We start from the raw sequence: 276570 nt of genomic DNA on the forward strand, positions 1-276570 counted from the left end.
GGTCTTTGTGGGTGCAGCGGTGTTGAACCACTGGTGAAAAGGGGTTAAACCTTGTTTCAGCCTGCTGTGAAAGAGTCTCTGTTGGATTAATTCACAGTTTGGCCATACTGCTGTCAGCAAGCAGGCTGAGATCCAGTTTAAACGTCATTATCTTCTTCATGGTCACATTTCAGTTTGAGTTGAGAATTCAGGCTTTTGATGGCTTCTTGTAATTTTAGTTTAATGCCAAATAAAGTTTAATCTGACTAAACTCAAATTTTTATTCATTAGTGGATAAACTCCATGAGAGTTGATGTGACTTCAAAAGCAAATACTATTCGTGGAAACACAAGACTTAATGTTACAAATAAAATATAAACAACCAAACTCGTTTCAATAAAAAATTAACATACGCACATAATTTGTCTGAAAACAAAGAAAAAAAAGTCTTAATAGGAGAATTGGCTCATGAGTTTCTGGAGACCAGCTCAACTGAGCTCAGTAAAACTTTATATTTATAATATTGGTCAAAACAGGCAGAGTTTTAGGTGTGTTTTAAACATATTTGCGCCGAATTGTCGATGAATATTCATTTCCTTTGTTTGGGGACTTTAAAGGTTTTTTTGTCTCCTGGTTCAAATGACCCAAAGGGTCATTTATGCCTTTGGTTCAGGCCATAATTTAGTTATTGGTCAGAAATGTACGTTGGCCAACAAGGGCAAACATGCTTCAGCTTAACAAAACACATGCAAGTAGACGAAACACAAACAAAAGAAAACATCATCAATTTGATAATTGTGTGCAGCATTCAGAAAACACGCTGCAAATACTGCAACATACACATTAACAAAAGGCATAAATACCACAACACAACACATTACAGAAATGACAACGGAAGTGTTTCCCAAGGACACTTAAGAGTGATGAACACTTCAATAACTCATAACTTACTAACAACCAAACTGGAAGAATCTCGCTTAGTCTGGCAAGATAGTCTTAAAACATATATATAGGAAGGCCCTCTGTAATGCCAGAGCCGCCTATTACTCATCATTAATAGAGGACAATAAAACAGCCCTAGGTTCCTTTTCAGCACTTTGGCCAGGCTGAAAAAGAGTCATAACTCCAGGTATTCCTATAGCTCTCAGTAGTAACGACTTCATGAGCTTCTTTAATGATAAAATTCTAACTATTAGAGACAAAATTCATCACCCCCTGCCCTCAACAGGCACTGATTTATCCCCGAACACAGGAACCTTAGAAACAGCTGTAAAACCTCATATATAAATTTAGACTGTTTTTCTCCAATCGACCTTCCTGAACTAACTTCAACAATTTCTTCATCTAAACCATCAACCTGTCTTTGAGACCCCATCCCAACTAGGCTGCTTAAGGAAGTTTTGCCCTTACCTAGCATTTTTTTTTACTAGATATGATCAATATGTCTTTATTAACAGGCTATGTACCACAGTCTTTTAAAGTATCTGTAATTAAACCTCTTCTTAAAAAGCTTATTCTTGATCCAGGTGTTTTAGCTAACTATAGACCCATATCTAACCTTCAGATTTTCTCTAAAATACTTGAGAAAGCAGTTGGCAATCAGTTGTCTAACTTTTTACGTAACAATAGTTTAAAGATTTTCAGTCAGGATTCAGAGTACACGATAGCACAGAGACAGCACTGGTGAAAGTTACAAATGATCTCCTAATTGCATCAGGCAAAGGATTTCTCTCTGTACTTGTCTTGTTAAATCCTAGTGCTGCATTTGACGCCATTGACCATCACATCCTATTACAGAGACTGGAACATTTAATTGAATTTAATTCACCTCATACAGTATGTTCACTGAGGTAATATTATTAGGAAGCACTCCATAAAATGTCATTGTTATGCAGATGATACACAGTTATATTTTCCAATGACGCCAGATTAAATCAACCAGTTAACTAAACTTCAAGCATGCCTTAAGGACATAAAGACCTGGATGACCTGCAATTTTCTGCTACTAAAACTCAGACAAAACCGAAGTTATTGTGATTAGCCCTAAACACCTAAGAAACACATTATCTAATGATATATAGCAACTATAGATGGCATTGCCCTGGCCTCCAGCTCCACTTTAAGGTCTCTGAGAGTTATCTTTGATCAGAATATGTCCTTTAACTCTCACATAAAACAAATTTCAAGGACAGCCTTTTTTGAGACGGGATGTGCCTGATTTTTGCAATGTTATATTGGTTTTTCACCTATGTAACATTGCAAAAATCAGGCACATCCTGTCTCAAAAAGATGCAGAAAAACCAGTCCACGCATTTGTTACTTTTAGGATGGATTATTGCAATTCCCTATTATCAGGCTGTCCTAACAAGTCTCTACGGACTATCCAGCTGTACAACTGATGTACTGATAAATACCAGATCATTTTCATCCCATATTAACTTCTCTGCACTGACTCCCTGTAAAATCCAGAATAGAATTTGAAATCCATTTCCTCACCTGCAAAGCCCTTAATTGTAAAAGGCACCATCATATCTTAAAGAGCTCATAGTATCCTATTACCCTACTAGAAAACCATGCTCACAGAATGCAGGCCTACTTGTGGTTCCTAGAGTCTCAAAAAGTAGAATGGGAGGCAGAGCCTTCAACTATACTAATGTTTAAGAGTAGGCTTAAAACTTTCCTTTTTGATAAAGCTTATAGTTAGGGCTGGCTCAGGCTTGCCTTGGACCAGCCCCTAGTTATGCTGATATAGGCCTAGACTGCCAGGGGACTTTCCATGATGCACTGAGCTCCTCTCTCCTCCTCCCCCTCTCCATCTGTATGCATTCATGTCCCATTAGTGCACGTTACTAACTTGGCTTCTTCCCTGTAGTCTTGTGCTCGCAGTTATCTATGGATCTGTGGTTGCAGACCGCCTGCTGCCCCCATGGTCCTGCTTGACATCCATTGCTACTACTATTATTATTAGTCATATTATTATTATTGTTATTATTGCATGCTACTGTGCATCTCTGTGTCTCACCCCTTCCTATTTCTCTCTCAATCCAGCCGGTCAAGGTTCTGTTCAAGTTTTTTCTCATTAAAGAGGAGTATTTCCTTGCTGCTGTAGTCAAATGCCAAGAATACGGTCTAGACCTGCTTTATGTGAAAAGTGCCCTTAGATAACTTCTGTTGTGATTTGGTGCTCTATAAATAAAATTGACTTGATTTGACTTGACTAGATAGGATAAAAACATCCCAGTGTTTCAGAGTAAAAACAGGGTGTGGACAACTGACTGCAGTGACACAGAGCAGGGGAAGTCAAGTCAAGTCACAAAACCTCAGCTGAGTTTCAGCTATTTCATCCTCTCTCTCATTTTCAGTTCAAGTGAAATGAAAGTGAGTGTTAGTGCAGGCTACAGAACAGCACAATTGTTTTTTTTCTTTTCTATTTAATACAGAGAGATTATTTTTCCTTTTTTGCCTTTTAGTTTATCTGTTTAGTTTATCAAACAGTGATTACCACTTGGTCATCTGACTACCTGCATTTGTTAAGGTCAACAAAGGGTATCCTTTTAAACTATAAACCTCATCACACGAAAAATAAAATGTACTTCCTTGAAACAATAAGTGCAACCTTTGATCTTATGTAAACCACAGATAAAGTCAGCCAGCCTGATTTAACAAATAAAGAAAGCAAGCCAACACGTGAATGGCAAATCATTTGCCATTGCTGAATTTCATTGTGTTGGCTGGATTACCAGGTAAACAAGTCTCATTCATGTGACCTTCATTTGAAATCAAAAGGTCAATTATTACTGTATAAAAGCCTGGTTTATTAGCTTATTTTCCTCTGTAAGACAGTGGTTTTAGTTCTACAGAAATATTCCCATTGACAAGGTTCTATTTATATTTATTTATTTATATTTATCCAAATACTTTTTATTGTATTTTTGTAATTAGAAAGTACTCTGTAACCCTAATTTTAACAAAAATAAATGTTTACTTACTTACCTGAGTATTTCCATTTTCTCCTACTTTATACTTTCACTCCATAACATTCAAAAAAAACATTGTACCTTTTACTCCACTACATGTATATGACAGCTGTACTTACTGTACTAGTAGTAGACTAAGATTTCACATACAAAACATATGATCAGCTAATAAAATATATCTCTTATTTATTAATAAATCGAATAATTATTTATATATATTATTAAGATTAAACTGCCAAAAGGTGTATAAAGATGTTAAAATGAGCTAAACCTTGACCACCTACAACATTAAAATGCTGCTTACATATTCATGCATCATAATAATAAAACACTGGCAGAGTACATTCTGCTGAAGTACTGTGCTTAAGTTTTAGGCACTAAAAGAAAATGAAGGGTGCTTTCAAAAATAATGGCAAAAATATTTTTTTCTATTTATCAATTAATTTCATACAAAGTTGAGTAAACAGAAGACACCTAAATTAAAATCAATATTTGGTGTGTGACCACGCTTTGCCTTTAAAACGGCACCAGTTCTCCTCGGTACACCCGCACACAGTTTTTCAAAGTATTTGGCAGGTCGGTTGTTCCTGCATCTTGGAGAACTTGTCACAGTTCTTCTGTGGATTTAGGTGTCTCAGTTACTTCTCTCTCTTCATGTAATCCCAGACTGACTCCATGATGCTGACATCAGGGCTCTGTGGGGGCCAAACCGTCTGTTGCAGGACTCCTTGTTCCTCTTGTAATTATAATAAATAATACATTTAATTCATACCGCACTTTTCACTCATAGAGAAACTCCAAGTGCTACAGTATTAATAAAATAGAACACACAACATAAAGAAAACAGTAATAAGAGTTAAGATGAAAAAGTCTTCCTGAATAGGAAGGTTTTTAGGCCTTTTTTGAGAGTCTATGGTCTGTGCTGCCCTCAGATGCTTAAAAAGGCTGTTCCAGAAGCGTGGTGCAGCAGAACAGAAGGCTTGATCCCCCATGGTGTGGACCTCAGAGCCCAGAGAGCAAGCTGCTGGCAGATCTGAGGGTGCGGGTGGAGGTTTGTGGTGTGATCAGTTCCTGTCAATCCTGAAGGAAACAGGGAGCAGTGCAATAAAAACAGAATTGGTGTTATATATTTGTGTTTTGGCTCTCTATTCAGGATCCTGGCAGCGCTGTTCTTAATTTACTGGAGCTTAAGGATGCTCCTGCCAGGGATCCCTGTGAAGAGTGCATTGCAGTAGTCCAGTCTTGAAGAGATAAAGGCCTAGACACGTTTATCTGCATCTGACAGGGTTAGAGAGGGGCGGAGTTTAGATATGTTTTAGAGATGGTAGAAAGAGGTTTTGCATAGATGTCTTATATGGTCATCAAAAGTCAGATGGGTGTTAGGTCAAACCCAGCACCTAGATTAGTGACTGAGGAGGAAGGGGGATGTCCTGGCCATCAAAGGTGAGATGAGGTATGGTGGATGACTGAATATGGTGTGGAGTGCAAATAAAGAGAGCTTCAGCTTTGCTGCTGTTTAACTTGTCACTGAAGATAGTTCTTTATGAACTCTGGCTGTATGTTTGGGGTTGTTGTCATGCTGCAGAATAAATATAGGACTGATCAGACGCCTCCCTGATGGTATTGTGTGATGGATAAGAATCTAAACATCTAGATCATAAACTTTTGCACAGTACTGTACTTCAGTACATTTACTTTTTTTTAAAATGCATGGATTTTTACTTTGCATTTTTACACTGTGAAAGAAGGCTACTACTTTTACGTAAGTGATGGATCTGTATACTTGTCCCACCACTGATTATAAGACAAAATTGCTGTAGTAAGGTTGGTGTTTATAGTAAATGCAGTCAGTATTCAACACTTACTGTCTCCATCTAGTGGTGGTAAATACGTCCTCCTGAGACAGGAAGTGACGCAATGAAAACAATAGCGTGCTAAGCTTTCTGAGACTAGTGAAAAGGGCATCATTATGTCTCCTTTGAAATAGTAAGTGAGAAAAATCTTATTTTCGCAAGAATACTTGAAGAGCCTCCAGCCAAAAGAAGGTCGTTAATTTCGGTAGGCAGTTTTCTGCACTCGCCGCTAGCTAGCTAGCTAGTTAGCAGCTAACTATCTTCCCACAGTATGATTCTTTATTGTTTAGGCTAACGTTAGCATGATTAGCCACCAAGATTAGCTCATTCAATTTCTTTAGATATTTAAAGTGGGCACAATATATGTGTTTTCCTCTTGTGGTTTCTGTTATCAAGACAAGTTTGTGTAGATAAAACATCTCCGGGAAATATTCAGATGTTTGCAATGTTATTATTCTGAAATTGAGCTAACGTTTTCGTTTAATGTGTGTATTAGCCACTTTCGTGACCATAGTAACGAGTGCTGATGTCATAAATGGAGCTAAATGTTCAGTTAGGCCCTACACATCATCTTTATCTACCTGTCTCTCATCTTATTAACATATCTTCAGATTAGCGTAGCGATGGCAGCTTCCTTACCTCAGAAGCCAGGGATGGCAGGGATGCCCCCTCAGCAGCAGCAGCAGCCCCACCTGCCCCCCGGTGCTGCCTCAGCAGCAGGTCAGCAGCCCATGCCCCCTCAGGGAGCCCTGAGAGAGATCTCCCCCGTGTTCCTCTGTCGGATTGGACAGGAGACCGTCCAGGACATCGTCACTCGCACCATGGAGATCTTCCAGATCACACGAGCCACGCAGGTAATGGACATCAGATTGTCAGCAAACCGTAGAAAATGTTTTGCATGAGGAGAGAATTTCCTGCCAATCTCTGTCTTAACTCATTCATTTGTCAGTGTCGGCATTGGCATTGAATTCTGTGACACCCACTACACAAAGTTGCTTTTTTTAGCTACACCTGATGCAATCCAATACAACAGTCCTGCAATAAACTGTACATTTGCAAAGCTTTGTCTTTTTTCTTGACAGCTAGTCAAAGACATATTGATATGACAGTGTTTTAAGATGCAGTTTAAAGCTGCAACAGTTAGTTGAGTAATCAACTAGTTGTCAACTATGAAATTTATTGCCAGCTAATCATCTGGAGTCTTATTTTAAGACAAAAATGTCCAAATTCTCTGATTCCAGCTTCTCAAAAGTAAATGTTTTCTTGACAGTAAACTGAATATCTTGGTTTGTGGACTGTTGGTCAGGACAAAATAAAACATTTGAGTCATTTTGGGCTTTGGGAAACAGTGATCAACATCACCATTTTCTAACGTTTTATAAACTAAACAACTAATCGATAAATTGAGAAAATAATCAAAAGATGAATTGATTATAAAACTAATTGTTAGTTGCAGCCCTACTGTAGTGGCTTTGTAGCTACATTATTTTTATTTGTTATTTATTTTGTTTTTTATGTGGTGATTATTTCCTTCGATTCATTGGAAATGTTAACTGAGTGGCTGATGTTTTTCTAGCTAACAAATTTCCTCTATCGGGCTGCGTTTTTCCCGTCTTCCTTTCTAATGTAACTGCTTGGCATACTTATCAGCATCTGTCTTAGTCCTCCTTCCATCTTCACCTGATCTGTGTCCAGGGTCCAAAATTAACTTTTTGGAGAATGTCTGACAATATCAGCCTTTGACTTTACAGTAAATTGAATGTAAACATGAAAAAACATATATACCATCTTTATATGAATAATAATCCTCTGCCTACAACCTAGTCTTATTGTATCCATATTATACTGCCATCTGAACCAAAACTAATGTGATATAATAATGAATAACACTAAAACTGACAGAAGACTCTCTGTATCTTTGCTTTAGCTTCCTAACGGTGTGACTCAGAGCCAGGCGATGTACCAAGACCGCTTTGGGAAGCTCCAGGAACACCTACGGCAGCTCGCCCTGCTCTTCCGAAAGCTGCGGCTCCTGTATGAACGCTGTGTGGAGATGACCTCTGACCTGCAGGAAGGGCCAGCAGAGGTCAGGAATAAGCTCCGAATTTCTGCTTTGATATTATTTTCATGCAAAAAAAAACCCTTTACTACTTAATAGCGGAAAATGGAATATTTCTGTCCTTTCATCTTGTCTTGACTAAGAATGCATTTTCAAAATTATGTAGGATAACCTTTGCCGTTTCTTAAAATCTTTTCTACCACTATCACAGTTATGTGCATTTATAAAAAGAGGGAGAAGACAAGACTCTTAAATAACTGTTAGTGTGTCCTGTGTCTTCAGCTTCTGCCATATGTCGGGGAGGAGCTGGCTTCTGTCAGAGTGGAGCCCTGCAGTCCTGCTGTCATCCAGGAGAGAAAAGAAGTTCTGGAGGTGTGTTCCTTTTTGTCATAAATGACAATTAGCAGTGACTGCTAATTATTAGTTTTTTTAAAGGGGTTGGCCACATTATTAATACATGACAATGTTTTTGCATCAAGGTATTTAGGTGAGTATTGATAGAGCCCATTCTAAATAGGTTTGGAAAAAACAGCAAGACTAATATATTGCTGTGAAAGTCCCCTTCAGTTCCTCTAGGTGGCAGTGCTGACACAGGCCAAAGTGACCTCATGGTGTTATGGGTGAAATGCAGGAACTCTGCATCGTGTGCATCTTAAGTGAAATTTCAAAAATCAGGGTGTTGTTTTTGTAAACACTGGAGTCAATATTCCAGTAGGATTAGGCAGGTTAGGATATCACCACCAGGCAGCGTGGAAAGTGGAAAAAAAAATCTAAATTTCTGAGGCTGTTAAGCTTTACCAACAATAGTAGTAGCAAACCAGCCATTGTTAAAAGTTCTTCATCTTTTCTACTCTTAAACTCTTCTACTCTCTACTCTAAAGTCTCATCCTGCAGCTATAAGGGTAAATGAGTCTGAAGTATTGAGTAAATAATTCATCGCCTAAAGGAAGCCACTAGTTCCTGCCCTGAATGTTAAATGCTAAAGCTATGGCGTATTTGCTGTGATGAGTTTGACTAATGGAAGTCATCTGTCTTGTGTCCCGTCTGCAGAAGGTACGTCAGAAGAACCAGGAGATGAAGGTTCTGATGGATCAAATGAGGAACCTGCTATGGGACGTCAATGCCATGCTGACGCTCAGGAAATGATAAATCTTCACCGGATCCATTCGCTTTCATGGAATTCTTCCAGAGGTGTACGGACTGTATAATAGCAAAGACCAGGTGAAAGAAAGGAATTTCTGTTGGATTTTGGATATGGGACCTGACCCCTCAACTCACTTGCACCTGCTTTGTATGTTGGCACTTCATCACTGAAACTCACATGATCGTCTGTGGTTAATTATCTGTTATATTGAAATTGTTGAGGGGAAAACTACTAATGAGCTAGGATAAGATTTAAAGCTAAAAAAAAGGATAAGCTTGTGTCAACCTAATACACTCCAACTGACAAATAGTTTTTTTTTATATACAAGGCAGCTGACAACCCATTTTGCGATTGCCAAGTGCTCTACAACTAAGATTTTGTCCCTCCATGTTTATTCAAAGAAGATACGGACTATTGTTTTCATACTGTTTAAATAATGAGTTGAAACCTGTATTGCCTCAGGTAAAAACAAAACAAAGTTTTCACCACGTTCATGGTGTTTTGCCCCCAGGTGCTGACTCAACACCAGACAGACTTTTATTTCATAGCAGGTAATTCTACCAGAAAGCACAGAAGCTGATCTGACGACAGTGTTTACAATAGAAGCAGTTGCCCTTATTATGCTCTGTCAGTTGTAAAAAGCACGATGGGTTCAGAATTCAAATTAGCCCCTTGGCAGCTATGTATCTCAGGTGCTTTGTACATAAGTGTGTGTGTGTGCATGTGCTTAATGAGATTAGCTTCCTGAGTGCCCGACAACACACCTGTTTACCCTGAGGGTGTTGAGACTTGCTTGCCTGTGAATTTATTTTTGTAAACTGTGGGACAATATGGTAGACCTACTGGGTCATTTTTGTTTTGTACAAAATAAACTTTTTTTAAAAAAAAAAATCAAAATCTGAAAGCTTATCCACCTTCTCATAATGATGCATATATTCTGACCCCCCATCCTTTGTATTCATCTTTCTTTAGAGGTCCTGGTAGACTGTTCTTTTGTTTTTTTTAACCTTTGAACAGAGCCGAGCACAGTCACAATCACATTGTAGTGCATTCTATTGGATAGCGCTGTCGATTGCGGTAATTTTACAGTAAAATCAATGAGCCCAATTTCTGCAATTTCTCACCAAATTGATGCTAGAAGAAAAAGAACTGAAGATTTCAACTGCATAGGCAAGGGCACGCTGCACACCAAAAATCACCAGTGTACCCATTGAATAAGAGAAAGTGCCTGTCTCAGTCTGTATGAGCCACTTATTGTAAATTGACACAGTCTAAATTGAGCTCTTGGTAATTCCTACTCTGAATTGTGCTAATATATAATATAGTAGTATGTTTAGTTGATATTGATGCAAATTGGACCAAGTTAAGTGTATTAGAAGAACAGTTCTGCATTTTGAAGAAATACGCTTTCTTGCGAGAGTTGGATGAGAAGATTGGAGCGAGGAGATGGAGGGAAAGTGATATCAATCTTCTGTCACTTTCTGCAAGAAAGAGCATTTGCTGAAATGTAGAAATAATGCTTTAAAATATACATTTAGTAATGTATACAGGACCACTAGTCAGTTTAAACTCTTTTTGCCAACTCCTTTCAACATCAACTTATGATTTATACTTTTTCACTTTTCCCACCTAAATGTGTGACAAGGCTCTTCTCTCTCCTGTGTAATAAGGATGAAATGCTCATTTTATCAGGCGCAGATTGAGTTTATTCCCTGATGTATTTCTGGTGCATATGAAGTTATGGGATCCGAATGTGGCCGGTTGCTGAAAATATATGCCCTGGACTTATTTGAATACGGGGTATGTCTGTGTGTGTGTGTTGGGGGGGGGGGGGGGGTAGTGAGGAAGTGACTTTATGGAACACCATACCAGAATTTGCATTTATAAATCATTTTATTGATTTTACAGTTAGCTTTTTGATGTGAAATGATCTGTTTCCTTGGCAACAGTCCCTGCACAGTAGCGCTGAGAAACACATTAACAACCGGAGTGTATGGCACCAATACCCAGTCCCTTGGGTGCTTCTGGCATTAGATAGCCATTCCCTTCTCATTGTCACGGCTATAGCACTGACATCAGAAGTGTTCACGCGCGTTCCTTTTTTTGCTTTCCGATGGAGATTGTCCTTTCATGGTGAGAGGCCCGATCACAGGGACTCTTTCAAGGCCCCGAAATTTCCTTCTCCGTTGTCTTACCAGACTCATGGAAGTAGGACAATCATTTGAAGCTCTTTTCAAACTTTATAGGCCCTGTTCTCTTTATATTTATATGTATATAGTCCAGAACAGTCCGCCGGGGTCTGTCTGATGATTGTATTTCAGTCTGTCAGTCCCTCTGTCTACATACCAGTCAGCCTTGAATATCACATCTTGACTTTCCACCACTGATCGCTCAATTTGTCTGTCCAAAAGGCCACTTAGTCCAGACTTCCATGCTCTCCAGCCTCTCTGTCCAGCAATGTTATGCCCTCTCCAGGTCTTTGTACTTCTTGCGGAGCACTGACACTTGATCTTTGAAGAGCACGGGGTCCAGGCGAAACTGAGAGTGGACCAGAGGCATGTAGCCAAACCAGTTGGCGAAGGTGTTGACACACTCCTGCCGTTGGTTGAAGTGCTCCGGGTTGGCCCAGGGGACGCTCTTTGTACCCTGGGAGGTAAAATGGGACACTGTCATTTACCATCTCTGTCCTGACCTGACATTTTCATCCACAGACAACAGCATTAAACACAAGTGAAAAAGACAAAGTACACTGAGAAGGCTTTTCTGACAGTACCTGTGGGCTGGGCAGCTCCTTGTACTGCTTCCTTTGAGCCACTTTGATTGGTGGCAGGTGGGTTACAGCAGAGACCAGGAAGTTCATCAGGATGTCCTCACAGTTGGAGGTGCGATCCACCAGAGTTCGCAATGACTGGGGCAGGTAGTGGGAGAACAGGTAATGGTAGTACCTGTGGGGCAGGTGAAAATACATACAGACAAGAGTATAATGTTACTAAAGTATAAAAAGACTAAAGAAGAAGTACAGTATTCAGCTTACTATCACGTATGACACATAAAAGCTTAAAAGTAAAAATGTTTGGCATCTTGTCTTGACTAAAATGATTATTCCTCTATCAAATTATTTATCTAAACCCCTAAAATGAAAATGTAGAGATGTAGATTTATCACACTTTGAGGTCAGGCAACCAGCACCTGTATGGTAGAAGGCATGGTGACATCGACAGAAAAGAGTAGATGGTGTTATGTATGTTGATGATATGTATCTGGGACAAGTTAACCATTTCATCACCAGTGGGATTTGATATTTATAGTGCACAACAAACTAAATCCCTGTGGTACAATGCATATGTTCTCTATTTCTTCAGTTTTAAGTGCCGTGCTTTCTATTCACTTGACACATTACATTTGCTACACTTAGCACCTCACATAATCTTCCTTCAGATGTTTTATTTGTGCTGGGAACTAAAATTAACCACATATAATTCGATTCAAATGTATTTTTGTGCAGCCGATTCTGGGAAGTCGCTGTGTTTCACTATTAGGGAACATTATTTTTGTATAAAAGGCTAATTTGTGGGATTCCACAATGAGCGAGGCAGATTTTTATTGACTGACTACACGTTGTCATTTCTCTGTTTCAGTGGTGAAAGAGGCATTTGAGGTAATGCAAATCAGCCTGCTCCTGACCTATGGGCTGTGAGCTCTCAAATTAGCATGGAAAAATGTGTTTCCACTGAAACGGCTGACAAAAATGACCACATCGTCTCAAAATGTCACGAGGTTTCAACATCTTTTAAACAACCCCGTCTGTGGAGTAATTACATTTGTATTGTGTAAGAACTTGCATCCCTCTGCCATTTCACATATCGACTTTAGGCTTTTCAAGTTAATCCAAGTGCTTGAAGTAATCCCTGTGTAATTCACCCTCTCCTCTTCTTTTTCTCTCATCCACACATCCACAAAATTATCCGTGATGCTATTTCTCTCTGTTTGATTGTCCCTTATCGCTTTTTCATGTTGAGATTCATGCCATTATGCTTCTTGCTTCTTGCTGCTGCTGCTGTCACAGCCCCGCAAAGATCTCTGACAGGCAATCTGTTTTGATCTTAGTTACATAATCTATGTTGATTCTGTAGGTGTGTTTCTAAATTTAGGTGTGCTTGTTTTAAGTTCGTAATGAAAACATAAAGGAAAAGTATTCAAAGCATATGTAGCTCTAAATGGCATTTCCTGTTTTTAGTTGAAGCTAGCGGTGTGGCTCTAGGGAAGGCCATGCCGGTCTTTCAGTCGGTCCACCACTTTGATCCAGACTGAAATATTTCAACAATTGGTTGTATTGAAATTTTGTGCTGATATTCATGGTGCCCACAGAATGAATATTAATGATTTTGATTATCATGTGACTTTTCCTCTAGTGCCACCAGCAGGTCCAAATTTTAATATCTCAATAAACATCTCATAATCAAAGTCTATATTTAGGTGTGTGCACATTATATGTATACATGTTTGTGGCTTTTTTATACTTATTTTAAGACAATGAAAACATATTCAAGGCAAAATATTCAAAAACAAGCATATGAAGCTCTATAAAAGGCATTTTCTGTTTAGCTTTCTACGGCGTGCTGATGTACCTGTGGTAGAAGGCAGCTCCAGTCAGGACGATGGAGTAGTCGTTGGTCCATTTCGAGGTGTAGCCCCAGGCGCGCTTCAGGGGATCCCAGAAGTGGCTCCTGGGAGGGTAGCCCACGATCCGCTCGGGGAAGCTCCGCCACACCAAGAAGGCAAAGTTCACCTACAAGTACAGAGATGAAACACTTTGGTTCCGTGGCTACTTTTCAGAAATATTGATTTTTATATGTGTGCAGCATCGCTTTGTGTTTATTACTATATGTAAACACACCTCACTGGTCAGCAGGACTGTATCCTCGTCCAGGCTCAGCACTGCTTCTGTCTCTATGGCAACATGAGGTAGGAAGCGACTGGTGGTCTGAGATAAAGCACAGTAGTAAATCTTAGTTCTGGTACTGCAGGCTAGGCGTTGTTCGGCGTGCACTTTGAGAGATTACGAGAATGAGTGAGATGATCATATTACAGTAAATCATGTTGGGCGACTGAGATGAGTGAATCACTACAGATTCCGCCTTGGGAGGTGAAAACAGACGGACAGTGAAAGGGAGACGGAGAATAAACTTTGAGAATGAGTGACATTTATGAAAATGAATGCCACACGGATCGGTGGACATGTCAGATATACTCGGATAGGGAGAAAGACAGAAAAATAGACATCAAAGCAGAAGACCGGAGAAAGAGAAACAGAAACCAAAACAGAAAAAAAAAGAGATTCATAGACAGACTGGGCGACTGACAGTTTGTCACGCTGTCACTCAGATGTCAGAGCGGGCTTAAGTGTGAGTTATGAGTGGCATCGGCCTTCACCTTCCTCCTGCCGTCTGTCACAGTGAGGGGGACGGGCATGGGTGGCCATTTGCTCCGATTTGGTGGCGGCTTCTCGCTGTTCCAGAGAATGATGATCTAAAGTATCAAACATACGCAGGTAGATGATTTAGATTGATCAGAAATAGTTGCTGACATACAAATATTACAATTCGTGGCTACATTTTATTTAATCGTAATCTTATCACAGAGTTTGGCTTACTTACCTGCGAGCAGTACTTTGACTTGGAGACCACCTGAAGTAGCTTCATGATTGGCTGAGACTGAGAGACCAATGGGGAAACAGCGTGGATAACAGCAGTGAACTCTTGACCTGGAATGACCCCTGAGGAAGGTCACAAAAAAATTATTTTAGGGTAAAGAGGGCATGTGTACCTTTTTGGATTTTTACAAAGTGTTCTTTTATACAAGAAGAATATGAAATGGTCTATAAACAAATCAATTTAAAGCCACAATGTTCAGATTTTTTTAACTTTACAGCTCAGACAGTAACTCAAACCACTGTAGGCAACACACCGACCGCACCAAATTGTCACCAGCAATGTCTCATGTTTCTACAAAAACAAACATCATGCTAATTTGAAAGATGTCAATCACACAAAGTTCTACATGTAGTGGCTTTAAATAGACCGATGAAACAATAATAAACTTCATCTATCTACCTATAAGACATGTTTAAACAGGATTGCAAAATTAAAACCAATACAAACCCAGACATTGGTAAACACTTGATTATGATTGCCTGGAGGAGTGTTGATTACTTGTGTCTGTCTCCACGGCATAATAATAATCTTATCACCATCCTAAGTGTGCAATCAGGATTTGCATTCTCTACAGGCTGATTTAAATGAAGAAGTGTGTTTACCTAATCCCAGGTAGTAGAAAGGGAAATGTGCAAGGTGAGTGGAGTATTCTGGTAGGACCAGCAGACCTCCTGGCAGGGAGTTCCACATGTACTTGTTCCTCGATATGTGAGAAAACACACGGTCCTTAATGATCTGGGGAGGGGAAAAAAAAACAGAGGAGGGTTGGATGTGGGTTGCAATGTGAGAAGTAGAGAGAACATGCACCAACTTCCTTTTTTCCCCTCTGAATGAGACTCTTAATGGGAGCTTAATGTAAACTCCACTGCAATTTGAGTACTGACGCACTCCTGTGTGCATATTACAGCACTCCCCAGTCCCTAATGATATGCTCTATGTACTTCCCATTTACACCAACAGGAGGTGTCCACACAGCAGCGACACCGGCATCCACTCTGTAGCCCTCTGCCTCACTGACCTCAGGCTGACTGCACAGCTGTCTCCCATGGGGAGAGGTTCCCCTCTGCATGCTGTATGTATATAAGCAGCTTATCACCAACCTCCAGAACCTTTCCTTTATTATCTCTAGCATAAATCCCCAGCAGCAAATACACTAGGGGCTACCAGACTTGCCTTTATAAACATCAGAGTGCAAAGCCTACTACTCACTGTGTGATTTCTTCAGATTTCAGTGGAGTTAAATCTGTTGTTGCCCAGCATTTTTTTTATGCACTAAAACTGACGCTGGCGGTGTGTGCTAAAACTGCTCGTATAAGAAGGTTATTATTTCTTTTCATGCATCGCTTAACCCTTGGGCTAACCTTCAAATGACTTTCTCGCAGCTGGAGCAACTACCTTTGAAGTACATTTCTTTTTTAGCTTGTTCAAAGACCGAAGGGTAAAAACTTAAAGTCCCCCTCCACTCAGCAACATTTTTTTTTTTTCCTTTTTGTTCCTTCAGTTGGATGTTTCAGCTTCACTTTGCAGAATGATGTATGTACAGAGTTTTTCCACAATCATCTACTTAAAGTGGAAAGTTTCTCTGAGCTCACTGAAAATCCAATTGCAAGCATGATTTGTGACATCACAACTAGTTTGAAGTCAGTGGTGGTCCAATATTCAACTTACGCAAGTGTGATGTGGAAACTTGAAGCTTCCAGTGCACATACACTGAGAACAGACTTTAAAGTGAGGTAGGAGACATCTTGTGTCCAGCAGGAAAAGTTTTGAAATGAAATATATTTACATATTCATAGATTCTGGGATTTTTAATGAGGGAGTAGATGTCATTTTTAAGGGTTTTAACAAAATAATTGAACTTTTTTTTATGTCAGACACAAATTATTATTTTATATACATCTTAAAACATGTCTGGAGGGGATCTTTAAGATGGACAGATAGTGTAATGTGTGAGCAAGTGTGGATGCTAACACTATGAAGATGAAGTTGTTCCTTCTGAATATTGAAATGTCTCTTTCAAAGATATATATATATATATATATATATATATATATATATATATATGTATATATTTTTTATGATCCTCCCCAGTAGTGTTGAAACTACTCTGAAAAAGAAAACATTTCTCAGTCTGATAATGGCGAGCAGTGAGGCAGAAACTGGCAGGTTGAGACTGATATTTGCAATGTAATGATATATCATTTCAATACATTAGGGGGTTTTTCTGAGACTTCAGTCGGATCGGATGTGGACTGCTTTGAAAATGTTCCCTAGACCTTCAATACAACACTGAACCAACATAGTAAAAAAGAGTAGAAATGTGGAGCATGGGCCACGATCCAACCCCATAATCATAATGATAGAAGGGTGGTTTGATTGAAAACTCTGCTGGAAAGCCTTTCTGAAAGAAGCCTGATGATAGCGCACAGGCTGTAAACCGCACAGAGGTGGCAACTATGGCTGTGTGTTCAACAGAAAACCTGTGTTTACAGCAGTGGCTTCTTTTTGTAGATGTTTTCACTGGAAAGGATATGTTGCAGCACATTCCTGAACAGAATTGTATGGTAGCAGAAACGCTGAGTATTCAGAGTTATAATACATTTCATTTAGGTTTCTAGTCAGTATGCAGCGGCCAAAAGCAACATACCATAAGCATTTGTGGGAGATAAACAAGTCTGGCGGCGGTAAGGGTCAAAGTTCAAGGTATGATTTGATGCAATTTGATTGATAGAATGAAACTCATATTGCTTTTAGTTAAGACCCGATCACAATATAATTTAAAACGGCAACATTTTGTGGTGAAAAAAATTAATTCAATCACCACGGTCAAAGGATTCACTTGTGGTGGCCAAGTAAATGTGTGCACATTCTTCACATGGAGTTCAAATTTTGGTGAACTCTGAAAAAAACATTTCCCTGTGGTTTACTTTCTATATTCTACAACAAACTGGCATCCACCACAGCTCTCACTAGTAGAAGTTGGAGCTTTTGTGATTTTAACAAAGTTAAAAAGCTATTAGCCTACAAAAAAAGTACAGCTTCCATTAAATTTACCTACACGACTGCACAAGGGCTTATACGTCATCCTAACTTGTTTTAGACCAGACATTATATCACCGATGCTTTCTTCTAATGTAATTATTTAAACTTTTATAGAGTCATAAAACGTTATTCTTCTGTTGAGTTGCTGCCATGCTTGAAATGAGATGGTTGCTAAAAACAGTGGCCAAGCTATTGAGCTTTGTGCCTGCCAGTTAGCAAATAAGAAGAAGAAAATAGATAAAAAGACAATAGGAATATAAAAGGAAATAATTAAAAAAAAAAAAAAGAAAACAAAGAAGCCGTGGGAGCTATTGTGGCTAACTAGTGCTAGCATTCTCCCAGCTAGCTATGTTATTGGTTAGCTCGCCAACTACAGTAGTTCACCAACTATCCTAGCTAGTAGCCTTTATGTCACCTAGAACCAAATATTTTGCAAAGATGCACAGAAGAATATTGATGTGCCACTTTCTGGTGTGACCGTGCTTTTATGCTGAGTGTGTTAAGGCTGAGGCTGACCTCCAGCGTGGTGAGGACTATCTTATCCACAGAGGAAAAGTAGGCTTCCCACAACATCTGGGTCCTCTGTCTGAGAGCCAGGACTCTCTCATTTCCTACTGCTCTCACTGTGGACGGCACCTGAAGAAAAAAGATGAGAGGAGAGAAAGATTTAGACAGTGAAATGAGGAAAGAAGAAGAGATCAAAAAAAGACACAAAGACTTCTACTTGATATGTTGTTTTTTAATCAAGTCGTGTCTCTTAAAATAGACTGGAAAAAAAAGAAAAAGGAGGAAATGGCATTTAAGTGATCAAAACTGAGTTAACTGAATCGAGCGGTTGCTTAATCCAGCCCAAAAAACCAATCACCAAAAAAACAAACAAAAAAAAAAAACAGTTGACACAGAGCTGATTTGTGGCCTGTTGTTCAGATAATTAGACTTTACTTAGTAAGGGCTAAATTGGGGGTTTCAAGCGAATCTTCAAAATTGATTTAATCACTTAGAGAGTTAAGCTCAGCGGCTCAATCAACGTGGAAGAAAGCCATGTTGAACTGAGAAAAGTGCGAGCAGCTGACTCCATTAAACCCTTTAGTCTTTACACAGCTAACACATTTTCTAATGAGCGCCAGTTAAAGAAGCCAGGAGGAAGCTCAATCTTTCTCTTTTTCTTTTTTTTTTCTCAGTCCTGCCCTTGTTCTTTCAACCTCTCAGTTTGTCTTCCTCTACATCTCACCAGGCTATTTCTCTTTCTCTCTTCCTCTCATTCTTTCCTCTAAGTACATCTGAGGGACAGTTACACTAGAGCATTAGTCTCGAGTGTCTGGCCTCTTCTACAAAGACCTTGCACTCCTTTACCTCAGCTCATCGACGGTGTGAATATTTGTGTGTGTGTGTGTGTGTATTATATGTGTGTTTCCATTTGGTGAGTTTTGCGGGCATGCAGAAATGCCAATGACGAGGTCAGCTCATTCAATCCGACTCTGCCCTAATTTGAAAATGTCTCCCCCGCCTTGAGCTCTCAGGTCTTGTTCCTGTTCATTAGCTAAATGCCAATTCATGTCCTCTATTGGTTGAGATCGAAGCGGATCAATGCAGAGGAGACAGGGTGTAATTTGTGTGAGCCAGAGAGATAAAGGTTGTAGCTGAGAATGAGGCGGCTTTGCTTGCTCATTGTGTTTACTCTTGTGTATGTGTGTGAGAAGAGACACGGAGGATGAGCGAGCGGACGCTTTTGAACCAGAGCTGGATTAAGACCTCTATAGGTGTTTAATCTCAAAAGGCCCCAACCTGCAACCACACCGTTTGATACAGGTAATGCCTGCTTTGCAACCCTGCCTGCTGGATGTTTCCCAGTGATTATGATTACATTTAACCAAAGTTAGGACAGCATAGAGGTTAAAAAAAGAGGAAAATGCTGTGCAAAATAATCCTGTTACAGTAGTAGTTTTTTTATTTTTCCACAAAAAAATCCAGGAACTGGTTTGCTTTACTTTGCTTGTTTGGATATTATTTCTTTGTTTCTTTCACTATTAAAAACTCCACAAAAATGGGTGAAAATCTTAAAAACAAAATCCTAAAGTAGCAGTACTTTAACCATTTATTGAGTCTTTAAACCACCTTCAATTACTCTGGTGTATAACCAACAATTCATTTGCATTTTCTACATTTTTCCTCTCATTTATTATTTACCTTGATGCATTTTATGAGCTTCGGTCAATGGATGATAACCTTGTTTACTGGAAACTGCAGTGAAGACTTGCAGCATAAAACAAAACATCTTTCGGGTACAAGTAATAAAATCAGGATAAAAATCTGCTTAAACCAATCTTTAAAAAAAATCAGGGCATTTTCAACTGTAGAACCTAATAGTGGATTAATTGATTAGACAAATTAATCAACAAAACAAACAAATTGAAGATGTCACCTTGGCTCTGGGAAACAGTGACAGGAATTTTCTACTTTTTTCTGACATTTTGAAGACCAAATGATTCATTACCTTTAGTATGTTCAATAATCTTCAATCAATAAACTTATCACGCATGTAATTTTCTCTTCTTTTAAAACATACACATAACTAATAAGTGTTGCAGTTGGTGTTCTTTGATGCAGGACTGGAGTACAGTAGAGGCGTGCCGGATTTCTGGGTGCACACACAGGACATCCTGATGTCCTAGTTATGTCTCTGTGTAAAAGAGCACTTGTGAGAGCGTGTATTTGCACACGTGTGTCCACGCTTACATATTACCTGCAACAGTAATCTCTCGTCTCCCTCGATGACCGCCTGGTTCCACTGTATGACGTCGGAGAACGGCAGCTCCCAACCATTACTCAGCAACACGGGAATACACGCCGCCTGGACACAGAAACACAAAAGAGTGGAGCGAGTCAGGGAGAGACAGTGAAAGTGATAAACCAACTGATAGGACAAACGTTGGCAGTGAACAACATACAGTAACACGACATACTGCAGCTGCATGAACACAATCTGTAAGAGTTCCGTCCCAGCTGCTTGGCACCGTGATATCCCAAACGGAGCAGATCGTAGGATCAATGCTCTTGTGTGTTTGTGTCTTTATGTGCAGCTGACCGTGCGTGACCCTTATAGGGTGCCTGCAACGGGTAATAACTTCTACAGTATCTCTCTTTTCCTAGGAAGCCCCGCGGGTTTGTTTAAGACTGTCACTCATACACATGTAAACAGAGAATGTGGCTGACTCTTGGTGTACTAATTAGGTACATCCACTCAGGGGACGAATGCTAGGAAGGAGGTAAAATAAAGGAAGAGATAGAGAGAGGAGAATAAGGAGGAACCGGTTGATATGTGGAGACATGTTTTATTGAAGTTGATTTTTGATGTTGCCTTATCCCCTCCTTCGCTGACAGATTTTTGATCTTATTTCACGTTTTTTTTTTTTCTTCCCGCAGCCCTCCTTTGGTCTCCCAATCTCTGAGCGTCTATTGGTTTCTCTTTCTGAGGGAAGACAGGAGAAGAAAGGGACCGTTTCTCTCCAACCGCACTCTCATCCCATTCTCCTCTGTTCCTCTTTCTACTCATTGTGGTCTAGAGTGTTGATAGGTCTGGGCGTTATTTTTCTTTTTCCTAATTAAACCACCAGAGAACAGCAGCAGCAGCCAAAATAGTGTAGATCAAACGCACTCTCCGGCCCACTGGGTCTTCCACGCTCCTGAATTACATCTGAGAATAGGCCTGCTGAAGGACACTTGAGCAAATGGGAGGACTTGTACGTGTGTGTATGTGTCGGAGTCGGCCCCAGGTTACGACGAGGTCATGCGAAGACTCCCAGAGTGATAATCCAAGGCCTCTAAATTTGAAAGGCAGCCCGGGGCTCGCCTGAGTCTTCTCCCCGAGAGATGAGGCACTCTGAGGGTGAGTTTCAAACATTGCAAGCTCTCCTCCTGCCTGAAGGGAGAGTAATATGAAAGCCTATGCGCTGTGTAGTTGTTTTTGCTTTGTTTGCATTGGGAGAAAAAGAAGAAGAAGAAGAAGAAGAAGAAGAGGAGGCTTCGAGCGAATGTGTATGTGGAGAGTGCAAATGTGTGTCTGTGTGTATATTGGAAAGCTGGCAGTAAGTTTCTGACCACATTGGTAATTGCCAGTTCTTTTGTGGGCTTGGCTGGCACCAAAATAAAATTTAAAAAAAAATACACAAATGAAAAATCTTGAAAAGTGGCTTGAATGGAAAAGAGAGAGGACGGTGGGGGAAAAAAAAAAAAAAAAAACGAGAGGGAAAGATAGGACAAAGAGGGAAGACAGGAGGAGAAAGGGACTATGACTGCTGCCTGCTGCCAAGCCAAGTGGGTTGTGTGTGGATTTGTCCATTCAGCAGACATCGGTGGGGCAGGCTGCCACTCCTATGGATGCTTCCGGACCATTCATGCACGCACACACACATGCACACACACACACACACACACACACAGCCTTGGAGAGCAGTGTGGCCAAGGAACATTGTAGCAGCCAGAGAGTTCAGTGTTCGGCAAATCTAAAAACAGCCACTACTGCTTCCTGCACTAGTGTGAGACTGTCTACTTGGGTGGCAGAGAGAGAACTACAGCAAACAGGCTGCTTTAAACTGTTCTCTTGCTCCAGCGCCTGCGGTTTCTTCATTGTTTGTGTACTTGCGCATTTCACTGATGGACTTAAATGAACGATTACAGTGTTTGTGTAAGTGTGTGCAAGCGTGTGTTAATGGACCCATTTCAGTTTAAAAGGCCCAGCAAATAGCAAATAAAGCTTTATGGCTAGATTTGCACTCAACCCGACACAATAGTCTGGGGAAAACACTTGCAGATGTGACCATTAAGGTGTCAATAACCAAAAAACGACATAAACCACAGCTCTGGAACATAAACATTTCTGCGTCCTGCGCCCTTCCGCGTTGACTCGGCTGTATATGAGCTGGATCTCATTGAATCAGGTTTCCTGTATAAAGTGTAATTGGTCACTCCTAATAGTGTTATGTCGAGGGAAATGCTGCAGCTAATGTTTTTGTGATTGCTACGTTGGCAAATAGTATTTAGAGATTTTAGCTGTTTGTTTATGTGGGCCCCTGAGGAACTGGAAAGTCCCCAAGTCCTCAGGCAGGATGAACGCAGGAAGGGAGAACAACAAAAGAACAGGGACCAGTGCTCAACATTACTTGTCAGAGTTATGCCACTATATTTGGCACTGCATTCTTCTATGTGTAAGAGAATGATTGAGACTTGTAAACCCATACATTAGTACATGATATTGAGCTTATATGAGTCTTGTGCTACATGTGTGACTTTAATAACGAGTATAGTTGTTACCTGTAGGGACTCTAGGAAGCGGAAGGAGCCCAGGCGTCGACCACGAGGCACCAAACAAAAAGTAGAGTTGTGAAGCAGCTCCTGGTAGTCAAACCTATCAGAAACAATGACAGATAATACATTTATTTACTTCATATATATAAATAAACAGATTCATATTCATATGAATTTTAGCTCAATTGATACCGGACATTTGGGGGTAAAACAGATATTAATATTTGAGTTTAAAAAGTCAGATATCGATTCATCAGGACAAAAAAAAAGTAGCACATAAAACAAACAAGCATTTTCAAAATCGATCTTAGATTTGCTAATTAAAGTATTATGAACAAGATATGTGCTGAGGAATTTTACAGCTGAATCTCCATCAGTGCTTTCTGGTGAAGAATCGACTATTTCTACATGACCACAAACATATCTTCAGCATTTTCCGCATTGCTGTTGGAGCTGAAACAATTAGCTGATTAATCCGTTTGTTTATTGACCATAAATTAATAGGCTTTACTAAATATTATACTAGCTATTAATCATTGTTATTTTTCAAACAGAATTGACAAACATCTGGTGGTTTCAGCTTTTATCATTTGAAAATTAAATATCTTTGGGTTTTGCATCGTCGGTCACACAAAATAAATCAACATGGTCTCTCAGAACTCGGAACGGGCATATTTCTACACTAACTATGCATTTTTTTTGTTAAATATCAGTCAACATACATCTAGGCAACTAGTCAGAAAGTGATTTAAGAAAGAAATAGTGGTTTGTGAACTTGAAAGACAGTGGTCAATGAAAAACTGAAAAACAGTCATCTTGTCTGATTAGTGGAAGATGGCAACAGAAAAGCACCAGCCCCTATCCGCTGCAATAACCCAACGACAGCAAACAAATCTAATAAATATCCTGCCAGTGGGGTGACACACGCTTCTTTTGATATATGATATTTAACATCTGTCCCACATAAAATAAACCAAGACTTCTGCAGCTTTTCAGTTCTGATTTTTAGTCATAATGGCTCAGATTATATGCAGTCATAAATCTTCCAAGTTATTTTTTTTTCTCTCTCTCTCTACAGACATGTTGGCACCACTACAGATAGCTACTGTATGTTGGAAAATATATAAATCACTGAGCTCATAAGTAAATATGCCCTAATCTCTGTTCTCTGTTGATTTGTGTTGTAGACAGGATGGCCTGAGCTCCTGCCAAATAAGAAATTTCGTGTGCGCTACTCCCACTAGCTGATGCCATACGTCACCCGGGTGAGCTCCACCACTTCATGCTCGTATTTCATACTGTATGTAAAAGAACCCGAATGGAAACCTCTGCATCAATGCTCTCCTTCATCCCCTATGTGGAACATAGCAACAGACAAGTGGTGTAACGGTCTCATGGTAAAGAACTGCGCAGTGGAGTAAACAGATGGGGAAACAAACAGGCTCTTATGGGAGAGTTCCTGTGGCCTCAACTTTCCCCTTCACTCTCACTCCACCCTTGTTTCCTCCTCTCAGTCCTGGTTTTATCCTGCTTTTCTCCTCTTCTTCAGAATCCCCCCCCCCCCCCCATCCTGTTTCCGCATCCAGCTCTGTACTTGTTTATTTGCAGAAGGAACATCAGTGTAAAATATGCCCGCCATTAATCTTCTCAGCCGCTTAGTCATTTATTTAACCCTCCGTGAGTGACGAGACACAAGATGGGATAAGATATGATAAGATAATCCTTTATTAATCCCACAGTGGGGAAATTTGCAGTGTTACAACAGCAAAAGGGGGATAGTGCAATAGCTAGAAGCATCAGTAAAGAAAAAAAAAAGCAAGATATAATAAATAAGTAAACAGACTCAATGGTTGAATTCACACTATTGCACATAGGACATATTGATATAGCACAGTTAAGTATACATTGATATTGCACATGAGCGAATCTGTCCGTATTTGGTGTGTGTGGTCTACTGGGAGCAGTGTTGACTGTAAAGTCTGACAGCAGGAAGGACCTGCAGTATCTCTCTGTCACACACTGCGGGTGAAGCAGCCTGTCACTGAGCTGCCCAGTGCTGTCAGAGTGTCCTGCATAGAGTGGGACATGTTCCCAATCAGGGATGATAGCTTAGCCATCATTCTCCTTTCTCCCACCACCTTCACTGGGTCGAGGGGGGTTGGGGGGGGGGCATCCCAGGACAGAGCTGGCCTTCTTAACCAGTCTGTCAGCATTCCAGATGCTGCTTCCCCAGCAGACAACTCTGTTGAAGATGGCAGATGCCACCACAGTGATGCCACAAAAAAAGATCCTCAGGAGTGCCCCCTGTACTCCAAATGACCCGAGTCTCCTCAGCAGATAGAGTCTTCTCTGTCTCTTCTTATTTAGTGCATTTGCATTGCACAGTTTATTATTCAGGTGAACATCCAGGTACTTGTAAGATTTCACCATCTCAATGTCCATTCCCCGGATGGTTCACGGACCCTTTTTTTGCTCCTTTGATGAGAAAATTGGGATTTTATTGCTGATGTTGGCATCAGTTAACATCGCCACGCTCAGTCTTGGACACCGGGATTTGAATGAATGTCACTGTTTGAGTGCATATTCAATATGTGTGCACTAAACGGATGCACACATACACAAACACTGGCATCAGTTTACTGAAAGGCAGCCTTGTTTGGCGTTCGCTACGGTTCTGCTCTGATATTCCTCCACCTGTTGATAGAGCTTTGCCATCGGCGCTGCTGTACCTACGTGTGTGTGCGTGGGCGGGCGATGGATCCGAGTGCATCTGCAGCAACATAAATCTCCGGCGTGTAGTGTTGATGTACATTCGAAATGAATCTCCAGGCGTCAAGACGGTTAAAGAGATTAACACAATATATTTCTGAGGGATTTTGTGTCCAAATCTCGTTCTGAGCTCGGGATTTAGGTAAACACATGCATTTAGCTATGCTTGAGTAAATGAATTTATAGATTGCATCTGTGGAGATGCTCAACTCCTCTGTTTATTCATGCGTTTGAGCAAAGGGAGTAAATAAACATGTGACTGAGGGTGTGTATTGCTTTTAAAAGTAAATATATTTGCTTCTTCTGGAGTAAATATTTTGTGTTTGGGTGTACATAACTAGATGTGATAATATGATAATAATTCAATGCACTTCTATATTTTCCTGTTTATGTGTGTGTGTTTGTGCAAGAGCTGTATATTTTTGCGCGTGTGTGTGTTTGAATATTGTATCTAATGTGAAACAGCAGGACCCCTTGTATGTTGCAAATGTGGTGAGACTGAGCTGGTTAGCGTGACCCACTTCTCTCTCTGGTCCTGCTGTGTGTGTGTGTGTGTGTGTGTGTGTGTGTTCGTGCATGCGTACTTTTGTGTATTTGAGAATGCATAACTGGTAGTCAGCTCGGGCATGATGTAGTGTATGAGTGTGTGTGTGTGTGTATGCGTGAGTGGCTCTGTCTGCAAATCCAGCAGCCTGGCTGGCCGTCCTGCCGGCTCCTGTTCTTTAAAGAGGGAGCGTACTTAAATGCAGGGAACAAGTAAATCATTTAACAGCACTTTGTTTCCAACAACAAACGACCAGGCCTGCTGTCCTCTCCCTCTCTCTCTCTCTCCTTTTCTTCTTGTCTGCCTCTGTCTTGTCGTCTTTCCCGCTATATGCAGCTCTTTGTTTGTGTGCTTTGTCATATAGATTTCACAGGTACAAAGCGGTGGTGTCAGATTCTGTATGCATATGGGTAATATATGATTTTATTAATATACATGGTTGTATGTCTTGGATTATTAGAGTAGGCCAAATATCATCATACAGGTGCGTATATGTGTCTGGTTGTTAAAGGGGAAGTTCATCCGAATTACAAAAAAAACATATTTTCTCACTTCTAGTTGAGCCAAGACATGCAGATGGTTATGATCTTATTTGCCAGGTCAATGAAACTTTGAAAAATAAAAGTTATACTTCAAAATTTAACAGCAATATCTCTTTTTAAAACAGTGTCTGTATTAGTCTGGATATTCTACAGACTGTGAACAGCTGTCCTCTGGGCTAGTTCATGCAACAACCGCATATTAATTGCTGTTTTTGGCTAAATTAACTGAATTTAATTAGTGAATCAAATCTCTGACCGAACTAGGAACTTCATAACATCAATGAAAATTGAAATGCAAACTCTGTATTTCCATAATGCAGTCATTGATTTGCAACTTGCAATTTGCTAACTTTGGCATAATCCACCTATAGATATAAAAAGTATAGCTACATCAGTATAGACTGCAACATCTCTGATGGTTGATAAATTTATATAATTTCATGGAATATATTGTTATATCACCCAACCATACAGAATAGGTAAGTGAGAAAATGTGTTTCTGTAATATGGGTGAATAAACCCTTAATGTTCCTCTTCCACTTGTCATACAGACATAAAAAACAGAGCATTGCATGTTTGTGAGCAAATAACTGAGTCAATGTGTGTCTGTGGTTAGGGTTGGGCACCATAACAATGACTTCATATTCATGTGCATGCGATTGCATGCTTGTCATCTCATATTGTGCGTGGCAACGACTGTACAGTCATAGACTCCCTGCATGTTAATGTGGGAAAGCATGCATATAACATGTGTAATATATACTCTACGTATGGACCAGCACTTACAGTATAATAAAGGGGGTTTAAATGAGCGCTGTGTGCACTGGATGACAGTTTGCATGATAGTTATCTGGAGGCTCCATTGTGAATCTGCTCAGATCTGTGTGTGGATGTGGATTTCATTAGATTGTAATACCAAACAGATTTTAAGTAGATTGGTGTTGTGTCAAAGTGTGTATTTGTATTTGGACACAGCAGATTTATGGGGTAAACATGCAACCAAGCACGCAATATAGTGTCAGGCTGCAACTAACAGTTATGTTTATCATCAAGTTATCTGGCAGTTATTCTTTCCATTAATTGTTTAGTATTTAAAATGCCCATCACACTTTCCCAGAGACCAAAGCGACATCTTTTTTTTAAACCAACAGTCCATAACACAAAGATATTAAATTCACGATTATATAAAAAGCAGAAAACCCTTACAATTAAAGTTGCTGTAATCAATATTTTAATTTTAGGAATGAAATAAATGATTATGTGCCTGTAAAGGGGACACTCATAGTGACAGACCTACAGAGAACCACCTGCATCTGCATGTCTGTGGAGATATTCAGCATTTTCAGTACATTGTTTTGGTTTTACAGCCCACAACTTTAGTGTTTTGGTTCACTTTCAGTGCTCTCATCAGTGTTATTTCAAGGTGCAACAGGCACTCAAAAAACCCATTTTAATGTTAACATTATGTAGTTGTAGGTACTTACATCAGTCATAATGTTGTGGCAGCTGAAAGTATATCATGACCATTGAAGGTAACTCAGTCACAAGTCATTATCATTGCAGTTTATGTTAAGATATGTGTGACATATTGGGTTAAGATTTCAACATTACGTTATTTGATGAGTGTTGTGTTGAAGCTTTTCCTGAACTCCTGTGGTGTACTGGTGACACATCTGTCATATCTGATAGAAGAACCAGGTTCAAATCCTGGCAAGAGTGTCAGTCTTTTCCATGCCGTCCATGCTATTTGAGGTGCTGTATCAATAACCAGCCAGTCAGTCACAATCACAGCCAACACTACAGCCAGTCATACTGTAGCGATGGCAATAGCCACAGAAATATCCACAGCACAGGGCGCACCATGGTCACAGTGAGCTGCTACGGCTATAGTATAAGCTTGGCTTTCCTCCACAATCATTAATCTTTTGATGCTAGGTGTCTGAATACATTTTCATCTCATTTGTACGCTCTTGATTGCATATGGAGTTCTTGTGTTATTGTGCACTTGGATGAAAGATTCTGATTGTGAGAAAATTTAATTCAGCGCCTCTGTGTGTGTGTGTGTGTGTGTGTGTGTATGTGTGTGTTTGTGTCTATGCACACACTGCTTCCTCTCACCTTTTTCCAATCCCCCAGTCCACTATGAGGACAGATATACTTAAATATTAAACATCCAATATTGAGTCAGTCTATGTAGAGGGATAAGTCGATTGTGCAGGCAGGACACACACGCACACACATTCAAGGCCCGATGTCTTCATATTGCTATCATTTTTCGTATTTTTGTCACAGATAGCCACAGCCTCACACAGAGACATAAATAGAGACACCGGCCGCAGAGTTTCTCACACCACAAACACACACGCACACAGTGCACAGCAGGTTCACTCTCTTCATGTCAAGGCATTGGGCTCACAAGACTATCATCAAAGCTGTGTTTACTAAGATGGCACCACTCTGAGTCGCCGACTGTGTGTGTGTTCATGTGTGTGTGTGTGTGTGTGTTTTGTGTTGTCTGATAAGCAAATCTGCTTCCCCTCAACCCTATCATCTCCCAATCCCTTTCTCTCACTTATAAACCCATCAGCTTCGCCCTCCCTGACTTGTTTCTACATTACATTTATTCTCAGCCTCCATTTTGTCGTTTCACCCTTTCCTCTCCCCCCCCGCCCTGCCTCACCCTTTTATATACACTCATTCCTCTTGTATACTAAACACTGACTATTTAATGAATATCGAGTGGGTGAAAGCAGAGAGGCGAAGATGGAGGAGAAATAGTGGGGGGGGTGAGGGGTGGATGCTCTCTGATTGACAGCAGCTTCTGGTCAGTTGATCTCCATGTTGCTTCCTGTAAAGGTCAGGTGTCAATACAGCATGAGTGTGTTTCAGTGTCTGTGTGTATGCATGCGTGTCCCCTGCGCGTGAACACAAGTGTGTAGTTGACCGAGGTTATGGATTAGCTGCCACAATGCTAACAGGCCAGTGTCAATACTTTTCATACTTGTGCGCACCTCATGAGCTCAATGAGACCTGAGTGACAGAAGTGACTGTCTTGGCAATGTCAGCACACACACACACATACACACATACTGGCAACCATAGCTAAAGAAGTAAGCCTCACCAAAAATATAAATATAAGAGCAGAGCCTTTTCTGTATTTGATATAAATGGTAAATTCCTTTATCAAAGTGTCTCTGACTGAAATTATAAAAAAAGATGAAGGAATTACAACATAAACGTGACATTTAACATTTTACATGAAGAACGATGAATGAGAGTTAGTATGGACAAAGAGGATGTATCATGCTTTTTGTGATTTTCTGTTATTTTTATACTGTTATGATGTCAGATGTCTACATTAAACATAGTCAACATTCCAAAACTTGAGATGAACGTATGTAAAAATGCCGCCTGCAAACCAAAAGGTTCCCAAAGTTGTTTATGTTGTCCACTCACATGTTTCGGATCAGATTTGGGCTCGACACATGTATTTGAGAGGTTTCCATTTTGATTTAAGAACAAGAAAAAGAAGTTAAATCTGACTACTATTGTTTGTTTACATAGAAACACAGGAAGCCTGTCAAAAGGCTGGTCAATCAGAACAGAGGCGGAGCTAAAACAGCCTGTTTCAGACAGAGGCTGAACTGAGGAGCTGCATAAGGGGTCAGTATAAGTTAAATAAGGAGTTTTTTGAACTGTAAATCCTGCCAAGATATACCAGCAGAGCCCCAGAATATAAATATAGACCTCAAAATGTATGATTCAGTGTGTGTGTGCATGGTACCTCCCCTTTAAATGGTCATGAAAAGGTCCCTAAACCTCAAAGGAGCCTTTCTGTGCTTCATGATAATATATTCTATATCTATTTAACCATTTCTTAATACACAGACAACCTTTTTTGGCCACAACCGTATCAGAATTAACACATCAATACAACATTGCTGATTCCTTTTCATGAGATGATATGATGATATATATCATCTGATGATTAGACATTTATCTACTGTGGTAGCTATCCCTTTAGTTGTAAATCAATGAACAGAACTGCTTCATGGTCATATTTCATTTTTGCAGCAATGTGATGCAATAGTTTGATTCGTAATACAGTTTTTCAATTTGCTCAATTATGGGCTACATAATTCGTTTGACATTTTTCATATCAACATTAGGCTGATGCTGTTCTCCAGAGCATCTTAAACAGAGTCAGTAATATGATACTGGATGACTACTGTGGGGATAACGAGGCAGCAATTTGAGACGAACAAAATCTCTGTTTGTACAAAATGTACTGTATTTCACTGTACAGGAACTGACTGTATTGCACAGTGTCTCCCTGGACAAACAGTTGGGAGGGATGTTGGGATGTGTGACGGAGAACGAAAGATGGAGGAAGGACAAAGAGATTGTTTGAGAGCAGAAAAAGATGAGTGAAAGACGGAGGGAGGGAAAGGACAGAAAGAGAAGAGAGAGAGACTGAGAGAAATATGTATGTAGCCAGCTGCTTCAGCCTCTGGGACTTGGGAAGGAAGGGGGGAGCTGGGAGAGAGAAAGTCACAAAACTACAGCTCTGTCTGCAGGCGATGGGTCAGGCGCTGGGCTTCAACCTACACTAAACATGCCATCGCACAGAAGCAGAAGCAGAGGCGGTTATCATAAAAAGATATATAGGCTATTATTCCTGCTTTTTATTGTAAGGAAAGCATTACTGGGGGAGCGTGGCACAAAGTGAGCAAATGTGAACAACAAATTGTAAAGACTGGAATGTTTGGAAAGGGAAAAAACAGATACAGGGAGATTGAAAAGAGGAAGGCTAAATAGGCAGTTCAGGTTTCAGTGTGCAGAGGAATGAGGTCTTCTAGTATCCACTTACATTTAACACACAAAGAGAAGAAACTGAAAGAGGGAGGGAGAGGGAGGGAGGATGTCTCAGTGCTGTCTCACGGAAGCAACAATGCCCCTAATCTTCACTTCTTCCCCTCTTTCTCTGACCCGACATCCCTCCTTCCTTCATCTTTCCTCTCATTTCAGTAATCTCTATGTTAAGTCAAAAAATGTCTGGTGTTCGCATGAGTATCTGCTTGTGACAAGTCGACAAGATGTAGAGAAAGAAAAGCCATATCCAGATGTTAAATCACATCCTGCAGCTGTTATGTACACGTAAGGAACTGTCTCTCCTATCCTGTCTTCATAGCAGATGGACAGATAAGCCATCTCCTTCAATCACTCCTTCTTATTCATCTTTTAATTCCTCTCTGTTTCCGGTTCTTTGTCTTTCTGCACCTGAATGGCAGTCTGGCTGTCACAAAAACTGAAATTTAACTGCAGCCTCAAAACTGTTGTGAAACCTAATTCAATTGTACATTTTTACAAACATGAGATACTTTCACAAACTGAAATTACATCTAGAAGGAGAGAGGATGTGGTACATAAGGATAGGGATTGAAACTTAAAGAAAGAAAAGAAGGATTTTGCAGCATCCAGCAAAAAAAATTAGCAATATTGAACAGTTCTCCAGATGTTGAATTACTTTAAATCCCAGCGTGTATAAATTTTTATTATTATTTTTATTTTGCAAGTAGTATTTTACTAATTTTTTGTATTTGTCACATGCTGGTCAACAAATCAAATGACTCCTATACATATAAATAATAATAATAATGATAATACAAAATATTAAAAAAAAAAACAAATAAATAAATGAAAAAAACACACAGATCAAATGTGTATTCCTACATTAATATGCGCCATAATCTCATCTGAGCAATAGATGAATTCTCAGACACATAAATAATGTGTATTTGTGCTGTGTATGTATTATGTACATGGTGTGTGCTTCACTTCAACATCTGTCCACATTAACAATGTATGCCAAGTAGTCCCCACTTTGCCACATATTTCTCAGTCCTGTCCTTAGAGCCGCAAGAAATTTGTTTGTTATGATGCCACCTTTGCCAAATCTATGAACCATTCCTGGAAAGAGGGCTCACCTGGGTTCCTCCATTTGATTTGCCATCATCATACTGGTCTGAATAAAGTCTGCTGCTACACAGTGAGATGTCATTTGTGGATCATTGAGAATATATAGCCTCGGGCAGAGCTCCAAGTTGGTCTGGGTAATGTTTTTTTATATGTTCATGAACCTTTAGTCAGTAGTTCTGAATCATGGGACATTCCCAGAGTAGGTGAAGAAGAGTCCCTTCAAAACCGCAGCACTTCCAACAGTCAGCATTGTCCCTAAGCTTCAGCCTAACCAGTCTGGAGGGGGTCCAATCAAAGAGATCAAGATTCTTAGACTGGATTAATCTAATTCTGATGTCTCTTTCTAACTCTTAGTTTTACTCCTATTCTAAATTGAGCACTGTATGCCACTATGTATTCTACTGTACACATTGTACAAGGATATGACAAATAAAACCTTTTAATCTTGTATCTAAATTGGAAAATTGAACTAAAGTAGGTACTAAAGCTCATAGGTACAGAAAAGACCCAAAAGCTGTCGGTGTCACAAGAGGTAGTGCAAATGACTACAGCAAAATATTTCAACTTGATTTGCAGTCAAGTTCTGCAGTGTAACTGAAGTGGTATTAAACTTTGTCCCACTACAACATCAGTGCTCTACCCACTGTTTGATTGAGACATACATATAATTCAACAAATGTATCTCAAGTCAATCATCATAGAGTCATTTTTCTGGCCACCTGGTGAATAAGTCACCTGCTAGTTGCTAATTTTGTCTGCAGTTAGGCGCTAGACAACTAGCATACAGTGCTAGAGCTTTTCTTTTGCTAAAAACAGCTGGCAGCTGCCGTAAAATGAAAACATCGAGCTGATAGACACTAAAATGCTCCATAGAGCTGGGAGGGTTGGGGGGGGGGGCAGACTGCAGAGTCAGGTAATAATTCTACTCTTTCCCCGACTCTCATAAAAACAAAAAGACAAGCCAGTTATTTCTGATGCCTTTCAACGCAGTCGGCCTCGCCGTATCAAAAGCCACCATTCCTCTGTGTCTCTTTGCTATCCAGCACCAGACACACTAATGGATTTTCTGCCATGCAGCTTTGTCTTCCTCAGTTATCAAGAGTCATTACTGTTGAGGGCTGAAGTGCTGGGCTAAAAGGGAGTGACTTTTTTCTCCCTAGATGCCATTGTTTTTCCTACATGAAAGTACATTCAGTGAATCAGTGTTTCCTCAGGAGTGACAATTAAAACTCTTCCAGATAAGAATAAATCTTGCGACAGTTTTTTCCCTTTTATATGACAAAATATGACATCCAGACTCACAAGTTTTTGACCCCTGTGCCCTAAAGACATGTTCAAGACATTGTATGACCTGATTTCAACATGAATGTCTATCAATGTAGAAAAAATACATAACTCATTAGCAAAGAACATGCAATTTTCACATACTATGTGGGTTTTAACAAGCAGACAGGATTATGTTACTGCAGCACCCCACGCCACCCCATCCCCTGGACCCCCTGTGTGACTCTGGTATAGTATTAATCAATTAAAGGCATACTATGCAGGATTTGTTGGTTGGTGTTTGTAAACACAACATTCAAAGCTGGCCCCTCCTCCCCAGCTCAACAACATCAGAGCAAGAGGGGGACAGAGAGAGAGAGAGAGAGAATGAAGAGAGGGAGCAGCTCTAGTGAGAACAAAGCAGTGAATCGGATAAATAAAACGTTATTTTTTTTCAATGAGCAGAGCAGAGCAAAGGAGGGAGACGGAGGCAGTGCCGACCTCACACCCTGCATGCGGTTATTGGCTGTGGACTACACAACCACTGCCCAAAGGCTGACGCCCAGAAATGTCTTGAACACAGTAACATAATAAAATAAAAAAATACAGGCAGAGGGCAGGGTCTCTGCAGATACATACACCGCCACACACTTCCAGTGGGTCATAAGTGATGATTGAGAGGGATTATTTTTGTCTATACATTGTTTTTTAGGAAAATTCTGCATAGTATACCTTTTAACAGTGTCATTTACACTGGCATCACCTCATTTTCACCTTTTTAAATGAACACTAGACACATTAACACTCTTCACAGCATAAACAGAATCACATGACACACACCTGCCAACCGAAACGTCTACATTCGGTGTTATCATTGAAAACTGTGGACACCAGGTGGGATTGCAAAAAAAAACCTCAGGGGGTTTATTTAGATAGAAGTTTTTCCTATTCGGGCTTCTAAAATGGTCAAATGAAACAAAAATAAAATCACTTTCTGATAACTGCTGACTGCAAGTAGGGCTGGGCATCAAATCTCAAATATGAAAACTGTTGAGTATTAAAAGTTGGCTTTGAAGTTGGCTTCGTCAAATTTAGAGCTGCAACAATAAGTCAAATAATCGATCGTTAGAAAATTACTCGATAACTAAAAAAAGTAATTGTTTCTGTCATTTTTCAAGCAAAAAATGCCAAACATTCTCTGTTTCCACTTTCTCAAATGTGACTATTTGCAGTTTTTCCCTCTCATATATGACAGTAAAGTGAATATCTTAATGTTTTAGCCAGTTAGTCAGACAAAACAAGCAAATCAAAAACATTACCGTGGCCTCTGAGAAATGGTGAATGCCATTTTTCACTTTTTAAAAAAATATTACATAGACTAAATGAATGATTGATTAATCGAGAAAATTTTAGTTGTAGCACTAGTCAGATTTATAGTCTGGATTACATATTCTTTCATCAGATATTACTTAATCTAAATCATTGCTTTTTAAAAAACAACTCATGTTGCTTGGTTCCTAGAAAAAAGGAAAAGTTCGTTTTCATGTAATAATGTTATTTTTCTTTTTTTTTTTCAAACACAAAAAGACGTAAAAACGACATGAAGAACGCAGATTACAAAAATAAATCAGACCTGTTATGTTACAAATGTGTGTTTGCCTACATGCAGATGTTTGTGTCTGCTGCATTTAACCACTCCATTCCTGCCGTCCAGTACTTATTATCCTTATTGACATTATGGAGGTCCTGAACTCTGCATGACAAACCACATATGCAGTTCAACCCTTTTATATCCTATCTGTTGTTGGTTCTGGACTCAGCACTCTGCTGCGCGCACGCTCATCATGTACACAAATACACTGCCCACCGGGTACCCTGTCATTACACACAATCCCTCCTCTGCTGAGTGTGTTCCTGTGTGTATGCTTGGTGGTTTCTTTTAATAACACTCTCCATGCACACTTACGCCCCTCTTCGCCTCTTTGTCTTTATCTGTTTCTTTCCCTCCGTCTCTCGTTAATTACACAGAGACGGGAGGACTAAGCTCTCTAATCTGAACAGATACGACCCCACCACCAGCTGATCCCTTAACACTGTTACTTATACCTCAATCCACCGCTTGCACACATGCAAATACACACACACATAGAGCTGCAGCTAAACATCAATATGCATGTAAATAGAAAAAAATCAGTAGAAAGGGGCATTTTTTTTTTTTTTTACCTTTAATCATGTCTATGTTATTACACGGAATTAAAAGCAGAAAGAGTAGATGTAGATTCAGATTGTGTTTCTTCACAGAAAAAAACTCTTAATTCAAGATTCAAGGATATTTTAAATGTTACAAAGATGGAACTGTGTCACCGTTTTCCCCTTATTTTCCCTTGAAAATAAAGTTGACTCAAATCTGCTGAAATTTCAAGCTGAAAAGGTCTTTTTTTCCAAACATGTCCTCCATCCATTTAATAACAAAATTGTGGTATTATGCAGATTAAAGCTACATTAAATACTGTATTTTAAGTAGTTCCAGCTAGGCTTATCAAAGTGCTTTTCACTAAATCTATTTAATGTAGCTTTATTTTTTTACATAAATCCACTTTTTATGTTTAGCTAAAAACGATTAAATAAAAAAAAGCAGCAAAAAAAATGCAGGTTTTCCACAAAAAGGCCCTAAAAATAAATACAAAAAGACTGCAGATTACATTTGGGTATTTAGGTTTATCACTATAAACCCATGTGAATACAGATATTCACATATACTCCTTACGTATAAGCCACAGAGAGGGTGTGACAAACTTCATCATGTGATGTTGTTAGTTATATATAGAAATGGGAGCACAGCTGTCTTTCCATTAGGCTAAAAGCACAGAAGCACCATAACACAACCATGAAGTCAGCAGCCCGCTTGCCTCTTTACAACAAGACAGAGACGGGGATGAGGAGGAAGACGGAAAAAAAAGAGATCTCAACATTGCTGCTGAGAGAACTGAAGAGTTAGGAGTGGGGAGGACAGAAAAGAAGCGAGATAAGGACAGCGGAGAGAGTTGGGTTTAATTTGAAGGATTGTACATATCTGTGTAGCAGTAAAGATTAGACTGAATGTAAAGAACCGAGTGGAAAATGAGCAAAATAGGGAAAAACAACTCTTCAGTAAGTATTTGGCAAGTTGGTAAATGGTCTTTTGATGTTTGCGCAGAACGGACTCCTGATATCCGGGCAAAGCAGTCAACTGCCTCGGGACCCTGGACCCCCGGGGTCCCCAAAAGCTCCAGGTGTACTGTGTTTAGCAGACGCTTTTATCCAAAGCAACGTACAACTGAGAGTTGATACAACACAAGCAAGGATCTAGCTGAGAGAACAATGTGAGTACGTGCCATAAAGCTAAGTTCGAGTCCGATAGGATGTAGGTGCCAAAAGGCAGTGCACAGAGGCAATGAACAGAGTGCATAGAAGTAGTCGTTTTTTTTTTTGGTCCATCAAGTGCGGAGGTGTTAACGAAAGAGCTGGGTCTTTAGTCTTTTCTTTAAGATTGAGAGGGACCCTGCTGATTGAATGAGTTTGGTAACTTGTTCCACCTCCGGCGAAGTACTGAAGAGAAGGTTAATTGCAAATTTTTAAGAGAAAGTGCACCAACAAAGGCAGGTCCTACATTATTACTTAATCGTGAGAACATGTTTTGTAGAGGCGTCCTGTTATTTATTATTTTAGTTAATCAAGGAAGGGTTCAATAGGGGCCCAACAGCAAACTTTAGCCCGAGGGCCCCCTAACAGGATTTTTTTATTGAGGATGAGGGATTGCATTGTTGTTTGGCCCACCTCTTTGGTCCAGACTGAAATATTTCAGTAACTGTTGAATAGATTGACATGAAATGTTGTGCAAACATTCATGGTCCCCTGAGAAAGTATCCTATTGACTTTGGTGACCCCCTGAGTTTTTATGTAGCACAATCAGCAGGTCAAAGTTTTCCAGTGAACTATCTCAACGTCAAATTCATGGATTGGCATACAATTTTGTACAGACATTCATGGTTCCCAGACGATATATCCTCATAACTTTGGTGATCCCCTGACTTTTCCCTCTAGTGCTACAAAGAGGTCAAAATTTTAATTTGTTCAATACTTGACAATATAAATGGAAGACTAATTACATTCCTATCAGCCTCGACTGTACTTCAACTGGACTTTGTATTTAGTGCTAATTAGAAAACGTGGTTGATGATAAACATGGTGAACATTATACCCGCTCATCAACATGTTAGCATTGTTATTGTGAGCATAGTAGCATGCTGACATTAGTGTTTCGCTCAAAGCACAGTACAGTCTCACAGAGCTGCTTGGCAGTGGAATCTGGCTGTTTTGTTTTTCTATTATTAAGCCCTGAAAGTCTCATTTTCTTCAAACAAGTGTAAAAAATCTGCCAGTGCAGTATAAATAATTCAAACGCTAAGTAGAAATGAGTGTCACTATCTTAAAAGAAGACAGAATAAGGGAAGTTGCTACACTACTATCAACAAAATGATTCTACAAAATTGTCAGATTGAAATCATTTCATCGCACTGCCAGATTTTTTTCATTTGTTTTAAAGGAAATAGAACTATTAAAACTTAACAGCAGACAAAATAACATGATAAGATTTTTTCAGTGTGGAGAAATGGCACTCTTCCTGTGTTTCTGTTTCTGAGGAGGCACGTGAATAGTGCAAGATAAGGCCACAGTGAAACAGAGAGAAAGCAAAGGTGGATGGTGACAGAAAATAAAAAAAGCTTGCACTCTTTGCAAGAGGATAGAAAGAAAGAGCTAGAAAAAGCTCTCTGTCTGCCTGCCTGCCCGCCTCCCCCGGTGTGCAGTAGGTGTCTGCGGCAAGTCTAGCGTGACTGATCTGAAATCAGGTTTTCTGCCTATAAATATAGAGCCGAGCAAGCCGTCGACTCTTCCACTTCCCCTGTTTTTTCACACCGTGTGAGTGCTTAGGCTACAACCCGGCTTTCGTTTTCCATTATGGCGGGATACTTTATCCAATATGCCCATCGCAAAGTTAGAGGGGAAGGGGTGATGGAGGGTCACGGAAAACACTGAGAACGAGAGTCTTTCATTACTTTGCTTCATAAGTAATGATGTAGGGAGGAATGGATACAGGAGGGAGGGAAAGAGAGATGGGCATAAGCTGAGAGCAGGAGCCACGAACATGCGTCAAGACGGTCTTTCGGGTAAGACGAGAGAGGAATTATTTATAGTGAATTTACACATCAATGACAGTTTTCTCCCCCTTATGATTTCTCTGTTGCTGCATGCGAAAAAAAAATGTGTTGGGAACTCATATAGATTGTGTGAAACACTACATTTGTAAAGCCCGCACATGTGTATGTACAGTACGAGAGAGACAGACAAATTGTGTGTGTGTGTGTGTGTGTGTGTTCATGTGTCACTGTGTGCCTTTAATTGTTAAACCACAGGAAAGAGCCAACAAATGTTTTGTTTGTTTCCTGCCTGCCTGCCTGCCTGCCTGCCTGCCTGCCTGAGAATTGCCAGATTTTGGTCCTCATGATGAGACAAGCCAACTGGCAGCTCACTGGGTAGTCTATTAACAAAATGCACACACACACACACACACACACACACACACACACACACAGAGGCAGTAAAATCTCATCAACCGTACTACTGTCATTGCTGGACCACCTATGGGCCCTTTAAGCCACACAGACATAAGAGACATTACATCAGTGACAATAGGGCTGCTTTTGAAAAACACGGTGTCAAACACACTGCCGTTAAAGCTATTTTAGCTCTGAACAAATACTGCCGCATATAGACAAGCAGCTGTACTAATAGCGGTGGTTGAAACGCCCGTACACAGGTGGGGCTACAAAAGATATGGCTGTCATGCGGCGGCTCCTTTTGAAGTCCAACGAGAGGGAAAGTTTGCAGAGACTATAGGATCATTAGTGCGTGTGTGTGTGTGTGTGTGTGTGTGTGTGTGTGTGTGTGTGTGTGTGTGGCCATCACTCATAGATATATATATATAAAACCCTCCTTTCATGGCCTCACAAAGCCCCAAATAGCTTTTAACATAAAGGCCATGAATAGGTTAGAAAAACTATATGTTCCCTGCACCAAAGTGCTTAAAAGTGCATACGTACTATGAAAACTCAACCCACAAAAGTTTCCACACTCAAGTTAAACACTAGTTCTACTTATTTTCTACCTTAATGAACATGATGTCACAAGAGATTAACTGCAACCCTGCAAAACTACTATAGACAATGAATCTCGTTTTCGGACTTCAAATGGCACTGACCGTTTTATGACGAAATATAAAACAGTGGACGGCTGCTTGTTTTATGGAGCCATCTCTAAATAGAGCCGCTATTCATAAAGTGTGCCCGTTTATCATAAGCCTTCACGGTCAAATAAGTGGGATTGACTCTTTCAACTGGCTTCTCTAAACTTATGATTGAATGTCTGTTGCTGGTGGGCGTCCTGTAAAGAAGTTTGTGTTTTGTTCAGAAACTTGGTTATAATTATGATCACTGCAGTGCTGCAATCCATTGCGGTTGCATTGTAAACATATATTTTTATATATAAACAGTGGGTCAAATCGCTCATAGAAAATTATCACCAGACTCTCCAGTTTCACTCACTTCTGTGAAGCATTTTAGCGTCTTTCAGTTCAATGTTTTGGTTTTTAACCTGGAACTTTACTTTCGGTTTTGGTTCCTTCTCACCGCTATCATCGGTGTTGTTTCTAGCAGCAGTAGGCAGCTGTTTTCAGCTAAAAGGTTCTGATAAACCCACTGTACGCTACTTGCTCAGCACTGAACGGCAGACAGACATAGTTAGCAATTAGCTGGTGAACATAATGCGGTGTTTAGCCACTAAAGAGCCAGATAATCCCCTCAGGAGTTGATGGAGACCAGCTATTAGCTAAAAGGAGAGTGAATATTGGACTTATATTCACCAGGTGACAAACTCCAAATAAATGCTAATGTTGCTTTGTGTGTACTGGATGTGTAAATATGACATTGTTTGTTATCATATTAGCCATGTCAACTTCATAAAGTATGTCAATGTGTTTACAGCTTCAAAAAAATCAATCAATCAATGCAAATTTAAGGTTAAAACAATAGCCAATCTCATTCAATCTGATTTATTTGTGTCTTTTTTTTTTTTCTTTTGGTTTCTTCATTTTTATTTTTGTCATTTTATATTTCACTACCATGAAGACACTCTGTAAGACTATAAAGATATTTCTCATTAAATGGAGGATGTTTTGCCTTTGGTTGAAAACAGGATTTTGCATGGATGGAAACCTCGATACGCGTCTCTTTTATATTCATCCTGCTGATCATCTGGTTGCAAAACACCAAAAATGAAACATATGCACTGTAATTGCATAATATTAACCCAGATTGTTGTCGGGGGGGGGGGAAAGATTGTTATGCATTGTTGAGTGGGACTACTAAAGATCGTTGAGGAAAATCTTCTGCCGAGACTCCCTGGTGTGAACATAATCTGTCTCCATGATATTTCATCTTTAGTCATACGGTTTAGGGGGTTTTGCATATTTTAGCGTGCTGCATTCTGCACCCAATAACATCGGAAAACTCTGAGTCATGATCAAGCCTGGCTTAACACTGATCTGTTGAAGTGGACTGTTATTATTTAGCAATCTGTCTGACTAATGCACACGTGTAAAGTTTGGGTATAAAAGTAGGAAATAACAACACAATCTGTTGAAAACTTTAAGTGACCTTCCCCAGCTAAAATGGATATTACAGCTTCATCAAAAAACATATTTCTGTTGAAATAAAGCACAAATCTGACTATTTTCTGCCTGACAGTTTTCACCTGTGGGAGATATTCACTAGATACACACAGCCCTTATTTTAGATAGGGTTTAGAGGATATTAGAGCTTGCCGTGACCCTTTCACCTGTGAGGGATATTGAATGGACAAAAGACAGTCTGAGGCGGGTTCGCTGCAGACGTGTGCAGACAAGTGGAGCAGAGAAGAGAGAAAACCAACAACAGTGAAACAGACAGCGTGGGGCGGGCAGAGAACAGATGTGTTCCTTTGTAAGGGTCATAAACATGAGTCATTCAACTTTGAAGACGGCTGAAGGGCACAGAGAATTGCAGAGAGAAGTGTGAAGACAGGATATATAGAGAAAAATAACCGGCACAGCAACAGGAGCATGGCAAATGCAAAAGACAAATAAAATGCTCTGTGATAAAGGAAGCGAGAGAACAAGATAGAAGTGGAAGAATTAAGAGAGCAGGGAGGAAAAAAAGAAAGAGCGGTACTGAGACGAAACGGTCTGTTTTCAGCAGCAAATGTGCTAGAGGTGAAATCCATCACTGGAGGTACGGCTGGCAGCTCATCTACACCGCAGCCTTTGTTTTATGACGTTGACACTGCCACCGTTTCTGTGTTTTCATCAGTCAGGGCCCTGACACCACCCTAGGGAGTACATGAACAGGCATACATGAGGGAGAGGGGATTGGTGCATCTGCATATCTGAGTGTGTATGTGTGTGTGTGTGTGTGCACGCTCACACTTGTTTGTCTCTACCTGTATGTCCTGGAGTAGAGAGTGATGCAGTTTGCGGTGAGATCTTACAGATTAGCGAGCTAGACGGTACTGTGGTTGGGGAAAAAATGAGACACCGTGGTATTATCAGGCCCTGATTAAATCCTTAAAATACTCAAGTAATCTACATAAAAACCTCAATGTGAGGCAACTATGGATTTCTATTTTTTTTTTCTCTAGAGTGGCGGTCGCAGATTATATTTTTCTTTATGGTGCAGGCCTTGCAGCTCCTAGCAGTTTGTATTTCAAACACTAATTTTTCATGCTCTAAGAACTTCAGCAATATTTCCCAAAGAAACTCCCATGGGTGTTTATTTAGGCCACAAACACAAGTGGCAGGGCCGTGTTCAGCAGTTATAAAACTGCAGAGTTACAGTTTAGAAGGAAATGCCTTTATTATTTGTGTATAGAGACCAAATGTGGCAACTTTAAACTCACAGTGGTGATTACTCCTGTTGCAAGAAAATAATACCGTATTTCTAATGCACTTCATGAATGTTTGTCCAATCAGGATGCACAAGCACGCTTTGGTTACTAGGCTGAAAACATCATACTGCCAATTAAGAAAGCAACATGTGTCAAAAATCTTGTGGGGTTTTTTTTTCTTCATGTGCATACTGACATTTTTGGGTTTACTTAATTTAGTAAATTCTCCAGCGTGAGCACACTACAAACTCAAAGCCTGCTTAGAATTAATATGTAGCATGCAAGGATTCAGCTCATCTCTTACCTCAACTGTCCTCATTTATTCCTACCCAAAGCTGATCATCTGACCCCGCTCCTTCCGGCACACCTGTTCTTCTCTCTGACTCATTAAGCTTCAGTATATTCTGTATACACAGGAAGCTCTCCCACTCCTATTGGAGATATTATGTTGTTGTTTAGCTGCTGTAGCAATCCAGCCATTCCTGTCTGAATCCTGAATCCTAAAGTTTTTAATTGGAAATCCTGAACGAGTAACTTAACAGGCGACTGAAAAGCAGTGTTTCAACTCTGGCGTAATGATGATCGTGGTCAGAAGTGGTCCTGGAGTACACCTGCTCATCACGGCCTCCTCGCCTGATCAAGCTGCTGATTGTAAGCCTGTTAAATGACAATAAATTCCTGCAAAGTGTCTTTAATTCAGCCTGATTTACCTGAGTTTCTGCATTCAGATCCTCTCCCCTGCTCTCTGCCAAGTACTTGAACTCTCGCAGCCTTTCTCCAGCTTTTTCTCTTCCATTCCCCAACTGACCACGTTCGCTCTCGCAGTGTTAAGCAGAGTGCAAATGGACATACAGTAAATAAATAATTCAAGAGCTTATATGTGCATGGGTGTGGGACCGTGAGATTGTACATGCATATGCGTGTGTTTTCAGACCCAGACAGCGGGTCATGAGGTGATTACATTTGGTCTTCAGAGGATGAAGGAGGCCATGGCCTTTAAGGAACGGCTCAGTGTGAGGTGAAGAACGATCGCTGACCTACAGGCTTTTCTATTACTCCGACCGGTACTGAGGACATGTATATTTGGAGTATATGTATGCGTGGTTCAGAAAGCGTAGAAATCATCCATCAATGCAAAGTTCCCCTGTTTCCCCTGTAGTACTAGAATATTTTTTATTGGAATCAAGAGTTGAAATTAAAAGACTACATCTGAATAATTTAATCAAATTTCTGTGACATAACTTTTTCCTTGTCTCATGACCCTTCTGATGTATCTTGCAACCTCTTGTAGGGGTCCTGACCCCCATGTTGAGAACCCCTGAAGTAGATAATTGTCAGTGAGTGCAGTAAGTCCAGTGATGCATTTAATCTTTTAAGGTTACAGTTTGTCTTCATGCATGTTTGTCTCTCTGAAATTTAGGTGGGTGGCAACAAACACTGAGATCCATGTGTATATGTGTGCTTGTGTACTTGTGAGTATGGACATGTGGAGTCTGTGTGACTGTGTGTATGTGACACCTGTGTAAACACAGATTGCTCAGATAAATAGCAGACACAAGAGGTCATGTCAATGGAGCCAGGTCCATTTTATGCGTGCGTGCGCTTAGAAGGCAGCAGTGATAGGTATGTGCATGTGTCTAATGGCATTCATGCTCACTCAGACAGTTTAACCGCTCCCAGGCACAAACACTATCGACTACTGACTCTTACGGAGTCGCCAGCTTATCTAGATCACAACAGAACACACACACACAAACTCAAAACAGTCGGACCACACAATATACACACACAGTAAACTATGAGGCATATGACCTCAATTGAGCTAGACACACAGTCCAACTCTGTGACCTCACTTGTTTTGCAATGACCCAACCATATATCACCAGCTTCTATGCACGCACACACACACACACACACAAACCTACGTGCACACACACATTTCTCTGGGAGGCATTTATGGAATGTCTAGCATTTGTCTGCAGTCGGCATTTATGTAGAATTCCTCCCAAATCTCCGTGAACATGTAGCTACTGTATGTGTGTTATCTGTCTTGTCTCCTGTTTGTGTGCTTATGTAAGTTGTACTTGTGTGTGTGTGTGTGTGTGTGTGTGTGTGTGTGTGTGTGTGTGAATGACCATGATCATTATCTTCTTCACTTGTGTGATCGATACCTGAAAGCAGCCTGTTGTATGTAAATGTTTTTTTTTGGAAGATATAGGAAATTCAAATTTGTAATGTGTGTTTTCCACTGAGAGAGATTGCCAACAGTTAGATGAGAAGATCAATATCATTCTCATATCAGTACAGTAAATATTAGGCTAAAGCCAGGAGCTGGTTAGCTTAGCTTAGCATAAAGACTGGAAGCCGGAGGAAACAGCTAATCTGGCTCTGTCCAAAGGTAAAAACAGGTTGTGGTTTTAGCGGGGGTTATGCACTCCTTTGCCAGGAGCGGTGACATCCTGGAGTATCTGCTGGCTGCCTTTCTACTGTGGCCAGCATGAAACAGTCCAGCACATAATGACATGTAAACCGCAACTTGTCCTTTTAACTGTTTGTTTTTTGTAACAAATTATACAAACGAGATATAACGTGTGAATTAGTTAGCTTTAGAGGTGCCAAGTTGGGTCTTTATGCTATGCTAAGCTAACCGGTTGCCGGCTCCAGCTTCGTATTTTTAGCACAGATCTCACTGTCCTCTTTTAACTCTCAGCAAGAACATGAATATGCATATTTCCCAAAATGTCAAGCTACTACAACAACACTGTAGTGGTGAAAGCGAACAGACAACAAAAGGAAAGGCTAGAATAAAATTTACATCTAGGAGGGGCAAATAAATAAAAGGCTGCCTCCTGCTCTTCCGAAAAAAAAACATCCCCTAAGCAAAACCCCTTTCTGCCTCCACTTACCCCCCAAATCATTTTCATACAGTCCCTAATCCGTCCACAAAGATAATACATGGAAGCTTTTGATATGTACGCTCTTTCCAGTCACATCACTTTCAAGTTAGGGTCACCTTCTGCCACCTGGCTGGACCCTTTGCTCCAGGGTTCAGCTATAACCTTCTGTGTCACTGGACTGAACAAAATCAGTCCGAAACAGAGTTCAAATGAACTATCCAGGATCACAGGAATGATGTAAATTCAGTTTTACGGTGAACTTTCTCCTCAAGAGCCATCCCTTAAAATGACACCAGCACCGCTAGTTCATGAGAAAAAGCAAAGGTTACGGCTTGTAGCAGCTCTCTGGTACGACATAATCACTTTACCTTTGAAGTTTTGTGTGAGCATATTGTCTCCTCGAGGACAGCAAAAAAAGGTCAGTTCCCCGGACATACGCTGAGCCTGGTGGTATCACAACCATATGCTCCCGTTCCTACCTTAGGTCCTCTCAGAATAGCAACAACATGCAATCCAATTCCACTTATTACCTCCGGAAAGCCACATACCATATAAACCATAACATGATACCATTAGCGTACCTCTTCATAAAGATCCACCTGGTTGAAAATTTTCATTCCAAGATGAGTTTTGATGACAAAAATAAAACATTATAACCTACTGTACAGATGCTCTGACAGAACAACACTGCATTTTAGCTCAGCTGACACATTTCTCTGTATTTTAGATACTCGATTAGCCAGTTGTTTTTGGATCAAAATTCATTTTTCTGCACAGCATGTTGGAAAATGAAACATTTTCTTCCTTTGACTTGCGTATCTACATATTTGTGTATCATTTTTAATGAAGACGTTTAAGGCTCATTCCTGACATGGATAAGCTGTAGCTGTTAAATAAATTCTATTTGTCACAGTATTTAGTAACAATTTATGCACACAAACACAGGCCTTTTTTTTTTTTCACCTGCACTCAAAGCCTCTCTTCATACTGAACAACAGCAGGCTCAGACAGGGTTAGCCAGTCCTTGCTAAATATTCAGGAATTCACTGGTTACCAAATACGCTTCTTTTATCACCTCTAATAAACTATTTCTAAATGCACAATTTAGCACATGCAAATGTGCCACTCATCAGACAAAAGAATAATTCATTAAAAAGCTGTGCTATTATTCCTGTGGTGCAAAGATAATAAGTTAACAAATCTGGATTCATGGCAATGGTACATAAATGGAAGCTTATTTGAAAATCAAGACTTTTCATTCATTCCCCTTTAGTTCATTGATCAATCTGGCTTGGATTACTTCTATTTATACAACTAATAGTGATAAAAAAAACTATTATTTTTCATTTTTTAGATCCAAATTTTGTAGATTCAGAAATATTTCAGAATGGCTCTAAAACAGATACTTTTTTATGGCATTTTAACTACTGAACCCTTTAAGAGATTATGACTAATGCAGTGATGTGACCTTTCTCCTCAGATTATGGCTTTAGTGTGGACATGTGTTATAAGTAGTTCAACCGAAATGTAAGATTTCCTTTTCAGATTGTTTCATTTGTAGGCTTTTAGAGGCTTGACAATGAACAAGTATTAAGTGCCAGGCTGGGGACGTTTGTTGCATGCATCTCCCCTAATTTCCTGTCTCTTCTGTCAACACTGTAATAAATGACAAACAAAAAAACAAAAAAAAAACCCCATTTCTTTTACCTGATTCCTACAGTATGTAGGTTGGATGGTGGCATTGGGAATGTGTGGATACAGGAATCTGTAGAGATTAAGACACATCTCACATGAAGACACACACAAAGCAAGCACACACAACCTTACGACCAGTAGTTTTGTAAGAGCGACGGTTAAACGAGCATGGATATGTCAGGAGTCCAACACACACAAACACACACACACATTCACGCGCGCAGTCTCAGGCTTCCTTATTGGCCGTGCCATCCTCAGCTTGTGTAGCTCTCTGTGCAGTGAGATGGGGAGACAGTGGGTGCAGTGTGGAGGGACTGGCTTCACTCCAGAGCCTCTCCAGAACATTCCATTGAGAGACTGCTGGCTGGCAAGCTGGTTGGTTGCTGGTAAACAAGCACAACAACAAACAACAACACCGGCTCTACATAATTCCTACAGAGAAAGAAAAAATCCACTCTGGAAGGGGATTAACCCATGCCATATTATTCCTGTGATCTCTGACAATTCTGCCTCAATTTGCAAATACAAAAAAAAAAAAAAAAAAGATCTGCTTTCAGAAGCTTGATTATGCTATCAGTGAAGAGCTACTCTGCTGATTCTATTACAGCATTTGGGATAATTTTACAGGGATAAGTGCTCATTTTATGGCTCTGAACCATCAGCATTGTAATGAATGTAATGCTTGTTTTAATACTAAAACTCTTCTGTTTTAGGGTGGATTTTCACTTTAGCTGCACAATACTTGGAAATGAAGAACCTGTCTTACAGCTGTATTCCTGTCGGAAAATGCTGTTAAAGACAGCTACTAACAGAATAAATTATCAGTTTTCTACAAGCGCCAGCTGTCAACCAGACAGCATTAGATTTCTCTCCACTCGGCTTCTACTTTAAAAGTAAGTTTTCATTTTTAATGCAAGCAATTCCTGCAAATCTGTTTGATAACTTGATGATATAACAGCAGGGTTTAAATGAGGATTTGTTATGTGGGGGGTTCTGACTTAGTAGGGTTCACAACAGTGTGCAATAGCGGCAGTGGTGACAGCTTTTGTGATAAATGTAGGTTCATGCAGCTTTCAACAGATCTAATGAGTGCAACAGTGCACAGAAACAATTCATTTATTTAAAAAGTAGTTTGCTTCGAATAATTAATGGCCTGTTATCGCTGCGTAGTCTGCAGATTGTCTCAAAATCTCAACATGTGGAGGTCAGATAATGTAAACTAGATTAGCTGACCTCATCATGATTGACAGCATCTGACTGACTGGAGCGCCATGAAAACTGTTGCTAGTCCACACACATCTATCATGTCATTATGTGCTGAAACGGCACAGGGTGGAAGGAGAGTGCCGACAATCATTTCAACATGGAAAAATAATGTAGCTAAGTAGGTGTACGGATTAGTAACAAGCAGGTAAGTAACACTTTGATTTCCACAGTAGGAAAATATGTTTAATGTCAGCTGTAGTTATGTTGGGGCCAAATATGAGAGCCAGTTTTGTCGGTGTGTGGTTTGGGGTGTATCTGTGTTTGATTGACAGGAGCTGGGAGTCTGAGCTCTGGCAGGGTAATGAGAATGTGTGCTTACAAGCCATGGACAGACAGTGTGTTGTTAGCAGTGGTATTGAGGAGTCAGGACCACGCCAGCATCTTAACTGACTGAAATGACATTTTAATATGCTGTAGATGAGCAGCTAGTTAGCTACCTAGCTAGTTAGCAGTGCACTTTTCCCGGTGAATGTTTGGAGGCTCTTTCAACTTTCAAGCTACGTGCAGGACACAGCATGCGTTCATTTTTGTAAGTTAGATAAGGAGGAGTCTTTAGCAGGAAAGCTAATTTGAGCTGTTGTTCGAAGTCTATTGCTCTTGTAAAACGGTATTCCAACGGACTAATGCAAAGATAGGGCGCCATCATGAAACCAGAAATATAAAACATACATTTCCCCCTTTCGGTTTCTGATTTTTTTCTCATAGGAGAACACAGAACATTTGCTATACCAAGCAGATCTGTATGCTGTAGCAGAAAAAAACCCGTTGCAGTTTAATTTCAGTTGGACTCCAGCAAATAATGGAAGGATTGCCGCCATTTGTATGTATGTCGTTTCAGCTGAATAAGGCCTGACTGATACTGGATTTTTGGTGCCGATGCCGATACCGATATTAGGGAGTAAAAAAATTCCAATATCGATATATCAGCTGATAATCTCATATAAACAGAATATATACATTAACACACATTTTTTGCAATGATCTCTAAAATGTGATTATCACACACTTGTGACAAAGATATGTAATGTAGGCATGATATTTTACAGTTTAACAATAAACTTTAACGTATAAAATAACATCAGTGCACTGAAAGAGTAAACTTCACTGGGAATTTAATAATTATAAATTACTATAAATAATAAAAACAGAACAAAAAAACATATGTACATATATATTAAACTTGAATTAAGAAAAAGGATCAAATATACGTAAAATGCTGCCTATATAGCTATATCAGCAACATATATGCCGATACCAATCTGTGACAGGTCAATATCGGCTGATAATATCGGCTGACCAATATATCAGTCGGGCTCTAATGCTGAATGCACAAAAAGCAGTGGTAACCCTAAACCTTCCAGTGTGGGTGGACATGTATTCATGCAGCTATTACTCACTATATCTTTATGTATTATTTTCCTGAGAGGAGGCTAAATGACATCAGTGTACAGCTGGTTATGTGGAGCTGTAACACTGCTGCACAGCTGCCGCAGCAACAGACGTCTGCTGCAGAAAAACCACACAAAGATTAAACATCGACTGAAAGTTAAGAGCGATTGAATCTTACATTTATTGATTCACCAGCCCTTGAGCAAGAGGAGTGCAGTGCATGCGAATATGTAGTCGTTTCTGTGTGTGTGTGTGTGAGCGAGTGTGCATACCCACGGAAATTAATTTGAGTGTCAATGTGCATTTATAGCTGTTATTGTTTTTGTAGATGTTGCACTTTATCTTTCTGTTTCAATCTTCTTTTAAAGCTTGTTTGTGGTTTCCTCTTTATGTGTATATATTACACAAGTGCCTATATCTGTTTGTGTGTGTACTTGTTCATGCACAAGTGTCTCTCTCTCTAGTATTTGTTTTTCTATATGTAGTAAAATGTCTATGTGACAATATGTGTTTGTAGCCATTGTGAAATATGTCTGCCTTTGTCTCTGTGTGTATATTTCAATGTATCTGTCTGCTTTTACTTGTGAGTGTCCGTGAGTGTGTGTGTCTTATCAGGAGGAGCAGACTTTGTGTATTCCCTGATGTGGTGTTGTGTTGCAGGCACAGGGTTTGAGGATGCACTGTGAATTCATAATGGGCATGTGATTAATGAGTAAGTACACAACTGACAACAGGAGGCCCTCCAGAATGATTGAACCCCACTGAGTTTGCTGTTGGTAATATATAGCCCATATGTGTGTGTCTCAGAAAGTACGGGGGATCTAATCCTACTCAGTGTGATCCCTCTATCGACAGACCTCCCGCCTGTACTACCACAAACACACACACACACACACACACCCTCATTCACTTAATGCACATACCACAATTAACGCATTAACGCTCCACTCTCGTTATCGTCGTCACAACTCACACGTCTTTCGTTGTGTGATGCCTGACGGTTTAGCTGCGACCCTAAAATCCCATCTAATGTAGTCTCAGATATACACAAACACACACAGCCTGTCATATCTTAACGAATAATCCAGTTTACTACAACATCTATCTTCTTTTTGTAGTTTTTATTGATTATGATGACATTTTTACTCACCACAGTAATTGTTGAGATATGGGAATGCGGCAACATCACTACACAGAAGTCAGATGAGCAAAGAAACAGAAGCAGTCTATCAGAAAGGTTGTGACCAAGCTGACAGTTTAGCCACATTATTAACACCACTTTATTTGGTGGTAAAACCAAATGTGAGTGCACAAATGTCATTATTGCACATACGCTAAATATGGTAAGTCAAACTTGAAGAGAAACTGGGTCTGTAAACAGTGATGGATGTTTACAAGTAACGTCATTCGAGGCAACATCGGTTGGGCTGAAGAATGTAAGTTTGAAAGTTAAAAACTCTGGGGATGTTAAAAAGATGTGAGTTTACCAGACCTCTGTGCTTGAGGCTAGCCGCTACATCAGCCACTACTATCATAACACACCTCAAATCTGTACAGTTATATGAATCGAGACGAGTTGTACTACAGGTGATGTAGACACCAGGTTTTGGAAAAAAAATTTGGAAAAAAAAAAACTGTGGTTCTTCTGCATTTGAATTCTTTTTTTAAAAACTGTCCATTGTTAGTCCAACAGTGTTATAGGAGTGCAGTGCTAAATCTTTTAATGTGTCTGGTCGCAAAAATTTCAATTCTCAACATTAGTTTTCCCACAATATCTGCTCATAGCAACAAATGAGTTCTATTCACTGAAGAAGACTGGGGGGTGCTGTCAAAAGCTCCAAGAATAACTAGTTTAGTATAGTTTTTTAAGCAAAAATGCCAAAAAGAACTGATTTCAGCTTCTTAAATGTGATTATTTAATGCTTTTCTTTGTCATACATAATAGTAAACTGAATATCTTTGGGATTTGGACTGTTAGTTGGACAAAACAAGACATTTGAAGAGGGTCTTGCAGAGGGCTTTGTGAAATTATAACATATTTTTCACTGTTTTCTGACATTTTATAGACAAAAGGATTGATTGGTTAATTGAGAACATAATTGGTAGATTAATCAATAATGAAAATGATCATTTGTTGCATGTCTGGTGTTCATAATGTCAACAATCAACTGAGAGTACAATGTTACTGTTACCAAATTGAATGATGGCCAAAAGTACAAAAATAAGATCCAAGATCCAAAATAATTCTTTAGCAGCAGAGGTTCACACATCCAAGAAAAAGCAATACTCACACTCACACTCACACTCTAACACACACAGTGACAACAGCTTCCATCAGTGATTCTGCACCCTCGGTTTGAGATTCACATCAACATCCCACCAAAATAACAACCCCCCACTCCCCCCCACCCAATTCTCTCCCTCTCCCCTCTCCCTCTTTCTGAACCGAGAGGCTCCACACACCCGTCACAGCTCTCTCGCTCCTTTTCTGCTGAATCCTCCGCCTCCCACCTTCTGCTGCAATACCAGGCCAATATTTCAGTCTCCTTTTAAATATTTCACATTAACTTTAAATAATTCGCTCTCATTTTTAGCATTGGCAAAAGCCATAATGTGGAGCTGAGCCCACACACGCGCGCTACACAAACACACACAAAATGAGGCGTAAAGTTAATTAGACATGGAGCTGAGAGAGAGCGTCTTCCTGCTGCGACACAATCATCGACACTGCACCTCTAGGGGAGAGAGGGGTTGGGAATATGCATGTGTTTTTGTGCATTAATATACACACAGATACACCCACGCACGCACACACATTTATATACGTTTAAACACACATATGAATGCATGCAGGAGCAGCAAATATACATTCAGAGAAGCAGACAATCAGACGCAGAGAACAAACACAGTGATTCAGTGTCTCAGTCTCAAGAGAGTAAAATCATTATCTTACATCATAAACTGCTCTAAGATGATACATAAACAGAGATATTCCACAGATAAACTCCCAACTCCGACTGTGACTTTTTGTCTCTTTCTACAACCTCTTATGTCTTTTCTTTAGCTCAAGGTGAGACCACAGCACGTTAGTCCGACTCCAACATCTTCCTGGTTACATCTAAGCATGTGTGCACACACAGCTCCTCAGAAGTGTTCTCTAGTGATCTTCCTCTGTTTACCCCGCTCTCCCCAGCTGAGTTGAGCTTTAGCACGGAGATGCCCTGAATTCAGAGCAGTTTCTCTACCTCCAGATGCCCCGCAAATTGTTGCTTGAGTGTGCCTTTGTGTGAGTGTGTCCTTGCTATCCATATTTTTATTTTTTTTTTAAATGGGATACCAAAAAAGAGAAAAACATGATTTCTCACTTACGTCTAGTGGTATCTAGCCATGCAGATAGTTTCAGTTTTATGATGTTTCCCCTTTCACCGCAATTCAATAGACATGTGCAACCAATGTTCCGGTTATTCGGGGTAACCCACAGTCCCCACTGTGATCAATTTTCAGTGAAAACTGTTTACAGCAACTTCTGGGGATTAGCTGAAATAACAGAGACATTGTTTTTGGGAAGTCATGCAGCTGTTGAAGTTTCTAATTGTAATTTTTAAATGTATCACAATGCATGGCAAGATACTTTGTCAACAAAACCCATGGAGAAAAATTCTGTTTCTGACAAGTATTGTCTGTGGTGCCAATGCCTGATGTAGTGCCATAGACCTCCACAATGTTCCTTAAACTAAAAACATGCCTGTGAGAGACATCGCTGCACTGAGTAACATGTTCCTTCATAACCATGAATACAGCCAGAATGACATATACATTCCCCTTTTTGCATTTATGTGTAAGTTTCATGACTTTTTATCCTTTTAACTTTTCCCACTAGTCTTTTAGGATCACACCACGTTGCATTTTACTTCACACATTACTTCTACTGTATATGCTATGTGACAAATAAACATTTGAATCCTTCAAATCATACATACATCAAATGTGTATTAATCTGCGACTAAAATTATTCCCACCAACAACACAACTTACTCCTGTTTGCATGTTCGCCGCTAAAAACCACGTCTGCCCACCTGTTTTTAAGAAATAACTTTTTTGCCTTTTTATTAAATGCAGCTATATATTTGTGAAGATTTACTGTACATCTTCAGTGGGGCTCTTTATTCTTTGCATTTTATAGGAATCTGACAGATGTATAATAACAGTGGCATACAAAAATTAAAATGGTGTGCACATCTAGCACAGATAAACTTACATGCAAACACACAGACCACAGAACTGAATACAAGTGATTCTTGTAACTAAAGCATATAAAAGATATATAGAGAGAAATAAGGGGTAACAATGCCTTATTAGGCATCAGCTGCCATCTACTCCTGAGACACTATTTCTGCAGATAAATCTCGCTCTCTTTTAATGCCTCTGTCTCCTACTTTATTCCTACTCTCCCCAAACTCCATGTTTTCCCCGTTCACCTTTTCACCTTTCAAGTGTCTATCTTTATTTCTATACCGCTCTCTGCTCGGCTGTCTCATGTTCAGACAGTAAGGGTCACTGAGAATGCAGATTATGATGGAGAAAGGAATTTGTTTGTCCTTGTGTTGAGAGAAAGAAATGGAAAGGAAAAGAATGGAGCAACAAGGGAGGAGCTCAGGAGGGAGATGTCCAAATGTTTGTTTATGCCTAATTTGGCCAAAGATGAGCCGGCGAGGAGATAGAGATAGAGGTACTGTGGAGGAGAACTGTGGTGGGTTTACAAAGACGAATGGAGAGAGGAAGTAAAGAAAGACAATGCAAGTTGGCTGTGGAGGAGAAAATATCAAGCATAGGACAGAGGAAGAGGGGATGAAAGAAGCAGAGTGAGGAATTAAAAGGAGCAGCAGTGAGACCTCAGGGGAAGTGATATCCAGTAATTAAACAACAACACTTGTGCAGCATGTGTGGCCGCAGTACAAGTCCTTACACTGCTCCCCGCTGAGTATATTCAAAACGACACATTGCATCTAATTAAAGCAACATATTGGAGCTAACAATCTCATTGAACTTGCCTAGTGGGCTCACACTGTAGAGGTGCAGAAGTAATGTACAAGAATACATAAAAGGGCATATCCAACAAATATGCAAATATGTTTCAGCGCATTGCCAGCGAATCGCCCAAAGCTAGAGAAATGATATGAATGCTAAGATCAAAGTTGGTGACGAAATGGACAAAAAGTCAACCCAGGAATCTTAAAAAGGAAGCAACTGCATGAAATGAACTCATTCATACCCGCTTGCTGCAGATAAAGTTTGTACTGGAAACAAAAGCGATGGTGTGTACAGTAAATACAAGTTGTGGGAATGTTTTACTCTCACTGTGACCTCCTTAAACTAGTCAAGGCACTGATGACCATCAGTCTGCAGCAGGATTTGTATGCTGCCTGTTCCCGTGATACCACAATCAGTTTGAAACAGTTCATGTGAGCAAATAATTGGTTTACATACTGTGGTAGTAACATGGGTTATGACTGTAACTGAATCTTGACATTTTGAAATGCAGAAGTCTGAATGAGGTTAAGATGTGACTGGAAAATACATTATCATTTTAGTTTAGAGGCACAATATCGAAGCTAGCCTCGAGACGTGGGTTCGCTCGTCATAGCGAGGGTCGAGATGCAATAATCGTTTAACTGTGGGGGTAACGTTTCAGACTTTCCTGGAAGGCATTCATAAATGTTGCACTCAGCTGTACACACATAACGTGACAGAGAGAGTTGTGTAAAAAAAATGTAATTTAAGTGGGTATGAGTGTTGCATTGTCTGTTTTGAAAAGTTACAGATGTTGTTGGATGCAGATCTCCAATTTTAATATTGTAAAGATGTGAGAGGAGGAGGGGGGTTCCACAAGCTGTACAACCATCTGACAAGAACTTTTTTTAGAGTGTACTGACGCCCTTATAACTCAGTGATTGAGTCATATGCCAAACATATCAGAAATCAGTCAAAGCCGCTGACACACTATCAATTTCAGTTCATCACAGCTCATTTTGCTTTAACTTAGAAATTATAGGGAAGACAGACAGGGACTTGGTAAAAACCAATCCTCACCACAATTTAAAGGATAATTCTAGTCTATTACAACTTGGCTATTGATGATCTCACATGGTGTGCAACTTTCAGTGTTTCCCCTAGGTTGGCTGCTTTGGGGTGGTGGCGGCAGGGAGGCGGGGGGGGGGGGGACTCAGCAGCCAGACATTTCTCCATTCTCTGTTTACGGTAGGAGCAGCTGAGATTGACACTAAAATGGCTGCTCCACCTTAAAGGTCAGCCACCTTAAGTGAGCCTGGTCAGGTTAGGCTAACCTATTGTCACTAACTTCGGGGCAAACCCCCTTCACTTTTCCAGCAGTTGAGGAAACAACAGACGAGACTTTTCTTTGTCTTAAGAAGCTGCAGCATTTATTAACTGACACATTGTAGCCTGTACTGTACATTTACTGCCAGGTTGACAACTTACTGCTAACCTTTTCTTCTGCTCCGCTCGAATTCACCGTCACTTTTCTGACATTGGCTCTCTCTCTCACGCTCACTCAACCACACACTCGCACACACATTACACACTGCCCCATTCCTTAAAGGAGCTACGCTACTCTTATAACAGTACCTTTTACGTAGATGTCCTTTGAAGAACGAGGAGAGGAAGGATTCTGAGATTTGATTCGATGACTCAGAACAATTGCACGATAACGATTCATGCTCGCACAGTGTGCAAGTGGAAATCATTAGTAGCTCATTGATATTAATGATCATATTACATTTTAGCAGCAGCGCTCAGGGGAAACACTGACTTTATCATGTAACCAACAGACATGACAGCCATGAGTACAAAAATAAGACCTAAGTTGTAATAAAGCAGAATTTTCTTTAACTGTGCTAAATAAACAGAAAGACAGGTAGGGAGTTAGTAAAACTGGTTCAACCAAATTTAAGACTGACTGTGTATTCAAGCGAATTTTAGACAAATTTTGGTCAATGCAAAGAGGTGTAGACATAAATGTGCCTATTTTTATACACTATTCAGACTGACATAGTGTTTCGGGTTAACGCCAGTTCGGGGATTTATCTGCATGGGTCAACTGACGGGTCAATTTTCGTATGAATGGGGTCCTGGAAACTGATTGTAGAACATTACTTGTTGCAGTAATGTTTCATAATGTGGTCGCATGAAGAATATAAACCCTATAAACTGATGCTTGTACAAACAACGTTCATTTTTGTAAGATGCGATGCTCAACTGGGCAGTGATGTTTGCAGAAATGTTGTGGCGGACTTCGCTTCTCTTGTGTGAATGGTGACGACTCAGGTTTGACCAGTGTCCAATAGTCCAATATGAATGGGTCCAATGCAGGTTGAATGTGCATCTGTTGTCTGAAAATGGTGTCGGACTATGATGTTGTTTTAACCACTGATAATTGGGTTGGATCATGACAGGTGGGTGTACTTTACTTTATGCTGTCACTTGATTCACATTGTTTTATGTGAGTATTTGTGTTGGGTTTTAGCATTTGTTTTATACATCTTTATTATAAGTTCTAGGTATTTTATTATGACTTATGTATAGTATATTATATTAAAGCTTGCGTGTGTGTTCTATGTTTTGCCTGGCGGCAAGACAAGTTTCCACTCTGGGAAAATAAAAATGGAGGTTGAACATGAGACAAAATAATGTAGATGCATCCACTGTGTTGGCATTTTGAAGGTAAACATTGGAGAACACAATCTGGGGCCAAAATTGGACCTGTTCTCGTCTGTGAACAGCATGTTGACATAGTGCAGTACCTTCCTTTAGTAAGAAAAACATCATTCATCTTTTAGTAAATGGAAAATCTGAAAAAAACAGAAACCTTCACAGATAAAAAAAAAAAAAAAAAAAAAAAACACATCAGTTGCACTTATTGTATGTGAAATTGCTGAAAGCAACAAAAGGTAGAGAAACAGGAAAGTCAAGGATTCAGATTTCAGGTGACTTGTAGACTAACTATCCTGCCTGTGTAACCTGAGGGAGCGGGTAAAGACAGGCTAGGTGATGACTCTATTAAAAACTACAAAGACACAATCGCTGACATCAATATCCCTCCTCCCCCTTTCTCATTTCATCTGAGAGAAATTCATTACATTCCTCCCCAGCTGTCCATCAAACACTCCCTCCTGGCAGGGGTGACTTGTCTTGCTTTTTGGGTTTTTTTTTTTTTTTTCTTACACGTTTGCAAAAAATTACAGTGCCTTGTCACTCTCCGACCCAGCTTTCAATTTCCTGTGGGTGGCTGACGTCTACTGGCTGTCAAAGTGGGATGGCACTGGGTATTTGATGTCGGGGCTGTGCGGCGTTGTCTGGTTTGAGCGGGGTGGGCCGGGCTGGGGTTTCTCAACAGGGACCCTAAAGCTCTTGGGAAAAAGTACACAGAAGAGTGGGAGATTGAAGTCACTCCAGCTCCCGCCTCAGAAGCTGACAGCTGAGAGATTAGTGGTTAATTAAGTCAGACGAGTTGACTGGCATGCAGGGAACAGCCCCCAAGCCAATCAGAGTGTCGTTTGGTTGGAAAACAAGAGCAGAACTACCGCAGCCTCTGGGGAGAGCTCACTGGAAGAAACCAGACTGTCGCCAAGAGCAGCACGAATACTTCCTGACTCCCCAGTTTCTCATTCCTCTTGCACATCTGGAGAGGCTAGATAAGGAACATGTAATGAAAACAAAATGGTGATTGACACCTAGCTCACCATGCGCATATTTAAAGCCATGTAAATTTACATTTTCAGGTGCAGAAGGATGCAATAGAGGATAAGAGGTGAAGGGAGGGAGAAAACAAAGCAAGGAGGAAAGGAAGATGCAGTATATGACACTCAAGGATGCTGGATGAAAGAGAAAAAGGAGAAAACAGAGGAAGAACAAGAGATTTGCATGGGGTGTTTTTGAAATGTCATGCCTCAGAAGGACCATTAACACCATTTTCTGACCTCTCTATCCAGCCACACACACAAACAAACACCGCTCAGTATATTTCTCAGGAGGGGGGAATGAGAAAGAGAAGGTCCAACCACGCACCTACCACTCCACTTCACATAAACAATACAGCTTTTCCCTTTGATAGCTCCATCAAAGAGAGCTTTCTGCTTTTAAAAGTCATGTAAATAGCTCTTCGATAACATCAAACAGATCATGGAAATCACATCAAAAGCGCGGGCAGGTTGAAGGTTCATCTGGAGGACGGTTATGACTATCAATTTGTTTTCCAATTGTTCTTTTTGGTCTACTTATGTTGTACTTCAAAAATACTGAAGCACTCTGATGGTTATTAACTATGCTAGCAGCATGGCTCTAGGGATGGCAATTCCCGTCGGTCCACCACTTTGGTACAGGCGGAAATATCTCAAGAACTGTTGGATCGGTTGATATTCATGTTCCTTGTAGGGTTAATTCTAATTAATTTGGTGATCCTGACTTTTCCCGTAGTGCCACCAGCAGGCCAAAGTTTTAACTAAATTTGTACATTCATGGTTTCCATACAAATTATCCTAATGACTTTGGTGATCCCTTGACTTTTCCTCTAGTGACACCACGAGGTTCAAATTTATGATTTGAGAGAAATGTCTTAACAACTGTGGATGGATGGGAAATTGCATTGCCATGGAATGTGGTAAACACATTCGTGTCCTCTTCAATATGAATTGTAACAACTTTGGTGATCCCTTCAATTACCATATGGAGCCATGATCAGGTCAAAACTTTACTAATGACACTAACTAAAGTAATGATATTCCCATCATCCTCAGATGTACTTTATGCTTAGTGCTAATTAGCAAATGTCCACCTGCTAATATGCCACTCTAAGATTGTGAAAATTGTAACCATTACACCTGCTTAACATGCATGTTAGCATTGTCATTGTGAGATGATGTTTAACAAAGCCTGGGGGCAGCAGCAGGAAATCTATTGAATATTTTCAGTCCAAAATTTACTACACTGATGCGTGCACGAAAGACCTTGTGCCTTACAGTCAATATTTCTGGCAGATAAGATATGATTTATTCTATTTGGTTCATTTCTACTCCCAGTACTTTTCATTTTTCTTCAAAGCAAATATCAAAACAGCCCTGTCTACCTGTACTCAAGACTTTAAGGGCTTTAAACTTGCTTCCTTTATATTTGATTTTGAAAAAGCTGTTTCGATGAGTGGCTAGAAACCAATATTCAGGTGTTAAGCTCCTTTTTTAAGTCTCTGCCCTTGGTAAAGTTACCACAGGCACAATTCTAATGGGTTTAGTTTAATTGTGGCCACTGCGCTTCAGAGGTTGCCCTACCTGGCAGTCAGATGATGAATGAGGGGAGAAATGAGCATCCTTATGTCGCAGCGAGGGAGCAGGGGACAGAAGATATCTGAGAGGGTGAGGGAGTTTTGTGGCCTGAGGCCTGCCGGTGTGTTTGTGTGTGTGAGACAGAAATAGAGAGGACTCATTGTAGAAAACCACGTACGCATACAAACTAGAAAACTACTATTTTGCTTCAAAATAAAGGTTTTTCCCCTTGGATATTGTTTATATCCTTTCATTTATCTATGTAGTATATTATTTTTTTGTTGTTACTGTACCTTTTTTGTTGTTTGTTTTGTTTTGTTTTTGTTGTTACCTCTATTTAGTGTCTAGTTGGCTCTTTTTCCATTTTCCTGTGAGTTGCTGGTGTCAAATTAACTTGGAAATAATAACCTCCATTCTCTATTTCTGTACATTTTCATGATTCGCTGCATCAATCACAGCTTTGTTACAGCTGAAAGATTGTAATCAAGAGCTACCTATGACTTAATGAGCAGCTTTACGATTGAAACCAGACCTCATTTGATATTTATACACTTATATGGTTCCCTGGATGGAAGCGCCTGAGAATGATAAAAAAAAAAAAAAAAAAAAAAAAAAGCTAAATTATGGAGTTGGCGTTAAATTTAATTTGTCTGTACTTTATCACTTCTGAAAGTTACACTCGCTTTCTGCTCCAAAGTTCTCTCTACAACTTTCACAATGCACACACACAGCTAGAAGCGCTGCTCATCAAATCATCACTTTTTCGTTCACTTGGCACTTGTACTCTGGCGCTGTCATCATTAGCACCACTTGCTGCACAGACGAGTCTGCCTCGCCATTAGCCGGCAGCTACCCTGCAACACTAGAACGCTGAGGGGTTAAACGTGTCCGGCTGGGACCCTGGTTAGAGCTGAGGGAAGCAGAGAGAAAGCTCACAGAGAAAGGGAACATTAGGGATGAACTAGTGCAATCAGCCCAAGGCAGAGCAAAGCCTGAGCAGGGTTCAGTGAATTAGCAATATCTTTTCCCAGCATAGATCAATGGAGCATTACCGTAAGAAAGAACGGCAGATGGAAAGAGGGAGGATGGTGGAACAGAGGAAGGGAAAAAAAGCAAAAGAGAGAGAGAGAGAGACAGTAACAAACTAATAATTTGTCTCTGCCTCAAGCGTGTTTTCTCTCTCTGTGGTTCTCTCTTTTGCTTTTGCTCTGCTACCAAATCCCACCAGTGATATCTCTAATCAAACAGGGAGCTCACAGCACCAAGATGGCAGGTTTCCAGCTAATAATCACTGAGCAAAACCATTTCAATATTCAAATGTAGGCCTGATTATAGGCTTAATGAATTAAGCGGCCACCAGTGGCTAATAACACTATTATACACCCACAGTCAAGTAGCCCACACGCATACAAAATCAAATGTGATTAGTAACGTTTTTTGACTGAGCTGCCTGCATAGCACTATACTAGTCTGTAGTTTATTAAAGTTCTAGTGTAAATGAGTGTGGCCACAGTGGTTTGGACATCACTGGGGACAGCAGATCTTAAGGTCTGTGCCAATCATGCTCATCTCCAGTCCTTCTGACTTGTCTGCACACAGTCGTCATACTGTAGTTACAGCCTGTCTTCTTCTATCTTTTCAGAATAAGAGGTCATTGTAGACATTTATTCTTGCACAATATAAAACACCACACAAGGCTACCTATTTTAATTGTTATTCTATTGCAGCTGTGTTGTGTGAAAAAGACTTTCACGCTCACTCAGTTACCTCATAGCCACAGGGAGAAATGAAACTCCACCTAATACCTCTAAAAAGGTTACCTCACAAACTATCACATACAGACGAATAAATGAGTGGAGAGACATAACGAATACAGGTGCTCGCATACAGTTGTACTGAACGATACAAATAAGCAGTTGACTTCAATTGAGAGGAATCAAGAGAAAAAGACATAAAAGAATAGACGCCCCCATCCACAGTGTGTGAGCGGTCGCTGTATGTTATGTGAATCACATGTTCTGGTCAGCCTTGACTCAACTGATTACCTGTGGGAGGACATGTTAGACAACATTCTTAAAACACTAAATGAAGGAAAATCTTTTAAATGAGATGTATTGTACATCTGTTCAGGTCTTTATTTATATTCTGGGACTCTACTGGAATATTTTTGCCTGATATTCAGTAAAAAAAAAACTCCTTATTCATCTTATACTGGCTCTTTATCCAGTCCCTCAGTTCAGCCTCCGTCTGAAACAGGCCCTATTATATCCTGTCTCTTTAAGATCCCCCTCCCGATGAGTCCACTCTGTTCTGATTGGCTAGCTTTGTTCGTTATTCGAAATGGAAACCTCTCAAATACAAGCATACATGTTTGAGCTCAAATCTGATGCGTAATATGTGAGTGGCCAATGCGAGCAGTCCATGGAATGACCTTAGCAACAACCTTAGCAACGCTTAGTTTGTGGGCATGCGCGAATAATCTGATGTCATCACGGGGAGGAAGTAGAGGTAACATTGCGAACGGGGTGTCCAGAGCAGATTGAAGCCCTGGCTTTTGACTTGCAGGGAGCCTTTATTTACATACATTCCCCTCAATTTTTTGAACTTTGACCACGTTTAACACAGACATCAGGCATCATAACAGTATAAAAATAACAGAAAATTGTATGATATATCCCCCTCAAAAGAATGGTATTCTTCCCTCTACTAGAGTTCCAAAGATTTATACTGTTGGACCACTGAGGCTGTTTTGGCCCTGACAAGAGCACTTAATGTTGGCTTTCCTTTATTTTGTCCCCATCTGTGTTTATGTTCAGAAGTATCCCTGAGTTAGATCCTTCTACCTACAGCAGCTTTTCCTGACCTCTGAGTGAAGGGAATTTTTCTATGGGGATCAATAAAGCACTACATGGTTAACCATCATTACATTAACCTCAGAAGCAATGGTGACACTGAGGGCACTCATGGAAAGTTGCATTTTATGGGACACTAACATCGTTACTCCCTCTGGCTCATCTGCTGCAGTCGCTCTGTAGTAAACCGATAGCCACAACACTGTGAAAACACCGACTCATTACCTAATCTATTCTCTCTTTTTCTCTCTCTGACTGTCACTTTCACTTAGTGGCTCTCTCTCACACACACACACACACACACACACACACATAGAAACTGCTAATGCATACACACATGCACCAAACCTCCACTTAACCACTAGACACTGCTCACCACTGGACACACACAAAAAAATGACCACATACAGACACTCGGCCTATACACAGACAAAGACCATGCCCTGTGGAGTATAGATTGCATTCCAGGGGGGGTACGTCAATAGATCACAGGACGTTTATTGGCTCCATGGATTCCCTTGAGTTCATCAGGCTCCAGAGGAAGAGGAAGAAGTGCAGAGACTGAATATAGATTCACTCTACCACCGTCTGCTGAGCAGGCCCGGCTGCTCCATCAGCCCAATACCCTATTAGAGGCCATGTGATCGTGTGTGTAAGTACTTGCATGTGCATAGTAAGTGAGTAGAGGCTGGGTGGGTACAGGCAAAGGGAGTGTAATGCACTGGATGTAGAAAATATTAGAGGCCAGTCCTTGCCTCAACTGCTTTTTTGTATCTTTAAAGTGTTTCTTTAAATCAAACACTGTAGAACCTCTCTTTTTGTGATTGGGAAGTGAACATGGGATACGGTCTGTTACCTAAATTCACCTCCTATGCATTATTTAAGGGAAAACTGGATTTAAGTCGGATGGCATTTTGACAGCATATTTGTAAATTGCAATCATATGTAGGTTTGTGTCCACCACTGGATGAAAGTAACTAGGTACATTTACTCAAGTACCATAAGTAGATGCTTTACTTGACTGATTCCATTTTACATTACTTTATACTTCTTCTCCACTATATTTCAAAGGAAAAAATTATACTTTTTACTCAACTCCCAACTCAATCAGCTAACTGAAGGCATACACTCAGTTAAACCAATCAGATTCTGCCATGTCTTCTGTGAGCCAATCATATCGTTGCTGTCAAACTTTTAAACCTGTCCCCCTCTCTCTGCTGCTGTCAGCTGTCGTTTCAGTGTCAGATCGGTGCAACCTTTCACCTCCAGTTTTCATCAGATTCACCAGTCAATGGGTCCCTCCGCTGAGCTCATCAGAGTCCGGCTCCATGTCACATCCATCTAGATCTTCAGCCCTTCACCACTGCCACCACCACCAGTATCTAGACTCCATGTGGGGATAGTCCTGCACAGCTCATGGCTACCCTCTTAAAAATGATGTCGTCACCATGTTGTCTAATCGCCAAAGACTCCTCACATATTCATTTTGTTCTTTAAGCCTCTCTTTCAATTGAGTCTCTCCTGATTGAACTCAAGTGTCTAGTTACTTTTCACATTAGGATTTTACATTTAAAAAAGATATTATAAGCTTATAAAATACAATAGTTAAATATTAAATCAGTGGTTCCTAATTTTTTTTAGCTTTTCATATTTTAGAAAAAAGCAGTGTCTAGTTGGATTTTGGATGCAGAACTTCTACTTGTAATTTGCTTGTAAATCATTGTATTATTAGTTTGTTGTATTAGTGCTTTTAGTTAAGTAAATGATCTGAATAATGCTTCTCCCACTGTACCCTGCTATTCCTCCAGCAATGTCAGGATTGAGGAGAGAAGATGAAATGAGAAAAATAGAACAGAAAAGGGGTAAAAGTAGTAGGAGAAGAGCGAAGAGGAGAGGACACACATGTAATCTACTTTTTGAAGTGGATATAGCCAGGATGGTTCACATACAATGCACCTGATCACATTACATCCCCTATGGGCAGAATGGCGAGGGGGATGGGGGAGCAGCAGACTGACTGACAAAATATATTTTTAAAGAAATAAACGAGCAAGCAAGCAAAAATATTCCCTAAAGCATATACAAAACAGAAATAAAATAATGCAAGGCGAGACAACAAATAGAAGGAAAAGAGGCAAGTGTGTAGACTCATCTTACACTAATAGAGAGGGAAGGTCACTATATGGAGAAAGAGACAAAGACAGAGTGCTCTGGTTACTGGCAGCCAGTGGACAGAGCGACAGAGAGAGTGATAACCAGGGGACAGCTGGAAACACAGAAGCAGGGCAGGGCACGCAGGGCACTACAGGCTGGGCACACAGCGAGAAACATGAGCAGGGGTGTGTGTGACTGCACGCATCTTGTGTTGAGAGAACGATCGAGTGAAAGAAAGAGCAGTGGCAGCGAGGACTGAGAAAGAGAGAAAGAGTGTGTGAGGGCGTGTGCCGGGTACATATGTGTGCAATCTGGTGCTTGGCAATGGGTGAAAGGTTGGGAGTGACACTGAATGCCACTACCAGACTGTTAGAGGTCATTATAGTAGATGCCAACCCCAAGCTAATAGTAGTAATGCTATAAACATAATACAGCAGGCAATAAATACACCAGGCTAAAGATGAACGACTCCAGGAAAAGCTGGCGTCATGGCTCTAGGGATGGCAATGTTGGTCAGTCCATCAGTTTGGTCCAAACTGAAATATCTAATAAACCACTGGATGAAATACCATAAAAAAATTTGTAAGACATTCATGATCCCAGAGGATGAAGCCTACTGACATTCATGGTTCTGAAACTATATATTCTAAATACTTTGTTAATCCTCTGACTTTTCCTCTAGAACCACCAGTTGACATTTGTGGTTTTAAGGGAAATGTCTTGACAACTATTGGATGGATTTCCATTAAATTTGGTACACAAAGTGATGGTGTTGTAGGCTAATAACATTCATCTCACAATAAGGTCAGAATTTTGATTTGTCCAATATTTTTGGTATATATAATATTTTGGTATATTATTTTACTTTATTCTTTAATTTATATATTTATTTATCAGGAAAAACATGCAATAATTAACAACATTACGATGTATATGTATCAGATTTAGCCTAATGCTAATTTTAATCTGTAGTTCCTGTCATAATTATACCTAATAAAAGATTAAATACCTGAAAAACTAATGACATTCCCATCATCAGCCTCAGCTGTACTTTGTTTTTAGTGCTAATTAGCAAATTTTAGCATGCTAACATGCTGAATTAATGGCGGACATGGTAAACATCATACCTGCCAAACTTCAACATGTTAGCATTATCATTTTGAGCAGGTTAGCTGGCTGTTAGCATTTAGCTAAAAGCACCGCTGTGGTTAAGTACAGCCTCACAGAGCTGCTAGCATGGCTGTAGATTCTTAGTCCTATTAAATTTCTTCAAATCTTTTTACATTATTTTGCATTTACATTACACTTTTACATTAAGTTTTAGAAGCATCCCTGCATTTGACTTTGCAGTTGTTTTTTTTTTACCTAAACTCCTCTGAAACACCTGCTTGTTGAGGAATGGAGATGCACACAGATGGCTATATCATTAAGAGCATGGGACAGCGCACTGGCTGGCTTTGGACTTAATATGCTTAATGGTGTGTATAATGTAAAGGAAATGAGGACTGAAATGAGCGGCGGATTGGAATGAGTCAGGGCCTGTTGTAGTGTGAAGGAGCTCAGTGTGCCGAGGTTTTAATCTAGAGAGGAGACTTTTAGGTTGAACAGGCGGAGGCAACATAAAGCCCATTTTTCACATGACACGCAGACCTGACAAAGTGTGTGTATATTCGGCACAGTGCCATTTGGAGGAAGGCTGTTTTGTAGTGTGCTGTAGGTGCGTGTTCAGTGTAGTAGGCCATCTGACAAAGAAGTGCACCGGGCCATACATCATACGCTCTGAAGTGCGACAGCTTGTAGGGGTTTGTGTCTATGGTGCAGTTTCTGAGAAGCTGTAGCGCAAGAGACATTTTGAGAGCAACTAAGGGGAAGTTTTGACTCTCTCTCTGTGTCTTTTGACTTGTTTCTCATTCATCAAAGGTGATGAGGAGAGAGACAGGCAAGAGGTACAGAGCGGTCCCAGCACAGCTATCATTAAATAAGAGTTCAACACCAGAACTCATGAGTAATTCATGATCTTCAACACATTCTTCTTTTGCTAGGTAGCAGAATAAAAGGCCTTATCTGGAGCACACATACCGTATTGTCTGCTGTTGGGCTTGGGCGCAACAGTGAGACACACAAACACACACTAAAACACAGGCTTTCCAACTTGTGGAGAGTGTATTATATTTCAAAAGAAGCAAAACAAAACCAAGGTGTTCTTAAAAGACTTCATTATGAGTTTTTTCCTCCATCGCGGACTCCAGTGAAACTCCAAAAGAGGAGGATATAATGAGGATTTTATCATTTAAAATATCTGCTTTGTAAAGTTTCAGCAGTCGTCCCCACCCTTTCTGTAAGCAACAGTGTTGGACAAGGAGGTGTTGGCTAAACAGCACAGCAGCAGGAGTACAGTAGGTCTGGTTTCAAAACCTCTCTGACATTGCACAAGTCAAGAGGTTAGGAGAAAGACTTGTGTCCCATTTATATACAGGCTGCTACAACAGATGCCCTTTCCCAGCTGAATTAATTGATGTAAAAAGTACCCAGTGTACTCCTTTGATACTAGCATAATAATTACAGTAAGTACTCCTCAGATAACAGCATGAAAGGAAGGTCAGGTTCCAACAAAGTCTGTGAACAATCTGTTATCAACTACATTATGCCATTTCAAACACCTAAAGTGACGACAAAGTGAAACCGAACTAACTACTTGCTGAAGTGTGAGAGAGAAAGCACTCGCACTTCGTTCGGGCTGTCATTCCAAATAGATTCTGAAGGAGTACACGATGAACTGAAGAGAGACGCAAACATGTCGATTTATGGAGAGAAAGAAAAAAAAAAGTCTGAAATTACTTGACTTTATCTGTTGTGTATTGTGAGTCAGACTGTAGAGAGCTGACCTTGCCGTGCAGGTCAGACAAACAGTGTTGTCCGTGTACACCTTTTTCAAAGAGCTTAAGTTGTAGTTAAGGAGCACATCTTGTACTGAAAAGCTACTGTAAGTAGGTAACACTGCTTTCACTCCTTCTGAGAGAACTTTAGGTTAGTAATTGTGTGTGGAAAAAAAACGTTTTATTGTCTGCACTGCCCACACATACACACACTGTTGACTCCTAGTATAAGAATAAATGGGGAAAGAAGTTTTTCACTGTGAAACTAGTATTTCAAATATTTCAATTTTCTCACATCATTGTCAACCAAGTGAATGGGAGGTTGAGTCCAAACTTTTGACTGATACTGTACACGAAGCCATTTCTTTACACATAGAAATAAATAAAAGGTCTTTGCCTATCACATAAGAAACACACATTTATTAAACAAGTAGTGCTACAAATAAATCAATAAAGGATGATGTATGAGGGTGAAATAATTAAGCAATATACATTGAGGGTTATGAAATAGTTTTCATAAAAAATACAAGAGGTTGCTCAGACGCCCCCGATCCAAATCCCAGTTTAACCCCAATACCTCACTGTGTTATTAAAAAACTGGGTACATAGATCATATTAATGCTGATAGTACAGCATATATTAGTGAGTCCTTTGAACCCTCCAGTGGTTGGGATTATCACGACTGTATGTATCAGTCATTTATCTCAAGACCAGCCAATCAGAGGGCTTCATTCTACATCAAAGAGGGGAGAAAAAAAAGCTGTTATTAAAAAGCCTTTTCATCTTATTGCAAACTTACGCTACACAATATTTTGTGACCTAATTTTACACCAGATATCTCAGGCAATTTAGGAGTCCTGTGAGGATGTGTTTGAAAAAAAAAAAAAATCTTCAGAATGTGTTTGGGACAGCCTAATTGTGGCAAGATGTGGTCTGAATGCTCTGTGTCTGTTAGTAATGATTTGGCAGCTGGCTTCTTCTCAGCATTAATAATTTGAAAGTCTAAAACCCTAACGGTTTCTGCATTTCTGGCTTTCTGGTAAGGTTGAGCGGTTTTAAACACATTTTAAAAAGTTAATTAGGCATAAACAAATGTGACTTCCACTATTCCCCTAGATTCATTATCTTTCCTCCCTTGATATCACAGAGTTCTTCAAACCTTGGGAAAAACAAGCAAGACACAGAGATATGACTAATCTCTTGTCTTCCTCACTTCTATAATTGGTAAACCTAACACTGTGTGTGGCGGTGGGGGTCAAAGGTCAAACAGACGCTATCAAAAACTAGTAAACAAGTGAAAAGCAGACCACTAAGTGGAGGTCCAGCTCCTTAACTGCATAAGGAATGAGAAATGTCTCTCTCCATCTCTCTCCTCTTTCTCTCTCCCGACTGCATTGTCACTGTCAAAGCCTTTCCGCTCCAGTTGGCCTGGACAAAAGCGAGCAAGGTCGCCAGAGGCTTTTCCTGCTATGATCGCTGTGGTGTTAGCCGGGATTGATAAAGGGCCCGATTAGGGCACTGAATGGACACCCATTAAGAGGACATCCACACTAGTGAGGGAACCCCCGGGCCAAACGGCCTTTCTCTAAGAAACCTGATAGGCATCTGACAGACTGGAGCCGCCCACTCAAAATACTGTACTGGAGTTTCAGCGAGAAAACAAAGCATGAGCTATGCTAATTTAGAAATGAGGAGATGATTGGGAAAACGCTGTTACTTGTTACTCACAAGTAGTGGCTATAACAGCAAATGATGACTGGAATGATTTTTTCCTTGCAGTCTGACAATAGTATAGTGCAACTTCGTCCCAAAAGCCTGGCATTAGACTGGATACTAATAAGATTTTCATCCAGCAGGTTCACAATGTGTTCTCCATTGGGCGACTATTTCAGTCGGCATTCTCCTCCCTTTCCCCATCTCTGCGGCAAACAACAACAACAACCTCCTAGCTAACAACCTACACGCTGAAAATGGCAAGTTATGTTTGGTTTTTTTTATCAGTAAAAGTCATATCACATAGTCAACATATGTCTTTTACTGTTTTATGTGGTATTTTCTTTTGCAGGGATTTAGCCGTTTTAATGCCAGGGCTCAAACAGGTTCCCTCCCAACACTATTTTAGCAAGGGCACCATCACTGCATCCTGGGCTTTGCGTTGTCCAAGATGATTGTGATTGGTTTAAAGAAATACAAACAAGCCAGAGCGTTTTTTTTTCCCCAACAGCAGAATTGATAGCGAGTGTATCCAGACCTTTCTCCAGCTCTGGCACAGCACTGTGGAGATAGATGCAAGATGCTATGCAAGACTACAAATTAGCTAAATATAGAAATGACAGACCCTTCTAATCCTAACAAACTGGCAACTATCTGAAATTCTTCATTACTTATTTCTTTATATTTTCCATGAAAACAAGCCTGGTATTCATGTGAAAATGTGTCCAAATTTGAAAATGTCAAGCCCGCCAGGTTGAGTAAGGTTGCAGACATCATATTTAAATTTGTTTTCTCATAATGTCACAAAATCAGATTTAAACCATCACAACTCCTCCACAAGACACCAAATCGTGCTTGCACAAGGAAGTCAGGCTTACAGGCTTTTAATCAGGTTCTTCTTTTCCCTTATAATTTCTGCAAAAACACTATGTAAAAATCATATAAATTTATGTTTCCAAAAGTCATAAATTGTGTTTAACATATAATTTGCAAAGACGCAAATGTTTCAGTCTTCAAGCTATAATGAGAATCTTGTCCTGCATGTTACATCTGGCTTTGGTTATCCTTCCACTCTGTACTTTTTTTTTTTTGGTAAAAATGCTTATATTCACACAGGCTGTCATAACTTTGAGCTAAATCTCCCACATTATTAGTGAGACGCAGAGCCCCTACTGTAACTGCACAGCACTACTTATCCAGTCTACCTGGATTAAACAAATCTTGAAATCCTTTGAAATAAATTGAGGTCATGCCTGCCAGGGCTTTTCACTAGTCATGGTTTGTACCTTTGTGACCTGCAAGTTACTATTGCCTCCAAACAGATAAAGCACTCTTAAATACTCACTATTCTAACATGTGTAATCAGTGCACATGATGAGGTCAACCAACAGACAAGATAATACAGGTAAGGTGATCTCCGTCAAAGCAGCTGGACAACATAAACTGCACGATATTATTACAATTTATGATTTTTAGGAGTAAGGCAGATCTATTAACTTTACTGACCAATCATTTTGTTGAGTTTACAAGTAATTTGAAAAGGAAAGACCATTAAAAATGTGATATTTACTTACAAAATCCTCCCCGGAAGGAAAGTTGTAGTTGTAGAAATTGTTGAGCCTAATTGAAGCACTGAGGTAGCAAAGAAGATTGCATTTGAATTTGATTTTATGGATACCACTTTCTACTAAGGCACCCTTTCTCTAAAGTGTATACATCATCATTAATGGCTTTATTAATGTTTAAAGGAATAGCTGTACTGTTACTATTACTGCTATTGCTTACATCAGTCATTTAATCTAATGCTTTATAGACAAATTATAAGCTGGAAAAAAACACATTTAAAAAATCTTTGGCTGGTGTTATCCTTCCTATTTGCTGGTAGTGCAGTTATAAATGTTGGTAATCCATTCATAAATTCTGCACTAAATTGTTAATTAATATAATTTGGACTGATCCTCTGCAGCCCTTCGCCAAGGTAAGTGTGCAATCCAATCAATGATTGGACATATTGGATTTTTCACAAACTGGCAACGCAGACATTATTCTTACTTTGTTTTACGAGTAAGAATAACAGATCAATAACAGCTCCATAAAGCTGTAGTAAATGATTTATTAACCATTAATACAGCCATCATTTACAGCGCCTACACCCTTTATAAAGGATGCCTTGTTGGAAAGTGGTACCATTTTATGCCTCAGAACTCAATCCATCACTCAGGGTGTAGAAGAACCCATCAGTGCAGGTGATCAGTTTAGTTATAAACAGCAAAGTTGGAGCACAGGCTGTGATCAAGACTCCTGATTTGTCACTTCTTACGGAGTGCATTAGATGAAACCTCCGACACTCTGAGACTCATACACTATAAGACCTTTCCTCTCTTAACCTTTTGCATGCTATCCGATTCATCAAAACATGCGTGAAGGCTGAGCAGTTGGGGGGATGGGGAACATGGTGTCAAAGCAGGAATGCATAGATTAGCAAATGAGAGAGACTCTTTGTCAGTGTTTGTGAGCACGCATATGTGCATTCATGTGCATGTAACTAACACAATGGCGTGCGAGACAATTGTGTGTAACACTATAGACACAACTGTGCTGTCAAAAAAGTTCACCTTCATGGAGAAGCAGGGTCTGCTGATAAATTATGCATACTGGAACTCAGAGAGATGGTAGGAGGCTTGCAGTCAACTGTAGGAGGACTCCTTACAGTAAGAAAAAAGGTAAGAGAGGAGGAGGATGAGATGTTGGGAGAAAAGTTGTGCGAGATGGGTTGTGCAGAGGATACATGCATAGAGGGTGTGGGTTAGAGAAAGAACTGTTGAATGTAAGCTGCAAAAATCCTTACATAATATATTTATGTATGCATGCACCTACACAGCAGTGACTATCAGCAATTATGTGTTCTCATATGTGTTGTTGTTTTTATGTAGGGATTAAATTTAAGACCTACCAGGTAACGCCTGGGTGTGGCATATATTTCTACCAGGCTTGTTGCATTTTCTGATGTTGTTTCTCAAACAACTTTGGAGTTTTCCAGAGCTTGTATAGCACAAATCCATTAAGACCAACATTGCCCCATGTTGCAGTGTGGCTCCAGTACCACTGGTTTTGCCAGTGTTACTTGTAAAAAAAAAAAAAAAAACTAGACAGATTAATTATAACCTGTTTTGAAAAATGGAAGAGCTAGAGTGACAAGTAACTGAAATAGCAGCATTTAGGAAGCAGGAACCTACAAGTATGAGTCAAGTTTCCTAACAGTGAGCAGTGGTTGAAAGAACAATGGGGGGATGAAGAACTAAGCACAAACATTTAATGAGAAATGACAAGTAGGTTGTGTCTAGCTTGTCTTTGACCGAAAATACAACATTTCATTTTCTCAAGACTAAGGAATGAAAGCTTTTTTTTTCTGCCTTTCAGATGAACAGTCTGGGGAGCTGCGGTAGAAGACTGCTGAGCCTTCGTCCAAGTTAATGTTACAGCAAAAGACATCATTCTCATCAGTTGAAGTGAAGTTAAATTGATTTTGTGACCTTGCAAACGCCTTTAGGATGTGCAATCAAGTGCCTCTCTCTCTTTCTCCCTCTCTCTCTCTCTCTCTCTCTCTCTCTCCCTCCCTCTCTCTCTCTCTGTTAGTTTCATAGTTGTGGCTAAAACATGATTATCATTTAAAAGCTGGAATGTCAGATCCAGATCAGACCTAAAACCTCTGAAATTAATCTTTGGCCTGAGGTCTGTCTGTTCACCGGATTTCATGGCAGTCAGGACATGCTTATAAATATACTGTAAATACAAACATTAAATGATTACGTAACATAAAAATGTGGTCTGGATGTATGAACTGATGAAGATGCCCTAAAATGTAGTGTATATTTATTGTATTCCTCATCCTTAGCACACATTTTCTTTTTTTGACTGGTTCAGTCAAAACACAAACAAAGGAAATGTCCTTCTTGCTGCTGTGTGAAGTTGCCATCTTGTGTACGCAAATCCCAGATTGTAGTGTGTATAGAAATGTGTGCAGGTCTGCAGATGTCTGCATCTGTATTGAAATATTAACAAAGCTTAAGTCCTATACTCACTCTCCTTCCAGCTCTGATTCAGTCTCCACCAACTGTTGACAAAAATATTTGCCTTGCTAGCAGCTAAATGCTCCACTGTGTTCACCAGCTATCGCTAACTTTGTCTGGTTTTTGGCGCTGGGAAGGTAGCATACAGTGGTTTTATCAGTCTTTTTTGCTGATGAGAGTTGTGTGAATGAACCAAAACAGTAAAGTTGCAGGGCATAGAACCAAAGCGATGAGCTAAAAGACGCTAAAAAGCTTTATAGAGTTGAGGGGAACTGCAGACTACCACGGCTTGAGGCTTAGAGCCAATGCGGAAGTCCCTTAAATTGCAATGCCACCGGCAGCAGCTAGATGCTGGGTCCAAAAAATCCCTGGCTCAAACTGGCTCCCATTCAAAAAGCGGCAACTTCTCTCTTGAAATACTAAGTCAATAATTTTTTTCAATAAGTCATTACGGTCTCAATCGCTAAATTCAGGCCCTCTACTGTAAGTGTGCTGGTGGTCTTTGCTCTGTTAATAAGATTTGAAGACATAGTTGGCTCTGATGTCTGCCATGTGGGTGTTGATTGACAGCTGTGTCAGACTATTGTCACAATATTTTGTTAAGTTTAATGTTGCTTGATTATGCTACCTGCCTTGTCAGCACAATTTAGCTAAAGTATCTAACGTTAGCCTAAGTGTGCACTACTCAGCATTCGCTTTGGTCCGAGGTAGCGCAGTGTGTTTCCAGACCATGAAAGGCAACACCCTGCACTCCTTATTTGGGAGGTCCTGGCTCCAAACTGAAAAAATGGTCCCGACAATAAGCTGCAACTGTGGGCTTCAAACCGGCTCCAATGCAAACCGATGGGTGACATCACACCTCGCTATGTTATATGCGGTCTATGCATTACACATAGTAATTTCACTGTTAATGAAATAATACTAATCATAGCAGCTTTAAAGAAAAACAAAATGGTTTTTCTTTTCTCACTGGCTTGTGAGAAAGATTAATTCCAAGCAAAGGGCACAACCTTTGCTGCACTGTGAAGCATTTTGTGACTATAAACATTTGAACAGACTTCACACAGAGAGAGGGAGGGAAGACTGATGTGTGGGATCCAAAGACACGAGCTGGACAGGACGAAAAAGAACGGAGGATGTACTGTGCGAGCGCCAGAGAATCACAAGGCTGCCTCTCATTTCCAAGTATTCTAAACAGAGACAGCAGAGACGGGCCACACAAACCACACACACACACACATACACACACTTAGACCACAGCATCTTCAGAGGTACAATTTCACAGACCCTAATTACAGTGGACTGCAGCGTCTCTTATTTGGTTTGCCAAAATCTTGACTCGCACACATTCTCATATACTGTTTACAGATCCAGACACACACGTACACAGCTGTGTATGTTCACACCAGCATATTAATTCAAATATGCTCAGGTATGGATGTAGTAGCTACACTGCAATGCTAGGCCTTTTTTTTTTTTATACGTACCAGTGGATAACACTGAGGCTGTTTTCCTTTCCAATGCTGACTCACTTTTCGTGCACCACATTGAAATCCTTTATGGGAATCATTCTACTGTATTTACATGCACATGGCAGCATAAAAATTTGCACATATCCTGCTGAAATTATATATGCATGAGAGCATTTCTAAAGCATTTCCTTCTTACTTCCAGCGAAGCCAATAAATCCTTGCAGTCCTTCACTTCTGTTTTGTCTGATTAGTATGCCGCATTTATCCTGAACTGAAAGTCTGATTGCTCACTCTTTCTTTTTCAACAACCTTGAGTTCCTTCAAGGAGGGTCATGAATAATGACCCACTGGTTCCAACATCGGCCCTTATATGCTGAGGCTGTTTTCTCAGGAATCATTGAAGACAAACAGAGGAGAGAGTAGAGTTCTGAAATTACAACCCTCCCCATCGCTTCAATTTCTCTCTCAAATCCTGTCTATCTCTATATCTTGGTTCTCAGTTGGTCCAAATTGAACGTGAGACCTTTGTGTTTTCTGTGGTACCTTTTGTACCTCCTAAATATCCCTGTCTTTCTTCCTCCCCCTTCTGTTTTTTTTTTCACACTCTTGCTCATTTACATTCATTGTACAATGCATGTTTCTCTTCCCTTTCTTAGAGAATTCTCTAAAGTGAGGGGAAACTAGGCCATTAGGCTGCAGCACAGCTTCTCCCTCGCTTCAAGTATCCCCTCTCTTTCAATTCCCTCTCTCACTCTCTCTGTCTTTCTCTCCCACTTTGTCACCCTCCCTCCTGCCCAGTCTTACTCTCGTTTTTTCTTTAAATTGCCTGCGGTATCCCTCAGTCTTTTTCCGATTTTTTTGGTAATCTTTATCATATGACATTCTCATTTTCTTCCTTTCTGTCTTGCTGCTCTTATTGCCTTGGGTACCACCGTGTCCCACCTCCAACTTGTCCCTGTGCTACTTTGTTCTGTTTTCTCTCCTATCATCCATAATCCACACACACACACACACACACACACATACACACATGTTCAAAGTTAAAGACCAATTCAATAGACCCGAAAAATATTTCCAGGCACTTTCTGTTCCTGTTCACATTTATTTTTCCCTATGGCAGAAATTAATGGGATTTTTGGGTTCCATTTACCAATTATTCTGTATTTAAAAGAGTAAGATTGTGCTAATAGAAATGGCGGGGGCCAAAGGTATTTGAAATGAATCTATTTAAATAATGACTTTCCTAACAGGCATGGAGATGTTATCATTGTTTCATAAAGCTAAGAGGGTGCATTATGCAACAATTCAGCAGTCTACTAAAAAAAACATATACAGTACAGTACTGTAGATGTAGGGAGGGTCAGCTTTAAAACGCTGCTGGTTTTAGTACTCCTTTAAGACCAACACATTGATGCAGCTTAAACCTAAGTTGGCAGTAAAAAATAGGCATTTCTATTGAATGACTCAAGAATGAAACCTGCTTATAGTATGGTCTGTGGATCAACCAGAGTAAGAAGGAAGCTGTTTTTAGTAAGTATGTAATTTTTTAATGCTGCGAGCACCACAAATTAAGGTCAGTTCACTTTTATTGTATTAGACAGAAACCTCAGGTATCAGATATTTCAAAACCTGGACGAATAAAACCAAAATCTGTATCTATGTTTTTTTTTTGGTTTTTGTAACTTGGGTAAACTTAATTTAAATAGGTACTTGTGCTGTTCAGTAATAATGTGTATGAAGCTACAGTGACAGTGGCTCATTAAAACTTGTTAAAACAACTCAAGGTGCTGGGTTGATGGGGGTGTGTTGCCTAAGGTAGTGGTGAGATGATAAAATACAAGCCAGGAAGTCCAGTTTGAGTAACAGATCCATAAATTTGACACCAAAACATCGTGTAGCGGTTTACAACAGTTTAAGGAAGGATTTTCTCTAAACTCTAAAGCGACAATCATTTTAACCTCCATCACAACAATCTTCAAGTTAACAGTAAAAATATGACATCCACGTTACAAAGTGATATATAACATGAACGTGAGCTTTGCTGGATGATGTGGCATTGTGTCACAGCAAAAGTTGAGTCATGCAAGTAAACAGATAACCATGCCGTTCCCCACTGAGTCAACACAGTAGCCTCATTGAAATGAATGAGGGAGCTGCATTTTTCAAGGCGGCCTTAAAACATCTTCTAATTAACCTCAGCTCAATCAAACTAAAAACTTTTTCAAAGCTATTTTTAACATTTAAAAAAAAAAAAAAAATCTCAATTTATTGGAAAAACAATAAAAAGTTTGCATTAGCTTCTGAGGTAATCACTTTACAGCCCAATTCATTTTCTCTTTTGTCTCCAAAGCTTCTTATTTGGGCAGAAAAATGATGTCATGACACGTATTGATTTATCCGTCTGAGTCCCCCCTCCCCCCCCTTACTTCTCCTTCTAACTCCTCCTTCTGCCCTTTGTACGTTTCTTGCTGTCTTGTCCAGGTCCCTTAGGGCTAATCTGTTAGTGTACCAGATGCATGTGCTCATTAACCTGGTGCCACCTTCTAAGAGCCTCATTGACAGTGACACACACACACAAGCTTGTGCATATATGGCAGTGACAGTCACACACACTAAGACACATGCTCCCTCTGTGACATGGACATTATTATTGGTATGCTGTTTTTTTCAGATGCAGGATTTTTGACAAAAATAGCAGACAAAAAGAGTAAAAAGAGGGGTAGAAAAGAGCGAAGAATGTGCCAGAACAACAGACTGGTGGTGAGACGAGGATGTGTCTCTATGTGGCCCAAACTTAGTTTTCAGAAACCTTGTTCATTTAATTTGTTTATTGTCCTCTTTTCTATTTCTTTCATTCATTTGGACTCAGTAGTTCTCATGTTCTCCCCTTCTTCTCTCCCAAAAGAAAGATTCAAAGGATGCAAAAATAAAGAGATGGATGAAGCACCTTCCCTCCCTCCTTCCCTCTACCCACATCCCTCCCTCACACCTCTCCCTCCGAGGCTAAAAGCTTCCAATTTCCAGAGAAACAGACTTCATACAAAAGAAGAGAAAAGAAAAAAAATCATCCAGCTTTTTTGTGTTTTTCTTACAAATGGCAGCTGTCTCTCACATTGCCTCCCCCATTCACACCCTCACACCCTCACAGCCGTTGCCGTATCCAAATCTACCGCAAAATGCCACATGGGACAGCCCCACATCCCCCCACTATCCTTCTCTCCCCATCCCACACAACCCCCTGCCCACCCGGGTGTGTGAGTAGTGGGCTGTGTGGAATAAATGAGCTCATTCATACAGTGCTGAGCAGCCCCAATGTAAACAAGCCTAAGGTAGGAGTATGCTTGGATCAGAACCACCACCTAACTGCTGATCCCGGGGTAAATGATATTTGAAAAGTCATATTGTACAGTTTCAAACTACTTGCTTTGAGCGTTTATTTCAGAGCACCTGAAAACAACTTCAAGCTTTCAGTGGCTTAGATTTGAATTTCAACTAATCAAGTGGCTTCTTTCTTATGCCAAAAACGTGCTGTTGGGCCCACAGAGAAGAGGCATTTCAGTGATGCAGATGCAGTTAGAAGTACACTGTAAAATGTCACGCAGGAATTTAGTGGATTCCATAAATCTTTTATCTGAACAAGTTTCATTAAATTTAAGTAAATTCAAATTTAAAATTCTAGTTTTCATTTTCAGACACATTTCATAACTTAAACATGAGCTCTTTTCTTTTTGACTTGAAGTCTTTGTGACTTGAAGCGATGATTAGAACGAATCTACTGAGTTGAGTGTTCACTTATCTCATTAATTGAAACTACTTTTATTTTTAAGTATGCAGTTTACAGTGTTTAAGTGTTTCTTAAGGCCCGGTCACACCAGCATCTATAACAGTAATATTTTGCAGCTAAATCAATTCATTTTCAATGAGGCGAAGTACTTTTGTAAATTCAAATCACCTTTACTGGAGTATTAAACTACTCCACAGTTGGCAGGGTTTGTGGACAGTTATGAGACAGGAGTCGGCACAAATATGTCTCTTGAATAAACTAAACTGATAAACTAATTTTCCTTTTAACAACCAAGCTAAATAGCAGGCACTTATTAGCGCTAGCGTATTCTCAGCTGGCTAGTGTGTTAGCAGTAAGCTGGCCAGCTACAGTAGTTTGCTCACTAGCCATGCGAGTAATCAATTTTCAGAGTAAATTTTGGAAGCAGAGATTTGGCTTGAGTTCCTTCTGCTTCTTTTTTTCCCAAGTATGCATCAGACAGGGAGATGAATTCCTCCAAAACTTCTGGATAACTTAAATAATCTTATAATGGAATAATGCCAGTGCTGCTGGTTCTTCTGAGTTTCCTCTGTGGTCTTATTCTATTAACCACAAATTCCAGAAAAGTCATACTTGAACAGAGAGTGTGGTGTGAGTCCAACTCTCTATTCTCATTCTTTCATTATTCTTCCTTTCACAGAAATCCATCTTCTCCTGTCTGTGAATGTTCTGAACCATCAGACTATGGTGCTCTTGGTATCTGTCTATGAATGGACAGACACAGACTTCATAATGAGGAGCTCTGTCAGCACTTCAGCTTCAGAGACTTTTATTGCAAAGTGTAAGTTAAGCAGGAAGGAATGAAACAGAGGGGCTGTGTTATAGGGTTCCTCTATATCAACAATATAATTATTACTGTATAGAATGTTAGAAGATAATTATTTTTGCACTAAACTAAACATCCGTAGGCTTTAATCAAAGTCAGACTTGCATAATGGCCACAAAAATCTTGTTTGATGAAACTGGGTCAGTCAAAATGCTGTTTCTCTTACATTGTTATATATTGTGTGTATATATATGTGTGTGTATTTGTTTTTTGAGTTTTTCAAGACAGGATCACAAAAGAAAAGGACAAAAAATGAAAATATTGGAAAATTTGCAGTAGACGTATTTATAAAATTCTTCAGTTCTTCACATATTCTTAAAAATTCAATTTACTTGTTGTTATAAATTTACCTGTTGACTGAACAAAATAACCTTTTCCCATGGCAGCAGCTTAGTGGATTCACCTAAACTTACTTTAACTTTACTAAGGTCCATAAGTGCTGTAATAAACCAGTTGTGTCTCTACCATTACCAGTGTTCAATACCCTGATCCTCACCAGTCCAGGGTCTCCTCCCATCTTCATCAGCTCACAGACTCAGCTGCTACAGTAAATCCAACATAGTGGAGGCAGAGTCAGGGTTTACACTGAACCTCTCTTTTGCAATAAATAATTAAAAAGCGATTACATAAAAAAGGAGACCTTGTTTTTGAGATTTCACCTTAAGAATGTATTCCTGGAGAATAGGAACGTCAGGTTCTATTGTGTGTTTTGACTACATGCATCTATTTCCATCTGTTTTTTAAATTACTGTCTGAGCTCTAATAAGTCAGTATGAGAAAAGCCCTCGGAGGCTGAGACATGTTTACCAAGCTGCTGCAACATGTATTAGGCAGATGGGTGTGTTTCCTAAAGCTTTTCATTATTAAGTGAACAAAGGTGTTCGCATTCTTGAAAACCACTCTTTGAAAAGGCCTGTATAAGGCTAAAGTGGAAATGATACATTATGTACACTTTTTTAATCTAACCTTGGCAAAGGTCACGTGTCAAAATTAATTGGTTTTTAATAATAAATCATTACTCTCAGCACTGCAGATGTCGCTGGTATCTCATTTCTCAAGGTCTGTTATCCATTCCACCCCCTCATCTAATCAGTGAACTCCAAAATATCTTATCAGCTAAAGTGGAAATGGCAGAAATATTCTCAATGGAACAACAACAGGAAAAACTTTTATAAATATGGACAGTCTTATTAAAAAAAAAAACCCAGAATAACATTTAAACTTAACACCCAGCAGAGGTTTATTCTCTGAGGTAATCAGATAATGCACAAAGCCATTCTCTGCTTTGGCTCACTACACGCTGTAGTTTGAATTCTTATTCATTATCTGTAGCTATATTTATTTAATTGCCTGAAGGAGTAAATTTATAGTACAATACAAAATGGAAATAATGTGTGTGAATACATCCTGAATAATAGATGAACTCAAGGTCAATCATTGCAATCTCACCACATTATAACTACATGTAACTACTATAAATTGTATTTTTATTTTTATAGTAATAGCAATAATAAAAGAACAAGAGAAGTGCTGTAAATAGTGACCTGAATCTAAATTTACAGAGACTTGAGTCTGAGTGTAAAATCTTTGATCTCAAAAGCGTCTGCCAAACATCATAAACCTAAACCAGTCATAAAAGAGAGACAAAAATAACCAGTGAGACACAAAAGCAACCACTGACATTGCTTGTAGAAAATCAGTAACATCTAAAAAGACATATAAATCAGCATGTAAAGTTCAAATAAGAAGGCAAATGGAACACCACCACTGGGTATTTCCTAGTAAAAAATAATAACATTTTGACACTCTGCTTCCTATAAATCCCTGTAAAGTGCCACACTGACTCACACTTCGCTTCTCATTTTAACATCACCTCATTAATGCCCTCCCCACTGGCCATCTGACCCTTGTCTTACCTCTCATATTCCAGGTTGTCATGGTCACAGCGGGCATCTTTGTGCTTCTCCCAGTCCTTCCCGTGGCGGCACGTTGTCAACGACACGATGTCCTTCCCGTTGTGGATGTGATGGAGTGCGTTTCTGGTGTCTGAGCCGATGCCTGTCAGATAACGCTTCCCTTTGAACATCAGCAGGTACTTCCTCCGTGGCGGGATGGTGTTCCTCACTAGCCAGCCCCGTTCTCCACCCTTCTGGGGGTGATCCTTCGAGAACAGTGGGATGGAGACGTCAAAGCCTGGCCTGAAATGTTCTGTGTTGAGGCTGGCTTTGGCCAAGATGGCCTGACCGATGTTTAAGCCCAGGTCCTCTGTGTAGTTGGGCCAAGTGCCTGAGTACAGGTTGAAGATCAGGTGGTTCCGCCCGTCGTTCCACAGCGGGTAACCACGGATACGTTCATCCACGTTGGGCACAAACTGTCCTGATAGCTGGTCCCGATCAAGGGTGTCTATCCCGAGCACAAACAGACACGCTTCACGGGGGTCTGACGTGTAGTACCGTGACTCACCTATAGACGTCAGGATCTTCCTGTAGCTTTCCGACACGCGATCGTTTTTCTCCGATGGATATATATACACCCTGAACCCGTCCCTCCCTCTACGCCGGCACCGGGAAAAGTCAAAACAGGTCTCCATGCGGCAGCGGCTGTCCTTATAAATGGCAGACCATGCTTGTCGGCGCTGGCGGGGGGACTCGGCCGTCCCAGGGTCCGTCTGGAGCTCATCCAGGTGGGCATAGCGGGGCAGGAAGGCCCGGTCGGTCCAGTTGGGCCAGGGGCGCACCACCTCACCCCGCTGGCGTGTCAGCAGCCGGAGCAGACGTAGCTGGACTCCTCCGCCCCAGTAAAAGAGGACCAGCCAGCAGCACGCACACAAGCCCAGCAGAACATACTTCTTACGCGCCTGCATGGGGGCCTGTCACAGTCTTTTTTTTCCGCTCTGTCTCTCTCTCTCTCTCGTCCTCTGTTCTTCTTTTCCTCTGCCCCTCAGCCCTGTGGCCTCACAGGGGTGGGGGACTGACTTGTGACTTCTAACAAGGAGCTTCTAACGGAGGACAATGTGTTAACAAGGACATCACTGCCTCTGAGTGTGGCCCAGTCCACTTTGCCATTTAGAATGACACAATCTGAGTTACTGACTCCCCTCTCTCAGTCTCTTTCTGCCTTCCCCATTTGCTCTCCACTGTACTCTCAGATGTGTGTATTAGCCTGTCTCTGCTGTGGCATACGCTGCTTCTGTTGCTGCTGTGTGCATTTCTTCATCTGTCCAGCCTGGTTGAGAGTGATGAAGGGTGATTTCTCCGGTCTCTCAGGCCAAGCTTGCTGCCTCATGGTGCCTGGCGAGACTGATGTCTGCAGGGCCCTTCATGGGAGAGAAGTAAACAAACAAGATCAGTACAAAGCAATAGTTGCCGCTCCACAACCAACACTGGGACATACTCAGGGATTGGTCGTGACACTGCTGTGCCAAGAGGTACCCTAACTAGCACTACAGATAGTCCAATGGGTATAAGCTTTCATTTGGATAGTTTTTCATTTTGGATAGACATATGTAATCTGCAACCTATATCATATTTAATACACACGAACACACACATATAATGAAACAGCAATAAAGCAGCACAGCTGGGTAATGTTTCACAGGCAGTAGAGGATTTAAAACTGTCAAAATTCCTCCTCAGCTCAAGCCCATAAGGAGAAAATTGAGAAAAGTACAGCTCAGTGCACTCTCAAAAAGGCATCCAACCCTGATTAGCCACAAATCAAAACCATCTCTTCATAAAGTCCACCTTCATTCTATCTCTCTCCCTCTGTGGTTTCCACTTTTCCTGCAAAAAAAGATGAATGTGACTGGATATTCACAGGCTCGTACGTGCTGTGATGTGTACTGACTTCTGGAATAAGTGTTTTGCGATAGTGTGCAAAACCTGGCGCAGCAGACGGGACTAGATATTATCATGCTCTTCAAGCTCCAGCTGAACTGAGCCAGATACAGTTGAGGTGCAGTGATGAAGAAAATGAGAGTGTTTAGTAGCTGAAATGGAGATTTGGGGAAAGCAGAAGGAAAACAAAGCCACTTTATGGCCCTGGAACGCCCATTCACCTTGGAGAGACCGAGTGAAGGCTTTTTTTGTTACATTCGCAAACTTGCAACGGTTTTTCTACCTCATATTTTTGCCAAACATCCCCCCATAACTCCCCAACATGTACAGTATAGATGTGTGTGCGGAGAACACCTCACAGTGAAGGGCAGTGTTCCTACTGCCAGCTGCCACACAAAGGCAGCTTTCAGGTCTCACCTGCCTGCTCGCTTTACCTCTCATTCACATTCCTCATTTCTGCCTCTTCTCCAGCCAAGCAGAAGTGATGCCTGCCATCTCTGCTTGCAATAAAACAAACAGCACGCTGGTGATGTGGGTAAACAATGCATTGTCTGATTTCGCCACCTCAAAAGGATTGAGGAAATAAGGTTCAAGTGTGAATAGAGCAGCTTTTAGTGATAAACACTGCAAATGCAGTATATGTTTATGCAGTATATATCTCCAAGATGTGCTCTACTATGGTATATCTTGTGAATGTCTTTGTACCTGTAAGTGGTGCTAAAATGATTAAAAGATTAATCGATTAGTTGACTGACAGAAGTCCATTAAAAATGACAAACATTTGCTGGTTACAGCTTCTCAAATGTGATAATTTCCTTCTTTTCTCTGTTTTATATCATTGTAAAATCAGATTACGCAATGTTTATCATACAACAACGAAATTTGAGGGCGTGTTTCTAAAATCCACTGCTATTTTGGTGTATTGCTTGCCCTGTTGCATCAGTAAATTGGACTGTTGTAGTTTACTTTGGTTACATAACATGGAGAAACGTGCAAGCTCTGCTGAACAAATAATGTAAAACAATGTAAAATGCAACTGCCTCATAGTAATGTTAGCTTGTCACCCAACTTAAGCTGCAGAGGCACTGCAAATGAGCAACTTTAATTGTACAACATAGTTTAGGATAATGCTGCGTTTACACAACATTAGCAGAATTGGGAGAGCAGAAAAACCTCCAAGTTCTTTCGACTTGGGAGCATTCACACTTTATTCCAAGATAGTGTCTACACTGCAAGTCACAGCCTAAATTAGGTGAAATTAGCTAGGTAGTTACAAAGTTACCAGTTACAACGTGTTCAAAGTTTTAAGAGTTAAAGTACAATTTTATTATGATGTAGGTGCCAGTAATGGTGGCTTTGCAACTATGCTGTCAGCTGAAATGCTGAGCAACTGTGGCTCATTTTATCAAGTGACACTATCTCTCAAGTGAGAGATAGTGTTGCTGTCAGAAATTCCTGATATATCTAACTCTGAATTACAAGTCTGAGACTGGTGTGAATGTTTTTTTCTTTCTTGGCCTCTTGTAACATTATACAGTCTGAATCACATGATATGAACGTGGCATTAGGCTGCGTTTAAATACACATTATTTCGCTCTAGTTCATTAAAACTTGATTTTTTGAAACACTAACAGCCCTTGTACTTGGCAGCATGGCTTAAGTGTGACAGTATCATCTGGGCACATGAGTCTTGGAAATGCATTCTTACTGTTAATATGTGTGGGAGTGAACACCACAGCCAGTGGTGTCGACCACGCCGCAACAGATAATTCAAGTCGGCTAATCTACCTGCAGTGATATTAGTGGGTGGTTTTTGACACCTTCTTTGTTTCTACTTCTCTGGCCACAATTGTAGCCGCCTGAGCAGCAAGCAGTCCAAGTTGGGGAGAAATAGACACTGGGGATCCCATTACATACTCCTCATCAATAATTCACTTGCTCCTTTAGTTAAGGCATTGATTTTCCCTTCTTTATGTTTCTCGTGCTTTATATCCCCTGCCACCAACGCACACAATTAGACCTCAATCTTCCTCAGGATACACTCCAGTGAGATATGTGTGCGAGCTCTGTCCTGGTGATTTGTGGTTGTGGGGATATAATTGATAGTGATGGCGATGACGATGGTAATGATGACGGGCATGAAGAATCTATTCTGTTGCCTTATCTAATTTAATTCCAAGCCATTTCACATAAGGACAGCGTTCCTTTTGTCCATCTTTTGGCCGTGCAGAAATAACTTTGCTTAACTGTCATCTCACAATACGACATGATGATTATTTAAAAGCCTTTGACTTGACACCTTTCATTCCATTTAACGTATCAAATAATAGAAGCTAAAAGCTCAATTTTTAATTGATGTCAGAATTACAATAGGAGGCAATGAGGTATAACAGGTTAGGAGGATGGAGATAATATGTGAATAGTGAATAACGAATGAGGATAATGTTGCAGGATATTAGGGCATGAAACTATGTATTTTTTAAATACATAACAGCCTCAGTTGAACACTCTTATGTTGTTCCCTACCATCCTACTTTTAGAATGCAAAGAAAACTGTACAATATTAGTTGTATGGCCATTAACAACGAACAATGATGATGAATGTAAGTTGGTGCAACTCTTGGGCATGCCTGGACCTGACTGAGCTGACAACATCCTTGGAGCTGCAATTCAACAAGAAGACACGCACACATAGATGCGCACATACGCGCGTAAGTGGCTTTAAGTGGTGAGAGAAGTCCCTCTGTCATGGATCAATGATGGATCATTATGGTTGGGTGACTAGCACCGGGAAAAGCCACAAGGCTCATTGAACAGAGGGGCCTGAAGGTGGAAGGACAGGGTTCAAGGAAAGGTGAGGGCAGGACTCAGGGCGCTACAATCGCACCCCTCGTCATTTGTTTCCCCGTCTATTCCTTCTTCTCTAAATCCCTGCCTTCCATCACTCCTTCTACTTTCTCCACTCCGTTTCCTATGCTACCTAAGCTGGCTTGAGGGTTTCACTTAGGAACAATACAATTTTCATGCTGTTTTCCTTTTTCAATTATTCCTGCTTCATCCTCAAAAGGGGGTGGGGGTAGGGGAGGAGGGGATGAAGAGAGGGGCATAAAATACTTAATCACAGACATGAGGAATACACTCAGCAAGGCCAAGTATTCTTTGATCATTCGCACGCCTTGAGAGCAGAGAAACTTCTAGGAAGGTTCATTTAGAGTGTACTGAGCAAGCAATTAAATTGTGTCAACACTGCAAAGGGGAAAAAAATAATAGAATATTGCGCAGCGCATTAAAATCTGCTATTACAAAGACGCAGGTGGATGATGTACCATCAGAGTTGGACGAACCAGCTTTTCTACACAATGTTCCGTATCCTTACAGCAAAGCGATGACTTCTCAGCTTCAACTGTCTTCTGGTTGTTTACCCACCTTATCTTACCTGACCTCTCTAACATGAAAATATCGAATTTAATTTAAACTAGAATTCCTGTTGAGTATAGACTGATCTGGAGGACACATGAAAGTCAATACTCAAAAGGAAAGCAATGGAACAAGTCAAGGGGAATAAAAGGTGAGGCTGAAGGGCATTAAAGTGGCGCAGAAGGAGAGAACGACAAGGGGTAGAAGGACTATATGATTGATATTTCATGGGTGACAGCTGGATCTAATCCCTCTACTTACTGCCCTTGATCTCTTTCTCTTTGCAAGCCTTAAGAACTTCCCTCGACTGTTTCTACCTGCTGCAGTTTTCCACAGAACTACACTATTAAGTCATTCAGGGAAATGGAGTTGAAATTTGTCATCCCATCTGTCTCCCTTGAATTGTGTTTACACAGCAGCTTATTCAACTGTGGTTATGCAGGCTTTGATAGAAAATGAAAACTGACGCTTTCTGGAACGGATGTCACCGATGATGGCTTTGTGCTGGAAATTCAGCATTTGTCAATTTGTGTTTTTCTTCTACTAAATGGGATATTTTTTAAAAGGGATTTCTGCCTTTCAGGGACTGATTGGCTTTCCACTTAATTGCTCAATTTGCTGTTTTCTGGCTGAAGTACCAGTGCTCAGCGCTGACATTGTAGACACTCAAAATGAAATCCACGACCACTATCATTACGGTCATTCTCCAGGTGGCCGAGTCGTCGCTACTGTAAGAGAAGCAGCGGCTACAGCGTTATTATGTCTGAAATGATTTTGGTATTGACATGGAGCAAGTTGTAAATTGACACTGTATGGTCCAAATACCCGGCAAAATGAGATTTCTATTCCTTCCCAAATGATATGGTTAGCTTGTGAAGACAGTCCACCTGAATGATGGGAGCCTATCATACACTGACGGGGTGACTGCACTGAAATGCCATGATTCGTGAGTGTTCAGTGGCAGCAGACCTTTCAGTGACTTTTTGTGGCTGTTTGTGCCTGAGTGTGTGAGCGTGTGTCTAAACTATACTTAAACACACATCTGGCATGTGTGTTTTTGCTGGCCGAAAGCTGGGAACATATTAGTTCAGTGAAATGAAGTGTTCTGAGGAAAACACAAATCTTGTGGTGAGGTGAAAGGCTAGGTCGAGCTAAAATTAAACACCGGACTCTATCATTACAGGCCCCAGAGATGTGACAGCGTGACTGGGGACCAGAAGATTGCTGCACTTGTCACTTTTGTTATTGCAGTGGTTCCAAACCTTTTATGCTGATGACCCCTTCGAGTGAAGCTATGTCTACTTGTGACCCCTCAATAAAGGTTGCATATGTCACCAAATGGTGGCCAGTTCAACCAGTAAGTTATTTTTACTTCTCAGTTTTATTTGGGAACTGTTAAAGGGGACGTATCATTCACATTTCCAGGTCTATATTTATATTCAGGGGCTCTACTGGTATATCTTTGCATGATTTACAGTTTAAAAAACTCTTTATTTATCTTATACTGGCTCTTTATGCAGACCCTCAGTCCAGTCCTGTCTGAAACAGGCTGTTTTAGCTCCTGTCTCTAAGGCCCCCTTCCTGGTAAGCCCACTGTTCTGATTGGTTAGCTTCCAGAAGCTGCGTGTTGACTGATTTTCAGCAGCTTGGGAGGTTAGTAAAACAAACAATAATGAAAGGATTTCTCCTTTTTCTTGTTCTTTCCACAAAATAGAAACTTCTCGAATATATCTGTACATGTTCGAGCCCAATTCTGATCTGGAATACAAGAGTGAACATCATGAACAACCAATGGAACAACCTCAGCAACAATGGCTACAGGCAATACTGCAAATGAAGCGTTCAGAGCAGGCTGAAGCCCTAGCTTTTGACTTTCAGGGAACATTTTTACATTCGTTCACCTCAAGTTTTGGAACTTGGACTATGTTTAATATAGACATCCAATATCATAGCAGTGTAAAAATAATGTTATGTCCCCTTTAAGGGGGCTGAACACATAAAAATATCCATATCACAAGCGAAAAAGCTGAGATTAGGGAAAAGGCTAAAAGAATCAGCTAACCTTTTGTAGCAGAATTAGATATTTTCTGCTTTCTTACCCCTTTAGTCACCTCATAACCCCTTAAATTTATCTTGTGATCCCATGGAGGGTCCCAAACCCCAATTTGGGAACCACTTTGTTAGCGTGTGTTTCTTTGCTTTAGTGACTGGAGGGGACAGTATAGCCAGGAATTTGTGCATATGCTCATTAATTCAATATGTGTTTTTATTTGAGTGAATGTGAATGCCTGCATAATAACAGGGTTGCATTTCCATCTCTCCGAAGATTGTGTACAACCTGAGCATGAGCGACTGAGTGCATGAGGTTGCAGTGGAGATTTGCCAGTCTGTGGTGAACCAAAGAAATCCTGCTGCAGTAAAAAAAAAAAAAAAAAAAAAAAAAATATGTGCTGTCTTCCCTGACAGACATTAAAGGCTTACAACGGGGATGTGATCCATGTTCTATTTTCTGTCCTCACCTACTAGTTGCCCTTTCAAATTGAGGTGCTCTTTACCCACCCACACACCATATGCATATCTAAGTAGACAGATACATGCATATGCACATTTTCAGTGTGTGCTGAACAAATAACTTTTTATTGTATAAAAAAAATCATTTCTCATGGCATCTACACACAGCTACTGAAGTATTTTTCCATTAGCTCGACCACCTTCGAACCATAATGGCCATAAACTTAATCAAGCGCTAGTACTTTTACGAGGCCATTTTCATAATATGTATAACAGTATGTTCTTCTCCACCTTAATAAAACTGTAGTACTTGCTCCACATGGGCTGAGAGGCTCTGACATGGTTAATAAGATGTTTACCTCAAGCTGAACGCCCTGCAACGCAACCAGCCTCCCAACCGCGCTCACATTCCAAACCCAGCATAATTACAAGCCGGGTTGATTAATTATGTCTCAACAATATGCTGCACTCCAACGCCACAAGGGCTAATTAACAGAATGAACGAGATGGGTAGGAACAATTATTAGGAGGTTCAAGCTGGCGTGCTGAATTTGGCAATGCTGTTTACAGTCCCAGGAAAACCGGGACAGAAAACCGCGGATTGGACTGGATCACACAGACAAGAGACCGAGATCACAGCTTTACACTGGCACACAGCTCCGAGCGTATAGAGTGGAAAAGCCTACTGAGGTCAGTGGTACAGCAAGCGCACTGCTCTGTTCTCGGGTGCCTGGCTGTGCACCTGACAGCACACACAGCAGAAACAGCATGTAGCGAAGTCCATCTGCCTTATTAACTGGTCCGGGCTCGCAGTGCATCCTACCTGCAACTCATCTTATCTCTGCAGCTTTGGGGCCTGGAGGCATTCCTATCTCAGAAACTCAGATCAGATCAGCCTATAAACAATCTGACCTTGACAACACAGAGAAGAAATACGATCTGACCCTGGGATAAGGAGAAAGGGGTTCATTCCAAACTGGGTTCAATTAGTAGAGCGTCCCTGACATTTCAGATTAAAGCAGTAGTTTTTTGCCACACGTTTCTTGAAAAGATTTAGGATCTTGTGAGGAGAATAAATTATTTAAAAGCTTTTTCTGTGTCTGATTATAGAATTTATAACACTAATACTACACTACTGTTCTTTTACTCTCCAGATTGATTATGAACATGATTTTTATGCAAGCACAGAAAAAAGTGTACCAGAACACAGGAACACTACACACAGTGACCCATCAGGGTTAATAGCTTTTAAAGGTTGCACATTGATATTCCCAATCCACCTAATGAATGCCTTGAATATGGAAATACCCAGCACCTCTGGAATGTGAATATTGTCTTTGGGCAACGTTACAAGACAAGATTTGTGCTTCTGTTAATCACAAGAGAGGGTATTACAGAACCATCACGAATGTAAAATCCCATTAAGACGAGGGGTTGCCATTACAATAAAGTCATTTCATAAATCAGATGAAATGCGTGTACAGCTTGCTGTCAGGAACCACCCTCCCCAGAGAGCCTCTATTGCGCGTCCATGATAATGACAGCACTTTATTTGGGATCACTGAAGTCGCCATCTTTTTCCATCAAAAAATAACAAGAGAGTTGCAATTAAATGCTGCAGTGAACTCCGGCAGCCCTGTTTGTTTCTTTGGGATTCATTAATACATGGAGCACTTAGTGGGATGTGAAAGCAGGTAATTTTCTGCTCTTCCCTGAGCTATTAAATAATATATCTTGAATGGAAGAGGGGCATCAAACACAAATAGAGGCCAGAACAAAGCATATTTTATTTGGACTGCATCAAAAAGACACAGCCCTGTTGCATTTCTTCGAAAAGTGAAGCCAAGACGGATGGATGAGTGTTCAAAAAAGCTTTCAAGTAAATTGAAATTCACTACAGCTCTCAAGAAAGACTTAATGTAGAATGATATTTCCTGAATTTAATATAACTTTGTTGTTCTGCCTGAGTGAGCACTTTAAATGGAAGTCAAGTCACATTGTTTGATATGCAACTGTTCCCAAAATGCCTTGAACTGTCAGTGTGTCAGTAGTCTGTTCAGTATCTTCAGTATAAAGTCAGATTTGTAAATATCTGTCTGCAAAGTAGACCATAATTAAGACATATATAAGACATATATACATTCAGTGCTACATTCAAGATTAAACTGATTCTGATTTGTATGCTACTTTGCAAGCAGGAACAGTATGACAGCTGAACTACTGGCAGCATTATTTAATATTCTTGGTTGGTGGCAGAGTAATGTGCAACCCGCAGCCCATCTGTCCAGTGGGAGAAGCAGATCATCTGCCAAAAGATTTCAACGTGTACTGAAGCTTGTACAAGGCTCAGAGAGTAGATTTTGGGCTTAGATAGGGCCCAGTGAAAGTATAATTATACACAGTAGCATTACAATTACTGTTAATTATCCATAAATTCATCACACAACCTACTGTGACCCAGTAACACTATGTTAACTCAGTCTAACGTGTGTCAATCTCACTGTCAACATATGCCATCTATCCAGCCTACCTGTCAATGAATTATACTGAGATCCGTTGCAGGTGGCTGTAGCAGGTTCATCCGGTTCCGTACTGAGAGGTTCAGACTATCCAGTCCCCCCCTGAAGCCGAATCAGTACAGTTGCGCACTGAACTGTTGAGCGCCCTGCACTAGCGGCGCGGCTCAGCTCAGTCAGCCGATGACACCAGCTGTAGAGGCTCAAAACACCAACTTCTCCTCCTCACGGGGCGAGCCCGCTCTCCATTTACGAGCCCTATAATATGATTAAGTTACAAGGCTGGCATAGCGCAAACATAAGCACCGTGCGGGTGCGTCTATAAAAATAATCAAGGCGGAGTGTCCAGCCGCCCCTCCTCCAAATTTCCCAGATCTCCCACTTGCCGATATGTCGGGTTCTCCTTAATTATCCAGCATGCATCTCTCTCTCATTCAGACCGCACATCATCGGTCCCTGCTGCTCCACCAGCTACCTTGATTTCCTGACAGTGGTAACAGGCTGCGTGTGTCAAATAAAGGCTGGTAGACTCATGATAATCCAGTGGTGAATTAAAGCGCCCCTGTTGCACTTACAGTGACTTTAGGCTAAAGTGACCACATCGCATGATTTTGTGTCACATTCGCTAACGTTATGACTAAAAAGGTTTTCCTATCTTGAGATGAGCTTTTTACACTTGTGATCCCCATCGCAACATCTGAGCAGCGTGAGTGACAAAAGGTGCGCTGCTGAGCGCCATGCAAACAATACACCAGGAGAGCTGATGATAGTAAGGCTGCTTTTAGGTTTAAAAAAACGCACTTTACACAAATTTGTTCCTAATTTTATAATCACAGCCTGTGTTGTGATGTGCCACATGTCAGTGGACAATGATTGTGAGTACGTCTCGTTGTATCTTCATGAAAATGAGCTTGCAATGGTGATCAGTGCCTTTAAACCAGAGAACACGATCCTTATGAGCCTAGAGAGGAATACTCTATAACTCTGAATACAGAAGATGTAGCCTAGTAATCTACAATCTCAGCAGAATAATAGATGTATACACTATTGCTAAGATGCATCCACAATAAACACAGCCTCTAAACATAGACAGCAGAAATCACCAGTGCAATCCCACCCCCCCTCCTTTGCGCTCCGACTTCTCCCCGACAGAGAGCTCGCTCTTACCAGGTGGAGAACCACGCTCTTCCCCTCTCTGGTAATTTTCCTTTTCACACCACGGCCGGGCATTTGCGAATCAATTCAGCGTACAAGCGCAGGTCCCCCCCTTCGGGATATGAATGATGAATGTGCGTGTGTCCATTTTCCATATCCACAACAGTCCACACACGACCCGCCCCCGGGCGGTAGTGATTGGTTCAGAGGCTCCTCGACGTCTTCGTCGCACCGTAAAGAAAAACACACACATCTGGATGCGACCCCCGCGCAACTGGAGCGCTTTGGAAACACTGAATTACGCACAGGAACTGAACCGACATGGAGGAACGTCACATCTCCCAAGGTGCCTGTAAATGTAGGCTGCTGTTTATTGTGGCTGAAGATTGCCATCGTGTCACCTTTACACAAACCTTCACTACCATGGTGATATTTTGTAGAGGGGATTTTGTTGTAGTTTCAACAGCTGAATCAGTCGCAGACCATATGTCAATAGTGATGAGAATATGCTGTTTAATGCATTACTTGTCTACTCTAAATAAAATTACAAGTAATATGCTTCTTTATTGTGGCAAAAAGACTCATGCACATAGCCTACTCCACATATATTATATGGGGGAGGCCCCAAGAGCCCAATTATGGAGGTTAAGAATCAATGTTGAGTTGTTAAAAATAGCAGCACCATTAGGCCTATTTTCATTTTAAAACCTTTCCAACATAGACAGCTTATTGTGCTGATGTGGTGACTAGCAAATGTCTTCCAAATGTTAACGCATTGAATGGGTACATGATGACGGGGTGATAATAGGGTACATGAACTGAGTGTCACAGCGCCTTCACTTCCACAGTAAAACCTGCATTTCTGAGACTCTTGCGCCGCTCTGTGTCCAGAGAGAGAGAGAGAAAGAGAGAGAATCACCCTAATTGCTTTATTTCTCTCTGCATTCACATTGTGTTGCTTTGGACCGTGCTAGTTATATCTCATCTCTGGATTTGGTTCCTGGCTTTACAGCACAGCGCTCGATAGAACAAAGTGTGGAGAGAAACAGGCTGTGCAAGCGAGACTAATCACTGAGCAACAGTGCTGAAGCTTTCTGAGGATTACTGACAGATGTCACTGTCTGAAAGTGGTTTCAGTAGGCTTTTACAGAAATAAAGAAAAAGGGTGCATTAAGAATCAAAATGACATATTTAAATATAAATTAATCTAAATAACTGAAATGTAAAAAAGACAATTATTATTATTATTATATTTTCCTATTATCATCGTTATTCTTGTTGTTATTATTATTTTTAATTAATGTGTAAAACTGTCTATCCTGATGAGCTTTTCAAATTAGGCTAACATTAGAGCACTCGACCATAGACTAGAAATAAATAATGGGTGTAGCCACCGCGACGCAGGACTCTTGTTTTGAACTTTTGAAGCCTCGAGTTTGGCATTTTGACCGTCGCCATCTTGGATTTTTGGAGCCAGAATGGTTAACTGTGATAATGCTAGTGCTAATTCCTGCTAGTGAAAAACCGGCTTAAAACCATTAAAACAAAATGTATTTACCAGAAAAACTGAACATCCGACTCCTCAGGGTCTTTTAGTATAACTAAACACTGAACATGACTTTTACGGCCACCAAAATGTTACAATTATCTTTCATGAACTGAAAACACACTGAAATAATGACCGCTGCAGCTACTCTGTGAATCAGGAGTTACGCCATGGTTATGTTATCTAACCAACGTTGTTGCCGTGGTAGCGACTTGTCAATCACAACGTAGCCACGCCATACCCTGCTTAATCATCCATTTTACTCTAAATGGACCATAGTTTACGAAATGAACATCATGATGTGTTGAAAAAGACTTGAAACTAGCGATTGAGACCATAAACTCATTAGAAAACTGTTTAGTGAGGTAATATAACAAGTGAGAAGTAGGGTCATTGTCTTATAGACAGCGTAATCGCCCCCTGCTGGTCATTAGAGAGAATGCAGGTTTAAGTCACTTCCGTACTGGCTTCACTTTTCAGACCCGGAACTACCCGTGAAGATGCAACTGTGCTTTAGAGTACCACAAATCCCTATGACCCCCTCAGAGAACCATGGCACTAACTAGCCTACTATTCATTCATTTATTTAGCAGAGCATATGTGCTAACAAAATATGAATATAGACAGATTAAAAGAAATAAATAGAAAACAGACATTTAGCAGCAAGCTTTTGAGAAAAAGCCCACATATCAAGCTAAAGACATATTCTTCTCTTAAGTTGGTGGAGACAAAGCACAGCTATTCAGAGCTAAAAAAATAAATAAATAAATAAAAATAAAAGCCAGCAAACATTGGACTTACTTTTGACAGCTGGGTAGAAACATAATTCCAGAGGAATGATAAAGTTGTCAAAACTATTGGATGGAGTGTCATTAAAGTCTGTACAGACATTAATGGTCCCTAGAAGATAAAGCCTTTGGTGAGCCAATGACTTTTCCTCTAGCGCCACCATGAGGTAACATTAGACAGTTTTGCTTTTTTAGTATTTCTGGACAACTAATGATGAAGATAAATCTAAATGACATTGACATCATTTTCCCCTCAGGCTGAACTGTGGCTGATAACCTGTTCTCTATATGGCCATACATAGTCAGGTCAAAAATGTTATTTTCCCTTCATTAACTTTATTTATAATATTTAAGTTTTTAACAATACAACATAAAATGCCACAGGGAGGAGACAGAAAACATGCATACAAAGCAAAGAACATAAAATAAGTTTTTTTTAAAAAGTAATGGGAACAAAAGTAAGTAAATTGAGTAAATCTGGGGAAAGAAATTATGCAAATTGTATCTATTGATTAGTCTGACAGTTTTAACAGCCTGTTAGTTCAGAGAAGAGGAGATTAAGTCAACATAGTTTTTGACATCATTCATGAAAAGAGAAAATACATCCATCAGTACATCCAAATTTTCAACCCTCAAGGAAGTGAATAGGGATAAAGAGGAAGTAGTATCCATAACTTGCTTCCAGAATCTCTTGGTGTAATTACAGTAACAAAACAGATGAAAAACATCCTTGGTATGATGGTCACATAATGAGCAGCTAGGTTCAATGTCCTGTCTGAATCTTCTTAAATATTGCGTAGCAGGTCAAAATTTTTAATTACCTGGTTTATGACCAAATACCTGCAAACTAATCCCATCAGCCTCTGATAGATACCTTGTCTCAGAATAAACATTTGTTTAAAAATAGTCTTATTCGAAGCCTAAATGGCTACTTGTTGGATTGTTTAGGTAACAGTCTAATATGGTTACTATAAAGTAGGGGAAAAATTGTTTTCTGTACTTAGCCTATGTGTCTCAATTTTATTAAGCCTACAATAACTGCTGGGCCTTTGAATTTGGGCAAAGCATTTAAACATTGAGCTAATGTTGTATAGAATGCTGGAATATTTCACATTTCCCACGTTACCTGAATGCAGCATCAGGCTCCACCCAAACCAGAAGTAAAACTGGCTGGTAAGACTTTTTTTAATTCCTGGGTTTAGCCTGTCAGGCATTACTTTTTCCACATATCATGCCACTTTCGCTGCGATTGTCAAACCATCGACTAGTAGTAGCGCGAATTGCTCGCCTGACAAACTGAACTCAGGACAATAATTCACATTTAAATTTCCGTGCATTGATTGAAATAGCTCAACGCTCTATGCTGCTGCTGCCGGTGTGCTACTGAACAAATATTAGCTGTCTTCAGTTAGGAAAGGTACGCTTTTGATTTGACATGACAGATATGAGGGATTCACATTTTCTCCTTAAAACGCTAATGCTGCTTCTGTGTCAGACTGCTGATTGGTAAGCTAGGATCTGACTTTGAAATAGTTGCGTAACTATTACAGATTGAATCGCGTCTGGTCATTATATGACATTCTATGATTTATTCCTTATAACATCAAATGTATTTACATTAGAAAAGATTTCTTGTTATGCAGAGGTGGAAGAAGTATTTAGATCCTTTACTTTAGTAAAAGTACCAATACAGCAATGTAAATATACTCCATTACAAGTAAAAGTCCTGCATGAAAAAATCCTACTTAAGTATAAGTTCATAAGTATTAGCAGCAAAATGTACTATAAGTATAAGTAAAAGTACTCGTTTCGTCCCTCTGACTGAAATGTTATGACATCATTAATAGTACACCAGTGTGTGAGCAGCATGCTACTGCTATAGCTGCTGGAGGTGGAGCTAGTTTGAACTACTTTATATACAGTTAACTAGTTCAGTCCAGTGGTTCCCAACCTAGGGGTCAGGGGCCCCCCAAGGTGTCACCAGATAAATCTGAGGGGTCGTGAAATGATTAATGGGAGAGGAAAGAAGAAAAAACAAAGTTCTGATACACAAATCTGTTTTAAGTTTTTGGACTTTTTCTCTAGTCTTTGATTTTTGGTGAAATATTGGATCATTCGAACATTTATTTAACTGAAACCATGTGATAAGTTTAGAGGGAAAAATGACTATTTGGTGGAGCTGTTAACAGTTTGTAGATATCTGAAATGTGACCTCGACTACACACTGCTTTTTATAAGACATCAAAAGCCAAAAAGGTTGGAAACCACTGGTTTCATCTTTAACAATGTGTTGTATTTTAAAAGCTTGTTATATTTTCCATTGTGTCAAATCTTCATCTGAAAAGTAACTAAAGCTGTCAAATAGATGAGTAGAAAGTACGATATTTCTCTCTGACATGTAGTGGAGTGGAAGTATAAAGTAGCATAAAATGGAAAGTACCTCAAAATTGTACCAAAGTACAGTACTAGAGTAAATGTACTTAGTTGTTATGTTATGCAAACATGTTTAGTAATGTGTTTGGGCACTCGCGTGACAAATAGAAATGCTTTTATTTCAAGAAGTTGGACCAGTTCTTCCTGAGATAAAAGCATGCAGGCTGTAAACTTTAACCTTCCAGTTTTCCAGTGTGTTTACACATTACAGGGCATAGATTACTGTGTATATCTGACTTCATGACCTTTAACCTCAGTTCTGTCTATTCCGGCAACAGCTGATTCTTCTTCTGTAATAATCTACCAGTAGAATAAAATGCAATTAGAGGGCATGGTTTCGCAAACCCTACAAGCCTGTTAAATGTTCTGTAAAGGCTTGTTAAATGCTCTGGTTCAGCAGCTGTCAAACATCACAAATGAGCAATTCACTGCCTTTTTTTAATGCCAATTTTTTGCATCGTGGCTTTCCCACATGCATTCACCGCGCAGCTGTTTCACATGTGTTTATGTGCGGAAACGCGTGACAATGTGTACTCACCCCTGTCTCCAGCCGCAGATATGAATGCTATTCTCTCCATTCATTCATTGCTTTCTCTGTCCCTCTGTTCTTTGTTATCCCCCCTTTAGTTGGGGTCAGACAAACATCACCAGCATGCTGGCACCGCAGGCAGATCGGGTCATGACGCTTGGAGAATGGGAGGACCGCTGGCAGGAAAACAGAATTGGCTTCCATCAGTCCCATGTACACAAGTAAAGACCCCCAACTTTTATCTACCTTCTCAGTGGAATGAGGGAAAACAAAATTCCACCTTTGTGCATGTGTTATTTAACAAGATTATATCAACTGTAAATCTGCATTACCCTCTCCAGTGATCCAATAAAAATGCCAGAAAAGCTGCACAAACAAATCACTGGTTTACAAGGCTAATAAGGACTATTTAAATTCAGCCCAAACAATGCCACCTCTTTTACTTGCTGCACGCCTGAAGTTCACTGGAACTCTGTTGAAGATTTTTTTTTCGTTGAGTTTAGACGGTTATGGTGTAATTCTAACTAACTATTAAAATTAAATGAGCAGGAATATTTGATGGTTTGTTGTTAATCATCGTGGTTTTGGTGTGTGTTTTTTACAGGATGCTGGAGAACAATTTTGATAAAGTTCTTGCTGGACGGACAGGAGTTCGCTTCTTCTTCCCTCTCTGCGGGAAAGCTGTAGACATGAAGTGGTATGAAAAAGCTAACATCATCTAACAAAGAACAGTTTTGCTGGCTTGAGCCCAGGCACTAGAGAGACAGGATATTGAATTCATGCGTTGCTTATCATGTCGTCTGTACATTTGTAGGATCATAAGGTTGTGTGAGGGTGGGCCACTGCAAGGTGCAGGTTATTCCATTAAGCGCTGCTCTGTTTTGGCATATATATTTTTTGAATAGTTAATCGAAATTTTATTGAAATAACAATATGGCCCACTGCAATTTTCAGATCGCAGGAGTCACAATATTTGTTAAAATATTGAAATGTGTGTTAAAGTACTAAATTAAATTAAATATTGTCGTGCTGCAGAGATGTCCTGGCCTAAACATCATATTCTACAGACTTAAGAAAACATCTTTGTTTGGTACAGATCCACACAAAAAATCACACCATAATCATTTTAATATGTTTTTCAATGAAATTGAGAATAATTATGTAAAAATGATCATTCCCTCTTATATCGCAATTCATATTATAAATGCAAAATCAAAATAATCATAATTTTTCAAAATCTTTCAGCCCTGCCTTGTATGAAAATGACATGCCTAAAAGAAGTTACATCAACAAAATAATTTATACAGACACAGCAGCACCGCAACATACACGTAACTAAACAATGATTCATAATTATTATATATCGTTTTATTTTAACTGAACTGTGTTCAAAAGATCACATTTGTTATTTGAAATGTCAGCTATAATTTTTCTGCCAGTTTCTATTAAAAACATATGGACACTCTATAATTAAAACAATTTCTCAGTGATGTTAACTGCCTGCTCCTAAAGTCTCTGTTCTACATTGTGACTCCCAGGCTAGCAGATATGGGACATTCAGTGGTTGGGGTGGAGATCTCTGAAAAGGCCATTCAACAGTTCTTTGAGGAGAACAACATGACCTACATTGAGGAGCCTGTCCCTGCCATACCTGGAGCAAAGGTTTACAAGGTAGGTGAACTACCGCATATACGTGCATAAATAGTCATACTCATAACATGTGGATGAACATCATACCCATACATTTCATTTATTTAAAAAAAAGAAGCAAATGATTCAAAGGTTTTAGGTGGTAGCAAATGTATTGAACATATTTTTCCACCTTTCACTTTAAAGAACCAGGTTTTTTCATGTTTTTGCCTATTTATCAAATAAATTTACTCCCAAATCACCTTTTTTAAACAAATAACAAGTAATACTTGTAACACAAGTATACTTAACATCAGAAAAGTCAAATTCCTGAATCAGATGTTCATAATTAATAAGGTTGCATCTGAAATAAATCCCTAGTTCACTTTTTCACCATTTCCTGTATAATAGACACTCAATGGAGCTGTAAATTGGGATTTTGGACACCTATCAATCATCATTATTTCACATCACTAACAGGTATAGAGTCGTACAGTGGTAATTTTCACATCTATAAAATGAGACACACTACATTTTTAATTTGGACACAGTCTATATCTTTCAAATAAACTAATCAAATTGGTTCAAAATCTCATAAAAGTTTTTTTTTTTTTAAATGGTAAATGTATATTGGTACATTTGTAGGTCAAGCAACTTAAAAGTAATGTTTTACAGGAATCAACAAAAAAAATTGCAGCCAACATTATGGTATCCAATGGAAAAATGACAGTAATGTTAAGTACGGTATATGATCTGTCGTAAAAAGACTAAAGCATGCAAAAACACTGATATATTGCACTTTAAGAGTTCAAGAGTTCAAGTCCGGTTAATTGCATACTGTATATAAGAACAATGCAGCATTGAGCAATGACCATTTGCCATTTGCCAAACTACATTACTTGCTAAAACCGCATGTATTTAGAAAATGTTCATCCACAATGTCTTTGTTCCACAGAGCTCAGAGAAAAATATCTCCCTATATCAATGTGACCTGTACAACTTCTCCAGGTAAGAAAAATATTATGTTTTTATACATTTATAGATGTTAAATCGTTTGAAACAGGCGAATATGAACAGAAACTCTTTATTTCCATTTCACAGTTCCATTGAGGGTCAGTTTGGGGCAATTTGGGACCGGGGATCCCTAGTGGCCATCAACCCAAAAGACAGAGAAAAGTAAGAAAAATATGACTCCTAAACACCCAAAAATGAAATTTAGCAATTTAAAGTGATCATTTAAAACATTCTAAGAAATGAACATCAGGTAATTTATTAGACATAACAGTTTGTTTACATTTTGGAATAAAATCATCCATTTTTTCCATGTTGTCTTACTACATTCTCTCTCACATGACCACAGGTATGCTGCTCTCATAATTTCTCTGATGGCCAGTGACTGCAGATACCTTTTGGACACTTTGCTGTACAATCCTGAGTTATATAAAGGTGACAATTCATATCATGTTTAAAAAGACAGGCACTGTGAGAGACACACATCCCTGGTCTTGATGCTATTTGTGATTGTATTTGTCTTTCAGGACCTCCCTTTTTTGTGCCCGATGAGCAAGTAACTCGTCTGTTTGGTGAGTTTTATTAAGGATGAACATTCATGGCTGAGTGTATTTCTGTATATATGAGGATCATAATACTAATATGCAAAAATGAACTTAAATATTAGCAGGATCTGTTACTTTGATACCCAGATTAGATGTGTAGAAAAGGAAATAAGAGTTTTTTTGTTGAAATTAATTGGCGGTGCATTTTCTTTCCTCAGGGGAAAGATGTGATATCGAGCTGCTGCAGTCAGTGGATGCCATGACAGACAGACAGCGAGCCTGGGGGTTGGACTACCTGACTGAAACTGTACACCTCATCTCTCCAAAGAGCAATTAAACACTAGCTTGTAAGTTTAGAGAGCTTAGAAAAGCAGATTAGGAGAATTTTATTGCAAAACAGGTTTAATGCTTGGACTCAGTTGCAATTTTGGGGGAAAATGAAGGCATATGGAAATAAAATGTCATATTTTTTAATGTCATATAGCCTCAAATCATTGTATGATGTAAGGTTTTGAATGCCTGACAAAATAAATAATGTTTTGTAAAAAGATATGACTTTGGCTTTATTGGAAAAAAACATGGGTAGCTGCTGCATACTGTTGACAATATTAAGAGTTGCAAATAGGCACATTTGAAAAATATATTAATAGAACAATTTCTTGATATAAAACATAATCTTTTATATGCAGACATCAAAGCAAGCACATATTAAAGAGAGAAGAATGTACTGTAATAATTATTGCTATGATGCTTGATGGTTCTCCTTATATGAGAGGCTATTTTTCGCATATAGATACATTTTTTATGGCTTTGCAATTCAATCCGACTAGTTTCAGGATGTCCAAATAGATGCTAAAAGTGTTACTGAAGACACCGAAGTTAACAATATGCCATTTGCACAGCTCTACTACAAATAATTAAGATATACAGTACAGTACATAAATAATGCAAGTTAGTACATATATTCATATTTTTCTCAGTGTTTTTACTATTTTTTCACTATAGGCCTATTACTGTATATTTACTATATTGTGTCTTACTATAAATACTGTCTATTTTATGCCATGTATGTCCCTATGTGCCCACCACCCTCCTTGCACTGTTTTGATGAAGCCGCAGCCCTCCTTTCGTTGCATAATTGAATTGAATTGAATATATAAGACATCACAGTCTTTGAAATCGCCGTTCCCTGCTCCAAACAGCATAACTTTAATCTATAGATATACTCCTTTGAAGAAAGTTCATCATATCAGTTCAGAATATTTTGGTGCAGTCCCAAAACAGGTGAACTCAAGTTTCTTCAAAACTTTCACACATGGCACACAAAATGTCCAAGTTAAGTTTATACACAGACAGAAACATTTATTATGAATGGAACTTGTGCTTGTATACAGACAGAATGTAAAAACGTCATAACCGTAACCATACGTCAAGACGCCAGCTTCTTTCCCATTGGCTGTTGCCTGGATACGGTGCCTAACATTAGCAAACGGCGAGGAAGAAGGAGCGAAAGCTAATTTTTTTTTGGAAAGTTTTGTTTACAGAAATGCCGAAATATCATGAGGAGACGAGAAATGTAAGTTGCCTGTTGAGATAAGCGAATTATGAGAGTTTTGAAGACGTTATATAACTTTAAAACGTTCCTTATCTTTACAAATATACCGGTGTCTATTGCTACCGGCGTTAGCTAACAGTTAAAGTTACTGCCGTTTAAATGTTAAAGTGTGACGTTACTGACTGATATAACTGTTGTAATTCATCGTAAAGTTGAACATTTTAGTATCTGGTTTATCTTGCAGGTGAGTGTCCTGCCTACTGGCCGCTGGGTGTGGAGTGATGAATCCCAAACAGTAGAGTTTGTCAGGTGAGGGCAGAGGACATTGATTATCAGCAGTTGCTGCACCTGCTACACTAATGGGAAGTTGTTCAACGATTTAACAACATCTGTTCTTGTTTTGTAGTTCTGCTCCAGCAGAGGAGGGTGTTTTGAAGAAAAGAAGACAAACCAATGTCAATTTCAACTGTCTTCAGCACAGATCAGAGTGGTAGGCCTGGGTCAACAAACAGTATTAACATGTGTGCATGATTCACCCATCATAATTCAAAATACAGGAGAAATATAGGGCTTTTAATCACATTGGACATTATATTTTGTTCTTCACATAAAAGACTAACCTGCACATGGTCACTGTTGTCTCCTCAGGTTGGCTGAGGTCTGTACATTGAACCATAGAGGGCGCCAGAGTATTAGAAAGAGCCTGAGCCCTGCTCATCTGAACGCATACAGATCCTCGGTGATGCAGAGACACGGGGATCATGTCTCCATTGATGATGTTAAACGCAAGTGTTAATATGTTGTTGAACTTATAACAAAAGCACATGAAGTCAGCTACTCTCCCTCTGTCTCCTGTAAGAGTAACTGGTAATCGTCAAACAAATAGGAGCTTGCTATTTGTGAGAGAATGCCACCCTTTTGAGCTAAATGACCTTTGACCCTGTTCTCACAAGGCTCTTTGTGTTGTAGAGGTGGCTGTCAGTTTGCTACAGGAGAATTATCTGCTTCCCATTCCTTTCTGCTTCATGGCTGTATTGAAGTAAGGAATGCATGAAATAACTTACACATACACACCATTTCCTTTGCTTATATATTGTATGAAAAGATCAGTCACCCAGTACTACTACTTCCCTGTCTGAATCCAGGAGTAAAGCGCTAGATGACGTCCTGACTGCCCTTCTTCTTTACTTGTCTTGTTACTTTGAGCAGAAGTCCTTGGAGAATAAACCTAAGCCTTTAATGGTGTAAGTATACAAAGGATGGAAGAATGTTGTCTGTTGTACTGTATATTGCCATCATGAATCTTACAGGCTGGTGGGTACTACCTTTATTGTGATGTTGTATTTTTGATCTGTGTTTCTTCCCTTCTCTTTATCTGCCTACTGTATGTCTGTGGCTTCTATTTATATCTGTCTCTTCCTCCATCTTTCCACACCCTCACTCTCTTTCCCACCAACCTGCCAGTGTAGAGATCGTCACAGAGCACCAGATGATGGAGGAGACTATGGTCAAATTGAAGATTGCTCAGAAGAAGCTGGCTGTGTGCTACTTCAGCCTGATCGTGGACTTGGATATGGCACAGCATCGCCACACGGCATGTCGCAAGTGAGTAGTTCAGGTTTAAAGCCTCCTGGGTATAGTTTTGAGTATATAGGAATCTCTATCAGATGTATGCTTTGAGACGATATGATCATCTGAAAGGGGTGAGGCACATAAGCCATCACTAACAATCAGCTGTCATTCTAGCCCAATTAAAGATGTAAGATCAGTGGAGAACCATCTAATATTGACACAAAGAGATAAACGTCTCTTGAGATACTTAACATCTAAAAAAAAACCTCTCTTATCAGAGTTTTCAGACTGTCTCATATCACGTCTCTCATTTAAATCACTGCATGATCCAATAATTACATAACCTTAGATATCCCATATGTGCACACTGTCTTGCCGGGAATGATTTCAAGCAATACACACCTTTTAAATGGAATAAACTGCAAACAGATCTCAAACTAAAATATTTTGATCATTTTGGAAATGTTAAATCTTTATTATGTGATATTTTTTATGACTCTTGTAATTGTTTTTATTTATTATATTTGTCTCTTGAGTGTTTATTGATTTTAAATTAGTTTAACTGTGGTCGTGGTTTCTTGTAGACCGGTTGTGAGGTTGTATGTGAGAACTGACTCTACAGTTATTGTTGATCTTTGTTTTCTCTTGAAAAAGAGATCCTGACCTCACTGATACTACCCCTACTGAATAAAGTTACATACTGTTGAAATATAGGTACCTGCTCGAAATATAGCCATGCAACTCATTGGTCCTGAACCAAAATATTAGAAACTGTGCTAAAATGATCATGTCATCCACAAATGGAGATCAACCAATCACAGTTTTCCACAACATAAAAAGCTCTTTTGTATTTTTTCAGGGGCCAGATGTCGCCAAACAGTACAGAATGGCTGCTACATGCGGTAGGTGCGATCAGAGTTACAAAGGTATTAATCGCGCTAAATGCAAATGGAGTGATTTCATGAATATGTATTTTAATGTTATATGAATGTTAGGAATTGGCGTATCCCCATTTATCCCTCTTGTTCCTATCAACTTGAAAAATGAAGGATATGTTTAATATTAGTAAATCAGTTCCCTTGTTTCTAGAAACCTAATCAATTTGACTTGTAACTGACTTAAAATGTATTTTCTTGCAAAAGCAGCATAATGAAACATTCAAAACTGTATTTTGTGTACACACAAAAATGGAGCCTTCAGTTGGTCATGGTGAGGGCCAGTTCACCATCTGTGAATACAGATGGCAGTGAGCAGAACAGAACAACATTGAGTGCTGGTTATGCCTGGTGGCCTAAATGAACTAGTTAGTGGTAGGATGTTGACTTAACACAGGTGCTTTGCTTTGACAGGCTCACTCTGGTATTTAGGCAGGTGGGTGGACAGCGAGAGAAATATCACGCTAACAGCAGTAGCTTATTGCCTGCTCTGTATGTGACCTTTTTTGGACAAAAATAGTCGTTGTGACCTTTTAAAAACACAGAAGAGTAAGTGGCTGCCTGGGTCTCTAGACAGAAAGTAGGGATACTGAATGTTCATTCAATGAAAGAATGAACAAAATGGATGAATGTCAAAAGTTTAAAATGAATTAAATAAAGAATTGATTTTAGAATAAAGAACCCCAGGTGACATTCTTCTCTCTCCTTAATTCCCTCACTCTCTGTTTCCAGTGCTTGTACAGCTTCTTCTGCTACGTGGCCTGGGTGACGTTTGGCAGGAAGGACCTCAGAGACATCCAAGAGGAGGTGGGGCGTCTTTTGTACTCTGACACCTTCAACATAGCGGTGAGGAACAGGACTGATGGGGATTCAGGAATGACCTCCACTGCTGATAATGGTTCAGTGAAGACGAGAGTTGTTGACCCAAAGGAGACAGGATGTAATAGCACATTCAAGCAACGGTACGCTGAAGTGAAGATTGCATGTAGTGCTATCATCGTCACTGTACATGTATTTTGTATTAGTATAATACATTTGGATTGACAACACCTGCACAATGACTTCAAACCAAACATTTATTGAAATAAACAATGTTATGATCCCAACGGGCTCTTAAGTTACACTCATGTTCCTTTCTCTGTGAATTCATGATTATCAACAGTTTTGAAAGAAATTCCTCCCCCACAGGCCAGTTAGAGAGGGTTAGCCACAGTACATAACAGCCCTGTGGAGTTAGTAAAGGTCTGATATTGGTCATATTTACACCAAATTTTGTGAATATGTGCTTTGCCTCTCATTCACTACCATTGAAAACCAAGCCAATGACAAATTCAAGAATACATTTCTGGCGACAGTGCAATTTGGCCTTGAGCTCCTGCACATTCACGGGTCAGAGTTAATGTTTGTGAACCCATGGTCAAGTGTTCAGCCAGTAGAAATGCTGTTTTCTGTAATCCTGTTACCCAACCATGGACTTCATACAATTTGTGTTGTGCTGATGTGTGAGACATCAAAATGCTGTATAAACACCAAGCATGAGACAGGAACAGATGATAGATTTCTTAATGACCAATATCTTGTTTTTTTTTGTTGTTTTTTTAACATTTTGTGTTGAAAGTTTCTTTTTTTTGGTCTGAATTCAGAATTTAATCTGTGACCAAACTATTACCATGGGCCGGCTTGCTGGATAGTTTTTTTGCACATAATGAAATTTGTTTGGACAGACTCTAACCCTGACAAAAGCCATAGCTATTAATCTTGATTATCTCTACAAACTAATCCATTTTAAGGAACATTTTATCATGAAGATCATATAGTATCTTATTCAATAGCACTCCCTTCAGACTTTTCTGTCTATTAATGAGTCCAAAAAATTCATTTGTTTTGTCTAACCATCGATTTTCTTTAACCAGTCTCATCTTGATTTGACACATGGTAAATAAATTAATAGCTCCAGCTGTAAACTTGTGTTTGATGGATGTCATGTCAGACATCTAAGTGGAATATGATTGATGTAGACAGTCATAGCTTTGTCCGATAGGAGGGACTGTCTGACAGCCTGTTTTATGTTGCTTGGCTGTGTCTGACACAAGATTGGCAGTTGTGTAAGCTGTCAGAGGCCCAGCGTTCGCTCCTGCTGTCAGGTTGAGACCAAACAATCAAAAGCTGGGCTTGAAGCTTGCTCGCCTCCTGAGGGTGGATGTACACAACGTGATTTGGACTAGCTTCAGCACTGCTTCCAGCTGTCTTGCAGAAATTGAAAAGATTGTGACTGAAAAAAAATCTATTAGAGAATGTATTTTTTTTTATATTTGTGCTGAGAAAGAACATGCATCTTAGGAGCTGGCTACCATAGCAGCTCTCCTGATTAATTAGATCTGGATATTTGTTGAGGTTTCAACCATGAATATTAATAAGTATGTACAGTATGAGAAAATGGCATATGTGTGGAATGCTTATACATCTTTTGTCTGTGAGTGGATGAGCTCCTATATAGACACGTCTTTAGTATGATGGTATTTGGTTGAATTCAAGGAGTAAAAGGTAAACATGATGAAAAGTTTGCTCTGTTGTAAGTGAAATGTATGAGGGAACAATCTGTGCACACTCATATATGAAAATTATCTTTCCTCCAATACAGCCTTTTACATTTGCATGTTTCCCCAAGGTATCAATACGTACTGTACAATATGTTCATTTCCGTTTTTTGACCCTGCTCCTTCATCTGACTTTTTACCCAGAGTGTCCCAGAGGCGTCCTGCCCTGAGCAGTATAGTTAATCAGCGTTCCCCACTGATGGTTTCTCTGCTGCCCTCGCCCAAAGAACAGTCACCCCATCTGTTCTCCAGCAGCCGGACAAGGAGGCAGAGCCCGCTGCAGGCCGAGCACTGCGACAGCAAGGCCCTGACGGAGCTCAACCAGCAGCTGGCCAGTGTCAGGTAGAGTAAAACATTATACAATATGTAACATATAGCACTCAGGAGGATGCGATTTATCATACACACCTCTACATGTAAGATAATGTCAGGAAAATAGTCTGTCCACCAACTCCTAAGAAAAATATCTGTATCTATATCTTGCTAGATGTGTGATTTTCTTTACCAGCCACTCCTGACAGCTCGTTGCCATTTTGTGCTTGCCGCATTGCAAGAACTTTGTTTGTCAAAGCTTGATTGCTGGAAATGGCTGCCCATGGTTTTATTGTACTGTATATGTGGGGAGTTGATGAGGACCAAGAGAATCTACTGCATTTGCAGTTGAAAAACCAAAAGAATAAGCTAAAAGCTGCATAGAGCTGCAGAGTAAGGTGTTGATTCTCAGTGATCCAGCACTACAGTGACCCTGCTGTATTACAGGGAGTCATTTGAATCAATGTTATTATAAAATTGCGATTCATTTGTTTATTTTTGACTTTTGTGCATTCTCCTGTTCCTCATGTTTAACTTTTTAGAAAGTGTGAATACATGATGAAAGTGATAACACCATGGTGACACGACTCTATTATCAGTGTCTCCCAATTCCTCTGTCTAGACTGCCCTGTTGAGCTGAATAATCTCAGATTTTATATGTGATAGGAATATTTATCTAACCAGTTGTATGAGATTTTGTATATATCTGTCCTCCAAGATAGCATTGACAAAAATATAGGGGCTGAGGAGAAAAAAAAAATCATTTTACCCCTTTATCTTTCCGTCTATCTATCTTTCTTTCTTTGCTTCTTATTTCTTTCTTAAATCAGCTTTGGGATTCTAGGCAAGCCACTGAAACAGTTCAGCCACAGTACCCTGATACCCTACGGAGAACAGAAGAACAACAGAGATGAGGACGGGGACGATGAACCAGAGAATCATGCGAATAATAACAGTGAGGATCGTCCTGGGATCCATGTTGAAGGTAGCAAGTCATCCTTCATGAGAACTAAGTCGACAGACATTGTCAGATATGGTAGCACCACCTACACAAAGCATTGAGTATGCATTTCCACTGGCGTAACATAGATATTGAATGTTCATAGACATACAAATGTATTCCTCAGCGTAGCCCAGAGGGTCAAAAAGAAAGAAGAAAGATTCTGGTAGCAGCCGAGCTTTCACTCTGGTTTTGATTCTTATGTGTGCCTCATTTTCAAAAGCTCTCCCCCAGACTGTCATCACACACACCATATTTGCGTGGATTTGAATTTAAATCAGCCTCTTATTTGCCAGCTGGTGGTGCTGTTGAATAAAATATAATGAAATCCATAACAACTTTGAAGGTCTCCACTTTCTATAGAGTCTGAAAGATATTCAATTCAAGGAAGTCCAGCTCATTGCATGCATAATTCACATTGTATAATATGTATTCTGGAAATCAAATTATACAGTCTTCAAACAGAGTTTTGTTTGTCATGAGTCTTTCTGTGTCCTTGTGCTGCCTCACACCGGGGCTGACAATAAAGTGAACCGGTGCCACAAACACACACACACACACACACACACACACACACACTCCTACACACCACTCTTTAGCCAGGCTGGGTAGCAGAAGGGGCTTTGCCTTCGTCCTAATTGGCTACGTAATCTGGGACACCAGGAGTGGAGTTAAGCCCTCTGAGGAGAAGGACAAGGCTTGGGAAGCTTTTGCATTAGGATGGGGGATGGGCTAGAAGATACGCTTTAAATTAGTTTGAAACATTTTAAGTGGTCTTGATTTAAATGAAAACTCTTCCACACCCAGAACAACTAAGTCAAGCGCTCCCTTGCTCTGTCCAGATCTGGCTGGCATCACTTTGTTTTTCTTCCGTTGATGATGATGTCGATGAAATTGATGAGGACAAGGAAAATTGTACAGGTTTAAATGGGACCTGTTACTCTTTCTCCTCCTCTGCTGTCCTGTCTTCATCCTCTGATGGCCACTTTCATTTCCCCTCTCTGTCTCCTCCCTTGTTCTCCTTGTGTTCTCCCTCCAGTGCACTGTGGCTAGTACCAGGCAGGCAGTTAGATACTTCTACAGTTGGTTGCAATCTTAACTACAGCCTTAAAGAGATAGCTCAGCATTTTGGTAAATACCCTTCTTTACTTTGTTGCTGATGGATTAGATGAGAAGATCGACATCATTCACATGTCTGTACAGTAAATATGAAGCTATAGTCAGCAACTGGTTAGCTTAGCTTAGCATAAAGACTTGAAACAGGGGGAAACGGTTAGCTTGGCTCTGTCCAAAGGTAGCAAAGCCTACCAGTACCTCCAAAGCTCACTAATTAAAACAGTATATATAGCTTGTTCAAACTGTACAAAAAACTGAAGTTGTGGTTATGTGGGGGACTATTTCTTGGTGTTGCAAACTACACTACAACTTGTGGCAAGGAAGCAAATAAGCAAACATCCCAAAATGTCATATTACTCCTTCAACTCTGCAGAGTTACCTTTTGGATACCTTTGTATGTTTGAAAGTCTGTGAATCTACAATTGCTGAACTTGAAGTAGAATTTTCTTCTTTTATCTGTGATGTAAAGAGTTACCTGCTCGAAGAAAAATACACAGCACTCTTCACCCCATCAGCAAATGCAGCAGTATTCTTTTACCTGATGTTACCATCTGATTTTGTCCCTGAAATTCAAAAGCTGGGTTTCAAAACACTAGGAGGAAAGTAACAAAATCATTGAGTGTCAATAGCTATTGATTGCGTCCCCTTTTTGCTGTGATAATCACAATTAAATGAAGGACAAGTGCCAGTGTTAGATTAAATTTTATTAACAGGTAAATACCTGTGACATCTCCACATAAAAGCTACATAATGCTGATTCACTGCACACATCCAAATATGCTTGTTAATCAGTCATCAGAAATTGTCATCTTCAAAATACCCTCATCCAACAGTGGCACTAAGACTCACATCTCTTTCCATCTGAGTGTTAATGGTTAATTGGTTAAACTACAATATATCACGGTCGGGAAACTCTTAACAAGGATGTGATGTCATGTAGTTAAACTCTGCACTTTAGTTAAGCCTAAAGTTAACATTTAATACAGATATTACAACATATACCTGTGCCAAGGGAAGTAAATTATATTCACATTTCAGTCAACTTATTATAGATACATGTTAATTTTATGAGATAACTGTGTGACACCACCAATGCACAATGTACCTCCATAGTCCTTGGCACTGACTGAAGCATTTTCTGTATTTGAGGGGAGTCACCTTTGAATGCAGAACTGCCTTTTAACGTGCCAAGATGGTGCCCAAAGAATCTAGTTTGGCAGTGCTTGTGATCAGGAGAGTTGTAGGCTCGACTGTGCACAAAGGGCAGACCATTATCGGGTAGGATTAGTGGTTTTCAAAAGGTTCTGGGAAAATGCTGTTTTCCACTATTGTGACATTTGACTGCAGTTGTGCTGGAAAGCCTGTGGACCATTTAAAGGCTGCTATGTGGAAAAAATCACAAGTTTATAAATTGAACCACCATAAAATCTCAAAAAGGACATGAGTTGCACATATTTTCAAAGTATTTAAAGCACACAGCAATTTCATTCCCATTTAATGGTCTTCTTAAGACTTCTATACTTAAAAAAGCTACACTTGAGAACAGTTTTGTACCTGTAATGTTAGTTTTGTAAACGTATACCTGTAAACTCTATGTTGAACGTTTGTATATTCAGTTCTGTACTTCCAGGCTTCATGTTTTACATTTGAACATTTCATTTCCTGTCTGTAAACTTTGCATTGTAAATTTGTTAACTTAAATAAACTGTGTGGCAAAAGAATGAGTTCAAGCTTCTTACGGAAAACTGAGCATTTGCAATGATCTGTTTCTCTGGGGCTGCTGCGATCAATAACAGTGAGTCACACAGCTGTAATGGCTTTACAGAACCAGGTAAAATAGCCTATAAATCTGTAGAAATCTTAAAACGGAGATCAAAGGTGGACAGCTGGTGGCTGCAAGCTTGCAAACATGAAACTGAATGCACAAACTTGCAAAACAGAGCTTACAGGCAGGAAACTAAATTCCCAGACAAAATGACCTAAATGTAAAACTTTCCTCACAGAGTTTGCAGATACAAACTTTGAATAATCTAATATCCCATTGATTGATTATGGGGGGAGTTTTTAATATATACCAGCAGGGGGAGACTTTGCCCATAAATAGTTTAACTCAATGAGACTTGGGAGGTGGGGTGGGGGGACCAAAATTGATGTACAGTATCTCCTTTCAGTGTTTAACTCCATCTCTATTGTGTGGTATTATCTCCAATAGGATGACGTGTGCTGTATTGATTTTATTACATGCTGAAATACAGCAGCAATGAACGACTAATCAGATGTGTCCATAATCTCACTGCTGTATATTAAACACAAGGCTTGATTGTAATGTGCGGTGACTGAATGAAATTATACAATCCTCATTAGAGTGGCAATTAATGATCGTTATCTAGATGTGGAGATAAATGGCTCAATTGGCTGCGAGGCTTTTTTCCTCGTGCACCTCCTCGTGGTGGTTTTGAGGTTGGGGGAGTGCGAGGAGGGGGGAGGCAATGATCAATTTTGATCATTGTAAGGATTTACAGCGTGTTAATAGAGAATATTATTGGTTTGTTATGATTGTTGTGTTGTTGTTGGTTTCCTTTTTTACTTTGTCGCCAAGTTCTCTCCCGGTCTCGCGGTGACATGGCCGAAAAGAGCGCACGCACTCACCGGAGCGTCAGTCGTGCTTTACACTTTTTTTTTTTTTTTTTTTGTCCTCCTCGTTATTTCCAGTGAGCGCTGAGGGAGAGGAGAGCGAGCTAGGTGTCTCGTGCGGATTTCACTGACAAGGCGCGCGGAGGACTTTGCAATTAATCCTCGCTTTATTTGTATATATTTTGTCAGATTTCCAAAAGAAAGAAAGAAAAGAAAAGAAGTGCCTGGAGAAGAGGGGGGGGAGGAATAACCAAAACGCAACACGTATCCGGTGGGATCCCACTCCTGAGAGAGAGAGAAGCGGCAGGAGTTGGAGCGAAGGGTGCAAGGAAAGCGAGAGGGAGAAAGAAGAAGAAGAAGAAGAAGGAGAAGAAGGGGGGAAGCTTTGACATTTCGCTCGTAACAACGCGTTTGAATTAATAAAGCGGAATAATGAGGAACGTTTGGATAATTTTGACCCTCGGGCTGTCCGTCTTCCTCTCCGGGGAAAGGGTAAGTTTTTTTGGAAGGCAACTTAAAACGGGGGGATTTAGCTGTGGGGGAGAAATGCAACTTGGGTCCACGGAACACTCGCTGCTGCTTTTTTTTTTTTTGCACTGTTTGTTTCAGAAAACGCTCGAAACATTTGCGGGTTTCCATGTGTGTCATTCACCGTTTTGTGCAAAAACGCAGCTATTAATATGACTGAATAAAAACAGTGCGGATGGGTTTAATTTGCAGTTTAAACGATGGCGAGAAGTGTTTGTCCATTGAATCTCTGTGTCTGACAACCAAGCAGACAGGCCTATTGCTGCCACTTTGCACAAGACTTAAGCTATAACACTTTTCTTTACATCATATCAGACAACAAAATGCAGGTGGCAACCTCAAGAAAGATCAATGTGTTTGTCTCACTACTTGCCTATAGGTGTTCAATTTCAGTTTTTTAAACAGTGTCTTAAAGGGACATGTATGTCTAAAGTTTATTGGACCTGCTTTAATTTAGTGTTTAAATATCTCCTTCAAATGAATAAAGCCATAACCAAAAAATACACTTTTCAGGGTGGTAATTTAAAGAATATGTCACATAAAGGGGAAATATTATAGACTATATGACATAGGGAATGAAGGATGATCAGCAAACTGACTATTGAGGATCACAGAGTGCCTCTATAGGAGTATGTAGCTCTACTACAGTGATTTCTCCTTAAGATGTTGACTCTTCTGACAGCTGTGCAGGTTCATGCACACGGGAATAGATGCATCATCAAGTAAATGCCATCATTTTTGGAGCAATCCAACTTACTAGACAGATAAATCTGTTTTTTTCAGTGGTGGTGGTAAATGTCACAACCATTGAACGGTTGTGACATTTAAATTAGGGCACATATGATCAATATTCTAACTTTCCTTCTCATTTTTTCCCCCCTTTCTCATAAAAAGCCTGATATTCAATCTGTACCTCGCTTTCCATCCTTGTTGTTTCCTTCATCCAATTTCGGTTTGATGTCAGTGTCTTGCCTCCTAACTGAGTGTGCATCACCCTGCAAATTGGCCCGGTTGTTGGGATGACAGATTTTGGCACTTTCATGTGCAGCCCCTGTCATTATTGTCCCCTCCTGTTGTTTCTCTCTGGGTTGTGACTTGTCGCTTGGCGCAGTGCCTCCTCCTCTGTTAGAGCCGCTTGTCCAATTAGCTGATTCAGACACTGTTGTTTTAATGACTCATTGTTTTGCATGAGGTCACCCCCAGAGTACAATTTTTACATGATTTTCTATCATCTCTTTTCACACTAGGCTATGCCGCTGTACGCAACAATTCAGTTCATTTAACTTTATTTTTATCTGTATACTCAAATTATGAATATGCGGTTGCTTATTGCTCATTGCTCAAATTATGAGGATGCAATACTACACCGCCACAAATTACAGCCTGAAAAGTGTGTTCAGCCGACACTTTTCTGACTCAGTATCCACAATAATTAAAAGTTCTCAAAAGTAGCGTGTATTGCAGTACTATATTGGATCACAGGACTCTGTATGGGGTCGTAATATCCCATGATCTTTAAAGAATCCACTAATCCATTATTAGAATATGTCAGGATTGACATGTGTAACTGTGTAACATTACTTTACATAGAGAAATAATGCACACAAACACACACAGTACACACACACACACACACACTTTAACCAGATCGATATCCGCCTCCCCCTCTCTCTGTGTCCCCCGAAGGCCTCGATGGAACTTGACACGTGACATTGATTCTCAATACTGGCACTGGTGTTGACAGGTGGTTGATAACCTGCTTTAGGCACATCTGTCTGTGTTTTAATTACCCCATCACATCACAGGGATACAGTAACACTCAGCTGCTTTTGAAAGCTTACAGATAGAACTCAATTCATTTCACAGCTTCTGGCTTCGGAAACTAATTATTTTATCACTGAGCCAGAGAATTGATTTCTTTTAGTTTTCCACAATCCTATAAGATCATATAAAGTGCTTGTGCTTCACTGTAGATACAATTTATACACCTTTTGCTTTTTTTGGGTATCTTGCCTACTTACCGGCTTACTAAGCTAGTAAAGCTTTTTACAGTAACGCAACATGTGAGGTCTCTGCACATGTTGAAGCTTCCAGCTGAAAGAAAATACTGTTTTGCAGAATGCAAAGCAAAGTGAAGCTGTGCTGCTGTGTTGTTATTATATCTGTCATTAGATGAGGTCAACATAGTTAATGTGGAACTTTAATGGTCTGCTCTACAGCTCCTCTCTCTCTCTCTCAGGCTGGTTTCCGCTTCTTTACTCCCAAGAACTTTTGTGAACGAGGAGGAAGAGTTCGGCTGGGCTAAGCTAGGCAATACGCTCAGCCCGCCCCGCTATGTTTCAATGTACGCCACTCACCAGATGTTGTGGTCTGTAATTTGTGTCATGTTTTGGTGGGAAGCGTGGGTGTTGTTCACCTCCCTTTACATCTGTGATTTACAGAGGGGTTCTGAGTGCTGTCTCGCACTCTGATGCTGGACTCAAAGGAATCACTTCAGAGGAACGCTGGATTTTGGTATGAGCTTTCAAGGAAGGTTGAGGAAAATGGGAATGTGGTGGAAGAAGAAGAGGGGGGAGGGGGGGGGATGAGGGAGAAAGGGAAATGGAAGAGCAAGCAAAAGGAGATAGAGACCCAAAATTACATGGACTGTCAGTGTTGTTACAAGTTCAAGGGACTTAAGAGTCAGCAAAAGGAAGATTTCACATATCTGCTTTTTTCCTCCTGGGTATTGGTTATGGGCTGACCCCTTTCATGAGGATGATACAGGGCAAAAGCTATCTTAGTCTTTTCTCAAAAGGGCAAATGAGGTCAGATCACTATGATAAACTGCCTTCAAACAGTCAGAAAGAAAAGTCACGCTAAGCTCAGGAAAATCCCTTATGTTATTTCAAGGGTGAAAAGGCCAAGATGCCAAATACAAGACTTCAACTTGAAGCCTTTGATGACTTTTCAAGGGAGGGTAAAAAGGTGCAGGCTCTGTATTGTGATGGACGTATTATCTAGGTCTCACAGCGGTATTCAAGTTTCATTTTCTGGCTCAAATGCTAGTTTTTTTTTATCTGCTGATTTGGTGGTAATGAAACGAACAGCGTCGAGGCACACGCTGACCTTCCTCTCAACTTGACCGTCTAGTGCATTTTCCTGGACAATTCTCACCTATCACAAAACACATCTGCACACATCTGCATACATATCTTTCACACTTTGATGCACCAAGAACAAATAACGCATACTACGGTTTTCTTTTTTCTGTGTCGACTGATATGAAGGAAATTAATCCTAAAAGCGTGTTATTTTCCACTGCTCTTAATGTATTTTTTAAATCCTGCTGACACCCTCTCTAAGGCTACTGAACTGAATACAACGCTTCACTCATTCTGTGGCGCAGCACAAGGCTTTCAGAGCCTGAATGAGGACATGTACGTTGGACATTTTCCCTCTGTTCGTGATAGAAGCAATATCCTTCATCTTAAGCGCTTCATTTCCAATGTACTCCATGATGAATAAGTAAAAACGCCTGTCTGTGGTGGGTGGACGAAATATTTACCTCCATCCAAAATATGTCTATCCATCACTCTTTGATCAAGAGGAGGAAATATATAAAGGGAGAAGAGAAGCAGAGAAGGAATAATATGCAAGGATAAAAATGACCAAATAAAGGATGTAATAAAAGTTACCATATTAGAGGGTAATGATGGAGGAGAGGAATGAAAGGATGCCACATAGAAGCAGAGGCCAGATGCTGTGCTGTGCGACTGCAGCTTCTCCTGCTGTATATTTAATGATGCTCTTTTATTTTGCATTAACCTAGAATTCCTCAAACTGAAGACACAACCAGCTCCCACTGCATGCATCTGCTTGTGTTTTGTCTGACTAAAAAAGCCACTGCTTTCTTTCTTTCTTTTTTTTTTTTTTTTCTAATAAATCTGCCACTGACACACATGGGAACACTGAGTTTCTTACTCTGCAGAGCAACCTACCTCCTCGCTAGTGTCTGACCCTTTAGGGGGTACATTCATTCGGTCCCTGTCTGCCAAGCATTATGCAATCGCTAATGGACTCTACAGAAGGCAGGAGGTAGGTAGGGGCTGCTGGACCGCTGAAAGCACAACAGAAAGCACCACCCCCCTCTTCTTTTTTTTTTTTTCCCTGAATCCATCTGTGTCCACGCATGAACTCCTGTTTTGTCACCATGCAGGCACGCACACAAAAGCAGATAAACACACATATACGCGCACATGGTCTCTTGCCTCCCTCGTGTTGTTTTTTCTCTCTTCATCGCTCCCCTTTCCACATCTCTCTGCCAGCATGTTCAAGATGCTGCCTGTCATTACCACAGTGTCTCGGATTAGGCTGAGAACAGTGGCATTATATTGCCTCTCAGGCAGCAGGAAGGAATGAAGGGAAAGTATTTTTTTTTTTCTTACACACAAGATGCTCCCCCCTTTTTTTTTTTTTCTTCTTTCCCCTTCTTTTAAGATGTATGCTTGCAATGAATTTGCTAACATCTGCAGGACGTATGTGTGTCTGAAAGGAGCTGCTTTCCTCTCCCACTCCTCTTCCTCTCCCGCCTCCCCTCCTCTCTCTCTCTCTCCTGTTGACAGGTTGGAAGAGGCCCTTTCTTTGGCAGTGACTTGTGCATACTAGTAAAGACTCACAAATAGTCAAACTGTGTTGACTGTGCATGTGTTGGTGTGCGTTTACCGGTGCGTCTCTGCCTTTTGTATGTCCCTGTGGGCATGTTTTTGTGCATATTTATGACCACATGTTTAAAATACACTGTCATCCCAGCCAACAAGACATAGGGAAAAGACATTAGGGAGATGTGGTAGCAGCAAAACCTGCTACAACAGCACTGGTTCACGTTGGGCCACAGCCACATTTAGCTAAGAGAATATCAGAGGCTGCATTGGTGGACAACAAAACTCCCTGCATGTGCATGTGGCAATTAGGATGAAAATATTTACACACAGTAGACCTGGAACATTATTCTTTCTCTTTTTTCCTCTGTCCCCACCCTCTTTCTTCCCCTCTTTCTTCTTTATTTCTTCTATTTAATTAGCTTAGCAAATGGAAACTTCCTTGGCAGGACCGTGGTGGAGGGGTTTGTGGTTGTGACAAAGAGAAATGGGGAAAACCCTGTGTCAGGATGTCTGTTTTCTTCCTTTCTTTCTTTTTTTTTTTAACTGCCTGCTGCCTGTTTCCAGTTTGGGAGGAAGGGAGGAAGAGAAGGAGAGGAGGGGGAGAAAAAAAGCAGTGGGGGGACGAGTGTGAACCCTGTCTCCCTTTTGGTGTTCAGGTTTTCCCAAGCCAGGACCTGTCTGGGGATTTGCTGTGGGAGGTGTGAAAAGTGCCTAACTTAGCAGGGGGTGACATGACAGAGACAGACCCATGTGGTAAACTGAGTGCCACTAATGCTTTCTGGCATTACTACTGGTCTGCTTTGGTAACAGTTTGTAAGAGTACTATACTTTTCACTTTCCAACCACTGTTAGAGATATTTTGCACTTTCTCAATTTTCTTATCTAATTAGAAAAAGAAGATCCAATTCTTTTGAACTAATGTAGCATGCTATTATCAAGCTATCATCATTATTATGTATTTTGGCTATTGTCAGACTACCAGGGTATGAAATTAACACCCACCAAGCACCAAATCCAGGTAGATTTTCTGTTTGGCAAGTAAATTTTGGAAGGCTGTCCGCCACACTGGCGGGTAAATGTACCAAAATAGTCATGGAATAAAATATTTGGCATGATGACTCGGATTGGCTGGTAAAAATATGCTTGGCTGGTGGATTTTTTCATCTACTAGTCTCCTTGGCAGGTGAGTCACAAAGTTAATTTAGGACACTGCAGACGACACGCCAGCCAAAATGATGGTACTGAGAGAGCTGAAAATTGATATAATTTTGAACTCGTGCTTTTTATTTTAAAATGAACAAAAAATACACAAGAACAAGTTGTAATAGTAACAGAAAACAACAGTGTTGACTTACATAGATCACTTTTACTCATACATGCCAAACACTGGTGGGCAATATGGACAATTTAGTGCAACTTTATAGGATTTCTTATCTTTGTTTGTCACCTTAAGTAGGGCTACAACTAGTGGTTATTTGAATTTTCCCAATTAGTCAATTCATTGTTTGGTCCATAAAGTATTAGAAAATACTCAAGAATGTCACAATTTCCCAAAAAACCCAGGGTAACAGTCCAAAACCTGAAGATTTAACTATCACATAAGACAAAGAAAAGCAGAAAATAATCATACCTGAGAAGCTGCAATCATGGGGAATGTTTAAAAAATTACTTGGTGACAAGTAAAGTTGGTAATCAACTTATTTTTTTCTGCTCTAATGTGAAGTTATGTGAAAACTTACACAATGCATTTGATTTAAAGTGTCTTTGCAGTCATGAAAAGCAACATTTGTGACCAGGAAGGCTGATGTCATGAGGCAATATCTACTATATTCTAGAAATGTTATGATATTTATAACTTCTACACCTACCCCGTTGTTCTATACTAAAATTACTGTAGTTCTCTTTTACTTCAAAACCTAGCGATATCAGAAAACGGAACTGAAATTGGTTTTTCCTTTATTGTGAGAAGGGTAATAGTAATAAGCCCATTAATTTATTGAATATCATAACTTATTACAATGCTTTGATGTTCAGAGATGTCAAAGCATGTAAAAACGGAATAGCTGCGAATTAACTGTAAGGCCGAAACTGCACCACCTATTACTTCAGATGAGGTAAACATGTTTTATTTAAAGATGTATTAAACGTGATTAGTGCAGATTGTGGTCAGTTCAGGTTTTGTTGGTCGGCTTGTTAAAGGATGAAGTGAAATCAAACGCCGCTCATGGAACCACCTTGGTTGACTTTGTTCTGCTGAATACACAATGATCGGAGGGCCAAATGTGTTCCATCTGTACACTATCCAAAAAAAAAATGGCGGATATTTGAAGCCATGACGTCAGCTAGGTTTTTCCATCTAACTCCCATGATTGCTGTGGAAAACAGCATGGCACATTTAACACATCTGTGCTCACTCATATTTACGAGCTCGTTTTATCGTCTCTAAAAGGCGCCAAATTGATATCTGCACTGGTGTTCCTCCAAGCAGAAAAATTTACTCCTAATGTCTCGTGTTTCCATTATTTTCCCTATCTTGCATCAAAACAGCACTGTGTAAATCAGGCTTTCTATGTGGGGTGTATCACCAGCCACAAATTACACTCCATGCAGTCACTTAATTTAGAGCTGTTTTCATGAGAAAACTCTTAGATGCCAGAGTATTTGGGGAAACTGATGAGCTGGAGAGGGGAATTCATTAGTGAACTCCCCACATAGCACATAGCACTTTGTATCTTCTAAATGCATGCTGATGTGTAAACTCGTCTCATTTAGTAAAAGGCAGGGAATTTAAAGGCTCCAATTGAGTGATCATGAATATTCATCACTGAGATGTTTGTCATCATTGTAATTGATCACATGAGTTGAGATGGATTTCCATTCCTGCCTCCATGTGGGTAGTCTCAGTAGACTCCTGAATGCCTCCAGCTTTTAATAATTTCCTTATGAGCGCATAACCTGTAATTTAGTAATAATCCAGGCTTTTTCCATGCTTATAAAAATGTGCCTCTGTCTCCAACACTCCATATTCCTGGCAAAAACAAACATTTTTCAGTTGTATTTTCATATCCTAGTTTTTCATCCTAATTTCAAAGGCAATGGTCACTGCTGACTTTGCTGAGGTTTGTTTCATTTCCTTATTTTGATTTGGAGGAACCATGATGTCAAGACCCCGGATTCGTATCCAGATGTTCCTGTGTACTGTTGCGGCAGACAGCCGATGTTTGAAAGTCCAAACTGTGACCACATCATCAAATCAATCCAGACAGTGACTCACACACTGTGAGACTGAATGAGCTAACAGTGGTGAAAGAGGGGTAAATATATAAAGGGACATAGCTGGGCACGAAATCAAAAGAAAAATACTTGGAGCAGAGTTTCATTTGCTACTGCAAATCAAACTAGGGCCCGTTTCACATCAAGTTAAAGACTAATTTATAGTCTGTAATCTGAAAGAACAGGTGTGATTTTTATGTACATGAGTCTTTTTTTTTTTTTTTTTTTCCAAAAATGATTCGCAGTGGAAAAAAGTCCAACCTGTGAACATAACTCCTCCTGTGCACAGCGAATTGAGCCAGAAACATTATAGCCTTAATAAAATTATATTCCTACATTCTTTCCTGCTACCTTAGTTTTATTATCTTTTTCTTCAGATATACATATAGTGGAGATTTTTTTTTTTTACTAGTCCTTTAACCTTCTCTTCTGCAAAAGATGTATATCAGCAGAAAGGCTTTTATACTGTACCACACCTTGTGCTCACAGTCAAATATTATTAGCAGCTCAAAATAATAGATAAAATACATAAAACATTAAATCAAGAAAACAATCATCAGATTATTTGATAATGGTTAGTTGCAGCCCTAATGTACATTTATATAGTTTTGAAAATATATAGCTGTCACTCAAGAATTTCAAACACAATTAAAATATAACACTGTGTGCAACTTACTGTGGAAAATTGTGATTTTTCTGTCTTGTAAGAAAAGACTTGGTTTCACATGGCCTATGTAGGGCCCTATGGTATCCATTTTCATTTTTTCTGGATTATTTTTTCCCCAAATACTTTGTTTTCCCTTTTTAATTTTTCTGAATTCTGTGTTTTACGATTTCAGCACATTTTGTCATCAGAAAGAGTGTCTAATAATGATAATAATTATATGGTGGAAGAATAAAATATCAACAATTCATAAGAACATATTTAAAATTTAATCATACATTGAATGAAATGAATATATATCAATGAATTTGTAATGATGCAACACAACATTACTCTATTTTTTATCAAAGAAAGTTCTTAAATACACAGTACACTCAGATGTTAGCGTGAAGAAGTGAAACAGACATGTAAGCGCTATGGCCTGAAGTAATCCTTCACATTTTTGAGTGATCGCACTGTGCGCCATAAAAAAATAATAATCACAGAATAACATTGGTAAAACGAGGCTTATAGTGAAGGGATTTGAACAGCAGTTTGCTCATCCTCCCAAAGTCAGAGTGAAGCCACTAAACAGCTGTAGGGATGAGTATCGTTAGGATTTTATCTTATCCAAACCCTTATCAGTCCTGTTCATACTATTACTGGTTCTTTTTCATTAATAAAGAATCAGGTTTGTTTTTTTTTAATTATCTAAGAAAAAGAATAAATTCAGAACAGGAATCGAACTGATTTATACTTTAAATATAACTAAATATTGTTTCTAGAGCAACAACAGTAAAGTTTACAACAGCAAAGTCACTATAAAACTCAATAATATCTCACTGGAAACAAATCTCAATCAAATCATTAATATTCCTGACATCAAAATACTGAGTGAAGTTTAGAAAGAATGAAGAACTCAGACATCAGTCAGTATCAGTCGTCCTCACTCTGCTGCTGTCTCCTGTAGGTACGTTTACAAAAAATTTGCCACATTTTAGGATTCGTGGCAAACTAAGCCAAAGTGTTACTGCTACATACAGACACCTTTCATTGTAGCTTGTTCATATCAATTTGCTATGGACAAAGCAGTTGAAAATATCACTTTTCTACACGTTTCTTCTTGTTGAACAGGTGTTTTGATAAATTACTCTAATTGGCTTTTTACTCGCGAAGGTTTTATTGCACTTTCAGTAACAAGCGTGGTTGTCCTCAACTCGAGTGAGTAAAATATCATCCTTCACTTCACTTGGTTCACTGTCTCCGTTTGCCGCTCTGTGTGTGGAGGAGCTGAGCCGTGCCTTCGGTCAAACTCCAACACAGAAAGCAGAGAACAGAAGCAGCATGATCATAAATGACACCAAAACGCAGTAGAGCAGTTTTTTTCTGTTCACTCGGCTTAGGCGCTGTGAAAAAACACTTAGGCGCTGCGTGTTAGTCTTATAATGGTAGAGAAAACCCAGATTTTTATAACTTGCATCCACAATTCGGCAGATTTCACAATATTCCACATTTTACAGTTGATTCCATTTTTATTATCAAGTTCCATAATTTTGTCCGTGTTTTCTGCAACGCGGAAATCATCGGGCCCTGCTTATGTAACTCTGTGATCACAATTGGCAAATATAGGATGATAGTTAATTTTAAAAGTAGTGTAATTTGACAAAATAATCTTAACTTAACACCCACTTACTAGGTCTCACTGGCAACTGAGTAACATCCTTCTAAACCCAAACTGCTATTGGCGATTGTAAGGTGTGGTCGAAAAGGCTATAAAGTTAAGATAATTTGGTCAAGAATTAACTTTCATGTTCAACAGTCATAAAATTGGCAAACTTAATGTTAGTTACCGTCAAAATATGTTAACATTATATCTAATACAAGCCACCGTAAGCTACTGGTCATACCAGACCAAAATAAGAGTGTAGCAGAAAAACGCTTTGAGTGTGTTGAACTAAGCAACAGCACGTTTTATTGCTACTGAATTCAATTTTTCATTTGTAAGAGGAAGAATATCTCACTTTAAGGCTGCATTTTAATTAATGTTGTAGGTATTAGGATCATGATTGTCAATCTTCATTATTCTATTCTGTTTTTTATGTTTTCTTACAAGGAAAATAATTGGTATTGAAGTATGGAAGTCATGTCTCAATGGGCTAAAACATGTATAAACTCTATTATAACCTTGAAGAATATAAATACTTGCACAGTTGGCATCTTTGTCAGTATCTTGACTCTTTGCAGCTCCAGTGGATATTCTACATTATATGAAACTTTGATACTGCAGAAAGTCAACATGACATACACAATTAACTGTGCAGCCACAGGTCAAATTTCAAGCCTTATCATGCCACACACTGTCTCTCTGCCATGGTTGTTAACTTGATCAGAGGCACTAATGTGGTGATTTTACCAGGCGAGTTAATCTTTACTAATGCACTCTGTTAACGGCCATCTGTGTTCTCAGCTCTGACTGTAAACCCTTTCAGCAGAGCACTACATTGCATTCAGCGTCCCAGCAGTCAGTCCTCCATTACAGCGAGGGATTGGGTTTATTATTCAGCCCAGAGAGGCTTTAGACCAGAGAAACCGTGTCAGATGGAATCCATTTTGATTTTAAATGCAAATACCGCTGACACACTCATTGCCAGCGCTCTGTGACCACACGGCCCTCTCGATGGGCGGAAAATTTCAGAGCGAGGTCTCTAAACAAACAGAGGCTGCCAGTCAGAAGGTCTCATGTCCACAGTCAGGTACATGGTTGACCCTTTGACCCCCAGAGGTTTGAAATTGAATATGCTCTAAAATCTTAAACACATTATAGTTTCAAATTAAAAACTAAAACTTAAGGACTTTTGAGGACTTTTACGCCGTCCTCATTGACATTCTGTCTCTCTCATTTTTTCCCCTCTTCTTACTTCCATCCCCCCATAAAAATAAGGCCCTTTTTTGATGGTGACATCAGCCAAGGTCACTGCTTCACTTATAATCCGTATCATCTCCATGCTATGGTTAAACCGGTTTTCATGGTATATTGGAGGCAGGCAGGCAGGCAGTCAGGCAGGCAGGGTGCAAAGCTTGATTACTTTGATAATAATAATAATAATTTCTTTAATCAAGCGATTGGGTGGCTGAGCAGAAAGGCTGCATGACCGCTACCCTGCAGACTCAGCCGGATATCCTGTTTGTCCAGGCAGGCAGGCAGGCAGGCAGGCAGCAGACTCTGGAGTCTCTTGGCTTTCCAACACAGTCTGTGTAGGGGTTTCTCAGATTCATCAAAATTGATTAAATACTGAACAAGAAGAGAATGTTCTGAATGAATCTTCAGGAGCCTTAAGCTCTGCTTCATATCCTGTTGATTGTCAAAGCAGCCTAATAGCTCCATGCCTTAATGACCAACTTAAGTGCTGTTCAATTAACTCTTTTTTTTTTTTTAACAAACTGCCTTTATTTGAAAGTTGAAAGTGCAGAAAGACAGGAAATAGAGGTAGAGAGAGGGGTATGACATGCTACAAAGATCCGCAGCCGTAATCGAACCGTGTCTCAGTTACATAGACTGCAGCTTAGCCAGTAAGTTTCCATGGCGCCCCAATTAACTCTTTGACATGACAACAGTATTTTAGCAAACACAGGTGCAATTTTTCTTCATTTTTCTTAGTGTCAACATTAAATTAACATCACATGGAATGGATTATGTGAATATAGAATATGTAGGGTGATATTTGGCATCTTGGCTCTGACCTAGTCACTCCCCACAAGGAAGCACCAAATTCACCAAAGCAAGGACTTGGGAGCCTTGAGATAGAGGTGGGTTTGCTCATATATGACAACATAGTACTGCGACACTATGAATGTTTCTGTTTGCGTCAGAGATTATCAGCTATATTGAGGTTTCTGTCACAATGTTTGACCCATCGAACTCTACTGATTTTACACATTAAAATCGGTTTGTCATGGAGAGAACTACCCAGCCTGTGAAAACGGTTGTATAATGTCTTTGGTTCTGGAGGGAGAATATCTCAGTTTGGTCTTCGAGACGTCAACTATTTAATGGGAAGCCTAAGCTACAAACTGGAGCCGTGAGGTTTGGAAAAAAACAAAATGCACGCCCTCCCTGCTTCTAACAAAAAGACGCGTTGTGTACTCAAGTGTAGCATCCATTGTTTTCGGAGCTTGATCCCTGCTAGTTACTAAAACACAGTATATCGCGGCCTCTGCTGCAGTGATTTGACCTTTTTTTTTTTATTATTCTGTCTCTTCGGAGTCCTCCAACATTTTGGATGTTGAATAACAATTTGCTGAAACTCTCTTAGCTGATGGTCTGAATGAAATGAGAACAATAGACGACTCGCTTTCTCTTTTTTTTGTACTGACAACTATAGTGACTTCTGCTTTTGAGACTCCTTTTTTTTTTTTAGAGTGACAACCTGTTTTCACAGTGTGCGGCTAATGAACTCCACTGACCTCACAGCTGTGTATGGCGGATAGAATTGCCTACATATTCACTGAGTCAGCATACAGCTCTGAAGAGTCTATTGAAGATGCCTTTTTTTGAAGACGACTGCTTGCTGTTGCATCCTCTGCTTTTATTTAGGGTGGGAGGACTAGTTATGTGCGACTTAGTGACCACAAGCGACTTTATGACACATTTTGTTAGACCTGCAGTGCAAAAGCCGCTAGAGACATCTGTTGCCTGGTGGGTTTTGATACTGGCTCCTCTTTAGTGTGGGCTGTTCCACCACAACTTCTGCCCCCAAGCTTTCACAGCATATCTTTGTCTGTTTTTTGCTCTTCAAAGTTTCTACATGCACATACTGTACCATCAATTAGAGCTTATTGCTTCATCTCTTTTATAGTTTTCAAAGGGTCTTGTAAGAGCTGCACAAATGCTGTCTCTTAACTGATCTTTTGATTTTTTTTTTTTTCCCTTACAACCACTCATGCTGCTTCTCTTGAGACGCCGGCATCCTCAGCCCATCAGTAAGGAGGTGGTAAGACCCGGAGAACAGGGTGGAGCGCCAGTCGGCCAGCATGTTGTGTTGTTTCAGGACCTTTCAGGAGAGCCAGTCTGCAGTCTTCATAAACCACACATTCTTGCAGAATTACAGCACAGGGAAAGAATTGGAAAAGGCGAGCTAGGGAGCAGAGGTTTGGCAGACACATTAAAAGCCATTTTTAGCTGCAGGAGTTTTGTTAGTGATCTCTGTCCTGAATCCAAAGGAGGGAGCACAAAAAAAAAAAAACACCCTCCTCTGTGAAAGACTGGGCTCTTGCTAATTGTGTGTTCTTTCAGTTGAAAGTGTGTTTTCTGTCTTGATAAATTGGCACCCTTTCAAAGTCCCAGCTTACTCTTCCACTAAGTCATTAAAGATTGAAAATACAGCCTTGCTGTGGTAGAAGCACTGGGCCTATTTTGGTTGCCAGAATTCAATTATTTACATAGGATGGAACATGAATAAGAATTTTACCTCATCATTTCCAAATACGAGCCAGAGGCTACAACACTTCAGTCATAAAAAATTATCCCCAAGAAGCCGAGACAAGATGGTTTTGTTGCAACATTAGGGATGCACACCTCATCCTACAAAGTGCAGTATTTTTTTTTTTTTTGAAGGAAGTGTGATCTTATTTTAACTAGAATTTAAAAAGCAGACAATCCACAAAAGAGTTTTTTTTTTTTCCATTTGGGGGCTAATCAAAGCTGAGTCGAAAGATGTAATGCACCCTAGAGGATATCATTCAGAATGATGTGAGTTGTTTACTCACATTTGTGAGCTTATGTACTTGTGGGCTCTCTGTTGTTTTGTTGATAAGAGACGAACGGATCTAGCATCAAGCAGCTGGCTTGCATATGTAAAATATGGAAGCGTTTTTTTTTTTTTTCCTTGTTGTTGCGGAGCAGGTCATTTCAACAAGCACAGGAAATGAGCGGACAGCTTCGGTGTTCTGTCAAACATCACTCGTATACAGAGACGCACAGATTGTACATTACGATGGTTTCCTCTTTGCGTGATTGGTCTGTATTCTCCAAACAAAATCTAATCTGTTATTTCACATCACTCAAATGGCAGGTTCATGATCAAAAGGAAATGCTAGAGTTCTGGAAAGTTGAACTTCTTGATATATTTTCACAACCTCGATCACTATAATCTTTAACTAGACATCATAAGTTGACTGCTTGCAGGCCACCCGTGTTAGTTTTATTTCATGTAACTGTACTTCTTTTTGTCTATTTGATGAACTTGCAAGTCATGCCTGCGTCTGCTGTAGCTCAAAAGCAGTTTAAACCGGTATTGACACCATTAAATGAACAGACCTCGAGCTGCGATGAGTGTACCGGTATTTGCATGCCAAGTTCGACTACGCTATTAGGAACATGAGGTCTGGAGCGCTTTCTAGCAAACAGCAGGCTAATCTTCATCATCTGCCAGCTGAACCTAAGGTGACTCCAGCACTGTTAATCCACACAGGTAACTGTGTGCCAGTGGAAATGTGGTCTGCGGATGAGTGTTGCCTCTCAGTGACTGCAGGACATTAGTCTGTACATTTACAGTTGGTACATCAGTGTGTTTTTGTTGGGTGGTACAGTGGTTAGCACTGTTGCCTCACAGCAAGAGGGTTCTGGGTTCGAACCCACTGGCCAGGTGTAGCCTTTCTATGTGGAGTTTGCATGTTCTCCCTGTGCCTGCATGGGTTCTCTCCAGGTACTCTGGCTTCCTCCCACAGACCAAAAACATGCAGGTTAGGTTAATTGGTGACTCTAAATTGCCTGTAGGTGTGAATGTGAGTGTGAATGGTTGCCTGTCTCTATATTATACGTTAGCCCTGTGATTGACTGGCAACCTGTCCAGGGTGTACCCCGCCTCTCGCCCAATGTCAGCTGAGATTGGCTCCATCTCCCTTGTGACCCTCTGGAGGAAAAGCGGTAAAGAAAATGAATGGATGGGTGGACATCAGTGTGACAGCTTTTCAGTTTTCTTATGACAAGGAGTGATTTGAAGGAACAATACGATCGGTTATGAAGCATCAATGACTATGTTGTTTAAAATAATCCTGCTGGGTTTTGCTAAGGTTCAATATGTTTATGGGTGTACATTATCAGTGCAATAATCGACACCAGTGTTTGGCAGATAAGTTCTATGTTGGTGGGCCTTACTTAAAAATTACTGCATTTCTGGACCACGCCTATATTCTGATAAAACTGCCAAAAAAAAACATGACTTTGAAAGGATTTCCTCTGTCAGTGTTTGGAAATGCTTTAGTTTGAAGTTTTGGTATTGATGCAGACTAGAGATTTAAAAAAAAACAAAAAAAAACCTGTGTGGTTGTGGACCCTACACTGAGTCTGGCATGCAGTTAGCTCATGCACGCATAATTATACAGTCTCATTAATGTGCAATTACATGAGTCATGCTTAGCCCACGTTGGATCTATTCGCTGTTCAGACTGGAGCCCACTGAGACACTTTTTCTTTTTTTTTTTTTTTTTTGCCATGATTTCCATCTTGCCCGTCTCTCTGGTGAGAGATGTCCTGCTTACAAGATGGGAACTGTTCTCTTCTCTTCAAAATACCTCTCTTTACAAATGTTTTAGTGCTCATTTATACAGTATTTTCTCCAACTCTGACTTCAAACCTCCTCTAAGAGACTCTCTCTGATTAAAAAGGCTAAAATTGTCAAGCAGACCCTGCAATCCATTAATCATCGCACGAGTCTTGAGGTCTGCTTGTTGTTTCACGATCGTCTAGGAAATCCAAACTATTTGAGGGCACAACATTATTTAGTACTTCTAGCACTGTTTCTATTCAGAGCATCCTCCCACAGGAGTACTCAAGGCCTATTTTTAACATCTCTGCATGGGTAGTTTTGGACAAAGAATAAATGTAGAAATCATCACCATCATCTCTTGTGTAGTTTTTAAAATTAATAAGTGAACATAGCTCCTGACTTTTAATAATAGACATTTTTTGTGATACCAGTCATTCAATAATATCTCACTTATTTTGTTGTCAGTAGTTGGTATCACATATTGTCTTTTGTTTGAATTGTAGGAGGATTACAGTGTCTTTGGACAGATTTTTTTTTTTTTTTTTTGTTCTGAGGCTTAACATCTGCAACAGTCATACGACATTATCATGTGACATGGTGGCCCAGACTGGATTAGAGCCAGAAGATAAAACCCTATTCAAACATGACAATGCGCTGATGGCAGTGATCATTACAGCAATAATACACGCATTGTTTTAAGTTTGTCGTGCTAAGGTGATGAACTTGCTTTAAACTGAGGTGATGTATGACCTACTATAGGTTTAGGTCACATTGCACAAACCTCTATGTGTTATCTTCTGACCCTAGTACAACAGAAAATGCTTTAACTTAATCTGGAATTATTCATCAAATCATAAAAATGCAATTTTAGATTATCAACAATAAATTCTGCAGCTCTAATCTGAACAGTGTGTGTTTGAATACAAAACACATGGTGCCCCAGACTCACTGGCTAGCTTACTATTAATAAAACCATGTGCCGTACTGTAAGGTGACGGCACAACGATGTAGGAGCTTTAGACTCACCCGGCGGACTTCAATCACACGGTGTCTGCTGTTTCTCAAACCCTGAAAACTTTACACCTGAGTTTTATTATTTTAAGAACGCGAGCCGAGTCATCCGTTGTAGTCTGCGGCTGTTTTCATCTGACAGGCAGCGAGCTGTCAGAAGTCTGTTGCTTTGTGAGTGAGGTCGAGATGGAGAACAGACATGCACAGGAGGAAGAAGTAGCAAGTGATGACAAAGAAATGGCTTGTTAAAACATTTTTAAAAAAAATGTGATGTTTAGAAATGACAGCTAAACTTTTGTCAAGATTCAAGGTAATTTGTGTCCTTGAATAGATGGTTATAGTAGATTTTAGATATTAATTTTCTCATTCAGTTGTCAAGATTTTTATCTTATTTTATTGAATAGAAAGCCTCGTGAAATTTTAACAGATCTCACACCTCAATTTTTTCCTCAAAGTGGGCAGCTCTGCCTCTTACAGGTTGACTGACTGACCCGATGCTTCAGTTAGTGTCATGCCAACAGCAGCACACACACACACACACACTTGTATGCCAGCACACTTACAAACACGCTCACTGCTGGTCAGGATTAGCCCTGGATAATGGGATCAGAGATCACCACCTGCCGCTACTCCCCGGTCATCTCACCCTCCCCAATGTCTCTCTTCCCCTTCTGTTTGTCCGTTTCTTAAATGTCCCCTCTCTCTTACAGTTGACGGTTAAAATGTTAGCCGGAGTTCTTTCATTAACCTTTCTCACCATCTTTACTTCCTTCCCGTCTTTAAATAGCTAAAACATGATCCCTCTGCGGAGTGATAAAATGTTTCTCGACTGGGAATGGAATTTATCCTTGACCTTTTAACAGTCCTGGTTCTTAATTTTTTTTTTTCCCCTGCAATTTCCCAATCCTCCTCTTCTTTTCCTCTCACACCCATGCACTTTTCTCTCATCCATCCCTCCCATCATCCCTTCACGGGTTCCTCCCCTCACACTGTAGTCCTGTGGCCTGCTGACTCCCTTGAGTCCAAATCCTCTTAAGGAAAGGCTTGGATGGGAATTCAATTGCTGCACCACAAGGATTGAACCAGATCAGCCAACAAAGCGGCAAAATCTTCTCCTCCCTCTTCTCCCTCCTCACATGCCTCTGTCCCATCTGCTTCTCTGTCTGTCTCTCTCTCTCTCTCTACCCCTCTGGCTTTCATCTCAGGTGATAAAGCCCTATTTGTCAGAGCTTGCAGCAGTGAGAGATTGGCGTCCCGGATGGAGGAATGTGGCACATCATCATTTTTTTCTGCACTTAATCATAAATGGCCATATGTATTAACTGGCATAAAAATAGTGAGTATATGATTATAAACTTGAACAGATAAGGCCAGATTGCAGCTGGAAACAGGAAAACAACTTTTCGGTTGAATAAAATAAACCAGGACAAATTTAAACTCATCCCACATCTTCCTCCTCCTCATCCTCCTCCATCCATCCTTTTATATTTGTAGTGTTTTTATGTCGTGAGAAAGACATCAAGCAAACTTTGACCCCTGCAATCCTCAAGAGAGCTTTCATGTTGTGGTGTTAATGATCTGGCAATGAGGGTTTTTTCTTTTCTTTTTTTGGCGACAGTTTGGTCGGGGATACACACACGTAGACGAAGATATGCACATAAACCTCCTCGGTGCTAAGATGTGGTGGTAAAAAAAAGCTGGACCATATTAAACTGTTCAGCTTGTTCATCCATCAAGCAAACACATGCATGTACAGTTTGTGAGCACAAACGATGCAGACACACAATCTCACACACACACACACACACACACGTTGTGCCCTGGGGATTTTTATAACACCAGCAAAACACACACACACACACACACACACTATTAAAAGGCAGAGTTGATGGAAACCATGCCCTTCCATTGACAAAGTGACAGAGGAAACCAGACTGTGTGAGGTGTGAGAAACGTGTTTTGTGACACTAAGCACTAAAGGATTGTGCAGCTGGCAGCAGCCGCCATTCACAGCAGAAACCGCTGACAATCCAGCTATTCCAAAAAAAAAAAAAAAAAAAAAAAAGTTTTTATTGCAGGTTATCTGTAGGAAAAAAAATGTTCTTTTCACATTCAGTCTCTTGACAACTGACTAATTGGTCTTACTCATACTGAAGCAATAGCTTTTAATTTACACTCTCATTTGACTGAGCTGAAAGTGATTGACCCTGCACCTTGATTGTTATAAGACAAGTTGATTAGCTTAGCTCTAAGTCTGGAGCACATGATTAGTGATTAATGACATCGACCCCCTCTTGAGCCAGAAACTGTGTGCATGCCATTGTTTCAAAGATTAAGGGCACTTAAAACACTTAGCAAGACCCCCCCCTTTATGTTAGATGTTACGTGCATGCCAGAGGTATAACAGCTAATAGGAGACCGAGGGCAAAATGTCTGAAGTACCACTGCATACTTTTCTGAACTCCAGAGAGTGCAGAGACGACATATGCAGTTTTCAGCATATAATTTACATGACCGGCATTTGGCAATACTTGAGCAACTGCTCAGCTCAAGAACAAAGAGTACAAGTACAAAGCATGCAAAGGCATCATGGAACAATGGCACACACATACACAAAGCCTAATTATAGTGATAGGGTTCAAACAGAACACATTCCAGTGTGTGCTTTGTTGACAAAGAGCAGTCAGCAGTGCAGAACGTGGTGCTCTGACTGACCCCATGCACATCTCAGGTGATTATAATACTTGTATACATGCTGTATGTTTGTATATATAATGTGTTGTATAGAGCAATGATTGCACACCACATACACATACAGTATATCTACTATATCTGCATGTGCACACAAATATCCATTTCAATTGACTCGTCAAGCAGCAGCACCTGCGTTAGTGCAGGAATGGTTGATATTGTAGGCCTGCTGCTGCTTGAAAGACTGTATTCATCCCCTTCCAGAGCACTGACTGACACACTGACTACCTGATGGAAGAAGTGTGTGTGTGTGTGTGTGTTAGAGAGAGGGCCATGTATGCGCATACTGTATGAGGATGGGTCACCGCACAGGTCGAAGCAACACAGTCTATAGCATGTGTGGCGGTCATGTGGCGGTTAATCATGTGGCCGTTCATGTGTTACAGTAATGTGTACATATATGTCTGACGTGTGTGTGTGTGTGTTTATGTACCTAAGGCACTGTACTGAAAATGTGTGTTTGCCCGGGGCACAGGTGTGTGTATGCACAGTTTATATAACAAACAGCATGATAGATCTCAGCTGGGAACCACGTGGAGCTTTTGAAGTCTTTACCGTTGTTGAATAATGGCTATATTTATTTAGAGAAGTGTTTTCTAATATAAGTATAATATAATTCCATTCATCTGTCAATCCATGTGATATCGTGATTTATGAAAGCATGCACACTCTCACCTATGTGCAATTTTCCTTTCATCCATCACACTGAGCTTGAAATATTGCACAAACATACAGGAGCCTGGTTTCCAGCCTTTCGTAACCTCCACAATTTACTACAAATGCTTAATATAGCTGCCGTTTAATATCTATATGGATATAAATCGCCCTGTAATTCAATCGTTTGTTGGGAAAACAGTCAGACCTTGAATCCAAAGAAAAGAAACTGTGAAATAAAGACAGTTACTGACAGTTACTGTTTCTCCAAACTGGGGGCAGTTATTACAGCCCCCAGTTTGGAGAAACAGGCAAGAGTACCAGCACGGAAACTGAGCTGTACTACTGTGGACGGGCGCAGCAGCAAATGTATTTCAGCCATGTAAAAAAACAAAAGGCCCATTAAATACAGTGCACGGCATGCACAGGAATACGGAAGTTCTAGGGAATTCTACGCCATTTCCAGAAATAAAGAGGAAATGGTCAGATATCCAAATCAGATGCAAAGAAGTGCAGCAGTGTGCACCAGCGAAGCATCAGTGCCACCGATGGGTGTCAGAGGACACCGGAGCTCAGGCCTCTAAAATTGGAGACTTCCTCATCATGATCTGTACATTATTAAATCCACTGCATTTATTTCTTTTACATACACTTAATTGGATACTTGTACTTGAGATTTTGAAAAACAAAATCACAGTTAAAGCCTGGATACTTGCAATGCTGTGAGATCTGATATGGAGTGGAACTGTGTGAGGACTTTTAGAATATGGCTGTATTTATGTTTGTATATGAGGGTCAGATTTTCTGTAGAGGTTTGCACATTTACTTGTCAACTTTGTTTTAATCAATCCCGTCTTTTGTGAAGCAAGGGATTTTTTTGTGCACATATTAGTTATTACCAAGGCCAAGGCTATGTTGAATATTTTTTCATTGTCTAATCGTTTAGTCGATAAACAGTCATAAAATGGTGAGGAATGTCTTTCACAACTTCTCAGGGCCCAAAGTGACGTCTTTAAATCGCTTATCTTCTCGGACCAACAGTCCAAAGATGACGTGGTAATCGACTTATGATATAAAACAGAGAAAAGCAACAAATCCTCACACTTGAGAAACTGAATCCAGGAAATGTTTGGCATTTTTGCTTGATGAACGTCTTAATTTATTACTTTGTGAATGAAATTGGGAATCGGAATTGACTAATAAATGAATCAAGTAATTGTTTCAGCCCTAATACGGACTGTATGTGAAAATCTATCATGACTGATAAGTCCAGCAGTATATACCACACAGTATACCATAAGCCTTGCAGGTAAAGATGCTTCCAGCTTCCACAGATAATTGCAGAAAGATTTTCCATTCATCCACCCCTGTCCTTTTGGCAGCCTGCTCCAAGGACATGAGATAAAGAGAGACCTGTTTTCTCTCCTGCACTCCCCTACAGATGGTCTTGGCACCCTCTGTAAGTATTCCTCCTTCCCAGCTTTTTAAACCAGGAGAGTCTGTCTGTCTGTCGGCTGCTGACAGCAGCTGAACACAGCAGAGCTTCAGTTCTGGGCCACACGCTACTCAACCAAACCCCATATGCCTGCATCAAGGGAGCAAGAAGCCTGTTGGTGCAGAGAGGTAGATAACGTAGTCACACATGCATTTAAATAGAGGTGGATGTATATGCACACATTCCTGCCCACTGAGCTGAGTATTACATAGCAGGCCTGAAATATGAGAACCCTTGTAAAGGCAGTGAGGGGAATGTTATACAGGCTCTATATTCTTCTTTCTCTAATATACGCTGCAGCTTCTTGGAGAATAAAGTTAGCAGCATAACTATTAATTTCCTGCTCTTGCATAGACGAAAGGCTAAGGTCTCATATAGTGTGCACCTGTGGGCTAAAAGTTAAGCTAAGTGAGTGTTAATGCGATGCAGGTGAAGAACTGGAAATGTGCTGTTTCCAGGCCAGGAGATGTGTTCTATCATGTTATATTAAGAGTGAGTGAATGGAGGAGGGTCACTGAGACCCTTTTCAGAGAATATGATTTTGTTACAATGACAATGTTCTCCCCAGGTTAAGTGGAGGCTGAGTCATTTTCAGCCATGATTGGGTGGGATATGAGAGAGACAGAGAGAAAGAAAGGCATGATTGGAAACAGAGGACCTCTTTAGTGGAGCCTAAGGTTGCCATGAGAGCCAGAGGTGGCTATTAATTAAAGGAAGGGACTCATGATGCCTATGAAAATTCATTGTCTGCCTGTGTGTTTCTGTTTGTGTCAGCCGTAATTGCCTTTACCTGGGGCTTTTCCAACGTCCTTGCTTTTTTGTTGTTAGCGTGCTTTTCTTCAAAACGCAGACCATGAGCTGCTTTTGAAGAGGGACAATCGTACACACACACAGGTTACCTTAGGCTTGCAAAGTCCTTGGAAATTTGAATGGTTGGCCATAAAAGTTATTTTTTTAAAACTGAAATATTGTGTTTGAGCAAAATGAATCAAAAGTGGACCCACACAAATTAATTGGACAATATTGATTTTTATATATATTCATTGATTTCATATTTTTTCAAGCAAAAACTGTGTTCATGTTTGAGTGATTTGAGTTGCTATGTGGGTTTTGCACCAGTCAGACGAAACAAGCAATGACACTTTGTGCTTTAGGGAATTGTGATGTGTGGTTTTTATTAATCATTTTAAGACATTTTTACAGACTAAAATTGATTCATCAAAAAATTAATCAATAATAAAAAAAAATGCCCATGTCTCCATGATGTCCTATTCTCACCAAATTAGGCTTTACACAATAAAAGCCCAATTAAAGTACTTGAATTTAGCAGACAAGAGTGACTTAAAATCCTCAAAGTATTTGAAGTTTACAAGATCAAACTCGTGAAAGAGGCTGAGGGTAACAGGTGTAATTAACAGGTGTAATTAAGAGTTTTTTTTATAAAGAAAAAGATGTCAGCAAAGACTAAAATCTTGTACAAACATCAGTTACACTTTGTGGATGACCCAGAATGTGACAGAAGAAGCTCCTTTGTTTAAATTAGTACATTAATGAGTTATCTTCAGAGTGAAAAGACATTAAGGTAGTGTCATTTAACATTCAACCAGTGAATGGGCAGTCAGTGTGGCAGGGTTGAACTGTTTATGAAACTCCTTTACATTTATCAGCTCTTGTTAAACAAGCACTATCTCTTATTCATACAGCTGCTCACATGTGTGTGTATATGATTCGACTCCATTTTGACTCCCTGTGAGTGGTTTGAGCCACTGATATGTGGTATTCATGATATGGGACGCACTATCACTTCCAGCTAAATGGAGAAACTCCAGATTGTTCCCATGCTGCGCGTTAGTGCTTTAGGGTTATTGGAGTTTGAAGTACAGAATATGAAACCTGTTTTATATAACGCACTTAAATCTCTCTCTCCCTGCGTTTACTCTTCTCTATACCGCTCGAGCTCGAGCTTTTCTCTTAAGCTTCATATTTCTTCCCTGTCTGGAGGGAAGAAAGCTGCCGTGCTGCAGCAGGTGAAGCCCATTTCCCAGTGTCTAGGGTTTCACAGCTGACAAAGAATCTAGGCTTTCCCGTGCATATCAGAAGCCGTTTAACGGAGCTGAGGAATTTCCCCAATTCCCAACCGGTGGACAGGCAAGCGGGGAGAGGCGTACGGGAGGGAGGAGAAGAGGTCAGGATTCGGCAGAGGGAGCAGCAATGCTCGCTAGGCCTGGGAATTAGCAGAGCTCCTTCTTGTGCAGAATGCAGAAAGAAAGCCGGTCACGGTCCATGAGGCTGGATACCACAGCACTGAGGTATTCTCTAAATAGGTCCATGTTGAAACCACATGAGCTCCACATTGTTCACCCTTTTTATGAGTTCTGGCTGCCCTGAGCGAGAAATTTCACAGGGAGAGGGTTTACATTAAGTTTACATAAAGTCTGATCGGGGCCTCAAGAGAGCCACTTGATAGAATCAGACAGCCTTTAATTAGTGTGGTGAAATATTTAGTGTTGCAGGATGTGAGAGAATCCATTTTCTTACACTGACGCACTCACAGAGACACAAACACAAGACTGCAGTGAGATCAGAATGTCACGCTGTTTTTTAACTTGATTTTTTTTTTTTCATTTGCAGGCAATTTTAGCGGTGGTTACATTTTGCATTGTTACTTAAATTAGCCTTTAAACACAACTGGACAGGTAGGGTTGAGAGTGAGGCGGGAGCCATTGTTCTCCTTTTCCGGTCAGTGGTCTGTCAGCGTGTGTCTGTTTTTCTTGGAAACCATGAAATTGACTTTCTTCCTGTTGGGAAGCAATACTGCAAGGGAGGAAATCATAGCCACTCCATGTTGTGTCTGTGGGTCTGTGGGAAGGAAGAAACAGTGGAGCACATGGTGCCGGTTCAAAAGCATCACATTATGGCAGGCAAGGTTTTGATTCTCCCCACGTGTGCTGTTTACGTGACATTCAAGTCTGAGTAACATACAACTAAAAATGACTCAGTCAGTTCTCTCAAACTCTGCTTTTTTCTCATGTTTGTTAGCTTTGAAGTACCAATTAAAACCCCAGTCCTATCCTACAGCATAAAAGTGTTCACCCCACATGAACTTAGTTTGAGTTGTCAAATTGGACTCTGACTTCATGTTTTTTGGAAGATTGAAAAACTACAGGCATGTGGCTCTGTAAGGCTGCAGTACAAGCTAACATGCTCATAATGATAATGCTAACATGGTGATGTTTAGCAGGTATAATGCTACCATGTTCATCGTCTTAGCTTGGCATGTTAGCTAGCTAGCATTTGCTAATTAGCACTAAACACAAAGCTGAGTACTGATAGCAGTGTCATTAGTTTTGCAGACATTTGGTCGTCACGTGTTGGAATAATACATTTTTACTTGAATATGACACTATATGGAAAGTTAAAGTCTCCCTCCACTCAAAAATGTGCTTTTCTTCTTGTTCATTCAGTCGGATATTTGAGCTTCGCTGTGCAGAATGATTTATGTGCAGAGTTTGACACTTTAAGGCTGTTTTCACATTCATCTGCCGAAAGTGGAAAGTTTCTCTGTGCTCGCCTATAATCTGAGTTTAAGGCATGTACTTACGAGCCATTGTGGTACAGTATGCAACTTACACAAGCGTCATATGGAAAATTGAAGTCTCCAGTGCACATACAGTAAGAACGGACACCACAGTGAAATAAGAGACATCCTATGTCCAATATTTGCATAGCCGTACATTCAGGATTTTTTATGAGGGAGAGGGAGAAGATGTCATTTTAAAGGATTTTTAAGGAAATAATCAAACTTATATGTGGAAAAACTATATGAGACACAAATTATTCGTCAAAGCAGAGTATTTTTATATGTCTTCAAACATGTCTGAACGGGATCTTTAAGGGATCACCAAAGTTATTACAGTTCATCCTGGCCTTGACTGTCTGTACAAAATTTCTACACCAAAGTGATCGACCCACTGGCATTACCATCCCCAGCGCCACGCCGCTAGTGTGGCTTCAGTCCCCATATCTTCTCTGTCCATGAACCAAAAATCCCTCCAATAGACACCAGTTTTCAGTCTCTGCTTGGGCATAAAATGTCAAAGTTCTGCAGTGAAGAGGTAGCTGATCTGTTATATATTTGAGTCAGTATATTTGCTCAGCAGTATCAGGCTGAGTCAGTCAGGCAGCACATCCGTTGAGCAGCAGCACTCACAGAAAGGTCTGCTGCATTTGACTGTCCTGCAGTCTTAGACTGTTTACTTAATCTTTTATGGGGACATAATTGTGCTAATGCACCTGTAAAAGGCTGGTCTCATCCTTTTAATAACAGTGTGCAGGGTGGTGTCAGAGGAATGAAAGGGCAACTCATTTCTCTCACCTGTATTCTCACACCCATGTGACAATCTTGTCGGTCTCTCATCCTGAACCAAATGTCACATTTCTGTCTCCTTTGCATTATACAAACTTCATAATTCCTCACTGATTAATGTAGATTATAACAAATAAGGTAATGAGGTAATTTGTTGTTGCAACAGCTGTTACTGATGTAAAACCACAGATCCCAGTGAAGCTCACACAGGTTGACTGAGTGCTACCTGCTCAGTGCAAAGAGTGCAAAAAAAAGAATTGGGAAGCCGAAGTAACCGAGTAGCTGGTGAAGACATTTAAACATCCAGCAATTAAAGAGACCCAGATGTTTTCCACAGGAGTTGGCACCAAATCAGGGCTAGTTATTATTGGACTTGCATTTCACAGGAAGTGAAAGAGGATTCCTGCGGGAAGCTCATGTTGCAGTGTTTCTGATGGATGTGTAAGAAACAATGAGCAAGTGTTTGGGAACATATTAACAATAAAAACTGAATAAGTTGATTTGTTGCTGAAATTCAGAGCAGAACCAACAATGTGTTAATCCATCTGTCAGTACTTTGTGACTATTGTCTGTGGTTCAGCCCATTTCTTTCTACTGTAGATCTGTAAAAACTGGTCCCCAATATGCACTTTCTTTTTAAAAAACAGTTAAATCAGTATCTTAAAGTACTGGGCACTATAGTTTTTAGCAAACGCTGCTAAAAGGAGAGTAAACTGTATATTTGTTGGGACTATTTTAAGCTGCGGATTTGGCGTGCAAGTAAGTGTGCACAGCAACAAGACTGTGTATTTGGGATTGACTCAAAGTAAACTACAGTGGCCACATTTATTGTAGTAAAGAAACATGTCACCAGGCGCAACAACGTGACTCACTGACTGTGTTTTTAATCATTTGTGCACAACGAGGTGTATGACAAAGAGGCTTTTGACGTGCGATCAATCCATCGCTGAAATAAGAAAAACAAAGAATATCACTAGACTTTGCACGTCCCTAATTGTGGCCCACATTCAGTTTTAGGAGGGCCATAATCTGCACACATCAGAGCATAGTTCAGACACCCCTGGAAGCCCCTCCCGCTCCTGCCAGCCCCCTTATGGAGGGGCTTGAGCGCTGTGGAATGTGGCGTATGCCTTTCTATGTCAGACGGCCGTTTGTTTTGCAATAGGAGACGATATGAATCTGAGCTGAACGCACCCACAAGCTCGGCTTGTGCTCAGGTTGTCGAGGAGGGATTTTCTATAGGGCATCGTACAGAGTAAAGTCTCTGAAATATCTCCTAGACGTCAACTTGTCACAAATTTATGTAAAGCTGTCAAGTTATGTTGAGTTTATGTAATATGTTTTCTAAGATTATGTTTTTGAGATTTTGTTTTTTTTAAGTCTGTGAGTCATTTAAGTTTAATACACACCAGAACCGCATATAACTACAGTTATAATCTTTTAGTGTAAGAGTTTTATGATATCAACATGTCTCCATCTCTTCTAGCTGAAATGCATTATTTGAACTTTTTAGAGTTATTAGATCAAAAGTGGAAACTTGTGTGCTTAAGTGAGGAGGTGACATCCAAAGAAGTAGATGTGCAAATCGTAAATGTCAACTCCAGACTATCGTTCTCTATTTATCTCACTCGCACTCTCTTTCACATTTCCTCTCGCTGTCTGTATCTCTCTCCCACCCACGCGCGCGCACACACTCTCACACACACACAGATGTACACAGTGTCTGTTACCCACCACAACTCAGCTGGAGTAGCTCCAGACCTTAAGGGCTCAGAGAGAGTTTGATTTGTGTTGACTTCCTGCAGGAACTCCCCCTCTCCTCAGCCTGCGGCTCAAAGACTATCAATTAGTTCCTTATTATGATCCCTGGGAGGGCAATAAAAGTTAGAGTGGGTTCAAAGAGCACAAAGGCACACACACACACACACACTAACCTTTTTTGGCCTGTTAGAGTTACAGTTTGGACATCTTCTCCTACAGTCCTGTAGGTGGCTGTTACTGCCTCTCCTTCCTATTTACATTTGCCAAACAATGCTCACCACCCACATACATGACTCACAGAGACCTTTTTCTCTGTCTTGCCAGCAGTTTGTTCAGTCATCAGCAGGTGTTGGTGGGACTAATTGAATGTTTGGATGTCGCCATCTCCTCCTGTCCTGTTTTTTTTTTTTTTTTTTATCTCTTTAATAACAACACCATCACCGATCCAGCTGTTATTCATACTTCTTCCATGAAGGCAGCAGCTGTCTGCTCTGTTTATGCCTGCTGCTCCATGAATTCAGGGAAGCAGATTTTGTCGCCCTGTATAGTCACACAGCCTCTCTCTGATTCTTCTTCGCCTGTAACTCCTCTTCTCACTGTCCACTTCTCCAGACTTGAAGAAGGCTCTTTTTGACTTCCTTTCGTCCTCTCCTCCCACAAAATAGAAGTGCAAAGTGGGAGGAAGTTATTTTTCACCACTTTAGATTCCCATTTAAGTTTTCTCTGCATGATATCCTCAATGTTCCTGGGTAGTTTAGTGGTTGTTTCTGAGAAATTGTGTTTTTTTTTCACATTAGTATTAGTATAAAGGCTTCGTGTAGCTATGGAGAACAAGTCAGCTTTATGCAAAAGATCAAAGTTGTAGCTATTTCACAACACTTTGTTACTGCAATTGGGAATTAATTGATTTAAACTGCTAAATTTAATATAAGGTCTCTACATAGTGTATATTTGTCTTCAGACATCCATTAGCATGCACCCTGTTGATTGGATGTTTCTTCTTCTGCCTTCGCTATGTGTGTAGCTGCACAGTTATGCGGTAACTTAAAAACACACTTCCAACAGAGGTTGGCCTTTGAAGTTTTTACTGAAAGAAATTGTGAAACTGTGAAAAGAAGACCACAGAAGCATGAAAACTAGATTAACAAAAGTAAAGACTAGCTGTCAAATGAACTGTCCTTCATGCCAGGAAGAATTGCTAGTGGAAGATCAGTAAGAACATTTGGTCCCCACAGTAAGTACAACATAGTAATTAATCTACTAAACATATACATAGATGAATAAACAGATTTAAATACACAACAGAAAGCCAAACACAGGAAGCAGTAAAAGGGTAGCAGTAAAATTATTTTAAAAAAAGAGTGTCTACAGATAATAATTCAACGAAGGCGTTTCAGGAGATCAAAGATTGATATAACGGCATCAGTTAAACTGTAACTGCTGTGAAACTTTACCAGTAGTGGTTTCTGTTAGCATCAGAACACCCAACTGAAACCAATTGCCGTTGGCAGAATTATGCTAAATGCCACTTGTAAATGCTTTTCAGTGACTTTTCATCAAAGAACCAGATAACCGCTCATCTTTTGTACTGATGATTAATCACTGGAGAGTTTCATGCCCATACAAGCCTCGAAAGTGTTCCGATTGCAGTTGCCCGATGTTGTCGATGCAGAAAATGAACTGCACCTCAAAGCTAGATTTAAGTTCAAACTCAGCTTAGTTTGAACATACTGTGAGAGTAAAACTATAGCTTACTGAAAATGCGTAATGGTTAGGAAGATGGGATTTTCATTGGAAAGATTTACACTGGGAGCACATTTCTTGTTACAGACATCTGTAGTAGTACATCCATCTACATTTATAATGAATGACCTGTGCACTCATTTAGTTGTACTGTATTGTGTTGTACATTTACTTGGATTAGGTGGTGGTACGTGTGATTTTGTGCTACGTTTTCTTCAGATGGGAATTATCTGTGGCACCAATTGGTTGCTTGTAACTGTTCAGGTGTTGACTTTGGAAGAATCTTTTAACAAAGATGGAAGATTTCCAGAGACTTTAATGACATTTTTATTATTTATGACCATATTTATGTGATACAGCGATGCATAATTGAATAGTTCACAGGTGATAGCACACATGACTTCCTCTATTTTCAGTAAAACAGTGTACATGTAGGTCGCTTACTTTCTGCCAAAGGTTAGTAGTAGCTTTCGCTCAGATTTTATCCAAATGATGTTTATAGCGAAGGAAGTGATGATGCATTTGGTGAAAAACAAAGTGGTGATTGGGAAACTAACTAGTCATAACATAGCTGTTAGTGGTGATTATACTCAGATCTGTAAAATATACATTCAACTGGTGCAACAGGCTGCAGGATTCTTACTTCTAGCACCCTGGACTGCTGCAATAACACCTGCACATCACTATATTTCGCCTCTCCCTCTCTCTTTCCTTCTTTTTGTCCCTCAAGGTGGAGTTAGGAGAACACCTTTCATGCCTCTCTCAGCCTTCCTCCCCTCCTCTTTTCTGTGGTCTTTTTCGGTGTCTTGTCTGTTGCACAGTGATGAAGTCCAGGTCATGAAGGAGGCAATGGGAGGAAGAAGGGAGTGGGCTTTTGGAGACAGTCTGGTTTCGCCGACAGCTTCGGATTGACACAGGACAGAGCACAGTTGCTGCATGCCAGACTGTGTTGCTGTATTGACCCTCTGTATGGATCTGCAGCAGGCCAAGTAGAACAGATAAAGTGAAAGCCAGCAGGCCAATCTGCTACCTTTACTTTGTTAATTAGGGATTAACACTCATTCTCTCCCTCTCCCTGCCTCTCTCTCTCTCTCTCTCTCTCACACACACACCCTCCCCTTCACATATTGAGTTCTCTAGATGCAGACATTTGTTTGCCTGGTTGTGATAATGAAAACTGATTTCATTAACTGGACAGAACAAAGCAGACAATAGAGTGAAACTAACCAGAGTAAGCTAGAGACTGTTTGGCATTTTTGCTTAACAAATGAGTCAAATGATAACGGCTGTCGATAACTCAAGGCAATTAATCGACTTGTTTCAGCAGTACTACTACCTCACTAGTGTAAATTTACTAACTGAAACAGTAGCCGTGTTTCCATCAACGTATATTTATGCACATTTTGAAGTATCGCGTCAGAAAAGGTTGATGGAAACGAGTTAATGGGAAAGAGTTAAGGCGCTGAATAGGAGATGGAAACGCCTTTGCCGAATAAGTTCCGACATAGCAAACATTTAACTCCCTTGAATTATCAGTCGTTTCCTCTGTTGGCGTCTTCTCGGATATTCGATTGCCATCCGATTCGATTCGATTGCCAATACCAGCTGATATGAAAGAACGATAACAGCTTGCCCAATTGAAACCAATTCCCGAAGACTGCTCTCCATTTTTCTCTCATAGATGGCCAAGGCGACTGGTCCAGTTCACAACCACTACTTCTTCTACTTTATTTATTACAGCCATGCGTAACGTGGCCCATACTGCCAACAAGGGACAGGGTTGTTGTGAGGCAAAACGCCTTATATACTGTAAGTGATTGTGTTTGGAAAGCAGAGATATGTTCTGTCTAAGCTCCCAGCAGTTTTGAGATAGATTTAAGGAAATAGTTTGAAATCAGAGAGCAGCAGACCGATGAAGGAGGATCTGAATCGCTGTCTGTGTGCCAACCCCCGTGCACTTGTTTTCCACTTTTTCTTCTCTCTGAAGTCAGTGTTATGATGTGTGTCTGTGTATTCATCTCACGCCTTTTGAGATGTGAGAGCCGGATAAGGGTTTGTGTGTGTGTCTGGTGTGTCTGTGTTGCCATGCGTGTCCCATGGGTGCTTTCATGGACACGCAGATGTTTGTGTCTGTGTGTGTGTGTGTGTGTGTCTGCATTCCTTTGAGGAACACTATTTCCCCTGGCCTGACTCGGAGTTGAGCTAATATTTGTTGTGTTAGCAGTGAGAGTGGTGCGTCAACAGTAGAAAGTCGAGAGCCACGGCACATATGTATCCCCTCAATCTCTCTCATATAGGAAGAAGGGAGAGACGCAAATATTACACTGACACACACATACTGTAAGCACATATAGACCCAGAGCCTTTCAAGCACCGCTAGGCATGGACATGGTGATTTTGACAGGCTTTTAGCAGAGCAACCTCCAGGCTACAGGATTGTCTGCAGCAGTGGGTTACTTCCCCCTCCCTCCTTCGCCTTCTTCTCTCCTTTCTCATCTTCTCCCCCCATTTGTCCACCCCCACTCTCTCTTTTATCTCAAACTTTATCCTTTATTTATTCTTTATTCTTTATTTGGATCCCCATTACACGAAGGGGTCGCTAGTCTTCCTGGGGTTCATACAAAAACAATAATTAAAATCACACTGTATGAATAAAACAGGCAAGACAAGCCAAATATAAAGGTCAGAAAATAAGTGAAATGAGAGATAAAGTGCAGTGGTGTTAGCAAGAACATTCCTACTACCAAATACAATACATTTAGTTTTGGTTATGTTCAGGATTACAGTAATTTGTTCATTCTGGTAACAAAGTTGAGTCACCAGCAAACATAACTACATCGGCATTTTCAACAACATATGGTACATCATTTATGAAAATTGAAAATAAAAGTGGACCCAAGCAACCCCCTTGCGGAACACCACAACATATCTTCCCGCTGTTAGAAAAACTGTCATTGAAAAATACTTCGCTGTTTGCTGCCAGAGAGGTAACTCTTCATCCAAGTAAGAGCTGAGGGTGAAAACCATAACATTTGAGCTTTGGAATAAGAATACTGTGGTCAATGACTTCAAATGCTGCAGTAAAATCCAAGAGCACAGCTCCAACTAGTTTCTTGTAATCCATATAGTACATTTACCATTGATCAGTCATGTGTACTAATGCAGTGCTAGCAGAGAGTGCCCTGGTCCATGCTGTGCTTTTGTAAGTAATGTATTTCGACTCAAATAATTTAAGATTTGATTAAAAATTACAGGGAGTGTATAACTGGAGCCGGTAATACATGCTTTTCCCTCTTTGAGTAAGGGTATGATTTTAGACTCTTTCCATAGCTCCCACAGGTCCCACTGAGAAGGCATCTATTAGAAATATGACGTATTGGTTTGGAAAGCGGCCTAGCTGCAATCTCAAAAAAATGTTCCACCCAGGTTATCTATACCAGGAGATGTGTCATATGAAAGAGAGAGCAACATCTCCTCAACTGTGTGTTGGTTCATCTTATCAAATGCAAAACATTTTTTATCCCCCACAATACTGTTAACAATGTTGCATGTTAAATTCAGCTAATTGCATGCAATATCTTAAGCTTTTTGTTGAAAATATTCTTTCTTTTTGATGTAATTTAACTTGGTAACCTTAATTCTCAGCTTACTATAAGACCATCCATCTAAAAAGCACCTTGATTTATGAGCAATAACCTTGGTTTGGTCCCTTTTTGAAGCATTAAATATCTCAACTCATCATCAATCCATGGTGTGTGCACTACTTCCCTTACAGACCTTTTTCTAAGTGGAGCATGCTCATCCACCAACCTTAATAATTTATCCATGAAATTTTTCAAAGCAATGCTTACATCATTTTCCTGACATACATCAGACCACTTTAAATCTCAAACATCATTAACAAATGAGTCTGCATTCAATCTTTTATATGACCTGCAGTCAACAATCCTAACCTCAGACTTGGGCATTTTAAAAAAAACTCTCCCCTCTCGGTCCCTCCTTCTCTCTCTCTTCTCTGTCATCTATGTTTTGTTAAATCCTGGTTCTGCAGCTCTTCATGCCTTCTCTGCTTTTGCAGGTCAAACAGATGGAGTGACAGGAAAATGCAGACAGACAGACGGCGTGGAGGCTGCCCTCCTGCTGGCTTATTAGTTCATTAGCAAGCAGAGATGCCAGTAATGGCAGCTCTTCTCACAACTAATAGAGGGCATACATTGATATCAACTGGCTCAGGCAGCTCGCCCTCCTTCTTTCTTGCTTTCGCTTGCTCTCTCCGTGTTGTTCAGACTATGTAGGATCTGCTTGTTAAGGTGTCTAAATGTGTGTCGGAGAGTGTGAAAATACCCATATGTGTCCTTGTGTATGACTGTGCATGGGAAAGGTACAAGGCTCTACCAATTATTCAACCTAATGATGAAAAGAATTGGATAGGTTCAACAGGGCCATGCCAGAGATGACTGCAACTAAAAATAGGAATTAAAAATAAAGTCAGGAACTGCGAGGTTTGGTGTAGGAACTACATTTTGATGGTCAATTCACGTTTACCTGCTTTAAAGCAAGTCTATGTGATAATTACTGGATAATATTGAATGCTAAAATGTTGCAACACAAGTAGAAGAGTCATAAAAACAGAAAACTAAATCAGTAATATCAGTTAAACAGTAATATCTACCTTGCAAAGATTGCTAACTTTAGCTGCCATTAGCCGCCATAAGCTACAGTACTGATCATACTAGACCAAGTAAGGCTGTAGCAGTAAAAACAAAACACAGTATTGGATTGAGAAAGGATTTATTTTTAACTCTTATGAAATAAACTTTTCCTTTGTATTAGGAGGATTGTGTTATTTATTATTTGATTTTATTGAATTGAATCGTCTCGCTTCAAGGATCAAAAGATCAGTGCTTTGACTGTTTCAGGTGGCATTCAGACAGCCCAAGGAGCTGCGTCGGTGAGGGCAGGTTGTTTCAGGTACCGATGAAATACAATCCAGTCCAATTGGAGTTATAGATCCATGAGTTTGAATGTTTATCAAAACACTACACAGCGGTTTTATAATACCAGGAGACAAGATTTTACAGCTGTGGAAAGTTGTCACGGTGACAATTGTCTCATCTTCTCTTGTAACAGGAGTAAATAAGTCTCAACCAGTTCTCAGTTTAGGGGTGATATAAAGAGAACGCATGAGAGTCTATCTGTGTTATTATACAATATATATATATGTCTTGACCTTCTTTCTTGTTTTCCTGTGCACATAAGCGTTATGTCGCTTCGAGAATGTGTACCTTTGTGCGTGTACGTTGTGCTGTACACTAACTGTTCTACTCAGGAGCATTGATGTTTGTCTCTCCCTCCCTCCGCTACAGTGCTCCAAGGCCTCTTCTTTCTGAAACGTGGTTCTTTTTTTAGCCGACTACAAGATGTGTGGCTTGAGCTTGAAGAATGACACTTGTCAAAGCAGGAGGAGTGGAAAGTTGAGCCTCATTTATGAAGAGTGACTGAAAGCGAATGTCTTTGGTGCGTGTAATTCCCAGAAAACCTGCCACTGATACCGGTTGTCATAGTGAAGTATTGTGAGCCTCAAATACTCAGTGCAGCGTGGTTTTCAGATGATTTAACACAGAAGCAAACCAGTGAAAATCAATAGCTGAAACAAACATTTGTTATTAACAACCCTCACTTTCACCAGCATATGATAACATTATTAGAATAATGTACATACAACCCCAATGTTTAACCTTAACAATAGAGAGAGCCTTCAGACAGCTTACTGAAACTACAATAATCACATTATGTTGAATATGGGCTGCTATAAAAATGGTTTACTATTTAAGATTCACTACTGAATCGCTGCAGGTCTTAAAGCATTCATCTTCATGGGTTCACAAAACTTTAATATCACATTAGCTTTCAGATTTAGTGGATGAGGGCATAGATGATACCATGAACTATCAAGAGAGTAGGACTGTTTTGGTTTATAGATTTTTGCTGTATAATAGAGGGGATTCAGACATTGTCCTCCAAGGATGGAAACCTAACATTCACAGCCAAAAAATGAACAAAAAAAAACTTTTTGCTAAATTATACACTTTCCAGTTTTTAAGCTTTTTCTGCCTTAGATCTATCCCCGAAGTAACACTGCAGGATTTTCCAAATAATTGCTCTTTAGGCTAGAGCAGCCTCGCCATAGTGGCCCAGCCCAGACTTCTGTGAGGCTGTATCTGTTGGCAAACTGTTTTTTGCTGTCCACTCTGATTTACTTGTTGGCAGACTGATGTCTGGTTCAGCTCACAGCCTGTGATAAGAGCCGAAAGAAGAGACTACCTGTAAATGTCACTGGATTGATAAAGAGAGCAAAGTTTATCAGGACTGCCGTTGTCTGTGCACACACGTGTGCGTTAGTGATAGAGAAAGTCAGCTTTATCAAGTATATATTGTGTGCACTTGCAAGCACACATGCTTGCCAGTTTGTGTGTGTGTGTGTGTGTGTCCCTGTGTGTCAGATAAATTCAAAGTTTATCAAGGTCAAACAGACCATTTCCTCCTCTCAGATCTGTGCTGATTTGGTGTCGCTGCAGCACTTGTACAGTTGAACCTCTCTAATCTAAACCTTTTGTTCAAACTGTGCAAACATGAAGATTACATAAGAGTCCGAGGACTCGTGTACATGCCAGCTTGAACTAAACAGAGCCTTCTTACACTCGCGTACATCGGTGCTCACCTGAAAGGTACTTTAACTCTTGATTGGATCTGGCATTTTGTTGTTATTACTGCTACCTTTATATTCATGTTTAATTTCAGTGACAGCCTTTTTGCCAGATATAGCACACGCCAGTTTTCCATCTTTTGTCTCCCATTATGAGATTTTGCTACCCTGCTCGAGAAAGGTATGCCTCTCGCTTGCCCTAATTGTCCTTTTTGACTTCATTAACTCTGTTTAACCACCATATAAAAGGTCTACTGTTATAGTTAATAATGGTGGCGGTGCTGCTAGTATGTAAAAGTAAAAATCTGACTTCTGAACCCTAAAACTGTGCTTGAATGGGTTTTGAATAAAACTATAATCAGCCACCGACATGTGCTTAACTTTGCATATTATTCATCCGCTGATTCATTTAACAAGTCAGGTGAAAGTGTTTGCATTATAATTATAATGTCTTTAAGATCCACGTATAGAGGGAGGGGAGTGTAAAGCTTCACTGTTAATACTTCAGCTCTGTAAGCATTTGTTCATGCGTTGTCTCTGTGGTGTCAGGTTATATGCTCAATTGCTCACCCTAATGTCTGTGCATGTATAATCAATGAATCAATGAAATGCTTGCATACATTTGTATAACATGTCTACTCATGCATGCACACGTGTGTGTGTGTGTGGCCTCTATCTCATTAGTGCCCTTTGTCACCAATTGAACTGTAGCCTGCCTTCTTTTTTTGGTCCATTGTGCTCATATCACCAATGCATAAAGACCTGCGGACCGCATGGACCGGTGAATTGGTTTGCCAGGCTGTTGCGGTAGGGTGGGGAGGGGGGGGGGGGGCGGGTCGTGTTTGAAGGAGAAGAAGGCAAGAAAGGTTAAGATAAAGTTGCTTTGAACAAATTCTCTCTTTGATCAGCCGGCTCAGCGGTGAAAGGCCTTTCTTCCAGAAGTCAGAGCTAGTTGAGAGAGGAGAGATGGAGATACGTATTGTTCTGTTTCATCTCTCTTTTCTTTTTTTTTTTTCTCTCTTTCACACTGCTGTTAGCTGTGTGTACTCCCAGCTTCTTTGTTATGGAGAGTGCCAGGCCTCTCTTTCATGACTCTACACAAATACACATGCACACACAATGACTTAAAAGCCACACTGAACATACTCACATTAGAATAAGGAGTAATTGGAAAGGCTGAACTGCAGCAGGGGTGTCCCAGGAAAAAAAAACAACAAAAAAAAACATTTCTGTCTACTTGCCCTGTTCTTGCTTTTAGTGCATTAATCTATTTGTTGCTCATCAGAAGATCAGTTGGCAACAAGTCTGCGAGTCATTTATCAAGCCAAAGCCAAAAAATGCCAAACATTTGCTGGTTCCAGCTGTTTTAAATGTGAGGATATGCTGATTTTATATCACTATAAATTGAATTTATTTGATTTGGAATGTTGGTGTGCAAAACAATCAATTTGAAGACAGAATTTTTGGGCTCTTGGAAATTGTAATTGTAATTTTTTCACAAATGTTTCTTACATTTTTTTGACTAAAGAGTTAGTCAAATAAATAATTGACAGAACAATGATTAATGACAATAATCATGCATTGCAGCCCTCTTTGCTTTTTGTCTTGCTGAACACAGAAATGTGGAATACAGGCTTTATTGTGGGATAATTTCTCATTACCCATTTTCTTAGCTTTCTCACAGCATGGCCATTCTCTACAGTTAACAAAAGACCAGTTCTTATTGGTCTTTCCTGTCAGGCCAATTGATTGCTTCCTCTAATCCAACTTCATTCAGCCCAAGGTTTATCAGCACAACATCCTCAGAGCAGACCTGGAACTGTAGCAACAAGCTTAATGGTTGCCACACACACACACACACACACAGGGATGATATATTGTGGGGTCTCTCTTTTGTGCTCTTTTTTTTCTAAAGCAGGGCTATCAGTATAGAGAAGGGGCAGTTCAGCTGGCCACAGATTGGTGAATAGGAGTTGAATAAATGTTGCCATGGATGCATTTATAGCTATTCCAGTCACACACACACTCAACACAACACATAAATAGTTACGTGTACCATATGCACACTAACAACAGTAGTAATATTTAAGTATCCGACGTACATCTGGCTCTGCAAGCCACTTAGACTTAAAAATCTTATCATATTTCTCATTAAAATATCAACTTACACAGCATGTGAGAAGGTGCTTTCTAAACAATCAGGCACTGTTAAACTGTGGTCTTTTCAGCCAATCACTCCATTAAGCCGGAACGCAAACATTCCCACCACTCAGCCAGTTGTTTAGACAGCAGCGCTGTGGGAGGGGTAAGATGTTGCGATCGTACAGTTACCTGTGCTGTTGCGCTTCATTTGAGTCATAAAACGAGGAAATGTGTTTTTGGCCACACTTGCAATGTAGCTCTAGTAGCTCTAGGGATGATGATATTGTTCCCAGAGGATGAATCCTATTGAGTTTGGTGGTCCCCTGACTTTTCACTTAGCGCCACTTATCCAGTGAAATATCTCAACATCTACTGGATGGATTGTTATAAAAATTTTGCTCAGATATTCATGCTCCCAACATGATAAATCTTACTGACTTTTATGATCCCCTGACTTTTCCTGTAGCACCACCATGAGGTTCACATTTGTGGGTTTGAGTGAAATGTCTCAACAACTATTGGATGGATTGGCATAAAATTTGGTACGGACATTCATGTTCCCCTTAGGGTGAGATAGTGAGATGGTGAACATGGTTAACATTATACTTTCTAAACATCAGCATGTTAGCATGCTGACATTAGCATTTAGCTCAAAACACCACTGTGCTTAAGTACAGCCTCACAGAGCAACTAGCATAGCTGTAGACTTCAGGCTCTCAGCAGCACATTTGTATGTGCACCGTGCATCAGTTCCTACTTTCTAGCTGATACAACAGACAGATTGTTATTTATACTGTTTTGACTGTACTTAGCAATCTCTGAGGTTTCAGAAGATTTGTGCTATTTAAAATGTACTAATGATATGAGCTTGGAATTGCTACCCAAGAGGATTTTATGTTTGCCAATTAAAGAAATATCCACTAACTGAAGTGTTGTTCTCAAAGCAAAGAGGTTGTGATTAATGATTTAAAAGCCAGAAAAAGAACTAGACTTTCAGATTTAGCTGTTGGCATACTGAAATAATGAATGTCCGGAAGTAGTCAAGGTCTTCACTTTGTTGGTGAGTTGTGATGCAGAATGAATCTCCATATGGAATTCTATAAACAGAGATATGGAATAAAAGTGAAATGAGTCCTCAATGCTTTGTTATCTTGTTGTTTTGCAGATAGCAGAAGCAGCTAAGACTTCCTCTCAGGTTGATGACTTGTACCTGGATGACACAGGCTCAGGAGGTTACTACCCTGAAGATGATGATGACTTTAACTCAGGGTCTGGCTCAGGTAAGAAACATATACACACACACACAGACTTGGTTAAAGACACACACACACACATATGCAAGCTCAGCAGGCAATTACCCAGCAGCGTGATGACATCCATTTTCAAGTCTGCTGCAGGTACGTTTTATGAAGTTTTTTCCCTTATTTCACCGGCAGACACAAGTTGTGCCATCGCTTCCCCTCTCTTTGTCTCTTCTTTCTTTAACCGCCTCTCTCTCTCTCTCTCTTTCTCTCACCCGATTTGAATTGAGATTGCCTTGTCAACCAGACTGCCGTGGGCAAGTGTGCAAATTTTACATGTCTTTTTTTATTACCTCATCTGCTCTACTTGCTTTAAGCACCTTTTACAATGTTCATTCATTGGTCAAAAGTAACTCCTCTTTCTGAGAGAGTCGTATAACTGCAGAGAGGGTCACGTAAGGTAAAAGGAGACAGGACTGTGATCAATAGCCCTTCCGATACTGAATATATTGTATAACCTATTGCTCTGCTCTGCCCCTCTGTATTCTATAGGGGATTGAAACTGTTAATAATACATAACATGAAATCCACAGAGTGTGAAGTTAAGTAAGACAAACTACATGACTGTGGTTATAAAATATTGAGAACATGCATGCCCATTTCTTTACGGATTTGCACATACACGCATCATTCTTCTACATTTTTATATTGCATTAAACACAGTGAAGTATTGTCCCTATGTATGTAATACCAGAGATACTGAGCAAATGTTTCACACGTTGTCTCTTCATTAAAACATTATTCTCCTGTCATTCCCTTTCTCCAAGGTGGAGGTGAAGAAGTGGTGGAGGAAACGGCGACTGTCAGTGTGGTTTATATCGAGCCCAAAGCAGCAGAACCTACCCGGGACTCCACCAAAGATTTCACCCCCCGGGTGGAGACAGCCACGGTCAGAGAAAAGGCCAGGGACAGCACACCCAAGAAACCATTCAGAACAGAGGTAAGAACAGCAAAAATCAAAATAAAAGTGCTGTGATGTAAATGCATACATGTTACAGACAAAAGAAAGACAAGAAATGGCAGAAAACTTTGACAACGTTTTAGATACCACTGATCAGAGCTGAGAGATATAAATAATATCAACATTAATCATGATAAATTCCCCAATAAATGCTGATATACTGTTGTTAAGGTACATTGTTTGATCACATCACAAAAGTGAAGTTGTTTCTAACCAATCATGTGTTTAGGAGAGGACAGACCGCTTCCCAAAATAGGCTCCTGTGGTTGGTTGATTTTGCTGAACACAGCTATCAAAAGTTGGATAGAAAAACTGGAGAGTACTCCACTCTCTTGGACTAAACTCTGACAATTTAAACCCCCATCTGGGGCCGCAATGAGACAGTGAATGAGACAGGCCCATACAGGACAAGGCTATTTTAAATCTGGCATGAAACAGAGTGGTGATGTATACTGTGATGTATAATGAACCAACAAATGTGGGATATTTCAACATCACTGGAGACCTCAGAGGGTATGCAGAGTGCAAGCGCACAGTCCTAACCATCACCGACTAGATCCATCCGCTGGAACAAGTAGCAATGCTCTCAGAGAAACAATGCAACCCTGCAATAAACTGTAACATTACTATGTATCCACATTAACAGAGAGATCACACATGTTGCTTTTCCAATGGAAAAAGATGTGGTGCTGGTAGGTATGGATGAAAATAATGGGTATTAACTGATGATTATTCTTTTAAATAGCTTCTCTGCTTGTAGTTATGGTTATTTTTCAACTTCTGAATCTATTGTTTGGGAACTATTAGCTGAAGGGAATCTTTAAACTCGACAGAAACAGTGACTCAGTTTATATTGTAATATATATTGATACTGCAGACAAAACAAAATGATCTGATAAAAAGCTTTGCTATATTGGCCAGGATCACAAATTCTGCTTGCATTTGTTATCCTGCAGGATAAAAAGCCCATAGAAATTGCAAAATATATTAAACTACTTTGAAATTAAGTTTAAAGTAAATATAATAATTTTCTTCTGCTGTAATATTCTTGCCTTTACTCAAAGTGTATCATATTCTGATATTCTGTAGCCTTCATTTGTAATCATCCTCACTCAACAGAGAGCGATACCGTGCCTCAGTATGACCCACTATGTCACTAAATCCCCAGGAGTCGTGAGGTTGCTTTCAGGATAAAGATCAAGTGTTCACATCAATTCTCAATGTTTTTGCTCAATTGCAAATTATGGAGGATTACATTTCTCTCGGACATAATCACATATTCGGGAACTATCCTAGATCTCACTTGTGTGTTGCACTCTTACTGTACTGTACTGGATACTACATCTGTTTGGGATTAGTCGGCGAGGTCTCAACCCCCTAAACCAAGCCTAACTGGCCCTGTTCCATTTTCTCCCCTCTTGTCTGTCACTGCTCCCTCGGCCAAACGCACTGGCTTGGTTCCCATTTTGGTCCTCTGCACCCCTTCTCTTATTGGAAAAAGATATAGGATACATTGGCCTGGATCCATTCCAGATACATCCTTTCCTATACTCTCAGCAAAACCTTGGGTTCACTGGCTCTGTTTCCATTGCCTACTTCACAAGATACTTGCACTAATCTTTTTGGGCAATCTGGGTTCATTCCATTTTCTTCCTTAGCCAACCCCTATAGGTTTCACTGGCCAGGTTCCATTTTGATCCCCTTTTGAGTAGACTCACTAGCTAAGCCACTGGGAAGTGGATCAGTGAAATCTTCACTCTTTCCTTAATATTCACAGTCGTGATCACATCAGGGAGGAATTTAGGGATCATGCTGTGAGACCCGAATGTACCAAAGTCCTCTAAACACACAGACATGGAATAATGGAGGATAGGATGTGAAATGCAGCTGGGCTTCTGTCAATAAAGCAACCTCAAACTTTCTTCATCTCCCTCTTTTTTCCCCCCTCTTCCTCCTACAATCCTTCTTCCCAATTTCAGGCACCAGTGCCAGTTACAGAGGACATGCAGAGGAACCAGATGACTAGTACGACTAGTGCCCCCGGCTTGCCCCAGGAGATGGAGGTCCGCACTGAAAACCTCTTCCAGAGGACGGAGGTGTTGGCAGGTATGTGTCGTAATAAGCTGCAACCAATGTCAAACCATGTTTTCTTTGAAAAAATGACTTTGATACAAAGGGTAACGTTTATATGCTATTAGGATAGGTTCACAATTTTTCAAATCTGTCTTAAAACAATAGTCAGGTGTCCATATGTACGTTGAAACTGATTTTGCTTGCTGTAATTAACTCTCCTGTTTATACTGACCATTAATTAGAAGATCCCCTCCAAATGTGCTTACAATGTAATGATGTAAATGATGGGAGACAAAATCACACTTACAGTCCTTGTTATGAGAAAAAATGTATTTAAAAGTTTATCTGAAGATAATGATGTCTGATTTAGCCAAATAAAGTGGATATCTTCCACAGTTACATATTTTTTTAGTAAGAAATTCCCTCTTTGTGTCTTGACAGACAGTGATTTCCTGTTCAGCTGTAGTGGAAAGATTGTAACAAAAAAAGGGAATTTGGCACTAAAAAGACAGTAACTTTTAAAGATATTGACTCGATATGACTAATTTGGACGGCTGAAACCTCATATTATCTTCAAGTTAACTATTAAATATATTTTTCCAAAGAAGGAGGGCTGTAGATTTTGTCCCCCATCGCTGACATTGAAAGCGCATTATGAAGGGATCTCTTAATGGCCAGTATGAACAGAAGGAATGATTACAGCAAAAACAACCGGTGTCATTTGGGCACATGACTGTTGTTTTAAGACAGACATATCTTTTAATTTGACTCCATGTGAGGACTTTTGGTTGGTAGCAGCTTTTCCATCAAAGATGCAGCGCTCAGATCTGCTTTCTGTGAAGCTGGGCACATATCTCGAGGGCTATCTTAAAGGAATATGCTATCGTGCAAAGAGTTAGATGAGAAGAATGATACCACTCGTGTGTACAGTACACATGGAGCTACGACCAGCTAGTTAGCTTAGCTGGAAACAGGGAAAACATTTCAAACAAACCAATATTTTCTGCTAATTTTATCATCTTTAGACAGAGTCAGGCCAGCCGTTTCCCCCTGCTTCTAATCTTTGTGTTAAGCTAACCAGCTACTTATTTCATATTGCTTCATATTTACTGCACAGACATGAGAGTGGTATCAGTCTTCTCATCTAACACTCATTAAGAAACTGAATAAGCCTATTTTCTGAGAAAGTGAACTCATTCCGTCAATATTTCAACGTCATAACGAAAGTAGCCTCTCAGTTTGATGTTCCTCCAGTAAATTCTTTAATGAGTGTTTATCTCTCAAATTCTTATACGTTACAACGTGTCAGCATATTTCTGGTAAAACGGTTAACTGGAAATCTAGATAATATTTCTGTCCCTCTGTGGAACCTTGTAGAGTTCACAGCATTGTGGGTGTTTCAGGTGTGTGTTGTTCCCTTTTGAATACATGAAAGAGGGTGAAAAATAAATTATATGTCTCAAAATCATTGTGCTCTCTGATGTCATCTCTCTTTCCCTGCATGTCTGAGACAAACATTGATTAGCAATATGCAAAAAAAACCAAAACAACTTCAGCAAGGACAAATCAAGACAGCCTCCCTTAGACAACTCCCTTTCACATCTCTCTCCTTTTGAATTGGATAGAAAAAAAGCATATTGCAATTGTAAAGTCTAGATAAAGTCTTAAAGTTTTAAATGTAGTGTAGCTACCGTGGTCATCTCCACCCCTCGCTCCCTCCCCTTCTTCTCCACATCATCCCCCTTAACGCTTTTCTCAGATTATAACCATTACTCTTCATCTGCTGTATGACTTCTATAAAAATAATTGGCCATAATCTAATTTTCATTTATTCGCTCTGCATTGTGTTACTGCTTCTTGGAGCTCAGCAGCTGGGCATGTGCCAGGCTCTTTACCCATGAGGCCGTGGGGGCCAGTCAAAAAGTGGAAACCTAAAGTGGAGCAGAGGGCAGGTTGCGGCACCAGAGAGACCCTAAACAGATTAGGAAGCTATAAAGAACCTCATACAGGCGTAATTGTGAGGGAGAGTGAAATAAGCCCATGTGGCGAGTTATGAGCATTAGCGAGGAGAGTCAGGGTCAAAGCCGGAGGGGGGGCGTTTCTTAATACAGTCTGGGTGGATTTCTTTCAGATTTCCCTCGATGTTACACCACTGTTGATTTATAATGTGTCCTTTACAGAAAGTTTAACCTTTCTTCTGTTTCAGTCTCACCGGGGTCAATCTCAGCATGCATTCTTGTGTATTATTATGTCCTCCGTGACGTATTTGAGACCACATTAAAAAATTGCTGCAGTGCACATAGTTGCTTGAAACCAGTGTTGTTAAAGTAACAGCGTTATAAATTAAAGGACCAGTGTGTAAGGATTTAGTGGCATCTGGCAGTGAGGTTGCAGATTGCAACCCCCTTCACCCTCACCCCTCCCTTTCAAGCGTGTAGGAGAACCCAAGGAGGCCACAAACAACACAAAAGGCCCTCTCTAGAGCCAGTGTTTGGTTTTTCTGTTCTGGGCCACTGTAGAAACATGCCAGCTCAACATGGCAGGCTCTGGGGAAGAGGACCCGCTCCCTATATAGATATAAAGGGCTCATTCTAAGGTAACAAAAACACAATGGTTCTTATCTTCAGGTGATTACACCATTTCTGCTAAGTCTGTTCTGCTAGATGCCACTAAATTCTACTCAGTACACTTTTTAAAGGGTTACTCCAGCAATCAGATTACTAGTCATAATACTACCCAGCCTGTAAAAATAACATACTGTGTACAAATGCATGGAAGTTGAATACTAAATCACGGGAGTACCCCTTCAATAAGTCTAAAGTGCAAACATTTAGCATTACAATAACTAAATAACAAGACAAAAATATGGACTACTGTTACCAAGGAACTAGTTTATGTTATTTCTTATTTATCCTTAATCCCTTTTAAACATCTTGTTTCCCCAAGTTCCCAGCCCGCATAGACCTACAAGACACCAAAAATACTGTTGCAGTGGTGAAACATTAGTCAGACAAAAATGTGACTTCTTACTGTAACATAGCAACACAAACAACAAACTGTGTCTTTTGCCTCAAGCTCAACAAATATAATCTGCCACAAAAAAAAAAGGTTCCTTTCCTAAAACACAAAAACTCATCAGAAATGAAGGACCTTTTGGCTCAGAGTCCGTCGGTGTCGGCTGTCAGTGTTATAGCTTGCTGAGATTTATCAGCGGGAACAGGATTCAGTTCAAGCCATGCTGCGCTGGTTAATATTAATGGCTTATCTTTACTTGTTTGTTTTTTCTCAACTGGATTTATTTGACCGACTTTTGAGCTCGGAGCCAATACCACCAGTTTTCTTCCTCTAAAGTCCCAGTTGGCAGTCATTATGTCTGACTAGAATACAGACCATGTCGAATCAGCCACACTCGGGGCAACAAGGCTCTGTATAACCAGTCAAGGACTGGAGCCTTAACATCCCAGTAATGGAACGTTAACGTCTAAAATCATTAACAGGACACGCATAAGAACAGGTGAAATTAACTGTTGAAGTGTCTCTTGAGATAGATTGAGGATTTCCAGACATTAACTAACTGCATCGATTTAAACAATCAGCTGTGATGGTTGCTGCTTGTTTCACCACATTTAAGCCCTCGAGTTAGTTCATTTGCTGTGGCAGTGCATAAGTATTGAAATTTGTTGCAACAATAGTAGAAACAGTTGCTAAAAATGAACAAATTGATTTCTTGAGAAGACTGGTTCATTCTCCATGAGGACAGATGGAAGACATTGATTTGACCTCACTGATAGTTACCTTTTCTCTTTTCTTTCTCTTGTCTCTCTCAGCCGTTATTGCGGGCGGCGTGATCGGCTTCCTGTTTGCCATCTTCCTCATCCTCCTCCTGGTCTACCGCATGAGGAAGAAGGATGAGGGCAGCTATGACCTGGGAGAGAGGAAACCTTCCGGAGCAGCCTATCAGAAGGCCCCAACCAAGGAGTTTTATGCATAAAACCCCACCCTCCCCCCGTCACCAGATTAACAAATCGCGAGTGACTGTCAAAAACAACGCAGTCCACGGCAAAAACAACAAACCTGTTCAAACACAAGAAGAAACAACAACAACAACAAAATGTTACAAAGTTGATTAAGGAAAAATAGCATAAAGGAAAGCTTTTGCGTAGAGTATTGTAATTAAGACCTTTTCTTTCTTCTTTTTAAAAAAAAAAAAAAAAAATTATGAAAACCAAGAATTTCTCGTTTTGCGGCAAATCTCAGTGTATTTAAACATTTTGTGTATTATTTGAAAAGGCTCAAGAAAAAAAAACCCAACAAAAACAGGATCTGTAAAGGCGAGGAAGCTGATCGCATCTGTCTTCTGTCAAAGGAGCTTGTTTTTAGTCGCTGACTACTTTTAACTGTAGCAGTATGTTATTTGTAAAGAAAAAAATTTAAAAGTGGAAATAATTGAATATAATTATTCTGTATCAATCCTACTTTCATTTTTTTTCTTTTTATTTTGTCTTAGCATGTCTGATGTTGATCTCTAAAGGTGTATTACATTAATTTATCTTTTCTCTGATGTTTAAAAAAAAAAAAATGCCTTTGTAGTTTTGATGAAGCTCTTTGGTCTTCATATTAATGCTGTTAACGGTCAATGTAAATGTTCTCCCTTCAGGTTACAATGTTTATTTTTTGCTCTCACATCAGTTTTTAGTCAAAACGTGAGCGTTTCATTATGTCTGGTTTTATTTGTTTGTTTTATTCTCAGTGTAGCCTTTTTTTTTTTCTCTCTCTCTCTCTCTTTTTCGTTTTATTTTCATACCCAGGAATTGGTCTTCAAAAAGATGACAAAAAAGTGTGTCAGGGCTCGAGAAAAATCAAAAATCTTGTTTCTGTTCTATGTTCTCTATTTAAATGCATTCTCTCTCACATTGCACATTCACTGCTTTTGCTTCCCACTGCTGTCGTGCAGCTTGTATGTAGTGTTTTGGGGTGAAGTTTCTTCTTCTCTGTGGCTTGTTTTTTTTTTTTTTTTTTTCCAGCCACCTCCCCGATGTGTCCCTCGAGTTTACTGACTGCACCCACACTCTGCTGGCACCCTTACATCTCCTTTCCCTTCCTCTATTTCTCTCTTGTTTACCCCTAACCCTTCCTCACTCCCACCTTCTTTTTAGTCAGATTGGAGCACGGCCAGTTGAGCTGTCAATCCCCCCCCTCCCTCCCCCCCCACCAGCTCTCTCTTTTTCTCACTCAGCTGTATGCAGCCACCCGGGTAGCCTGCTGTTATTGTCTGTGTCCCAGTGTTGATGCTTTAGGCCCAAAGATCTGCTCAGTGAAGGCCTGCTACTGCTTGGACACAAACACACCAGGCCAGGGCTGAATCCCCACATGCAGAGCAAATACCTCTGCAGCAAAAAAACACCAGAACCCCCCTCTCTAGAAACCTAGTATGACTACCTATTGATGAATAAGTCTGCTAAGAAAATGCAAGACTCCAGTGTTATGAATAGTCTTTGACAAGACACTCACATTTAGGGCTATTCATGTTTTTTAGGTGTCAGTGCAGGCATTTCAAAAGAGCTTAAGTTGTGCTGGTAGTTTGCTGTCTGTTGAAGAAATTAGGTTGTTTACCAGGTTTAAAACCTACACACTGTGTTTGTTTCTATGCCACTCTGCATCCAATCGAATGAATCCAAGTGAATAAAACGCCACAAAATGGCAGCTGCGAAGTAGCTACATCAAATGAAAGCAAAAGTCACATGACAACAAGAAGTTATTGTCTGTCACCTTCTTATTTTTTATGTCTGCATTAACTTGATCCGAAGAGACACGTGCGTTTTGTCCAGCAGGTTGTGAAGTTGCCTTTTTCAGCTGTACAGTAATGTGAAGTAGATACAGTAGCTAGATGCTGTCACATCGTCTAAACTCCTAACACCACCCACATGTGGCTGTTCATCCCTCTACCTCTCTATCCCTTGTGTTCCTCTTCTCTTCTTTCAGACTGATCCTTTGGTTGTACACTTCTATCCTCTTTTTTTTTTTATCATCTCTGTTGTCCTTTCTTGTCATAGGACCTAAGGTACTGAACTATACTGAAAAACCCAAAGACTCACGGTATTTCTACTCCCACCATCTTCTCATACCCACCACAACCCTCCACCATGGCCACATCATGTTGTTTCCTCTTTTTCTTCTTCACTCTTTTTTTTTAGTTTTTTCTCTTTCTCTCTCTATTAGAGACCTGACCTTTGAGTCCAATTGCTTATTAGTATATGAAAAGATATATAAATATATATAAATGTATATTCACAAATGTTTTAAACCTTCAAAGTGCCTACCATTTGGAGATGTACTTGCTCAAGGTGAGCATGTGGCGGGTGTGTACACAAAGGAGGGGTGTAAACGACTTGACTGGCATTCTGTGTGCATGGATGACTGTAATGGTAACTTTTTTTTAGTCTTACAAAAGCTGACAGTATTGTACCTATAAGTTGAAACAACACTACTGAATAAACATTGTGGCCTAATATCCAACTGCTTGTGGCATCTTGGTTTAAAATCACAATTGTTTTTTCTTCCTCACCTGTAGATTTACCCTTCAAGGAATTCTGTGAATGAAAATACTAAGGAATAGTTTGATCTTTTAGGAAATTCACTTATTCACTCGCAGGGTTAAATCGATGCCACTCGTATCTGAGCGCTGGCTATGAAACAGGAGCTAGGAGGTGATTAGCTTAGCTTAGCATAAAAACTGGAAGCAGGGGAAAACAGCTAACCTAGCTCTCAAAGGGTGACAAACTGCCCAGCAGCATCTGTAAACTTACTAATGAACTTGTTTCCACTGGTTATGCAGCAACCAGGTAACCATGGCAACAAGATTTCAGAAAGTCACTGTATCCAGTCGCTGTTCGCTAAGAAATAGTTTGTCCTTTTTATGTTTCTGTCTGTGTACAAGTTAGACAAGATAGAACGTGTTAATTAGTTAGCTTTAGAGGTGCTGGTTGGCAGATTTTTTCAAACTTAGCAAGTGTTATGTGTTAGAAAGCTGAGAGCAGATGCTCTGCTACATGGCTCATTACATCTCAGTTTTTACTTTTCTGTTAGTGTAAAGTGTTTGACTACTGAGATATAATATGTTAATTGTGAGCTTTAGAGGTGCTGGTAAGAAGATTTTTTTTCCCCTTTAGAACATAGAGTGTATATAAGGATTGACATAGTGAGGTGTGATGCCACCCATTGGTTTGCATTGGAACTGATTTGAGGCCCAGATTTACTGCTGACTGTCAGCGCCAACTTTTCCATTTAGAGCCAGGACCTTCCAAATAAGGAGTGTGTGATGTTGCCTTTCACGTTCTGGAAACACGCCACGCCATCTTGTACTGAAGCCAACACCAGCTTACTGGGAACACCAAGTGGTGCGCACTTGGGCTAACATTAGCTACTTTAGCTAAATTGTGCTAACAGAGCAGGTATCACAATCAAGTAACATTACACTTACTGAAATACTGCAACGATAGTCCGACTCAGTCCCCGAGTCGGGACGAGCAGCAGGTGAGCTAACAATCAATCACAGCTGTCAATCAACACCCACATGGCAGACAGACATCAATAAGTCTTCAAATCTTATTAAAGGAGCAAAAATTTCCAAAATGACCATCAGCACATGTATAAAAGGGCCCGAATTTGGCGATTGAGACCATAATGACTCACTGAAAAAAATGACTGACTTAGTATTTCTGCATTGCATGTTAAGGTACTTCTGAATTTGTTTCAGTCTCAGGCCATGGTAGTTGTGTGCTTGCTTTGGACAGAACTACGCTCATAGCTTTTGCCTGCTTTTATGTTCACAGCTTTTATGCTAAGCTAAGCTAATTATCTCTTGTCTCCACCTCTGCACTTAACAGACATAAGAGTGGTATCTTCTCATCTCACCCTCTGGAAAAGCATCTCATACAAAATGTTGAACTGATGCTGATGATCTTTGAAATATAGGATCACATTAATATTACTATCAATTACTGTATCAGTCATGCTGCTCTGTTGTAATTAAGGAGGGTATTTGCTTTTAGTTTGTATGTTTTCTATTTTTTTTTTTTATCTTTGAGCAAATTTCCCTGCTGAGATCTATTACCAAGTGTTAAAAAGTTGAGACAAGTGCCTCATTAACTACTTTAAAAAAATGTCTCCAGCAAAGTTCTCATTTGGCTAATTATTCAAGTGTAAGCCTTTCTTACTATGTTACCCTAAAGCCAAAAATACCCCACAGCAAAGCTACCCTCAAAAAAAGGGTGTCCTGTATCCAGAGGCACCAGATTCATTTCAGAAGTACGGGGGCCAAAAAGTGTGTGTGTCTGCGTGTGTGGGGATGTGTGCATGTGAGTGTGCATGTGTCTATAGGTGTGTGTGTAGCAGCTGATAGATCGGAGACTCTCGCTAAACTTTTGCGGAGTAACTATAGTTTGCTCGCACCACAGGGTGGCAGTATAATTCCAAACACAAAGCAGCTAAATAGTGCTTGTGGGATAAGACGAAAGATTTTTTGTTCAATTATCCAAAACTATCAGTTTACAGGACAGTAACACTTCTACAGCTCAGTAACAGCAACCAGACAATAGGAATGTTAACGTTGTCTTTGTGTTGTATACGGCCATGCCCCAAATCCATATTTAATGATAAATCAGAAAAAACTTTATTTTCCTTCTGCTTCATCTTTGCAAATTGCAAGATGTCATTCATAGCCTACAATAGTCTAAATAAACTTTGGGAGCATCTTGATTGCCTTTACTCAAAAAGGAAAGGCTTTGGACCTTGACATGCCTGCAGAAGCATCGAGTCTATTTGCCATATAGATAGCTAAGGTTAATTCACCTAGCTAAGTTAACGGCTCAAACAACTTAAACAACATAACACAGCATTGAAACAATTTTATTAGTTGCAATGTACACTGTATGCATTTGATTTTTGTGACAATGTCCTCTGTTTGGATTAAAATGTAAATATTCTTCCCATTTTATGTTTGCCTGCTTTATTTTACCTAATGTCTTAGAAGGGACAGGAATGATTGAAAGGTCTTTTTACCGTAAGTGTTGCAATACAGGGGCATTAGCGGGGATACAGTGATTCATGACTTAAAAGACCAGTGTGTTGGAGTTAGTGGCCCCCCCATTCCAAGCATGTAGGAGAACCTACTATGGCTGTGACACTCATGAAAAAAGTGAAAGGCCCTCTCTAGAGCCAGTGTTTGTCCATTCTGGGCTACTGAACAAACATGGCGGCACAACATAGTGGGCTCTGTGGAGGAGGACCCGCTCCATATGTAGATATATAGGGGTCATTCTAAGGTGAAGAAAACACAACAATTCTTATTTTCATGTGATTATACACTTAATACATACTTATGAATATCATATTCAATTTCTGCCCAGTCCATTTCGCTAGATGCCACTCATTTCTACACACTGCACCTTTAAAAAGCATGTGGGACGAGGGTAAAGTGGGGAGCCAATGGCCCCTTGGACCCCTTACTTCTTTTGCCCTTGCCTGTATCTATATATAGAAGACAGAAGTAAAACATCTAAAATGTAGGGCTGTCGCTAATACTCTCACTCTCTTACCATTACTTAAAGTCAAAGGGGATTACCAATGTGCAGATGAGTAATCTTTATGTGGTTATGTGCTCCACCATATCATTTTAGTGCCCTAATCTGACCCTGTTACAGAGGGAGATTAGAGTAACAGTGGGGATTAATCTCGCACAGGGTTGCACATCTTGTGTGGAATGAGAATCCAGCGAGGCTGACACGAGCTCTGACTAAACTCTCGAGGGGCAGCGCAGGTTTTTTCTCATAAGTGGTGCATTCATTCAGGGTTATCACATTAAACACATCAGGGTTTGTGGTTATCCCTCTTTAGAGTTGCAGTGCTGCTCATTAAGAAAAGGCAACATTACACATTTCAGCATTCAAAGTTGGCTCCTCCTCCCTGGCCCAATGAGAGAGAGAGAGAGAGAGAGAGCAGCGATGGTCAAGTGAGCTAGAGAGTGAAGAAAGAGAGTGAGCAGCGCTGGCGAGAACAAAGCTTTGAATCAAATAAATAAAACATTATTTTCTGATTGTTTCACAGCAGTTACGTTCTAAAGCACAAATAAACACACCCACTCTCTGCTCTGCATGTGTGTGTGTAGGTCAAACAGAAACACCGACAACAGCGGAGCAGCACACAGCAGCACTCTGCACACAGCAGAGGAAGGAGGTGGAGAAACACTGGATCAAATAAAAATAAGCATTAAACGGTTTTATGGTAAGTCATGGAGGCAAAGAACTCCAGGGAGTCACTGCACCCGGACAAGAAATAATCTGGCATATAACCCCCGTGTAAACCAAAACGTGACGCTCTTACATGTACACAAAACAAACGAGACACAATGTGTTAATTAGAGAGCTTAAAAGATGCTGGGAGGGGGTGCCAAGCTAAGTATCAGCTGGTGGTAGCTTCAAATATACTGCACAAACACAAGACAGTATGATAGTATGATGGTATTAATCTCCTCCTCTAACTCTCGGCAAAAAAGCAAATAAGCGTATCTACCATAATGTCAAACTATTCCTTTAAATAGAGTGATGACTATATCCTGCTTTTTGACATTCGATTCATATTGGTTTGTGCTGCTTCATCATAATGGGGTTATTCATACCGAAGAGAGCCCTGAAAGACCTGCATGTGTGCAAAAAAGCCACCTTGTGATGTTCTCTTTGAAGATGAGAAGGGAACAGAGGAACTGAACATGCATGCATCAGTGCATATTCTAAAAGTGTCCGCGTGGTTCACGGGGGACAGGATAAAGTGACCCCTGGGTTCTCGATATGTTGTTTTAAGTGAATACTCCTCTTTCTAGACTTTTCCAAGGAATCAGGTCAGTATGTTCTAATATGGTATGTGATATTTGCCCAGAGGCAGTTTGTACAAGACATCCCACCAGGATAGGACCAATATAGGGGGGTGGTGAAGCAGGGAACCAATAGGAAAAGACACTTCTATGGAAGTTGTTGCAGTAACAAACATTTCCCAATCCATCTGTTTCACTCTGTGCAGCTATGTTGCATGTGTTTGCCCTTCTAGTCTCCAGTTTGTGTCAAAGTGCGACCAGGATTTATATGCTGTTTAGGTTTCGTTTAGGTTAATGTAAGAGGTCAGAATGTGTTTACTTCAGGAGAGAGAGAGAGGTGTATAGCTTTTAGACTACTTTATAATATTCCCATTTTTCACTCTCTTTTTTAAAATTTTCTATCTTTTCCTTTGTCTCTTTCTTTTCTTCTCTCTCTCTTTGTAGCTGCAGAGCTAATTCAATAAAGCTGTCGGCCATCAACTGGTCGTCAGCGCCAAACCATGCAGAAACGTCAAGGAAATGGCGTCCAAGGTAAACAGACTGTCAGGCCTCATAAGAGCTCATGGCTGGAGACTAAGCCCGGGCCCGACTAGGGTGGACACGTAGCACCTCACTGACCCAAACAGAGAGTACAGCAGCATGGCAAGCAGACACAACACTGCATTGCATCAGGCCAATGCACCAGTCCAAGCCCAAGGCTGGCAAAGAAAATAGTGATAATTACAGTATGATGAAGCTGACGTCTTGGAGTCCAAGATCCAACCTCAGCTTTATATTTCCTAGGCTGACTTTGGTCTTATGTCGTTGCCACAAGCCTCAGTCTCAACTCTACCAGCTACAGCCACTGACGCATGATGATGCTTTATAGCTTTAAAGAAAGCCACTGCTCTATCTGACAGCTTATTTTATTGCAGTGCATTGAACTGGAAGTGAGGTATCGAGACAGAAGCTGAGATGACAGATGCAAGATGACATAAAATTTTGACTGAAAAAAAAAAAAATCGAAATGGTTTAACTTCCAGTATGTACACTAACCCTTATAGTATCTGTGCCTTGCTGTCAAGAGGGAAAACTTCAACAACACACCACCACAATTAACGTGGAAATCAAGAGGGCATTTTTATTTAGACTACTTTATCACTTTAAAGCATGCCCTGCAGTAATATAAAGAATTACTGAGCAAAGACCAACACATCAACTATTCAAGTCAAATTAAAAGCAACCCAGTGTGCGAAAACTCCTGTTAACTTGCTAAAACTACAAGAGAAAATAAAATCAGAGGAAACATTCACATCAAGATGCAGGTCTAAATCTTCAGTAGTCAAGAATTTGTGCAGAGCATGCTGACATGAGATGTAGGAATGCCATTACATTCACCAGAACCACGGGAGAAAAAGTCGAAGCAGTCAAGAGGAATTTGTATTATCATCTAACAGGTGTGTTATATGTTGTAGTGGTGTCATAATGTATGATTATTTATGCATTGGCCAGTTTTCACCAATTTGAGCCAGATCAGTACAGGTTAGGGACGTCCATTTAGCACCTCGACACTTCAAATAAGTGAATTTATATACAAGTTTGTTGGATAAAAGCCCTACTTGTCCTACTCAACATAGAATATAATTACTCAGAACAGATTGCAAGTCAGAGAAAAGGACAATTGTGGTTTGAGTGGGATGGTTTAAAAAGAAATATCCAGCCAAGGCAGGAGGAAATTTTTACATCATATGTCATATTAGCTGATATATTTGATTGCCGTGTTGTAAAGAAACACACTCCCCATGGCTCTTTGTCTTTGAACTGCCTTAAAAGATGATGTGAATTAAACCAACCATTCTTTTGTTCAATGTGTTTTTTTTTTTTTTTACTGGATTTAAGGTTTTGAGTGGTCAAAGAGGACAGAGGAGATATAAGTATGAGCTGTATTTCCTCTTTTTTCCTACAAGCAAAAAGCCTCAGAGCTGGTGTAATCCACTCCTCTGAGGGAGGTGAGCTCAGCTGAGTACTTCTTAGGATCAGAGGTTTTAGTGCTGAGAGATGCTTAAGAGGTAAATCATGTCTAAATGTTGTGAAGGAACTGCTATTGAATTTGTGCCTGTTTTTGTGTGGGTTTACTCTCCATCTCCTTTATTATCTTTCCACTTTTTAAAAGCTTGTCATGTAAATAGCATTTTGGGTCTTGAGGTTTTAGAGCTTAATGATGTTTTTTTACATTAGTCAGGGAAGCATGAACTAATTATGCAAAATTTTTGCTTAGTTTGGATGATCCACTTGGGAATTTGAACAATTTTAATTCCTTGGTTTTAAATATAAATGAAGCAGGTCCAGGTTAGTTGTTGAGTTTGTTTCAAATATTTAGAAATGAAGCCATTACTAGTTGCATAAAGAACAACACATTGGGATGGAAGAAGAATGTAATAACTGTATGTATAATAACAGATAACCTGACATGATACAGGAATCAATCAACAACAACAGAATAACTGTTTTAGACTCTTCCATCTCTCAAAACATGGTTCTCACTTTTGTTAAAGAAAACACACAGTATATGTGGTGATGAGTTCTAAAACAATAAAGGTTTTTGTTTCTGTCTTGACTGACAACAAATGATAGATTTCTCTCTGCTTTGCAATAGAACAGACGGTTGCAGCTAACTTAATGTTGTTTAATAAGCACAATTTTCATCCAATTTTTGGTCCATTTTCATGTAGGTCAGAGCAATTTGACAGGCAAGATAAGAGAATGAAAGAAAAGGATTGTATTGTGAGCACACCACTGGCCTTGTGCCCTCTTTTTATTATGTAAGAATTGTTTTCTAAAACTTCTTGAGCTTATTCATTGAAATTAAAAATAGACTTCATTCATGTCACACTCAATTGGATTTCTCGATTGCACTGATTTATTTTAATAACCTTTTATTTTGTTGACCAAAGACAATTGGCCTTTTCATAAGTAATAATGAGATAATCAAGATTCATTTACAAGCAACAACAAACTGCGTCTGCACAATGGTAGATTTTGCCCTACATGATGACCACTCCCAGACAAAACATGTTGTACTTTCTAATTTAAACAAAGCAGAAGTGTCATTTTCAACAACGTTTTTGAAATTTATGAGCCAATCCAACTTTTTGTTTCGTAAAGTCCAGCTGTTTTCTGAGATGACTTAGAGTTATTGGCCTGAGTCAGAGGTGTAGCTTTACTAACGTTACTGAATGCTCCCAACAAACACTCAGCTTCCATTTCATTTACCTCATACTCCCAGAACATATATAATCTCTAATCACCATCACAAATCTTAAAACTAATATTGGCTCTTAATGTTTCTTCAAACAGACATTGCAAAATGAATAAGAGTCTACAGCCACGCTGATGGCGATGTGAGACTGTACAAAACGCTAATGTAACCATGCTAACATCCTCACAATGTAATGCTAAGGTTTAGCAGATATATTGTTTACCATGCCCATTATCTTAATGTAGTGACCCTTTACTCTGGGGGACACTAAAGGCTGTGCTCAATCTGATGACAATCCATCCAATACTTGTTGAGACATTTAACTCAAAACCACAAATGTCAACCTTCTGGCAGCCCTAGAGCAAAAGTCAGGGGATTACTAAAGTCATCAGGATACACAGTCTGGGAAACCTTGAAGGTCTGTACCAAATTTTGTGCCAATAAGATATTCAGATTCAGAATCAGTATCAGAAATACTTTGTTGAAGGGGAGATTCAGTCATGTAACAGTTGCTAAGAAAAATAGAAATTAAGAAAAATAAGACCTATGTAAAAATATGTGCATCATACAACAATATATAATAGTGTAAATAATAAATATTGCACAAATTATCATACTGTTACATCAGTATTGCACAGTTGAAAATATAAATTATAAATAAATTATGAGGTTATGAAGCTGCTGACAAGGGTGAAATAAGTCCAAGGGCCTATCTATTGACTCAGAGTGTCTGACACTCTGAGGGAGGAGTTGAAAAGTTCGATGGCCACAGGCAGGAATGACTTCCCGTGGCGCTCTGCGGGGCATCATGGTGGAATAAGTCTTGCACTGAATGTACTCCTGTGCTTGACCTGCGCGTCAAGGAGTGGGTGGGAGACATTGTCCAAGATGACACGTAACTTGCACAGCATCCTCCTCTCTGAAACCGCTGCCAGAGGGTCCAGCTCTACATACCCAATGTCACTGGCCTTGCAAATTAGTTTATTGAGTCCGTTGGCGTCTGCTACCCTAACAGGAGAGCACTGGCCACCACACACTCATAAAACATCCTCAGCATTGTCTAGTGGATGTTGAAGGACCTCAGCCTTCTCAGAAAGTAGAGATGGCTCTGGCCCTTCTTGTAGACGGCTTCAATGTCCTTAGCCCAGTTTATTGTCAATGTACTTAATTCCACTGGAGAAGTGAAAACCTTTACCTCCTGGTGGCGCTAGAAGAAAAGTCAGGGGATCACCAAAGTCATGATCCTCTAGGAGCCATGGCTATTTCTACTGAATTTCATGCCAATCCATTTAAAAGTTGATTTAGTTCAATCTGGACCAAAGCGGTGGACCAACCAACCAACATCGTCTTCCCTAGCACCACAGTGGAAATATAGCTAAAAGTAAGTGCTCTCAGAGACCACCAGAAACAAAAGATGAGAGCTATAAAATTGTAGAATTGCTAGCGGGGTAATACATGTTACAAAACTCTGATTGGTACAGTTTAGAAATACCTAATATAACCTTCCACATACACGACAAACTCAATTTAGACAAACGACAAGCTGCTCAGTTTTCCACTTAATCACTGAGTTCCTTGATTAAACGTTGGCTGATAATGAATGCCAATGTGCCACTTTGCCTCCCCTTGATAGGATTTGGAAATCATTTAATTCCCTCAGCACCCTCACATGAACACACACTTCTCATTGCTAGACTTCTCATCTTCCTCGGCTATAGCCTGCAACGTGATACCACCAGCACTTCATTTAAATGCAGCCCGCTCATTGGAGGTCCACTGAGGGAAAGTGGAAGTTTTGTTTTTGATTAGGGTGCCCGTGATGGGAACGTTTATAACCATTATATACTAATTAGATCTGAAGCTACAGGGAAGAAAAGTCATATGGATTTGTGCTCAGGGCCCATGGGAACACTCTCTTTTCTGGGAGTGGAATACTTATTTTGATGATGGTTTAAATTATGGTTTTTAGTGTTAAGGTCCTATAACCAACTGCATCTGCACTTCATACAACACAGAGTATTCTGTGTAGAAGAATATATCTAATAAAGACCAAAGCTGGGGAGGAAAGATGCAGGGTTAAATTATAATACAATAAAACAAACATACATTATGTCGACTCCACTCAATAAAAAGGTTCTACAAAGTCACAAAATGCTGATCCCATCTTTCCTTTGTCTTTTATATGGTATGATTATATATTCATTACAGAAAGAGGATACTTTTCAGCCTCTGAACACGGGCAGACCTGTCAGAAGATCTGTCATTGCCCTGCTGTCTTTGTTCTCATAATCATTGCACTGCTGTATGATGAAAGCCTCCATCTCCAAATAAATCATCTTTCAAGGATGTTAAAACCACAGGGCAAGGAAGGGGATGTGTCTTTGAAGTTAAGTCTGTGTGGAAAAAAGCGGGGAATGTTGTATAATAGCCAGACTAAATATTTGTTAAAGCTTAAATTACTATGTTAATCACCTATTTGTAGTGATGTGACAGGACCGTCATGACGCAAGCAGCTGGTGGCAGATGGGCTCCCGAGGAGTCCCGTCACGTTAATGTGCTGGTGATGGATGCAGTGATGCATGTCTGATGCTGCAAGCTTCTTAGCAGCAAGGAAGCTTTTGGTGTGGACAGACTGGGCAGATCATTAACAGCCAGGGCTCCCCCCGTGACTGTTAATGATCTGTCCAGTCCTCCCTGCTGTTAAAGGCTGCAGAGAACCTGTGGATCCACTGGGCCTTAGAGATGCTGTGCTCTCATCTCAGGCATTCAAATCACCATAGCTGACATCATATCCACATCAAGACAACCACCTGATGAGCATTTGCACCCTGGCATAACGAGGCAGATTTAGGTTTCAGTCTGTGGAAGTGGAATTTTACGCTTTGCGTCAGAACACTTACTGCCACTTACTGTGGCTTTATTCATGCCATGGCCAATAAGGATGCCCAGTGCTTTCCACCACAACATCTGATTTCTGCTCACCAGGAGAGAACCAATTAAGGAGGTCTATCAGTCATTCTGGTAACGAGTCATATGACGGCAACATGGTTTCCACTGTTTGGGATATTTTTAGCCATGCTAGCTGGATGGCAATGTCAGTCTGGCAACCACTTTTGTTAAGACTGAAATATCTTGACAACTATTGGATGGATTACCATGACAATTTGTAGAGACATCCATGGTGCCCAGAGGATGAATCCTAATGACTTTCGTGATTCCCTGACTTTCAATCTAGCGCCACTAAACAGTTCAAAATTACCCAGTGAAATATTCAGTGAGATGTCTTTACAACTATTTGATGGATTGCCATAGAAATTTGGTACAGACTTCTATGTCCCCTTCAGGATCAATTTTAATAACTTTCCATTAACCTTTCCAATAGTACTATCATTACATCAACATTTTAATTTGTCAGTTTATGATCAAATACCTGCAAAACTAATGACATTCTCATTAGTTGTACTTTGTGCTCAGTGCTAATTAGCTAATGTTCCATGCTAATGTGCTAAACTAAAATGGTGAATATGGTGAATATGATAACAAAACATCAGCATGTTAATATCATTGTCATGTCAATATGACCAAGTTAGCATACTGATGTTAGCATTTACTGTAGTGCATAGTGCCACTATAAGTGCAGCCTCACAGAGCTGCTGGCATGGAAAGACTCTTTAGTTTTGCTCTCTTTTAGGTTAGCACATTCAAGATTTATTTCAACAATAATAAGCACTCGAATTTGGCGGTATGGCTCTGCACATGTGATGCTCTGGCAGAGATCAGAGTAAGCTTGACACAGATTTGCCCTGAGCTCACAAACTCCTTGGCAGAGCTGAAGATACACAACTGATAAAAATGATGACAACATTCAAAATTCATGCACATCTGAATGGTGATAGCTGGTTAGGTGGATAGAATTAATGCCAAATATTTACATTTACACTGACTGCTTAATGTTAGAGATAAGTTGAGACCAAATTTGATTTAATGGTAAACAAAACTATAAAACAACTTCTCTGCAAGGCTCCATCTGTAGCCCCAGTACAGCTGATAAAACAGGTGGGTCTACTGAACATCAAAATTCTTATCTGTTGCAACTGTAATGCATTACATCAATAATATATACTGAGCCTTGATGCCAGCGTTACTGTATTTCTGATTAGGAGAGCTGACAACAGGCTCTTGAATAGTAAACGCCAAATTCTACTGATGTGACAGGCGAGCCTGAGCAAACATTCAAGTAGTGATGCAAAAATTGGCTCTTGGCAATTCAGCTATATCATTCTCTCATTAGAGTTTGTCTACGCCTTTACATCACTCTGTCACTGCTTCCATCATGCCTACTGATGCATTTTCATCATTTGTGACAGATAGGGTCTCTGTCTCCAAAGGAAACTTGGTTTTTTTTGCTATTCTTCCTGACAGATGTCCACGCCTGCATGTTCAAACTGAGCAAAATGACACTTTTCTCTTTGATTCACTGTCTGTAAACTGAAGAATTTATTCCCAGGAGGATGCACAATATGTGTATTTCATCATAACATTGACTGGACTTGATATGTTCACTGCATGTCAGAAAACAGTGATCAGACACATCTGCAGCACCAAATGCAATTCATATTGTCATGTAGGCAAAATCCAATCACAAAGAGGTGGAACGGAGTCAGAAATTCAGAGAATTTTAATGATTGGTATTAACATTGTATGCACATTTTTACATCAAAAACATTCAAAAATGTCACAATGCTTGAGTCCTGAGATTGACTTTTTGGGAACACAGTGTTTTCATTTGACAACAGATAAGTTATGTGACACATCACCCTGCCAAGGCGGGCTTCAAACACTGTGAAGCATTCGCCTCTGTTTCTATTCTGATTCTTCACTCAAGCCTATGCACACCTTTTCATCCGTCTCTGACTAAACCATTCAAGCCGAGGAGAAGAAGAAGAAGAGCAAGACAACAATTCTGATTGAGCTTGAGCAACAACAAAAGAAGACAGATTCTAAAAAAAGACATTGCCCATTCAACTCAACAGACATGGCTTTCTGTTGCCTGGCTGATCTTTCTCCCTTTGTGTCCCTTTGTCTCTTCCATGCTCTCCTTCTCTTTCACTCACTTCTCTACCTGCTGTTTTTAATGGCTGAGTGGATGTGAGAGAGAGAAAGAGAGCGAGAGTGAGTGAGACAGCCAGACAGACAGTGAAGAAAAGAAGGATGAGGAGGATGAGGATGGAGGGGAGGGAGGGCTCTCGTCTCCAGGCAAGGCTTTAATGAAGAGCCTTTGAAGTTTGCTGTGATTGAGCGGCACCCGTGTCCTCTTCAAAAGGGACCAACATCTCTCCAAAGACACGCCGTCGTTCCTCTCCCTTCCAGTTTTCCGTCTCTCCCTCTTGATTTCCTTCCTATTGTCTCTGTCAATTCCATGTGAGATCTTCACCTCCTCTGTCTCCTCTCTCCTTCAACTCGCTCCTTTCACCACCAACCTCCTCCTCTCCTCCCCTCTCAGACCCCCCTTCACCTCCTGTCCTCCTCTGTGATCAGGACATGGATCATGTCTCTACTTAACTAACCGTGGTGGGCCCATCCTGTTAGCTTCAGGACTTTGAAGCCCATGACTACAGGACAGGATGGGAAGAAGGAATGTGTGTGTGTGTGTCGGTGGTACTTGCATGTGTGTTTGGAATAGTTGGTTGTCAAGATGCAAGTGTATGTATCAAAGACACACACACACACACATTTAGAAACTCACACACATGCCCCCAGCTTTCAGGAAGAGATAGTGATTCCCTCCCATCATCCCCCGGCATTGATACTACTCTGTTATCTCAACAAAGTGGCTCCGTGGGCGATTTCACCGCTGTCCACCCATCAATCCAGCCCTCCTACGCTATTCCTCCTCCTCCTCCTCCTGCAGGTCATCCGCTTCTCTTGCTTTCTCCTTTGCAGTGGGTCTCCATTTACCCCTCTTCCAGCTAATTGATCTATACTCCACTCTGGTGGGCTGCTGCCATAAACAGTCTATGGCTCCTGCCTGAAGCAATCTATTAAGGCCATGTGTTATCAAAAGGAATATATACTGCGCTGCACATGGTTTGCATTTGAACTGAGGGGAGGTGAACTTCAGATTGCAATACTTTCTGGGTGTGATGTAAACTAGCAGCTATTTAGAAGACCATACTAGAGATTTGGCATGTTTAAGCCCCTTTCGTGCAAGTAAATAATTACATAAACTATATGGCCAATAGTATGTGATAAACCCTGTCCACATACATTTGGTCTGCAGCTGTTGCGGCAACAATCTTGGGAAGTTAACATGACAATATGCCTGTGCACAAAGCAGCATATTGATGCTCATGGTTTACAATGTTTTGTTTGTGTCCACATACTTTTGGCCATGTAGTGCATACAGCCATTGGTTTCCATTCATCAATGTATGGCATAGAAATTACTTAGTACATTTGTGAAACTTGCTTGAGTTGTGTAATCCATCAAAATGAACACCAAGTTTGCATTAATTATTGTCTCATTATCATCGTGTAGTAATACTGCACTTACACTGCATTACCAATCAATGATAATTTAACACTGACAAAAAATAACGCTTGATGTACACTATGATGCATTAAACAACTCCAGCATGTCTGAAGAGTCTTATGACATACAAGTATAGCACACACATAAATCTTAAACTGTATAACATGCATTTAAAGAGGACATAACATGCACATTTCCAAGTTTATATCTATAATCTGGGGCTCAACTGGAATATCTTTGCATGATTTACAGTTAAAAAAAACTCCTTATTTATCTTATACTGGCCTTTTATGCAGCCCCTCAGTTCAGCCTCTGTCTGAAAAGGGCTGTTTTAGCTAGAGGCTACATAAACAAACAATGGATTTCACTTCTTTTTCCCGTTCTTTACTCAAAATATAAACTTCTCAAATACATCTGTACATGTTCAAGACCAAATCCAATCTGAAATATGAGAGCGGACAACGCCAACAGGCCGTGAAGCAACCTTATCAACAATGGCTACAGAATGGACGGCTGTTTGTAGGCATGTGCAAACAATCTGATGCCATTTTGATGGGGAAGCAGAGGTAACTTTGCAAACAGAGCGTTCAGAACAGGCTGTACATTAACCTCATGTTTTGGAACTTTGACCATGTTTAACATCGACATCTGACATAACAAAAAGCATGCTATGTGCCCTTTAACATATTATGAAGCAGGTTTTTTTTTTTACGAGTGAGTCACTGTTTTGTATGCATCTTTGGGAGGTACATTCATATTCAAGTATGTAGTTACATGATTCATATTCCTGCCATATTCCTCCTGTTTCACATTGTTCCACTGACTGACTGACTGACTGATGGTTGGTGGCTGTACACAACAAAAATGCAGTGCTCCTGCAAAGGAATGGAAGACAACTGCTAGCCAGGAAACATGAATGTAAACAATGAATTTAAAATAACAAAAAAACTCAATGGGGCACCTTTAAATATATTTCACAAAAAATATCACCACGTCAGTTTTGAATGTGACTTAATTATATTGTGGATTGATACATTTTTAGTCATCATCTGCCCCATATTGTCTCTGTTTTCATTCTTTGTGTCCACACAGTCATGTGCTGTTGTGTTTGTTGGGGCTGAGGCTGGCATGCGTGAATTTAACTCTGGGTTTCATAGAGTGGACAGCAGGCCAGGGACGGTCAGTCAGCTACTGGCAAGCTTAGTCTGTGTGATTACAGCCCCCTTCTCATCCAGGCCCTGTTTTTGCGGTGTGGCCAGCGAGAGATTAATGGGTTGAAAGAAAACATTAGCGCAGCGCTATGGTTCATGCTCACCTCTGTGCTTCTGCCTGCTTGAGCGTGCCACCCCTCACCCTTTTCTCCCCTCTCTTACTCTGTCTTCATCTCCCTTTTACTGCGAGTTCCATGCACTTGTCTTTTAGCGTGAGGACACTGAAGGGCATGTTAATCACAAACACGCCGCGTCCTGCTTGTTAATTTGAATCTCATTATGATATTTAATATTTAACATGAATCTTTGCATACACTGAATTTTACTAAGATACATTTTGTATGGAGTTACACATATACAAAGAAAGCAACTAAATATATTGTCAAATCAAACTACAGTGGAAACCGTTTATAATGATCATACCTGTCCAGGTAAAATTGACCACTATAAGCAAATGATTATTATAACTGAATTTGTTTTTCTTTATTTTTTTATCATGCAGATTACTATCTAATCGGTATATGTATATTTATTACATGAATATAAGGTAATGAAACAGACAGCTTCACTATTTACTGAATTTATTGACTGTTTCAAAATACAGTACAGCTGTTTCAAATGCTGCATCTCATTGGCTCATTTTTGGCAGTTTGCTTTAAGGAGACTAGACTTTGAGAGAATGACTTTTTTCCCCCGTCATGATTTCGATGTGCACACAGCACCAGCCTCAGGTAACCAGCCAGAAACAGACAGGTTACCACGAGGCAATAATGGCGGCACAGTACATATCATACATGTATCATCATGGGAGCAAAGGAGAAAAAACAAATTAGAATTACAGTAGTTTTAATTTTTTTTCCTGTATGTCGTCATGTATGAAAAACCACTGAATGAACACTGTAAGTGGACTACTTGATTACTACAAGTGAATTATTTAAACAGCATTTGTATAGGAATGATTCTATCCCAATGTATTTCTGTTTTCTACTTAAAAAAACTAGACTGAAAGCTCTTTCCACTTGAGAATCTGTTTTTATATAAGATGACACCAGTGTAAGGTGTTATTTGGGAGCACTATAATTTGTGTAAATGATACCCTCAAACGTCTCGGATCAAGAGACATTAGGTCAACAATAACCTAAAATACTACACAGGGACTAAAAGCCTGCTACAAACTGTTTTCAGGCCAGCTCTATCAGCTGCTCACCAAGACAGTTGTCTGAGGTTTTGAGTCCCACCGTGCTGCCTTATGCCTGGAGAACAACTTTGATTGTTAACCCATAAATGATTCACCGAGTCATATTTTTAGTCTGGAACCTTTTCGAATGATGTGTTTAACAAGTGAGTTGTTCAGTACGTGTCCATTCGAGTTGGCATAAATATGTCTACCGATGAGATTTTAACTTTGGGTGCTTTAAAATATTTATTTTACTGACTTGGTTTTGTGGATTTTGTGGAAGGAAGAAGGGTTTGAAGTATGGGATTTGAATAAGAGAAAAATAATATTCTCTATCAAGTATTAGTCCATAGCTACTTCTTGTTGAGACTGCAGTCAAAGTTAACATTAAAATTAATTTTTGCTAAGAAATCAGGTTTTTTGTTTTGACTTAGCTGTCTATACTTATTTGGAAAAATTGTAGTCAAGAGTTATTTTTCTGCAGTGACAATGTAATGACACAATGCTAGTTGAAAAAAGTTTCCCTTTAAACTATTTTGACAGTAATTGGGTAACAGAGCATTTTCTTTGCATGACTGCATGCACCAAACCATAATGTCTGTACCATGACAGTTTGGGACGAATACACGTACTGTCACACCTCTATAGCCACAAAAGGCAGTTAACCAGCTTGGTGGCCAAATTTATTATCCATTGCTTTGTCACATCTGTAATTTTGGCCCTCCATCTCTGTGTTGTGACTCAAAACGAGGGGTAATGTACGAGGTCCTGAGATCTACTGATTGCTTTGAGTTTTGACAGCAGCTTGCTAAGAGCTGAATCCATGAAAGACAGATAAAGCTATCCAGACCCCTGCTTTGTGTAATGTGGGACGAACACAACACTGAGTTCCATCCACCAGTTTTTATTTGTATTTTCAATTTGCACATTGAAAAAGTCTGAGTGGAAACACTGAAAATTTAAAAAATCTCAAAACATCGCAAAAGTGTTTTTGTGCTTGGCTGGAATAGTTGGCATATCAATAAAAGCAAAATGTGAAAAAGTGCAATGGAAACAGATTTAGTGATTAAATCATTATGTACATGAAACATGTGACTTAAATGCCCACTTATGTTTCTGAAGAGATGAAAAATTGCAGCAGATAAAAACATCAGATCTGTGTGCAGCGATAAGGAGACTGTAATATTCCTCAAATTAAAAACAAACAGAAATGTCATATTATTTTTCACTGTTTCACTGAGTTTTGACTGGTGCCCTTTAATAAGGTCATCTCATCGTGTCCCCCTCCTCTGAAATGGGTTAATGGCCACGACTGGAAAAATAGTGCCACCAGCTGTTTATCTTGATGAATCAAATCGAAATATTTGAACAGCAGCAGTGGATAGAAACATGCATTCATTTGAATTTTCATTTGTTGATATTTTGGAAATGCAGTTAAAATTTGTACTAAATTTGGATGGAAACCTATCTGATGACTGTTAGGTGTGGAATAACATGAACGAAAAGTAATAGCTAGTGGGAATCAGTGCTAATGTTAACAAACAGGCTATTAGCGTCGTACTAGCTAGTCTAGTTTGCTGACTTACTCCCTGAGTGGAGTACAAACTCAACTGCACAAAAGATCCTCCAAATACTGAATGTTGTGAAGTGACAGGCAGTGTAAATCCCCAAGGAACTTGAAGAATAAATCTTTATTCAAGACTCAGGAACAGGATACAGAAGTGCAGGCAAACAAAAACAAACAGAACAAAGGATCCAACAAGATTAAACTGAAACACAGGACTAAAATACTAATTGAACTAACGAGGAGATGAGGTGCAGGTGGGGAGATGGGTGGAGAAGCTCAGGTGAGTGGACTGAGGTGATGAAACAGAACAGACGGGGAGCCGATAGGGTGAGGGAAACACAGGGAGCAGGGCAGGGATAATGAGACTTATGGAGGACAGGTGTGTAGAGGGGCAGAGGGAAACGCAGGCTCAGGAGAAACACAGAACAGAAAACCAAAAACCCAGAAACACAATCCTCTTCGTAAATAAACCGACATACATAAAATCGCCACAGAATACACATGAATACAAGTCAAATACACAAGCAGCACTACAACCTCTCTTATCCATAATAAACAGAAAACCAAAAACCCTCTTAATAACTGAGTATAAGCTGTGTGAGTACAGACTGGAATGAAAACAAAGACAGACTAAGTAATACAGGCAACTTCAATAATTATCATGCCAGATTAAAGGTCCAACTCAAATAAGCCTTCTCCCACACAGTCCAGTCTAAACAAACAGGGAGAAAAGTCTGAGGGCCTCTGGAGGACTGGTGGAGAATGGCAGCTAGGGACATAGAGCCAGACTGTGGGTACATCTCAAGTCTCTTAATTGCATCCACATTTCTCTCACTTGCGTCTTTTCCTCACGTCTTAGTCCCTCCCACCGTGGACGCATGGAGACACGCAAAGGAAGCCATGCGAGGAGAGAGGAAACGAGGAAATATGTATTTAGAGAAATGAGACGTCCTTTCCTCTGAAGTGTGAAGCAACGTCCGTCACAGCTGGATCAGCTGTCAGTCGGCTTTAACAGCTGTAGCGACTTTCGACGGAGGTTGTGTCTGTACACATGTGCACTGTGGTAACACTAATAAAGGTGCACAGTTATCACTTCCAGAGCAGCTGTTTTCTCTCTGCAGCCTGTTACCTGTTTAACAAACACCTTCACATGATTAAAAACCTGCATTCTGTATTTATACTGTGTCCTGCTTAGTATTTATACTGTGTACTGTGTCCTGCTCAGAGGCACAGGAACCATTTCTACTGACAGAATGTGTTTATATTATATTATTTATTAATTATTTGCATTTGTTTTTATTGATATTCTGATTGTGAATTCATTTCTTACCAAGAGTATGATTAGAGTGTCTTTTGAACACTGGAAATTATTTATTTGGCTAAATGTTTCAGGGGAAATTGAAATTATGTAACTCATATCAAACCTTACGCTCAGGAATTTTCAGCCTCACATGTGACTGAATGGAAATGATTCACAAATTATGTAAAATATAAAAGTGTTTGAAAAGTGTTTCTTGCTGACAGACAGACAGACTCTCCCTGACTTTAATTTCATCCATAATAAAAGTCAATGGGGAAAATAACATCATCATGAAAAGAAAAATCTTTCTAATAAATGAAGAAAGTTGTTTATGATTCTTTTGTTGTTCAGACTGACAATTAACAGATTTTTAACTAGATGATGAATCAGAAAACAAATAAAATCTAAAACTTGGGAGTGAGTTTAATCTGTAATCTGTCTCCACTCAGTGATGTTGTGATGTATCAGATCAGTCTGATCAGCTGCAGTGTCCAATCAATAACTGATATCCAATAAGGAGGAGCGTGTCGGCTGGTAAAAGACTTTTGTGAAGGCTGCTCTCATGTATCCTCACTCATGGCTCCTCAGAGATCCCTCCTCACTCCTCAGAGCAGATATAAGAACTTTGAGAAAGCCTTCAAGATGGCAGACCAGTTCAAGTGTGGATCGACGAGCGAGAAAATATCAATAAGAGACTTGAGATGTATGACGTACTCCAGTCAGTAGTGCACCACGTGAGTTTTCAGCCAATCTGGCATATGTCTTTTTCAGCATATATTTATCTATGCTATAATTTTGGTGACTAGCTGTGTTTGTTTTTAGTTTTATTTTACTTTTTCAGTGCAAATAACGTTTCTTTGATCATACCTGATTTTGACAGGTAGGTTCTTCTTCGGAAAACGACCAGGAAATGGACGATTATTAGGACAAATGTACAAAGGTAAGAACGCTTGGAAAAACACCATTTCTCCAAAGCTCCACACAAAAGACCAAATGATTGAACTGCTGCTTGTTTATTTTCCCACCCTGGAGCCAGTATGTGGGCACTAATGTACCTGTCACCAGAACTATGGACCACACTGAAGTCAGACGTCAAAGAGAGGACTTTCAGCACAAACAAGACAATTACCTGCTTCGCACACATGCACTCCTGACATGTATAAACCTGTAAGACAAAGTGAAACCATCATGTTTTACGGTGACTGAATTGTCTTGGTGAGGAAACAAAGAATTCACAATATAAATAGAGAACTGTTTTTTTGTATTAAGCTTCACATAGACTGAAAAAGGCAGGTCTTAAATTTGACATTAAAGTCTTTTGTGTGTCGGTTAAAGGTGGAGTTTGCAGTGGTGGTCTCCATGTTTAAGGCTTTATGTTGCAATAAGGGATTGATGATTCCTTTAAGAGGCAATGTCACTGAACCACTCATGTCCAAACAGAGGCTGTTACTTTTCTGTGTCGTGATTCTTGCTCTCAAAATTTAATTTCTAGGCCCTGTCTCATGATAACAATTGATCTTAGAAATTAAGAGCATTAAGAAGTTAAGAGCATTTTCTTAATTTTTTAACTTGCTTTTCTCAAAGCAGTACTTAACATTGAGACACACTTGACTTTGAGAAGCTCTTAACTGTGGCTCTCTGTGGTGTGAATGCACTTAAAAGTATTGTGGCGTACTTTACTGTCCATAAGCAGTGCTATATTTAAAAAAAAAAACAAATAAATCACAAAGCATAAAGGATGTAAATGGCACAAAGAAATGTTTTATACTTGTGTCATAAACAGTACAGTTTTGAGCTTGCTGCTCTTGATGATCCACATTATTGGGTAAGTTTAAAAAAGTAAACTTGAATCAATGTAGCTGCTGATCAAAGCAGAAGTTACTCTTAAGGACATGTGAAACCTAAAATCAAGCATCAAGATTTTTTACTTATGCCAAACTACACAAGTCATGCCTTTAAAACTTTAAAACCTTTAAAATTTAAGGAGAAGTACAAAAGCAGCAAAATATACTTAAAGTAGCAATAATAAAAGTACTCATTATGCAGAATTCAATCATTCAAAATTATGTAGAGTATCAGTCGTAAGTTTGAACACACTCTCATTCAAGTGAATGGGAAGGTGTGTCAAACTTTTGACTGGTACTCTACGTTTTTAAATGTTGGTGGAGGTGGATCTTATTTTAACTTATTTATATACAAGCACATAGTTTAACAAAAACAATTCATTATCTTATAAATTAATCATGTTTTGCATATTAATAATAATCTTAATCTGTAAAGTAACTAGTAACTATAGCTGTAAAATAAATGTAGTGGAGTAAAAAGTACAATATTTCCCCCTAAAATGTAGTGGAGTAGAATTATTAAGTGGCATACAATAGGATTAATTAAGTACTGTGATTGAGCAAATGTATTTAGTTGCTTTAAACTACAGATGTTTTCTATTGTCATTCTGTCATCTTTTCAGTATTAGACCTACTTATAGGAATGCGGGAAACAATGTACACACATAAAAAGAAGAAAAGAGAAAAAACAGTGCAGAAGTACCAGGAAGTTTTATCAAATGTCGCTTGACAGAGAACATCAGTGTAAATGATAACACTTATCATTTCAAAAATTTTAAGTTTAAAGACTTAAAATTGAACAAAAACAATAAAAATTTCAGTGAAACATTTTGGTTCCTCTTGTAGGTTCTGGAGCTTCGAATGATGCTCTTTCCTTCAAAGAGCTGGTTATCCTACTATCATTTCTTCAGTGCTTTTGGAAAACACTTCTTAAGGTTAAAAAGGTTTGTAAAATGGATTATACAATCATCTTAGCCTTGAGATGCTTTTGGGAGATGGAGCCCTTTTCTATGAATAGAAAAAAAAAAAAAAGGGAAAGAAGAGATGACACATTGAAGCAAAGGCAGGATCTAAGCAACATCATATGAGGAGGCGTGCACACACACACACACACACCGTTACACACATATCCACATACCTCACGCACACTCACAGTCGCTACTGTTTTCCTGTTTTGACTTATAGCTTTGCGATGCACTTTTCACCTCCAAAACATCATGAAAAATAAATACGTCCACCTCTCGCGCGCGACTGAGGCCGCCTGATAATCCACGGAGCTGAAGACGGTTTCCTGCACATTTCTCTTCTCATCTGAGTATATTACTCCTTTTTTTTGCAACACTTACTTTGACGAGCAGCAGTTGTTGTACGCAATGACAGATTTCATAAAGAAGAGGAATGAGAGTTGAATGTGCTCAGGGCTTCTCTATTGCTAGTTCTTCAGATATGTCATAGAGTTCACACACTCTTTAATGGCACTTCTCAGTATTTTCAGGTACTGAGCACTTCTCTATTTATGATAATGCATTTCTGAGCTCCCCACTTCTCTTATTACCCGAAGCTAGCGGTAACGACTGACTGTAAATCACATTTGTAGTGTGGGAAAGAGTGGGTGTTAGAATGTGAATAATCTTTTATTCCTCTACTTCCATGAAAATATGAATATATTTTTTTCTTTCATTTCGCAGGAACATCAGATAATCTTCTAATGCTCTGCCTCCCTCTTTGTCTCTTCCCCTGCCTCCCTCCATTTCTCTTCTCTCCTAGTTGTGAAATGAAGGCAGAATAACCGCGTCTAATACTCATTACATGAATCTATATCATGTTGCCAAGTTTGTTCAAACATGTTGGAAAAGATCATCGCTACAGAGACCTCTCAGCCTCTTATTGGCAGACGATTGTGCGGCGTAGTTCAACACATAAAAGATAAACAAATCCAAGAATCCCAGATTGTTCTCAGTGTTCTAATTCAAAACAATGCAATAATGTTGCTTATATAATTGCGCCTGAATATAGAAAACATCTCTCGTTAGGCTACGATACTATAAATATGGAAACTTGACTGACTGGTTTACCATAATCCTTCCAGTGGCAGCCTGAGCTGTCAGGGTGAGAGGAACCACTGATATGATATCATATCAGCAGCGGTGTGATTAATAATTTGGAATTTGCACAGCTGTTTCCTTGCCAGCAATGTGAAAAATTCCAGATAAAATACCAGTTCTTCAAGGCAAGTGACAAACATGCAATGTTTTTACCAGCTCCTTTAAATTTTTTTGATTTTTACCTCCTGCTCTTGCTCCATTGCTTAAATGAAACTGATAGATGCCAAAAAATATATTCATAAACATCTTATTAAACAAATACGTTTTGAGGGAAGCATCATGCCAACATAATAATGTTTTTTAGATAATGAGGAAACTTTTATACTGAATGTCTAAAAACTGTTACACAATATATCTCACATCTTGGGTATACATACTGTATACCTGTATTCACTGCCATCATATTTAGCTTGTTTTTCCTCTTATATCTGCTCCTGCCAAGTAAAGCATGATTAACCTTTTTCATGGTTACATTTGGGGCAACTCAAATCACACGTTATAAAGTATTATATTGAAAAAGTCAGGACCTCTATCTTTCCCTAAACCTTCTTACTGACATTAACCTCACATGGGATGCAGGACACGAACTGTAGTTTCCGGGGCCAAAGTCCTTTGCTTTGTACGCCCAAACATCGACTTCAATCATCTCCTTATGACCTACCACATGACTTCTGTTCAGTATGAGGATGTCAGACTACTTGGATGGGAAAAAGATGTTGCCAGTGAATATAATCAGCAACAAATTTGGTTCCTCCAAAATGTATTTGGTTAAGCAAATGAGTTGTCATATTTGGAAGGATATAAGGAAGTCAAAAACTCATGTTTTACTCTCATTTGAGTACAAGGATGGTCCGGCAGTGTTGGCCAAATACTTGAAAACTGTAATCATTACTTACTACATAAAGTAATTCAATTACTAAGTAGCGAACAGCAAACTATACAATTATATAGTAACTCATTACATTACTTTTGTTACTCAGCCCAGCTCTGTCAGAGGAGCTTTTACACAATCTTCGCAGCATCCACAACCACATGCCACATCTTCTGTATTTAACAAATAGAGATTGAAAAAAAAAGAATTGTGGTTTAATAAGCAGCCAGACCATAATTGCTATCAATGGCTCTTTTACCCCCGAGAGGCAAGAGTTATCAACACTCCATCAAACTCCTGGAACAACAGGAAACATTAAGCCAGTCTTCCAAAACATTCAAGTAACGCAGCATTACTCGAATAAGTAACTGTAAAAAAAAAAAAAAAGGTTATCTCATTATTGTAATGTAAAGAGTCCAGTAATGTGGTGCAGTAACTAGTTTTAAAGAGAGAAATGTCAGTCTTGTGTCACAGTATGCTTAAATTATACGACTTAAATTAGCCTTAGTGTGTCTTTTGCAGTAGCATAGATTGACACAGGAAAATATTCATCTTCAGTGTCTTCTAATTTTATGTCTGACACAAAAAGAATTGTAGCGCTGACGTCTCTTCACACAATGACTATTCTGAGCTCAACTTCTCTGTTTATGCACTCAAATGTTATGTTTGGGCCTACTAGTCACAGATTACAGTTTGTTTTTAGTGAAGAATTGCTTAAGTGGTTATGTTTGGACCTTGACTCCACCCTGAGGCACTGTACCAAATCACCCCCCTCACCCCACCGCCCTCACACCCATCTAACTATACCCTTCTTAGAGAAAATTGCATTTCTTGCAAAGGCACTTAGAGAAAAACACTCCCTTGTAAAGTTCTAGTGGTTGCATGCAACTGCTTATAAAAACAGACAGTGGCCTATTAGCACCAAATTAGGCTTTTACACAGTGTTATGAAATGGCCATACACCCATTTAGTTTCACCATGGCAGGCTTAAGTTTAGAGACAGGTAAATGCTGGTTTTAGAGCTTTGTGATGTTTGTATGAAACATGCTTCTTTTTATTGTCACTCCCCTTCACCTTCATCTCTCCTCTCTCTGTTGTCATTGCCATGGCTTTTGATAATTGATATTCATCTCCATCTACGGCCTCGCTTTAGCTATTGGCGCCCACCCTTGATTTGAGTGGTCCAACTGATATATATCACACATGAGGACACTCTAGTAAACTGTCAAACTGTACTCACAGGCGATGCAATTTTAAAAAAAAAAGAAAGATTTTCCAGAAATTAATGTTTTTGTTTGATGTGTATTCCGCTAATCATTTCTACTTTTTTGATAAATGTATTATAATTCTTGGATCACACTACACTTGTATATATATATACATCATACTTATACTCTTGTAAAATCTTATATTAAAACAAGTGACAAAAATCAGTGATGACTGCAAGCTGTTTCCAGTGAAAATGTCTCAAATTCTTCAGTTTGTGGTTGTGTTGGGAACTGGTTATACGGAAAACATAATCTTTTCACTCCTGTATTCACAGAGGTCCATGGACAAATTGATGAGTCATGCACAATGGGACTTAAAGGTGATAATCATTAAGGTTTCAGTCCTCGTTGATTTGGCGACACCTGTGGTTACTGATGGTAACTTCAAGTGTGGTCTAATACTGCCAAAGTCCCAGAATCTAGAGCCAGCAAACACTCCTTGAGCAGCAGGTGTTTACAGTGCAGCCAAACAAACTTTCATTGTTTTAATAAAGAATTCAGTTAATAATTAGCGTTTTTCCATCATGCCACTGTCTGATTTCATGCCGCAATCAGTGCAGGGGGTTTTCCACACAGCAGTAGGGCACAATAAAGTTTTTTTACATTGTTGATAAGGAGGTGTACAATCTATCCCTTGCAACTCTTCAGGTAACAGGTTACCGTGGCTGCTCCTTCTAGTTACTTCCTGCAACATTTAAACCTAATCCGTTGCCAAAGAATGCCAAAAAGGTCTTGGTTAGTAGATGCATATTTTATGAACAATTGCTGTTATTGCTAACCTTGGTGACAAATTCAATGCATTTTCTGCGACCTCCACTCAATAAAAGAAACCCATATTTTGCCAGTTGAACACTTAATGTGAAGCAACAGCAGAAGAACATTTTTGGTTTGCTTTAGCACTAACAATATGAGGATGTGGTGAACAGTATGACTGTTGTCTGTGAGATAAAATGACAAACAGTAATGATTATGTGCATGCATTGTTGTCTGTGAATCTCTCGTGTGAAGGTAGGCAATTTGAATTCAGTGCAGGAATGACAGACTCCGCCACTATCAATAAAAGCTACTACATAGAAAAGTAACTTCAGAATGTTAATAGGTTAAATGGCTGTTGCTGAAAAAAAGCCATTTCAATAGTATCAAAAGCTGCAATTGATTTCATGAAAATCTTAAGGATTATGACATTAATGGTTCAATAACAGAGACACATTACTGGATAAAATGGGTATTTTTCTTAGTGCAATTTTAAGGTAGATGTAGAATCAAAAGATTTATGCATATTTATTCCCCTGACTCCTCCTGGTATTGGAAAAATCTGGCACAAGTACTTTGATCTATCAAACAAACACAACCTTCAACCTGTTTGCTTTCAAAGAGACCCCTGGTGTTTGAAAACCAATAAGAATGCACTTTAACCTTCAATCTGGTATTAACGCACCAGCAAACCAGCAGGATCATTGTACTCATTGCATGTTGGTTTTCACAGCAAACTAAAAAGATAGGGCTGCATATTTATTTGAATGGATATTTTTACTTCAGACACTTTATCATTTGTCCTCTTTGGTAGACATACCTGTTCTGTATTTTTCTATTGACTTATCTTATGTATTTCACCCAACTGCCTGAAGCCTACTGCTGAGAGACAGGCCTCATATACACACACACACAGAAAAGGAGCGTGGTTCTTTTGTTTCCAGAGTGGGTAAACTGCCCAGAGAGCAGAAAGGCCCCTTTGTTTCTCCTCTAGACAAGAGACGTGGGTGCGCCATCACTTGAAACACTCCTTGTCTAGGCTGCACACCCAACAGACCCAAATAAAGCTCTCAGGTTTTGTATTACACCCAATCAACATACCATGAGGGTGTGCTTCAGACACACTTGTGTGGAGCGGAGAATAGAGGATGAGTCTGGGTTTCTGTTTCTAGTTCTAAAAGGGAGATTCCACTCAAATTAATCCTCTTTCATCTGGGTTTTGCATCACTGTTTTGTGTATACTGAGTGGGTTTACTATTTAAGGCAAAGTGCTGTAAGTTATACATGCAGCACACCTCCTGTAAATGCTGTAGCTGCATTTACTGGAAGGAAGCGTGATAATTGTTTGTGGTAGAGGTGATGTCAGACTGCACACCAGTTTTGATGTATGTATGTTTACATAAGGTACATTTGTGCTTTCATACCTGGTGATAGGGAAGACGTCAAGTGTGTAATTGAGAATTGCTGGTATTCATGACTGTTTGCAAGGATGGGATACACATTAATCAAGATCAGTGTACAGTACACACACACGCACGCACACACACACGCTGATTTACAAAGGCACACACAGATCTCTGCGGTCTCTCAGCATTTTTTAATCACTGCTCTGTGACAGGAAGGGCTAGAGCAGCAGATTTGTGACATGTGTTATGTCACATAGAGACTCTTTCTAATGAGGACAGATGTGATCGCGCTTTGGATCAAAACAGAAAAGTACAACACTAATGAAGTCTGACATCAGCAAAATCCAATCTGCGTGGTTATTTTTGTACGTTACATTTTATAACACTGGATTTCCTTAAAATTCCCTCTTCCTCTTTTCAGTGTTATGCATAATACCTTTGTCTACTAATTTCAGCTTATTTTACATCTGCCAATACTGCAAGAATGTCTGTCTATGTCCCAGTACTACCCACCAAAGTAAATAGATGTTTCCTCAAAAAAGTACTTCACTGCATTTTAGCACTACCAATTATGGGTCCATTTTAGTTTTTTATTGTATTTTTTGGCTGATATGTTGACAGTTCTTCATTGCAGCTGTATTAAAAGTAGCTATCACAAAACACTGTACTGTTCACTGCATTATACTATACTGTGTAGAATATGAATGTTAAATATCAAGCTTCAGTGTCAGTTCCACATAATCAAAAAGCAAGTGCTTCACAGCTTTACACTTCTTTTAAACAATGACTTTAACCCAAGATGAACTCAGTGAACGGCAAAATGCGTCTCAAGATTTGACTGCTACCGTACATGCTATATTTTGAGTAAGAAGTGTGGCAGGAAGTTCACACACCGTCTCAGGGGATTTCCGACAATAATTCTAGGACATGTCGATTATTGTAACTTCAAGCACGTGTTTGTGCATGTGTATGTCTGCGGCTGCACTTGTGGTCAAGAGACTGCAGATTTAGATGTCTGTCTTCACTATATGGGGAACGTGTTCAGGTAGTTATCTTCCCCCAAAACTGCTTTCAAGCATTCACATTACAGCAAAGGTGACAAAATGTAGTGCTGTGGTGGTCAAGTTGTCTCACCTCATTTTTGTTGGGATGCGGTCTGAACGTTGCACAACTCTTCTCCAGTACACCATGCTCTAATCACCTTGCCAAATGTTTTCAGCTGCCTTGCCTTTAATCAAGGTTTAAAGAACAGCCAAAAACATCTGCTGAAGTGAACAGAGAACGGTGTGCTGGAGAGGAGTTGTGTGACGTGTATTGAGCTGATACTGGTCTGCACATTACTGTGAACACTGATACTGTATATGAATGACTGGAGTCATGATAGATAGCACTTGTGTGGAGAATGTCTCCCACTACAATAAATGTGCTCATGTGTTTCACTGTGCTCCACCATACAGAGGGATTTATCTTGGATCCATCTCAGCTACTATTTAAAGCGAAACTGTGTTAACTGTTGCTGAGCAGTGGCTGCTGAGTGACTTTAGCTAACATTAGCCACCAGAAGCTACTGGTCAGACCAGAGAAAGCAAGACAGTAGCTGCAAACTTATGAGTGTGAGGTTGTCTTTTATTTCCAATGATTTCAACTTTTCATTTGTAAGAAAAAGATTGTGTTATACTATGTTACTTTAATGCCACCAAACAAAACACTAACCTTGCCTTGCTGCAGTTGATGAGACAGCGGTTGTATGGTGAAGCTACCAGACTTTTTTAACTGGATAAATACAGGTTGGAGGTGTTTTTTTCTTCCTGTCAGCATGCTGCCTACCCACTCAGGCATTTACCACAAAAGTGGTGTTCTCATTCAAGAGCTGTTGTAAAGCCAGTGTTTAGCAGACACGTCATTGTTTTTACTACTGTGTCTTAGATACTCAGCAAATGCGTTAGCTGTGCTTTAATTCTCATCCTACCAACTTATTTAACATACAAGGACATGTCATCTGAAAAAAAAAACAGATTATTATTTTTTTAGGAAAGTTGCAGTTAATTTGCATATTGTGCAAAATGAAAATATACACTTCTTTAATTCAAATCGCAGCTTTTATCCCAAGAACAGTCTTTCCACGGAGCCTTCAGAATGACTGACAGAGTGCCCCTACCCCCTTGATAGTGTGTAATACTTTAAATTAGGACCAATGGCAAACATGAACTCAATAAATAGTTCCATCTACTAAAACTGCATAGGTGGAATCGGGTGCTGCAAAGTCATGAAAAAATGGAACAATAGAATAAAGCACCAGCGAGATATAACAAAAAGTATACCTCTGGGGTCTGCAGGTACCCCAGTCAGTAGAATTAGGGTTAAAATAGCTGTGCATAAGATGATCAAAATTATGTTTTTAGAACAACCTCAAGTTACCTTTCAGACACTGAGTACTGTTGGTCCCTCCCACTCTGAACAAAAAAAGAAGATAAGACAGAAGTGTTAAAGCAGTTACCCACACATGCTACCTTGCTTTGCTGTCACTCCGCTGATTCTCACACGCTGTTGTACCAAACACATTTTGTAAAAGATAAAGGGAAAAGATAGGTTTCAAGTAATAATAACAGTTATAATAATGACAGTAATAATAATAATAATACCTTTTATTTCACAACAAGTTAACCAAGTCGTTGCATAAAGGCAGCTGAAGTCAAACATCATGGTTGCCCATTTAAACCATGTATCTGCCATGTAAAACTCATTAAGCGTATCCCAAGAGAATAGCTTTTACCCGACTGTGACCAAAAAGAAGTGTTGGGTGGAAATAGCTAAGCACTGTATGTACAAACCAGCTTTAATTAAGGTCTGACAAGACACTAAATCAAGAATCAAACTGTCTTGTGACATCCATGCAGCACACGAATATGAGAAACTGTGGGTAAATCTGACTGCTGCTGTAAACAAACATTTAAGAATATTTCTTATTTATTTAGAGTTTGGTGTGGAGCATGTCAATCTATTGTTCCAAGTTAATAAATGCATTAATGCGGAGGCAGCAACAGGAAAGACACGACTGATTCTTTACTAATTAAAACAACAAGGCAGTGATGCACTGAAGGAGTCAAAGGTACATGTATTTCAGTCTGTACAAGAGGATGGAAAGATGTGCTTGGAATAGTAGAGGAATACAAGCACATGTATATTGCTCCTCTTACTGTCTACATACCCACACACACACACACACACACACACACACACAACCTCTCATAACCCCTTGCCTGCCTCAATTCCACCCACACACGCACGGTTATGCAGCAGCAGGCGTGATTAGAGCAGGATGTATGTGGCTGAGCCCAGCTGTGGTGAGCCAGCGGTGGATGTGGTATATCAGTCTCTCAGCCAGCTAAATGAAAACTAAATGAAAGGCTCTCAGATGGTGTGAGCGTTGCGTAAGCGAGGCACAGAGCAAGGTCCCGGGATAAGCTGATTACGTGGCAGACTCATATTCATTTCCACATCCCTTAAAGAGTCGAGCGGCGTGGCTTAGCGAGCCCCACTCCTCTCTGCTCTTGCACCCAATCTGCTCTTCTCCATGCTTCTCTTTGTTTTATATCTTTCTCTGTTTCTTCTCTTTCTAACTTTTAGTGTGGGTGGTCAGTGTGTATCTGTGTGTGTGTGTGTACTGCAAATGATCTGCTCTCACATGTTTCCCCTGACCACAGGAGTCAAAGGCAACTGCTAAATCTGCTTTAGATAGCTAAGGCGACAAGGCTAAAAACATGTGCCACCAGCAAAACATAGCATACACATGCTTGTGCATATATATATATTCATGCACACACACACACACACACAAACAGAAGCACAACGCTTCACATGGCTCTGCCTAATGTAATGTACACACCAGGGCTTAGCAGCTGTGAAGGTGAAAGCGACAGGACAGCTGGGGATGTTATCCAATTGTCAGCGTATGTCCTGTATGCCACTGCATGCATGCTTGTGTGGTTAGGGTAACGGTAGCTGTGCCGTCTGGAGGTCAGGGTTGACATCATAGTCGTAGTGGTAGTCGAGGAAAGTGTCAGAGCTAAAGGTGACTTGGTAATAGTTTGATTTTGTGAAGAGGGACGAGTAAGACTGACTGGAAATGATCTTAAACAGGTGGTAACACTTCTTCATCTGTCCTTTCGTCTCACTATAGGATATATCCGTGTATATTCCTGTGTGTGTGCGTGTATTTGTGTGTGTGTGTGTGTAACACAGGGTCTGTTATTGTACAGCTAATCCTCTGCTGAGGCCACAGCGTGTAAATGGAACAACTGTGCTCACCATCTGACGGGCTCACGGGACCAAGGAAACACCAGAGCTTCCTGGTTTACATCTATATTACTGTGGATAATTTCGGCACAATGCCTTCTTTTTGAGCACAAAGGGGCAAATTGTCTTCTTGAGCAGTTTGTCTCGCTACATGAATACCAGTAAAAATGTTCATGTATGTACGCACTGGAAAAGAAAAATGAGACGCAATAAACATGCAGTTGGTGTGGGATTTTTAGAGAATTTTGCATATCCTTATTGTTTTTTTTTAAACAATACGCTCCCATTGTGCCACTGGGCTCATTCAATTCTCTCAATCCCCTCAGCAGTACTTTAGTTCTATAATAGAGAGGAGAAAAGCTATCATCCCTTTAACACTCTGACACCTAGATGATTCTGCAATGCTCAATTTACTTCAAGCATTTCCTCCAGTTCCAGCTATGTTACGGTATACTCACAATACTGTAGTTCCTCTACAGCTGTAACCACATTGTATCCTGTGCAGCCTGCATGAACAAAAAGCCTAGAATAGAATAGAATGGAACAGAATGGAATAGAATGAAACAGAATAGAATAGAATGGAATAGAATGGGATAGAATGGAACTTTAGTGTCACACCAGGGTGGGGAATTTGTCTTTGTCTCACTGATCAAGACAAGAAAATTAAAAACAATAGGCATAGACCCAAATAATCAGCAATACAGCAGTATATGTGCAAAGGTTCTTAATGACATCTCCTGGCATGGGGAACTTTTAGTGCTGTTTGTTTATTATATTGGATGCACATGGTACAAGGGTTACTTGTAAATCTTTTTATTTTACCACTTTAGTGTCTAGGGGGCATTACCTCAAATACTTGAATGTTAAAGTCCCCCTCCATTCAAAAATGTGCTTTTTCTCTTGTTCCTACAGTTGGATGTTTGAGCTTCACTGTGCAGAATGATGTATGTGCAGAGTTTGACACTAGTTTGTTTCTCTGTGCACAACTTAGTTTTAGGTGTGTACTTACAAGCATGATTTGTGACATCACAGCTACTTTGGAGCCAATCGACCAGTATACAACTTACACAAGTGTGATGTGGAAACTTTTCAGTGACGTTGGAGACATCTTGTATCTAGCAGTTAAACTTTTGAAATGAAACATATTTGCATATTCATAGATGAACTTTTCAAGGAGGAGATGTCATTTGAAGGAAGGAAGGTAACTGAACAAACCCCCCCCCCCCCAAAAAAAAACATGTCAGACACAATTTATTATGCCAAGCAGAGGATTTTTATGTTCTAAAACATGTCTGGAGAGAATCTTTAAATTAGTGTTTGTGTGATTTTTAAAGGAAAATCCTGATTTGTAACAAATTGGGTCCTATTATTTGTTGCTTTTGAATGTAACATTGTCTTCACCAGGCCAAAAAAGTCAAAAAAACAACAACAATAGATTAAATTAAAAATCGGTTTAGCCAGATGATGTATATTAGTTTATTTGTTGGTAAAACTGAAAATGGAGACACTTGACATGTCAGTGACAGTCCCTAATTGCACAAAAAAACTTTGTGTGTGTGCACATATGCTAAGTATAAAACCCAGAATTCAGTCTGCAAACTGTGATGCAATCACAAGATCCAAAACAGCTGCTCAGTGGACCTGAGGGGTCGAGATTGTTTCAACATTGAAGCTCAACTTTTATGCCAACATGAACAAGAAGACTTTTAATTGTACAGGAAAAGTGAAACATTTGAACATCTACACTTTCACACATAACAACTAAACAAACTCTATATGTTTATATAGATTGAAAGCTCCAGAACTGCAGCTAAATGGATCTAGTGGTAGGACTGTTTTGACAACTACTGTTTGCAAGGTAAAGAAATAACTTTCAGTCTCAGTCTGTAAACTAAAATTAATGCTTACAACAGACAGTTTAGTTAAAAAATTGATGCCTTACCTTTGCTGTACGACTGTTGTATGACTGACGGCTGTATGACTGACTTCTTTTTAGCAGTATCGCTGTATTGCCAGACTTAAGCAATTAACTTGGTGAATACAACATTATTATACCACTATGACTGGTGGCCAAAACTAAGAACATAAGAGCCAAGTTTTATGAAACCCCAATTTTCCCTTTGCTCCTTTTATTATGTTGCTGTGTTTGAAAATGTCAGTGTCCCTCAAAGTCAAATTCCCGAACATTTTCTTTTACATGTTGAATAAGGATTTATGCACTTTCTGATGCTGAAAAAATATCTTTCTGCTAAATGTTTCACTGTGTTTCCCCTGCAACTGTCTACTAGTCTGCTGTTTGTTACCTGCCAGCCAGTCTGCCTATTATCAGAGCAATGACCGCAGTGTCACAGTAACTGCCCTTTATCCACAAATACAGATTCACATTCACCGCAACCTTCTCTGTCTATCAGCGTTGCCCCGGTCTAGTTCTGTGCCATCTGTGTCCATAGCAACTGGAAAAAAATAAGTTACTTATTATAGGACAGGGGCTCAGCTGGCAGGTGGTTTTCAATGAGAATTGTCATATCCTCTTCCAAACAGGTCAACAGCACAAAGCACAGGAAGTCAGAGGTTGAGGCTGTCAGTTTAAGGAAGTGAAAGTTTTCTTTTGTTCTGTTTCAGAATTTTATTGTTTCCTGATGCTCACTCATAAGAGCACGCCTGATTTTGTCAATGATGGTTGTTTCGTTTTGAACTGAAAGTCTCTTTCCCAGCAGTTGAGCTATACCCATGAACTTAAGAATGACAGTAACCAAACCAATGTGTTAGTTGTGTCAATCATAGGCTATATTGGTATTAGTATTGCTGTGTGGTAATGCAGTTCAAACCAAATAAAGTTCTTGAAATGTCTACTGCTGACTTATGCTGTGTTCAAGTGCTGGTAAGAGGCCACCGAAAACAGAGATTTTAACAGCTGAAGAATACTTTTTGGACTATGAAACAGCAGTTGGAAGTTTTTCATTGACTTGTAAGTTGTTACACCTCATTGCGTGCTGTGTTGTCGCTTTGATTTTGGGGAATCTGCCTATTCTCTGTCTTGCTGAGTTAGATGAAAAGATTGATATTTTATTCACAAATCTGTGAGTTGTGCTACTGACTGGAGTACATCATAGGCCTATGAACATTAATATAAGATGGTTTTCCCCTTTTTTGAACAAGCTCACACAGTGCACAATGCTTTCTGTATAGACACATGTGTAACCCTAACACAAACTAACCTTCAGAGTACGGGTGAAGACATGGAGTAACATACGGATTGTTCAAATCACAGATGGGACAAAAAAAAGCAGAGGCTAACAACATCGGTCCCCCAGCTGGTTAACTGTCTGTGAGGCCATTGGACCTGAAGTGATATATGAACTCTATATGAACTATTTTTAGTGCCCGCCTGCACAAATACTGGACCAATCATATTACAGCACCAACATCGTGAGTTGAGACCAAAAATTCACGCCCCTGGAAAACACTAAAGTAGAGGGCGATATCACTGCAGAAAAATAAATAAAACTTCAATTTCTTCTTTTTGGTAATTACAATTTTGAGTAAATAAGCACTCAACGTGGACACCACAGATACGTACTTATTTCTTAGAAACAAAATGATTCAGTTCAGTTCAACTTTAATATCTCTGCTGTCTCAAACATACATACAGTGACCTTTCTGTGCACCCCTAGCACTTACTTTGCATATTTGTCTGTGTTTTGTTCTAACTACATCAACTGTGGGGAGCTTCAAATGGCTTCACAGACTCCAAGACAGTGAAGGAGGAGAACTAAAGGGAGGAGGGGGGTGTCAGTTGGTAGCAGCTGCGGGTGAAGATTGAGAGATAGCGTTGCAGTTCGTCAAATTCCTTCCCACTCCCCGTCTGTCCTCTGAAGCACATCAGTATGGAGGCCAGCAGGCTGGGACCTCAACAATGGAGGACATTCAGGGGCTCAGATAAACTCTTCTCCCGCTCCCACATTACCACCACCACCGCTGTTATCTCAGCACACTCCCTCACCTTCTCCTCCACCTCCATGGTCATATGGTGCATTTCCTTCTCCTTTTTCCTCTGTTCTTCAAATCTCACAACCCCCTCTGCCTCGCTGCCGCTGCTCCCCTTCAACCCTGGATAAACTACTGCCTGCTCTCCGTTTCAGCACAGTTACCCCTGTTATCATCCTGCTGTTAACCTGCACCATGAGGGCATTAACAGATGTGTTGTGCTGCAGCAGCACTTTCTCTTCACAACAACAGTCATTTATTTCCCTTGGGATTTTTTTGTGCAGCCTATATACAGTACATTTCTTTCTTACACAATTACACTACTACTGCTATACAATATTAAACATAATGCAGTTGATGAGACAGTGGTTGTATGGTGAAGCTACCAGACTTTTTTAACTGGATAAATACAGGCTGGAGATGTTTTTTTCATCCTGTCAGCATGCTGCCTACCCACTCAGGCATTTACCACAAAAGTGGTGTTCTCATTCAAGAGTTGTTGTAAAGCCAGTGCTTAGCAGACACATCATTGTTTTTACTACTGTGTCTTAGATGCTCGGCAGATATGTTAGCTGTGCTTTAGCTCTCGTCCTACCAACTTATTTAACATACAAGGACTACCGACTGGAGTCCCTGGGAACCCCAAGAATAAACAACTGTAAGAAATAACCATCATAGCAAAACTTATTTCTTCTCAAAACATTATTAGTTATGTAATTAATGTCATCTGGGAAAAAACAACAGATTATTATTATTTTAGGAAATTTACAATTAATTTGCATATTGTGTAAAATGAAAATATATACATTTCTTTAATACAAATTGCAGCTTTTATCCCTAGTACAATCTTTCCATGAAGCCTTCAAAATGACTGAGTGTCCCTACCCCCCCGATAGTGTGTGATACTTTAAATCGGGATATAAACTCAATAAATAGTTCCATCTATTAAAACTGCATAGGTAGAATTGGGTGCTTTTGACTGGGGTCCCCCAGGAACCCAATACATTGGTATTTTTAAAAAGCACTAATTAAAATAGAAACAGAAAACAATGTTAGGATAGGATTAGGAACGCTGATCGAAAAAGTCATGAAAAAAGTATAAAGTACAAAAAGTATACCTCTGGGGTCGGCAGGTGCTCCAGTCGGTAGGATTAGGGTTAAAATAGTTGTGCATACGATGATCAAAATGATGTTTTCTGAACGACCTTAAGTTACCTTTCAGACACTGAGTACTATTGGTCCCTCCAAGTCTAAACAAAAAAGGAAGATAAGACAGAAGCTTCAAATGTCTTCACAGACAGAATAATAGTGATATTTTACATTATTATTATTATTATTTTTAATTAAGTTTTCCCCAAGAGTGCATGTGGTTTTGGAAGAACAGAACACATATGGCAAATTAAGCTCTGTATCTTCTTCTGTCTCTTTTCTAAAGGCCTGTTAAATATTTGCAAAGGAACATATCTGATTTTCTCTGCAGGACACATCTCTGCTTTTTGAACAGAAAAGAAAAATCTCAGGGTTATCCTTTCCTTCTTTCCCTTAATTGTAAATTAAGTTGATCTGCTTTGGGGTGTTTGAGTAACAGATGGATTGGTAAATTTGTAGAGGACAATACTTGCTAGTTGACCCCCTTTTTCACAATTTCTTTATTCAGATGAGGAATATAGTCCTGACTACGTGTATGTGTTGCTTGTGGCGATGAACACACAGATGATTTAATAGTCTGCAGTTTCCCTCGGCTCTACAGAGCCACATCTTTCAGCTGTTTGATAGGTTTTATGGTCCATAACTACTCTTTTGGTTCACTCTCACGCACTCCCTCGCTGGAACGCGGTTCTGTTTACAGTACTCTGCTAGCTTGTTGTGCTACATATCACAACCTCTTGACTTTATAATAAAGTTATTTACAATGTACAATGCTCTACAAAGTCAACATATATGCTATGTAGCACAAAAAGGTAGCAAAGAACTGTAAATGCAACCACATTCCCCCACATGCTAAGTGGTGTCTGTCGTACACGGAACTACTCTCCGGGGACTGAAAACATGATCATTGTTATTAGTATTTGGAGCCATTTCTAAACAAACTAATGTGCTCATACTTTTTGTGGGGAGGGAACATGTTACCCAGTACAACAGTAATGGCTCACTGACGTGGGTTTAATAGTTTTTGGACAACAGTAGAGGTTTGCAGCACAGAGGAATAAGATAAGGCTTTGGATACACACACAATACTTGTAAGTAAGATCAATTCATTTTTGGTTTGGCTCTGCACATGAGATTTGTTGACAATAAGAAAGATATAGAAAATTGCTTCATCCTTTAACACAAATACAAACAACCATTTACAACTACTGGCAATTTAGAGTCTGGAAATAACCTAACCCGCATGTCTTTCAGCTGTAAACTGTTCTAAAAGAAAGCGGAACAGGAAACAGGAAGGACATGCAAACTCCACACAAATTGTTTCAAATCACCAAGAAAATACACCACAACAATACCCCCAGTATTGTGTAACTTCAACATTTAAATTAAGTGTAACAAAGATTAAAATGGCTATACTGGCACTGTTCTCTCTGTCTCTTTCTTTGAGTCTGACAATTAATCAACTCCATTCATCCCATTATTGCCCAACATTTCCGACAACTAATCCCACAAATTGCTATCTTTTTGTCTGCTGTACACACATTGAATTCATATCTAAATGTTTAGAGATGCTGGATATGGACTGTCACACACACAGCACCAAGCTTTAGGACATGATCACAGAATTTGCTCTGTTATGTCAGAGCAATTAAAAACAGCCAATCGGGTCGGTTGTAGCTTCATTACCGGAATGCTGGATTACATGTATCAGCGTCAAAACTGTAATGGGGCGAATCCTCCCCATAACGAGCACATTAATCCATCCTCCCACCCCACCCATTTTCCCCTCTCTCTGTTTGCAGTGATAAACCTGTAGAAACAGATATAGCTATAAGACCCCCGCGTATTGGAATTAGAATTTAATCTTGGGATGTTTTGTACAGATCACAAACTACCTTGAAACGTTTTCCCCAGGTTTCACTTATTTACCATTTGAATTAATGCTGCAGGGAAACAGACATAATCCTGCCTACAATCCTGCCTATGGGTTAACAACCACTTAATCCTAAAGGGTGACTCTGTTTTGGCTGCAGGTAGATTCCACAACACAGGAGAGGGAACAGGTACAAGAGTGTTGAGTGTGCCATCAGAATAATTATGGACTTGTTCGGCATATTATTATAATTGATTAATAAATTGATACAGTTATAAAAGCATTTATACATTGATTAAACTTGTATTTAAATGATGCATTGAAAGCTAAAAAGCAAAGTATGAAAACACAATTAAGTTAGCTAGATAATAATCCTGTGTCCTCATTCTGTCTTTAAAAGATGAATTAATAATTACATTTTAAAATGGAATTTGGAAGATTATAAATTCTACTTTTTGTTTATTGAAAGGTCAGAATCTGGCGAATCAGAGCTCCTATTGCTGCTCTAAGTGATCACAAAACTGAAACTGTAAAACATTAAGCAAATAAATTGGGAGATGAAAAATGATAGGTAGACGCATTAGCAAATGGCAAAACAAAAGTAAATGAATCGTTTCATTTCATTATTATGCCATCATTTCATGACAAAATAAAGAAACATTATTCGTTGGCAAATTAAATTTAATCTTTGTATATGTCATTTTACTTTTTAAAGTATAATTTAAATGCTAATTTATTCACCAATGTATGTATTTTGTAGTAAGTAAGTAATTAATTAATTGATTATAATTGAAGAGTCTACTAAAAAGTTTATAATTATTCTGGCAGCACACTCAAGACTCGATACAGATATAAAGCCAGTAATTTCTCCGTCTATGTGCACATTATTATGCAGATTTTGACAGCGGACCCAGTTAAACATTTAAAGTTCAACTTTACTAAATGACAGGATGACAATAGATAGACGAGTAAGACAGACTTTTAAAAAACATCTAGAAAGACTTGATTTGGGTGCAGACAACAGGGACAAAACCAGCATGCAGCTGATATATTTTCCGTTCTTCCCGTCTTATCCTGCGTCTGTTTATATTCACTGCATGGAGGTGGGTGTAATATGACAAACAGTAGAAACATTTTGTTTACCTTCCTAGTCACCAGGCATATATTCAATTTCCACCATCCTCCTATATGTTTGCAGAAATTAAGCAGATGTAGACTTAAGCACAACAATGGAAAACGTGTACATCCATTATTAGGTACAAGGCTGTGGGAAACACATAAACAAGCTGCTGATATCTGTTTATCATTCAACGGCCATCTTAATAAAGTGTCACAAAAACGATGTAATTGGCAGCTATAAATAATAATGATTGTACCTCTGGACAGCAGTTGTTTTGCACAGGTAAAGAGAGCTGCTTTTTGAGCCAATTCTCTCCTAGTTGAGAGAACAGGAGCAATGTAAATTACTCCATTAGGCCCAACTGGCTTACAAAGGCCATACCCTTGAACACAGGGATGGAGAATGCTGTTTCCTATTAGTGCTGTTGTTGTTTCAGGGCCTATTATGCTGCTCCCATGACAACCTAAAATTTAGACCGCAAATCAAAATCTGGTTTATCCCACAAATCAAGAAAAATAGATGCTCTTGCCCTAGACAGCAGTGAATGTCATACCATGTCAAGGACATGGAATAATGATATTTGTTATGTACACTAAAGCCATGGAGTTTGTTTGGAACAAACTAACAAGCCAGTAATATTGAATTAGCAGTAGCAGTATGCTAACTGGATAATGAGAAAACAGTGAATCGGCCACATTATGAGCCTCAGTGGCATGACCGTCAGCGATCAAGGAACAATTACAGTACTTTTACAGTGAGGAAAGTGATTGAATCAGTTGTGTGCGAGTATATGAGGCAACAAAGTATTGTTTGCTGAAATCATGGACAGATTATAAAAACTAATGAGTCTCTGGGCACAGAAACATACAACCCAAGAGGTTTTTAATGCTTTCCTGGGGTGCTTTGCAGGTTTATTCTAAACTCTAAAGTTTTGATGTTGGTTGAAAGGATTTTGTCTACACTGGAGATGATGAGTGGCTGTCAAAATCCTCTCCTGCTACAACATATCCACAATGACATTCCTCTACATAGATATCATCTAAAATACCAAGGCATATGATACAGAATATTTAAGTGATGCATTTTATTTTTTGTACAAGCAGGTCTTTTCTGCTGTCAAACATATTACTTAGCAATTTAGGCATATACTGTGCAGCCTTATTGAAAATTAGCAAAGATATAATAAAAAAACCAAGAATCTACAGCCACGCTTGCAACTCTGTCCTGCTGTTTTTTGGTACAGCAGTACTTTGGCTAAATGCTAACATGCTGATGTTTTATCAGCTATAATGGTTATCATATTCACCATCTATGTTTTTTTTTTAAATATTAGTATGCAAACATTTGCTAATTAGCATTTAAAACAAGGTGCAGTTGAGACTGATTGAAAGGTAAATTTCAACCTGATGGTGGGACAAGATGAATGTCAATTGATCATCAAAGTTATTGCAATTCATCCAGGGGTGCTCATGCATGTCAAAATTTTATGCTAATTCATCCAATAGTTGTCGAGGTATTTCAGTCTTAAACAGAAATGTCAACCTTATGGTGGCACTTTGGAAAAGTCACCAAAAGGGGATCACCATGGTCATCTGGATTCATCATCTTGGGACCATGAATGTGTGTATAAAATTTGTGGAAATCGATCCAATAGTCGTTGAGTTATTTCAGTCTGAACCAAGGTGGTGGACCAACAAAGCGAAATAGAGCCGTGCTGCTACCGTGGCTAAAAATCAATATCAGATCAGACACCCTAGAACAGACACTCAGTATTACAGGGTCAAGATTAAAAAAAAAGAAAAAGATTGGTACATGACTGAACCCTGTGAATTGCCAAAAATAAATGCTTATAACAGTTCCTCCAAACAGAGGCTCTTGCTTAGGGGCCCACTGACCCCATGTGCCCAGTAGGCCCATTCAGTAATCCATCCATAGCTGAAACAGCTACAAACACTCCATCTTTCAGGCCATTAAAGCCATAAACAAACACCCCAGTGGCCAACGGTAGCAAGGGTTGATTGTTGTTGTTGATGATAATGATGTTTGTGTACTTTTCTGTATGGTCAATGTGGGCATGTGCAATAAGTGATAACATCAGGGACTAGTGCAATAGATGAGACTCTTCAGTGTTTTACCTTTTATTTTGAGGATCTCAGAATTTAAGGTATTTATTGATTTTTTTTAGTTTTTATCCTGACTAATTATTGTCCTTTGTATCATGGTATGTATGAGATGTATGATGTGTAGTAATGTTGAATTATTTGGTTCTGTAAAGCAGCAGGATTGTGTGTCCAAAGAAAATTTCCCTCCGGGACAATAAAGTCTTATCTTAAGTATGTGCACATTCTTCTAAAGCCAAATATTTATATATGTGCAAAACACATCGGAGTTAATGTTGGTGTGTGAGTATGAGCATAAAAAGTGGTCTCACACATAGAGTGCTTGTTAAAGAGTGTTATATCTCGAATCAAAGCCAGATCTGTACGACCCTGCTGCAGTAGAGCTGCTTCACCCTGAATTTTCCTAGCAGGGGTCGTCGTGTAATGACAACACCTTTCTTAACCAGCTCATAGATCTAACACTTCCCCTCCTCTTCCTTTCTTTAATCCTTTCATCCTCTCCTCTCCTGTGCTCATCTGACTCTGATCTGCCTTGCCTATCTTATTCAGGGGGGTCGCTGAGCGATGGGGCCCTTTTGTGGAAAGGACGGATCGGAAGATAAAAGGGGAGTTTAAAATGCCGGTGACTCAGCCAAGGTGCTGTCAAATAAATTGGGATGACACCTCTCTGGCCCCATCAGATGCTACCTACTTCATTTCAATTCCTGGATTAGATAAGTGAGCAACCACTAATGAAGGTGTGATGTTTCGTTCCTCGCAATCCTCACAAAGATTCATGTAGTTTTATTTCTCTCCCTCTCAGTCATCCATCTGTTTTTTTTTTCTGTCTTAACCTCTCTCCTTTAATCAGCTCGCTGTGTACTTATTTAGAGTAAGCGATTGCCTGTAATGTGCTCTGGCACCGAGAGGCCATAGCCCTGGTCCTCATTGAAAACCATAGATCTTCTCCCACCGCTATCGCTTGCTCTCTAGGTGTGAGTGATGATCTCCATATGCTCAGGCTAACCCCTATTCTCACCAGTATGGCTCTGTGTATTAGTCATGCCTGTATGCCATTATCACCATGTGTCAAGTGCACACCTGGTATGTGTGTGGGTGTATATGTGAGTGTGTACGTTCAAACACAAGAATTCTAACGTATGTGTGGTTGTGAGAGTTAGAGTGTGCAATTATATGTGTGCATGTGTGCCCTGTTGCTGTGATGCTGCTTGAGCTGGCGCCTCACCACATCACCGCCTCACCTTCTTAGTCATGTTAGCTTTTTGTCACAGCTGCTCTCTGGTTGTTTACACTGACCTTGTCTGCACCCCTCAACTCACCTGGGCTGCATTTCCTGCCACATACAGAAACTGTATCTGTCTAAATGTCATAATAGCATAGATACACACAGATAGTGGGGCTGAGAGGGAGAGAAAAACATAGAACGCAAAAGCATACTACACATACTCTCTCTCTCTCTATCTCTCTGACTCTCTCTCTCTCTCTCTCAACTTGGATTCATGTCGGTTTTTACAAAATATGGCTTAATGTGGAAATTCCATCTTAATCCTTTATGGCATGACCCTGACAACCTATTAAGTTGACGTATGCATTAGAGCACTTTAAAGGGGCCATGTCATGCACATTTCTAGGTCTATATTTATATTCTGGGGCTCAAATGGAATATCTTTGCATGATTTACAGTTAAAAAAAAAACTCAGTTGCGGCCGCTCAATCCAGCTGTTTTAGCTCCTGTCTCTTTAAGGCCCCCCTCATGATGAGCCCACTCTGTTCTGATTCTCAGGAGGCTACATAAACAAACAACAGTAGTAAGATTTCACTTCTTCTTTTCATTCTTCACTTGAAATGTCAACTTCCCCGAATACATCTCTATACATGTTCGGGCCAAAATCGAATCTGAAATATGCAAACAAATGCTACCTGCATTGCAAACAATCCATGGAACAACCTTAGCAACAAAGGCTATAGAAGAGAGGCCGACTGTGGGTTTGCACATCATCACAAGGAGGAAGTAGGGGTAACTTTACAAATGAATGTTCAGAGCAGACTGAGGCCTGGATATTGACTTTGAGTATTTTTACATATGTTCACCTTGTGTTTTGGAACTTTGACCATGTGGACATCTGACATTATTACAGTATAAAACAGAAAACATGTTATGCCCCCTTTTAAGTACCTATCTCATGCTCTTCCAAGGCTGGATTACCAACTGGGCAAACATTCACTGCTTGTTGATTGGTTGTATATAATTTGATTAACTACAAATTTGGTGACAAAGAAAGATTAATCTGGTCAAGTGCCCTTCCATTTGCCAGAACTTCTTAATTTGACTTGAATAGCTACATCCTGAATGAACAAAACACAAGACTAATGGCAGCCAGAGTAAATGACACATGTTCTATCTGGGGGTACAGAGTGAGATACATTATGTGAATCAGTTCATGTCCAGGTGCACAAACACATACAGCCATACATGAACAAACATCCACCCATATGTGACATACTGTATGCTGAAAATTATAACGTAATTTACTAAAATAGACTTGAATATAGAGAAAGACAACGTTTATATTTACAACATGCCAATGTTTGACAAGAACACATTTCTCATAAAAGATCTACATTGTAAAATATGGAGAATAAGTGAATGGTAATACTATTTTACAATAAATGTTAAGTAGCAATAATTGGTATTCTGCAATATATCATATGTACATAATTCTGAGCATAATTTTCCACAATGCATTGTGAATATGTGATTATTTATGTCAATACATTGTATCTCCAGGATAAACTTAAGAGTTTTGTTATATACAAAGTAGTGTTTTTACTTATTAGTATTTGAATGTGGTAGATGCATTACAGAGATCTGTTCAGATTTAATGAAATACATATTTGGCAAGACACATGTTGTCTTCTGTTAAAAAAAATAGTATTTCTGCTTTTTAAAAGGGTTATATGATCGATAACATGTTCTGGCTTCTGCTATGGAACATTGATTTTAATTTGTTGATGTTAAACGTAGGCTATTCTCTTGCAAAAATAACATCATAACGCTGGTGGTATGCGGCTTTATTGTAGGAGAGAGGAAAATCATTTACTCGCTTAAGGTTACAGCACAGGGAGCTGGCAGGGATTCAACATCTTGCTCACTGATAAATAAGCAGGTAGGTTCAGTATATCTACTGTTGTGATTTACAATCACAACAAAAATCTGCTGCATGTTATACTTATTATAGACAACCATGGATCTTCCTCTTGCTCTATGACTGCACACCTAATTGACCGACCATGGCTACAAACTTTTTTGAGAGAGCAGAGCCAACTGAAGTGAGTTTCTGACTTTCTCATAATCCAGTATTCGTCACAGAATACCAGCTACACTGCCGCATTGTCAACTTGTCCCATCTAAGCAGTGTGTCTGAGTGTGTCACTGTCACAGGCCAAACAATTTCTTGCTCTCTCCGTTAGCTTTATACTCTGCTGCTTCAGACATCACAGGCCCCTGACGCCCACGGCTGTGGCTCTATTTTGTCAGATGCTCCCAACAAGTAGCGCCAGAGTGGCAGTCTCCACACTGACACATGAATTGCGAACTTGTACTGAGGTGAACCAGTCACAGAAGGAAAGATGATGAGAGGAGCCAGGGAGGGAGGGAGAGGCACAAAGAGAAATGGAATGCAAAGTGATAGAGACAAGGGAACAGGTTTCTAACAGACGTGCGCGGGAAAATAACACAAAAAGAACGTATTAGGATAGAGGCTCACAAGCAGGAAGAGAATTGTATTAGATAATTTCCTCCCTGCCAACATTTCACACGGCATCCAGACTCAAATTGCCTTGGCTGCTTTTTCAATTTCTTTGTGGCAGCATTGTTTTGCGTTAATGTCCAGGCTCCTTTTGAGAGTGCTGCATGTTTTTATTTAAAGACCTGTGAGTGTGCCTGTTACACACACACACACACACGCAAACATGTAGACATATGCAGGCAGTTTAAATAACTGGATCGTGCATGTTGGGTTATAAAAACCAGAGTACAGTACGCGTTTGGTGGAAGGCCAACGACTGGACGGTTATGGGATCAATCAGAGCGCAGAATGGCATCTACAGCTAATAGGCAGTCAAACATAGGCACACAGAGAGTCACACAAACACATACATACATGCCATTCATGCACACACACTCATAGAAATGTGAAATTCAAGCCAGCTCTCACCACCACACCCTGAGAATGTGCAGTACTCTCCCAGCCAGAGACCACATTTAATAAGACTGCAAGAGACCACTAGCTAAAAAGAGTCTACCTAGAGACAACACACACACACACACACACAGAAAACAAACATGCATTATTAATTATTATTCATTCATTAAGGGTATGCATAATCCCTCCAATGGATAATTACTTTTGCTTGCATGCATATAGAAACCCTTATGCAATGAGGTAATACTAAGTATTCTTCTATAGAACTTATACAGCAGGTGGGTACACAGTGTACCATCATCCCAGAGCTACAGTATACCAACTAAACAAGAACTTGAAGTTGCACTCACAAGCACAAACACTACATAGGCTTTTTATAAGAAACTGTTTGGTACTGGTGGATGATAATGGCAATTGATTTTTGTGCAAAGTATGTGCAAATATGAGAGACTCTGTTTCCACTTGCATGTCTGTTTGTATGTCTGTGTTTATGTCTTTGTACTACTATACAGTACTGTGGGGCTGCAATTAATGGTTATTTTCACTATTGATCTGTCAATTATTTTCTCAACGAATTGTTTTATCCATAAAGATGTCAGAAAGTAAAGAAAAATACCTGTTATAATGTCTCAAAGCTCAAGGTGACGTCTTCAAATGTCTTGTTTTGTGCGATCTATAGTCTAAAATCTGAAGATATTCAGTTCACTATCATGTATGACATAGAAATGCTTCAAATTCTCACATTTGAGAAACTACAACCACTGAATATTTGCCATATTCGCTTAAAAAAATTACTAATTCGATTTGATTATCAAAATTGTTGTAGATTCATTTTCTGAGCTTGTTAGTATGTCAAAGTGTAGATGTTCCTGCAGCCACAAAGAGGTTGTGCTCCATCTGAGGTCAATTTAAGGGCTCTATTTAGAAGTACTTTCTACTGAGGAAATAGTTACTATAACCATGAATGTATTTTATGGATTATCCAGAGTAACAGGCTCATGGTAGCTGTGTCCCAGTTTCATAATACATACATTTCTAAGCAGGTTCTGAGCTTGTAGTGTGTTCACATTGGAAAAAAATAACAAAATTCAGTATAACATTCAGTACATGCACACTCAAAAACTAGAGTTGGAAAAAATTAAAACCAGTTGTGGATTGTGGTAAAACAACTCCAGGAACACCACATAAAACAAACAAACAAACAACAAAAAAAGCTATAAAATTTTGGAAAAAAAACATGTTGCTTTCACCTTTTGAAGTTTAATTGGCAGTGGCATTCTAAAGCTGCAGTTTGGTTGATGTCTGACAGTGCAAGTATTTTATTATTTCCTGTTATTGTAAAACACTAAAGTAGGCTGGTTTCTTGCATAATAACTACAAAAACAGTATACTGTAAAGATTAGTATATTCTGTATACAGTATGCAGTATGGAATTGGGACACAGCAAACGCCTGATGTTGATTTTTTTTTTTGAAATGTCATCTTCACTGCAACAAAATTCATTTAACTTTTCTTGTATTAGGGAGTAGAGGGAGCACATGAAACCCAAACTATCTGCATGGCTAGATAGATACTACTATAGGTAAGTGAAAAAAATCAAGAAAAATGTGTTTTTATATGTTGGATGAACTGACCCTGCAAACATCATGCTTTGAACAAGTTTTTTTAGATCTTGTGTCAAGTGTGCGTGCAGTGAGGGGAGTGGAGAGAAGAGGGATAAAGGAAGGTGCAGGGTGGAGAGATGAGTGCATTTACGGGGCCTGGTTAAAGAGGATAATGGGATAGAAACAAAAGATAAGAAGAAAAATGAGGAGTTTAAGCTTTTACCAGTCATTCTCAACAAAAAGATTCACTGAAACTCACGTCACTGTTACGACAGCTACTGCAGCTAGAACAGCTACTGTTGTCACACCCTTAAACGACTGATACAGTACAGGTATCATTACATCTCTTGCCTGTTCTAACACATTTCTGTCTTTCCCCGACTTTCAATCTACATCTTATCTTTATCATTCCCTCGTAACTCACCTGACATTAATTCTCCCTTCCCTTTCTTTCTCTCTTTTTATCCTGGGATTTCAGATTCCAGCCCCTGAAGTCATCCGGGGCTTGGGCAGTCAGCCAGGACAGTAAGCAGTGTTTAAATCTGTCTATTCACTTCCTGAAGAAGCTGTCATCTCGATCTGCCCTATAGGCAGATGGAGAGACAAAACGGAGGCAGAGAATGAGAGAGCAATAAACAGTGTGGAGGGGTTTGGAGGGGTATGACAAATGACAATGAGTCAGAAAATGGCTTTGTGTACAGCTAGCATTATTTATAAAGCACTTAAATTGTTTGGATCTTGAATATTCATATACCTGCAACTAAATCTGCAGCTCGGGGGCTTTTAAGAGGTCAATGTATGTAGGAGAGGAAGCATTAGAGATGCCCTAGAATAAACAAAGCATAACTGCAAAACTGCTTCAAGTGTATGCATTTTCATGAGATCATTATAGATAAACAGCCCATTCTCATTCCCAGTGCGTCAAATACCGACGCTTTGTCAAACCCTTTGGCATCACTTTTTAACGCACTCTTTGTGTAATTTTTCAATGTTTGCAGGGTAGTCCATTGACTTGACTCTCACAGTGTCCGAAATAGACACCATGAGATGGATGATGTCTATATAAGGTGACGTGTGTCCTTATTCAGAGGTGGTGGGTTGGACGGATGGCTAGATAAATAGATAGCAAAAAGTTAGACTTCTGCAGGGGACTACTGTTCACTTCCTGCTTCCAACCACGTTTCAAATGATCATTTTAACCCAAACCATGACCTTCTCCTAAACCTAACCAAGTGGTTTTTGTGCCTAAACCTAATCAGACCTTAACCACAGCGTAGTGACAAACAGTGATTTGTAACAGTGGGGAAATAGGTCTAATAATGACGTAGATGGGTTTATATTGGAGTAAGTTGAAAGCCCAGTATGTCTCATACAGACACTAACACCTTGATTCCACCAGGCACGCCTGTGTTGCGTTCCGGCTGCAACGCGGTTTTGTTCTGTCCGGGCTTCTTACCCTACTGGGTGCATTTCCCAATTTTGTTGACTTGCTCAGATTTTGTTGATTTGGTCATTTTTCCTTGGGTAAGTAGGCTACGTAGTTAAATGGTTTCTTTATTTGTCCGTTTTAATTGTGTTTATCATTGATATATGATTGGGAGTCTGCACAGGATTTTTTCTTTTGAAAATTGACTGGATGCTTCATGTCGTTACTGTGTCTTACTTCCTGCCCAACTCGATCTGCTCTGTGTGGCTTGATGCAGCTTCTGTCAAAAATAGATTAGGCACGTATTTTTCGTGGAGCAGAGTGGAGAGCCACTTCCTGGATGTTTCTGAAACATGCTGTGGCACATCTGGTGGAATCATAAGCATTATCTAGAGTGGCTGCAATCAGCTCTGGTGGCCGCGTCACAGTCGGGATGCAACGCAGCCTTGCCTGATGGAATCAAGCAGGAACCAAGTAAAGGATGCCTTGTGCGTCAGTATCAGATGCTGAGAGGCATGACAAAGTGGTGCTATTTGATGCCCTGGGAATGAGAACAAGTTGAGATAAACATGCAAAAGATACATGGTATGCATAGGTATTCTTGCTCATACATACTGTATATAGAGGTTAGGACTTAAGAAAATAAAAACCTTCTCAATATGAATACTCTGTAAAGTAAAAAGGTAGGGTTACAACCCTAATGGCAAAAAAGAATGGACTAATAACTTTCCAGTCACAACTGCTGCTTTCCCAAAGGGTTTTATAATAGAGTGAGAGGTTCCAGGCAGTCACGGAAAACCTAAACCAATCTATAAATTAACTTGCAGGTCTTGTGGTCAGCTAAGCAAGGGGGCTGACGGCACTGATTTGTGCCAATATGTCTCAGATCCAACAGGCTCTCTGCTGGGTCATTTTTTTTCACCACATCGCTCTCTCATTTCCTTGTACTTTTTGTCATACTCCTCTTATTTTTCCTCCCTGTGTGTTTAATATTGCGGCTTTTGGATCTCTCCGCTGCTATTGTGGTTTATCGATGGCTCCTACTGATATTTATCATCTCGTGGTCTCTCTGTTTCCATCACGGTCTCACTCTTTGCCTTGATGAATGGGCAACCCATTGTAACCTGATCCCAATCTCCTCCCTGCATACTTCGATAATAACATGCATACGGAGGAAATGTAGACAGGTCACTCTGGCTGTGACCCGCTGTCTGCCGAGGGTCGTGACCTCTGTGCGACCTAAACTTTAGCTCTAAACATAACTCACAGTGGCGCCTTGGGAAAAAAAAAAAGTTTAGCAGATTTGCTGTGGCACATCGTCAGACAGTGAAGTGTCTTAAGTGTGTGATATTTTTAGCCATAACGCCCCAAAATAACTTACAAATCATTGCAACACGGAAGTTGGGTCTGACTACAAAAGCTGTTTGTGGCACCGTTGTGAAACTTTTATGAGGCAAAAAATGTTTCACTCTTTGAAGAAACCAGCCTTAATAAAACATTGCATCATTTATTTTTCTCAGCATACAGGAAAGGAATGATATCACTGTGTGGCAGACTGATCTTTCATCATATTAAATCACCAGACTGTTGTGTTGATAATGATGGCTACAGCTAATTTATCCTCAAACAACCCCTTCTTTAAAGGCTGACTAATGACTCCCTAATGTCTATTAGTTTTTCCTGTGCTGTGACTAATGATGACCCAGACTCTGACTGTCTCTTTGGCTCCAGCAAAGTTAAACTCTGACCTGGGTGACATCATAGTTGACAGACTGTTGGTACCAGCTGCTGGTATATATATTTATACTAATCACCTGCAACTTGAGGTTTTAAGATCTATTTGATCACAAGAGAGACTGACTAAGACGCATGAAGAGCTGCCATTCATTTGAATTGTGTCCATGTAATATATTATTCAGCCTCTGTAATATAATTATAAACAGTGTGAAACTTTAATAGGGATAGCTTTGTCTATGAATCTCTATATTGCAACATGTAGTAAACATTACTTGTCTCATCAGAAAAACAACAGCTTTGGTTCAAAAGCTACTGTATATACAGTAAGGTTTTTCCTTCCGAGCGCAGTCATGCTAATAATATTTGTCACCTCGGTGGAAGTTGCAGGAGATAAGACAAGGAAAGCATGTGACTTTGCTGCTGGAGACTGCTGCTCCTGTTTCTTTTCCTACCAACATTCAATATTGGTTTCTTTTAACCATCAAAGCAATTTTTCTATAGGCTGTAGTTGCCAAAGTGGAACCAACCCATCACTGTATAGGCGCAACAGATAAGAAAAAACTAATATAAGGTATTTTTGAAACAGTTTTATATTGATAAATAACCTATTGTTGTTGTTTAGGTCAAATGGCAACTACCACAACTAGAAGCTGAAGCCAAAATGGAAGTACCTCACAATGCAATGCCACTGACAGCCGCAAGATGCTGGCAGCGAATAATCTCTGGCTCCAATTCAAAATGGACTTTTCTCTAGAATTGCTAAGTCAATAATTTTTTAAAACAATGTGAATACTTACAGTAGCTTTGATGTCTGCCATGTTGGCGTTGATTGACAGCTGTGATTGACAGTTTGCTCACCTTCTGCTCTCCCCGGCTCTGGGACTCGCACATTGTTGACTATTGTCGGACAATTGTTGCAACATTTCAGTAAGTTTAATGTTACTTGATTATGATACCTGTCCTGTTAGCACAATTTAGCTAAAATAGCAAATTTTAGCCCAAGTGTGTGTTGCTCTGTGTTCCCAGTGGGCTAGCATTTGCTTCAGTCTGAGGTAACACGGCATGTTTCCAGAGCGTAAAAGGCAACACTCCGCACTCCTGATTTGGAAGATCCTGGCTCCAAATGGAAAAGATGGCGCTGACCATAAGCAGTAACTCTGGGCTTCAAATCAGGTCCAATGCAAACCAATGGGTGATGTCACACATCGCTATGTCCATCTTTATATACACTCTTTGGTTTAGGTATACAGACTTGCTGTAAATGCACATGAAACAAATGGTTGTGGCAATGTCAAAAGTAGAATAAATCCAATAACTAAAAGATGTCTTCTTAAATTTTATATTACCTAGCACTTCTCCTTCTTTTCATCCCATAAATTGCAGAGCTATATTCCAACTCCAGTATTCTGCAATTCAAAGTTCAATTCAAATTCAAAGTTCATAGTGACACAAGCCTATTATCATCTCCCCCAATAAATTGATATGACTCTGACTCCCTTCACAGTCTCTTTCTCTGAACCCTTCCATCAGCATTTTTACTGGAATACTCATTCAAGTAATTGTCTACAACTGTCAGGTTCAACTGATTCAATTAATAAGGAGCACATAATAAAAACAGTGAAAACCATCATCATTACTAGGTTTTACTCAACATTTATTCTTTCTTACCCCAGTTATTGAACAACCATGACGGTTTTATTACCATCCCTGCACTGTAATAGGCCTCTCATTTTTGAGATGCCATGTGGCCTCTGGCTAGTGGGGGCTAGTGGGCTGGTTTAAAGATGGATCTGGTCGATGTGTTCTGTTAATATAATCTTCTAACGTGCGTCTGTGAAAATGTCACCATGGCTCGGAGCTGCACTGTGTGTTCTGAGTCTGACTGTGTTCCTACAGGTGAAGCCAGTAATTTTGTTGCAGGATCTGAGATCACTCACAGTAATTCAAAAATGTACTTAATTTTTTTTTTTTTCACACATATATGCTGTATATTAATTTTGTCACCTAAGGGCTGCAGTCCACACATAAAATTTAATAGCATCATCAAAAAAATAACTGGAATATAATTTACTGGCAAATCTTTCAAAGATTTTCATTCATCTCTCTGTTCTCTGTTGTAACATGATCTAATGGCTTTCTCCATAAGTCACATTCTCATGGAAAATTGTGCTTCGAGCAGTTTGCTATCCTTCAAAATACTCCGCAGAGGAAAACTAGAGTACATGCTAGCTAAATGTGTTGTTGCCCTTGACAAACAGTGAGGCATTTGGGGTAGCCTTAGAGAATACGATCATGACAACTCTTAATCGATCTGTGCCTTTTCTGCTAACTTGTGCAGCGAAGCAAATGCTCAGAATAGATCAAGTGACTTATCCTGACTAAAATATATTCACCACCTTGTCCTCCCTACAACTTTCACCTTTCTTTCCAGAGTTTTGTCATTTCAGCTAAGTCACGGTGGGGGCACATTAGCTTCACTGTCAACATTCAGTTATTTCATCTTATGACTTCAGGTACAATATCTTTTTCTCTTTTATTGTGTTCCATTTCAATTATTCACTTTATCTGTAGTGTCTATATTTTCTTTTTTTTTATTGAGAACCATATTTCGACAATGGATGTACAGTATGTCCCATGAAAATCCAATAGACGATAAAGAATGCTGAATGCTGGGGTGTCTGGGTATAACAGAAATACCAGATGCAGCCAAGTGTACAGTCAATGCTGCACGCAATGTCAAATGTTGGGGCGTGCTGCTGCTGTCCCAGGAGCCACTGGACAGTCACCACAGTACGGAACAACAGGTCACAGTACATTTTATGTGTGTGGGTGATTGAGTTGATGGTTTGTTGATGAGGTTGTTTGGGTTCAGGTGTGTGTGTGTAGTTTGCAAGGTGGGGAAAAAACAATACAGAAGCAATATGGTAAAGGTAGTGTTGAAATCTTACATCTACAGTGTCCATTCACCATCTTTACGAGAATAAACCTGGTAATGGACTTCCATCTCTGCTGAGTTTAGTAAATTAATAAACATAACGCTGAATATAGTAAATAAATTAATTCTTTAATAAATCAGGTGGTGACAATGTGCAGGATTCACTACTTTTTCTTTTACAGGTGTAGATTATATACAAATCTGTGATCAAAATAGAATCATAAACATGTTTTAAGTTTCCTAACTTAAGTTTTTGAAGCAAAAACCGAAAGAGAAGACTAACATGTTTCATGGGCCACAATAACAAACAAATTGGGAAATACCCGTATTCACTTCTCGGCTGAGATTTATATCTTTACGACTCTCATGTTGGTAATTATGAAGCTTGAGGAGGAGGCAACTAGCTTAGTGTAATGACTGCCAGTGACTCTAAAGTTTTCTGTTCACACACTATATCATGTTTGCTTAATCTGTGCAAAAACAGAAATGTAAAAATAACAAGTTGTTTTTACGAGAAGTTACGTGCAGCAGTATTTCTTCAGCTGCTTCCCATAAAACTACAACTTGTCTTTTACATATCTGTTTGTGCAGTCTCATGGCAAGCTTATCAACTGGTATACAGATATGAGAGTCTTCTCATCAAACTCTTGGCAGGAAAGCCATCAAGTGTATTTCCCAAAACGTCTAAATATTCCTTTAATTTATGCTGAATACATCAAAAAATAATTTAGGGATAATGCTTGAAGCCAATGTTTCAAAATGGTACTTTTTAATAAAATTTGTGCTGACATGTATGCAGTACCTTCTTCTCTAGATTTCTCCAGGTAATCCAGCTTTTTCATAGAATTAAAAAGATTATAAATTTATAATTTATAGACGCTTTGTTACACAGAACCATCTGAGAAGTCGTCCATGGAAACTGGTCGGAAAAGGGCAGGCACTTTCAAAAAATACTTAGCAGAAGATTGGATAAACCATCTGTCTTTCACCATCTTACCTTGTGAGGCAGCTGGATTCGTGACACCGATTGGTCCAAACCACCTGTGGTTCAGATACAAGCACATAACTTGGAGCCTGACAAGATGGATTCTTGCATGATCTTGTGATGTTGTGATCTTGTGAATCCAGCTGCCTCCAAAAAAAAATAAGAGCATTGGTCGTTTCAGCAAATGTCCGAAACAATATGAGTTTATATACATGACAAAGTCCTTTGCTGCTGTAGGACTTATGACACTTGTCGACCTGAAGCAAAAAGGAAACAGCGTACTGTACCTACTGACTGTCAACATTGATATCTTTTAACCATGACTGCGGTCATTCTCTAAATGTACCCAAGTTGTTGTTATTGTAACAACAAAGATCCCCCAACCTCAACAAGTAGTGTTTTTAACCCAAATCACAATGTTTCCCTCACCTTAACCTAGTTGTTACTTTAACCTCACCACCATGGTTAAACCTGAACCAAGTTGTTTTTGTGCCTAAACCTAACCAAACTTTAACCATCATAAAAGGGCTTTATTTTTTAAATGGTGATGTCATCCTGCTGACTGGGGTCAGATTGAATATAGTGTTGTTCTGAAGAGCATGCACCAACCATAGACAACTGTGTAGACTGTGAACGTAGTAGCCATGTCGTCACCCATTGGTTTGTGGACTGACGTTTTGAAGCCTCAAGTTAGCAATTTGACTGTTGCCATCTTGGATTTGACTGTCACCATCATTGTTTTTGGAGCCAGAAGTGACCATATTTGGACGAGAGGGTGGAGCTGACCCTAGCGCTAGCTGCTAGCTTGGTTAGCACTATGCATTTACAGTCTATTGTTAACTGTGATAATGCTAATGCTAATTTTCTCTAGCGAAAACCATTAGCCTAAAACCATTAAAACAAAATGTACTTACCAGAAAAACTGAACAGCCGACTCCTTAGAGGGTCTTTTATCACAATGAAACACTGAACAAGACTTTTTTAGGCGACCAGAATGTTACAGTTAACTTTCATGAACTGAAAACACACTGTGAATTAGCAGCAGCTACGCCTATACCCTGTGAATCTGGGGTAACGCCATGGTTATGTTACACAATCAATGTTGCTTTGGTAGCGACTTAGTAGCCACACCCTAAAGCGTATGCTGCTTTATTGTCTATTTTACTCTATATTTGGCTATAATTTACAAAATTAACATCATGATGTATTGAAGAAGACTTGAAACTAGCAATTGAGACCACAAAATCATTAGGAAAATGTAATAATAATACTGGGGTAATAAATCAAGTGAGATGTAGGGTTATTTTTACAGAGACTTCCATACAATCGAACTTCTTTTTGCAACCAGTGGAGTTGCCCCCTGCTGGCAATTAGAAAGGTGTAAGACACTTCTGCATTGGCTTCACTTTTCAGACCGGGAGCTTGGGAACAACTATGTGCTTTGTTGTTTCATAGGAGGACTTGTTGGTGTAAGCAAAATTAGATACTTATTAGGACTTAAACTGATTATATTAAAAATTGGCCGGTTTACTTAAGATCATCATATGACAGTTCTTAAAACACTTGCACAGTTTAGCAGCTAGTATAGAGATATTAATGATGTGTAATGTTAGTTAACTAGGCAGAGTGAAGTACACATTGCGGGCAGTTCCCTGGTGGATCATTGTTATTTCAGGGCCATCCCAATGTCAGAAATCACTGTCCTCTTTGATCTGAGTTCTCTGAAGCAGCCCATATGGCTTAACATTCAGAGGGTATATTTACCTTTCTAAGTGAGGTGAAAAATGTCCTCATTAATAATAGTGGATTGTTTTGTCTCTGAGCTGTCTGGCTGGTGTTGGTTGGCTGCTGGTTGCTGAAAACAATAGTGCATCCACGCACTATAGGCCATGATAGGCCAATGGTACCACATTTAGCAGCACTGCTAATCTGAATATCAGATGCAAACATTCAGCTGCCATAAGTAGCGGCATGAAAGCTGCTTATATTTTGAAAGAGAAGGTGTGAGCGGGATTGAAATGGAAATGGTGTGTTTGTGAGTGAGCACTCGTGTACAGGCATGTGTGCATTGGTGTGCGTTTGCATACGTGTCTAATGTGGATACCAGTGTGCCTGCACAGCTGAGGGAAGGGGAGATTTGCAGGATTGAATTTCACCTGCTGAACTTTGCAGTCTGATACGTTTTGGTGAGTGAGGTAAATCACATAGAGGGGAGACTACTGTCAGGAAGGTGACACTTGTACTGGCACTGAGGGTCACAATGGAGAGTGAAGAGGCCTGAACACTGTGTCTGTCGTGGTTGTGTCATACATGATCATTTATTTCTGTATCTTAAGAATCATTGCCTTCTAATGTATGCTCTATAATTCCTTCTGAAGCAGTGAACCTCCTGTCTAATCTCCCAGACCCATTACTCACCAACTTACTGCCTTCCTACAAGGCAGCTTTTTGTTATCATTTTTTTTTCTTCTTCGTGTGTCGCAAAGGGAAGTGTAAAGCGTCTTATTTTGATTAAAGTGTATTTATATTGGGAGAAAAAGGAGATACAGAATCTATGAATTTCAATACAAAGAGCCTCCATCTGATCTACTTGCTGCAGCCGCATGCCACGGCAGGATGCCAGCTTATTGCAGCGGGAGGCGCTGGTTTATGAGTTCACACATGGAGTATGGTATTGTCCTCAACCCACATAATTGGCTTTTGCGTTTTCATTACGTTAATATTAGGTGGTCTGCAGAGTCTGAGTGTGGCACTGCCGCCATTTCAAAAACCTGCAATTTCAGACATGAAAAGTGATACAGCCCTTTAAATGCCGAGCATGTTTTATAACCCTGGGTATCATTAATCCCATCCTGAGACTATTGTAAAATTTGAGAGAGAAGAAGAGTTGTCCTTTAATCTGAATATGTAATTATACACTGTGTAATGCCTGCTGTCTTAAGGGAATACTAAACCAAAATACCAAATAATCACCACATGTAGTTAAGTTCAAATTTGACCGATTTGACGAATCTACTGGCAGAACATCGTTTGTCAAAGCTTTCCAAAACTGTTTCAAATCACCATTTAAAAAAAAAGTCTTTTCTGATCTGATACCACAATGGTTAAGGCTTGCTTAGGTTTAGAAACAAACTGTGACCCTATCACAACGTCACACTGCTTTCTGCTTTGCTCACAACTGAGAAGATTCACCATTCTTTGTCATTTAAATGTACACATATGTGGTTTTGGGGCATTTGCTGATTCAGCTGTTGCTATAATGCTTTTATTTGACAGTCTTGTTTCAAAGATGCCCTGAAAAGTTTGCAGTTTGCTCCTTCATGGAAGATGGCAATTTAGATTCAAATCAGCTACAAAAAATCATGGAGAAAAAAAAAACAGTGACAAGATATACCATAACCTCTGTAAAATTTTTTTTACGCCACTCCTCCAAGAAAAGCCATGTCTCTGTCATTGATTTGTCAATCAGCATGATAATAATTGCCCCTTTGCCAACAAATTGCTGAGTACATCACATTCCATAGAACTGGGTTATGACGACGCAGTAGCACTTAGTGTATAATTGCTATGTTATAGTGTTTGGTACATACTGAAACTATGGATCAACACCCTAGATGTGGACTATGCTGCAGGCGAGGTTTGACAGGTTTCTAGGGAAGTTTTGATATGTTTTGACACAGTTTTTGCCCTGACTCTGGTCTCTAGTGGATTCCATTGTAACGACTGTGAATCCAAGCAGACTACAGCTGCTGTCCTGCATGGAGGACCGAACTACAAGCTTTTCAGAGCCATATTTCAAGCTTTCAGTGCGTAGGCTTGAAAGGTTTATATCTGACAGCTGTAGTGGCCATTTTGTCTTTCTGGTCTAGTTAGTACCTAGCTTTTTTTACTAGAATCTTGCAACCTCAGCAGGATGATTGTGTCATGTATATACCCCGACAATTTGCATTGGCAGCCGGCTCAGCCAGGTCTCAGGGATTGTGATGTCTGCACATGGACAAAATACTGACTTGAGCAATGTCTTAATCCTTTGTGTGCAGTTCTAACACAGTACAGTGGCCATGAAACAGAGGATTTCTGTGGAAAGTGAAAAAAGCAGAAGTCCAGACACAACACGTCCGCTCTCTGCACACTTGGACGACCCAGCGCACAGTGAGGCGCAGGTGTTTGTATGTGTGGCAACTTGTCTGTACAAGCTGTACTTTCACTTTATGTGTGCGCTTGAAATGGGACTTTATTACAGTCCCCTGGGTGCCCATTGGTTTCCTTTGTCTGATCCCTCAGGCCCCATGGGAGCTCAGAGGCTTTAGTTTAACCTGACTCCAGTTCCTACACACACAGACTCACACACACTTGTCCAGTATTGCTGTACAGATCTGCCATCCGCCTTTTTCTCCAATCGACACCACAAAAAAGGGACCCCAAGGGGCCTGAGACAGCCTCCCTATTCACCCACTCCGTGTCTGACATCAATAAAATAACGTGCAACCACTCAAACACACCTTTCTGTCGCTGCCAATTTCCTGCCTGCTTACAAACATAATGCAGATGAGGAGCTGTACTGTATGAAGACCTGTGTGTGCCACAGCTTACAAAATATTGAGGGTGAAAGTAACTGATTCCAGAATGACACACAGATTTATATGGTAATGTAATAATATTACCGGGTGACTATGGTCCCCTACAAGCACTGAGTAGATGCATTGAATAAATCTGTGATTGGATGTGCCAAAATGTTCAAAGATAAAAACAGAAATAATTGTTTTTGGAGCCAAAGAGGAAGAATTAAAAGTCAGTGCTCAGGTTCAATTTCTAATGTTGAAGATCACAAACCAAGTCAGAAATCTTGGTGCAATCATGGACTCAGATGTAATTTTTGTAGCTACATTAAGACAATGACAAAATCAGCCTATTACTTAATGAATGTATAAAGAATCAAAGGACTTATGTTTCAGCAGGATTTAGAAAACAAGGTTTAGAGAAAAACTCCTACATTTTTTTGCACATTTTTCAGTCGTCTGTCTGACGCACTTCTTACAGAACAGATATGCTTCTATTTTAATCCATACATTGTCTTCACAGCCTGCGTAACAGGTCCCATTATGCCTAATCACATTTTATGCTTTTTCCTTTTTACACATGTAACTACAGTGAATGTATGTTGGGCTCTGAGTGCTTCCAAAATGCGCTTGACCTACACTCTATACTGTGCCTGAACGCATCCTGTGTAGACACCGACAAACAATTGAAGCTGAAAATGTTATATACAGAATAGTGCTGATGTGAGCATTTTGATATTATGACTATTAAAGATTGACAAATGTATGTAAATAGCTGGTATTGACAGCATCATGGACAGAATCAGACTATCGAAAGTGGTCTTCAAATCCATCTGGAGCGGAGAGTGATGTGGCAACAGGTGATCACCAAAATCTCAGCTTACAGGGAACATCTTGAAAAGTCAGGGTGTGGAGCTCTTTTCTTTCTGCTCTTCGCTAGATGCTTTTTGTCACTAAGTATAGAGGAGCTAACAACATACTCAGTCATGGAAATCACAGGGCCAAATGGATTCATTTTTGGCTCGATTGTACAGTCCTATAAATTTAGGTTACTGGGGAAAAAAATAAGGACTCAAAAACACATATTGCATCTTTTCAAATTTGTAAAGGGAGACTATTTATGTTTTAGTTACCCTGAAATTGCATGTTTTCAATGAACGACTGTAGAGCTGGTTTTGTATCTGTCTCTTTAAACATTAGAAGGTAGAATTATTATGACAGTCACTTCCGACACTCACATGATAGAGAACTTAGATGCTGGCGTCTGGCATTTTCCACGCTGGGCTGACAGAGCTGGTATATTGGTTTTAGCAGCTCTTGCTTGCAATTGCTCTAAAGCCACTAGGTGAGAACAGATGGAAAGGGAGACAAAACTGAGAGGAAGAGAGGAGTAGAGATAGAGGGAGAGAGAAAGAGAGGAAAAAAGACTGCAGCAGTATTTTGAGAGTTGTGGTGATCTACTAAGTGATGAAAAGGTTTAATAAATCAGCATAAATATACTGCAATTTCGTGCAGGTAAGCAGTGAGTGGTTCAGCCGGTGCCTGTCCTGACAGAGAGAACTGATCTTGGTTTGGCAGATGTACTAAAGACAGACAGAGAGCTAAATAATAGTGAAAAGTGATTTTCTTTTTTATTTTTTTTATTTTGGGCATAGCTAAAATTCATAACAGGAATCCAATTATGTTATCAGTGTTGTATAACATCCATGACAGCATTCCTGTGACAGGTGGGTAATCTCACGAAAAGTGTTTTGACAGTCCATCAAACCACAAACGCGGGCTGGAGTCTGATCCTTTCAGCTTCATTTTGAATGTCATTCTGTTTTGATTTTAATCTGTTATATGAAAGCCCTCACCACCACCACACAGACACGTAAACTCACACACACATGTACAAGCAACCCACATTCAAACACACACAAAACACTCATATCCCCACTGCTGCGCGCTCTGCCTCCTTCTTCTTCTTCTTCCTCCAATAAAGAGTCCCTTTCTATAGATTTTATTGCAATCCTCACCTGCCGGGGCCACACAATCTGTTCTCAGTATTTGTCCATCTCCAGTAGAGGTAATTATCTCAGCTATGCTGTAACAAACTCTGCTGTCAGATGAATGATACAGAAGCAGTAACAAGAAATAATCCGCAGTGGCTCCATTATTCTACAGCCGAAGTAGGAGCCTTTCACCTCCATTGCTGAAAGCTTTTTTGAGATTTTGTTCTTGTGGAGAAACGGAAAAATCTATCTTTTCAATCATTTACAAGTCTCAAACTGAAACATACAAACATATCATTCTTTTGTGACTTTTTCAATTATAAATGATGCTTATACAATACTAAATAGCACCAGCAAATGTGTTGCAAAGGGAACATAATGCCGCCCTAATTACATTTTCTGTCAACATAATGAGAAAATGTTATACTGGCCTCTTTTTTTCTCACAAAGAAAAACAGACCTGACAATTTAATGTTACAAAGCATCTCCATAGGGTTTTTTTTTTTATTTTACCTCTGTTGCTAAAAGTTCATTATTGATAAGATGTAACATCAGTGAGCCGTTCTCCTTTGCTACGCTTTGTTCAGCAGGTAATTAAAGCAAACATTACTTCATCCATGCAAAGTTTGAAACTATTTTTCCAACAAATAGTGCAGAAAGTGTACTTTTACAACAACTACACTGAGTCAATTGTTGGCAATGTTAACTGCAAATGATCATTGCTTCTGGTTTAATTGTAAAGGCCTACCGCTGCTTTCTCATTAAAACACATTTATTGTGAAGCGCATACAGAAACTGATCAACAACAGCTGAGTATCAATAACATATAACGTATTGAAATAAGCTAACTTCAGCGAATGAACGAAGCCAAACATGACATATGTGAGTATTTAATGTGGATCGGTAATGTTGGCCAATACATGATCCACTTAAAAACATCTGATCCCATCTTGCCTTGACTCACAACCCTGTAAAACAACTGCAAGTAGGATTTTTTTTTTTTTTTCAATTCTGTGCATCTTGTCTTGTTTTTAGGAGGTCTTTGTAAAAGCTTTTAGTTTTTTACCTCTCCTGCACTGGTGTTTGTTCACTTTGAAGTATAGTATATGTAGGTAAAAGTGTTTATTTTTACAATATGTGGATGTGTACAAATTAAATTATATATATTTTTTATGCAAAATAAAATTATTTCTTTAATGTGCAAACAAATAAATAAAATAGACAATAAATAAACAAAAAGAGGTGAGAAGGTATGAACGGGCAATTTAAAATGATACAAATCTACAATAAGATTTAGACAATTTAAGTGATATATTAATGACATAACAATGATTAGAACAATAGTAATAATAAAACTTAACTCTACAACAGTCCATAATAATATTGTGAAATTATTCCAACTAAAATAACATATAATGTATCCTTCAAATTAATTATACAACCTAAATGTAGAGAGTGAATGAGGCAAAAGGTAACAGTAAATTGATCTGGAAAAATATTGATTATCTCACAAGGAGGGACCCAAAAGTTTAAGGAGATTTTCAGCTCAAACTACAGGGAGAGTTAACTGAAGACCATATTTGTATTGCTTCTGTCGTTAATATTTTTTTCTTAATCTGTCCAGTTTCCAGCCATTCTTGAAAAATGGAGCTTGTTTGCAAACAAAAGAACTTATATTGCTTGTTAGCTATCGGCAACACAACCATAAACAAGTTGTGGATTCAAATACGTCATCATTGGAGTCTTGTGATTGGTTCAGTCTCTCCACGTGAACGTGTCTTTCGTCAGACGGATATCACCCTTTATGTTCTCGTCCCTGCAATGTTCCTGCTTTCATTCATAACACAGCTGTACTGGCACTTTCCCTGAAATGTTACTAGGTCTTGAGGTGGGACATTGGCAGTACAGATTTCCCTGAATATCGATTCTTGCTCTCATTCACACATGACCCCATGCAGGAAATGTTTCAGGGATAGACTGCATTTGTGAAAGAGGCTACAGTCACTGAGTTTTTTTTTTTTTTTTATCTTGGCATGATATTGGACCCATATTTTTGTTTTAAGAAACATGTTTAAAAAAATGGTAAAAACCACAAAATACAACTTGGCAAACTTTACACACATTAAAAACTGTCTCTCTCTGGATGCAGCCAAGATATTTATGCATGCTGTGATCCTTTCCCATATGTCTTGTTGCATTACATGTTGGAGGCAGGCTGGAGAAACAGCCATAAAACCACTAGAGTATATAAAATGATAAAATGCCAGTGCATTATCATCACTGTAGGATACTGAAGAAATACAATTTACTGAGCTTTGAGAATTTTAGATTATACTCAAACTTGTTTATAAAATTTTAAATGGTTTGGCCCCTCCTCTATTAAGTGACTTTGTGTATTTTCTCACAAGGAGGGACCCAAAAGTTTTAGGAACTCTATAAAATCCTCTTTATGAGATTGTACCATACCATTTCATCTCACTGCATTTGGGCAGTCAGTATTCTCTATGAAAGCCACACCTTAGTGCAACGCTTTACCTGGTGACATGAAGCGCTGCAGCTCCATCAGCACTTTTAAAACCAAATTAAAACATCTGCTAAAAGCTACTCAACTCTGTAACCACTGACTCTACATTTTATCTCTTCTTTTATCTCTCTTCTTCTCATGAATGCAAATAGTCTTTCTTGTGATTTGACAAGCATACATTTGTCATTTCTGGTTGTTCTGGTTGCTATTGTGTGTAACTTTGTATTATGTCCTGTGTGTTTTTTGCTTTGTTCTGTTATTGTGCTGTTACATGTTTTAACTGTGACCAGCTGAAGGAACTACAGATGAAAATTAGCTATAAGCTAACTCTGGTACAATACATCAAATGATAACATTTATGTTTAACACTGTACTTGGTCCCTTACAAATAAAATAAATCAAAGTAAAATGTAACTGTGGTGAGATAACCAAAAAACTCCTTAAACCCTTGAATATCTGAAAAGGTAAATTAAATCAGTGTCTCATTCAAAAACAGCCTCGTAATAAATGGAAGCCTGTGTTAATTAACAACTCAATGAAATGTAATTAGGAAAAAAAGTGTAACATAAAAGGTAGCTCTTCTTTTGTTATGGTTACTCCAATAAGCCTCATTCTTTCTCACTCCCTCACAGAAACACACACATACACATGACCTACTCTCATTTTAAGCATGGTCTCTATACAGCCTTAAATAGCCCTCTTTTTCACTGGTCCATCACTTAGGGATACAATGTGCACGAGCTCCAGTGAACATGCTGAATGATGGCATATTTGCCTCTGCTTCTTCTTTCTCTGCCGAAGCTCTCCTCCCATGGGCCATGTTTGCATCTTCTCTGTTGTGGCCAAGGTAAGATTAATCATTAATCAGCCCTCCCTCCGTTCCAGCCCATCTGTGTGTGGGCTCATCCTCAATAAAAAGACCCTAACCATCCCTTCATTCTTTCTCTCGTTTTTGGGACTTCTATGCAGTAGCTTTTTTGTTTTATGCTACAAACAATGTTTTAATCCTCTTTGGATTGTGGACATATTGCATCAAAGGCAAAAAAAAATCCATTTGCTTTACACGAGAGACTAGATTCAGGATGCAAACCTATTTTACTGTAATCTAGTTTGAAAACATTTTACGTTAGCATAAATGTTTACCTCTGAATGTGATTAATGAAAACTCTTAAACTGGGATTTACCGCTACACAGTCTAATAATCCAATTATCCAGGCCAGCAATGTGTGCATATCTATTATTTCTGGACTTATATTTTATTTAAACTCTTATAAGCCTGTATTTTAAAACCTGTTCCATAGTAAGTTGGCATTGAATGAATTTAAATCATGATGAACACCTTGCGGTTGGATCTGTTTTCCCCTTTTTTCCGTTTAAATTGGCACTGTTGATTTTCAATAGCTTACATTGAAAATTTATAACACTTGCGGCATAAGGAATGATAGAGTCACACTCTAATCAGCTCTTAATTACAGTCTGTCATCACCTACGGTGTAATTTTCTGGTTTTACTCACTAACTATGTGGTGTTACTTGAGTTGGCCCTTAGAGGCCTCGCAGACCAGGAGAGCAGAGGACTGCGGCCCCACAGCTGCTTTTCTCATTCTCATCTCTAGACTGTTGACTTCATTTCCTGCAGGCCTTGCCTCAGGACGCTTTTGTCTGCTTTTTCACTCCTCTGGTTTTCTGTTCCTTCTCATTTTCTCCCCTGTTCTCTCTGGATGTTTGTTTCTCTCTATGTGTCTCTTACTGTGTCTATTTTTCTAATTTCTACTCACTGTTCACTTCTTCCTCAGCTCCTGTCTCTGCTTTGCTCTCCGCTGATGGCGACCCACCTGATCTTCCCAAATCTCCCCCATCTGCCAGAACAAAAAACTCAGTCACAGGCAAATTTCTCACAATGAAAACATTTTAAGAGACACCATCTCCTAAACAAAGCATGGCAAATTACTTTTTGACTTAAATGTGAACCGCATGCATTTGAGCAAACAGTAGCCAGCTGACAAACACGTGCACCAAGTCCAACTTAACCTACTTTATTTTCAGCAGGCCATTGCTGTTGCCAGGTTTCAACTTTAATCCGCTTCTATTGGTGCAACTGCACGCTAAGTAGCTGCTGCAAAAGTACAGTAGTAACACATCAATAAATATTAAACTTCTGACCTCACAGAGGTGTGTGCATGTGCATGCTTGTGTGTGTGTATGTGTGTGTGGGGCCCCTGCTTTAGCTATTTAAATGACTTTTTTAAAAGCGAGTGGTTCATCAGCAGGTCAACCTCAGAGAGATGCAGGGTGATTTATGGTGTCTGCAGGAGGGAGGAGGAAGGAGGAAGGGGTGAGGGAGGGGAGGGGAAGGAGGGAATCTAACACCCCATTCAGAATGGGATGTTTTGGCAGCCTGCATGTTTGGTGCCCCTGCCGTGACAAACTGTGTTGATGCTGTGGATAAAAAATAGGCCAAGGTGCTTTCATGAACATCGAACTGTGAAAAAACATTAAAAAAGGAGATTTTACACAAGCTGCATCCCACTTCCTACACCGCCCCCAACCCGTTCTCCGCTCATATACAATGACAAAGCATAACATTTACCTCTGAACAAGGCTCCATCACATGAGCAGCAAAGTCAAAACTTTTTTTAGATTCACAAGCCATCTCACACTTAGATTTAATTGCTCAAAAACATGTACACGTCTCCTTTACTATACAGAGTACACTTTAGATGATAGTTTATTGGATGGAATTGCATGATCTGAATGACAGCCATGACTGACCAGCCAGGTTCAATACCCCCCTGCTGTGCTTCCCTCCTACACTCATGCATTTCTTCCTTTCGTCTTGGGCTTCGCTTTAATCACAATCACTCATGACTTCCTATCCATCTCCCTTTCTCTTCTTTGAGTCTGGCCAGCTCTCATACTCCAGTGTCCCTCTTATTAAAAGCATATATCTGTCATGTTGGGATCTATTAGTTGTGACATTCAGCACAGAAATGGTTATATTATCAGTGAGGAGATCCTACTACCACTCATGCACTTACAGCTGAACAGCAAGTGAGCACAGAGTAAGTTTGGATGACAATCAAAATGTCAGAGAGGCTTCTGTAAAGAGGAGTCATTTGTGGGGAGACATGGAATGGAAATGGAAACATGGGATGGAAAAATGAAAAAAAAAGTTTAAATACAGCAGTTCTGTGTTTAAAAGACAGCGGGGTGTTTGTGCTGTGACTCTTGTCATCTAGTTAAACTTGTCTGCTTCACTGAAGCTAAAATGATTGCAAACACTCCAGTTCAGTGCATGAAACATGTCTGGCTGCTAACGTTAAAAATCCTGGAGCCGCACCAACTCTTTCTAGATTCAAGTTTAGCTTAATTATAACTTATAACTTTGTCTTTCACATCACTATATTAACAAGTTGCACCATACAAACTAATTCTTACATAAAGACTGTAATGTTAGCTTGCTAATACAGAATATAACCAGTTTAGATTGAACATTAAGACACATTTACCATGACACAATGCTTATTTATGATGTAAATGATTTCACAAAAATAGCAAAACATACCTGTTTACTAAAATTATGCCAATAATGTTTGACCTTTTAACTTCAGCTAAGTTAGCGTAATCAGATATTTCCTACACACATTTCTCCATGTATGCATATATACATAAGTAATACTTCCATTAACAAAGGATTAGTAGTTAAGTTTATTGTATCGGCGGTTATGCTTAAGTAATCTCCCCCATAAAACGTCTCTTTGTGGAAGTTCCTAGCAAGTGATTTACACATCAAAGTCTTTCTAGCAAAGAAATTCAAAAGTTTTAATGGTGAAACCTGACTAAAGGTGCAGTGTGTAGAACTTGGCAACATCTAGCAGATCGGACTTGGCAGAAATGGAGAATAATATTAATAAATATGTTTTAATTAGTGTATAATCACCTGAAAATAAGAATCCTTGTGTTTTCATTACCTTAGAATGAGCCCTTTATATCTACATAGGGAGCAGGTCCTCTTCCATGGAGGCCACCATGTTGCACTGCCATGTTTCTACAGTAGCCCATGACAAACAAACCAAACACTGGCTCTAGAGAGGGCCTTTTGCGTTTTTTTGCGAGTTTTGCAGCTACTGTAGGTTCTCCTACCTGCTCGGAAGGGGAGAGGAAGGGGTTATCAGTTGGTCGCAATCTGCAATTTCACCACTAGATGCCACTAAATTCCACGCTCTGGTCCTTTAAGTAAACACTAGTTTGGCGCTAGCTAGTAACTACTAGAATTTAGGAAGAGTATACACACAAACTTAAATATTGGATAAATAGTTCCTGGAATCTCATCCTGATAGTGAAAATGCGGATGTCTCAACAGCTGAACATCACCAAAACAAATTGCAATGATTTATCTCTTGATACACAGTTAGAAAATTTATTTCTGTTTTACCCAAAGAATTGAAAAAAGAATCCACCACATTATTGCCAAAAAATAAACACAGCTGCTCTGCAAAATTAGTAAGCAGTTTAAAAAGCTTTTGCATATTTTTCTAAATTCAAATCCTGTTGATTCACTGGATCCAAATAACTTCCCTAAAAACACAATGAATATATCAGAGTATATTTAGTGCATAAATATTTAGATTAATTTTGGTCTTCACCCGTGGTCCTGTTTACCCTGTATTTTTGTTTTCCTCTCTGGATGCATCAGCTCAGTGCTTCTCCTATGGGTCCAGTGTTTGATGTGGAGTAAAAGGCTCCAGGAGTTTATGAATGAATATTTTAAAGGGATTCAGCGAGGCAACGGGGCACAAAATGGTTCCTCTGTCCTCGCTACAAGTCGGGCAGTCATCCAGCCGCAAGCCCAACTCTGGTATCTCATAAAAGCAAAGCTGCATCACTCTGCTCGGAAGGGGAGTTGAGTACAGGAAAAGGCCTGTGTGTGTGTTCGAGAGAGAGAGAGAGGCTTGAGGTACAGAGAGCTGACAGACAGAAAGAGTGTGAGACAGAAAAACAGAGGTGCAGGGTGTGGGAAAAAAGGGCGAAGGAAAATGTGTGGGTAAGAGTTTCTAAAACGAGAACTTGTGCTGTATCTACCTGTAGGTTGTAACATCTATGTGTTGATCAGCTCCGAGTCAGAATCAGATACCTGCTGGAGATGTTGCTTTCAAGATGACTAAAAATTTGTGTCTTAACCGTCTTGTAATAAGGTCTTCTAACAGCTCAAAAAACATACTTTACATTGTTTTATCACCTTGATACTTCATGACTTTTTCTAATTTTATGATATTGATTTACACTACCCCATACAAATCCTAAATAAGTCTTTTCGATTTTTTTTTATTGACATTTGACAGTTTGCTTCTAGGAGTTATACCTCTCTGGTGTCTAATTGACCTAAAACATTAGTAACATCACTATTTCAAATACTGTAGTTGATATTTGTTTGTCAATTAATCCCTTTTTGGCAAAAATTGAACATTTGTTTATGCATAGCCCATATAACACATAAAACATAAAAAAATTAGTTGGGGAAGGGAAAATAAGTTTACTGAGAAACTAAAGTATCTCAGCAAAACACACGTATTAAAATATGATGTAAACTTTTTTCCCTGTGAGAAAGATTAAATAACATTTCTGAGGGTACCATGACTTCATTGAGAAACCCAAGAGAGTCTTGCTCAAAGTCTGTGTTTTCTGTACTTTGCGTTGCATAAGCACTTGTTAGCCAATCCTGTGAAATCTTGCAGCCACTGTGGGGATAGTATCAGTGTAAGCTCAAAAACTACATCTACACGCAATGTGATCTCTGCTCTGTAGTCTCTTATTTTTGGCTGTAAAGCTGAAATGCCTCTTTGTCTGGTTCTAACCAGTTGTTCACTGTTGGAATGAAAGAAGAGAGAGGGAGGTCATGGTGCTTTAATTCAAGTTACATAAGTGTTTGTCTGTGTCTTCATCTTTTTCCATGTTCTGTGCTGCTATAGCGATAACATCAGACGAAGAGGAGATGAACTTAACATCATAAATTACAATATTTCATTTAGTAAAGGAAGTCATTTTCTGCAGGTGATGTTTGGGCCAAGATAAAGAGGATTTTTTTTGGACACACAAGATAGTGGCTATAAACTGCCTTCCGCTCCTGCCTCAGAGATGATCTTGGGGAAATCCCATCCCCCAGGTCATTTTGTGCTAAATGTCCCGAGATTGAGTTGAGTCTGGGAATGCTAACATCTCTGAACACATCACCTCAGACATCTCAGGAGAGGCGGTGGCTGCTGAGCGGGCAAGCTCAGATGAGGCAGGTGTGATAAACACACATAATACAGGAATGCTATTTTGTCAGATGAACCTTGCTGGCTCTCTGTCACGATTTGGGAGTGATGAAATGTGTTATTCTGTTTCCTCACCGAGACATATACAGTATATACTGTATGTTTCTTAATATGGTCTGTCTCACCTGGGGTTTGGTAAGTTTAGTACATACTGTTCAAAAATATCTGTAGTAGGCAGATCCTTTGCAGTGGCCTTTAGTGGCCACTGTCTCAGTGCAGACACACACACACACAAAACATACATACAAACACTTAGCATCAGAATTATGAAGGTAAGGTGAAGTGAGTGGCTTCCAATGGTGCATTTTCAGTTAGTAGAGTATATAAATGTCTTTATCTGAGTTGCTGGCCAATAGCCTGTGTCAACATTTTGAGATAAAAATCAATAGGCAGCATGACTTTCAGCATGGACAGGGGTGGGCAAAAGGGACAAAATCAACATTACATAGCTGCCTCTAGCAAACGTGTCATGAAAATGCTACTGAGCAAAATGTGTCATATAATTTGATGTAAATTATGTTACCTGTGTCTAAATTGAGTTAGATAAACTGTTTTTATGTGTTTATTAATCCTTACACATACTGTACCTGTATGGCAAATCCATTATACATGAGTTAACTTAGTGACATAGAGATCCATGATAACTTAAATGGATTTTTAGTGGTTCAGAGGCACTATGCAAAGTGAAGCTCAGGGTTTATCATGAAAATAGAAAAGATGCCAGAGCACAGCAGTCTCAGCTGATTTGTCCCTGAACAGCCACTCATTCTCCAGTTGCTCATGTGGAGCTTAAGTCTGTGTTTGACTCATGTGGGTAGTTCCAGGTCTGAAAAGTGAAGCCAATGCGGAAGTACTTTAATCCTGCATTCTCTCTAATGGCCAGCAGGGGGCAACTCTAGATGAAAGTCTATGAGAAAATGACCCTACTTCTCATTTGATTTATTACCTCAGTAAACACTTTCCTGATGAGTTTATGGTCTCAATTACCAGTTTCAAGTCTTCTTCAATACAGCATGATGTTCATTTTGTAAATTATGGTCTCATTTAATTTAAATTTGATGATAAAGCTTTAGGGTATGGCCAGGTTGTGATTGTGTTGTTTAGGTAACGTAACTATGATGTAACCCCAGATTCACAGAGTATCGGCGTAGCCATAGCCGTTGCTATTTCAGTGTGTTTTCAATTCATAAAAGATAATTGAAACATTTTGTTCACCTAAAAGTCTTCTCTAGTGTTAAATTGTACTTAAAGACCCTCTAATGAGTTGTATGTTCAGTTTTTTCCAGTAAGTATGTTTTGTTTTAATGGTTTTAAGTCTGTCTTTTGCCAGCGAAAATTAGCATTATCACAGTTAATCATAGGCTGTAAATGCATCGTGCTAGTGTTAGCGTCAGCCCCACCCTCTTGTCCAAATATGATCACTTCTCATCACCTCTAGCTCCAAAAATCCAAGTCAAAATGCCAACCTCGAGGCTTCAAAAAGTGAGTTCACAAACCAATGGGTGACATCATGGTGGCTACGTCCATTATTTTTGTACAGTCTATGGTTTGACTACATACATCGATATACATAAAGTATATTGAACGTGATGTACAAAGCAGAGAAAGGAAAAAAAGAAAAAACAAAACAAGACATGAGCTGGAACAGTGTGAGCTCTCTAGGTATGGAACATTTCTGGCAGCCATTTGCTGCTTGGCTCTAACAAAGTATGTGAAAGAGTAATATATCAATGCTTAAACAAGTTTTATAAGCCACGTTTAACATCAGCTCTGCTGCTTCATGTTCTAAATGCTCACATCATCATATTATTGTGAGTGATGATGTATCTCAGAATGAAAAACAGCTTTTTGATTTACTGAATTCTTACTGTAATGTCTGTGAGTTACTGATGGGAAAATCTCAGATGCTTTTGAATTAATATGTTAAATAATAGCGTTATCAACTTCCAGCAGGTCCAAAAGTCTGCCTCATATTTATTCACTGGAACTCTTTTGAAATGTATATTTATCTTTTATAGCTTTGCTCATTTTTAAGTCCATCTTGATTTAGCACAAGAGCCAATTTTTGAAAGCATGATATATGATTATTGCTGCATTTTCCAGAGCATTTTCTCCTGGTTTTCATTTGAGAGCAATTGAGGGTGTTTTGCTCTTAGTCTCTCTAATAAAGCCTCGTTAAGACCTGCTGAATTTCCTGAAATGTTTGTTGATTAAGAAAACAGGAAGGCGGGCATGCCTTGGTTCATTAGTTATCCGGTGAGCAAGGCTTTAGGTACACACTGCCCTCAGGCTACTCTGAAACATATAACAGCCTACTGTAAACATACGCTCACACACACACATGCTGCAGATGTATGCTTGCACACACACATATGCCCATGCAGTTAAGAATGCGCACAAACTATAAATTAATTCACAAGCTTGGAGTAGTTCATGCAGAGTATTCACAAACACACAGGCATACACACAGAGGTGTGATCTACCAGGCAAGGCTGTGAAACGCTGCTATGTGAGAAAACACCTCGCAAAGCAAACAGAGTCTCACAAGGCAAGCACTTGTTCCAAGGCCAGAACCCAGGGCAGCGCTCCTCACATCTCTGTGAGAGGAGAAGACGGAGGCGAGGGAGGAGAGAGGAGGGCAAGTGATCAGATGAGACCAGACGAGAACATGTTGAGGGAGTAAGGAATAAGGCGAGAGCGAGAAAAGAGGAAAATAACATGAGAGCGCAGGGACGATTGAGGATAGGGGTTCTTAGAGAGGTGGCAGGAAAGGTGGGAGGAAACAGGAAGGTGAAAAAGTGAAAGACAGCTTGAAAAATATTCAGCAGCAGGGACAGGTCTGGTGGAAGAAAAAAACCATAAATAAATGACGGGATAGAATACCGCTGCAAGAAAAAACACGAGAAAAGAAAAGAAGAAAGAAGTTGCTACGTAAAAACAACATCTACTCTGCTTTTGTTCTGGATAGTTTCCCACAGAGTATCTGGCATTTGACTCTGTTTTTGGAGTTGACCATGCAACAGGACCCCCAAAATATTGCTATGCTTTCTGTAGAGACAACAATGAGCCACGAGGTCTGGAATCTGACATACTGAGTTTTTTTTTTTTTCCTCTCAAAACGCTTCCATTTTCCCCTCAAGCAGCAGCAGACTGTTTGGAGAAATGTGAGCTTGTTATGCTTTATGATCTGCAATCTGGTGTCTTATTGACACGTTGCCTTCCCTACCACAAGAGAACCCTTCAATAACATAACTCAATGTCCCATTCAGGCTCACACGTCAAAAGACAAAAGGTTGGTTGAGGCTGTAGATGTTTTTTTGGGCCACTGAAAGGCTTTTTAGAGGCTGCTTTTAGATGACTCCTGCCCGGCTAATTCTGGATGACTGATATTCCCCTCTATGCATTCCCATATGCATGTGAATTTTGGTCTAAAAATTTGACGATAAAGGATGCCAAACATTGTAATGACTGCTGTGGTGCCAGGGAAATTTGAACATGGATAGTATCTCAAAGCCAGTCTTTTGTTTTTGCAGCCAGCAAAATACCCAGACATACAGTAATGACATAAATTATCGACTCACTTATGTTTGAGAAGAAGCTTTTTTTTCTAAAGTTCTTGTTCAGTTTGGTGCCAAATTCCTTTTCCGTCTAAACTATGATAATTGTTTCGGACACATTTTCCAGTCTGGAAAACTTGACTCTGATTGGATGACGAGTTGCCCACTCTCTGCTCTGTTTTGTTGCCATATACATTTTGGGTTGCTGTGATGCCTGGCACCCGGCTTACCTGGATCGGTTGTTTATGTTGGCAGTGGGAGACCTGCCAGCACAAGGTCCTAGAGACCTGTTGTAATGAAATGCTATACAGAATATTTCCCCCTCAAAATCAAAACAAAACCAATGTCAATAGCGTTTATTTAACACTCAAAAATACATCCTCTGTGTTGCTATTCATTGTAAGATGTTTGTTTTATTGGCAACCAATCCTGACAAACACATCACTCACACAGACATGTTTGTAATGTATGTTGTTGATGATAGTGTTCTCACATTTTGAAATGATATCCAGTTTTCAGTGCTCCCAGTGTTCCCTATCTGTTCTCCCAAAGCATCTGTTCACCATCAGTGAAACACCACTTCAAATGCAAGGGTTAAAAACAGACTGTTGGATAAATGAGATGCATAAATAGTAATCAAAGTATAAAACAGTAAAAAAAAAAATATATATATACCAAATACTTACTTGCCATCTCGACAGTGTTTGTACAATGCATGAGTTTTCCACAATTAAAGGAAAAAAAAATGTAAACATGAGGAAGTAATTTGACTTGCTGTACAAATGCCATGTGGAATGTGTTATTAGTACGTGTGTGTATGAGGGTTTTTTTTTTTTGACAAAAACAGGCAACTAAGAACACTCAGGAGATGGATTGGCAAGATTAGGGAGGCTAGTCCCCACATGACTATTTGTGTGCTTCATGTAGAAAATTAGATTTTGGCTTATCAAGCTGTCTGTGTGTATTAATTTAGTTTTGCTGTATATATCAACGTATAAACATCAATATACAGTATATCTAAAATCAACTCAGTGTCAAAGTCCTTAATTGAACTTACATGAAGTATCACTACAGAAAATGCTACCTAGGTTTACAGTACTCTAAATATTTATAAAATGTCAACATTAGCTGATAGTTTTCACCTGTTAATCACAGCAGAGACTGCGAGCTACAAGGATGCTGTCAAAGCAAAACACTACAAATCTCGAGGGTTGGAGGGTGTACTGTATGTGCTTGTGTAAGTGTGTGTGTGCCCACGTGTGCGTTTCTACTACTTACTACACGCACGTGTGGGACGTCTACAATCTGGGAGCCGGATCTGGACCTTCAGCTTCTGCAAGACACCCCTTTCTCATTTGAGATCCAAAAGGATAGATTATCTCTGGCATTCCACATCTGGAAGCGGTTGAGACCTGAGGAGCCGCTTCTTCTGAGAAATATACAAATATGTAGGACAAAGTGCACATGAATGGAGAGGAAACAGCTCTTTACTGTATGCCACTGTATCTAACTGCATCCTGATGGCTTTTGATGTATGGGTTTGGGATATTGTTCAGGTATTTGCTCTACCATTTTAGGAAATATCTAATAACACAACGTATTATATTTGTTGTTATGCAAATGTGAATATTTATTGCAGTATCATAACTACTGTATCACTTTATTGTGATCATTTTATACTCCCACTTTTAAAATAATAGCTTGCCATTTTGGGAAATATATTTATTCACTTCCTTGCTGAGAGTTAGATAAGAAAACAGATAATGCTTATGTATGTCTGTTAAATATAAGGCTGCAGCCAAAGTAGGCAGATTTTTTTTAAATTTTTTTTTTACATTTGGATAGAACCAGATAGGACTGCCTGTTTCCAGGGGATCCAGGAAACAGGTAAGCTAAGCTAACCAACCATCTCCTGTTTCTAGCTTTACATTGACCATACATGGGAGTGGTTTTGATCCTCTTATCTATAGCCCTAAGCAAGAAAGCAAATAGGCCTATTTCCCAAAATGTCAAACTATTCATTTAAAAACAGGCCCTTGAACTTAAAATAGGCCTATGACCTTTTGTCAGATTACATAATATTTACAAAAAAGTGTTTTCTTTTTCCATCATAATGTCTTCTTCCATAAGTGAAAGTATGTACCCTACATCAGGTAAGCAAGAAAGGACCTTCTACACTATCCGTACTACCATACATGTTTATGTATTTACCAGTGTTAAATGTGCTTGGTCAGCCTCTGTAATCTTTCACTCTCAGCTCACTTGTTCTTCAGTCTTATGGGAACCCTGTCCTTTTAAAAAATGCATAGAAAATTGCAGGTTTTTAGAAAACAGTGTGTGAAGTCATGCGAAAAGACAAAATGTTCTGACAGGAACCTCTGTGGTTATTATACATAATGGACAAGTGTATTCACAAAGACACACCTGCGTGGACACACATATACACACACACACACACACATAATATCATGATGGTAATACTGTAACATCTGTGGATTCATTAACACCCTCCCATACATGTGAATCCCCATGATATGTGCTCCAGCTCTCTAGTGTGTGATGTGTGGCTGAAAGCAATTTTTTTTTTTTCATGTAAGATGATTCATGTGAGCACACAGCATGGTAATCACCAGCTAGTTGCTGTGCATCAATCAATTAAGAGAAGCTGTCAAAGCCCCATAATGGTTTTAATACGCTGCTTCTTCCACTGGCCCACTGAATCGGCTGGGTAATTGCTGCATAATTACTCTGAGTCACGTTAGGTAGATCTCTACCTGGTTAAGTCGACGCCTGAATATAAATGTGTGGAAAGTTAGTTTTGGCTGACATGTTTGAAAGCAAAGTACTTCTCTGGGAGCTGCTGGTGCAATACATAATAAAACTGAATTGATAAAGTGATAATTAGCATTACACCTGCATAAGGATGAGACTGAAATCAGTGAAGCGCTTTCCAAATGGCTGACAGCTTTGATTTGCAACTGAGGGAAATATTACTGTAAAGTAAATGTACTAAAACCATGCTGTAAAACTCAAGTTAACGTTGATTAAGTAGAAGTTTGTAAGTATTATCAGGAGATGTACTTAAAATTTCAAAAGTAAATGTGCTTCACGCGGAAAAAAGGGCCCATGTGACTGTTACACTTTTATAATTTCATTATTATCGACACATGAATGCGCAAGCAACATGTTGTAGTAGGTCAAGGTGGAGCCATTTTAACTATTTAATATAGAACCGCAACTATTATTTTCTTTATGGATAATCCTGCTGATCATTTTCTCCATTAATCTCTTGATTGTTGTGAAATAGTGAGAAATGCCCGTCATAACAACCCAGAGTCCAAGCTGACACCTTCAAATTGCAAATAAAACAAAAAACAGCAAATACTCACATTTGAGAAGCTGGAACCATAAAATGTTTGGCACTATTGCTTGAAAAATGACTTGACAATTAATCAGTTATCAAAATAGTTGTTTTTTTTTAATAGTTTACTGTTGGGCAGTTTAATCTTTCACAATGCATCATATTTCATGAGCTCTTGATGTTTTGTATGTAAAATCTTAATTTGTAAAGTAATTTATGCTGTTAAATAATTGCAGTAGAGTAAAAAGTACAATATTTCCATCTGAAATGAAGTTGAGTAAAAGTATAATGTGGCATGAAATTGAAATCTCCCTCTAGGGCCTCTAGGCATGTAAGACATATACAAATACTCAACAATAATGTGTGTGTTTATTCCACAAAAAAAGTATAATTATCACTTTAAAATCCTTAAAATGGCATCTACACATTCTCCCCCGATGAAAAATCAAGAATCTATGAATGTGCAAATATGTTTCATTCTCCTACTTAACTGAAAAGTCCATTCTCAGTGTATGTGCAATAGAGACTTCAAGTTTCCACATCACACTTGTGTAAACTGAATATTGGACTAGAATTGGCTTCCAAACTATTTGTGATGTCACAAATCATGCTCATATGTCCACCCCTGAAAATCAGATTTTTAAACATCAATATACAACTCTGCAAATAAACCATTTTGCACTTTAAAGCTCAAACCTCCAACTGTAGGAACAAGAAAAGCATATTTTTGAGCGGAGAGGGACTTTAAGGAAAGTACCTTGTACTTGAGTAAATGTACTTAGTTATACTCCACCACTGAAAACAGGTGGTGTTTCCTCAATGTGTCTCTTTGAAAGACAAAGAAATCCCCTGCTCATTTATTCAAAATATTTGTTTAAAATAACTGTAGTCGAATGCATCACTTGTCATGACACAACACATAACTTCCTCAATTTTTCATGAGCTTCCCCTCATCCTACCGTATATTAGCTATTCTTCATCTGAAATGACTACCAAGTACTTCAGTGAAACTGTTCAAACACAAAACAAACTGTTTGATTCTAATAAGCCAATAAATGCAGTTTTGGTTGACAAAATCTAAACGCTAAGCCTAATTTACCCCACATTATCAACACGATAACACTGCCATTATCAACACGATAACACTGCATGCTGAAATATTCAGAGCGAGTGAGTCACAGCATTTGCAATCTAATAAGATGAGGCTTTCCGTGAAGCAATATATTGACATTCAATTCAGCTGTATTTGCCTTTCAAATGAGGCTATTGATGGTTTCAAAGTCACAACAGTCACAATCCAGCTGTGCCAGTTGGAATTGACAATAACATGGTCTCCGCAGCGGAGAAAAAAAGGAACAAGGCAACGTTGAACCTTTGTTCCTTTCATACATCCCTCCCTCTTCCATCTGCTTAACTTTTATCATTTTTCTTTCAACTCGTTGTCAACAGATATGATTCATCAGGGGGACGGTGATAAACAAATATCACCCCTAGACCTCTTGTTTTCAATGAGTTCAGCCCTAGTCAGACCCTGTTGATCCTGCTGATTAATGCTGTCTGGCCTTGTTTGGCACTGACAGTGGTAGCTACATTTAGGGCCCCTTAGTCTCCCGGCTAATTAAAGTCATTCTTCAGTAATATTCCTAAATCAACTGTTTCCTCTTGCCTATTTGAGACCTAATTGGAAGCATGTGCACTCAACCCAAAGGGCTCTTTTTAACCCCTGACACTTCAAGAATGTGTCTGTTGCGGTCATTAATTTTCCTTTGCTGTTTTTCTTTCTTTATTCTTGCAGCCGAGGAGTATGTGTGACTGCCGCTTTTAATTACATCTATGTTTTGTGGATGGCGTTTAAGATGTGGTGAGTGGTTATGACGCTTCAGGAGAGGACATCTTAGCGTTATCGACATGTGTTGATGTCGGTCTGAGTGTTCTGTGTGACAACACGTAACCGTCCAGCTCCGCGGCAGATGTTAAGAGAGTGAGCTTGGGACATGGCATCTGGTGAGGGAGCGACACTTCAACAGAACGGGCAGGAGAAAGAGATACGAGAGTTACCCAAATTGGCTCCCTACATAGATGGCTGACAAAAACATTGACATAACAAATAAGTCTGTCTGGTCTGTCTGTAGAAGATTTGCTGTTGAAATGCCAACTGCTGCTTTTTTTGTGTGATTTCACACTGATTTCATCATTGTGATAGAGCATTGTACAAATTCTCTCTGATACAGCCATTTTACTTTGATATGATACTCCTTGTTTACAACTTCATCTTCTGTACTACACATATTGTTAAAACATGTCTACAAGATTGGATGATCCATCCATGGATGAAACATTATTGTGTGTGTGTTTTTGCATGTGTGTGTATAGGCAAGTATAATAATAGTTTATGGTTACTCCTGCTAACTGAACACAATATATTGCTGGCTGACTGTAAACACTTTGCATAATGTTAATTAGTTTTTAAAGGGAAATATTATCCCACAAATTCTTAAAATATTTCTCAGCTGTTCAACCTCCTTTGTTATTTACATGTTGTTCTTTATTTCACATTGCCTGACTTCACTGTGTGTAACAAAACAGGCTGCAGCTTCAAGCCCATTACCAACAAAGACAATGCGGTTAGGAGCGGTCTTGCAAACTTCAGAGACTTGACTATACGCTCTTTTTCTTCTACATTCCCAGACTCGACAAATGTTTTGCTTCTCTGCCTGCCGCGGTAAACAACGGCTTTGGTGTTTATCTACAAAGACTGGTTGCCTTAATCATTAACGTTGCTCCATTTCAGTGGATCAGCAGGTTGTTACAGGATTTTGCATCCAGGTCTGTTGCTGTTTCTCCCTGCCTCACGGAAAAAAAAAAGACAAAACAAACAAGCGTGAAACTCAGTTTGGATACGATATAATTTCAAAGACAAATGGTTGTGATATTTGCCAGGCTGTTTATTGGTTGGATGGAGCGATAGATATGACTCATTGAGGCGCCCAGGCTTGTCATTTTCACACAGAAAACAAAAACACGGATTCAAAAACAATCTGAGGAGAGAGGCTAGGAGGGAGATTGATTTCCTGGCCACCATTTCTGATCCATTAAGCTTTACCTATCCCTTTCACTCCTGATCCGCCTCCTCTCACAACACACCTGCTTCCTTACGGGACATTAGTTGTGTTCAGAGGGGAGATAAGACACACGGCCTCTCAGCTTCTATCGGTCAGTACATCCATCTTCTGCCTATAGCTGCTCTGTGAACGGTGAGCTACTGTACCTGTGTAAATTACTGTTTATTGTTTTTGTTCACTGGAGTGTTTTTTTTTTTTTGCAGGTCTTCACACAGTAGAGTGAAATGTACTGCGAGGACGGAACGAGAAAGAGAGAGATTATTATAGTGAGTGCGAGCAAACGCTGCCTTCTGCCTCTTCAGAGTAACATTCAACTAGCAGCAACAGAAGATGTTACCCAAGAGGCTCAGCTTTTATCAAAGAACACTGGCACTATTGTGTTGCAGTCATAACCACAATGCACTCGCCTTTACAAAGCACAGAGCCAGTTACTCAGTATATATATAACAGAAGTCTGTATACAAAACCACTCCAAAGCAAGCAGTAAATTCAATAAATCACAGAAAAACCTTATGATAGAGTGTAATAGCCATGCATTCATACCACTTTAGTAAAGCTCAAAGGGTTTTTTGAGACTGTTACAGTTGTTGATTTAACTCCATGGTTCGTTTTGAAGCCAAAGTTTGTAGTGTTAAAATCCTGATGTGCATAAATTCAAAGACAGTTCATTTTTTTTACAAGCATATTTTAATACAATACTCACATTCAATTACAGTATGTACAATGGAAGAGTTACTAGTTACTGTAATCATTCTTACTCTTCATTCTGTGTAAAAGCTTCCAAAGTCTTTTTAGTATGAATCATGCCAGAGGAATAGCTGCTGTGAGTGCAATTAAGTGTCTTTATGTATATCCTTTCTTTCTTCTTTGTCATTAGGGTTGAAATTAATGATTATTTTCATTATCAATCAACCTATCAATTATTTTCTTAATAATTGATCAGTTGTTTGGTCTATAAAATGTCAGAAAATGGTGAAAAATGTTGATCACTGTTTCCCAAAGCCCAAGATGCAACCTCAAATGTCTTCTTTTGTCCTAACCAACAGTCCACAACCCAATTATAACAGGGTTACTATCACAGAGGACTAAAGAAACCAAAAAATACTCACATTTAAGAAGCTGGAACCAGAGAATTTTGGCATTTCTTCTCTAAAAAATAGCTCAAAAAGGTTAATCGATTATCAAAATAGTTGGGGATTCATTTCTGACGAAATTAATTGTTGTCATGACTTTTTTTTTTTACTTTGTTATGAAGTTATTTCACCTGGAAGCAGGAGAAATCTTCCAAGGATATGTTATGGAATATTTCCATAGCAGTACTACAATCTACAACCTTGAAAATGATAATGGACTTTGAACCAACATTCTACAAAAACAACAAACATTATGAGCTTCACCAAACTGTCATGTACTGCAGGGCTGAGATAAAGCATTACAAGGTGTTTCTGTTACTCTGAGCGTGTGTGTGTGTTTGCCAATTTGCAATCACCCTGAGGTCACCGGTGAGCCAGACAGAGATGTGGACTGATGTCAAAGGTCTTATGAAGGCGCTTGGCCACAGCGGCCTCTGCTGGGAGGTAAGGGGACTGCATGCAGGGGTGAGGATCAATGGTTCAGATGTGGAGGAACACAGCTGTGATATTTATTCAAGAACGGGCTGATGATCACAAATTAGTTTAATCCTGTATATGTGCTCATGCTTGTGCTTACCTTAATATCATGAATAACACTCAGCCAACTGTTGTGGTAGATTATAATTGACATGGATGGTTCCCAACTGCTAACTGGGAAAGGGTGTAGGAGGCATCTGTCCTGCCTTTGCACAGCTGCTGGTGAATGATGATGACAATGTTTGGCTTTTTAAATTGAACTGGAAAAGAAAAGATGTTTGCAAGTCTTGATTAAATCAGAAGTCAGTCAGGAATGTAGCTCATCAAATTATACCTGCAGTGTTTTAAATTTGGGAATCAAGTCTGCTCTCTTGGACTGTCTTATCATAGAGAGCGATATCAAATTAGTATCTGACATTAATTAGTGGTTCTGAAGTAACAAACTGAGAGCTGAGAAGGCTGAGAAGAGAAGCTGAGAGCAACAGGAGAGATCTCAGTGTGTCGTAAGAAAAAAAAATACAAGAAAATCAAAACAAACAGTGACATCTATTTAAAACTCTTACTGTTTGAAGGCATTTTATGACAATATTGAAGCACTTTTCAATAAATTAAAGTCAACCACAGGCAGACAAAACACATAAAACTCCTGTTAAAAACAGCACTCTCGTGACAACAAATGCCATTGTCTCAGAGCGGAGCATACAGCCTGCACATACAGTAAGTGATGTTTTCCCATGGACTGCTCTCAAAGACCTCACTAAAGCTATTTTCAGTCAGTTTAAAAGTTGCCAAGCTCTGATATAAATCAAGTAATTGCTAACAGTCCCATGATGTAATTTTAGCTGTAAGCTCCAAGAAACAGAGATCGGCCCTTTAAGTGGGATGAAATGATACCATTTAATTCATCTCTATTGAGAGGCCTAATGCTTTCCTAAGTCAAGAGTGTGTGACTCTGTTTCATGTTTAAAGAAGTGCATTTTACGGGGTAATTGAAAGGCTTTTATGTCACAAAGTGTTTGGGTCCAAAGCTAGCAGTGAAGGATTAAGCCTGGCTCCGACAGAGCATTATAAAAACGGGCATTTCGCAGAGAAGACATGAAAGCGTTTCTTGGATTTTAAACGATAACTTAAATCTTGGAGCCAAATTTTTCCATAACAACCTATAGATAGACGGGGCTTATGTGTCATCGGTACAGTTGGGGCAGATTGTGTTACTGTATTCTGGCACAAAAAAAAATATTTGTGTGTAAGAGTGACAGTTAAATCAAGATACCAGCATGAAACAGCTTTTGGTATGTCATCTTGTTGAAGTTCCACATTAAATGGGATTAGAGAGGAAGTTATGGCTTGGGGCATATCTTAATCTGGAACGAAACGAGCAAAAAAGTTTTGAAATGTGCTTTTCTGTGTTTCAAATCAAATTTTGTTACTCTCAAGACACGCTGATTGTGTCTTTGTGTCCTGTCCCCAGAGGAATTTCCTATCAAGTTATTCAAGTATGGAAAAAAAAAAAAAAGTATAACCCTTGAATAAATGGTGGAACAATTCCCATGAGACCAGAGCAGGGTTGTGAACCACCAAACCAACATCACCCTCCATCACTGCCATGTCATGACATCATCTTGTTTCCTCTCCACTGGTGTCCCTGTGGTCTGGTCTCTTAATTCTCTGGCTTGAACACTGATGCTCTCAAAAAGGGCTGGGCGACTTAGTCCAACGTTGAGAGACAAGAAAATAATAGCGCTCAGCTTAAGTGAAGTCCTGTTGCTCTCCGTCTCCCCTGCAGTGTGTCAATGTGAATATTCTCCCTCGGAAGAGCGCCGTGATACAACCTGACATTACCAGCTCGGATTGCCCCCAAATTAGATAGAGTTAGTTTGCTTTGGCTGCGCTCACGGCTCCACAAAAACCTGGACACTGTCTAACCTCCAGAAATGTCCCTAATGACAGACACATGGTACTGAAATGTGACCCCAGGCCAGAGATAATCACTGTCATTTAGTGTGAGAGCAAATCAGTGTGGCTCATTAACACCAAAACCAGTACAGACCTACATCAGAGGTAAGGGATCAGTCTGATGAAGATGCATATGATGACAAGCATTTACCCAACATGTGTTCAAATACTTCTGGATATATCTGGTTTTATTGCCTCCACCTTGGGCATACAACAGTTAAATCAGTGCTACACAGTACATAATTTTTGATCATTTTACGTCATGCCATTGGTTCTATTGGTTATGCAAACACTGTACTCACCAAACGTTTTTTTTTCCAGCTTAATGCAAATACAATGTACTCACCATGTTAATAGCTGTAATCTGGGAACGCAGTAGTCTCGCTAAAAAGAAGTCTGATGGGACAAGAAACAAAAGTAGTCAGATGATCATGCAGGTTTTCAACAAATCAGATTAGCCAAACAGACATTCTGGTTCAAGTTTGACCTACTCTACTAGCCGTATTTTTTTTGTGCAATGAGAGATTAATGCAGACTTTTTGAGTCTGCTTGCTTTTGGTTTACCTCCAAAAAAATGGTTTAGATCATCTGGTTTTAACTGTTGGATTGTTTACTGTTTGTCATATTTTATTGCCATATCAGACATTTTTTGTAGCAATGTGACCATGTTCCAGATCTCAGCAGCACTACTTTTAACTTGTAAAATTTAAGATTACTGCCATAAAGAATGGCCAAAAGCTATGAAAATAAAATCCAAGTTGTTATCAGCCAGAATTATGCTGTAATAAACCTTTTTCACGGTTTATATTTTAAATTGTCATGGCAGGAAAAGTCCAGGTGGAACTAACAACCTAATAAAATAACGTCTCAGTTCAGCTGCAATTAATATTATTAATTACACCTGTACTTTTCCTTACATGTCAAAAGTGAAAAAGGTTTAATCCACCCAAGAATGACTAGGCCATGTAGCCAACACTTTGGTCTCATAAAAAAAGCTCTCCTTTAATACCGAAAAGCATTTTGAGCAGAAGACAATTAAAACCATTTTGGGAGAAAAAAAAAATACTCCTCTTACATGACATTAATCATCTTATTAACATAGGGCTGAGTAATCCAGGGCTATGGCAACAGGGAGAGGGAGAGAAGGAGAAAGGGCCAAAGGAGAGTGGAGACAGATGAGACAGAGAATGTGACCCGAGTTCGACTGTTGAGAATAATAAAGCTAATTGTAACACTTAACCCCGCTGTGAAAATGAAATGGGAGACTCGAGTAAATGAAGCCTGCACGCCACAAAAGCTACAAGGGCAATTTCTAGCATTTACATCACTGCAAACCCTGTATTATCAGCGTCACTATGTTGCTACTATCGTTTTATATTAAACAGTACTCCTACTTCACCTTCCATAGCGGTATCCACCTGGCATTTAACGGTATTACTTCAAACATTTCGTCTCCCACTGACTTTTCCTCTGCTGTAACTATGTTCCACAGTCGCACCTACGCTTTTAGATCCGTTTGAGCTCCCGTACTTGACGGAACGTGTGTTTTCAGGAAGTAGCAACAGTCTGACCACAACAAAAGGCGAATATAGCGCAGGTTCCCTACAAAATTCATTTTTTTTACAGTCATTTTTTTTCACACTTGCTCCGTACAGCCTGCTGTAACGTTGGATACTTTATCAGTGCGGACAAAGTTCGGTTTAAGTTTACTACCGGGGCAGTTTTGCACTTTTTAAAGCAGTTTGCTAACGTTTTTAGCAGGCTATTAAGTTAGCCTGAACAGCTAGTATTACTGTAACTTCAGATGGATCGAGTTTCGTGTCAGGACTGAGCCTCAGGCGACTTCGAATGTGCCGTCAGACCACTGTGAAAGTGGAATAGTGTCCTTATAGAGAGGTGGGTGAATAAGCTTCTTGCTTATTGTCTATAACAAGTTAATGAAGAAATTGTATTATAAAAAAGACATGATAGGCTTCCATTCACGTTTTCATTTTCATGCCAAGCAAGTGAAAGTATAGTAGTGTCAAGGTAAATGTATTTTTATAGCAGCTTTCAACAAATGTTTAAAGGTGCTATATGTAAGAGTACCCTGGTCCCATGCTGTTTTGTAATACCACTTAGTGCCTCAGGCCATAGTGAGTCACTGTAGGGTCCAGTCTGCCCTCAGTCTAATATGAGAGTATGAAAAAGTAGCACTGCCCGAGCAACTGATAGCAATGGCGGAGATTTTGAGGCAGGACAAAGGCTGTTGTAATCTAGGACCTTTATTATGTCACTGTATTAAGTGACCAAAGTAACCATTTAGATTCTCAATATGTGGTCAGTTTATCCAAATAACACCTGTTTGGAAATTTGCTCTGACGTTTTGCTGGCCAGGTGAGACCAGCAGGTCATCTCTGCTGCTAGCAGCAGATCGGCTGGTCAACGTCTGTCGTCATACTGGGGAGAACATGATCTAATGAACTGATCTGTGCAGTTCTTTGATAATTTACTAAATGTCTTTGTAGTATTTTAATATCTTGACGATGCCATAGCACAGATTCACTGTAAACAGTAGGCTTCTTCATCCTCATGTCAGATTGAGGGCAGACTTGATGCTTTAGAGACTCACTATTGCCTTTTGAGGTATAAAGTGGCATAGGCGCCTGAGCAATGGAGCAAATGCATCCCCGTTATTCAATTACGGGGAGCAAAGTTCTGGTTTTGCTACCCCACTTTTTGTCTTTTCACTGTGATCAGGTGATTATATTTAAGCAGCTTATATCAATGATAATTTTTCTATTTTCAGCAACTGATAAGTAATAAAAAAACTGACATTTTCGGACCACCCTTTGAGTTGGTTCAGTCCAACCTGTCATGTGAGAGAGACAGACAGACAGACAGAGCAGAGCGTTTCCCCACGGCGTTAAAGTGTCTAAATGAACAAAGGTTGCGGTGGAGTAAGTAACTTGTTTAGACTTCTGCTAAATACTCTGCTTCAGTTTCAGTTTTAGTCAGACTTTGGATGGGATTTTTTTTTTAAAATGATGACGCATCACTTCATGTAATGACCCCTCATCCGGCTGCTTTGCGCTGTGCTTTCATTATTATGATTTTTCTGTTATTTTCTCATACTGGGTAAATGAGAGCTGCAAGTTTATTCTAAGGGGAAGTAAGGTCTAGTCCTCTAAACTAAAATGGCTTTTAGGAGCAAAAATCACCTTCTGAATAATGCATTAAAATAGTTCTTGATTTGAGATAACGTAGGTTAAAATAATCTGCTTTTGAAGTTATGATTATTCATTCCTGTATAACACTTCAACTGCAATAGCTACCACTAGAACCTGTGTGTGGGATTGGAATTAGATGACTATTAGTTGTAAGACTATTTCATTTATATAAATTGTTTGTCCTTGTTTAACTTTGAAGATGGCCTAGTAGTCAGGTGCCCATATGAACACTGAAAAAGGTTGAAAGGTCCCCTTCAGATGCGCTTTCACAATAAGTGAAAGTGATGGGGGGCCAAAATCCACAGCAAGGTTTCCCATACATTCATTTATTCATGGTCCTGGCCCGCCACAATATCAACATTGACCGCCACATATTGATTTTCTATTTGTTTGTTTACTATTTAAAATGGGCGAAATCTTATTTCAAAGTAGAATTGTGTACAGTGCATTGATTTGCTCAGCCCCCTTGCCCCACTCTCTCTCTCTCTCTCTCTCTCTCTCCCCCCCTCTTTCTCACAAACACATTGACGACGGACCCATTTGTGAAGAGGCCCCCCTGTTGTGTTATCAATACTTGGTCGGACAACTGACACTACAGTTATAAACTAAAGTGTCTGCTCTGTGAGTCCGCAGCAGAGTTGCAGCACAGAGTTGCAGCACAGAGTAACGGAGTGAGACGTCTGTCCTCCCTCCTGTTCTCTGCCGTAACTGTTAGCAAGCAGCTGCTCTCATGTCTCCCCGGGTCTCAGTGCTTGTTTTCGGCAGAAACTCTCCTGTTCTTTGCCTGCTCTTGGTGAGTCTCTATCCGGATGGCAGCCGGGTTGCTCCAGTTCTCTTTTAAGCAGCAGTCGTCCTCTAGCTCATCCTCACATCCATGTGCGCTGTAGAACGGTGTCGGCGCAACCACACACACGCTCTCTTTCTCTCTCTCTCTCTCTCTCTTTGATGCTTAAGCCCAACAGGGGGTCAACTTGCAATACACTGGCGGAAACCCTGCAAGTAATCTCTAATAAGTTCGTCTATATTCTTAACACAACACTGTCAAAATACAGCTGGGTTGACAAGGTCAGCTGTACGTGGCTGTGTGCTATTTGCAGTGGAGCGCCTTATATACTGTATTATTGAATAATTAATTAAAGAAATGATGGCAGAATTATTATGGCAAGAAACAACTATTTCAATATTTATTTGGGCACCTGACTATTGTTTTAAGACAGAATTGAAAAATTGTGAACCCGTCCTTTAACATGAGACAGAAAAAGGCATTAATATACTAAAGGAAACACATGGCTAAATAAAAAGACAAATAGAATAACCTAAAATAAAGAGACAATAATAACCTATAATGCAATAAACATGAATAAACAGAACAATAACTTAAAGTGCAGTGAGACATGAATAAATTCACAAATTAAACTTACAGTAGTAAAAATACATGCATGAATCTGGGCAAGTTTGTTCCAGATATTTGGGCACAAAAACTGATCTCTGCTTCCAAAAGTTTAGTTTTGATCCTGGGGACGATAAACAGACCTGTCCAAGAACTTGACACATCTTGACAGTTCATAAGAATAGCGGCAGATCACAAATGTATTTTGGTCCTAAATCATTTAGTGCTTTATAAAGCAACAGTGGCATTTTAATATCACTTTTTATACACACGCTGCGCTGTATAGAAATGTAATTGTCACTTTTGAAATAATTTGATACAGACATTTACTTACCAAGTCAAAGATGCATGTATTGATGAAATGATGCATGTAACTAATGTCAAAGTCCAGCAGTTTTTATGTTCATCACAGGGGAGCAAAATGCACGTACCTTTTGGTTACACCTTCTTGAGTGTGTCATTTAGCCAATTCCATACTCCACACTTATTTTAAGCAGGTTTTGAGTATGTATAGTGCTCATACTAAGAGACAAAATTAAGTATGTTTATAATGTACAGTATTGTCCCACAATGCAATGCACAAAGGAGATGGAGGAGCTTTTCTTCACAGCTGGAAAAAATGAAAAAAATTGTGGATAATGGTAAACAGACTCCAAAAAAATTAAAAGACTAAATCTTTGGAAACATATTTTGCTGTTACTTTTTCAATGTTTAATTGGCGAAAAACAATGTATAATAATAATAATAACTTTATTTATATAAAGTTTCTCATTTTTCAAAAACAAGTTACAAAGTGCTTTACAAAGGCATAAAAACAACAGAAAGTACCAGATAAATAATTGATAAAAGTAGGATTGATATAGTAATAATAACAAGTGAGGTATGAATTATTAAAACACAGAATGAAAACAAAAGAATAATCAATTCAGTAGAAAGCAATCCTGAAAATGTGTGTTTTTTCAATTCTAAAACTTAGAGCTAACCAGTGTAGAGATGCTAAAATAGGCGTTAGGTGGACTCTTGTCGTGAAAGTGTGGATGACGAGTTTACAGATTCTTTGCGGAACAAAAAAAAATTAGTCTAATTTTCAAGATATTACGAAGTTGCAGAAAGCACTATTGAACAACTGACTTCACCTGTTGGTCAAAGTTAAGTTTGTTGTCAAAGATAACACCAGGATTTCTGCACTGTGTTTTGATGCAACAGGACAGAGAACCTGTGGGGGTAGAAGTGCTCGCTGGAGGGATCTAGACCTATGATAATAGCTTCTGAATTATCTGAGTTTAACTGAAGAAAGTTTTGAGAGAGCCCATTTTTAACATCTGTAAGACAGGATGTATTTTGACCAGTCGTGTTGTGTTTATATATCATTGTTGTTGGTTCATGACAGTTAGTGTGCAGTACATATTGTATGCAATTTGTATTGTCAATGACTGTCAATCAATTTCTTAAGACAAGTGTCTTAATTAAATATATTTTGCCATTGCCAAAAAGGTGTTCATGTTTAAACCTAGGTGTATCTATCCTTAAAGAAAGAATTCAGCCACCACATGTAGAAATATTACTGTACATAACTACATTTTCCAGTTCTTAAGGCCATATTGGCATCGATGTGATTAAAAACACCCCAAATTCTAGTTATTCATTTTTTAATCACACCGAAGGTTTCAGCTTATACAAACGTAATATCTTCCTAATCTGTATTTTACCCATACAGGACGATGCCACGCTTGCAGTCCGGTGTATGGAAGCATTTCACCCCGGCCATCAAAGATGGGCGGGAAACCTTCATGTGCAACTACTGTTCAAAGACATACACAAAGAATGCTACCAAGATGCAGATGCATTTGGACAAATGCAAGGAGTACTCTGTGGTTTCACAGCAGTCACCGGGCCCAGATGGAAGCTCCTCTGCCTCCATTCCTGTTCCCTCCTTCTCGTTTTTACCATCTGCCAATCCTGGGGGACAGTTCCTCATTGATTCAGTGGATCAACGCAGTCAGGCGTATGCTGACGAGTGCCTGGCAAGAGCTGTGTATGCCACCTCCTCACCTCTCACTCTCACAGACAATATTTATTGGAAACGATTTTTCAGCGTACTCCGGCCCGCTTACTGTCCGCCCACCAGAGAGGCTCTGTCCTCTCATCTCTTGGACTGTGAGTATGACAGAGTACAAAGCCAGGTTCATGAGGCTATAGGGAAAGCAGACTGTGTCACCATCATCTGCAGTGGATGGTCCAACTTTAAAGAGACTGGAACTATCGTTTACATTGTTGCAACTCCTACACCACTGTTTTACAAATGCACAAAAAAGACAAAGGAGCAGACACATGCAAGCAAGTTTATTGCTGCGGAACTAAAAAAAGTCATAAACGAAGTGGGACCGCAAAAGGTCTTTGCTATTGTCACTGATGATGCCCCGGAAATGATGGCAGCTTGGGCTGAAGTAGAAGAGACCTTCCCACACATATCAGCTATTGGTTGCACAGCATATGGCACCCAGCAGCTCTTTGATGAAATTGTGGCACAACCATCAATAAAAGCACTGTGCAGGAGAGCTGAGCAGGTGGTGAGGTATGTTACAGAGCAAAAACTATTAACAGAGAACTTTAGGTGCTGGCAGACTACAAAGACAAGAAACCACGCTGCCAATGGGACAGCACTGGTACTACCTACTGGCTCTGACTGGACAGGTGTGGTTAATATGTTCAACAGCCTCCTGGAGGGTCAGAACTGTCTCCAAGAGATGGCCGTCTCATCCACATTGGATGTTGAGGCATCCATCAGGGCGACATTACAGGATGCAGCATTTTGGAAAGGGTTAAGTAGCAGTCGAAACCTGCTCTACTTGATTGGGAATTATATTGATTACATGAAAAGAGATGATGCTATACTCTCAGGTGTTGTTGACATGTTCAGTCAGTTAAGATACCACATCGGAGCCTCCCTGTCTGGGTCTGTGTTGCACAGTACTGAAGAGAAAGCTGTCATGGCATCATTAGACAGGTGTCAGGAGTTTTGCATCAAGCCCATCCACGCAGCGGCATACATGCTGGATCCAAAGCATGTTGGACAGCAGACGCTCTCCGGGGAGCAGATAAACAGTGCTTTCTATGTCATCTCCAACCTGTCACACCATTTAAATCTTGACGAGGGTAAAGTACTTGGCAGCTTTGCCAGGTACTCAGCTAAGCAGGGCCTATGGAAGGGGGCAGGGATATGGAGCTCATGCCAGCATGTGTCCGCATCCACCTGGTGGAAAGGGCTGTGTTCCTCTGAGCCGCTGTCCCCTGTGGCCTCCGCCATACTCCAGATCCCACCAACAACAGGAACGTGCGAGCACCTACAGTCACGCTTCTGCAATACAAAGGTGCAAGGTTCTCTCTCAGCCGACAGGGTGCAAAAACTGGTAGCAATGCAGACGAATCTCAAGCTTTTAGAGCCAAGCGATTGTGAGTATGTTCCTCTGGAGAGTGAGGAAGACAGAAAAGTTTCATTTCAATCTGAAACTCAGTAGCAAGACATGAGATAGCCCGAAGCTGTGTAGAGCAGACAACCAACATTGTGATTCTCATTTCTTGAGAAGGGAAATTGAAAGAAGCTGACTTGCAAGTAAACAGAATGCTGATAGTTTATTAGATTAAATGTACATTTCCAGTGAAATATCTGGGGTTAGTTTGAAATTTCTCAGCTTTAATTGCAGTACTTACATTTCTCTCTTTACTCTAAAGCCTGTTTAAAAAGGAAATGCATAAAAAATGGTTGAATAATATAGCTGAGAGTGGCAATTCAGGGGTTCAAACCTTTTTGCACTCAGCAGAAGAAAGCAGCTCAGTTGGCCAAAATTAAAACTACAAGCAGCAACAAGCGGGTTTCATGCTTCACAAAGGTGAGCAAAGTCACCTCAGCTAGTTTAATTTTGTTTAAAAGAGTAAGACCAATCACACGCTTGTTTCATTATCACAAAGCCTGCAGCATTTGTAAATCAGTGTGTATGTTCAGGAGATAGTGCGGGATGTCTCCAGTGAGTTTAATCAGGGTTGTTCAAAGGCATCTTGAGTTATGAGCAAATATGTGATAGGCCATGCCCACTCGCACCAATCAAAATGGCACTTTTTGGCAATTTTGGTTAATCCGTGCCCCTAGAACATGCACACCAAAATTGGTGAAATTCTGTTCGCTGGGTTTCGAGGTACATGTTTTCAGCCCAACCCTATGGGCTGGGCTCAAAATGCTTTGGTAGACCTTTTACCACGCATGTTCCAAAGATGCCTACCAAGATTTATGATGATTGGACAAATGGTCAATGAGTTATGGCCAATTCCCTGCTAAGCCCCGCCCTTTACAAAATATTTTTGGATTGATGGTGGCCATGTTTTTCAATCGATCTCGCTCATTCATAATAGAAATGTGTATCTCTGTCCTGCAGTGCTGTATACCCAAATTGGTTTTGATACAGTCAAAATCCAAAAAGTTCAATTTATGTTACTGTTTTTTAGTTCATGCAAATTAGCAAAAAATCCATTATGGTGGACATTTATGGTCCAAGAGGCTTTTTTTGTAGAGCACAATGAGCTGGACTTGTGTGTGAAATTTCAAGTCATTTGGACTTACAGTGTGAGGGGCGTGGCCTTTCCAAAATTTCATTTTGGGCCTTAATTACAGTGCCACCATTTGGTTGATTGCATTCATGTTTCTTGGGAAGCACTTGCACATCATTTTCAGTTACTGGGCCAAGTGTCATGGTTTTAGCTCATTCCAGCTCACAGCAATTTAAGCCACTGTGGCAGACAACAAATAATAATAAACTACCCTTTTGGGGTTTGACCCTAATGATGCCTTCATATGTTTTAATCATGTATAATGCATACTCTTGTTGTAGATGTTGTATTACAAATAGTATATATCAGCTTTATAATCACACCATGAAATATTAATAGACTAACAAGAGGTCTAATCTTCTTTGTTAGAAGTTTTAAATGATGTAAATAAAATTGTATTTATTGACTATAAAACTTTTGTCTGTTCTAAATTTCTACATGTGTTTCAAGAAAATATTTCATTTGATTTTCTACAGAATTAAGATGATGCAGGATGACCACTGCTCCACCCGGCTGAATCTTTACTAAGGTGCTCGAAGCATCAATGAGTCCAAACTGATAGAGGAGATTTCTGCACACATACATCTATGCAGTGTTTCACTCTATAGAGAATTAAGGTATAAAATAATTCCCACACGTAATATTTTTTGTTATTTTAGTTCCATCAGTCCTGGGATTTTAAACACAACCCAACTGTAAGCTGTTAATGTAAATACGTTAAAATTCAAATAAAGGGGGTAAACCCCCAGATTTATCACTTTACAACAAAAGTTTAATGAATCATAAAATATATCCTTGGCTTGTAAGAAAGTTAAAAACCACAGCATCACAAATAACTGCTGTGGAAATGCACTGAAGAGCACTGTGCGTTTTCTCACTCCCATGTCTCCCACACACTCATTCACTGCTCTCTCCCTCCTCTCTTGTCAGCCTGCTGTGTTCTTCTGGTGGTTTGGCACAGCGCGGCCTCGGGGTTCTGAGGGGAGATCTGGGCCTTGTAAATACTACCATTATTAATCTTAATAGGAATGAGCCAGGACGGCTCTGGAGGTGTCTCCGCCTCGAAGGCAGCAGACCTGCTGTAAATCTCAGAGACGCTGTTCTCCTCTGCATCACTCAGTAAATCTATCACTACCTACATCTTCCCTCCCTCTCTCTCTGCTTACCATTGTCAGTTCTACATAGCGATTTTGTAAGCAGTGACAACAGATTTGTGGGCAATAATTACAGTGATGGTATATATCATTTTCCAGATAAAGAGGGCTGTTTTCATGATGTATGCTGTTTGTGACAGATGGCAGTGCGTTGGTTGGTTTTAAAGTTGCCCTTTGTGTGATTTAGTCATACCAGGCAGAATGCTCGAAATTACTGTTTTTCACCCAGGTCTTGGTTTCATTTGTGTTTTAACATTTGAAGCAGGCCTAGATTATCCGTGTGAAGGTCCTATGTGTTATCAGCTAGTAAGGTGTTTCTGCTACTCAGTAACGATGTCTTACAATATAATGCAGTACAAAACAACTCAGCTTATTCAGTATAGTACAACTTCGTAAATTACGTCCTTAAACAGCAGAAGAACTCAGCACTAAGACCATTTATTCCTGTGACCATAACGACAAAAATACAGTTTTGTTTATTTTTTTAAAAAGGCTCAATGATTTCCAAAAACTGCTGCTCACTGTAGTTTTTAGCAAATTTTACTCTTAACAGGAGTAAATAGTATATTTGTTGGGGATTATCCACTGCAGATTTACACATTTAGATTGCTAATGAGCATACATGGCAGGGCAGAGTTTGTTGGAGCAACTCAGACTGGCCTACTGTGCCTGTGTTCATTGTAATGATGGAAAATGTCAGCAAGTGCAACGGTGCGATACAGTGATGTGTGTTTAATAGTTTTGGGGCATGAAAGTACCAAAAAATATGCACACTGTTGATCACTTTTTCAGTCCTCATACCTTTATCTCACTGTCAGAGTTTTTGATCCAATGTACCTGTCCATACTAAGGCTTTCTGGTGTGCAAGAACTTTGTAGTAATAGTTTTTGGACAACAATGGAGGTCTCTGGAACAGGGGAATAAACTGTGTCAGGCCTTGGCTATATAGGCAGTACTTGCTTGTAGGACTCAATCATTGTTGGTTTTGGTCTTTTCAAGCAATTTGGTAAGAATAACAAAAATATAGAATATCACCAGCCGCATCCAGTGCAGTATTTTTCATAACTGAGCATTTCTAATATTGTTGTGGCCTGCAAGGCAGTCAAAAAACTAGCAGCAATTCCTATTACTTTTTCAGCATCTGGTGATTTTGAGATAAAACACGCCAGATGTCTTTCACTGAGCACAGATTTCCTCTCAGGTTATTTTTTGTTGACAACAAGCAGGTGTAGAGCTTTGACTTTAAAAGTGTGGTGGTTCTAGGGGTGGGACATGAGCACTGCAACCTCCTTCTTTCAGCCCCTGTTCCACTCTCTACAACATGCCAAATCAGTGAATGCCACGCATTTCTACAATTTTTTCTACTACTATAGTTGTAACCACTGCTTCACCCTACTATAAAATAATTATTGAGACCATATAACTGTAACAACTCAGGAGAATTTATTTAAGGTCTGGTAGCAATTTACTACCTATATATCCAGTCATTTGTATGAATTGCTGGACTGGAGCATAGCTATCATTATACTTCAGATAATCACAGAGTACCTTATAGACATGAAATTAAAGGACACTTACACTTCCATTAAAATGAAATAGATAGGTATACATGCAAAACAAACTGAAACCTGGTTTGGTAACAAATCAGTGTCTTCAAATAATTGGCTTAATAACATAAAAAATTACAGGCTCAACCTTGAGATATATTATGTTGCCCTTAAAACTTAAAGAGTCCTTTCTGAGTCTATGGACTAGTAGAACCAAAATGGTCTGCAATTTAAAAAAACAAAAACAAAACAAAGAAAGTGTCTTTTACAGTAGGAATCCAAAAGGGTCTTTAAATTGCATAATTGGGAAATTAAATACTGAAAGTAGTCAAGAAGGTTGTGTAGCAGCAGTAAAATAAGCAGGTGATTTGAGGCTAGTAAGTGCAGAGAGTGAGCAACTGGCTCTCACAGGCTAACTGCCATAGCTATAACCATCTGAGCCCTTTTTAAGCTCAATAATAAACAGTAACATTACTGTGCTCTTGGTTTAATACACAATACAAACTGTAGCTCACTGTAAATTGTGTCAAAATACACATTAACTCCCAGTAATAACAAGGAGTAAAACTGTGCCATCTAAAGCAACGTTCCTTTGGCATTGACCTTAAAACAGCATAAACCATGTGAATTTACACTCTGGACACAGAGGTCAAGTCAAGTCAAATCAATTTTATTTATATAGCACCAAATCACAACAGAAGTTATCTCAGGGCACTTTTCACATAGAGGAGGTCTAGACCATACTCTTTATTTTGCAAAGACCCAACATTCCCCCATGAGCAAGCACTTGGCGACAGCAGTAAGGAAAAACTCCCCTTTAACGGGAAGAAACCTCGAGCAGAACTGGGCTCTAGGTGGGCGGCCATCTGCCTTCACGGGTTGGGGTGAGAGAGAGTGGGAGAGAGGAAAGAGAGACAGAGAGAAGCACAATAACAACAACAATAATAATAGAAATATAGCTTATAACAATAATAGAAGGTGTGGGAGTCAAGCAAGATCACGGCAGCAAGGGGGCCGCAACCATGAAGCTCATGATCCATAACCAGGCAGTCCATGACCATGATTCATAGGAACCTGTGAGATTAGAGAGCACAAAAACTCTGGGGAAGAAGCCAAGTCAGCAACATACATTAACGGTACATGAATGCATACAGATGGAGATGGGGAGGAGGAGAAAGGAGCTCAGTGCATCATGGGAAGTCCCCCGCCAGTCTAGGCCTATAGAAGCATAACTAGGGGGTGGTCCAAGGCAAGCCTGGGCCAGCTCTAACTATGAGGAACGAAGGAACATTATAAGCCTACTCTTAAATCTAGAGAGGGTGTCGGCCTCCTGGACCCAAACTGGAAGATAGTTCCACAGGAGCTGAAGGCTCTGCCTCCCATTGTACCTTCGGAGACTCTAGGAACCACAAGTGCAATCATGTTTCTGTGATAGTGCAGGTGTCACAACACCCCTAATATCTACGGCTGCGACATGCCTGAGAAAAATATAGAACATCACTAGCCTTTTAATTACTGAAGAGTTGAATCAATACCTTTATAAAACCATTATAAGCATTGCAAATGTTATTGTATGGCATTTCATTTTGCAAATGTAAATGTTTTGGTGTCCAGTACCTTTACATGTAAAAATATTAGTTTATACAATGTATTGTATATAACCATGCATTCTTACATCAATTCACATCTCCGTGCAAGTAAGAGGAAATTCAAATTTACATTTCAGCTCGGTCATTGGTGCTCTTCTAAAGAAACACAAACTCTCAACAGTATTGGCAACACACATATGCACAAGAATCTCAGAGGGAGGTCTGGCAACAAAACTCAACAATGGAAAACATGCTCCTCTCCTTGGGGAATTGTGATTGGGATACTGATTAGGCTGTCTGAATTCCCTATTAAACTCTCTACAGTACATTACCCTCCAAGTCTCTGGACACCATGGCAGCAGATTTTGATGTCTCTTAAATCTCTACAGAGGGGCACCAGACGATTTGTTTGTAGTTCTGGATTATAAAGCACATTGCTAGTTTAGCTATGTATTATAGTCCAATAATTAATGTCAGATGAAATTGGGTGTAATTTTGTAATCTGATCAGGTCTACATAGCATGGCTGCTTTAACAGCTGGTGCCAATCCAACTGTAACTATCCCGTCAAAGGCTGATACTATTATCTTGGCCTAGAACAATGACTGGCTTTAGCAGTGGCTGTGTGCATGAGACAGAGAGAGCAAGTGAGGAACTGGTAGACTGCTTACATTGCAAACAAAAGCGAGTTTGTCTGGGGATCATTGAGAGGAGAAAGTTATATTTTTACACCAGTATCAGTGGCTGAATATAAAACCCTGAGGGGAAAGGTACAGTATGAGATTTCATCAACAGGTCTTTGACTACTCCCTCTCCTTCTCCATGTAGCATATGCTGTGTAGCCTGTTCACTGCCTCTTTATACATTGTATTTTGATCACCTGCATTAAGTTCGGAAATGGGACGTGGTTAGCTTAGTGTAGCATAAAGAGTGAAAGCAGAGAGAAAAAAGCTAACCTGGCCATAATTCTTTATAGAACTCTTGTGTTTTTACAGTTCTGTTAGTGTGGGGATTAAACACACATGGTAAATGTGTTAATTTGTGTAATAATTTTGCTACTGCCTGATATGTGATAGCAAATGTTACCACATTGTGAGGTGAAACAACACAGCGTTAAGTGTCATTAGCTGGTGAATCACCATTTGTTTCTGATCCTTTGGACGCCTAGCAGGATCAGAATTATGTATTTGTAGTCTGCCATATTCATATATAGTACCAGGCAAAAGTTTAGACACACTTTCCCATTCCCTTGAATGAGAAAGTGTCTCTAAATTTTTTACTTTTGTCATCGTATATTTTCAACCTCAGTACCAAAACTAGTGCCGAGATCAAGATTTCTTATTGGTAAACTGTACCTAGCTTGACAGCTCTCCCGTATGTGACGTCACATCCACTATATCATTTTGGGGTGGAAATGAAAACGGACTAAAAAATTAAGTCCAGGTGACACTGTAGAGTATAGATCTTTTTGAAAATCCAATTTCTGCATCACGCAACACATTAGTTCACCTGGGTCTCTTTATGCTACACTAGGCTAACCATGTCCCTTCACCTTCTCCGAACACACAGACATGAGAGTGGTAACAATCTTCACATCTCACTTTCAGAAAGGAAGCTAACAAGTATATTTCCCCAAATGTTAAACTATTCCTTTAAATGTAAATTTTAGGATGAAGGCAGAAATATCAGAAGTAGGTATAAGCATGCTCACATAACACCAAAGCTAATTGTAATTTCAGTGCACCAACCCTTTAATTAATCTCAGTGCATTTAATCCATTTTAAGTATTTAAGTAGAGTGTGCAGCCATTTTTCACTGACTAAACCAATTCAAGTTCACAAGGGCAATGGCAGGAGTGTAACCTAACATGCATGCCTTTTTGGTGTTTAAGAAAACCAGAGGAAATCCACATTAATGCAAGGGAAACATACAAACTCCATACAGAAAAGACCAGCAGGGTGGAGAGTCAAGTCAGGACCTTTCCGGTTGTGGCAACCACTGCTGGCCACTGACCCACTCTGCCGCCCTGTTAATCTATCTAATTGGATGTTTCTAATTCGAAATGCAGTCATTCTTGAGTTTGATATAATTTTAATTTGCTGTTGATCCCTGCTGTATCTGCACGTCTTACTCTGCGGTGGGTACAGCCAAACTACAACTTGCCTCCTCCACTCGATCTATCTTGCTGAGCCCAAAGTGGCCGACCAACTGCGTCAGTGGGCTGAGGCTTTATTTAGAGATGACCATTGTGTCAGACTGTTAGGCCATGTAACTGTTGCTCACGATGAACTTACTGTAATAACAGGCCGGCAACAATTTGAGGCTTGAGACTCCCATAATTTTCCCATTCCTCACCCATCAAGGCCAACACCAACCCACCCATCAACCCACTCCCCTAGAAACCCCCCATCTGAAAAACAAAAACAACAGATGGACTGTGCCAAGGAGACTGTGACTGCTCCTGGCCATTACCACAGTGAGGAGCCGGAGGGGTGGTGGGGGGGTTGTGCTGCTTGGATTGCAGATATGTAAAGTACCCGGTGGCAAGGAGAATATGGGTTGTTCTCCCTTGCATGTCCTGTTCTTGCTGCTCTCAGCACCTTGTAATGCTTTTATAATTACATTCCAACCCAGCTGAATCATGATTAGTTGATCACAGCATTTTTTTTTCTGGAGCACCAGCCACTATAAACTTGTACAGCAAACCTCAGGTAGGCTGACCTTCTCTATTTACAGGGAGTTCAATGATATTAGGCAACACACAGAAGAATTGAAAACTTACAGAGCTGCCAAGTCTCATGCTTTGACCTTGAGACTCACGCAATTGATCTCACAATCTCAAGCCACACATGCATTTTCTCACACTAATTTTTCATCTTCACTTCCTCAGGTGTAAAATTTGTGATTTTTAAGCAAAGGAACAGCAGTTTTTTTTTTTTTCAGATTGGCTGAGGCACAGAGCGTAACAACGTTAAGGCAGAACTTTTCATGGATTGTCCATGAACGCAGCGATCATCATCTATACGAACCGAAAGCATGCAATAACAAGTCATTGCGAAGCATGTTCCGGGGGAGCTGATAATTTATTCAGATATTACTTCTTACTTACATAATCAGCAGTTATGGAGCAACATTATCATTCATTTGGTGTTTCTGTTCATCTGGTGAATGGAAGTCCAGTATTCTCTCTCTATCAACTCCTGAGAGAAATATCTGGCTCTTTAGCTGCTAAATCCTCCAATATGTTCATCAGTTAGTCGCTCGTCTTTTTGTCGTTTGGTGCTATCAAATACAGTGGGGGTTTTTTTCACTGAAAACAGCTACCTTCTGGAGCCAAAAACAACACTATGAGAGAGTAAAAGTTGCAGCCGGAAAGCTAAACGAGGAGCTGAAATTTGCTATAAAGCTCCGCTGAGGGGGAGCTGCAGAGTTTGGTGATAATTCTCTGTAGGTTCATTACTACAAGCGTCATCTCTGAAATTACACATTGTCATTTGATACATTGTTAATATAAAAAATATTGATTATAGCCGCTTAAAGCATGATTATCTCCATGGCAAAATATGAAAACAGTTGGCTTGTGAAAACACTCCACCGGGACCGAGTGTGCTGTATATTACATAACTATTTTGTTTCAACTGCTTTCATCAAACATCTGGATTCTTGAAAGAAGTTGAAACTTGTTGTCTGGAATTGGTTTGTTGCTATGAGCTTCTGTGTGATTTTTAGTTTGCATGGTGTTGTGCCCATGAGGACAGAGCACTTGGTAGGAGCTGGCATCACACACAACTTCATTTTATTCCAGCAAACATTGGCTTTAGCTGAAAGCCGGGGGACTCATCTTGGATGAGAAATGGCATGAAATAACCCAAATAGTAATGACTCTGTTGGGGATGATGCCGTTTGCGCTACATAGGAGGTCTATCTATTTCATCTTTCGAAAGCCATTTTGTTGGGGGTAATAGCAAAGCGTTCTTATCAGAAAAGGTTGTAAAAATGGCAAAAGACTGGAGGAGAACATGAAACAAAGCCTATTAAAGACGGAGGGATCTTAGACTCAGCTGTTCAAACACTCTCAGTGCCTTTCTGCCACTGGCAAAACAAAAATAACATTAATTTCTCTTTTTTCGACCTAGAGAGAAAGTGATAGTCACATGAGAAATACCTATTAAACTGAGAGCAAGGAAAGAGCATGTGATACGTCATCATCATTACAGGTGTTGGAGAGATCTATGTAGAAGGCCTTGAATCTGATTTGCTACTCAGCAATCATCTCTGGGGGTGTTTTCATCCCCTGTCTTTCTCATATGTACACTTCACTTCCTTGCCTTTCCCCCGTCCCTTTTATCCTCATTCTCCATCTCATGAGCTCACTCAACAACATCCAAGGATTCAGAAAAGAAATCAAAGCAAAGATATAAAGGGAATCTGGAGACTTCTTCCCTCCCGTGAAGACCAAAGGTTGCAGTCTTTTGAGTCAAACAGCTCTTTTGTTTCTATCCTGGAGGTGAAGTGGGAGAACTGAGCTGGGCCTGAGCTGCTCTTGGAACGTGTCGCTTTTCCTGCTCTCCTCGAGCGGCAGAAACCTTGGTGGTGCCAAGTACGCAGCTTTAACTGCTACCAGATGTACAATTATAACCACTTACAACCACCAAGGCCCTTTTGGTGGGCAAAGAGTAGAGGGAGATAAACGACTTGGCAAAATAATGAACATTCTGCAGAAATATTTATCTGTTTCAGCTTTAAACTGTTTTTTTAATATGGCTTTTTTTTATTGTTTCTAAGACGCAGATTGTGTGTTTTGAGCCATATAAACCACTACAGAAGTTAGTATGTTTTATAAGCTAATTATAGCCAAACACAAGCACTGAATAAGAGAGGGTGTATTGATTTTCATCCAGCTCATTATTGAGGCCAAGTGAGCGAGCCAGATTCTTCCCTCTGTTCCAAAAGTGGAAAAAAAAAAAACAGATTTATTTGTCTCTTTTTGAGGATATAATGTTCATTCAAGTTGACATATAGTTTCCTGAGCCTCGCGAGGAGGCATACAACCTCATTCATCTTGTCAAAATGATTTTACTTGCCTTCATTGTAAAGATTTCAGTGGAGTTCATGGGAAGTTTTAGAAAGTAGATGGCTGAAAGGTGATAGAGAGAATGAAAAGCATGTGTTTCACATGGTCGGGAAGTCCCCCTTTTCCTTCATTTTCTCCATTTCTAGAATGTTTTCCATCAACCCTGTGAGCCTCTGATCATGTCGAGATGGAATGTCAGAGGTGCTGATATATTTATAGTGATGATCATCAACTTCACCCTGAAGGAGTGAAACGCAGGGTAATAGTGCCTGTTTGCTTCCCCATCACCTCATATGTCATTACACACAACCTGTGAGGTCCACACTGCATCATCCACTGATTGTCTACCTGTGGCAACAATGATTAGGGTGTGTCTGTGTTATTAGGCAAAGGAATAAGACACACATAAATCATCCAAAATCTTTTTGTAATAATAAAAAAATCTTCTCAGTACTCCATGCAACAAGACATAATGAAGTTTTATGAGTGTTGCAGATATTTCTATATTCAGATTATTGGGCGTTCAGCTGGAGGTTAGAAAACTGAGTCCAGCATGTCTGTATTTCTTATGGTAATCACTGTATTTGCCAGCATTTACACTTGTCTAGAGGTCAGACTGTAGAACAATGTACTGTCTGTAAAAAGATGGAAAATAATCCCACCGAAAAATCCAACTAAGCCATCACCACTGCAATACGTTTTCTATGGAATGAATGTGCTGTCTGTTGGCTACAGAGTGAAATCGGGCAATCACCCGAGCTACAAAAAAAGCAAGGCTATACAAGCACATAAAAAGCTGACTTGGCCAGACTGCGGCACACAGGTGTGCGACAGTGTGTATAAAAGGTGGACAGCATGTTATTACAGGTGTGTAACCACATGTTGACATACCCTCCCTCCTCTGCTGACAGGGTGCTGGTTCAGTCTCCTCTGACCCTGAAGGCTGGGTGAGCACACTGCAACCAGTCACTGTAACCTAAAGCACCGCAGGATGTGACATTATGATTTAACCTCAGTTTTGTGGTCAGGAATGTACTGACTGAAAGGGTCTAAGGGAGTTGGCGCATGATCCTAAATCACTACTCTGAGGGGTGTGATAAATATGAATGAAGGCTCAGTCAATCAAGGCCTGCAAACAGGAAGAAGACCATTCAAGAAGTTGAACATTTTACAACTTTCAAAAAAAGAAAGGAAATGCAAAGATCCCTCATTAGAAGTACTCTTTGTCATCTCTTTGTTTCACACTGTTAATTTTCAGCAATGAATAAGGTCAGGGGTCATCAGATGTATCATAAATTAACCCAGTCACAGTGATGAGCAACTGATTTTGTTGAGATTGCTGGTCATGGATTGTGGAAATAGTACCAAATATATTGTCAGGAGAAGTACGGATGCTGTTAACTTCAAAGTGTACATAAATAACATAATAAGAACAAAAGCAGGTGGGTAAAAGTTATCAAGGAGCTCTTTTATAGTGTACTGACTATAAAGGCTGATGAGTTGCTCTTAATTTGAATACAAAGAGACCAGACGGGAACATTGTTTGCTGTTAGTAGGTTGTGTGATTGTGTTTTTGCAGATGTATACTGTAATAACACTACACTTTATAATGAAATTATACAGGATATGAACATGGGCATATAGCATGCATTATTCCTCCCACAACTGTGTTATCAACTTGCAGACATTTGTGTGACAAATACAAACACAAATATTTTCTCATATTTAGCATATTTAGAAACACTCAAAGACTTGAACTTGAATAATTATTGAATATATTGAATTACAAGTCGCATTATACTTTGTAGAAATATACTGTAGCACTACATGAAAAGCACTATGGGAAATTGACCACGGAAAACACTTTAAACTACTACCACCATATACTCTACACAATTCTTTATGTACAAACGCACATTTAATATTGTATTGTTCAGAAAGTGAACAATAAAAACAACTTAGTGTTGAACTTACCTCAGACTATAAATGCAGCAAAGAAATTTCTAAACTTTTATTTTAAACTAGAAGTGTACTAAAATATGTTACAATTCTAACTCTAAGTATACTTAAGTATGATTTAATTTATATTAAGGTGTGCATTAACTCTGATTTTACATGAACAGACATGTACGGCAATGACAGCCAAACAAAAACTGTTTTATCATGTACATGTACATACAGTAAATACCAAAATTGCATGAATAGAGATATACCTGTACAATATTTTAACACATAACATCACATTTATCTTTTGTCATTTGGGTACACACTCAAAAAACACTCAGCCTCCAGCTATTTGCCACTCAGTTTACTATTCAGTTACTCTAGCAAGGGTATAATTTGTCCCTTCCACCATCGCTGGTTCCACTGTGAGAAATGAACTAGCAATATTTTGGCAACTAATCATTTTATTATCAAACTAGAGTCTGTATTGCTTGTAATAAAAATCTTGTCTGAGTTCTGGTTTCTACTGAGCTATTTAAGAAATTCGTAATTTGGGTGTTTGAGTTTAAATATCAAAAGAGAACCTGGCAGCTAGTCTCCATGATATTAAGAATTAAAATATGAGGGGTAAAGTGAACAAATATAAATTACCATTTTAAGAAGACAATGTTAGATATTTCCTCTGTCTGGAAATGTCGCCTTTTTAAAGACTATTTTTTTCCAATATGTGGCACAGATAAAACCTTTACACCTTTTCTGTTTGCTCTTCTTTATTATTATTATTACATATTATTCCCAAAGCAAGGCAATACAGCACTGAAAATCAGTGGTAAAATATTGTATGAGCTGGTTTTATAAATCCAAACTTCACAAGGTTAACAAAAGGACCTGTGTCCATCTGTCTCTGGGCAAATCTGGTCTGTGAAGGCATCTGTGGCATTTGCAGACTTTTATCTGCCCGAGTCTCCACAGTCTAAATTTTCTTTTTTCTGAGTCCAATCTGGGGGGAAATAATCCTACCAACTGACGCTCTGTTTCACCAGGAGCAAGTGCGTGCCACTGAATATTCTCACTTAGAAATGTTGAATATTTCTGGTGCCCCTACCAGTATTGTTATGACTCACAGTATGGGTAATGCATTATAAGTGTTTTGTTCCAAAATTTATCCACTCTAAGTTAAAGTGACATTAAGGATTGAACTTTTTCATTGCTTCATCCAGTGTACAAGCCCTCCTTACTAAAATGGATTTATATGTAACCTCTTCAACAGGAAATGTTAGTGTTTCTTGGAACTATCATCAATCGTAACTCAAAGCCAGCAACATACAGTTTTAAGATGAAACGGTTTACTCACAGTACACGCTATAATGGATTTGGAGACGTCTACAGTCCAGCAACAAGGTCAGACTCTGCCGAAAATACAGCCAAGTAAGCAAAGCAGCCAAACAGGATTATGATAGAATGAGATCTGTTTTTTTTATATCTAGACTAAGCTCTACAAGTATTATTATCAAGTCATATTTAGCCGTCAGGATCATAAGTAGGATCCCTTTTATGGCGTTCTCAGTGTAAAATGTGTCAGCTAGAACAATGCCATCAACACATGGAGCTAACGTTTAGCTTAATTAGCTAGCTAACGTCAGCTGTCTTTTCAGCTGTCAAAATTGATGGTTGTTAGCTATAAATGAGAACACAGCTTTTGTCTACCTCTGTCTGAAATCAAGGATCCATTGTTTCAAAAATTACAAAGAATTTTGAGTGGTTAATCTGCCACTTTTGTTACTGTAAACTGCATTATGTGCTGTGGAAAATGGACAGCTTGACAGGCATAGCAACAGTAACTAAAAGGGACAGGATTTAGCAAATGGTCAATTTATCTCCAACCAATATAAAAATCTACCAGGCGCAGAACATGTCCTAACAAGGAGCCATTCTTCATTTAGATAACTTTATGCTAAAATGAGACAAAGTGTGACAAAGTCAAATTGAATAGAGCAGTTAAAGCTTAAATAATGAATGACATCAAGCTGTAAAATGTGAATGTTGTCACCATAAATTTATATTTTCTGCAACATGAATCCTTCAATCAGCGCCTGCTATATAAAATAACAGCCTGTAGTTGTTTTGCAGCTTAAATGATAAATAAAAATAAAAGAACATTTAGATCATCTTCCATCTTTTAATGCATCAGTTAATTTGTCATATTTCTAAACATGTTGATGCTTCATTTTGGCACGGTGCCATGTGTTTGTTGAAGTGAGAAATGTGTTAATAATAGATTTCACTTGTTGCTGACAAAAAGACAACAACCTTTTGAATTTCAAATGTGTCAAAATTTGTATTCATTTGCAGTTGAATACGACAGGAAAGTTTAAGACTGAAAAGCTGTTTCCTCATTCAGTATTTAGGCACATCGTGTTGATGGAATACACTTGTGAAATACACATATTTTTACACATGTTTTACTATCTTCTGTTACGAGAGTGGCAGAGCCATAGTAGAAGCAGTCACCAGAACCTTTTCTGGTGACAACCCCCTTCTTCCACTTTTTATTCTCCCTGGAAATAAAGCTTATCTGATTTTTCTCTGCTTACAATACTGTCACTTTCTAGCAGGAATTGAATTTCCATTGATTCTGCACCTCCTGTGACATGCTGGTGGTAATATGAATTTCAGGAAATCTATGTGCTGAGATATGAGGCAGGAATGATCCTATGAGCCACTTTCTCATTTGGAATTCATAGGAAACACTAACTCACATCGTCAGCACCCTCCTAATCCCTCTTGGGTTTTGGCGTGTCAATATAAAAATATTAGATTTAATGCTATACTTCCCACTTGCTGTGGGATTAAATTGTCAGTGTCTTTTTTTGGAAGATTGCTAGGGCAAATGACACAACATTCAGCAATATTTAGTATGACGGATGACTGTGCTGTTGTGACCAATAAATGCTGTTGACATTTAGGATTCAGACATAGAAATAACATAGTTCAGGCATAGAAATAACATAGGTAAAGGACATTTTATATAGATAGAAAAGGGAGCATATGTGTAGTATTCTGTCCACATATTCAGTCTCCACCTGCTTTTCAGCCAAGAAAGGATGTTATTTCGGTGACACTTTTCTCAAAATCCTGTTGGTCTTGCAGTTTGTTCTGTGGTACGTCATGTTAGCCTCTGACAGCGTGTGTGGCTTTTCATATTAAGAAAGAGCACATTCACACTCTACCCTACAAGTATGCCATCGAGAGTGTCAGTTTACGAGACCATGTTTTATAGAACTGGAAGGGGGACAATAAAAACCATTGCAAGGCTGGACTGGAAATAAACAGTGCCACATACCACTGTGATAAACACATTTACTGTACCTAAATCATAGTAGACTTAGGCTGGTCTGCTTTCTCTCTCGCTGTCAGTTTTTCTCTCTCTTTCTTCTCTCTCAGCTGTGTAGACAGTAAGTGGGATGTTTTTCTTCCAGCCCTGGGGTTACCTTGGCAACCCAGAAGAAAGAAACATGTTTGGAGGCTGAGCAAACTGGGGCGTAGGCCGAGTCATGTCTTTTACAAGCTGCAGGGTCCATCTCTGAGCCAGCCTGCCAGTCAGCCAGCCACATGTCAGAAGACATGGGCACTAGCCAATACTTCTTTCCAGTAAGGGCTTTCAAACTGAGACCTGCCACTGCTCAGGTCCTCAGACAGACTGTCAGTGGGTGCAGCTACAGAGAAACTTAATGTGGAGCATCGAATCTCAGGAGGACCCAGCTGGCTATAGAGACTATGACAAATCATACGCCCCCATGGCTCTCTGGTTTAACAAGGCTGATTGTATTTGACTTCCATTTAAACCCAGAGAGAGTCATTCAAAAACAGATCAAGATGGCATCAGTCATAACTTTCTCATCAGAGACAGCATTTAAAGAAACACCTACCATACAGATCTGTTGCTCAGATCCCAAGTAAATAATGTGTTAGATAGTCTCTCGGTGGTTTTCTCTACCCTGTCTTTGGCACTCACTCCAAAGCCGATTCATTCTTACTGAAGGCAAAAATCTTGGGTCATAAATATAAAGTTTAATCTTTATCATTTCGATTCTAATTCCTTGATTCAAGGAGAGCCTATTGAATAGGCGTTATCATCACACATCTGTCCCAAATATATGGGCTAGCAGGGGTCTACTAAACCCACTAGAAGGTTCAGGAGGCTGTTATCGTCCATTTATTTCAGTGAGTCAATGTTGGTGGAGCCCGGTAGGCGCAGAAGGCCTGTGATCAGGCATGTGCTGTCACTTGACTGTCACGTTTATTTCTGCAAAAACAAAAAAACCCAAAATGGCTGACATTAATTTTATTCTCAGTGGAAAATGCAATATTTTAAGCAAGTTTTGATAACATTTCTAGGAAGAAATGTGCTATTTATTTTCATAATCTTCATTCAGTAAGTGTGTATGATGTTTAGTTTCTCAGTTATTATGAAGATTCTTTCAGGTCTTTATATGGTTTCTATGGTGGTTTCTGTTGACACTGCTATCACTGAAACCACAAAACTTACATGTTTGAATCATTGTCTTTGCATTGTGTAGTTATCTGAGCTATTATGTTGCCAACTGGCGGCAATTTGAAATGGATTGAAGCCCTACCCACAGCAGACAAACCAAAACAGGAGTCAAATGCGCCAAGTCCACCCACAACACAATGCCCTTCCCTAACCCGCCTTTGCACTAAATTGCATCAAATCTTGTACCATGGCCATATAAATGGAATGAAGACGGGTTATCAAACTGGACTTTTAATTTCACATCCCTCATTTAATCCCTGTACTTGTCACTTTCATATATTTCATCACACTATAAACATAATTTGCAATTGTACCTTTTATAGACAGCATAGTTAGAAATGAAGGCATTTATTTTTCATATTTCAGCTAACGTATGTTTACACAAAGCTTGACATTATTTTAAGTTACCCGCAGCACCATCTGGTGGTGAAAGCATGTTTCACCTGCTTCCACAGAGATTCTCTCATTAGATTAGATTAGATTAGATCAGACAGCTTTATTAATCCCCAGTGGGGAAACTCATTTGCCACCAAATAAACTCATACAGACAACAAACAATATAGACATGACATTCACAAATAAATAACACCATAAAAAGCCATTTGAGATATAATTAACATCTGAAAGGTGCTTTGGATCTAGACCAATGTGTTAATTAAGTAATCTGAGCACTGCTGGAACAAAAGACCTTCTGAGTTGTTCAGTAGACCACTGAGGCATCTCTAGTCACTCACTGAATGAGCTTCTGAGTCTGTTAAAAACACTCTGTAATGGATGGCCTTCAAAATACAGAACTGTTTTTAGTTTGGCCCTTGTTCTCTTTTCTACAGTCACCTCAAGTGAGTCTGCGGTAAGGCCAATCACTGAGCCAGCCTTTCTGATCATCTTAATGGTCCTGTATTTATCATCCACAGTGATGCTGCCCCCCAGCAGCAATCTTAGTTTAGACACTAGCTAAGATTCCCTGATAAAAACATGAAGAAGTGGCTTACTGATATCAAAGGATCTAAGCTTCCTCAGGAAGAATAGTCTAGACCGAGCCTTTTTGAATACAACCTCAGTGTTCTTTTTCCAGTTTAATTTGCTGTCGTGGTAGACACCAAGATATTTGTAAGACTGGACAAGTTCTATCTGCTGACCCTTAATTATCACTGGGAAGACCTCCTCTTTCTTCCCTCTGAAATAAATAATTAACTCTTTGTTAATTCAAACTCTCTTTTGTAGGCCAGGCCATTGCCTTTGTTACATAAACCCACTAGGGTTGTGTCATCTGAAAACTTTTGGATTCGACACGACACCTGACTATGCCCATAGTCAGCGGTATATAAAAAGGGGGATAAAACTGTGCCCTGTGGGGCTCCTATTTTAGTTAAGATAATGTCAGACAGTTTGTTATCAAGCCTTACAAACTGAGGTTGAAACAAGAGATGATCTAAGACCCAAGCGATTCATTAATTTGTTAGCTAAAAGGTGAAATAAAATATGTAGCCTATTAAACTTTCAAAGGGTTCTGTGAAGTTATGCCTGAGCAAAGTCGTATCCATGAAATGTGAAAATTAAAACTTTGTCATAGGACTGAACCATATACATTGTCTGAAAGGTGGTCTCAGCCTGGAGAATAACATCAGTCTGAAGATGATACATGGCTCTTGCTTTGAAATATTGACCTCTGAACCTTGAACCCGGTGCATGTTTGAAAGCTTATCATTCCACACCCTAAAACCCCCTACAATACGTGCAGTTTAATAATGCCAACTTCTAATTATGGGGAATATATCAATGTATTTAAAAACTACAATTCTCATTGGAGACGTGCCATTAAAGCTTGTTACGAAGCATACAAATCAGCTGGCATACTTGTAGTTCTTCCAGTTTCCAATTTAGGGTTGTAATTATGGTTTTAAAAACTGTCTCTACTAAATATATCAACAATCTACTACAGCTGACACATATATCATACTGCATCTAGATGAACAGGGTGAAAAAAATCACAATATCAGCTCATCTGGGATAGTTTAGCTGGTATTGTACTGTAGAAATGAGTATCATTTATGTCACCCAGTGGTGTAGGAAACAAGGGAAAGAGTGATGTAACAGAGGTCCCCCGCCAGACTCGAACTGTTCACATTTCAGTTAATGCTCAGGGACACTAAACACCTAGGGAACTCCGTTAAATTGTGTCTTGGTAGGAGGGTATACTACAGATTCACTGTGCTCTGCTGTTCATGTTTTTCTAGTTGACAACTTTTTAATAACATGCCTGCATTTGCTTCATATTTATACTTGTATGTGCTAGATTAGCATGTTTACTTTTGTGGAACTACAGAAAGGTAGGGAAAATTTGTCCTTAAGAAACTGCTTCTTGTCAGGCTTGGTGCCATTTTACTGGGGTGCTAATGTTGCCTGGAAGGATGCACTGCCTTAATATGTCAGGTACAAAATGAGCAGTAAATGTCACAGATTACAAAAGATTGTCACATGATTGGCTGCACTCTTGCTCGGCAAGATGGACAGTGATATCTATCTGTGACTACTTTATACGATAAATCTCCCTTTTCAGAGGTGGCTATATGCTGTACAGCTACATATACGCACCGCTACATCTCTGATGACATCCAACCCCTGCAATAATGCGGCTCATTTATGTGTGTTTAAAGTCTCCCTCCACTCAAAAATGTGTTCTTGCTCTTTCAGTTGAATGTTTGAGCTTCACTGTACAGAGTGATGTATGTGCAGAGTTTGACACCAGAAGGCTGTTTTCACATTCATCTGGTGAAAGTGGAAAGTTTCTCGATGCTCACCTTAAATCTTAGTTTAACACCTTTACCTACGGGCATGATTTGTAGTTTGTAAGCCAGTCCTGGTCCAGTATGCATCCCACTTGTGTAGGTTGCATAATATACACTAATATGCAACCTACACAAGTGGAATGTAGAAACTTAAATTAATATTTTTACATATTCAGAATCTGGATTTTTCAATGAGTTTTAAGGATTTTATTGATGTGATTATACTTATTTCGTAGAAAACCATATCCAATACAAATTATTATTCCAAGCAGAATATTTTTAAACATGTCTGGAGGGGATCTTTGACAGTGGCACAGAGGAATAAGTTATATTTTGCTATACAGGCAATACTTGTAGG

At 39.6% G+C, this 276570-nt stretch overlaps 6 protein-coding genes, 1 long non-coding RNA gene and 1 other non-coding gene across 15 annotated transcripts; 6 read left to right on the forward strand and 2 right to left on the reverse strand.

Moving 5' to 3' along the window:
- Window positions 1-5835: 5835 nt before the first annotated feature.
- zgc:114119 (Mediator of RNA polymerase II transcription subunit 30-like) lies at window positions 5836-9916 on the forward strand. 2 transcript variants are annotated; one of them, XM_042435577.1, is made up of 5 exons: window positions 5836-5942; window positions 6421-6663; window positions 7737-7895; window positions 8151-8240; window positions 8919-9916. In XM_042435577.1, exons 2-5 carry the CDS (start codon window positions 6433-6435, stop codon window positions 9012-9014), a joined length of 576 nt encoding a protein of 191 aa, XP_042291511.1. In that variant the 5' UTR covers window positions 5836-5942; window positions 6421-6432; the 3' UTR covers window positions 9015-9916. The 2 variants fall into 2 exon arrangements, with proteins under 2 accessions (XP_042291511.1, XP_042291510.1); XM_042435576.1 differs by having other exon boundaries at window positions 5839-6014.
- A 970-nt stretch (window positions 9917-10886) lies between these two features.
- Window positions 10887-99379, reverse strand: LOC121912899 (exostosin-1c). 4 transcript variants are annotated; one of them, XM_042435435.1, is made up of 12 exons: window positions 99292-99379; window positions 82468-83867; window positions 23079-23172; window positions 20512-20619; window positions 18285-18404; window positions 15329-15461; window positions 14670-14788; window positions 14446-14541; window positions 13910-13996; window positions 13641-13801; window positions 11786-11957; window positions 10887-11658 (listed from the first exon to the last, which is right to left on the reverse strand). In XM_042435435.1, exons 2-12 carry the CDS (start codon window positions 83412-83414, stop codon window positions 11473-11475), a joined length of 2223 nt encoding a protein of 740 aa, XP_042291369.1. In that variant the 5' UTR covers window positions 83415-83867; window positions 99292-99379; the 3' UTR covers window positions 10887-11472. The 4 variants fall into 4 exon arrangements, with proteins under 4 accessions (XP_042291369.1, XP_042291366.1, XP_042291367.1 ...); XM_042435432.1 differs by lacking the exon at window positions 99292-99379 and adding an exon at window positions 95545-95778; XM_042435433.1 differs by lacking the exon at window positions 99292-99379 and adding an exon at window positions 93999-94082.
- LOC121912901 (probable thiopurine S-methyltransferase) lies at window positions 94022-103017 on the forward strand. 3 transcript variants are annotated; one of them, XM_042435436.1, is made up of 9 exons: window positions 94022-94332; window positions 99381-99503; window positions 99887-99979; window positions 100821-100953; window positions 101867-101919; window positions 102013-102087; window positions 102272-102357; window positions 102450-102494; window positions 102686-103017. In XM_042435436.1, exons 1-9 carry the CDS (start codon window positions 94112-94114, stop codon window positions 102802-102804), a joined length of 948 nt encoding a protein of 315 aa, XP_042291370.1. In that variant the 5' UTR covers window positions 94022-94111; the 3' UTR covers window positions 102805-103017. The 3 variants fall into 3 exon arrangements, with proteins under 3 accessions (XP_042291370.1, XP_042291372.1, XP_042291371.1); XM_042435438.1 differs by lacking the exon at window positions 94022-94332 and adding an exon at window positions 97540-97737; XM_042435437.1 differs by lacking the exon at window positions 94022-94332 and adding an exon at window positions 97738-97826.
- A 905-nt stretch (window positions 103018-103922) lies between these two features.
- Window positions 103923-110904, forward strand: LOC121913827 (protein phosphatase 1 regulatory subunit 36). The gene is made up of 11 exons (XM_042436669.1): window positions 103923-104043; window positions 104267-104331; window positions 104429-104512; window positions 104671-104807; window positions 104992-105061; window positions 105168-105266; window positions 105487-105627; window positions 106454-106496; window positions 107262-107491; window positions 109271-109468; window positions 110269-110904. Exons 1-11 carry the CDS (start codon window positions 104014-104016, stop codon window positions 110498-110500), a joined length of 1329 nt encoding a protein of 442 aa, XP_042292603.1. The 5' UTR covers window positions 103923-104013; the 3' UTR covers window positions 110501-110904.
- Window positions 110905-114276: 3372 nt separating this feature from the next.
- Window positions 114277-164302, forward strand: sdc2 (syndecan 2). The gene is made up of 5 exons (XM_042436447.1): window positions 114277-114680; window positions 154617-154731; window positions 155520-155692; window positions 157693-157819; window positions 161614-164302. Exons 1-5 carry the CDS (start codon window positions 114621-114623, stop codon window positions 161775-161777), a joined length of 639 nt encoding a protein of 212 aa, XP_042292381.1. The 5' UTR covers window positions 114277-114620; the 3' UTR covers window positions 161778-164302.
- A 65910-nt stretch (window positions 164303-230212) lies between these two features.
- On the reverse strand, window positions 230213-249850 carry LOC121913748. Of its 2 annotated transcripts, none has more exons than XR_006100371.1 (6): window positions 249760-249850; window positions 248707-248756; window positions 246505-246664; window positions 240523-240602; window positions 239590-239740; window positions 230213-230296 (listed from the first exon to the last, which is right to left on the reverse strand). It is a non-coding gene; the product is annotated as an uncharacterized LOC121913748 (long non-coding RNA). The 2 variants fall into 2 exon arrangements; XR_006100370.1 differs by lacking the exon at window positions 230213-230296 and adding an exon at window positions 238733-238866.
- On the forward strand, window positions 241168-241269 carry LOC121913865. Its single transcript, XR_006100395.1, has one exon. It is a non-coding gene; the product is annotated as a U6 spliceosomal RNA (small nuclear RNA).
- A 39-nt stretch (window positions 249851-249889) lies between the features above and the next one.
- Window positions 249890-258112, forward strand: LOC121913747. Its single transcript, XM_042436536.1, has 2 exons — window positions 249890-250256; window positions 254677-258112. Exon 2 carries the CDS (start codon window positions 254681-254683, stop codon window positions 256475-256477), a length of 1797 nt encoding a protein of 598 aa, XP_042292470.1. The 5' UTR covers window positions 249890-250256; window positions 254677-254680; the 3' UTR covers window positions 256478-258112.
- Window positions 258113-276570: the final 18458 nt, after the last annotated feature.

Source organism: Thunnus maccoyii, chromosome 15 (assembly GCF_910596095.1).
Source record: "Thunnus maccoyii chromosome 15, fThuMac1.1, whole genome shotgun sequence".
Classification (NCBI taxonomy): Eukaryota; Metazoa; Chordata; class Actinopteri; order Scombriformes; family Scombridae; genus Thunnus; species Thunnus maccoyii.

Coding starts and splice junctions, on each gene's coding strand:
- zgc:114119 (XM_042435577.1), top strand. CDS start 6,433: ATGGCAGCTTCCTTACCTCAGAAGCCAGGGATGGCAGGGATGCCCCCT. Junction 6,664..7,736: donor AGATCACACGAGCCACGCAG/GTAATGGACATC, acceptor TCTTTGCTTTAG/CTTCCTAACGGTGTGACTCA. Junction 7,896..8,150: donor TGCAGGAAGGGCCAGCAGAG/GTCAGGAATAAG, acceptor CTGTGTCTTCAG/CTTCTGCCATATGTCGGGGA.
- LOC121912899 (XM_042435435.1), bottom strand. CDS start 83,414: ATGCAGGCGCGTAAGAAGTATGTTCTGCTGGGCTTGTGTGCGTGCTGC. Junction 20,620..23,078: donor GCTTCCTAGAGTCCCTACAG/GTAACAACTATA, acceptor TTCTGTGTCCAG/GCGGCGTGTATTCCCGTGTT. Junction 18,405..20,511: donor ACGAGAGATTACTGTTGCAG/GTAATATGTAAG, acceptor TTTTTTCTTCAG/GTGCCGTCCACAGTGAGAGC.
- LOC121912901 (XM_042435436.1), top strand. CDS start 94,112: ATGATGAATGTGCGTGTGTCCATTTTCCATATCCACAACAGTCCACAC. Junction 101,920..102,012: donor GACCTGTACAACTTCTCCAG/GTAAGAAAAATA, acceptor TCCATTTCACAG/TTCCATTGAGGGTCAGTTTG. Junction 102,495..102,685: donor GCAAGTAACTCGTCTGTTTG/GTGAGTTTTATT, acceptor TTCTTTCCTCAG/GGGAAAGATGTGATATCGAG.
- LOC121913827 (XM_042436669.1), top strand. CDS start 104,014: ATGCCGAAATATCATGAGGAGACGAGAAAT. Junction 104,513..104,670: donor CTTCAGCACAGATCAGAGTG/GTAGGCCTGGGT, acceptor TTGTCTCCTCAG/GTTGGCTGAGGTCTGTACAT. Junction 105,062..105,167: donor TGCTTCATGGCTGTATTGAA/GTAAGGAATGCA, acceptor GTCTGAATCCAG/GAGTAAAGCGCTAGATGACG.
- sdc2 (XM_042436447.1), top strand. CDS start 114,621: ATGAGGAACGTTTGGATAATTTTGACCCTCGGGCTGTCCGTCTTCCTC. Junction 114,681..154,616: donor TCTTCCTCTCCGGGGAAAGG/GTAAGTTTTTTT, acceptor GTTGTTTTGCAG/ATAGCAGAAGCAGCTAAGAC. Junction 154,732..155,519: donor TAACTCAGGGTCTGGCTCAG/GTAAGAAACATA, acceptor CCTTTCTCCAAG/GTGGAGGTGAAGAAGTGGTG.
- LOC121913747 (XM_042436536.1), top strand. CDS start 254,681: ATGCCACGCTTGCAGTCCGGTGTATGGAAGCATTTCACCCCGGCCATC.